This window comes from Talpa europaea, assembly GCF_964194135.1.
Source record: "Talpa europaea genome assembly, chromosome: 7".
Classification (NCBI taxonomy): domain Eukaryota; kingdom Metazoa; phylum Chordata; class Mammalia; order Eulipotyphla; family Talpidae; genus Talpa; species Talpa europaea.
The window spans coordinates 36,931,167-37,219,524 of record NC_140074.1 but is presented as its reverse complement, the minus strand read 5'-3'; the positions used below and the strand labels follow the sequence as shown (position 1 = coordinate 37,219,524).

The 288,358-nt window shown below is 38.3% G+C and overlaps 2 protein-coding genes across 10 annotated transcripts; one reads left to right on the top strand and one right to left on the bottom strand.

The window, feature by feature from the left end:
• Positions 1-917: 917 nt before the first annotated feature.
• On the bottom strand, positions 918-45,198 carry LOC311174532 (zinc-regulated GTPase metalloprotein activator 1B; the record flags this gene model as incomplete). 9 transcript variants are annotated; one of them, XM_084239033.1, is made up of 15 exons in its annotated part: positions 918-984; positions 1,927-2,060; positions 5,447-5,512; positions 5,626-5,694; positions 12,726-12,777; positions 15,516-15,572; positions 21,023-21,067; positions 22,663-22,749; positions 23,547-23,593; positions 29,064-29,101; positions 30,232-30,291; positions 36,363-36,454; positions 37,581-37,677; positions 41,450-41,536; positions 45,045-45,198. In XM_084239033.1, 15 exons carry the CDS (start codon positions 45,196-45,198, stop codon positions 918-920), a joined length of 1,152 nt encoding a protein of 383 aa, XP_084095159.1. The 9 variants fall into 9 exon arrangements, with proteins under 9 accessions (XP_084095159.1, XP_084095162.1, XP_084095160.1 ...); XM_084239036.1 differs by lacking the exon at positions 5,626-5,694; XM_084239034.1 differs by lacking the exon at positions 15,516-15,572.
• Positions 45,199-71,293: 26,095 nt separating this feature from the next.
• Positions 71,294-264,752, top strand: DOCK8 (dedicator of cytokinesis 8; the record flags this gene model as incomplete). Its single annotated transcript, XM_084238759.1, is given in 49 exon segments — positions 71,294-71,346; positions 113,007-113,109; positions 125,868-126,043; positions 130,129-130,168; positions 130,170-130,201; positions 145,182-145,305; positions 151,467-151,679; positions 156,877-156,962; positions 161,162-161,228; positions 162,730-162,879; positions 165,382-165,462; positions 166,540-166,699; positions 169,848-169,984; positions 171,878-171,971; positions 172,696-172,858; positions 193,276-193,393; positions 194,822-194,892; positions 195,941-196,079; positions 196,799-196,900; positions 198,612-198,707; positions 199,355-199,589; positions 202,528-202,692; positions 203,658-203,827; positions 206,413-206,508; positions 209,994-210,089; positions 214,136-214,285; positions 215,975-216,088; positions 218,976-219,131; positions 221,012-221,151; positions 226,441-226,610; positions 227,913-228,049; positions 229,805-229,987; positions 230,336-230,468; positions 231,261-231,348; positions 235,530-235,626; positions 236,976-237,110; positions 237,997-238,149; positions 239,194-239,352; positions 239,914-240,014; positions 240,756-240,948; positions 245,482-245,625; positions 246,890-247,021; positions 247,455-247,589; positions 248,955-249,044; positions 252,573-252,809; positions 255,630-255,773; positions 257,024-257,130; positions 264,053-264,223; positions 264,692-264,752. Coding segments are annotated over 49 exon segments (6,297 nt in total).
• Positions 264,753-288,358: the final 23,606 nt, after the last annotated feature.

The following is a 288,358-nucleotide window of genomic DNA, read 5'->3' as shown; positions in this document are numbered from 1 at the left end:
TTAGTCAATTAGCCTGCCTCCAACCACTGGAAACATTGAATATTCACAGTCATAACTTTTTAATTTAAAATTCCAGAAGAAAAAAATCAAAAAACCATTTTGATAGCTTTCTCTGATATTTAGCCACCTAATGCTTTTCTCTTACTACTTAAATATAGTTACGCTGACCTGGAGAAAAGCTATTGTACATTTAGATACCAATCACTTAGGTGAAGACTTAAATTATTCAAAGTTGCCTGCAATTATATCTGAAGTTCTATAGCTTTCCAATTTTTATTTTAATCTGAGAATTAGAGAAGTTAAAAAAACAAGATAAATTTAATATCAGTAGTAAAATCTACTTTAAAGTTCTAATTGGAATCTTCTAAATATATTACAAAGTGAGTGACTGAAATTTCATTACACTGTCTACCAGTAAGGCTTAGAATTGATTCATAATAAGGTTCTTATTAATTTCTTTGATAACTATTTCTTCCACTAATAAGCCTGTAGCCACAACAAAACTTTTATTTCATTTAATAAAAGTGGTGAAAGATTTCTAAAAAAGTTTTGTTAGTTAGAAAAACTATGCAATCAGCTGAAGTTTAAGGAAAAATGACAATGTTAATGTAAGTTTTTAACATTATTTTAAATAACTTCAAGGGTGAACTTCAGTATATGTAAGCTCCAAAGCCAATTTATACTTCAGAGGGTATATTTTATTGCATGATGTCAAATGTTTTACAGCACTGATTTACTATTGTGTATTCTATAAATAAATATTTAAAAGTACAATGGAATTCATTACAGAAATAATGGAAAGTGATGATTGAAATACGCCATGTAGAAAACTTATTCCCAATTTTATCATCCAATCATTTTGATAAGAAATACTTCAAGTATTATAAACAAACTCGATCTTCTTTAAAATCTGCTGTTCATCGCTTTTCTTTTTCTGTCACAGTAGCTATAAATAGTTGTTTAAGGATATCCTTATCTAAATACCTACCTGCAAACAGAACAAAATAAGGTGTAAGTATATTGAAATGATCAAAATGACACAGTTCACTTATCAATTCTAGATCATTAAATGCTTGATGATCTAATTTATAAAAACAATAATAATTGAGTGATTCCTTCCTTAACTCTCTAGTTAAGTTCCTCAAAACCAAATTGGGTCATGGATTAATCACTTTTCTAAAACTGAAGAGTAACTGAGTAATATTCCATTGTGTATATACACCTCATCTTTTTTATTCATTCATCAGTTGATGGGCATTCACATTGTTAGCAGTTCTTGGCTATTGTAAATACTGATGCAATAAACATAAGGGTATATATACATACATATATATCTTTAAATTTGTGTTTTTTGGATACTCCAGGTAAATACAGATGAAATCCTGCCTTTTGCAACAACATGAATGGACCAGCAGATAATTGTGTTTAGTGAAATAAGCCAGAGAGAGAGAGACAAATACCATGTAATTTCCCATGTAAGTGGTACAGAGAGAAAAAAAAAACAAATTAACTAAATAAAAGAAAAATAAAATTTTGGACTATAAGATCACTTATTGGGTACCAGAAGGGAAGGGGAAAGAAGGGTGGGTAAATCAGGAAAAAGGGGACAATGGCATGGTGAAGAAAAGCATTAGACTTTTAGTGGTGACCTTAATGTAGAATATATGCAAGCTCATTCTCAATGATGTATTGCTGAAATGTGTTATAATACAATGTTACTTCAATGAAAAAAAATACAATTTTAAAAATAAATTGAAGAGTAAAAGGCCTGAGTTCTTGTGAATTTTAACACATGACAAAGACAAATATATTAACCACAAGTTTATATAGGTTTATAAAAAGGGTTCTGATTTGTGAATATTGCTTAAGCAGTACATTGTATCTCTAAATACATTTTTTATTTTGCTTTAGAAATTTAACTGTCACTCACCAATAAGAACCAATCGATTTGTTCTTTCAGCATCATCTTTCCAGCTCACTGGAGTCTCCTCCAGATCATACAGCTCATGGACACCTTGGACAATCACTTGCTGTGCTTTGTCTTTGATTGACACCAGTCCCTACTCAATAGAGAATGATCAATTTGGTCTTGGTTCAAATTTAAAAGCAGAAATTGAGCATCAGAGTTAAAGGATTAATTATTCATATTCTTTTAAAATACAAACTCATAAAAGAGATACTGTTAAGATTACTTAAATCCAGTTATTTGTGCATTGAAGAAAAAGTTTTCTAAGGTTTCCACTATTTGTTTTTTTAATTTTACTATTTAATTTTTAATTTTTTTATTTTTTACATCACTGTTCATTTTTAAACAATATTTGCTTCCCCCCACCCCCTCAGGTGTAGTCCCCATAGAGTTTCCTTCACCAATGCACCCGTGCACCACCACCTCAGTCCCCTGTGCCCTTCCTGCCTCCCTCTGATACCTCTCCCTTCTCCTCCCCTGCAGTATGTCTCTGATTTATAATTGCCCATTTTTTGCTTTGTTGTGTTTTGTACTGTTATTATTTTTTTACACTGATGTGATTTCCACTATTTTAAAAACATTTTTGTAACATGTTCAATTCCTTGACCTATATAAAGAAGAAATCAGGTGCTACTGTTGTGATAATGAAACTAGAGTAACCACCAATACAATAAAACATAAGGATGTGAACCATTCAAGTAAGAGCACATTGTAAAAGAAAATCCAGAGCAAAATACAAGACAAAGGACTCACAGAAATGGAGCACACAGAGTAAGATGACACACACCTTAGAGACAAAAGGGGAAGGAATGACTCTATCAGTGGTAGAAGGAGGGGGGCAGAGCAATGACACATCTCTGTCCTTGAGAGGGTGGGAGGTCAAGTGTCCACTCTCCAGAGTGGACCAGGCCCCATGTGAGAGGTGTGCCCCAACACTGCCAGCTCTGTGGCCTGTCTGCTATTTACATGACCCTCAGTACAACAGCACATCTCAGATGGGCACTTTGGAGAGGTGATCAGGGTGGTAGGGCAGGGCCTCCTGATGGGGTCAGTGGCTTCATAAGAGGACAGAGCCATTTCCCACTCTGCCACATGGAGGCAGAGGAAGGTGGCATCTCTGAGCCAGGTAGAAAGTCCTCTTCAGAGCCCAACATGCTGGCTCCCACAACCCTAAATCCCAATCTCCAGAACTGTGAGAAAGAATTGCTGTTTAAGCTTCCAGCCCTTGGTGTATACCTGTGAGCCTGAAATCACAGATTCTGGGACAGGGTTATGTGAATCTGTAAGGGAACCAACAACCGTAGAGTGACTGAGCCTCTCTCAGATGTATTTTTAAATTTTTTTCAATATGCAGTTTATATATACAGTTGTAACAAATAAGACTATTTAAAACAAAAAAAAAATGTTTCTATGTACATTGATTTTTTAAAAACAATCCCATTTTTAAAGATAAAATTTATTATATATATATTAGAGTATTCCTTCAGTTATTTATCGAAACAAAAGGATAATATGCATATCATATTCTACTGATTATTCTACTTTTAAAGATTTTATTCTTGTTTCACAGTTTTAGTAGGAAAATTTAAGAAGTTAAAGGATTCTGGCAATATTTTGTTTTTGTTTGGGTTGCAATAAAAGAATACAATAAAGGAAAAGAAAATAAAGGAAAAGAAAAACTATTAATCTGGATATAAGATCATTTTATATTGATCTGAGAAATGAGGCACAAATTATCTGATAAATTAGCTCCTGTAGGAATAAAATGATTTCTTTGAAATGCTTGTTAGACATATTTGTTATAATATACATAATGAGAAACAGTAAGAGAAGAAACACTCATAGTTACTCCCAATACACAAATTTTTTTTTAGATTTATTTATTTATTTATATAAGAACCGGGGTACAGGCCAGATGCACGGAAGGATTCACCAGAGAGGATTCATCAGAGACAGTGCAGGGAACAGAACAGGTAGGCTGACGAAATACACTGGTGAGGGGAGCAGTGGGCGAGACAGGAGAGGTCTGCCACGCCATGTGGGACCCTCGCCGGCCGGCCGGGATTGAACCGGAACTGCAGAGACTGTGGACGGCTTCACAGGGGGAGGCCCTCAATACACAATTTTTGTTCATTTCTGGTTTAGTCATACATTTTGGGTGTGCTCTTTCAGTTTTTCTTTGCTGTGTGAGTATTGTTTTTTGCTTTTTTCCTCCATTTTTTTGAGATACAAATGACATACATAACACTGCATTAGTTTAACATGTACAACATAATGATTTGGTTGTTTTTTTTGCTTCCAAAATTTTAATTTTAGTATGTAATAACATACTCCTTGGAAAGAATTACCTAAGCCTCAATTCTGTGTTATTTGCTTTGAAGTATTAGCTGCTACTAGAGTCAACATTTTAGACATATTATTATAAGACTAATACTTTGTACAGGAAAGAGGAGGAAGTCTATACAGATATAGACTGTACTGTCACAGAATCCACCATTGTTGATATGATGAGAGGAACACCAAAAGAATCAAAAAGGACAACTTAGAAAAACTGCCATATACCTAAGGACAAAAAAACTGCTACATACCTAAGGACAAAATGTGTGGTGGTGAAGGATAAGCCAGTGAACTCTGAAATGGTCTTGGTAGCTACTAGTATAAATGTCTGAACAATTGGTTGTCGAAGTAACATGCAGTCCCCCAACCCCCAATTAAATAACAGGGATCAGAGTAGTTATAGGATGAATTTGTGCTCTGTCAGTTAGAATTATGGAATGAACATGGAGCTAAGTCATTAAGTAGTAGAACGATCTGGAATAGACTGGAATTCACCTGTGTTGCTCGGCAGTGCTAATCCCAGCAGACCAGGGCAAGGAAAACCAAAATAGTTTCTGGATCGTCTCACACTCTGATACCAAGAAGTCACATTCTAGTGATACCAAGAAGTCACTACTGACTGGAGAATCTAGTTACTAACAGTAATAATAAGCAGTATGGTAGAAATTTTATGCACACTCTGGAAATGCCAGGGTAGACTCAAATAACTGCTGATTGTTTAAACAGACAACCCAGAACCACTATCCCCTGGAAAAAACCTTTCATGACATTAAAAACCCAAACATCAAGAAATATGAATGGAAAAAAAAAAAAAGAAAAATGAATGAATTTCCAGACACAGAGAAAGAATACTTCTAGTCCTTTGTGACTTTGTTTACAGCATGACAAATGCCTGGTGTTTGTTAAATGCATCAAGAAGCATCAAGTTCAATTACAGCAAGATTTCTAATATTAACTCTCCAATAATGAAACTTTCTTTAAAAATACAGTTTTTTCTAACTGACCAAGGTGTGTGCCAACAGGCAAAAGAATGTGAACAAGTCAAGCTAATTAGTAACAGTACTTTTGTTTAAAGCCAAATATGATTTTATATAACAAAAAGAGGTCTTGTTTAAAAGTATGAAACTAAACTGTATACTGTACCTTCAGTCGTATGACCTCCATGCAGTCATCATCCTTGTTTCTCACACTCTTTTCCCACAGAAGATTCTATATCAAGTGACAGATGACATATTTTAATAAGACCAACTATTAAGAATAGCTACAACTATGTAACAAAACAGTAAGTAATAAATCATTATTCAGTTAAACATTGAATTCACCTGAATAAATACATTTAGACTTTCTTCCTTAGCATTTCCTGGTACTTCAAATGTAACTGTAACAATACTCTGCAAATCAAGAGAGAAAATCAATGGTGATTTTTAAAAACTATAATATCAATATATTTTAAAATATCACAAGTTTTTTTTAAATTTAAATTTTATTTTTATATTCCCCATACAATTACAAACCCCTTATTCTGACGCCAATCCCTCTTTTCCCCACCCCTCACCCCCCATAGAGTGTCTCTGGTTCATAGTTGTTTGTTGATTTTGATATTTAAAATATCACAAGTTTTAAGGTGAAAAGGAACACATGCAAATTTATGCTGCTTAACAATATATAGTAGATACATCTTTTTCACTATAGTTGCTAATTCCTTATATCAGCAACTCCATTTTCTAGATTCTGTAGAGTTGATCAATGGTTTAGGATTTAAATGGAGAAACTCTATTAGCACACAGGTACTCATCATTTTATTCATTCTTGCCAAGAGCCTCAGCACTAAGAGGGAAGATAATATACACAGTGTATGGACCATGTATTGAGCCAGGTGCTTTTTCCTTGGTCACTTCCTCTTTTCATTTATTCATGATTACAATCCTATAGTATAAAGAGGATTATTATCATTTCATACATTGGGGAAAAGGAAAAAAAAAGAGATAAAGTTCTCTTGAAAAATATAAATAAAAAGGAAAGCTTCAGCTTGTCTCTGATCAAGCATGTGTCAAGGGGAGGCAAGAGCCTAGAGATGAGAATGATGGTATAATGTCATCTTTGGTTTAGAAGATTGGCATCATCATTTATAGAATGTTGATTCTGAGATTTATTTTTTCTCCTGGTCTTAATACATCTCTTGCTTTGGGCCTCCCCGGTAGCGCAGCGGTTGAGCACTGGCTTGTGAAGCTGCCCACAGCCTCTGTAGCTCCGGTTTGATTACCAACCACAGGGTGAGGGTCCCACATGGTGCGTAGACCTCTCTTACCGCCTGCTGCTCCCCTTAGCAGTGTACTTCATCCGTCTGCCTGTTCTGCTCCCTGCTCTGGCTCTGGTGAATTCTCTCACCCTCCCACGCTTCTGACCGTACCCAGCGCTTGTATAAATAAATAAATAAATCTTAAAAAAAAATAAATCTCTTGGGCCTCCCCTGGTGGCACAGCGGTTGAGCGCTGGGCTGCAGGGCTGCCAGCAGCCTCTGCAGCACCGGTTCATTCCCTGGCTGCTGGCGAGGGTCCCATAAACAAACAAACAAACAAACAAACAAACAAACAAACAAATCTCTTGCTTTCCACTGAAAGGAACCAGAAGCTTAAGATTCCCTCCAGCTGGCCACACAAGCACAATTAAACTCCAATTTGCTGCTGTAACCCAAAATTTCCAACCCAATGATGAAAACATATCAGAACTAAACATAAGAGCACAAAACCACCTTGGATAATGAGAATAAGATGCTGAATTCAAGCTCAGAATGTCTTAGAATAGACAGAAAGACCATACCAAGAGAATTATACTAACTTCCTAAAACAGCATCACTGGCTGAGAAATTTCACACACTGGGAGAATATCATATAGACTTTTAGCATAAGATATAAAAAGACAATAACTCTCTTTTTATCCAAATATAAAGTATGACAAAGGTAAAGATCAATTTAACTATAAAATATACTGAAATTCAGTCTCCACTGTTGCTAATAATAGGAAAAGCAGAAAGCAGATATATGAAGTGTAAATCAACTACAAGTACTTTAAAACATCAGAGTTTAAAAAGTAATTATTTTTTCACAACAGCCAAGAGGTGGCAAGAGTGTAAATGTTCACCGATGAATGGACAAGAAAATATACTACAATAATGTATAAAATGTGATATAATAATGGAGCATTATTAATTCTTTAAAAAAGAAGAGTGTAAACTTCACTCACATGTAACATAAAGAGAAATCAAATAATTGACAGACGGATGAAGCAAAAGTAAACTTTAGGATCTGTAAGACCAATTAGTGTTATCAGAAGGGAAAAAAGGAGAGGGGTGGATAAATCATGTAGAAGCGGTTGATTGTACGGTGAAGGATGGACTGAGACTTTTAATGGTGAACTTAAGATACTATAAACACATGATAAGGTTTTTTTTTTTTTTTAAGTATTAGGCATTTTTTGCTTTTTAAAAAATTTTCTTTTCTTTTTTTTGAAGATTTACTTATTTATACATGCACGGGGGTACAGGCCAGAGGCGTGGGAGGGTGAGAGGATTCACCAGAGACAGAGCAGAAAGCAGAACAGGCAGACGGACAGAAGACACTGCTGAGGAGAGCAGCAAGTGAGACAGGAGAGGTCTGCCATGCCATGTGGGGATCTCCCTGGCAGGCTAGGAACTGAACCCGCGCTGCAGAGGCTGCAGACAGCTTCACAGCACAGTGTTCAACCCGCTGCACCATCAGGGAGGCCCCACATGATGAGTTTTAATATTAAAGATTGTATAATGTTATAATGCAATGTTACAATGCTTACAAAAATAATAAGGAATGAAAATCCTGTCAAATGCTACAAACATGGATGAACTTTGAGGACATTACGCTAAGTGAAAGAAGTCAATCACAGATATACAAGTTACTGCTGGTCCCCACCTATATGTAAGCACCCAAAATTACAGATGCAAAAATAAGATGATGGCTGCTAAGGGCTGGGGGGAGGGAGAATGGGGATTTGCTGTTTCATGAGTGTATAGTTTCAGTCATGCAAGGTAATAAAATTCTAACGTAATAATAAATAGATTCGCTGTATGGTTCATATAACTCACAATACTGTACTGCACATGTAAAGTTTTTGTTGAGGCAGATTTCATGCTATGATTTTTTTACTATGATTTTCTTTTAAAAGTATTTTTAAACCTTAATACTCCGCTTTTTAAGTATTTATTTATTTGTGGCAATGCTGGTTTACAACAATGTGCAACTTTTAGATTTATAGCTTCACCCCTTATACCAGTTTCCACCCACCACCATCCAATTCTCCCCTCTCACTGTTGTACCTATTCCTCCACCTGCCTTCCCCGGCTCTAGTAACCACCATTCTGTTGTCAGAATCTACAGGTTTGCTTTACTTTTTGTAAGTTTAAGGTAATAATAGTATGCATAAAAAGACAATCCTTTTTTCTTTTAATCATGATAAATACCTAAAATTCTATACTGAAATATATAGCAAATCATACAGCATGTCAAAATAGCAGCAAAGGGTTGTTAAATAAAATAAAATTTGTCAGTTTAGTAGAGGTAAGGTGGAAATTCTGTCTTCAAAAATGCTTAAAATGTGGGCCTCCCCTGGTGGCGCAGCTGTTGAGCGCTGGGCTGCAAAGCTGCCCGCAGCCTCTGTTGTGCCGGTTTGATCCCTGGCCACTAGTGAGGCTCCCATGGCAAGGGTCCCACATGGCACACAGACCTCTCCTGCCGCCCGCTGCTCCCCTCAGCAGTGTATTTTGTCAGTCTGCCTGCTCTGTTCCCCACTCTGGCTCTGATGAATTCTCTCACCCTCCCACACTTCTGACTGTACCCAGTGCTTGTATAAATAAATAAATAAATCTTTAAAAAAAATGCTTAAAGTGTATATTATAGGTTAGATAAGTTGGCTTTAATATTGGGAATGTCTGAATATAGTCTGATACTGCTTTATTTTACCTTAAAGATTTTTCATATCAAGGAATGATTTTTTACATTCTTATCTTAGAGATTTTTTTGGCAGTTAGAGCAATGGCTTAATATTCCTAATGAATACAATTAATTTCAGTGTGAGGAAAAATGTTTTTAAAAAGACAATGCATCATGGGGCTAAGGAAGGGAGATTAAACATTTTAGAACTAGATGTTTGCCTGAACCAATAAACTTTAAATAGACCCTAAAGATGATGAAATGCATGAATTTCCAGTTCGTAAGATGAGGTCACAACTGATAATCCATAATTGGCTGTACTAATCAAGTATACATAGACCGCCAGTTGAATTTTTCTCATCTACTTCCTGTCTTCCAACTGCAGGTCCTCCTTATAGTGAATAAGAAATCCATGAAAAAGAGAGAACTGCATTAAACACTATTCAGGGATAAGACTTTAATAACACACACATCATACCCATTTCAGACTTTTTCCCAGCTTATATTTGTTTTGAATCTAAAGTAACTTTCCTTTTCTCATGTCCACAGACACAGAAAGAAGCAGAAAACTGAGACAACAATTCAGAAAACTAAAGCAAACTGCCTTCAAATAAAATTTAGGAATAACAGGGGTTTTTGTTTAACCTACAATGTTATTTCCCTCAGTTTTCTTTTCTTTGGCAAACAATACCTAAAATGCAATTAATTTCTTTTTTTCATCTGGAAGACTAAGCCTACCAACAAGCAAAATTCAAAATCTGTATATCTATATTCCAGCTTTCTTTTCCTCTTTGCCTGTGTAATTGACACTGTGAAAAACTGCTAGTCAGGCACAAAGCTATCATGTATTTGGCATTTTTTTAAAAGATTTATTTATTTATTTATACAAGCACTGGGTACAGTCAGAAGCATGGGAGGGTGAGAGAATTCACCAGAGCCAGAGCGGGGAGCAGAGCAGGCAGAAGGACCGAAGTACACTGCTGAGGGGAGCAGCGGGCGGCAGGAGAGGTCTGCGCGCCATGTGGGACCCTCACCCGGTGGCCGGGGAGCAGCCGGGGATAGAACCGGTGCTGCAGAGGCTGCGGGCAGCTTCACAACCCAGCACTCAACCGCTGCGCCACCGGGGAGGCTCCATATTTGGCATTTTCATCCAAGTAAGTCTACATTCCAGATTTCGATTATTCTAGTCAAACCAGGTTGTTTCCTATCACTTCTCTCTCTTCGTACTGCTCCATCATCAATCACTAAGATGATTCAGGCAAGTCTACCTGTGAAAAAGCATTTGGTTTATTCCATTTCTATTCTCATTGTAACCAATATAGTCTAGGCCCTTATCTTAGGGTATCTGGACTTCTACAATATACTCCTACTTGATAACCTAACTCCATACTCTAATCTAATTTATCTGACTCTGCCAGATAGCACAGCATGACTTCTCTTTGCTAGCAAGTCAGTCTTAGAGTCCTGGTATTCCAGAGCATTCTTACTTTCTCACCTCTAAACCTCTGGATTGTTCCTTTCTTCAATGCTTCCAGTCAAAAAGATCTACCAGTCAAGGTTACTTTTTGCTGTATAGGTCAGAATAGTAGTTATCCCTTTGGAGATAATCCTCTTTGGGAGGGTTATTGACTGGGGATGTATACAAAGACACTCTCCTATGATTTTGGAACTCTGTATTTTGATCTGATTGCAAATTGCAGGAAAGTTCATATGTGCATATGGATAGGTATGCAGGTACAAACATATGTAAAGAACACTGACTTATAAACTAAAACTTTGTATGTTTTACTATATGTAGAAAAAAATACTACCTTTCACAAAACCTTAGAACCACTGAAAAAGTGGGAGTGTTCATTCCTTTGAGTTCCACTGTCCTTTGTCCAATTTTATAATCTGTCCTATGTTTAAGCATCTAAAGAAGGAAATTGCTCCTTTAGAATTTTATAATAAATAAATAAATGAATAAATACATGGCCTATTTTCTAGTAAATTACAAGGTCTAGGATTTGCTTGAATACATTCCAGCAAGGTTGATGGGTATATGATGAGTTCATATATCTTTTTACTTCTATGTAAATTTGAAATTTTTTACTTTTTAAAAAAAGTTAAAAAAAAAAAATAGCCAAAAAAAAAAAAAAAAATGCTTTCCTAAAGAAAGCATTCCTTTTTGATATGATTTGGTAGGTTATTTTTTAAGAATACTATTACCATTAATTTATAAGAAAAATTTTTGAGCATTCCTAGATCCAAAAAAACCCTTGACAAATCATACCAAACAGAAACTTTCTACTTTCGGATAGCAGGGGGGAATTTCCATAATAAGATGCTGAAAATATGTATTAACATGTATATACTCAAATCCCACTCCTGAAAATGAGAGAGATGGGGACTACTGATTGGCCAACTCCTTTTTAAAGCTCCACAAGTGATTCTGATGTATATTCCCCCTTGAGAATCAGCTTTTTATTCTTTTAACAAATATTCACTGAGAACCTAGCATGTACCAAGCCCTGTTTAAGTAATGAGGAATTTACATTTAAAAAATTTACAGACTATGTACGAGAAAAGCATTTCAACTCAAACTACAAGGGTTTATAGATGCTATGATGGGGGTCTATTTCAAGATACTATGGGAGTAGATACGAGCCATCATAAGGTTCTTGAAAGAGTATATTACGTTTTGTTCATCTTTCAGTCCTTACAACTCATACTATGATGTCCTTCATTCAGAAGGTAAGTAAAAATGTACTTCAGGATCATTTTGATGACTAATATTGAATATTGTAAACAATTCATTTTTCCCCAAAATTTTACTGATGGAAGTTGTATTTCTCTCATTAACTCATTTTAAATGTAAGTAAAGGTGAATAATCTATTAAGATAAATTTCTCTGGAAAAAGTACCACAAACATGGTATTATGTTTGGCATTATGGCAGTGTAGCTCCCCGTAAATATGAGCCAAAAAAAGGGCTGTTATCTTATACTTATTGCAATTAATAATGATTTAGAAATGAGTGATAGTTCCAAGACAGAGGAAGGAGGACAATGTACACTACACACTCACATACAACAAAGAAGTTATGCTACAACACTACCAAAAGCAATCTGCATGAAAGAAAGATAGGTATAGAGAAAACTATTATTTGTTTCTAGCATCTTTAACATTTACTCAGGAATTAAGAGTTTTAGAGCATGCAAAAAACCTTAAGGGGTTCAAATTTACAATGCTAACTGAAGGTGAAGCTCCAAGTCAGTTTTTATTTTAATGAGCTTGAGATGTTTTTCCTTAATCATTTTGTTCATATAATACAGTTTAAAAAAAAAAAAATGAACTGCATATAGAATCCCTAAGCAGCTTTTAAGCAGTAATTCCCCAAAAGAATGCATCAAAATATGCTGAATGTCCTAAAGAATGGAGTAACCAAAGATGCTTAAAAGACATTTTTAAAGATTTTTTTACCTGATCAATGTGAGGTTGTCTTGTTGGCACATGTTGAAGTTTCTTCTGTAAACTAAGAATAACTAATTTTAAATTCAGAGATAAAACCCTTTTGATTTTAACCTTATTCATTACTTAGATACAAAGTGAAATAAGGAAGAGACTTTCAACAGTTGACACTTATTATAGCTCCAATTTTATACATTGTTCACATATTCTAACAAAGTAGCCACAGATCACTTTCTTAACTTATCTTAAAAATGAACACATTCACATACTTATACATAATATAGAGAAAATTAATCTTTAACAACATTATTTTGTGTGGTTAAGAGAGATTTCTTTTTCATTCCAATACATCTAATATAGGCCTAAATAATATATGTAAAGATTTTACTATTGCTCAAAATTTCATCAACTCGCCCCATGCTTCCTAAAATAAAAATAACACTGGTTCCTAAAGAAAGTCAGAAGTTTAAATTTTCTTTATAAGTACTTTCCCTCGAACATATCTAAGTTATCAAAAAATAATTTCCATAGGTGCATTCTATATAGTAAGTTACCAGTGACTGAGAGAAAACAAAAAGTCAGGATCTTAAAAATGCATTGTTCTGATATGAAAAGAGCGAGAGATCAATATGGCATAACAAATTATAACCATAACAACTATAGCATACATTCAGTCACTGATGGGGGTACAATGGGAGGAGGAAAGGACTTAAAATCTTGCAGCAGATGTTCTGCCTTGAAAAACAGTGAGGGGTAAATTAGTAACACCAAGTTTAGGAAAGAGAAAGGCTTGTAGGAACTATTTGAGGGAATGAGTCTCATTGGGGGGTCTTAATAGGGAAAATGTCAAATTAAATCCTTCCCAGCTGGTTGCTCAGAAAAGGATTCGCCTGTTTAGCAACTTAACACAATGAAAAGTTATACAAAGGCCTTATTTACAGTGGGGGAATCACATTAAATAGCTACTTTTTTAAGTGTCACTAATGTATTATTACTGCTCTTAAGCAAGTCTGAAAAAAGATTATCTAAAGAAATATGTTTGAAAAACCATACACTTCCTGTTCAACATCTAATATTGTTGGACAGTAACTACCCTTCCCTCAAAGAAGAAAGGTTTCTTTTAACTTCCTAGAAGGTCTAATGTCATTAGGTCTGAAAATTAAACTGACAAAACCAGATTAACAGGATAAAAGCACAGAAATTTATTTAAGAGCTTTAACTAACACAGGAGCCTTCAGAAAGACATGAAGATCCTATAAAAGGGTTAAATTGGAGTGTTTTTATACTGGGTTTGAGGAAGAGTAGAAAAGTCATGGAAGGATATGACAGATTATGAGTCAAGGGAACTAAGCTAAGGAAAACCGTGAAGTCTATTCCTTCAGATTTCTCTGTGTCCCTGTGTCTTCAGAGATAAGGATGATCCTATAGTCTGGACACAGGAAGGATATGTCATGTATAAGAAAGGTTTTATGATTCATCTACTTCAGAAGAAATGGGAGAAAATATTTTGCTACTCATATGTTTGCTAAGGGGCTAATACTAAGATTACATTAAAAAAACTTCCTACAACTCAGTCACAACAAAAACCAAGTTACTCAATTATAAAATGGGTAAAGTATCTGAATAGACATTTTCCCAAAGGTAATACACAAATAGCCAAAAAACATTTGAAAAAATGCATAATGTCACTAAGCATTAAAGAAACACAAATCAAAACCACAATAAGCTATCACCTCATACTCATTACAGCAGCTGCTAACAAAAGCAACAGAAAATAACAAGTGTTAGAGAGGACATGGAGAAATTGGAACCCTGTAGCACTTTTGGTGGGACTGTAAAATGGTGCAGCTGCTATGAAAAATAGTACAGTGGTTCCACTAAAAATAGTAATCATATCATCGAGCATTTCTGGGAATATACCCAAAATAATTGAAAACAGGATCAAGAGGTTTTTGTGCACCTACACACAGTGATATTATTTGTAATAGATAAGAGGTGGGCACATCCTGAATGTTCATCAATGGATGAATGGATAAACAAAATGTGGTACATACAATGGAATAATGTTTAGCGTTAAAAAAGAAGGGAAATCTTGACACATGCTACAACATGGATGAATCTTGAGGATGGAATGAAATAACATACTGTATGACTAAAGAGGTATCTAAAATAATCTAATTCATGGAAAAAAATAGTAGAGTGTTGGTTGACATGAGCTGTGGGAGGGGAAAATAGGGACTTGTAATAGTTCAGTTTTGCAAGATGAAAAGTTCTGTAAATTCATTGCTCAAAAAAGTGAATATACTTAACACCACTGAAATGTAAGCTTAAAAATAGTTGATTAAAAAAAAAAAGATACCAATGTCTAAGAAAGAAAGATATGGTCATTCTCTCCTATATCAAAAAGATTCCCTCAGGGAAAATAGGCAGAAAACTGATCTATCACTAAAGAGAATGGAGGAGTCTGTGGGAACACCCCAACCTGTTTTTCTATGTAGTTAATACACTTTCTCACAGAAAGAACTATACACACAGGTTGGTGTGAAATATTAACAATTTGTTTCTAAATTGAGCTACCACTTACATATAATTTCTATAAGAAAATATGATATCTATTCATTGTGATTTCCAAACATCCAATTGACAAAATTTTCAAGAACATACTCAGGAAAGGTTTGTATGCCAAAGTAATAACAAGAAGCTTAAGTCAAGTGTGCAACTGTGTAAACTATTCATGTACTCCCCTAATTGTCAAATAAAAGGCATGTTATAATAAAAGTGATCAAAATACAGGAAACATACCTTATTCCAGAAAGACTGTCAAAGGCATGAAGATCTAATACATTGGAAAGATCAACTCTGGAAGGGAGAAAACCAATAGTGTGAAATAAAATAAATCAAGGAAAAAAAAAAACTCCTGGACACTTTTGCCAAAATTGTAGATATGAAGATTAATGAATATATTATGCTATTTTGGGAAACACATAAAAAATGACAGGAAAGGAATAAAAAGATTGTTTAAAAAATTATTTTTATAGAATTTACATGTTAGACTTAAAAATGGGTGACGTATAAGATCGAAGCAGAAAATTACTGGTTATTTTGTTTCAATAAGCTATAGTTGTTTTACTTTCAATTGTCTTATCAATTCTGAAAATTTATGATCTTTTCAAATAAATTCTTACAGCAAAAAAAAAAAAAAGAAAAGAAAACCTGAAAGCTTTCAAAGCAATTAATTACTCAAAAAATGAAATGAGGAAAGGGCACAAATGGAAAAAACAGTAGTATAGGTGCATTACCTTTGGAATTATTTTTAGGAAATGATACCAGAAAATAGAGGTAGGGGGCTGGGAAATGTAAAAGAGGAAGAGAAAACCATCCAAGGATGTGTATCTAATCACCACTGTAGACAACTCTAGTGGGCTTTCATCCCACTAAGATTTCTTTGGAAACCACATGAAAAGCATGAAGACATTATTTACTCTGGAAACAATGAGTACATTTATCCATGGGCTCCATCTTCCATTGGCTGAAGACTGCTCCATAGGCTATTAATCTCTCCTATTTCCAGGTTGTACACATATCAAGAGTGCTGCCCAGGGCTGCACTGGAATTCCCAGATTGTTTTTATCTTTTTATTCATAAGCTATGTCTCTTTTGTGTTTTTGTTCTACTGTCTGGGAGAATTATTCAACTTTATTTTCTAACTCCTTTACTTTGTTTTATATTGGTCCAACATATCTTTTATTTTCCAAGAGTACTATAACTGCTTCTTTTTCATAGCAACATATTTTTGTTTTATAGATTCAGTAGCTTTTATGTCTCTCTGAAGATTTCAATCAATTTTTTTTCTTCTCTCTATGTTCTCTGGGGTCATTTTTTTTTTCCTAGTCCCTTTTTTTATGGTGGAATTTTTTTTCAAATGTCTGATGATACCATTGGTTTTTATTTAAGAATGAGTCACAAAAAAGCTGATTGGAGATCTATAATGAGTTGAGCTTCAGAATTGATGAACATTGCTTTAAGTTATCAAATAGGAAGTCTGCTTCTACAGACTGTTCCTCAGATACAGATAAATGGGAATTACTAAATTTCTCCATGAAAGAAGTCTGGAGAGAGATGCCCAATGGCTGGGTGTCTTATGTTCAAGTTGTGAGAAGGCATTCTATTTACAGACTTTCAATTAACTTCACATCTTACTCCTGCTCTCTGGGGATACATGTCATTTCTGCAGGTGCCTTTAGCATTTTTATATTTCTTTTATTCTCCCTCTCCTTTCCATGATTCTCCCTCTCATTTCCTTTCCCTCTCTTTTACAAGCAAAATTATAAAAATATGAGGAGTCAAACAACCAAAGATTATACATTTACTGTAAGATTCCTATCTCCATCTAAAAGATGTGACTTGATTTTACTTCCTTCAAAATGGGTTTCACAGAGACTGAAACATCTCTGTGCTCCATCTGAATAAACATTATATCTGTTAGAATTACTTAGTGGTAATTTTTTTTTAAAGATTTCTTTATTTATACAAGAACTGGGGTACAGGCCAGAGGCGCTGGAGGGTGAGAAAATTCACCAGACACAGAGCAGGGAGCAGAACAGGCAGACAGACTGAAGATACTGATGAGGGGAGCAGCAAGCGAGGCAGGAGAGGTCTACCACGCCATGTGGTTATCTCCCTGGCTGGCCAGGGATCGAACCCCCACTGCAGGGACTGCGGACAGCTTCGCAGCGTGGCACTCAACATGCTGCGCCAGTGGGGAGGCCCAGTGGTAATTAAGTTTCATTAAGGAAACCCATGATTCAAATCAGAAGAGAATATCATATCATAATTTATATTATGTCTGATTTAAATATATAAAAATGAATTTATAGAGACTAGTAATGGAGTTTTAATCCTTACTCAAGCTTATTAAACAATAGAAGACAGTGATTTCTTTACAATCAAAAGTAAAATGAAGGAATGATTAAAGAAAAATAATAGGAACAATCTATTTCAAAATTAAACTATAGAAACTTGACAAACATTTTCTTACATGGAAAAACTAACCTGTCAAAACAAGGACTTTTTAAAATTTACAAACATGAAGTTAAATCATCTCCTTTAACTTAGGACTGACCAGCTGTGCCTGCTTTGCTCATTCTTAGCAGTCTGCCAAATATTCATACTTGTGGTAAAAAAATTCAGTTAAGATTATGAATAGTTACCTTGGCATAATATAGACAAATTTTCATCTTATTAAAAAAAGAATACTCCAAAATTCTATGTTAATAGACTGTAACAACATTTCAAACTCTGGACATTCTAGATGAGGAGATTAAGAAAATGATCAAACAATTAAGTTTATGTTCCATGAAGAAATTTTTAAATATCAATTTACATGAGACCAATATCTTAACATTAAACATATTTCCTTTCTCACCATCATAATCAAACAGGTGATGAATGAAGTTTTCCCCCAAATTTATCACCTTTACTCTAGGAAATAGCTTAAAATTTTAGAGAGGTTATACATGCCAACTGTGTAAATTTCAAAATTCAGGTCAATTGTTCTAAACTCTAAAAACAACAAGGGCACCTCCAACTCAATATTTACAAAACTGAACTAAACACCTTTATCAAATCCAATTCTATCACCCCCCTACACCAATGGTGCTCCTCCTTCCTATATTTTCTAACTCAGAGAAGCACACCATTCAAACCATCTCCCAAGAATCATACTGCTTTTTTAATCCTTCATAACTCCTTGTTGCTTACATGTGTTATAGTCATTCTAAAATATTCACAGGTTCCTATAAAATCTTCCTTTGACCTGGAAAAATCATCCCTACTCTAACCCATCTGGTAAACTCTTACTCTTTCTTCAAGACTCATGTCAATGATCACCTTCTCAGTCAAAATCTTGCTACTCTCTAAGAGTTGAGTAGTTGTTCCTCTGCCTTCCTGCTCTTACAGGAACCTGTGCATATCTGTTGTATTAAAAAATACCTAATACATTGGGCTTTACTTGTTTGCTTGTTTCCTTCAAATAACTGATCTCCTTACAGGCGCAGTTTTTGCCTTAGCCATTACTCAAATCCTCATTGACAAGAAGTGCTTAGCAACTAGAATGGTCAACAAATAGTTTGTTGAAATGGCTGACTTATTTATAGGTGAACTGGGTTTTGGTTTTCCTCTGTTCAGTCACTTAAATCTCCAGGATTAAAACAACAACAACAACAACAACACACAGGAAAAACTAAAAATGGCACTTCTAATCTTCCACTACTACTTCTGAAGTCTATATGGTTCATTAAACTTCCATTTGCCTCAAAATCAACTTCAGTCCTTACCAGTAAGATAACACTACACACCATTCTTACTCCTTAATTAATCTTAAATACTCAAGGTGAAACTTTTTACACATGTTCAAAGCAGTTTTACTATGTCAACCTTTGTCAACTACAAAATGTTTAAGAGAATAAAATTTTTAAAAATAAAATTTCTATCAGAGTGACAAGTTATTTTATTAAAAATCAGAATTCTAGTTTCTAACCTTAAATGTTTTAGTTCCTATGCCTCGATGAGTTTTTGGGAATGATTTAATGTAAGATTCATGACCCGACAGTAAGACTTCTAACAAGGAGGTCTGATCTTTACTGAAAAAGATAATCCAACTTCAGTCCTCATAGCAAGGAAGTACTATTTCAGAAAGTCCCCAGATTCTCAGATGTGCCGATAAACACCAAACACTGAAAAAATGGAAGGGGAATTTTATTCACTTTTTCCTCCATCCATTTGAAGTAACAACATTTGCATGTTTACTGCTCCACAATAGAATAAATAGAAGTGTTAAGAAATGTCAACAAAATTGTTACATAATAAACTATCCAAAATGAACTCTTCATGCAGGACATAGATAGTTCCAAAATTAAAATCAATAAAAAGTTAATAAAAAAATCCAGGGACTTATAAAAAACAATTCAAGATAGTTTACTATGTATGTCAAGTAAATGCTATTACAACAAAGCCACAGCTATTTGTGGAAACAATTTCTAAAAGCTTATTTAAGCATTAAATGGTTGTGTGTCATTTTGTAAAGAAGAGAAAAATTACAGAAAAAGGAAATAGAAATGCTATAGGAATAGCTCATGATATGAGTTATGTTATCAGTGATTTTCTCTTTTTTTTTTTGCACTTTAAAACAACAGGTTTATTAGGAAAAGTAGATGGAAAAAAGAGGTACAGGTATAGACACAGGTGGCCATAGAGTGGCTGCTGCAGCTGTTGCTGCTTTTGAAAAGAAATGGCTTGTTAAGAGAGATGCCTGCATAGACACAGGTGGACAGTCTTGGGACAAGAACTGCAGTTATCAGAAATTTTCTATGACGGAATTTGAAAACGCAGGGGACACATCTGGTGTATGCTTGTAGAGGACTCACACTAAGGGCATTCTTCTACTACCTCTGCCAGCAGATGAGAGGTTTTAGAGAATGCATACTAATTCCCCAGCTGTTCACATGCATATAAACAGCTGTTGCTGTTACTGCCTAACACTTCTGGTAGTCTGTCAGCACCTCTAATCTCTGCCAGATCAAAGAAGCCACCCAACTCAGACCTCTGCTGCGCTTCCAAGGAAAGAATTTCTGATCTAGGCACTGGGTGGGACTGGGAGTCAGACTGTTGGCTGCATGTTCGTGGGTCTATCAGCTGCTGAGCCTTTGTTGCTAAAAAAACAAACTTAACAAAATATCCCTGTACAGAAATTTTGTGAAATCATAAGAGCATTCAAGAATTCTATTCTATATTACAGAAGTTTTAAGAACCCATCTATTTTTAAAGTAAGCACAGAATAGACAATCGAAGAAACTAAGGAAAATGAAAATAAAAATTTAATAAAGGAATGTATCAGGAACCTAAAGGGTTTCATGTTTTTATATGATACTGTTTCTGCAACTATGAAACACTAAAGAGCCATTTCATATCTCAAAATAAGGTAAAATCTTACAGCAAACTTTTATAAATTTTTATGCTACTTCTTTGAGTGATTCAAAGTCCTATGTTTTTTAACTTGTTAAGCAAAAGTATAGCTAAACAGTGTTACAATTCTGTATTTTTAGTTACCAGAAGGAGAAGCAAATATGTTAACTAAATATGTCAAACTAATTCAAAACATTTTGAGATCCCATTTTCAAAACTGTACCGGTATATTTCTTATATTAGAATCAAGCATATTTATTATTAATCAAGCATAGAATCAATACTTAATATTTATTATTAATAACTAATTTAGTAGTAGTAGTAGTAGTAAAAGTTTTTACAAGTACCTTGATCTTTGTGTTTCTAAAATTTTTCCCAGTCCATTTATTGATCTAAAATATATTAAAAATGAGGAAGAAAAGGCCAAAGAATATATGTTAAGCTTTTTAAAAAAGCACATAAGGCACATTATTTCTAAAACAGGAAGTAGGCATACACAAATATATCAGAAGTAAAAAGAAAAACATTTTAAATAGTTTACTCTTTCTTTCAAATCATACATAGGGTGTAGTTCACTTAGAAATTAAAACATAACATATAAAAATTTACTAGACAACTGACAAACTAGGGGTTACTTTGTGATTTATAAAAAGATCCTTCACTTTGGAAAAAACAATTTAAAGTAGCCAGGAATTCTAATTTTCTTAAAATGAGTAGTAAAACTTTTACTGATACCCAATTTATCCCCAGCATATGTTGTAAAAATTGTGGAGACACTATTACATTTTTTAATAGTAAAGTCAGACTATGTTACTATTAAAATAAGACCAAATACAAAAAAGAATTTTTTTCTTCCATAATCATTAATCACCACAGCCAAATCTCTTAATAAACCTTACCTTTTTTATTCAATTTATAATACATACTGTGTGAACTGATAGCAGAAGTTATAAATACTATAAAAGATCATTTCAAGCCATCACACACAAGATACTATACCCATTAAATATGACTAATAATAAAAGTTATTGAATATTTCTTTGCATTATGCCATTAAGTAGTTTAGGTCTTATAAAACAATTCAAAACAAAGTCCCTGAACTCCAGCTTCACTTGAAAAATCCACACAACTACTGAATCATTGAACTTATATTTAAGCATCATTGACATTGTCCTATGTTGGTTAGCCTCAGTCATGGACTCTGAAGACATTAAAGCAAGCTCAGGCATGGCTAGCTGACAGTTAAAGAAGACATAAAGTCAATGAGAATTCAGGGAAATGAATTCAGGGACAAGTGAGTCCTCCTGAGTAGGAAAGACTTCACAGAGGAGGTGGGAAATGTTGGGAAAGAAAAAAATGTTGGGAAGTAGGTTCTAGAGAAGGATAAAATTACTGAGGAAAAAAACCAAAACAGATAATTAAGGAATTCAAGGATTTCAGAGTAGGAACACATCATGAGTAAAGAAAAGATTTGGCAAGACACATCAATGGGGAAGTTAATAAATCATTCTAAGTAAAGTTAGGGAAGTTTCACACTGGCAAAGAGTCAAAGAGAAAAGAGGAAAAGGATAGATAGAGAAGACCTTATCGGTCTATCAATTTTTAATTATATTCCATAAGCAATAGGGAATATTACATATTATTATTTATGTGACCACCAATTAGGCAACAACAAGTCTATGATTTCCTAATACTATTTGAAGTAGGTAAGCCTTGAACCTTAATTTTCTATATGTAAAGATATTTGTGTACAGCAGTTCCCATCTACTGGAGATATATTCCAAGACCCCCAGTGAATGCCTCAAGCTGTGGATACCATTAAACCCTATATACTATGTTTTTTCCTATATCTACACACCTATGATGAAGCTTAATTAATAAACCAGGCAAAGCAAAAGTGGAAAGAAAATCAAGGAAAATGAAACAGGATAAGGACTACTACTTTGTAAGCTTTGGATTTGCAGGTACTGAACACATAATTTTGTACCTAATGTTTGTTCTTAATTTGTTTAAATCTTCTTCTGGAACCAAGTCTGTTTTATTGATGATGATGATATCTGCCAAAGCAACTTGCCTAAATTAGCAAACAAAGAATAAGTGTAAAAAGAGAAATGTTAAGAAATTAAAAACAGAAACACCTCATTCAGATCAAGCTGTAGTTATGAACACATTGTACTCTAAATGGTGATTTATTTCCAATGTTAGTATCCTTCATACAGTGAAAATGAATTGTATTCATCACTATGTAAATTGAGATTTCACAATTATTCATTCAAAAAATATTTACTAAGTACTCTCTTGCTTCTCTAGAGCTGCAAAAATAAACCTCAAAAAAGAAAACAATCAAGAGGATGATTTTCACTCATTAAATTCTTTATAAAGAAGTTACATCAAATTCAAATATCAATATGGGTAGAAACAAGTCAGCTTGCTAAAACTGCCTTTTTAAAAGTTACCACATTTTTCAAAGAAAGAGAATAAATTTACCTAAATTAAAGTTTTTGAAAAACTACAATTCAGAAGACATGTCGGGATCAAGAACAAGCGTCTTCCTCATTACTACAAATACATATTATCTTTGTAAAATAGATTAACCACTAGAATATTTGCTACTAATTCAAGTGTTATATTACCTGAAGGTATACCTAATTATTTCAAAGAATGTAACTAAATTCTCAGAAATGGTTTAAAGTAAAATTTTATGTATTAGACCACTATAAATAGCTAGCTAGTAACAATTCAAATAACTATAGGACAAAGTTAACAAATTTTCTTTGCTAAGAGTTTTCTATTTCTAGGTTTATTTTTGGTTTTCATATTAATTTTGTTTCCTATTAGCAGGTAGTCAACATATACTTTAAGTATGAATACCTAGCAGCTTCATTGATAAGGCCATCAGGTTTTTCTTCTGCTAAATGCTAAAGAAAAACAAATTTTGGGGGAAAAAAAAAGAACATTATAGTTCAGATTTTAGACATTTTTTTATTTATAAAACTGTTCTTGTCCTATTCATTATAACTTACTGAAAAAAGAGACAGCCACCGAAATTATACTCTTAAAATTGAATATACTTCCCTCTGTTCCTATTCCCCATGCCTTACTCCCCATCCCAGAATCATACCTAATATGAACTCAGTACCGGGCCTTCACATTCTCCAAAAAAAAGAAAGTGTGGGCAAGATACAGACTCAATTCTTGCCTAAAAGCAATTTATCATTTAGAAATCCACATTTAAGGGGCCTCCCTGGTGGCGCAAGGGGTTGAGCGCAGCGTTGTGAAGCTGTTCGCAGCTTCTGCAGTGCGAGTTCGATCCCAGGCCAGGGAGTTACCCACATGGCGCAGCAGACCTCTCCTGCCTCGTCTGCTGCTCCCCTCAGCAGTGTCCTTCGGTCAATCTGCCTGTTCTGTTCCCAACTCTGTTTCTGGTGAATCCTCTCATCTCCCACACATCTGGCCTGTACCCCAGCTCTTGTAATCACAAATAAATAAATCTTGGGAAAAAAAAAGTTCTTTCAAAAAAAAAAAAAAAAGAAATCCACATTTAAGTGATGAGGTCTCTCAGTGCAACTGTTCATTTTGTTGGTCTCTCCAGAGTCAAGCTGGGTCCAAAACAATATTAGGGGCCCATGAAGTTGTCTGCATCTCTCTGGAGCAGTTATTTTTCCATAAACCTATTTACATCCTTAAAAAGTCATCAAGGCCATAAAATTCATCTCTGGGGCCTCCCCCGGGTGGCACAGCAGTTGAGCGCTGGGTTGCGAAGCTGCCTGCAGCCTCTGCAGCACCGGTTTGATCCCCGGCTGCTCCCCAGCTACCGGAGGAGGGTTCCACATGGCGCGCAGACCTCTCCTGCCGCCTGCTGCTCCCCTCAGCAGTATACTTCGGTCTTTCTGCCTGCTCTGCTCCCTGCTCTGGCTCTGATGAATTCTCTCACCCTGCCGCACTTCTGACTGTACCCAGTGCTTGTATAAATAAATAAATAAATCTTTAAAAAAAAATTCATCTCTGAAAAATCATATTTCCCCTTCATTACCTTAACCTTCAACAGATGTTCCCTCTCACAATTATAAGCTGCCTGTTAAGGTATACAGACTAGTACAGTATTCTTTGTATCTGAGTCAAACTTCACAAATTATTATATCTTTTCATACATTGTTTCATATATTAGCCTCTGTAACTACTGTGGGAAATGGGCATTTTCCTCATTTTACCAAGGAGAAACTAAATCTAACAATTCACTATAAGAGGATATCCTACTATAGGGCTGTTTATTTAGTTATTAAAATTTATTTATGCATACAAGAGCTGGGGTGTAGGCCAGAGGTAGGGAGGGGGGTAAGAAGATACACCAGAGACAGTGGGGAGCAGAACAGGTAGATCCACTGAAATACATTGCTGAGGGGAGCAGTGGGAGAGACAGGAGAGGTCTGCTGCACATGTAGGTTAGCTCCCTAGCTGGGGATCAAACTCAGGCCACAGTAGCTGGTGATAGCTTGATAGCGCCAAGACGTACACCCCTGCACCATCAGGAAGGCCCTCTAAGGGCTATCTTTAAAAAACTAAAAATGTGCTCAATAGCAATAAAATGAACACACTTTTTCTTTATCAAGTCCTATAAAGATTTAAATAATCCTTTTTTGTTACATAAAATAAGGTCTATATACAGTGTTACACAAATGGTATCACATGAGCACAAGATTATCTAAGAATTATATTCAAGGTTATTTCACAAAACCACTTTCACAATTCACAGGGAGGCAGATTATTACAAAATTTGGACAGTTTGAAACCTAAGAGTTAACTGGTAATAACTTTATTTAATTCTATAGGGAAAAAAATAGTTGTTCTAAATATTGCCAAATTCCATTTTAGGGGAAGAGGACTAAACTACAACTATTATAATGATATATTGATTTCCACTTCAGGAACAATTCTATAATTCAACAGCAAATCCACTCTGAAATTATGGAAGTCACAATACTTGAAGAAAATCCTATCAAAACTTGTTCTTGCCAAAAGACCAAGTTAACTATCTTTGCTAATTAATCTTGGCCCGAAGTTACAGCAAATCCTATTGTTATGTCCTAATAAAAATAAGGCTGATACAATCCCTGGCATAGCTCTTGGCACCCAAGCTCAATAAATATTTGTTAAAATGAAATTTTTAACATCCTCTATTTGTAAAATAGATACATGGAGGTTTTAACATGCAAAATTCTACATAGCATGCAGCAACAACTCCCCTTCTATTCGGGAGTATATCAACTTAACAAAGATATATTTGTAGCAAGCCACCTGTATCTGAATGATCCTGTAATACTGAAGTTCTTTTAAAAATTATAAATATTTTTCAAAATATTGTAATGTACATCAAGTATGGCAAGAAAATTAGAGATTTGTTTCTGAATTTCCATACCTAAACGGAACTAACAAAAATAGTAGTTTCACAAAGAAATTCATATTACTTAAAACTCTTCCACAAAGCTAACTGGGGATAGATTATTTTACCACCTATAGAAAACCAAGAAGTGTCAATTATAAAAGCATGTTAAAATACCCTAAAGTAAAAACTTGCCAATATATACAACTCTATTAAGACTATATGTAGTAACCATGTATAATTACAACAGAAGAGATAAATGCCCTGTTTCGCGCCCATGTGGAGCTATACAGAGAAATAATAAATGCAACTAATATTTTCCTCTAGACATCAGTTCAGCATTTCCCTTATGAAACTTCCAGCCTCCCTAAGCCAACTTTGCAAAAAGACTAAAATCAAGGTGAGATATGAAAATTTTTTTACATTCTTTCTGTTTAGAAACTTTTTCAAAATATTTACACACACACACACACACACACACACACCCCGGATTTCTCTGTCTTAAAGATTTCTCTGTCTTAAGATCTGTGCTTAAAGATTGTGGCTTTTGCTTGTAAATCAAAAGAGAGAAAAATAACTTCAGTTACTAATTAATTCAACACATTCAAAATGTTAAGGTTCAACCCTCCGATTTAGCATAATACAAGAAATAACACCATTATAAACATAACTTCAGTAAAGGTTATATATAGGGTGTCCTTTCTACAGAAACAAAAACTAACTGCGCCAAAATAAAAGAACAACACTGTTGTTGACTGAAGTGGAAATAAATCTAGTGTCAAAATGCCAGATGTCATTTAAAAACATAAGCTATTTCTTTTCCAATATACAAGTTATAGATCTAACACTAGTTTAGCTTAAAAAGAAAGTATTGCATAATGCCAGTCTATTTATTTTTCTGGTCTTTTTCAAGCCAAACTCTTCTGACTCAATTGTTTCAACAGCTTGTGCAATATAACAGAAGAACCAAAATGAAACCTCTCACTTGACCTTTTTTGTGTAACTTCATTCATTGAATCTATTGCATTAAATACTGTCACATTTGTAGAACTGAAAAGAACAACGTCAGTAGCCTGGGTGTCAAGTCTTGAGAATAGAGAGCTGTCATTTGAAGTTGTCCAATTCTTTGCCCATGATTAAAAAATGAATATTTCAGATCAATGGGTGACAATCCCATTAGAGTGATAGCCCATGATATCAATTACCACTTCAGTTTCAATTTGGCTGGCTGGCCACGGGGTACCATTTCTCAGCTTTATTTGTGATGGGCTGGCTCTGTGAAGCATGACACCCTTAAATTGCTGCCCATTATCCAAGTGTCATTACTTGAACTGCCTCAGAATTCTCCAAATCACAAGCAGCTACTGAGGTCAAGCTTTGCAACCAGAGGAATTGGACAAGTTGGCAAATTCTTTATATAAAGGAAAAGTTATTTATCTGGCATCTGACTTAGAAAATCTAAAGTTTCCATTATCCTGACAGTATGTCAGTTTTTGTGTAGGTATATTGATTTAATAATTGAAGAGGTTTTATCAAGGTGTGTGTGGGGGGGGTTAAACATTTACGGTGTTTGCATTATTCAAAATGTTGCTTTGTTTTTATTTTGGCTTCTATCACACAGATAATAGGTTCTATTTAACTAATCGCCACACTCAAACATACACATAAATTTATTTCTATACATATATAGATAGAGTTTGACTTCTGGCATGGCACTTTAAATCTGCCAAGAAAACAAAAACAAATGAAATGTTATCTATCTCATCGATATTCCACAGTTAGTAATAAATTTATATAGGCAATTAATTCAAACATGCCTATAATAAACATTCAAAATAAAAAATTTGACTTTTTTTCTACCTCTGGAAACATTTTGCTAGAAATGCCATGATTTCTGAACAGTCATTGGATTTTTTCCTGAATAAAGTTGTAATTGGGATTTTTTTTTGATTCTTCATACTATCAAAAAAATTGGACTTAATAATCTAAAATGGAGTTATCTCCAAACTTCTCAAATGAGGATGCTCTAACCCTAAGTGAACTGAGGGTACAGTCATGGGGTACCGAGGCAGCCATTTGACAAGCCTTTCATATATTCTAAGTATGCTTGAGAGATAGTGGGTAATAGGATAATTTCATCCTCTTCTGCATTTACTAAAATTTCACTTAGAAATAATAGTAAGGGGCCTCCCCGGTGGCGCAGCGGTTGAGCGCTGGGTTGCAAAGCTGCCCGCAGCCTCTGCAGCACCGGTTCAATCCCAGGCTGCTCCCCGGCCACCAGAGGCGGGTCCCACATGGCGCGCAGACCTCTCCTGCCACCCACTGCTCCCCTCAGCAGTGTACTTTGGTCCTTCTGCCTGCTCTGCTCCCCGCTCTGGCTCTGGTGAATTCTCTCACCCTCCTGTGCTTCTGACTGTACCCAGTGCTTGTATAAATATAATAAATAAATCTTAAAAAAAAAAAAAGAAATAATAGTAAGAAACACTATTTCACTGTAGGCAATATGCTTTTAAAGCTCTTATTAAATGTATTTTATAAACTGAAGTTCATATAAGTGCATTTAGGGACCTTGGCAGTTACAAAAACACTCACAGAAGGATGCCTTTAATGGGGTTTCCCTTCTTTATAATGCTATGCATGTACCTAGATTTCTTCAAAAATAAGATAAAGCAGCAATTTTTAAAAGCTCAGTTACCTCTAGTTTGTGTCTGATAGCAGTTTAACAATAACAACAAAAAGCTCTAATATACTTTATCAATCTCAGTTTCCTCTACAAACAAAAACCAATATTGGGGTAAGGAGTTACACATACCCAAACTGAATCCTGTCTCCATCTTATTACAACTATTACATTTCCAATTTTTATACACACACATTTATTATTCAGGATACTTTATAAAACCAGTTTTTGTTAATGAAAATTTCAAACAAACACAAACATAGAGAAAATATTATCATCAATCTCCATATACCCAGCTTTAAGAACTCACAGCAATTTATCTACTTACTTTTAATCCATATTTTGAATCCACTACAGTTATGATACCTACAAAAGAAATAAACTGTTAAATCACTTATACTTGAGAATGAAAATGAAACTAATCCATTTCAGTTCACAAATGATACTCAGAAAAACAAAGTATTTTTTTCTCTTGCCAACACTGCCATTAAATTCAACTCCACTATTAAGTAGATGAATTTCAAAAAGGTACTGAAAGCATAATACTATTTTTAAGGCACTAGAGAGATTTAAAAGTTTTAAATTATATAAACAAATAAACATTTAAAAAGCTTACGCTCCAAAATATAAGGCAAATTTCATTTTATATAGCAGAATGTGATAAATTACACAATACATAGATAGGTTAATTATTGTTTATTTTCACAAAATCAAAATCAAGACCTTTCTTAATATTTAAATTACTGCTTAATAAATCTGCCATTTTAGAATATCTTACATCTTTTACCAAGTCTACTTACACAAATGTTTTATGTAGCATGTACCTAAGCTTCCAACTGATCATTTAACTTAGCAATCTCTGTATTTATATGCTAAATAAATTTTTCAGAGTATCAGCAGAATGAGTTCAATGAGGCCTAAGGAATTCAACCAGCTATAATAATGGAGTTCAACCTCAATGATTTAATTCTCATCCCTCAGTTTATGAAAGACCTGGCCTTAAAGAAAGGTAGAGGCTGGGGGAAGGAGGCAACTTGGTTGCTTAACTAAGAAAGTATTTAATATGTCTTTAATGAAGTCTATGAATAAAATTTCCCAAAAGTGTTAAGGTAAATAAAGATGGAGGGATGTGCTTAATTCTTTTCTTCAAGGAAACTGCAAACAGAAATATGATCCTCATATTGTCTGGCTAATTTAAAATAAAAGCTATAACATTATATCAAGTGCATAAAATCAAATAATAGAGAATATAAGAAATCTACATATTTTAAAAGGAAAACCTTAGTGGAAGCACTAAATTAGGATTAAAATTTGACATTTAGCACTATGACTGTTTGGGGCCTTTGGATCAATATGAACAAAGATTTCATCATGAAACTATACAGATATTAAAAGAGTTATGCAAGGAATTAGAATTATAACATGAACAAAAGTGATCTTAACTATAAAAATAAAATTTTACTTGAAAACCAAAGAAAATTCATTTTGTAACTTACCATCAAGATAAATATCCATCCCTAATTCAGCATCAACCCAAAACATAGAAGCCACAGCACCTTAAAATATAAAATACTCAAGTAAAAAATTTCTTCATACTGAAAACAAAATTTTATCCATGTTTTAATATGTTTCAATAGAATAAGTAGCAAACACTTATATAAATTAAATATGAGTTCTTAATCCTCTTATGGAATTAGTGACAGAATCTGTAACTATACCCATTTCCTCCTTTCTCTGCTTTTTCTCAAAAAATAAACAGATTAACTCATCCTATGCAAACCCAATAGTAAGTTTCTGCCAAAAATAAAATAATTTACCAACATAAATTATCAACTAATTTAGGCAATATGTTTGTGTGCACACAGGACTTATTTTTATTTTCTCTCTTCTTAGTAATCATATGGCTCACAAATAATGAATTATGGCTCTAAAGGAAAGCAAAACAAAAGAGATAATTCCAAAATTACATGTCTAAATTTTTTTAAAAACTTTCTTGTAAGTTTTATAATAGAAAAAGAATAAAAAGTATAATTATGCTCTATGGCATTACACTATTTAGTGCTGATATAAAATTTGGGTCTGAGTAAAAGTAATGTCCAAATCAGAAATTAGAACTTGTTCTTAACAGATACTGGCTAGGACCAAACCAGACATCCTGATTAGTATGCCACCACACAAGTGAAAGAAAACTGACAGAAAAAAAAAAAGCATTTGATTTTTCAAACCATCACAGGTCCAGTTAGTGACAGGGCTGTCTAAAAGAATGAGTATTAGGGAAAAACAAGGATAACTGAACTCATTCCAATGTCTGAAGCTGTCCACCAACCCTGACGAGATGTGGTCCCCGAAGCATCACTCTGTGTCAACAATGAAATACCTGTCAGCTGTTTACAGTGATTACTCATGCAAGATATAGCAAGGGCCACAAGATCTAATGGTTTCCTGATACCTATTGATTTTTTTCCCAAAAACTTAATAGTTTTCCAATTTGACTGAAATAGGATTTGTGAGTAACAGGGGCTGAATCAATGCCTGTCCTTTTCAAGGAAATTACTTTACCATGACAATTATTTAGCTTAGAACTAGAGAGTGTCAGTCTCCTAAACGGGAAACAACTGAATTGCCAATAAGAATTTTCCTCACTTACTTAGCTAACAACATGATTTTAATTAACGAAGGAGAAAAAAGTAATTCCAGTGAGCATATCATCAGTTTGAACAAAAATAAATCATTTTAAAAGGTTTTTTAAATTTATTTTAAATAAATCATTAAAAATTCCTAACATTGTACATAGAGCTATTTTCTTGGTTTTAACGTTACAGATTACTATTCAGATAAGCAGCTTTTAAGTACTACAATTAACTTTTTTGCCTATTAATAAGTTTAACTAAAAGAATATGTTATAGTTTTTATTCTAAATCTGATATTGTCTTTGGTATAACAACAAACCACACAAGAAAGAACTATTTAAAATTTGGATGTAGGAGTAGAGATAAGAGAATGAGGTTAATCACTGGCTTTCAACCCAGGATGATTTTTTTACCCAGGAAATATTTGGCAACGTCTGGAGGTATTTTAAGTTTTTTCAATCAGGGATGAAACAAACTATGCATATGTATCATAGCTCATATGAAACAAAAAAAAGATAATGGGCAGGAAGCAAAGAAGTGAAATAAATAGGGCAGACAACTGGCTTAGAACCAAATCTGGAAATAAGCATAATCAAGAATACAAAAATAAATTTCTGGGGTTTCATCATAAAAAAAGAACATATAGCCAACAAAACCTTAATAAAAACAAGCTCAAAAGCAAGATAAAGCAGAATAATATGAAAAAGCCTTTTTTTTTTTTTTTTTTGTATACCTTTCTGCCCCTTTAACCTGCATGATGTATTATTTCCGAAAAACCTTTGCAGGTGTTTTCCCCTCTGCTTAATTCATCGCTTCAACATACTGACATATTTGTATACATCACTTCATTACTTCAATTCTTTGTGCAAAAATGTCACCTCCTTAGAGAAGCCCTCTTTGATTACTTATCTAAAATATCCTGTTACATATTTTCCCCTTTTTTTCTTTATGGCACATAACTTCACACCGTATATTAATTAACATTTTAAATTGTCTTATTAACTTTTGAAATTTTCTCTACTATTGTAAGTTCTAAAGATGAAGTTGCTTATTTGTATCAGAGTAATTTACTGGGTGACTAGAACAGTAGCTCACATAAGGTAGATGTTCAAATATATGTTGAATGGGTGAATGGACAAATCTATTGTCATAATGTCAATCATCTCTTATGCTTTGACTTTTTAAAAAGTACACATACTAAAATTTATTTTTTGGTTATGGCACTCTACACTGACTTTCAATTCTGACTTTCTATTCTTTTTTTTTTTTATTGTGGTATAGAATTTATTTTTTTTTATAAATTTTATTGTTATATTCCCCATACATTTGCAGCCCCCCCATTCTGACCCCAATCCCTCCCCTCCCGCCCCCGCCCCCCTAAAAGTGTCTCTGGTTCATAGTTTTTTGTTGATTTTGATTTTCACTTTCTTATAGTTATTCATTTTCCTGGTCCCTTATTTAAGTTTTCTAGATTCCTGCTATGAGTGAGACCATCCGGTATTTTTCTTTTTCTTTTTGGCTTATTTCGCTGAGCATGATCCCTTCCAGCGCCATCCATGTTGCTGCAAATTGCATGTGTTTATCTTTGAAAAAGCCTTTCTTTCTGTCAGTAATCTGTTTCCATCAGTTTCTTTTCTGTATGTTGATGTTTTAAATGCATTAATTGGTTAAGTAGCTATTGTATTGGCTTTAAATTTATTTCTTGAGGATCCTAACTACTTTTTCATATTATTCAATAAATGCAGAGACAGAAGACAAATCAAAACAATTAAAATATGGAGAGCAAAAGAAAAGTCAAAATAAGAAAATTGGTGTCATAAAGAAGACCAAATAATTTGACAGAAAAGAAACTCTTTTTGGTAATGACTAGGGTAGGTCCCTAAATGAAGTACTAAATCTACAGATTAAGAAGTATATTGTAACTCAGGAAAAAATGATTATGAATGACCTATAGATGTATCTTGGTTATATTACTGAACTTCAAAGATAAAAAAAAATATGTATAACCAGTTTTCATGAAAAAACTTATCACCTTCAAGAAAAATCAGATTTTTTCCACAGTTGTACTTACTGCCCAATATAATGACCATAGAGTTCTAATGAAAGTTTTCCCTAAGGATATCACCTCCTGCTAAGCTGTTTTTTCAGGAATTAAAATAGGCAAAGCTGGCCAATCAAAAAATACTAAGATATCTTGGAACAGTATTTGCAAAGTTCTGAGGGAGAAGAGATTGTAACCTAGAAATTTTATACCTAGCCAAATATTCTTCAAATATAAAAATAAAAGACAAATATTTTCAAGTGGTATGGTATGTAAGAATTCAAGGAAGATAGTATTTATAGCTTGAAAATATTACCTGATCCTAAAATTCTATCAATCAAGAAACTGGTCAACTCAGGAAACAGAGATGTTACCATATTGGTAATAAGCATCAAAAATATTTAAATATAGAGGCAGAACTTTATAAACAAATTATCACAGCACATAAATGTTAGAAACCTTGACAACATAGCAAAGAACAATCAATGAAAACCAGGAGATGGGACAAAGTGGAAGAGTATTAATTCCCTCATCTTTTATTCTAGAGATATCAATAGATAATACTATGATAATTAAAATGTAAGATTTTTTTTAAAAATAACATGTTCAATTTGTTTGTTCTTTATATATTTTTCTAATACATATCTCCTGCATTGAAAAGCATTTGTTTGATATTCAGTAATTCCTTCACTTATTTTTCAAGTTTTCTTTTTTTTTTAGATTCAAGTATAAATAAATCATTAAAAATAACCTAGGTATTTACCCAAAGGACACAGAAACATCAATTCCAAAGAGCGCCTGCACCCCTATATTTATAGCAGCACTATTTACAATAGCTAAGCTTTGGAAACAAACCAAATGCCCAAAAATAGATGACTGGATCAAGAAGATGTGGTACATATATACCATGGAATATTACTCAGCATTCAAAAAAGATAAACACATGCAATTTGCAGCAACATGGATGGAGCTGGAAGGGATCATGCTCCGCAAAATAAGCCAGAAAGAAAAAGAAAAATACTGGATGGTCTCACTCATGGCAGGAATCTAGAAAACTTAAATAAGGGACCAGGAAAAAGAATAATTTTAAGAAAGAAAGTATCAAAATCGTCAAACAACTAGGAACCAGAGACACTCTATGGCAGGTGGGGGGCAGGGAAAGGAGGGATTGAAGTCAAAATAAGGGGGTTGTAATTGTATGGGGAATATAAAAATAAAATTTAAATTTAAAAAAACACAAAGAATATGATCCAATTTTTATAAAATTGTTTTTGTATACTTATACAGCTTTTTGGAGTAAACAAAGCAGGGTTTACTAAACTGACAACTATACAAGAATCACCTGGAGAGTTTCTTAAACAGATTGCTAGGTACCACTACCCATAAGAGATTCTGATTCAACAGATCTAAGATGGGGCCCAAGAATCTGCATTTTCACAAGAACCTGACTGCTTCTGTCATTTACCATGCCACATCAAGTAGTACTCACTGTAATGAAATTACCTGATTGTGTTACATCATAGTGTAATATAGGGTTACTTTTCTTCTTTGCATTTTCTTAGGTATTACTTAAAATTTTTTTAAATGATTATTCCATTTTTATCCAAACTATAGGATCATTGTTCCCCAGAGAGTTAGAAACAAGAAACATGGATGCACTAATACCTACAATTTCTAAAAAAGCTTTCTCTGAGATCTTTATTGAACTTTTGTTAATTAATGTGAAAAGTTGAACCATAGTTCATTAATCTCATCTATTTTGGAAAAAAAAGTAACAAGACTTTTTCTCTATAAAGTGGTTCCAAAGAAAGAAACTGCTCTCTCAAAAAGATGCATACTTTCTGCATTTTACCAGATTCAACTTAACGTTGAACACCAGGCCAAGTCCTATGATCAGTCAGAGCTACTGATATGAAAATTCCATGCCTATAATAAGAACTAAAATACCATTAACTCAACACTAATTTGAAAACATGGCAATAATGATATTGTAATACTTTGAAGAACCATAACTACTGACTACATTTATACCTTCAGAATTCACCAATACTTGTTTTAAACAACTACGACTTTTTAGATAAATTATTCTCAAACAATATTTCAATAGCCCAATGCCATAAACCCAGATCAAAGAAGAAAAAAATAGTATGAGTAGAGTAACAGAATAAACAGTAAATGTTTTGCAAACTAGGAATAAAGAGGTCACACAAAAGTTATTTGGAGAAAATAGATCTTATTATTAGAGTTAAAACTCTGGTATGAAGGTAACAGTAAAACATTGTTAAATATAGGCCAAATCTGTGTCATATTTAGTAGTTTAGACGTTCCATAATTCAATACCAGGAAAAAGGTCTAGTAGGCTTGATTTAACTGTGTACCTGAGGACAGCATTTATACATAATGTTATTTCAAGCTCAGTAGTAGAAAAACAAAATACTAGCAATTTAAAGGGAACAAGTATGGGAACAGAGTTCAAAATCCTTTAACTCTCTCTTAATGACTCTAAGAAGCTAGCTTAGAAAATAAAGAAAATAAGTTCTCTTTGGAGTATAACCAATCAAATATATACTTAGAAATAGCAAGTCTGTTTTTCCTAAATTTCCATTCAGGAAATTTAACAATTTCTTGTTAACACTAAACACCCAAATAGTCCAAGTCCTATCATCAGTCAGATGTGTCTACAGGAAATGTATGAAATATACGAAAAATTTAAGTTTTTTGTTCTTACCACTAAACCAAATCTATGAATAACACTTAAAATTTTGTTAAGAGCTTAAACTACTTTTATCATAATTCATCTGGCAAAGAAACATAACCCAAATTTTTTCTCTTTTGAGCTAAAAAAATTATTTTAATCTAAATCAAAGCATTAATACTCATTTTAATTATTACTCCAATACATTTATCTTAAAATATTTCACAACTATATTTAGTTATCAACAATGTCATTTCTTACCAGGATCTGCTAATCCAGTGGTCTCTAACAAGATGTAATCAAATTTCCCCTTCTTCTCCATCAAATTTTCAATTGCTCTAAGCCCATTGTCCCTAGAAAATACCAAAATACAATGTATAGTGAATAGTAAAGTACTCTTATAAACATTTTAAAATATATTCAGTAACCTGAGACAAAAATATCTTTAGGCATTTGAAAATTTACCTCCTTGCCAAACCTCTAAAAATATGTCTACCTATTATTTACCACTATAGAGAAAAAAATATGTGCTTAATATATTGATAAGTAAAAAGAAATCACATACATGAGTTAATAATTTTATTAAAATTAAAAGTAGAGGTAATTTCAATATAGCTGACCAAAACAAGTCAGAATCTGTTACTTCTATAGGTTTATGAAAGAATTACATCCAAAACAATGATAAAACTTATAAATTACAGTAGTTTTAAAAGCTAAAGGTATATTACCTTTTAATTTAAATACCTTTTAATTCCATTCTGAATTAGGATATCAGACTTCAATCTCCTTTTTCTTTATAATATTTAGAACAAATACTTAATGGGTTGCATTTTGGATGTTCAAGAAAATGTTATGATTTTAGCCTTGTTAATTACATATGACTGACTCAAAGTTAATTACGTGATAAGGTAAATGGAGCAGAAGAAATTCAATTCACTAGAATATACAAAATCAACAAAATCACTAGAATATACAAAATGAATTTTCCTAATTCATTCAACATATGTCTGAGTGACTACTATGTGTCAGGTACCTTTCTAAGATTCATTGCATATTAGTGATGAAATAGACACTTTCCTTGGAAACTTAATCGTATAGTGGAATATAATGTAAGGTATTTTTCCTATTTTAAAAATAAATTATTTTTGTTTTTAAAGGTTGAATACTTGGAAATAAGACCAATGACTTATTAAATTCAAAATATTCCTTTTTATACATGAAATGAAACTTATAAGCACCACAAAGATTAATTAAACCCTGACATAAAAAACAAAAGAACCAAAACATTAAAACAGATAGAAAAATAATTAAGATAGCAAAGAAAAAAACCACTTTACTAAATTGTATCTTAATAAGTCTATTATCTACTAGAAAACACAATGAAGCAGACCGTAAATTCAGTTAAACTGCACAAGAAAGGCAAAGCTGGAAATATCATCAATAAACATTTAGAGTAAACCAACAAGCACACATTCTTACTTTACTGAACAGCAGAGGCAACCATTTCTAAGTTCCAGCCATTCTTCATAGAGTTCACCACCTTGGCTGACAGCTAAGGATTTCTCCACTGCACTTCCTAGAGTAATTAACAAGAAGCACTTTTTATTTTATTTCACTTTTTTTAAAGATTTATCTATTCATGCATACAAGAACTGGGGTACAGGTCAGAGGTGCAGTGGTTGAAAGGATTCACCAGAGACAGAGCTGGGAACAGAACAGGCAGACCTACTGAAACACACTGCTGAGGGAAGCAGTGGGCAAAACAGGAGAGGACTGCTGCACCATGTGGGTAGCTCCCTGGCACAGGGGATTAAATTGGTGCTGCAGAGACTGCAGACAGCTTCACAGTGCTGTGCCCAATCCCTTGCACAAACAGGGAGGCTCAGAAGCACTTTTTAGATTACGTTCACTAATTAACCAAAAACACAGGTAAGGGTACTCAATAACAAAGCAGATTTCAAAGAAGAAGATATATTTAATAACTTAAATTCTTTCATTACACTTAGAGTCTCAATAATTTATAGTGTTCTAGCTTTAGTTTTTATATCTAAAAGACTTACTCCCCTAAAAAAAGTAAATCCAAAATGAAAGAATTATCCCTCTTACCTCTCTAGGTCTCTTACTTGACCACTTCCATTTCCTAATAAATTAGCTATATTTTATTAAAGGCAATCTTTAATGGTCAATTTTCTAGATAGATTAGTTTGTCTTACAATTGGTTTTTCTATGCCTTAAGCTTTAAGGGATTTTTTTACCTATTATTTTTCTTTCCATTCTTCCTCTAAATTTGTTTTTATTTCTATTTAATAGACTGTTCAGTATTCCCAGTATGAGTAAAAACCCCTAGTTTATTTTGAGGAAGTTTTTTTGGCCAAGCTATTAATGTGCTCATTTAAAAATTAAATTTTAGTCAAATACACATAAATTCCCTAGCAATGCTTAACTTGAGAAGAACAAAGATATCTGAGATATTGTTATATAGTTTGTTATATAAAGAAGAGTTTAAATTAAAGAAATATATCAAAGAAATTAAAGAAATATATCAAAGCTAAGTAAGAATTCTAAATATCAAAGCATGACAAAATTAAAAAAAAGTTTCTCATTTACATACAATTTTTGTTTACATTGCATCTAGGTAATGAAAAAGAGCTATGAGAGGATTTCAGGCTGTAAACGGGATTGTTTTCTTGATTTATCTTGTTTGCATGTAGGAACACAACTAATTTTTGTAAATTGATTTTGTAACCTGTCATTTTACTGTTTTGGTTCACTGTTTCAATTAGTTGAGTTTCAGGGCTTTCTATGTATATTATCATGCAGTCTGCATTAGTGATAGTTTTACTCCATCTTTTCCAATTTGGAAGCCTTTTATATCATTCTCTTGCCTAATTACCCTAGATAGGAACTCTAATACTATGTTAAAGAGCAGTGGTAAAAGTGGACCTCCTTGCCTCGTACCAGATTTTGGAGAAAAAGCTTTTAGTTTTTCACCATTGAGTATGATGTTGGCTGTAGGTCTGCCATACATGGACATTATTATGTAAAGCTATGTCACACTTATCACCACTTCTTTTAGGTTTTTATCATAAATGGATGCTGCATCTTATAAAATACTTTTTCTTCTTCTACTGATATGATCATAATGATTTTTACCTTTCCTTTTCTTGATGTGGTTAATTACAATGACTGATTTTCAGATGTTGAACCATCCTTGCATCCCTGGAATAAGTGCCACTGGGTCATGATGTATGATCTTTTTACTACATTGTTGAATTGGGTTTGCTAAGATTTTGTTGAGGATATTTGCATCTGTATTCATCAGGGATACTTGGTTTGTAATTTTCTTTTTTTGTGATGTCTTTGTCTTTTTTTGGTATCAGAGCAGAATTAAATGCCTAGGAGCAAACTTAACAAAGATGGTGAAGGACTTATACAATGAAAAGAAACAGAGATATTGCTAAATTTAAAAAAAAAGCAAAATGGAAGACACAAAGAAATGGAAAGATATTCCCGGTTTGTGGATTGAAAGAACACTGTTAAAATGGTGATCATACCTAAAGCAATATATGGATCCAATGAAATTCTTATGAAAGTTTTAATGGAATTCTTCTAAGAAATAGAGCAAACAATACTGAAATTCATATGGACCAAAAGACCCCAAAAAGCCAAAGCAAACTGGACAAAAAAGTAAAGTGTCATCACAAACCAAGGTTTCAAAATATACTACAAAGCAACAGTAATCAAAAAAGTATGGTACCTGAAATAAAAAGAGACACACCGACCAGTGAATTGAGAGCCTAGAAATAAACTTACACTTATTTGGACAGTTAATCTCAACAAATGAGCGAAGTGTATAAATTGGATAAAGGAAATTTTTTCAACAAATGGTGCTGAGAAAACTGGACAGCCACATGCAAAAGAATGAAACTAGTCCATTCTCTCATACCACATACAAAAATTAACTCAAAATGGATAAAAAAATGCAGATATAAGACCTAAAACCATAAAATACATAGATGAAAACATAGGCAAAACACTCCATAACATTGGCTTCAGAGATGTCTTTGTGTATTTGTCTCCAATGGCAAGGGAAACAAAAGAGAATATAAATAGACTATAACAACAGTAACAAAATTCAAAGGAAAGTATTGAGTATACCATAAAAGATAAAATTGTGAAAAATGATCAAGAATAGTGAAATACAATAAGAATAATAAATGTAATCAGTGTTCAACAGAAAAGCATTTAATAACAAGGTAGAATAAGAGGCTATGATAAAAATCTTAGGATTTTTATTTTGTCTAACAGGACTTTTCTCTTTAGTTTACTAAAGTCAGAAATAAAATTTAACTCACAAGCATCCCATCCTGCTCATAAAATCTATTACTCATTCAAATCCTTTTCTCATTCAAAATTTAAAAAATTGGAGCCTCGCTGGTGGTGCAAGGGGTTAAGTCTCAACACTATCAAGCTTTCACCAGCCACTGCAACACGTATTTGAACCCTGGCAAGGGAGCTGACCCACATGGCATGACAGACTTCTCCTATCTCACCTGCTGCTCCCCTCAGCAGTATATTTCAGTAGATCTGCATGTTCTGCTCCCCAACTCTGTCTCTGGTGAATCCTCTCACACCCCCTATACTTTTGGCCTACACCCCAGTTCTTGTAGGCATAAATAAAAAATAAATCTTAAAAAAAACAAAATTAAAAAGTTAGTATATTTTTAAAAAAATTCCAACAGAAATTATATTTTTGACTAAAAGAGAGCTTTTATTAAAATTTATACTAACATTGTATTACAGACTTTTGAAACCACAGCTCAATATTGAAGAAAAAAATGGAATGTTGAATGTATTTTCACAGATAATTGAAATTGTGTGAGAATAGAGACCTAAGTCTATTTTAAAAAAATCTTCAGTTTTAACTGCTTTGCAGAGAATAAATATTCAACAAAGTTAAACTTACAACTTTTCATTTTGAAGTATTTTCATAAGCTGCAATAAACAATGTAGACAGGAGTACAAAAACAATGCAGACAGGAGTTCCTCAGAGAAAGAGGAACTTGAGATTTTTACTTTTAGAATTATTTAATTCTGTTGTTATGAATTTCAAGGGTACACAAAATAGAAACTAAGTGATTTCGATATGCCAAACTTATACAAAATAAAAATTGACTGAAATCAATTTTTTCTAAAATAATCCTTTCTTTCTGAAACTACCCAATATCAATGTGGTCACAAAATAATATCAAGAATTTTCACATTACAATATGGAATATATCAATTCACTAGTGGAACAAATTGCCCCATAAATTCTTGAAATATGGCATTTATTGAACTTTACTTACCTTCCCCAAATTCGTTCAAAATAACTGCAACTCTTTTACTATGTTGCTCTGTCAAAATATAGTTCAAAAGTGTTGTCTTCCCAGCGCCTATAAAATACATTTGTTTTAAATAATGAAATTTAAGGATTAATTTTAAAGGTAAAAAAAACCCACAAAGAATCCCATTATTTTTAAGAGTTTGCAAGTTATTTTATTATTTAACTATGCCATACAATGTGGAGAAAAAGATGAATATACCTTCTGAAAACCTTAAAAACACTTTATGTTAACAAGAAAATTTTATAAATATTTACAAATACTCCTGTAGATTGAATCAATAGCTTTCTTGAAATGCATATGACACAAAATATGCCTTCTACATGATTTAAAATACAATTACTAAAATTTCTATTAAATTACTGGTTTATGGCTTTCAAGGAATAAAGTACTCACGTATTTTATAAAATATAGACTATTTAAATACCTTTATATGAAGACAAATTTGGGGGGGGGGCCAAGAATACATGGTTTACTTCCCCAAAATGTGTATTATCAAGACCTACCTTTTAACATCTATCATTAACCAGACACAAATTCAAACTGACTATATGGCTACTTTTTTAGTATGCTCAAAGCAATCTATAAAATTGATTAGCTATATCCACAAACAAACACACAAAAATGTATGTTGAAAGTATAAACAATGAACAGCATATTTGGTATTTAGAAAGATAAACTCAAAGCTACACCAACTTTATCCAGTAGGTGGCATATTAGACCTAATACATGTTCTCTCCAGTGGGAAAAAAACATGTCTGGTGAACCACACACATCTAAGTTCCCTGAGGAAAGTAAAAAACAAATCTTAATTGCACAGTAGTGTTGTTCAATTGTATGAATATATCATTTATTTGCCTATTTTTCTGTTGGTGGAGATTTGGATTGTTTTTAGTCTTTTGGTATTAAAACAGTGCTGATAAGAACTTTTACCTAGAGCTTGTACACATCTTCTGAACTACCTTTCCGTTTTCTAAGATACAACGAGGAGGGATTTGCTGAGTATTTGAATATATCTTCATTTATAGGTCATGTTACTTTAAAATTTATAGAAAGATCAAGGCTTTTTATTTAGAGCCGTTTAGGAAGTACCACATCACTAAAGTGTGAAGTATAAAATGGAAGGGATACACTTTAAGGAGGCAGAGCAGTGAGGAAATTCTTAAAATCAGTCCAAGAGTGGGACAGAGGCCATGAACTTGAGTGCTGCACAAGGTGGAAGACATGAAAACATGAAGAAGAGACTATATCAGGTAACTACTTGTGCTTAGTAATTAACAATATTATAAAGCAAAAGACTGTAAGACACAGTTCATTTATTCACACCTTTACTATAGACCATGTTTTATGCTGGGCCTTGTGGAAAATGCTCGACAGGGCAGTCTCTCTACCTTATTGAAGCGTAGAAAAATTAAGGGTGTGGGAGACCGGATGGGAATCCAAAGCAGTGATGTGGCAATTATGTTATAGGCTGATACATTCAATAGGACAAGGACAATTATGTTATGGAGTACCTATGAAGAACGACTGGCCAAAGAAGTAACACTAAGAAAAATATTCCAGGGACTAAACTACCTGACACTTTTAAAAGTAAAATTATTTTTTTTTAAAGATTTATTTTTTTATTTACAATACATTAGCTGGGGTAAAAGCAGAGTCACAGGAGGGTGAGAGGATTCACCAGAGACAGAGTGGGGAGCAGAACAGGCAGACTGATTGAAATACACTGCTGAGGGGAGCAGCGGGGGTGACAGGAAAGGTCTGCCGCGACATGTGGGAATCTTCCTGGCCCACCGGAAATCGAAACCGCGCCGCAGAAGCTGCAGACAGCTTCACAGCGCTGCGCTAAACCCGCTGCGCCACCAGAAGTAAAATTAGTTCGATTGGCTGGCCAACAGTTTAGCAGACTAGAAAGGTTGGCAAAAGCCCAGTGGTCTAGGGCCTTGTAATTCATGCTTAGGAATTTGAACTTTAATACAAAGGGATATCACTGAAGGGTGTGACACAATCAGATTGACATTGATAACGATCACTAAGGCTAAAATACAGAGTATATTAAACGGCAGCATAGCTCAAGACTAGGAAGTTTTTATAGTATTCCAAGTGGATGGAATCACAGCAGGATTGGAGGGAATAGCAGCATGAAGATTTGGACATGTTCACTTTGAGATGTCTGTAAGGCATCTCAAACTATCTGGGTACACAGGTAAAAGATATAAAGAGGGAAGCTACAGAAAAATAAAGAAAAAGAAACAACCTTAAAAAATAGAAACCATATCATAGAAGTAGAAGGAAATATCAAGAGAAAATGTGAAGGAAGACAAGAGAACTGTTTCAAGGAAGAAAAAAATGGTCAGGGGTAAGCTGTGAAACTATCCCCTTTACTCATCAATAAGGCAAGGCTGCTGGCATTAGTTCTCACTCCTAAACTTCACTGAGTAAAATCAGAAAATCAGGGGGGCAAGTCTGAAATATACTGTTTGGGGCACCGAATTTGCTCAACTTCTCAGTAGCACAGTTTTTGAAAACACGTGGAGAAATACCAAAAATAAATTCCATTATAAAAACAATGCTTTGTAAAAAATGGAAATAAACTTAGGGACTATCAAGTAAAGGAAGGGCAGGAAGAACACCAGTGATTTAACTAGTGTTATGTAAAAGGCCTTCAGGTGCACCAAGTTTGTATTTCTCTCTAGCAGCACCTAGAAATTACATCACTTTATTTACATTTCTTAACTTTCTCCATGCTTTTAAAAAGGCCATGTACTTATGCTAGCCCTTCTACTTAACTATAGGTTTTTAAAAAAACTTCTCAAACGTTGCCAATAAAGTTCCTCCAAGGTAACTGCATAAACTGTTCTGCTGGGAATTGCACTATGTTTACAAACCTATGAATTCAAAAGTCCCCGTGCACTCCCGAACGTTCTCAGTTTGAGAGATCTAGTCATGGAGGGCAGAGACTTCTCACTCTTTCTCCTCGCTTGCTATACAAACAGATCTCCAAAAAAATGTTTGCAATAGGAACACTTTCCACGAATGGCTGGAGGAGATGGACTCGTGAGGAAAGGGGAATCTACTGAAAAATGCAGCTCATGTGTCGAGTATTTTAGACAGCACAATCCTTTCGTCGTAATAGACTTATAAGGTGTTTCCTGGCCCATTCAGGAGATGAGTAAACAAGCTCAGACAGGTGACCGAATCGCTATTATTTCAATTTCAAGCGAGGCAGATGAGCTTCAGAAAGATAATCGTTAGCGGCCACAAGGACAGGGGGCAGACAGGGGTGCCGGCTTCAAACCGCAAAGCTAGAACTCTTCAAATACCGAGTCTAACTTTCCATCTCACTTGAGAACTGTGACTCTAAGGTAGAGGGGTCCGGCTATCACGAACCCCCGAGATGAGAAGCAACCCTTACCGAGAGCAAGTGACCCAGCCCCTACCTCAGGGACTTTTGCTCTCGGCCGGGGAGGCCCCGATACCTAAAGAGCAGCGCCGTCAGCACCCAAAAATTCTAGGATACTAGAGTTCACGGCATTTTCTGACCGGGATGGTTAGTTACCTAAATACCCGGTGATAATTGTGACTGGGATCTTAGCGCCGGGGGCAGATTTTTCCTCCTCCTCTCTTAGCTTCGTCTCAATGGGGATCAGTTCGGGACAGTCCTCCTCCGCCTGCTCCTCTTCCTCACCCACAGCTCCAACAACCTGTAACATCCCGGCGGACACCAGGACCCTCCTTAGTTCAGGCGCTACGAGACCAGGACGCCAAACAGCAGCCGCGCACACCGAACACGCCACGCTAGACGCGTCCTGACGTCACCACGCTGCGACGCGGAGCTACTTTCTCGGGATCCCGCCCGGATTACCTGAGCTTCAGCGGAAGACCGCCTCGCGTCTTAGCCACGCCCCCAGGAACTGGGTCCGCCCCCGGGCGTGCTCTCGGACCCGAGAGGCGGGGCGGAGCTGTCCGCGCTGCCAGCCCCGCCCTCGAGCTGTCACTGTGCGACAGCTGCCTAAAGAGTTAATGGCTGCTGGGAGCGCTGAGGCCACGCTGGAATCTGGAGTGGGTGGCTTGAGCTTGAACTAAGCCATTCCCACAAGGCACAGACTTTATCAACTTGACATTTTTTTAGTATCAGGTTTTTTTTTTAATTCGTAGGGGAAAGATCGGGAGTCAAGAACACTAGAATATTAATTTAATTTTTTTACCGGAAAGAATAACCAGTGAAACGTTTTTTATAATTACATCTTATACAATCCAAACTTTTACACTTGGCGTGCATTAATTTATTTTCCCTTGTCATTTATTTGGCCCTCGGGCAACCTGAGTTCATTTATTTTATTCTCTGGTTTGTGACATCATCTCTAACCCATGGGTAACCCTCCCTTATATTTTTATATATATTTGTAATGAATCCCTTTGACTCCTAACCCAAGAATATTACAAATAAGTTACACCTACCTGTGCCCCTCTCCTGTTCCCATCTTCCGCCCCGCTTGTAATCACCATTGTGAATTGATTACTGAGGGCTGATCATTCTTTCTTTTAAAGGTCCTATAATACATATATTTACCCAGACAACATGTTGTTTAATTTTGCTTTGAACTTAATAAAAGAGTAGTACACAATAGCATCTCCTGGAGTTATCTATATATTTCAACTCAAATTTCTATATTCTGCTATGTTTATTGTGTGTCAGCAATTTATGTATCCTTTTTCTGTCCATTGCAGGTTTTACTTTCATGAACTGACTGGGTGATTTTCAGCTTTGCATTACTGCCTGAACAAAAGTTGTTAGAGCCCTTAGCATCTTCTCTTACATATTTCTCAGGCACATTCTTGCATATTCCCTTACATAGCTCTGACTAAATTGTTGTACAAACATCTCTTATCTCTCACTAAGAGCAACCCATGCCCCATAAAACTGGCCTATGCAAGTTGACCAACAACCATTGCTGTAATAGTATGTAGCCTCTGTCAAAACAAAAAGAATTTTACACAGTGCTCACAAGTTAAAGGGACCCCAAATGTCCATGACCTGATGAATAGAAAAACAAAATGTAGTTACATACAACTTGTGAACAATTATCTTACAATAAATAAGAATAAATACTGATCACTTCTATGAGATGAAGCTTGAAAGCATTATGGTAAGCGAAAGAAGACATTCAAAAAAACAGCACTTATTGTATGATTCCACTTATATGGCATGTCCAGAACTGGCAAATCCATAGAGACATAAAATAGATTGGTTGCTACGAGGAATTTGTAAAATGAGGGGAGGGAACACTAATGGATACATACTGAATCTGTTGAAATGTTCTAAAATTAATTGTGATACTGGTAGCACAGCTCTGTGACTATACTAAAACACTGAATTCTATAAATAGATGTATTGTATGGCATATGACTTTACCCTAATAAAGCTACCAATAAAAAAATGTTAAAGGCTTATACTTGTGTGTCAAAATGTGGTGGTGCCACTTTCATTTTTAAAGAAGCATGACCTTCAGCAGTTCCAAGTCCTGTTCTTCTGAACAGAGTTAAGTTAGAACCTATTTGTGGTGACATCTTCTTCGAGCCATACTTGAGTAGAAATATATAGATTACAGCTTAATCTTTTTTCTTTTAACTGGTTTCCATAATACTCCTCAGCAAAATACCTAGCTATGATTTCTGTGGAATTCTTCCATTTTCTTTTCTGACTCTAGTAACTGGACAGAATTTAGCAGACATATGTTTGAAGCATGTTTTTGCGTCTATCATAACATAAAACTATCCATTCTATTTTGTGTGAGCATTATTGATGTATTTAATCTAAAATACCTTTTAAATATGTAAAAATTTCAAGTATATTATTGACTCTATTGCAATTCCTAATGTAAATTTAAAATTCTTCACTTAATTTTGCAATTTTGTTTAGTCTCAATTGCTTTATATATTTTTTAAAAGATTTATTTATTTATGCATACAACAGCGGGGGTACAGGCCAGAGATGTGGGGTGGGGGTGAGAGGATTCACCAGAAACAGAGTGGGGAACAGAACAGACAGCCTGACTGAAAAACACTGCTGAGGGGAGCAATGGGCAAGGCAGGAGAGGTCTGCTTCACCATGTGGATTGCTCCCTGGTGGGCTGGGGATTGAACTCGTGCTGCGGAGGCTCTGGATTGCTTCATAGTGCGATGCTTAACCCCTTGCACCACCAGAGAGGCCCTTCAATTGCTTTATATTTAGAGAAAAGATAATAATAACAATAATGTGTTATGTACATTAAATGTATTTTCTAATCTAACTTAAGATAAGTACTTTTCATAGTGTTTGCCCATTTTATAGACAGAGGAAACTGAGGTTTAGAAAGGTTAACTTTCTCAAAAATCATAAAATCAGTAAATAGAAGGCGTAGGACTCAATCCAGATCTACCTGACACCAAAATCCTTGTTCTTCTACACCAGGGAACTGAGATTTTTCTGAGAGTTCCAGGTATTAGATAGGTTAAGTTTTACAAGACAACACACACATTTGAGGCTAAGATGTAGGTATTTATATAAGAGAAAACAAATTTGCAGAAAATTTGAACTTTTAATATAAAATTTTCATGTCATGAAATATGACTTGGCTTTAAATATTTTTCAAACTATTAAAAAATATAAAAACCATTCTTAGCTTGTGGGATATACAAAAAGAGGAGGTCAGCATAGGTTGCATTTACTGTTCTGAACTAATGTGTACTATCTCATTACACTAAATTGAGTGAAGTTTCGCAAAAATAAATCATCCTTGTTATTTTAAACTTTAAAGTTTGTAAATCATGCACCATTACTACAACCCCGTGCCCTCAAAGGGTTAGTTCCCCCAATCACCACTGCACTAATACTTAAGGAAAGTCTAAAGCTGAGAAACTTGAAACTCTTTCTCCATTGGCACTGATAACACAGGTGATACCACAAGGTGATACCACACCTTGGAAAGATTCAATTTAAGCAGCACTGCATCTTTGCTTTGTGTTAGAAGCCCTCTTGCGTGGAGCAGAACAGAGCAAATACATTCTCAAGTCACCTGGATTCCTGCAAGCCAGCTCTGTAGCAATGACTCTGCCACAAGTCTTAGGGCACAATTGCCTGCTCCTCCCCTTTGCCTTCTTTTTCTCCCTTTGAATAGTTATAGCAGTTGTCATGAGAAAAAGTTGGGATTATAGCCATATCCAAATTAGAGGAAAGTTAAAAATAAATGCAGACTTCATTTTTGTTTTTGTTTTTTTCTCTTTTAATTTTGCCATTTCCTCTAAAGGAAAGAACGCACTAGTCACTAGCAATGGCCATTGGTTTATAAAAAGGGAAGTAGAGGGTTTCAAAATTAACCCAATTCTCCTTATCTAGCTGCGGTTTGGTAAATACATAAAGAAAAAAAGCAAGTAGGTAGACAAAAACAAACTATTTAGATAAAACAAATAAAAGTAGATAAAACAAATAAAATATTTCTTAAATGCTACATAATAATTGATTTATTTAACATTTTTCATTATATGCACACTTACTTAGATGGGAACATCTCTGAAAGACCAGAGGTCAATGGATTTCATTCCATTTAGATAGACTATCAATATTCAAATATCATATAGTCCTCTATTAAAATACAAAACCATTGTAAGGACATGAAATAATATTTGTTCCCCCAGAATATTGAAGGTGGCTGGCAGGTGTCCATTTCTGTGTTTGGGGGTGAGTGTGACTTTATCTAAATATGTAATCTAATATTACTTGAATTCATTATCTCAGACTGTTAGACAGTGCTATTAATACGGCTTAGCTTACAGCTCATTCACTTGTAAATCAGTTCCAACAAAAGAAGAAAAACACTTGGATTGATCTACAGGTAGGCCAATTTGAATTCTGCTCCTTTCCCTCTAAATTATACTCTCGGGCAAGAGTAGACATTGAGTAAAACTGAAAAAGTATGGCATGATTTATGCTGGAATAATTTATGAGGCAGCCTAAATAATATCCTCTTCCATTATCATCAGAAATGTAAAAGTGACATTTGTGGCTTTAAGTTTCACTCACTTTCAGAGTTTTAGAGAAGCAGATGCCCAAATCCACAGGCACCTGCTCATGATTTCTCAAATGTAAATTTGAGAAAACACAGTAACGAAAATGAATTACCACGATCTTCTTTCTTCTGACTAGTATTTCAAATCCCTTCAAGGCTTTTTTACTTGCACTTAAGGGACATACTGTGAGATAGGCAAAACCAGGTCTTCCCCGTGTCAAGGTTATTGTCTCTCAACTATCACCATTTCACTCGTGGAGAAAGATTTACAAACTTTCTTTAGATTATCTAACTTTCTGTCCCCAAGCTATTTTAATGTTTTGGTTTTTGCCCATGCGTCTCAGAGCATATTGCTCCAAATTCATGGCGCTGATATTTATTTTTTAGCGTAGAACTGGGGTCTAGACCAGAGGTGGGGGGGATGGTGAGAGGATTCACCATGGAGAGATTGGGGAGCAGAACAGGCAGATTTACTAAAATACACTGTTAGGGGAGCAGCTGGCAAGACAGGAGAGGTCTGCTGAGCCATATGTGGGTTAGCCCCCTGGTTGGGGATTGAACTCAGGCCATGGAGATGATAGCACTGAGACTCAACCCCTAGGCTACCAAGTTGGCCAGCAGCAGATATTTTTAAGTCATCCAGCCACTTCCTTACCTCCTTTTCAGGCACATTTTGTTTTTTTACGGAACTTTCTTCACATCAACATCCTTCAGCACACTTACTCCTTCCAACAAGTTACTTTATTTTAGTGTTCCTTCCAAATTTATGCATACAACTATTTGAATTTTCCTAAATTAGGTGTCAGATTACCCACTTTCATTTAATAATAACAGAATCCTGGTTCCTTTTTTTTTTCTTTTTTTTAAATTTGAATTTAATTTTAATTTTTTACATCATTGTTCATTTTTAAACAATATTTGTTTTCCCTCACCCCCTCAGGTGTAGTCCCCATAGAGTTTCCTTCACCAATGCACCCGTGCACCATCACCTCAGTCCCCTGTGCTCCTCCCTTCCTCCCTCTGATCCTTCTCCCTCCTCTTCCCCTGCAGTATGTCTCTGATTTATAATTCTCCGTGTTTGCTTTGTTGTGTTTTGTACTGTTATTGATTTTTTACACTGATGTCTTATTGGGTTCCCTATATTCTGCTATAAGTGAAACCATGTGATATTTTTCTTTTTCTTTCTGGCTTATTTCACTGAGCATAATTCCTTCTAGTTCCATCCACGTTGCAGGGAATCGCATGAGTTTATCTTTTTTGATTGCTGCATAATATTCCGTTGTGTATATATGCCACATCTCCTTGATCCAGTCATCTATTTTGGGGCATTTGGGTTGTTTCCAGGTTTTACCTATTATAAATAGTGCTGCAATAAACATAGGTGTGCAGGTAGAACCCTGGTTTCTAAGCTAGCTACCTGGCCCAGGATAACTACTGCACTACCCGATGTACCTTGCAGCTAGGTCTGGCACTGGCTAATGGAAGCAATGACAAAAATGTCCTGAGGCAGCTTTGTGGAACTTAGCATCCTTCTTATTTTTTCTTCATCTTGCTGCTTGGGATGCGGGGTGATGACTGGAGCACTTCTGGGTTACTGCGAATGGGAGCCGCCCATGTGTGTGAAGGAACACACACTGGGAAGCAATCTGCACACCAAGAACTGCATGAAAAAGAGCTGCAGTGAGAAAAATAAACTGTTATATAGTTTCCATTTCTGCTTAAACCACTAAAACAAATCCTAGCCAATAGGGAGTTTTGTTTGTTTAACTGGCCTGATAGTCATTTGTCAAAACATTTGCATATATATGTAGCTATTGTTTATACTACAGGTAGAAACTAAGAAATAGGCTTTGTTCTGGAACTTGCTATCTTCATTTAAAGTTACTTACTATTTTCCCTTTTCACTAGAGTTGGAACTACAACATTCATTTCTAACCATGTCATGGTATTCCTTAATTGAGATCAGAAATGCCCTCTTACCCATGTTTTCACTTACCTGCAGTCAACCAAGACCCAAAATTATTACCTCTAATGAGGTAAGTTGAGTATATACTGTAACTTTTATTTGTTGTTAAAGAAACTAGTTATTTATTAAATCAAATAGTTGTTCTATTTTATTATCGTTTATTGTTGCTAATCTCTTACTGTGTAGAACTTGTAAAGTAAACATCACCATGAGTATGTACATATAGAAAAAACATATTACATCTAAGGTTGAGTACTACCATCACGTTTCAGGCATCCATTAGGGAAGACTATCTTATAACTGTTTCATATTTTTCTAAGGGACATGTAGATTAAGGCATTCCTTTAAATTCGGCTCAAAAAGTAAATCCAAAAGATTCTCAAGAAATACAAATGTTCAGATGAACTGAAGCTTGTATATTTGATAATAAACTTTATTCTTATCCCAACTTGGTATTTTAGAGTTGTCAGCTTCTCTTATTAGAGTAGCTTACTTCAGTTGTTAAAAAAAAAAAGTTTAAGTTCAATTACTTTTAATATTAAATATTTTCAATGGTTTATTTAGAAAATCCTCCAAGAAAAAATGGAACATCAAGACCTGAATGAAGCATTCTGATTAAAAAGAGAATTGACATTAAATAATGATGGATTTCTGATCACAACTGTGTGCATTCATATCCAGTTTAATTGAACACATTGACTTTCCTATAACATTCATGTTGTCTAAATTAAGCAATTTTGATTTTTTAAATTAACATAAATATATTAGCCTTATGATCATTAATATCTTAAAGTTTACATTCCTGGGAGATCAAACAAAGACTCTGAATTTAACTAGTGACTCACCTGGAGAGTAACTTGCTCACTTTCACTTAACACTGATGAAAAAATTCGACTCTAACAGAAACAGTACATGTATGACAAGACTATCAGAACAGTAGCAGAATAGACAAAGACCTTTGCCCTTACCTGGAGGGCACTCTTTGTTCCTTGTGCTCCTGTGGCCACCAGAATGCAAACATTCACTTTATTATGTTTACTGAGAAGGATAGTAACCAGAGCAGAACTTTGAATCTAAAAGCTCTATGCAATTGAGGTCTATTTGATTCTGTCTTTCTGTCTTTCAGGGTTTTCATTAACTGTCACTGTGATCCATAATTTCTCTATTAATATTGAGCAGATCTGAATCAAAATGTTAGGTCTTAAATGTTTTATTTCACTAATATGAATCACTAAAAAAAATACATGTTATTAAGGAGAAAAGGAAAAAATGCAGAATAGTGTGTATGATGTGTTTCCACTGGGACAGGAAAAAAAAGAAGAGACTGGTTAACATATTTGTTTTTAATACTTAATTTTAAAACATCTCTACATCAGATTATTTTTTACTTACTGCTTTCTGAGCAAAGAGCAGAATTTTGGTCATCATTTTACCATTCATTTCTTCTCAATCCATTGCCATTTTTCCCAGAAGACAGGTAAACTTCCTTTTGACCTTTCATTTTGAAACCCTTTCAAAATAATTTACAAAAATAGATTCTCACATTCCCTTCATCCTATTTCCTCTAACTTTAATATCTCATGTAGTCACAGTACAATTATCAAAAGCAATACTTTAAATGCTGTAATTAATCTATAGACCTTATTCCAATGTTGTTAGTTATCCCCCAAAGTCCACTTTCTGCATCAGGACCCTGTCCAGCATCCCTTACTGCAACTAGCTGTTACATCTGCTTAGTCTACTTTCATCAGGGATATTGTTCGATCTCTTTCATGACCTTGCCATGAGTACTGGTCAGTTTTCTTGTAGCGTGTTCCTCAACTTAGGGTTCTATTATGCTTGCTTGGGGTTAAATATTTGTGACAGGAATACAACAATTCTATGCTCTATCCTCTGTGCATTACAGCAGAGGCACATGCTATCCAAACCTCCCTTTACGAGAGATGTTAACTTTTATCACTAGGTTAAAATGGTATCTGCTATGTTTTCCTAATAATCACAAAGTTACCATTTTCCTCCATTGTAGTTAATAGGCACCTAAGGGAGAGATACTTTGAGATTATGTAAGTATCTTGTCACTCATTATTTTATCACCCATTATTCTTTTTAAAATCTACAGCTTTCTTAAGGCATAATTTACCTAGCACAAAATTCATCCATGTTAAACTGCACTTGAAGAGTTCTGATACTTTCACGCAGTTGTGCAGCAGCCATCACAATCTAATTGTAGAACTCTGCCCTCAACCCAAAAGTTCCTTTGTGTCTGTTTACAGTTTTCTCTCTACCTCTAGCCCCAGGGAAGCTTTCATGGCCTTCTGTCTTTGTTTGTAGAGTACATTGATTTTTTTTTTAAGATTTATTTTTATTTATTTATGCATACAAGAACTGGGGTATAGGCCAGAGGTGTGGGGGGTGAGAGGATTCACCAGAGACAGAGTGGGAAGAACAGGTGGATCTACTGTATAAATACACTGCTGAGGGGAGCAGTGGGCGAGACAGGAGAGGTCTGCCATGCCATGTGGCTTAGCTCCCTGGCTGGGATAGACCTCATGCTGCAGATAGCGTGATAGTGCTGAGACTTAACCCCTTGTGCCATCAGGGAAGCCCACAGTTCATTAATTTTTTTCCCATTATTTATTTGCTTGACTTTTTAGCATTCATCATTTGCAAATGAATAGACATAGATATTTAAGAATGAGACATCTTACATCTAACACATTGTTTGGTGTGTGACACAGGACACCACTCAGCATGGAAGTCAAGAAAACTAGCAAACCATTCATTGACTCAGACTAAAATTGGTCATTGGATATTCTACTTATTAGCAGGACCTGAATGATCCAGTTGCTTTAGATCTTTAATTAATTGATAAAAGTCATCCCAATTAAATTCTCTCTGTCCATGCAAAGTCAAACACATAATCTTTGCTATCTTATAAGCACTAAGTTACTCTGATTCTATCATGTTAACATGCTTTGGAAAAATGTTAAAGTCCAGTGGGTTTTGTTTCTTTGTTTTGCTTTGACTTGTTGGTTTTATAGTTCTCTACTCCTTGATTTTCTGTTTAAAATTATTTTCATCCAGAGCCAATTTTACTAAGCCAATGTAATATGATTTCGGGACATTATGTCTTTCCCACACCCTTCAAGTGGGCATGAAAAGCTTTATTTTACAATTGCCAGCTTGCAGCATATAGGTTAAGTGTACCCCACAGGTCTGTGTGTGTGTGTGTGTGTGTGTGTGTGTGTGTAAAGCCATGTTTTAAATATTAGGCCACTTAGTTTGTAAAAATTTATATATCTTACTTCTTTTAGAAAATCCTTACACCTAGTGACACAGAAGTCATGTTTCCATAGGTGGAGGTAAGAACTGGTGGTCCACTTTAGACAGAGCATGTGTTCTTCCATTTGCCACGGCCCCACTCAGTCTCTCTTCTGTCACCAAGATTTTCACTTGTTTCAGCTCCTTGTTAAGCCCCATTGGTCGTTTGAGTTTGTTATCTTAGGCTGAAACCTGAACAACTGTTTTGAGGTTCTTTTGTAATTGAACCAGAGCAAACAATAAAGTTCCCTGATCTCAAGGGTACAGATCAATGAGACCTTTTTTTTTTTTTTTACATAACCACAGATTTATATGTATGAAAATATTGTTTTTACATTCTTCATCTATACCGACATCAAATACACATCATCATTTCTACTTCCCCATACTTTCAATGTGTTTACCTTGGCTAAATTAATGTTTAGTTTGTCATTGTTATGACTGTGGAAGTGATATTCACAGTTGACTCTCATCGTGCTCTGAGTTCCTACTCAACTTTTTATTTTCCGTGAAATTAAGAATTTTCTTGTTTCTGTTCTTATAGTTTTCTTTTTTTTTAAAAAAGATTTATTTATTTATTTATACAAGCACAGGGTATAGTCAGAAGTGCGGGAGGGTGAGAGAATTCACCAGAGCCAGAGCGGGGAGCAGAGCAGGCAGAAGGACCGAAGTACACTGCTGAGGGGAGCAGCGGGCGGCAGGAGAGGTCTGTGCACCATGTGGGACCCTCGCCGGGTGACTGGGGATCAAACCGATGCTGCAGAGGCTGCAGGCAGCTTTGCAGCCCAGCGCTCAACCATTGCGCCACCAGGGAGGCCTAGTTTTATTTTCTTTATATCACATATTTATCACTAATGCATATCAAAGTCTTAAAACACTTTTTAAAATATTCTTTTCATATGTTCAGATGGGCCAACTATTTCTTTAACACTCAAAATAATTACTTTTGTTTAAGCTACCCCATTTGTGGCGTTTTGTTATGGCAGTCCTAGGAAACATACACCAGTGTTTTGAAGTTGGACAACAATGTGCCTATTTCATTTGTAACAGAGTAATTCTCAGGGAAGAGGGAGGTTCCAGGTTCCCTGCCCCACCCTAAGGAAGGGTGGAGCTGGGCAGCAAAGAGGTGGGAAAGGAGACTGGGAGAAAGAAGGAAGGAGGGAAAAGGAGACCTGGAGGAGACATTTGGAACAGAGAGACATGTGAAAAAGCCTTGCTTTCCTCTCCATCTTGGACTTGTACCAGGAACTTGGAGGACATGGAAGGAGACACTTGAAACAAATATGGGTGAGAGACCCACGGGGAGACTTTATCTTGATTTTGATTTTGCTCTTTTCCTTCCAGACTTGCCTGGCCCCTTCTGCCCCTTTCCTGTAAGTCTCTCCCAGAAGGTACCTTAGACTTGTGGTCTAGCTTCAGCAGTCCTGCTTTGGACCAACTCTGTTTGCTGGGCATTTCCCCATGACAGGATGGGTAATTTTGAATGTTTGATTTGGAAACTGTATTCTTTCCCTTGTCTTCTCTCTATTGCATACTAATTGTATTAAAGTTCCTTTCCATTGAAGGTTTCATGCATTAGAGTATGTTTTGTCTTGGAGCAGTGGACAGCAGAACCCATTTAGAGCACGCAGGTTTGGGTGTCCCAGGGTGCCCCTCACCCTGCCTTGTAACACATTCATTATCTGGGCACTCAATACCTCTTACAATCTGCAAACTCACGAGCCTCCCTGGTGGAGCAAGGGGTTAAGTGACAGCACTATAAAGCAATCTGCAGCCACTGCAGCACAAGTTCAATTCCAGTCCATGGAGGTGACCCACATGTTTCAGCAGACCTCTCCTGACTCGCCTGCTGCTCCCCTCAGCAGTGTATATCAGTAGATCTACCTGTTCTGCTCCCCACTCTATCTCTGGTGAATCCTCTCACCACCCTCTTCCCGCCCCCCGCACTTTTGGCTTGCATCCCAGTTCTTGTATGTATAAGTAAATAAATCTTAAAAAAAAAAAAATCTGCACACTTACGCTCTCACCTCGCCTTGAATTTTCTTGAATTATTTTATTGGTAATTTCCTTCATTGTGTTTTTTCTGTCTCTGTGAAACTCTCCTTATGCAGCTGATGAATAGCTGATCTGGCCCTCTAATTTCTTTTCCTTTTCTTTATAGCTCATTTTCTGTCTCTTTGTCTTTTGCTGGGAGTTTTGCTCAACTTTATCAATCAAAGTGTCTTTGAATATTTATTCTATTATCATATTTTTTTGACAATTTCCTAGAGCTCACTTGCAATTCCTTGAATGTTCCTTTTTAAAAAATAACACAATAATCGACTGTACCCAGTCCATTTATATAAATAAATGGATAAATCTTTAAAAAAAATCACAATAATCTTGTTTAATATGCACAATGTCACCAGCAATCCCCCTGTGGATATTAATAGCTTTCTTTTCCCAGCATAGTCTTGGTTTCTTCCAAGTTGCTTGCTTGTTTTGGTCACTACTTTTCATATTGGAGACTTTTCTTACTGGTCTGATTATCTTTGGTAGTCTACTCAAATTTAGGAGCAAGTCACTAAAAAAGCTTCTGGAAGTTCTTTTTCCATGGTGAGCCTTGTTAATTTCTGGCTCCAGTTTTGGATCATTTGGTCTGGCCATTTAGTTGGGGCACTCTAAATGTTATTATATTTATGCCTCTCCTCTCCAGGTGATCAGATACCCAAAATTAAAAGATTCCAATCTCCAATGCTCTGGAATTAGAATGGAAGTTAAAGACTTGGGATCTTAATTGGGTTATAAATGTTTCTAGAAATGTTGCCTGAAAGCACTACCTGCTGTTTACAGTACTGAATCCTTTACCCAAATGTGCAAAGTATTCCCCAGAAAGTGATTCTATTTTACCTTTTTTTGCCTCTGTCAGGCTGGGATAGGGATCGTTATGGGGCTGTATGGGTTGGATAGGTGATCCAAGCGCCTCTTAAACAGATCTTCCTGTTTTTAACCTCCCCCACATTTCTCCCCATTTCCAGAGGTATCTGATAATCCCAAGCCTGTTGGGTAGTCACTGATGCAATCAGGTATTTGCTAACTTTTTTCCCATGCAAGTTTAGGGATCATCTTCTCAGGTCTATTAAATAAGCTACCTTTTGCCCTTATGCCTCCTAAACTTCAAAATCTCATTATTTATATGTTTCCTCCTAACCTCATTGTCACTCTGGGTTTCTGTCATAGAAAAAATCCTGTGCTGTCATTTCATTAGGTTTCAGTAGTAAAGCAAAGTGAATAGATACATTTAATTGATTACCCCTACTCAGAAGTCAGTTTTACATATTTACAAGGAAATGAAAAGTAGCTCATGAGTATTTGAAAACAAACAGGCATGTTTTATAATTTTACCAGTGGTCATTCCCATATTCAGTGCACTTTGACTCATGCTTTAATCTGAGCAACCACAAATTCATTCACTTTTATGGTTCACTTGTCAATTGAAAAGGAAACTGTAATTGCTAACAGCTTTAGCCATAGCCAAAGGGATCTTGTAAAACTCTTCCTATCTTCATGGCTTTAGTCTTTGAACACTAATCTTCCCCAATTCCTTATTTTCTTCAGAAATAACAAAACATCTAATTTTTGGATACTCAGTATGTACTAGGCCTTGGGCTAGACAGGATTTGAATCCAAATCAGTCTGACTCCCAGCAACTTTCCACTCTGCTCTAGTACCTGGATGATTTCTTTCTGGGTTTCATGAATGTTCATTTTCATTTACCTTGTTCATTAATTATGCTCCCTTCTTTTTCAATCAACCCCTATACTGTATGTTTTATGTAGGTGAATGTCATGCAGTTGCTTTAACCTTTGCAATTGTTTAGACCACTCTCCCTTCTAAGCTACATTTGGCTACCTTCTTGCCCACCTTTGACATCATATCCCTGGGAAAGATCCCATGACCTTACAAGGATTGATTTGGTGATTTTTGTGTGCTCTGTGACACACGCAGAATCCCATTTTCCCTATCAAAGCGTGAATATCCTCTAAAATTATCTCTTTACTTATCTCTTAGCTACACTAACCTATAGACTCCTAAGAGCAGTGGCAGTCTTCATCTTATCCACATGGTATGTCTGTAACCTAGTGAAATGCCTGGCACATATCTGGTACTCATAAGAAATTTGTTGAATGAATGAATAAATGAGTGATGTTATAAATGTACCTCTCTGAATGACAGAGGTCATTTCTTCTTTAAATTTTCTCACTTAAAAAATAATGCTGTAGGGCCTCCCCAGTGGTGCAGTGGTTGAACGCTGGGTTGCGAAGTTGCCCGCAGCCTCTGCAGCGTAAGTTCAATACCCGGCTGCCGGGCAAGAGTCCCACATGGTGCACAGACCTCTCCTGCCGCCCACTGCTCTCCTCAGCAGTGTCCTCCGTCTGCCTGCTCTGCTCCCCGCTTCAGCTCTGGTGAATTCTCTCACCCTACGTGCTTCTGACTGTACCCAGTGCTTGTATAAATCAATCAATCAAAAAAAAATAAAAAAACAGGGCCTCCCCGGTGGCGCAGCGGTTGAGCGCTGGGTTGCAAAGCTGCCCGCAGCCTCTGCAGCGCCGGTTCGATTCCCAACTGCTCCCCGGCTACCAGAGGAGGGTCCCACATGGCGCGCAGACCTCTCCTGCCGCCCGCTGCTCCCCTCAGCAGTGTACTTCGGTCCTTCTGCCTGCTCTGCTCCCCGCTCTGGCTCTGGTGAATTCTCTCACCCTCCCGCACTTCTGACTATACCCAGTGCATGTATAAATAAATAAATAAATCTTAAAAAAAAAATAAATAAAATAAAAAAAAATAAAAAAACAAAAAAAATGCTGTAAATTAGGAATGAACTATGGCCTGAGTGAGCTAAGGAAAAATTATAAGGGAATTATCACTGAAATGGCAAATTTTATTTTATTTTTTTAATTTTTAAAAATTTTTAATATTTTATTTTATATAATTCTTACATCATTTTTCATCTTTGCACAATGTATGAATTTTCATTATGGTTATATTCCCCATACAATTGCACCCCTCCCTTATTTTGACTAGTCCCTCCTCTCCCTGCCCCTCTTTTGCCCCCCCCAATAGTGTGTCTTTAGTTTATAGTTGCGTGTTGATTTTGATTTTTACTTTGTATTGATTAATCTTTTTCCTGGTCTCTTATTTAAGTTTTCTAAATTCCTGCTGTGAGTGAGACCATCCGGTATTTTTCTTTTTCTTTCTGACTTATTTCGCTGAGCATGATCCCTTCTAACTCCATCCATGTTGCTGCAAATTGCATGTGTTTATCTTTTTTGATTGCTGAGTAATATTCCATTGTGTATATGTACCACATCTTCTTGATCCAGTCATCTATTTTTGGGCATTTGGGTTGTTTCCATAGCTTAGCTATTGTAAATAGTGCTGCTATAAACATAGACGTGCAGGTGCCCTTTGGAATTAATGTTTCTGTGTCATTTGGATAAATACCTAGGAGTGGAATTGCTGGATCATATGGAAGCTCTATGTTTAGTGGGTCAAGAAATCTCCACACAGCTCTCCACAGTGGTTGGACCACTTTGCACTCCCACCAGCAGTGCAGGAGAGTTCCTTTTACTCCACAACCTCTCCAACATTTGTTGTTGCTAGTTTTTTTTAATATGTGCCATTCTCACTGGAGTAAGATAGTATCTCATTGTAGTTTTGATTTGCATTTCTCTGATTACAAGTGATGTTGAACATTTTTTCATACGCCTGTTGGCCATTTGCATGAAATAGCAAATTTTAAATCTGCAATGGAGGCAGCAAAGAGAAAAAATGACATGACAAAGAAAAAAATGGGAAAAATAATAGCTATAAAGGATAAAAAGTTAAAATTATGTAAGTTAAAATATAAAGGAATTAGATTAAAATCTAATCAAAGAATTAGTGACGATCACGCTGATGAAATGATAACAATTTTAGAAGTCATAACTATTTGGAGTTAAAAACCACAATTCAGATGTTTTAAATAAAATTACTAAGAAGCAACCATGTCAAAGTTTCTGAATTATAAGAATAAACAAAATATCCTGTAATTTTAGTGGCATGTTATCCAGAAAGAAATTTTTAAAATAAGAAAAATAATTATGCCGTTAACAACGAAAACAAAAAATAAAATAAAATAACGCTGTAATTGTCATTCAATATTTTTCCAAACAGGACTTCATAAAAGACAAGCCTTTAGTGTTTTTCATTTATTATTCAGAGGATAGATATTAATTTAACTCTGACTTTTAAATTGTAGTGTGGATATTAAACCATGAAATGAACTCAACCAAGTTTTCAAGTTTTCAAAATACTCACAGTTCATTGAGAAATTTTTTAATATGAATTTTTATTTACATATAAACTAAAAGGTCATCTTATTCTCAGATAAAAATCTATTGTGCTTGGAAATCTTGAATTTTAATTGAAAACAATTACATTATATAATTGTTAAGCACATTGCAGAAAAGTATAGTCAGAAAGTCTTTTTGATTTCCAGTTGTTACCATGAATGGATTTTTGTTATTTTTCTTGGGGCTTAGTTGATTAAATTGCTTATCATAATTCTTGAGGAAATAGAAATTCATATAATGTTATTAGAATTTATGTAAAATATTTCTCCAGTGATGTGTTTTTTTCCAGCTCAAATATTATATGATCCTAAGTCAGGCAAATTGAAAGTGCAGCTTGATGGGGTAAAATATAAAGAATGGGGAGAAATGATAAACTCTTTTTCCTGAAAGAGCCTAATTTTGTGCATTGTTTATTCTAAATTGCAAAGAATTCCATTGCTTCATCCTGACATTTAGTGCAGGTCAACAGAATACCTTGTGACCCCTCCTGTGCATTCCAAACAAATCAAGATATTTAGGAAGGTGGTAGTTACTTAAAGGAAGATACCCCACACTAGTAATATATTGCTTAGAGGGTGAATACACATTAATAAGAAAAACTCTAGAACTTTAATAGACAAATTGGACAAGATATAAAGAGACACAAAAGAAAAAATGCTACTATATATTGAATTATCTTGGGAAAATATCCAACATATCTAACTAAAAACCTCTTAAAAATGAATTTTTTAACTTCATAACTTGCAATAAATGAAAAAAAAATGCTCAGATTTAATAAGGGTGCCGTGAATCTCTTTTACGCTGTTTATAAATTGGTACAAGTCAACAAAACCAAAACTTTGTTTATAAGTTTTATTTGTTTTATCTTTAACTTTTTCTTTTTGAACATTTTTTAGATTTACAGAGCAGGGACTTCTGCATATTCATCTAGATTGGCCAATAGTTCTATTAATTTTCATTATTGTTATTTATTACCTTACTTTTATGTTATTAATGTTATCACATTGCTGTTACTTTACTGTTGTTAATGTTATCATCATCATCACCATTGATGACTGAGAGTTAGTGTAGTTTGTAAGAATAAGAATATTTTCTTACGTAGCCACAGTGAAAATAACGAGTTTGGGAAATGTTATTTCAATACAGTAAAATTATCAAATACACTGTCAAAATGCAGATTTTGTCAATTGTCCAAATAACATTCTAGTATTTTTTCCTGATCAAGGTCACTCCAGCATCCCTCCTTGCCTCATTTGCCCTTTCTCTTTTAATCTGTACCAATTCCTCACTTTTCTTTGTCTTTCATGACACCGACATTTTTTGAAGATTGGCACTTGTTTAGTAGAATGTCCCTCAATTTAAGTTTGTCTGCTATTTCCTTATGATTAGATAAAGACATTTTTGGCAAGAGTTTATAACTTTGGCATAATAAATTCCACTTCTGGGCATTTTATTATGAGGAAATAATAATAAACATGTTTTAAAAAAACCATTTATATAGCTTTAAAGCAACACAAATGTCAAGTAACAAAATCATACTCCACGTGCTCTGGAGAATTCTTCATGCCCAGAAGTATGTTCTGTCCTTTCTGCGCAATATCTTAATCTTAATAAAATGGGTGTGGCAGTTTCTGTTCACTGCCTGCCTTACAACTGTTGGCTCCTTTATTCCTCTTCTGTTTTGCCAATGCAAGAGAATGAATTAGAATTGTTCTTTAACCCTGATTACTGATTCCTTTCTCAAGATACTCCTTTTTAGTTGGCCTTGCAGCTCAGGGGCTCCATCTACCCATTTCTGATGGTGAGTTCTAAAGGCAGGTTTCCTAGATGATTTCTGGGATAGGCAGAGACTTACAAGGAGAAGCTCTGCTCTCCTTTCTTCCTTCTTAGGAGCTGGTGTGTGTTGTTTGGACTCCCAGGAGACATCTTGTATCCTGGATGACAACCAAAGTCCTGCATGTTAAGGTTGGCAGAGTGGAGGGACAGAAAGAAACTGAGTGGTTGATGGTGTTGTTTGAGTTGCTGAACTAGTCCTCAAACTGCCTTTACTGGTTTACTTGGGTAACAAACTTAAAAGATTAAATCACTTTTATTTGGACTTTTGTTAATGTTGCTGTGTACAGGGTAATGAGAATATAGGAATTATTGCATATCTCCTACTGTAAGAGTTTTACAGTTCTGGAAGAAGTAGCATTATTAACTGCATTTGAAATGTGAAGAATGCCAGGAATAAAAGAATGCAGTTCAGAATAAAAACCCACCACTGAATCCCCCCAGGTATGGATCAGAGCCCAACTCTTCCTTTTGCAGGGAGAGTAGAAACTGAAGGAAGAAGGAAGTAAACCATTCAGTAGATACCTGGGAAATTGCCCAGACACAAGAACAAACCAAGGTCATTCATTCTTTCTTTAAGGTGAAAAAAGTAGACTGATAAAGAAGGTTAATGGAGATGCAGCCTCCCTACCCATTGGGGCAATCCAATGAGGGGTGAAAGTAACCAGACCAGAGGACTAGCCCTGACCATCTCCACCACATCAGTCTTGCCTCCTATGTGATATGACTTTGGGAAAATTGCCTAAATCCTTCCATAAAGAACTATGTATTTCTTTAGTAGTGTCCAGTGTGTGTGCTCTGTTTCCTCGAGGAAAATGGGGATGGTGGTGCCAGATCTAGAAGGCATAATCTCTACCACCTTGTGTCCACACTCTACCAAATAGTCCTTATCATGGACTGCCACATGGCAGGGGATACTCCCCTAGAGATGATGACCCAGATACAGAAAGAACAATCATAGTTTGGTGATTTCCAATTGCCAGTGGGATAAAGACTGAATTCTTAGATAGACCCTCACACTCAGGCCCTGTCCACCTTCAGTGCTTCATTTCTTGCCACTTCACTTAGGTCCCTGAGCTGCATTGTACTTGTAATTCCTAGGATGAGCAGTAGTGATCCCTTGCTCTATTTGCCTGGATCATTCTGAATATAGACTTCTTTGCTGGTGAAAGCTTAGTGGTTGTTGCTGATCCAGTTCCCATGCCACTGGGTTGATAAAGTCATTCTTCCCTGCGTCAATTTTTTTGCCAACAACCTCCAAAAGAATAAATCACTTCCTGTCTGTGCTTCCTCAATCTCACAGACTTTTGTGAAGCAAAATGTTCTTGCATTGTCACACGGATCATGTTTCTTTAAGTGTGTCTCTTTCCTAGACCATGAATCCTGGGAAGTCAGAATTGTTCATGGTTCATTGTTTTGCCCCTAGTATCATTTAGTATAGAGTCTCATATGTGGGAACCACTTGGTAAATGTTTGGGGAATTGAATAGAAGGGACATAAAGATAAGAGTATTAATTCATCCACTCTGAATTAATCCAAGCATTATATATTAGAATATTGCCTAAATCACGAGTTTAAAATACATGTATAGTGTAATATGCATATAAAATATATCTAACATGTAAATATTCATACTGTATATTATCTACACACATATATGTATATATGTATATATGTATATCATCATGATAATTTATAAGAGAAATTTCATTAGCTTCTTTATCTTTTTCTTGTTTATGGATTTCTTGTGATAATATGAAGATAATATGAAGATAATATAATAAAACGAGGTAGAAAAAATTAGGAATTCAAATTCTTCTTGAAATTTTTTAAATGAAGTACTATCTTTTTATATGCTTGTTAATTTTTTGACGGTATAGGATTTCTTCTTTCAGGTGTAATACGCCGGTAGCCATAGCTCTCCCACCACCAAAACACCCATAGTCCTCTGCCATAGTCCATTGTGCTCCTCCCTCTCCCTCCTCTCAGATCTATAGTCAGCTTTCAGTGTTTGTCTTTGTCTGATCCTTTTTTTATTTTTAAGATTTATTTTATTTATTTATGCATACAAGAGCTGGGGTGTAGGCCAGAGGTGTGTTGGGGGGGCCGGAGGCAGCGGAATGAGAGGATTCACCAGAGACAGAGTGGGGAGCAAAACAGGCACATTGACTGAAATACACTGTTGAGGAGAGCAGCAGGAGAGACAGGAGAGGCCTGCTGTGTCATGTGGGTCAGCTCCCTGGCCGAGGATGGAACTGGTGCTGCAGTGGCTGCTAATAACTTCATAGCACTGAGATTTATACCCTTGCCCTTCCAGGGAGGCTCAGTCTGACACTTTGTTTGGTTTCTCTCTTTTCCACATAAAAGTGAAACCATCACATATTTATCTTTATCCTTCTGGCTTATTTGCCTAGCGTAATCCTTTTCAGCTCCATCCATATTGTTGCAAATAGCTGAGTAGTAGTCCGTTGTGTATATATAGCATATCTTCTTGATCCATTCATCTGTTTTGGTGCATTTAAGGTTGTTTCCATATCTTGACTGTTGTGAATAAAGCTGCTATACACATGGTAATGCAGTGTTTTTGTGTTCTTTGAGTAGATACCTAGTAGTAGAATTACTGGGTCATATGACAGATCCATTTTTAGTCTTCAGAGGAAACTTCACACTGTTTTCCACAGGGGCTTGACAGTCTACATTCCCACCAACAGTGTAAGAGTGAGAACTCCAAATTCTAATATCTCAATTATGACTGGTTTTAAACACCAGCACCATGTATTTCTGTATTGATCCTCAATTATAAGACAACAACTAAGATATCTACTTGCTAGTAATTATCTATGTGCTGGTTTAGTTTCTCAACCCAAGAAATAAATACAAAACAGCTAGAAGATATTCACAAAAAGACACAACTAAAATACTCAAGAGTATAAAAAAGACTTACTTCTGTTTGAAAGATAAATGGATCTTGGCCACTCCAATTCCAGTTCCCTTTAACAAGTATTTATTGAGTGCCTTCTCTGTGTTCAATACGAGGTCAGTTATTCTGCACTTATTCAAAAGTATTTATTTATTGTACACTTACTATATGCCAAACAGTGTTCAAGATAACAGAAATAGACATTGTTCAATGAAAAGAAAATCCTTGCACTCATGGAATTTATATTCTAGAAGCATGAGATAATAAACACAAAAATAAAATGTATACCATGTCAATGATAAGTGCTTTTGAGAAAAAGTTGGAAAAAAGAGTTAGGAAGTGTCAGGATGAGAGAAGGGCCATATGAATATAAATAGATTGTCATGGAAGGTGACATTTGAACAAAAATTGATGGAGATCTTGAATGGGGGGGAAGGAGATGTTCAAAAGGTAGACATTTCATTGGAATTTGCATTCACTAGGCTGTGATTATTGGTGGTAACCACTTTTCAACTAATTAAAGGGTACTGTCAGATAAAAGAGATACTCTTTTAGCTAGAGGTGGAACTTGACATCTTGACTCAAACTTTGAGGAATGGGGAGAAACTAGATGTGATGTTGGATGAGTATTTCAGGAAGAATGTCATAAGCAGAGACGATCCCAGGCAGAGAAGAACTGCCTTTCCTAGGGGCAAGTTGGATATCTTCCCTGCTTCAACAGAGAGGTAAGGGATAGAGCTAGCCATGTGAACTGGAAAAACAATTTTAAGCTAGTTGGTGCAAGTCACTCTTGGTCATAGAGGTTATGGAAAGCTACCAAAGTTAATTGAGCAGAAAAGTAACATGCTGAAATAGCATTTTAATAAAAATAATACAGTGATACAGTCAGACTCGATTGGAATAAGGAGACTCTACAGGCAGAAAGTCTTCAAAATCTTAAGTTTGTTATCCAGATATTAATTTGTAAGGGCTAGGACAAGAATGGAAGCAGTGAGAACAGTGATATTCATACAAGGGTGATGTCTATAAAGAATAAATGAAAGGTTTTGGTAGATAATTAGATCTGAAGGGTGGAGAAGAAAAAGTTAGAGCTGACACATTCATAAATTTCAGGAGAGGCAGGTGGATGGTGTCTTCAAGAACCAAATCTCTGTGATGCGAACAGGGTGTACCATGTGAAGAATTTCACAATAGTGAAAAGCCGAAGCAGAATGTAGATGTCCTGCTTTTTGACCACTAGATGACTCCAAAGTTTTAAACCTGACAAACAGGGAAATAGTGCAACCAACAGAAATGTGTGACTATGAAAGAGGAGAGAGCTGACAATTAGGTATTGGAGATGGAGCATTTTAGTTTATATTTGTGTAGTTTGAAGATATTTAAGTGAGAATATCTGAGAGATAGGCAAAACTTTAGACTGAATATGGTTCTGTCCCTTCCTAGTTTATGATCTTCTGTGAGTTGTTTACCTTCTCTGAGCCTATGTTTCCCCAGTTGCACAAGTAAGGATAATGTGATTATTTTGATGGTTGTAATTAATTAATATTTGTAAAAAGTTTGGAACAGGGTCTAATACATAATGTGTTATTTAATTCTTTGTTAAATAAATTGAGATGCAATGTAAAGATACAGATGTGCTTTCTGGGGAGCTAAGATGTGGGGAAAACTAGAGAATTTGGGATAATGATAAAAGAGCTGTCGTAGAAGTCAAGAAGGTTTTTTTTTTTTACATATTTATTTATTTTTAGATTTATTTATTTATTTATACAAGCACTGGGTACAGTCAGAAGCGCGGGAGGGTGAGAGAATTCACCAGAGCCAGAGCGGGGAGCAGAGCAGGCAGAAGGACCAAAGTACACTGCTGAGGGGAGCAGCGGGTGGCAGGAGAGGTCTGCGCGCCATGTGGGACCCTCCTCTGGTGGCCGGGAGCAGCTGGGGATTAGGGATCGAACTGGGGCTTCAAAGGCTGCGGGCAGCTTCGCAACCCCGCGCTCAGCCACTGTGCCACCAGGGAGGCCCAAGATGGGTTTTTTATGATGGTGAAAATTTTAATAAATTGAATGACCCAAAGACACAGAGAAAGAGGAAGGCCAAGAGAGGTTAAGACATGCAAATGGGCCCTTTCAGAATACTCTTTGGACAGAGGGCGATGAGGAAAGAGGTTCCAGTGGGGGAAGGGAGAGGCAGTGAGGCTGTGGAAGAGAGGCACTTGGCTCTTTTTGAAGTTTACCAGCAATTTGTGAATGTATATAAGAGCAGACAAAGTTTAGAAATAGACATTTGACTACATTTGTGGGTAACACGTTCATGGGATTGTTACAAGGCTGTAATGGAAATTTGGAGTCATTTCTAACCGTAAGGGAATTCACAGCATGGCCGCTAATAAAGCTGACCTAACCTTCACTGGTAGGTACCAAATACTACTTGAATGCAGAGTGAGCTGTTATAACATGGGAGTGTGGAACTGTAACAGGGTGGTCCCCAGGAAAGGGGGAGGTTCCCTGCCCCACCCAAGGGAGGGTGGAGCTGAGCAGGAAGAGGAGAAGCTGGAGAAGAGACTAAGGAAGGAAGCAGGATGGAGCCAGGAGACCTGGAGGAGGCGCATGGAGCCTAGAGACACGTGAAGAAACTGCGCTTGTCTTTTGGTCGTGGACTGGGTGACACAGATGTGGGTGAGACCCGTGGAGAGGTGACCATGGCAGCTTTTATCTTGATGTTGATTTTGCTCTTTTCCTTCCAGGCTTGTTTGGTTGTTTCTGACTCTTTTCTGTGGGTCCCCACTGGAAGATGCCTTAGACTTGTGGCAGGCTTTGGGGCCTTGCTCTGGGCCAATCCCATATGGATGGACTTTTACCCACGAGGGGACGGGTAACTTTGGGTGCTTCATTTAGAAACTGGACTCTTTGCCTTACCTGTATTGTTTCCTAGTTTTATTAAAGATCCTTCCCATTAAAGTCTCATATGTTTTGTGTTGATGCGGAGGATGGCAGAACCCATTGAGAATGGGCAGGTTTGCGGGGCTTGGGCTGCCCCTCTCCCTGTCCTATAACAGAACCAAGCATAAGTGTTCTTAGCCATTGCTTTGTGTAACTGCCATTTTAGAATTTTAGGTTTTGCTGGGAAAAGACTGCATTCCAGAGATAGTTTGGACCCTCACTCCACCCTTACTCTCTGGTCACCAATGAGGGCGAACTTGCTGTAATTGGAGCTGCAGGTTGGAGCTGCATCTTGGCCTGGCCAGTCAGCTTAGAATGATAGCCAGGCAAAGTTGGAGAAGCATCTTTGTAGCCAATGAGTAACTGCCAGCATAATTTAACCTTATTAAAAGACCCCTGCTTCCTTTGTTCGGGGCTCTCAGTATCTGCCACTGCGTTGGTAGGTGCCGTGAACCCGGACTCGAGTCTGAAATAAATTCCCTTTTGTGTTTGCATCGGCTGTCTTTGGGTTCTTGGAGGCTATGCTCACGAGTCTGCTGACCTTGGGCACAACAGGGAGATTATGATCTCCCCTCACCCACCAAAGAAAATTTTCCTTGATTGTAAATTCTGAGAATTTGAGATGCTGCATTAAAATTTGTGTTTGTGTTGACATTTTTGCTGCCTTTTTCCCCTGCCTTATGAAAGTACAGATCACAAACATTCAGAAAATCAGAAAGAAGCCCCTCTGAAAGACAGGTATAATGTGTTTTCTATGTATCTTCCATTTGTTTCACTCAGTTTGACATACTCACAGAATTGTGATTAATATTTTTCTTTCTAAAAATTTGTTTAGATCTTCCAGTGTAATAAATATACCTAAGAGAATTTTGAGAGTCAAAAAACTTCATATCACAAAAAACTTTCTCTTCTTTGAATTTCTTTCTATCATCTTTGTCTAATATGCTTAAAGACGTTGATATTGGATGGTGGGAGGAAGGTTGCTAACCTAGTCCAAAGATTTACTAAGGTATCTGAAATCAGAGATAGGAAATGTTGTCAGGCATTTTAGTATTAAATTCTATTGGACCAGCAATATTAGGTTCTCACTGCAACTTGAGTCTATTGGATCAGCACTGCCCAACTTGAATATAAATCCATATGTGAGTTACTTATGTAATTTAAACTTTTCTTTATTGCGACTCACATTTTAAGGAGGGAGATAAAACAGATGAAATCAACTTTAATGGTATATTTTTATTTACTCAATACACCCAAATTCTTTTACCGTGTTATTAATACAAAAAATCATTAACCAGATATTTTGCATTATTTTTTCTAGAGTCTTCAAAATCCGGTGTGTGCTTTAGACATTCAGTACATCTCAATTGAGACTAATCATTATTTTGAATGTTCAGTAGCCACATGTGGATAGTGGCTAATATATTGGACAGCAGTGCACTTGTGAACCAAAAACACCCGACAAACACAGGCATTATATAGATAATGTTCTAGTGTAGTAAAATTTAGAGGAAGCCAATAACTTCCAATAAACATGGGCTTCTCCTCTGCGGGAGCACTGGCACTTTTCTGATTTCCTTCTTGAATTTGGGGCTGGGGTTTTAAGAACATTCTCAGTCTGAAGCTGAAATAAACTGGGCTGCCGAACATTCTTGAATGACAGGAAAGCTGAGTGTAGTGTTTCCCTAGAGAAAAGCATTTATCCCAAGGTTGTAAAACATTTCTGGGGGATAAGTCATAATGTTTATTCTTTCGATGGATTCATTACATCTACTTAATCCCTAGAAAGGATGACGAGCATCATTTTTATCATTTTTAAAAGTTGACTTACATCCTGAAGTTTCCAGATTTTTGTTTTGTTTTGTTTTTACTTTTAAAATCTGCCTGCTCCTAGGCATGGTGTGAACCCTTAATAAGGCCTAGCGTAAAGAATTGTAGGGTTGGTCTTCTGACCTTGCCAACTGTGGGGTTGGCAGAAAGCGCGGGTTCCCCCTCTCCTGCCCACATGCGCTGGCAGCTTAGCAGCTTCTGGCAGATGGAGTTTCCGGCCTCTCTCTGTGGTCGCCCGGTCATCCGCCCGCGCTCCTTTCTGCCGGAGGTCAGGGCCCGGGGCAGAGCGCGCTTTCGGTCTGTGCATCCGGAGGGCAGTTCCGCGGGCGTGCCCACCCTCCTGCCCGCCGCTCCCTGCGTGCCAGGCCGGGCGCCGGTGGCTGAGCTGGCCGCCGCAGCGCGGAGCTTGGGCCCTCCCCGCGGGGTGTTGCAGCGTAGAAGGTGGAGATGCGGAAGTTTCCAGCCCGGACTGACAGATGAGGCTGGAGTCCCGCTCGCCAAGCGCTGCAGCGGCTCCGCCGCGCGCCGGGCCCCCGCCGTGCGCACCCCGCGACCCTAGAGGCGGACGCGCGCCTGGAGAGTCATGGCCACTCTGCCGAGCGCTGAGCGCCGCGCTTTCGCGCTCAAGATCAACAGGTAAGACGCGCGCCCCGGCCCGGAGCGCAGGCGGCCGCACCGACTCAGCCCCGCCGGGAGAGGCGCGGCGGGCTGGCAGCTCAGGGGGCCTCCGCGGGCTGAGTCTCTGGGGGTCCGCGGAGGGGCGCGCCTCAGACCTGAGGAGCTCGGGGTCCCCGAGGCTGCAGCAGTGGGGTACCTTAGCCAGCTCCTACCCGGAAACCTCGGGGCTGTCCTTGGCCACACCTGACCCTTCCCTGAGCAGCCTCTGCTGTCAGCTCTGCTCAGCGCCGCCCTCGGGGTTCCAACAGGTGGCGGGTCCTGGGACAGTAGGGGGCGCGGGGTTGGCTGTGCGGAGCAGGCCGTGGAGCTTCTTTTAAAGAAACTGCGCCCCTGCCTTCCTTGCAGGCTGCTCTGAAAAGGGGCAAGATGTGAGGTGGCTGGCGCGAGAGGCTGCTTCAAGCCTACTGGGTGTCCTGAGAAAAGCTCTTTCCCTTCTCGTTCTATTTTTCCAGAAAAAAAAAAAAAATTGGCTCCTTATGACATCGCTATTTTTATTCCCTGGTCCAAAGGAGCCATGAAGTGGAAAAAGTGATTTTTTTTTTAAATATTCTCCATTTAAATAAACAAAAAAGGAATGGGCTGTGGCTGACGTTTTTACATTTATAGTTCTCTAGCAAAGAATTAAGGAGGACTCTGAGGATCCAACTCACCATCCAAGTCAAGGTCAAAATTGAACAAACTTAATGTAAGCACATTTGCTGCTCACAAGTTCTCACCAGAGGTGCTTTAACTGCAGTTTTCCTCCGCTCAAAACTGCTGACAAGTATTTGGGTGCATTTTTGTCTTGTCCTGAGAAATCTAGACTGTCGGGTTAAAAGGCAATATGAAACTGGTCCTGAAGGGTCAACTTGTTATTCTCCTGCTCTTATTGTACTAGGATTTGTTCCTCTTCTTAACTGAGCCTGTGAAAGGCTGATCCCACAGTACGTTTTTGTGCTGATAGTGTATTAAGTGGTTTGAATGACAAGGCATTAGAAGCCCAGCATAAGGAGGTGATAAGGACTTTCCAGAGGGCGTATGGAGCTCTATTGGTGATTTTATTCCCAGCTCCTGTGTGGCTGTAAGTAAACCATTTTGCTTACCTTACTCTTTCTTCATCTCTAAAATGAGTTTAATTATTAATATGTACTACATATTAATGTTGGAGGCCCAAAGGTACTAATCAAAAGTTATAAAGTTTATCAGCGATCTTGCTATGAGGATTTTTTTCTGCATTAGGTTTTGTGACTGTTGCTTGCTATGATGGTCAATTCATTTGGAAGCAGTAGAGGATAAAACCGAAGTTACTGACAGATGTAACACTTGCCATAGCAATTTCTTCTCCATCTCTACAAATTTCGGATCAGGAACTCTAAATGGGAGAGAACTATGTGGTTGGGTAGAGTTAATCTGGGAAGAGCATCAAGTACCTACACAAATCCTAGAGGCAGTCTTGAAAGCTTGGGTAGAGTTGGTGTAGCCTGGGATTAAGAATAAAGGACTTGGTTGGAATCAGATCTGCTTGTAGATTGACTCTCTGCTACAAACTAACTGTGACACTGAGCATGTTATTTAACCTCTCTGAACTTTGATTTCTTTATCTATTAAATGATTATAATAATAGTACTTACTACCACTTATGATTGTTGAGAGGATTAAGTGAAATAATATGTACAAAGTGCCATGCCTGGCTCAGCATAAATGTGGAATAAAATGCTACTTTCATCATCAGTAGTACTTTCAACTTCTTTGCTGTCCTCATCATCTCCATTATCACCATCTTTTAGATCCTGAGAAAGAAAGCTGAAGTTGGAGGACTTCCCATGCAGGGACAAGTTTGGGCTAGAAATGGAAATATCAATGGCTAGTTGAAGCTGTCTTGGGGTGGATGCTTTCCCTCATACCTTCTGTCCTGGTGCTCAGATTACCAAATACACACAGTATTTAGAAATGAGTGTTGGGAGAATGCTGGAATTTGACCAAGAAGAGTCCCATTCAAATTAAATAAAATGTGAAAGATTCCTAATCTACAGGAAAGAATATGGATTGGCTCTTCCTATTCTTGGGTTCTGTTTTCCTTTTTTGAAGCATTTTGTTTGTTGGATGGTAAAGTTATGCCAAGGAACTTGGCAGAAATTTTTTTTTTCAAAAGAGTGGATTATTAAGGACATACTTAGTATTAATATAATATTAAAATCCATCACTTATTGATCACTTACTGCATCCCAGATGCTTTATTTTTTTTTAAGATTTATTCATTTTTGCATACAAGAGCTGGAATACAGGCCAGAGTTGCAGGGGGTGAGAGGATTCACCAGAGACAGAGTAGGGAACAGAACAGGCAGACTGACTGACATACACTGCTGAGGGGAGCAGCAGGTGAGACAGGAGAGGTCCACCTTGCCATGTGGTTGCTCTGTGGCCAGCGGGGGATCAAACCCATGCTTCAGAGGCTGCGGACCGCCCCACAGTGCGGTGCTCAACCCCTTGTGCTACCAGGGAGGCCCCCCAGACACTTTATTTTATACTTAATGAATTATTGCATTAAATTCTTACAAAAATCCTATGAGACTAACATGAAGTTTCATACAGAAGAGACAAGTCTGGAGATGTAGTTGCCCAAGGCCATGTGATTTCTCAAGGCCACACAATAGGGGTAGAACCAGGATCACACACTGCTCCAAAGGCTGTGCTCCTAATTGGGATGTACTAGTTTGATTTATGTATCTTACCAACTTCCTTTAAAAACAAGTAGGGAATTAATTTCTTTTTTAAATCATGATTTCAGTGGAGGCATTGGTAAATTGTTCTGTGTTCTGATGAGTGTTTAATTTGTAAACAAACTATGAGTGTAGTATTTTGCAGTTTTGAAATTAGAGAAGATACTATTGACCCTTCCATGCCTACCTACTATTTTTTTTTAATAGATCAGCTTACAAAAGTAAGATAGAGTTGAAATTTGGCTATCACTACATTCAGTATGTGTTCATATTTTTCAGTCTTTTTCTTCACAATAATATACAAACTATCTCTTTAAAAAATTTGTGGGCTAAAATCAATGTGCTTCCTATTTTTAAAAATTTTATTTAAAATGAACTCAGTTATGCCCACACCAGCTTCAAAAAAGAGCAAGCAGACTATGTCACAATAGGAAAAATAATGTCACCCACTGTTCCTAAATTCTGCAGCTTTTTGCAGCCATCATTGCCTAATGTAAAAGCAGGGTCAAAGCAAAGGAGGAACCTGGGAGTGTCCACCAATACCCATTTCTTCTGTGTCTCCCAGTTCTCTCATGCTCTTATGAAGCTTTAATTTCCATGTGTGGCATTCATCATATAGGACATATTTGGTTTGTTGCTTTGTTTGAGCACCAAGTCTAATTGTATCACTGATGACAGTTAAACATTTATCTAGAACCCACTGCTCAGGGGGATAAAAGAGAATTTTTCTGAGTTTGAAGAGTAAATCTTAATTTCTTATAAGTGTTGTATTCTTGTCTTCATTACAGTTTAATTGTTGCTGACTTCCTATGCACAAAGGAAGGGTAGACAGTGTCAGAATTCATTTATATTGTAGAACACCTAGCTGGTGGTCAGGAAATTGCTTGGTGGTAGGGGGAATTAACCTGGACTCTCTACAATTGTCACTAGCATAGATTGTAAAATTTTTGACTAATATTCTAGAATTTTTTTCTTTTTTTTTTTTTAAAGATTTATTTATACAAGCACTGGGTACAGTCTGAAGCGCGGGAGGGTGAGAGAATTCACCAGAGAGAGAGTGGGGAGTAGAACAGGCAGACTGACGAAATACACTGCTGAGGGGAGCAGCGGGTGCGGCAGGAGAGGTCTGCGTGCCATGCGGGACCCTTGCCGGCTGGTCGGGGATCGAACCGGTGCTGCAGAGGCTGCGGGCAGCTTCGCAGCCCAGCATTCAACCACTGTGCCACCGGGGAGGCCCCTGGAAATTTTTTTTAAAGATTTATTTATTTATGCCTACTAGAGCTGGGGTACGGACCAGAGATGCGGTGGGTGAGAGGACTCACCAGAGACAGAGTGGGGAATGGAACAGGCAGACTGACTGAAATACACTGCTGAGGAGAGCAGTGGGCGAGACAGGCGAGGTCTGCTGCGCCATGTGGGGTTGCTCCCTGGCTGGCCAGGGATCGAACTTGTGCAGCAGAGGCTGTGGCTTACTTCCCAGTGTGGTGCTTAACCCTTGAGCCACCAGGGAGGCCCATATTCTGGAAATTGATTAAATAAAAACTTGGTTTCTGTTATGTACAGAATATATGTAGAACTTGATCAAGCATCCAAGTAAAATAAAGAAAAGTACAGAATATAGAGAAAACATTAGTGATTCTCTGGACCTTCAGTTTGGAAAGGAATAACAAGGGCTTATGCATTGTAATGCTTACTCTATGGCGAGTATGCATCTAAGTCTGTGGGTTGTATAACTCATTCATCCTTGTAAAGGAAAAGTAATTACCATCTCCATTTTACAGATGGAGAAATTGTGCACAGAGAAATTATGAAAATGTTCCAAAGTCACAATTAGTTGAGGGAAGAACTGGGATTAAGGCACATTTGCTCTAGAATCCTCTCCCTTAATCACAATACCATCTCAGTTTTATTTAAAAATAATAATGCAGTTAGAAACATTTGTTGACTTCTTACTATGTGCTAAGTATTGTGTAAAGAACTTTTATACTTTCATTTCATCATTGTACAAAAGAAACAAAATATTAGGCCTAATGATTATCATTAGAGAGTAACTTTGTGGGAGATAAGGAACTAAGAAGACAAAGTTAAATAAAGATTGCATTGCAGAATAACGCCAATAATTTTGGGCAGAAAGGCCAGAACAAAATCATATATAGAGATCTTACTGAGAAATATTTGCAAATTCTGTCTGCAAAGATGATGTAAGCATAAAAACATATGTATTCTTATGTATAAGTATGTCTCTGCAGTGAAACAGTGCTGTTTCTTAGTAGCAATGGTGAATGGTGGAGGGGGGTGTCTGTGCCTTCAGGAATTGCTTCATTTGTCTGCTGTGTTCTCAATTAAAGGGCAAAAGAAGAGGTTTTAAGCAATCATACTCAGAATTTTGATCTTTTACAGAACCATTTTCTTCCAGAGTCTTGGAAAAAGCTCTACTGGAACTTCACCTTATCTTGTGTTGTTGAAAGAAATTTCTGCCTGTAAATTTTTCTTTAGCTGGAGTTCTTTGAGCTATATGAATTTGTGTGTGTGTGTGTGTGTGTGTGTGTGTCGCTGATGTTTACTTCAACATAGAACTGTGAAAAGAAAACACAATTACATCATATGGTTACCTAGGAGAGAGGGAGAGCTCAGGGGACCAGGTTTCTCATCTCAACTCCCCACACAGATCTAGTGATGGAATGGGATGAAGTTAAAAACAGCTCATTTTCCCATCCTTTTTAATGGGGACCTCAAGAAAGCAGTATATGACAATATTGAGGCATCTTGCTTGAGGCCAAGAAACTGGGGCACTTAGTTGTTTTCAGTGGCAAACAGCTAGGGTCTTATTCGTATTTGGGTTAATAATAAGGGGTTTAAATAACAGGAATGTGCTAGGTCTGTTTCTACAAATGTCCAGCCTAATTTATTACCAATCAGCAGTCACAAAAGTTCTCTGAAGTCCTAGGAAAACACAAAGAATTTATATAGGTCTAGTGAAGTCTAGTTCCCATGTTTCTGAGGTTTTCACTTCAGTGGTACACTTTGCTCTATTGACAGCTTGGGGTACACAGAAAAAAAAGACATTGATATCTTTGAAAATATATATAAAGACACCTGTGTGCAGGTGTTGGGTGATATCAAACAAATTGGTAGTATCAGTCTAAGCTGTAAGCCCATTATATTGTGTCCCATTGCATCCTGATCAAATACAGGATTAGAAAGGCAGAAATGATAAGGGCAGAACCAGAGTTTCTCATGAGTCTCTCAGTTCATCATTAAAAACAGGAAAGTATTATTGCACAGAAATTTCTACCATTGTAAATTGCAGATGTTAGCATTTGTATGTACATCCTTCCATATTCTTGAAAAAGAGATCATATTGCATATAGTGTTTTTGATTTGTTTTGTAATTAAAAAATGTAAGTAATTTCCCGTAACAATCATAGTAGGTCTACATTATAATTTACATAGACCATGTAAAATTGCCCTGATTGGCTATATGATGTTTTATTAAATTAATTCTCTATTATTGGATATTAGGATAATTTTCAACTTTTCACAAAGATGTATTGAGTGTAACAGGACAGTCTTATACATGCATATTTATGTTTTTGTGCAAATATGTTCTTAAAATTTTCTAGCAGTAGAATTGCTTAGACAAAAGAAACATTTTTCAAGGATTTGGTGCACATGTTGTTTGGTGCAAATTGTTTCCCAGAAGTTATACCTAATTACCCTGCCACCAGTGACCCTAAAATGCTTATTTCCTCCATTAACACTCCCTAGGATTTTTATCATTCTTTCAAATCTTTATTCAAAATCTTGACCTCTTCTCTTAAATGTCTCTCACCTCTTCTGGTTTAACTTCTCCCCCAGATCTCTGCATGACCTCTGAAGTCATGCTTTGGAGACTAAAAATAGTGCATTTCTCCTTTTTTCTTTGCCTTCTATACAGCTAAAGATGGCAGTTAAAACTGTGTTTCTCACTTTCTGTCTTTGTTCATTTAACGTCAGTTAATGACAAAAGTAGATTGTTCTAGCAACTTACTTCTTTCTTGATTCTGTTCTTGTTGCCACAAATTCACTTGCTTTTACACTGCATGATGAGCTGATCCAGTCTACTTCTCCTTTGCATAGACTCTGTACTTTCACATGAAATGACAAATAACAAATCAGACTCCTGTCAATCACAGCATAAAATTTCAGATGACGTAAGTCTCTGTGCTTTCCCTTGGATCAGAGTAGAGAGAGACTCATATATATATATATATATATATATATATATATGTGTGTGTGTATATATATATACACACACTATATATATGAATATATTATTATATATTATTATATACATTATTATGTTATATATTACAGATGTATTATTTATTATATCATCCTTCATTTTTTGTATAATGTATGATTTCCCTGTGTAATTCCCATCACCAATTCACCCGTGCACCATCACCGTAGTCCCTTGTGCTATTCCCACCCCTGTCCTGAAACTTCTCCCTCCTCCTCCCCTACAGAATGTCTCTGGTCTATGGTTGCCTGTTGATTTTGATTGTTACTTATTACAATTTTTTTTCCTGATCCCTTATTTGGTTCCTCTACATTCCTCCTATAAGTGAAACTATCTGATATTTTTCTTTTTCTTTCTGGCTTATTTAGCTGAACATAATCCCTTCCAGGTCCATGCATGTAGCTGTGCATGGCATGAGTTTATCCTTTTTGATTGCCGAGTAATATTCCTGTGTGTGTGTGTGTGTGTGTGTGTGTGTGTGTGTATCTATCTATCTCACATCTTCTTGATCCAGTCATCTATTTTTGGTCATTTGGGTTGTTTCCATAGCTTACCTAATGTAAGTAGTTGTGCTGCAGTAAACATAGGGGTGCAGCTGTCCTTTTGAATTAATGTTTTTGTGTCCTTTGGGTAGATACCTAGAATTGAATTGCTGGATCATATGCAAGCTCAGTTTTTAGTAGTTTGAGGAACCTCCACACAGCTTTCCATAGTGGTTGGACTGGTTTGCAGTCCTACCAGCAGTGTAGGAGAGTTCCTTTTTAGAGAGACATTGTTTCATTCTTTGAGTTTCTCTTCCTCTGAAATTGGCTTTGGAGGTTGTACAACATGTCAGTATCACTTGTTCAGGACTCTCAAAAGGTATTATGAGTTTGTCTATCAATCTCATCTTGAAAGCTTTGAAAATATAGAAAATACAGATGACAATATGGCAAGTGGCTGAGGGCCCACTAAATATAAATAATAATATTTGGTCACTTTGCTTTAGATAATTTTAAGTTAAAAAAGAACACTTCAGATAAATTTGAAGTTCCCCTTTGTTTTGCTCTCCATTCCTATTCTCCCTTCTCTTCCTTCATAGGTGAGTTCTAACACAGAGTTGTACTTTTGTTGTGTGTGTGTGTACATATACATACATGCATACATACATACAAATATAAAAATATATATATATGAACCATATATATGGTTTCTGGAATAGGTCAAAGTCATTAACATTCAAGCAGACCCATTAAATTAGGTATTATCAATTCAGTTAGGTATTGAATTAAAAATACAGTGTGACTATAAAGGAATGGACCTGGTTTTTAGATGCCTCTTCAAGTAGCTCTGAAAGCAATTCCAAAAAGGAGTTCAAAAAGTGATTTCAGAAAGAACTCTAAACTATAGAAATTTCATGGCACTTTTTATTTGAAATTTTAAAGGACAACAGTTATTTAGATAGATAGGCATTTTTCAATTACTCCTTCCATTTTGGTCACATTACTCATTTCCTGCCCTAGTCAGGAAACTTTTCAAAAAAATTTTTTCTCTATCAGATGAATGGCCCATGATTTGCATTTGACCAACCTGAGATAAGCAACTGAGTTGATAATGTTTATTTTTAAATAATGTTTTTTAAAAATTTCCTAGACAATATATTCCCAGCATTAATTCCTTACCAGATGTGTTTACTGCATCATATTTTTTTTAGCAGGGGTGAAAACTAGAAATAAACTTAATTCTTTCTGCTCATACCACCATCCTGAAGCTATGAGTTTCATTGATTCATCTTTTGTATAGTCTTTTTGATCTCTCATTTCATTTATTTTTATTATTTCATTCCTTCTACTAACTTTAGGTCTTGTTTGTTTTCCTTTTTCGAGTTGTTTTAGATGTACTATTAAGTTATTTATTTGGGATTTTTCTTGCTTATTAATGTGGGCCTGTATTGTAATTATCTTCCCTTTCAAGACTGCTTTGCTGAATTTCATAGATTCTGGTAGCTAGTACCTTTGTTTTCATTAGTTGTGAGGTATTATTTTGGTTTCTATTATTTTGGTTATTATTATTTCCTCTTTTATCCAATAACTATCAAGCAACATGTTGTTTGACATCCATGTATTTAAAGATTTTCCTGTTTAATTTTTTCTTCATTTCTAACCTTATGGCATTACGGTGAGACAGAATACCTAGTGATTTCAGTCTTCTGTAGTTTTATTGATCATTTGACTTGTGTCCCAACATATGGTCTATTCTTGGAAAATGTTCCATATGCTTGAAAGAAACACGTCTACATGTTTTTGGGGTGCAGTGTTCTGTAGATCTCTGTTAAGCATATTTAAGTCTAGCACCAAATTTAAAGCTAGTTTTTCCTTATTTATTTTCTGTCTTATTGATTTATCCAGTTGTAAGTGGAGTATTAAAACAGTTGTAAGTGGAGTATTAAAACAGTTGTAAGTGGAGTATTAAAATTCCCTCATTTATTGTGTTGCTGTACTTCTCTCTCTTAAATTCTATTAGTCATTATTTTATGTATCTTGAGGCTCCATCATTTGGCGCATATGCATTTATGAGTTATATTAGGTCTTTAATCATAATATAACATCCTTCGCTATCTCTTATTAACTTTATTGGAAGTCTATTTTACCTGATAAAAGTATAGCTATTCCTGACTTATTTTGATTGTCATTTTCTTGCCTGATTGTCCTCTGCCTTTAACTCTAAGACTGCATTTGTTTTGTTGATATGATGGGTTTCCTATGAACAGCAAAAGCTTGGAATTTGTTTTAAAATTCACTCACCCCATACCTTTTTACTGGTGAATTCAGGCCATTAACGTTTAAGGTGATTATTGAGACGTAAGTGTTCATAGTCATTTTTTATTTAAAAAAAATTTTATTTGTCTTTTTTTATGCTTTCCTTTTATGTTTTGTTTAGTTACTTTTCCATTGTCTTATGCATTACTTCTATTAATTTTTGGTTGAACTTCTGCTGAGGTTATTGTGTGATGGATATTTATGTGGCTTGCTGGACAATCTGACCTCAAACTGGTTTTGATAGGTCATATTGTCACTCTCCTCCTCCTTCATGTTGTGTAATTTAGGTATCTATTACTTTGAAATTTGCTCTTCTGTTGCTCAATAATAACCCCTTTTGCACATCTTTCATGTTTGGCTTGGTGTTAATAAATTCTTTTAATTTTTGCTTTTCAGTGAAGCTCCTTACCCTTCTTTCTTCCTTAAGCATTAATCTTGCAGAATAAAATATTATTGACTGGAAATCTTTCTTTGAGCACTTTAAATATCTTCTGCTACAGTCCAACAGGTTTTTTTTTTTTTAAATAGATTACTCTTTGAATTGATTTCTCTTGAAGTTCTTAATATTCTTTCCTTGTTATTGGCTTTCAATAGTTTAATGTATCTTAGAGTGTGTCTGTTTGGTATTATTTTGTTTGGAATTCTTTGGGCTTCTTGCATAAGGATGTTTGTATCGTTTCCCAGGATGAGATGGTTTGCAACAATTTATCTGAATAAATTTTCTATGCCTTTATCTTTTCTCATTTTAGGAACCCCATGATATGGATGTTATTTCTCTAGCTTATCAGAAAACCTGTTACATTATTTTCAATCTCTTTTTTTAGCAATTTTTTTAAAAAATTAATTTATTTATTTATACAAGCACTGGGTATAGTCAGAAGCGTGGGAGGGTGAGAGAATTCACCAGAGCCAGAGCAGGGAGCAAAACAGGCAGAAGGACCGAAGTACACTGCTGAGGGGAGCAGCGGGCGGCAGGAGAGGTCTGCGCGCCATTGTGGGACCCTTGCCTGTCGACCGGGGATCGAACTGGCGCTACAGAGGCTGCGGGCAGCTTCGCAACCCAGCGCTCAACCGCTGCACCACCAGGGAGGCCCACATTATTTTCAATTTTTTAATTCCTTTTTTCTCCTTATTGTACTATTTATGTGTTCTGAACATTGTGCTTTCAAGCTCACCAATTTTCTCCATTGCTTGCATTTGTCTGCTGTTGATGTTCTTTATTGTATTTATTAAATTAGTTATAGTATTTTTTAGATTCATTAGTTCTTGTATTTTCTAGGTCTTTTTTTCTGCTCCTATTTTATGTCATCCATTGCTTTTTAAATGCAACATGTTTGTTATAACTGTTATTTTTTTTTTTTTTTTAAAGATTTATTTATTTATTTATACAAGCACTGGGTACAGTCAGAAGCGCGGGAGGGTGAGAGAAGTCACCAGAGCCAGAGCGGGGAGCAGAGCAGGCAGAAGGACTGAAGTACACTGCTGAGGGGAGCAGCGGGCGGCAGGAGAGGTCTGCGCGCCATGTGGGACCCTCCTCTGGTGGCCGGGAGCAGCCTGGGATAGAACCGACGCTGCAGAGGCCGCGGGCAGCTTCGCAACCCAGCGCTCAACCGCTGCGCCACCGGGGAGGCCCTATAACTGTTATCTTAAACACCTCTTCAGGAATATTCTGCATTTCTACTGGATCAACACTTCTGTCAGGTTTTGGTTTTTGTTTTTTCTCCAGCATTTGTAATATTACCTACCTTTTCCATTTTAGTTTTTATGGAATTTAATAGAAACAGATGTACAGACTGCTGCCTTTTTACCTGTTCAAATGTCCATTGAACTGGTAGCAGCCAGTGGTAACAAGTAGAAAACAACTGGGGTAGTGAGGCACTGAAGGGTCACTTCCAGTGAGCATCAACAATTCAAGCTTCTCATTATGCTGAGTTTCAGAGTTGTGTGGTGGGGCTCTGCAGTCAACTCCTCCCCTAGGTCAACTCCTTGGCATACATGTCTTGTATCCTCAACCTCCAGGATGTGTTTGAGAACCAGATGCTCTGTTGGGTGCAGAGAGTCGTTAAATCAGGGCTACGGAATGGGAGTTGTTTACTTTGTTTTTCCACTACAGAGATTTACCTCAGGGTTCTTGCTCCTGTTAGGGCTTGGGGGCTACAGCACTGGCTAGTAAAAACATTAAGTTGTTGTCTTGTTTTGGCCCTGGTTTGGTGTAGGGCTGATATTTCAAATATCATAGCCTTGGGCTACAAATAATGGGCTCATCTATGAGGAGACACAGGTGATCTAACCTGGCTTTCCCAGTGGTTCTGGCTCTGGCTATTACATATTGAACAGGTACCCTCAGACTCAAGCCAGTCACAGGCAAAGCTAAGTCAAAACACAGTACCCCTACTCCTATGGTTCTTCAATAGTGCAATCTCTATTTGGGACACTAACTCTGTGCATCCCTTTATCTATTATAGTGCTGGGTCTCCAAATTCCTTGATGTGGAAATGTAAGGTGACTCCATAGGGTTGCTTCCCTTCCTCTTGTGAGTTGTACTGCCCCAGTATTGCTGCAAACACAGTTCAACTAAAGATTTTCCTACCCATTTCCGCTGGATTGTTGCTCCTGATAGATGTTGTAGTCTTATTTTTATCTTTCAGAGGTTATTGACTTTGCTCTGCTGCAGTTTATTTTATTTTTTTTAATAGAGGCATGTTTTATTTATTTATTTGTTTGTTTGTTTATTTTGTTTATACATGCACTGGGTACAGCCAGAAGCGCGGGAGGGTAAGAGAATTCACCAGAGCCAGAGCGGGGAGCAGAACAGGCAGAAAGACCGAAGTACACTGCTGAGGGGAGCAGCGGGCGGCAGGAGAGGTCTGTGTGCCATGTGGGACCCTCCTCCGGTGGCTGGGGATCGAACCGGCACCTCAGAGGCCGCGGGCAGCCTCGCAACCCAGTGCTCAACCGCTGCGCCAACGGGGAGGCCCTGCTGCAGTTTAGTTGTGAATTTATGGAGGAGGCAAGCCTGGAATGTTAACAGTGCCGCCATCTTGCCAGACTCCTTAAATAATATGTTTTTAAAGCACAAAATAAAGATTTCATTTCATTGCCTAGATATTTGGCTAGGGTAAGTATATAGATTAGCAAAAGAGGGTTTGGTATTTTCTCAAAATGCCAGAAGCTAGTTTGGTCTTGGTATAACTTAATGATATGGCTGGATACTTCCATGTTTGTTCAGGGAGACAGTCACTCAGTTGCACTATACCTTAAATTAGACAAACTGGGAAGAATGACCAGGGATAGAAATTCTTTTCCCCAAATCTCTGTTTCACCTTGCTGCTACACAGGGCAACATTCAGCACTAGGCAAATAGCTTCTTGGGTGTAACTGTTTGAGTTCTCTTTACCCAGCTCTCTGCAGTGTATTGTGAGCATTTATGAGAAGTTGGGCTTTCAGCAAGAAGTTACCCACCTGGAGCCAAGAGTTCCTTAGAGAGACAAACTAAAGTTGCCTAAGAGGTCTTCAGGCAGTAATTTATACTAGAGTGACAGTCCTCTCTCTTTCATGCTAATAGAAAAACTCAGGTTCAAAATCCACTAAAAATGGACTTTATCTGCTGTTTAACAAATATTTTAAGGCAGTGTGGGCCATCTGTTCTCTGTGGGAACAAAATTGTCACTTTCCAATTAACATTGTTACTGTTTTTTTTTCCACTTACTAGTATTTTACTCTTTCATTCTAAATTACTATCTGTTCTCACAGCATCCGTTTAGAAATGGTACCAAGTTTACCCAGTATATTTTGTTCCCTGTACAATAATTTCTTTCAGCTCAACAATAATTTTTTTGATTGCCTGACTTTCTCTACAAATTATGAGAAACATAAACAATCACAAAAAAACAAACCAGTGTGTGCCTTCAGAATCAAGCTGGAATGAGCAGGTTAACATAAAAGAACACAGGAGTTGATGTTTGTGTAGTTGGGTGAAGGTTGAGGGCAGGAATGTTGACAGAACTCAGAAGGAGGGAGTTGAAACTGCCGTAGGGGTGAGAAAGTGAGGCTTAGCCAGGCCCTAAAGGGCAAGGAGGTAACTGACAGATGAATCTGCTATAATGGGAAGCCGAACTAGCAGTGTGCAGAATGGATTGGAGGGGGTGCCATGAAGTGGATGAGGAGAAGACTGGAGGTGATGACGTCTGGAATTAGACTGTGGTAACGAAAATGGAAAGAAAGGGTAATGTGTTTGCTGCAAACATTTCAAAGGGAGTCAGTTGGAATTGGGAAACAATGAAATTTTTACTCATTCTCTCATTTCTTGAGTATTGATTGTAGCCTGCTCTAGTGCCTGACAATGTTGGAAGTGTTGAGAATAGACTGGTAAATAACACAGATAAGATTCTTGTTCTAAAAGAAGAATTTTTCCACTGGGAAGACAAAAAAGAAGGAAGCCAACACAGTAAAATAAGTAAATAAAGGAAATATCAGATGGGACAGTATAGTAGGAGGAAGAAAGGAATGAGTTTAGGGGAAGAGTTTGCAAGAGGAAAGAATATATGAGGAAAGAGCTGCAAAAAGAAGAAGAAGAATTTATCCCAGGTTTGACAAACTGGAATAGTATTAGAAAAAGGAGTTAACAAGGCAGTTAGAAAGGTCAAAGTCAAATTATGACAACAAAGAAAGAGCCCTTGGGTTTGCTTTGAAGGTGGTTAGCGTAAAACCTCTGAAACAGCAGTTTTAGTAAGCTGTGGGGAAGGAAGTCAGATTTCATAGGGTTATGGAAGGAGTCAGTGCAGAGGAAGCAGAGGAAGCTGGTGGAGACCACTCCTTTAAAAAAATTGGGTGAGGCAAGAGAGAAGTGGGACAGTGGTAACTGAAGGTTCCAACAAGGCTTTGACGCTTACACAGATGTAACATGAAATGCTGACCAGAGGATACTCTGATCTTAGAGAGAAAAGATACTTTTATTCCCATAAAGTAAGTCTGACTTGGATAAAAATATTCAGAATACCCGATGCTGTCTACTTTTGCTTTGTACTAGCAATAAGTAAAAATTTCTATTTAGATATTATATTCCTAGGAGATTCTGAAATTATCACTGGTATTGCATGGATTACCTTTAAGGACATGATAATCCAAAAATGTGGTATGTACACACACACATACACACACACACACAGGAATACTATTCAGTCATAAGAAAAAAGATGAAATCATGCCATTTGTAGCATGGATAGAACTTGAGGGAATTATGCTAAGTGAAACAAGTCAAAAAGAGAAAAATAAGTATCATGTGATTTCATTCATTTTGTGGAGCATAAGGGGAAAAAGCAATTGAACAAATAAAACTACACCTTAGATTCTGACAACAGAAATCTGGTTGTCATAAAAGAAGAAGTAAGAGGGAATGGGGAAAGGGGCTGATTGATTGGTGGTTGATGGTGACTAGACATCCGGTGGTATTTGTGGGGTATTATATACAGGTTCTGTGATGAGAAACTGAACATCTGAAACCGAAATAGTAATATAACCTTAAGAAAAAGAAAAAGGAAAACCCTCCGCAATAATCCTCTTTTATATTATTACCTTTAAATTTATCTGATAATGTTTGAAGTACAAAAAGTGATAGGAAACAGCACAACTATATCATTTTACTGTTTAAAAAAACACCTTTTGTGGGTTGAATTGAATCCTCTCAAAAAAATTCTTAAGCTCTGGTATTAGTGAATGTCATCATACTTTGGAAATAAGGTCTTTTCAGATCTAATCAAATTAACATAAGGTCACACTGGATTAGGGTGCATCCCCAACTAGGATAGACCCTAAATTCAATCACGGTATCCTTATAAGAAGAGATAGAGTGCACACACAGACAAAAGGCCGCGTGAAGTCAGAGGCAGAGATTGGAATTATGCAACTGTATGACCAGGAATGCCCAAATCTGCCAGTAACCACCAGAAGCTAAAAGAAGCAAGGGAGAATTCTTTCCTAGAGCTCTCAAAGGGAGCAAGACACTGCTGAGACCTTGATCTTGGGTTTTCTGGCCTCCCAGATAGTGAGAGAATAGATTTCTGTTGTTCTAGGCCTTCCAGTTTGTGGTAGTTTGATATGGAAGCCTTATGAAATGAATACACTGCCCTCAAAATTTAGTGATTTAAACAGCAGCAATTCATCACTTCTCTTGCTTCTGTGAGTTGGCAACTTGGCGTGGGCTCAGTGGGCAGTTCTCCTTCCGCTTTTCCTGTGGCCTGAAATTACCTGATGGCTCTACTAGAAGCTAGAATATTTAAAAGGTCCTCACTGCCAAATCTAGTGCCTTGGTGCTGTTGGTCAGCTGGGCTTTTCTTGCTTCATATGGTCCACAGCCTTCAGTAGTCTGGTCTGGTCTTCCTCACATGGTAGAAGGGAACTGAGAAGATGAAGGTAGATGCTTCAAGACCTCCTGTGACTTATTCTAGAACTCATACAATGTCACTTCCAGTACATGCTTGGTTAAAGCAAGTCACAAAGCAACCCAACTCCTAGGGACAGGGAAATAGACTCAATCTCTTGACCAGAAGAGCTGCAAAATATTTGGCATTTTAATCTATACAACATACAGCAGAGAAAGCATGAGTCTTGTCATTCTCTGTTCAGATAATAATACCTATTTTACTGGCAGATAAACTGAGAACAGATTAAATGGACTCCTTCAAAGCCACTAAGTGAGTCATGCATTGTGAGAAATTCTTTGGCCCATGGAAGACAGCTATATGTCTGGAAGGGCTGAACACAGGCCAGCCTGGAGGCAGGTGAATGAACTTAATAACTTCTTAGGTTCCTCTTAAATCCCATAATTATATTAATGGAGTCCAGATTGCAGAACTATCTGGTCTGGAGATGAAGCAGCTGTTTGGAAATATGAGGGAGAGAGGTGCTTGAAAATTGCCATGTGTCTCTCAAAGGAGCAAGATTTTAGGCAAGTTAAATGTCAAGGAAAAGGATAAGTGAGTCCTTTATCCTAAAGAGTTACCAAATGAGTATAGAAATTCAGAGACTGCTGTGCCAGTTTAAATTCTAGCCTGGAAAGAATTAAAGTGAGTGGAAGAAGAGAATGGAGCAGGGTGGCAGAGAGACCAACCTGTCAGGGAGCTATAAACTGTCTTGGGAAAAATCACCCCTTCATCTGTTAGCATTTCTTTTAGCTGCTTCAAGGAAACGATACCCAAATAAACAGTGGCATAAACAAATTAGGGGTTTATTTATCTTCTTTACGTAACAACAGTTCCTGTGATTGGCAATTCAGGCTTCTTGTGATCACCAAAGGAGACCCTGGAGAACCTGTTCCCTTGTGTCTTCATGTTCCACCTTCCTCAGTTCATGGTCCTCATCCTCATGATCATAAGATAGCTCCTGAAAATATGCAACGAGTCAGTATTTTTTAGTTATTATTAATGAAGTACCATTGTTTTACCTCTTTGATTTCTCCCTTTAAGTATGGTCATCATAAATTTTCCACCACCAATGGACCCATAGTCCTCCACCATAGTCCCTTGTGCTCTCTCCCTTCTTCTCCCTCACCTCTCTCTACCTCTCCCCCTTCACTCTTAGAAGCCCAATTGTGTCAGTATTGAAGATAGAAGCAGGGGAAGGCAAGAAACATGTCAACTAACTTTATTCCCTTTGAAGGAGCTTATTCACAAGCTCACATAATGACATTTGTTTATGTCTCTCATTTGTCAGGTCTGTGTTGCCTCTACCCTACAAGGGAGGTTGACAAATGTATTTTTTATTAGCCCAGCATATTTCAGCCACCAACAAAAGTATGGTTGAGTTAGAAGGAAAGGTATAATGGATACTGAATAGAGTGGTCTCTTCCATAGCCCCTAACAATTGCTATGGGGCAGGACTTAGTGACAGAACTTCTACTATTGTGGCATCATGATGCTTCTACAGCATTAATACTTGTAGCAATTCAAGCTCATCTAATCCCATGACCTTTGCCTAATAAGAAGGGAAATTGAGGTCCAGTATTAATCAAGGTAAATTATCTGTTATAACAAATAATCTTCAAATCTCATCAGGTTAACCCAACATAAAACTATTTCATATTCATACCACACTGATGCCTGTCAGGTGGCTCTCCTCCAAGTAGTGACTCAAGCACACAGGCTGATTCCATGTTATGACTTTGACATAGGATCTCACACTTGGTAGATGCTCAGAAAATAATCTTAAAGGTAAACCTGAACAACAGCCATCCCTACAACACAAGGAAGGTTTCAATCATTTATAAACACAGAACTTGTATTCAGAATTGATAAAATATGTCCTCCTAAAACACAACCACACATGTGTACACACTTATTCTCTGTTTCATGGTAAGTTTGTAAGAAAAGAGATGTAAAGGCAAAGGGGAAGTTTGGACCTTCAAGTTCCCCCTGACGTCACATTTTCTGAAAACTAAAAGAGATCATATGTGCGCACTCCTCCCTTTTCCAAAAAGTAACTTATGAGAAATCCTGGCTGTTAGGAAAGTCTACAAAGGAAGCTTGCTAGAGCCACTTAGGTAATTCATGTGATGTGATTACAAGAGAGATGGGAAGGAAATGAAATTTTGAAAAATTAGAATCATTGAGGAGAAGAAGCTATTTATCCAGAATAATAGCAACTAGAATTATAGGTTGGAAAACTACAGATATTTCCTATCCTTCCCTAAAATGAAAAATGACTTCTTACTACAAAAGCTATACATGTGAATTTTTTTTTAATTAATTAATTTATGTATACAAGCACTGGGTACAGTCAAACGCGTGGGAGGGTGAGAGAATTCACCAGAGCCAGAGTGGGGAACAGAACAGGCAGACTGATGAAGTACACTGCTGAGGGGAGCAACGGGCAGCGGGAGAGGTCTATGCACCATGTGGGACCCTTGCCCAGCGGCTGGGGATCGAACCAGCGCTGCAGAGGCTGCGGGCAGCTTTGCAACCCAGCTTTCAACTGCTGCGCCACTGGGGAGGCCCATGAATTATTTTTTTAAAAAGGTCATAAGTGAAGATAAACAGCATTTCTTAGAACAAAAAATTATTTCTAATCTTTCATCTAAAGTCAGAGGGACTTTTGATTTGGAGAATTTTTATCTTTGTGGTCACAGTTTTTTTTTAAAAAAGATTTATTAATTATGCATACAAGAACTGGATACAGGCCAGAGGTGCAGGGGGTGAGAGGATTCACCAGAGGCAGAGTAGGGAACAGAACAGGCAGATTGACTGAAATACACTGCTGAGGGGAGCAGCTGGCGAGACAGGAGAGGTCTGCTGTGCCATGTAGTTAGTTCCCTGGCCCAGAATTGAACTCGTGCTGCAGTTTTGTGGTCACAGTTTTTATTTTTTTAATTTTTATTTATTTATTTATTTTTCATACAAGCACTGGGTACGGTTAGAAGCGTGGGAGGGTGAGAGAATTCACCAGAGCCAGAGAGGGGAACAGAACAGGCAGATGGACCAAAATACACTGCTGAGGGGAGCAGCGGGCGTGGCAGGAGAGGTCTGCGCGCCATGTGGGACCCTCGCCAGTGGCCAGGAATCAAATTGGTGCTGCAGAGGCTGCAGGCAGCTTTGCAGCCCAGCGCTCAACCGCTGTGCCACCAGGGGAGGTCCTGTGGTCACAGTTTTTAAAATAAATTATTTTCTGAATAATCTTGGCCCTATTTGAGGCTATCCTTATATGAATAACCAACATTTCCAGCTATCCCCAAAAATCTATAAACTATCTCTCTGAGTGCAGTTAAATGTATATTTTCTTGAAGAGTGTAAAATTACATAGAACTCTAAGATCACCTAGAAGAAACTATTAATTGATTACATATAATTTATATTTTTATCCTGGAGTTATGTTCATTTACATTTAAAGCTGATATTTAATTCTCTGTTATATTCCCTTACTCATTCATTTATCCATCCATTCGTGTGACAAGTATTTCTTGAGCACTTAGTATGTGTCAGGCACTGTTTTAGACTTTGGGGATATTAAAGGCCTTACCGTCATAAAACTTAGGCTCTAATGGTAGAAACAGGTAATCAATAAATACACATATCAACATGTAATATAATGTCAGGCAGAGTAAAGTGCTGTTGAGAAAAAAAAAAAAACATAGGCTGAGGGTTGATTAAAAAAAACGCAATCATTTTGATACAACTGTGAATCTTTGAGTCACATCAGATCTCAAATGTTCATTTGACCAATGTCCAAACCAGCTTTGAGCAAGTTATGTAGTTTCTTTGGGCCTCAATTTCCTTAACTGTTCAATAAAAGATAATATTCTATTCCAGAGTAGTTATGAGGAGCCAGTGAGAGTATATGTGGCAATTATATACCCTATAGGTATTTAATAAATATTTTTCTTTTCTGAAAAAGGGAAAGCAATTTGATATAAATAATAAAGTCAATTCTTTATACCATATCAAATGAAGGGGGTAGGAAATTTTTAAAAACGTTTGTTTTTGTTTTCTGAGCAAACTTGAATTGTAACTTCTCAGAGAAGGGCAGCTTGATCCTTCATATCAAGTAGCTCTAATGATTCAGGTTTTCTTTTGTCACTTCTTAATCACAGCTATCTTGGGATGTTACATATAACCTGCAGGAGCTTAAAGAATCAGACATTGCATCTGTCCAGCTTTTGGCTTCCTCAAGGGAGTTATAGAAGGTGATTTCTGAAATCCATTTCAGAGCTTACAGCACTTTGCCTTTGTATAAATTTTTCCTTACCAGACCCACTCAAAAGGATTACTGCCAGGATCCAAACTGTCCTGGATCAGAAATTTGGAATCCAAGCCTGTCAAAAATGAGAGCAATTTGACAAGGATATATTTTTTCAAAATTTCATTTACTGAGAAGAAGTAGAGAGATTAACTATACAACTTGTCCTTATTAACAGGGGAAGACTAAAATAAACTATGAGAAACTGAGATACCAGTGGTATATATTTGTGTCAGAAAGAAAGGTACACAATATGATTTCTGATAATTATTTTTTAAAATTTGTCTCATATTTAGTGAGTACTTACTATGTCCTCCACAGGTATCACTTTGTGTAATTCTCATAATAGCCCAAAAGGTTAAGAGTGCTCTTACTATCCCAAGGATGTGGAATTGGAAACTGAGGCTTAGGGAGGATATGCACTTACCTAGGGATGTGAGTGGTAAAGCTGTGATGAAAACCATGTCTGATTGAGACCAAGCCTTTGCTCTTAACCGCTTGCTTATTGTTATTGCAGCTATTGCTGCCAACAGGTCAATTTTCTTGCACAAATCAGTTTTCATCATGGCCTTGCCATAGAATTTGTTGAGATTGTTTTTTCCATAAGCCGTAATGTGTTTAGTTTTGCCTCAGACGAGTCAGAGGATTAACTTCCAAGAGAGATGGACCGTGTCCACACTAAACATAACTAGAGGTAGCCTTACAGCATCTGAAAATCCTGTGGTAGTATCTCTTCATCACAGCTTAAATATGATTTTATGGGTTTTATTCCCCTGTCTTTCCATTAGAGTAGGCCAAAATGGATTTGATTTTTCTCTGACATTCACTGTGAACAAAGATGCCTTTTCAAACTAAAGATTTTAACATTTACTCCCCACCACATTATCAAAACTAGAAGTGATCCACTAAAAACACTGCCTAGCCTTCAGGGACTTAATGAACTCAGTGGTATCATGCATGAAAGTTGATTTTCAGATGGAGCAGAGAATGGTTGGGATGTTGGGTGTTGAGCTTTCTATGTTTCTGTGTCACAAATAAATTTCCATCTGGTCCTGCAAACCAATTCATGTTCCCAACCCTGAGTGCTGCTGCCATTTTAACCATGAATGGGGAGAAGGGTGGTCTGCTATTGTGTTCATTCTCTAGGTAACATCACATCATGTGAAGAAAGAGCTAAACTACCCTGGTGATTTCATTTGCATCCAGGTCTCTCCTCTACTACTATTCAAGTTTCAGATACAAAAAAGAAAGATCCAGTGAGACCTCTGACAATTCAGTATCTACTTGTTGATATGTTCCATTTAATGTTAAGATTTCCAGGGTGTTCCAGATTGGACAATCTCTGTGTTCCCAATTCAGTGTAAGGTTTTTTTCTTTTCCCCTACCTTACCCCTAAGGGCTCAAGTGACTCCAGATGAAACAATAAAGTAGGGGGGCAGGGTGATAGTGGAAGAAAGTCTGTATATCTCATTGCCCAAATCTAGATTAATCTGATATTTCTCACCCTGGAAGAGTATGTCAATGAACACGACCCCTGGTCCCACAAATACCCTTTCTCTCCATAACTCCATAATCCACACTCAAAAGCAATCTGCTCCTAAGCACCGCTCCAATTTCTTGTTAACTTGGTCTATTCTACTATTCTACTATTCCCTCTCTCACATACACACACATTCACACAAACACACTTGCTAAAATGAAAGTTTCAAGAAACCATATTCAACTTTTACTATTTCCAGTGCACCTTGACATAGATTAGACTCCTCCTTGTTTATGTACAGAGCACTCTACTCCTTTCTACCTATCATCACAATTTGTAACCCTAAATTTGTGTTATTCTTTATTAATATCCCCCAGCTGACCCTACTAGACTAGAAGCTTCAAGATGGTAGATACTGCTCACCTTTCAGTCATTAGAGCCTAGCACAACATCTAACGTGTAATAGATGTTTGATAAGTTTTTATTGACGAATTAACAAGAGAATTAATGTGACCAAGCCTGCATGGTTTTCCCCTAGAATTCCATTACACTTCTTACACTTCTCTAATACTTGTTCCCAGTTCTAGAAGTTTGAAGTTCAAAATTACTAGAGTGTTTCCCCATCATAACCCCTGAAAACCCCATTGGCATTTTCTTCCAAGTCCATCCATTTTTCGTCATTATAGGTGGGACAATGCATTTTGAAGAATGGTGACTGTGCCTCACCAAGTTCTTGGGGTTTGGTGCCTTTTTCCAAAGAAACTTATGAAAGAGCTCTCCAGGGCCAGGGAAGACCTCTGGAAGCCACAGACCATCTGGGTTTTCTGACCACTGGCTACTTGTTTTGCTTATTGCAGGTGAGTTTATCATTCTGGCTCACCAACCTCCTGAGGTTACTTTGCTGATCCCTGACTCCAGGTCACAGGCTCCTGAGATCTCTACAGCTAATAGCTTAGACACTTTATTGTTCAAGATATTTACTTTTTAAAAATAAATGGCTCTTAAAGAATTCATAATACCTCTTAAATGATGAAATCATTAGACGTCTTGACAGTGAAGAACTTAAGAACTTATTCAGTAACACCCCTTGAGGCTGACGCTTGCTCTACTCCCTACAATAGGTTGGCTCCTTTCACTTTATTGCTGTGATTAAAGGAGGAAGGTAATAATTTTGAAGCATCTACCCGGTGCCAGGTAATAGGCATTTCCCCCAGGTACATCTTATCCTAACACAATTCCAGATCATCGACAGACAACAAATGATAATCAAGATCTGTTGGGTCTGTTAGATAGCAGTAAGATATAGATGCTAAAACTTAAAACTCATTAGACCAAGTGATAAGGGGCCTTGAGATAATTATTCACAAAATTTAGGCAAGCAAACAAATGAAACAATTAAAAAGGGCACCTTAAAATGTCCACTGTTGACTTATTTTTTTTTTTTTTATCTGACAGAGGCAGGAGAGGCATAGGAAATGGACTGTAGGAATATTTAAGGGATTATTTCCCTCTCTGAGGGAAGGACTTGTTTGAAATCTTTCAAATGACCCCATTTTCTAAGTGGTCTTTCTAAGAGTAGAGATAGTGAGGGCATGTAATTCACAGGAAATTTACCAATTTTAAAATAAGACCTTCCGCAAGTCCAAGAAAGTTGGGCAAAGTGTAGTGCCTTAGAAAAAATGATATTTACCAACATTTGTTTTCTTTAAGATGAGTAGTGAATTTAGAATTTCTTAATTGGTGTTGAAGATCCCATGGGAATATTATTTTAAAGGTTTTAATTGACCTGAATATTTGTCTTTTGACAGTAAAAATATTTCACAATTACAGTCAACAGAATATATTTCTGTATAAATAAATTGTTATTCACACCTGATATATAGAAAGAAGTGTGTTTACTTATTTATCACTATACCTGAGTCTTCTGTTTGTAATTTCTCTTTACATTTAGCTTGAGAAAAAGATTATGAATTGCTATTATATCTTTTCACTGCTTCCACAATTTGTAAATTATAAAATATGGCCTATTGATGAATTTATTTGAATTTACTGGTGTTTTCATTGAAAGGGTATTTTTGACAGATAATCTTTTATCGTGTCCATTTGTTTTTTGTTTTTTAATATACAAACTATATAGTTTTATGGCAGAGAAATCTTTATTTCAAAAGTATGGAAGTCTCTGGATACATAAATATTTGAGGTTAAGTTCTGTTGATAATATTATCATTTATGAGCTAACCTAAATATTTTTAATTCTATTTCATTGTCTCAATGTAAAATTGTATTTAAAAGTTTATGGATCTTCTCTAAATTGAAGGGAAAAGTTGAGTAAACAAGCTGTGCAGACTTTGTTGAAACTTCAACGCCTTCAAGAAAAAGAATCTTGTTTTTAGTTGGCTATAGCTCCTGAAAATAGGGTGATGAGAGGACCTTATTTGAGGTGACTCTTCTGTAGCCCATAAATACTGCTGTGTTCCATACATCCACACTCACTTTCCACCCTGGGCTAGTGTCCCTACAACCCTGAAAGGGGCCTCTCAGTTCTCTACTTTGGCTACTTTCCCCAATAGTCTCCTTGACCATGCCTTTTAGATAAACCATTTTCTTTAGCCATTTCTTTTGCCATTTTCTTTAGCCTCCAATGTTGAACTTTCGTCATATGGACCGACTCATTACTAGTTTTATCTAATCAATTTTGTTTTCCTCCCTTCCAGAGAAACACTATTCACCTCTGTCAGTGCTTCTTTTCCTTTTCTCTGATCCCACTATCAGGGTGTAAATGATGTTACCTTTAAATTCTTCATCTCCCCTGTTCCCTTCACCCAGTGGGTTCACCACTTCTAGATTGTTCTGGGGTTTTCATCCAGACATGGTCTCCACAGCCCTGTTTAGACCTGTTTTTTCTTCTCTTCCAGCCACCTTTAAAACCAGCCCTAGGTAGATCCACTCTTCAGCCTGAATTGGTTTGTGGCTGGTAAACCCTTAGTGAGTTATAGCTCATACAGCACAATTTCATTCAAACAATGCTGTTACTAAAAGCACGGTCACTGTCCCAGGAAGCAGAACTAACTCTTAAAATGGGGACTTCCCATAAACCTAGTAATCGCGTGGCTGGGTATCTGTTGTCTGGTTGTATTTACTTCATTCTAGGGGATAGAAGGATGTGAGTACAAAACAGAATACATCTTATGGAAGGAGGATTACCAGGGAAATCCCACTCCCCAAACTGAATCTGATACCACATCTTTTCAGTTTTCTTTTTGTAATTGTTGTCGCCACTACAAACACTTCCCTTAACTGGGACTGTACAGATCAGGGTGAAGGAGTTCTGGGAAATTGCCCAGGATCTTGGCCCAATGCCAAGGAACAGTAAACTTTCAAATCTAGAAATAGTCCCACTATATGACTTTTGGGGATATACTGTGAATACTTCACTGGAGTATTCACAGTGTCCCAAATTTGCTTCACTGACTTCCCCTCTCTGACAAATTTTGTAAAACAGTGCAAAGACAAGTCACCACCCAATGCAGCCTATTCCTCCACAAAGGTAAAGAAAAAGAGAAACATAAGTGATGTTTTATATGCTATCAACTCAATCTGACAGTCTCAATGAATTTTCCTTCAAGAATTTAATACAAAATATTAAACCACCTCTATTTCTGGTTAGTTGGAGTGTATCATGTCTGCCACGCCTTTTAAGGCCCTTCAAAGGATATGCTATTACTTTTAATTTAGCTTCAAGGCAACTCTTAACACCCCGAAAGCTCCATACAGTTGCATTTGGTCCTAGGTCCTGTTTCTATTTATTTATTTTATTTATTTTTATCTTTTTATTTCAGAATATAGGTTTTGTAAGAATGAGCCATGTCTTGCAACCATCTGAACATCTTGACTGTGTTCCACACACTAGGGATCTTTTACGTTGTCATTATGACCTGGAATAAGTGTTTACCCTATCTTTAGGACTATGTTCAAGATGTGAGGGCAAGAGGGGGCTGGGTTTTTTATGATTAAACTGACAGGAAGCAGCCAAGGCTCATGTACTACTGTTTTCATTTGAGCCAAAGAGGATAAATTAATTGCTTTATAGAAATTTTTTTCTGCATTCCTTCAGGAAATATTTTTCATGTGAGTTAAATAATCAAAATGGGCAGTTTTGGCTCAACAACTTTGACATTGTATATTGAAGGAATGAAACAATTAAAACAACTGATTTCTTCTGAGAAAGGACCATTTATAATAATCTATTTACTTTACAGAAAATATTCCCTGTAGACTCATGACAAGACCACATAATATTTGGTTCTCCATTGCTGGGATTCTCCCTCCTTTTTTCTTATTACTCCCCCATGTTTTAGAAACAAGCTTTACTTACCCGGAGCAGTTGTTGATCCTTCCACCCTCATTACCATATTTATGCAAATACTACCATTTGGAAATTAACACTTAAGGGACCTAACAGGGAGAAGGACCAATTAAAAAAAAAAAACAGGATAGTCAGCCAGGAGAGTTGAGTGTATGTGTGTAATCCCAGATGGGGTTTCACAAAGACTGGAGAAGGTCAACAGTGGTGCAACAGAAAGGTCAAGTTAGAATAGGACTGCAAAGAGGTCATTGGCTGTAAGGCAAAAGGTCTTAGTGGCTGTATCAAGCTTCTGCAGAGGAGTGAGGGTGGAAGCTGAGAACAGTGGATTAGGGAGTGTGAGGGAGTAGAGGATGTGATCCTGGGTGGTTAGGGAAAGGGGAGAGATAGAGAGCTTGAGGGTGTAGGGCAGGTTTCCTTTTCTGATAGGACTGAGTTGAGGCATTCCAGGAAGAAACTAGGAGCAGGGGCATGGGGAGGGCGGTCAAGACAATATATGAAACATTTGATGTGAAAAGATCTTGAATAAAATTTCTGTTCCAGGTACCTCCTCTACTTTCCTCATCCCACCTCCTGGAAAAATATTAGTTGCTTTAACAGATTTTGAATGTCAAATGACTTCACTCTTGCCTAACATTTGTTCCTTGATGAAACATGAAGAGACAAAACTGTACATAAAAAAGAGAATGGTAAAACAAGAAACTATTAAATCATTTACCCATTGCTAATATGGGTATTTGAATTACATTTGGAACATATTCCAAGACTACTTACCCATGAAGGATTAATGATATTGGAGCTGGGTTCAAAGTCTCAGTAACAAGTCAAAACCTGTTCTTTTCAGTAGCCAGGATATCCTTTCTTTGGAAAACTTTCACCTGTTAAGGTTGCTGCTGCCAAGCTGCTGGAAAAGGAAAATGTCAGAAGTTTAACTCCTATAGCAACTTTCTTATGCAAGCTACTTTACAATTTTTGGCCTCAGTGTCCTAATTTGTAAGCAGAGATAATAATACCTCCCTTATAGAGCTGTTGGAAAGGTGAAAAGGCTACATAAAACAACCGCTGTCAGATAATAAGCATTCATTAATGTGAGATATCTGTGTTAATTGTAGTGATAGCCGCGGTAGTTTTTTGGCTTTTTTTTTTTTTTTTAGGTTATAAGGATTATAGGTTACTTCAGTTGGTGGTAGATTATTTTAAGGTTATACCACAAAGTAAGGAGAACAGGAAACTACTTAGCCAGCACACTGGCTTTTCAGATTTTAGGACATTCCTTCTCTTTTCTACTTGCCAAAATATACAAATTGAAGACTTCACAGGAAAATTCAAATTTTCAGTATCACTAGGTGTACACCCCATGACAGTGATGACTGGGAGCTGAGAAGCCCCTCATATCTCCAGATGGGTATATGTTTTTGGGTTTGCCAATGCTTACTATTACATGTGGGTCCAGAGTCTCCATGTAAATCATGCCATGTTGCTAACTGCATAGGTTGCTCAGCTATGAGGCCAAATAGGTGTTGAATTCCTAGAGTAGGCTAAAGGCAATTCTTACCGCCATTTTGGTTTTTGACATAGTCTCCTTTTCTCTACATGCTCCTCTTTCCTCCTCTATGAGCCTGGTTGTTACTGTCTCATGGTTTCTGCTCACTCATTGCTTGCATTGCTTCAAAACTTCTGCTTATTGCTATCTCTGTGTGTGTCCATGCCTTTGAGTACTCTGCCATGTTTAGCAGGGTCAACTATTAATAATTTGCCTAAGATCATACAATGAGTAAGTGATGATATAGAATTTTTTGGAAAATGGTCTTTCACCTTCAACAAGGGAATAACACTCTGTTTTAACCTCCTATAGTCCTCGATTACTTTGTATTTTAAATGCCTCTTGAATTTGAACATATCTCAGAATCTTGGCTGCATACTCTTTGCCTGAGGATATTGAAAATTAATTTCTTGTTGGATTTGCTATTTTAAAAAAATTCTACATAGACATCCTTGCATTAATTAGAGTAGACTTTATTATTAACTTTTATTTGTAGTCAGTTTGAATTTCAACTACTTGTTATTTCCTAATCTAAGAAAAACTTGTAAAAGGACAAAGTTGGCCCTAGGTGTCCCAAGGCAGAGTGCTTTATTTTGTCCTTGGAAACAAGTTTGATTGAAAATCCATTTATTTGAGTCTAGCCTTAAGAATCTATTTTCTTTACACTTCATCCCTCCTGGAAAATAATTGGACCTTATTTCTCATCATTACTTTTGGGGACTCATTCTCCTCCTTAGCTCCCTGGGTTCCCATAGGGTGCTCTGGTCTACATGTCCTCCATGTCCCATATAAAACTAGGTGAAAATAGACTAATCTGATATAGTGACCTGACATTATAATAGGGCTTGCTTTATGTATTATTCTGTCAAGTGACTGATTATTCGACCTAATTAAACACTTCCTATATGCTTTAGAGTGGTGGGGTTTAGAAGCATAACAAATTACAGTTGGTCGGGTTTTTGCCTCCTTTAAATCATAGCATGTAGATTTCTGCCCATGTGACTACTTAAAGCAACTTCCTTTAGGAAAAAAGACCACAGTCTATTTTTGTGGGCCTTAAGAGAACTGAGTTACTCTCCTAGCTTTGCTGCTTGCAAAGCTTATTAGCTTATTCTTGCTCAGTTTTTCTTGCTAGCCTACTTTGTAAGTAAATGGGGCTCTGGATAGGGAAGGTGAGTCTCTGTAGGGCTCTTAAAAGTTATGCTGAAATAAAGTACTAATAAAGCTGGAGACATGTTCCCTCTTTATAGGGGACACTATGCCGTAGGCCCAAAGGGGTATCATAGGGAAAGCTGTGTAGATGTTGCTCTGTACCCACTGTGTGGCTTCTTCACCATGTATGATAGCTGCATATCAGAAACTGGCTTTAGCTTTCTCATTTCTAAAATTATATTCATATGAATTGCTGTGTATTAGCTTCATATTAGCGTGTTTAATGCACGTATCCTGGTACAAAGGCATTTGAACACCTTCAGGGATCATAACTATGCACTTGGGTATTGAGCAAAGAGTATGCAGCCAAGATTTTGAGATATGTTCAAATTCAAGAGGCATTTAAAACACAAAGTAATCTAGGACTATAGGAAGTTAAAACTGAGAGTTATTCCCTTGTTGAAGGTAAAAAGTAGAGCTATTTTTAGGAAAGTACTTTTCCTTGTGTGCTTAATATTTGGCAACTGCATAGGAGAGCAGCTCAGTAAGAGCCATCATATCAACAATAAGATTCTTTTGTAATGCAATGGCCAGACCCAGGGAAGAATGTGCAAACCATTGGTAGGTATACGGGTAGCTGAAGATTTTGGTCAGCAAGATCTTACCAAGAGATGCACAATTTGTTATGGATTAAGCCTATCCTTTTAAATCCTATGGACACTACAGAAAATATGAAACCTGAAAGGGAATAATTCCTAGCCTTTATTATTTGGTTACTGGCCAGTATAGTGCTTAGCTGGATACATGGGTGCATGGATTACCAGACCCTGTAATCATTCAGTGTGTATAGTGCAGTTCATTCTATTTATGTGAGCCATACTACTTTATTTTTCCCTACGAAAATTCCCCTTCTCTTCCTTCTTCCCTCCTTTCTTTATTTCCCCTTAACTTCACCAATCTAAAATGACTTGAACCTGTTTACATAGTGGTATGGAAGAAAATATTTATTGAGGAGAGTACTCTGAAAACTTTGACCTTACTGCTTACCGGGATAAATCTTTCCCCTGCTGGGGGGAGTGTGAAATTACAGACATAAGCCCATGGATACACTTTGTCCTTGTAGTTCCATGAGAGTGAGCACCAAGAATGTATTAGTACCTGAGATTTTGAGGTTGGTTAAACAGTGAGCTAAGTTTCTCAGTCCGGTTTCTACTGGCTTTAAATTCATAAGTCAGCCATGGATTGTTCTTGGAGTGCTGTTAGTTGGAGTGCATCTGAACCCCTGGGGTTTATAAAAATGCAGATTCTAACTGTGCTGATCAGACTCATGAATGGGAATCTCAGAAGGTGGACCCTCGATATTTGCACCCTTGACCATCTTTCCAGCTGATTCTTATACAAACTGAAGTGAGAATTACTGCTGGAAAGGCAAAAGATTCCAGGTCAGAGACTGCAACAGACATGTTCCAAGTTCAGTAAAGTTAGCCTTGTTGTTTCAACATTAAGTTGAATATCAGGAGATTTTGTATTAATTTTCTAAAAAAGAAAAAAAAAAAAGAAAAAGTCTTAATACATTAAAGAAAAGATTGTCATATATGAACCCAGTTATAAGAATCTTGCATAATTTTCTAGGAGTCTAGAAACTGCATGCCTTTAGATCACCTTTACAATTATTTTCAGACTCTTACCTGTTTTGACTTTAAAACAAGTAATTAGCGGGCCTCCCTGGTGGTACAGCAGTTGAGCGCTAGGTTGCGAAGCTGCCGGCAGCCTCTGCAGCGCCGGTTCGATCCCCAGCTGCTCCCTGGCCACCAGAGGAGGGTCCCACATGGCGCGCAGACCTCTCCTGCCACCTGCTGCTCCCCTCAGCAGTGTACTTTGGTCCCTCTGCCTGCTCTGCTCCCTGCTCTGGCTCTGGTGAATCCTCTCACCCTCCCGCGCTTCTGACTGTACCCAGTGCTTGTATAAATAAATAAATAAATCTTTAAAAAAAAAATCTCTTTTTTAAAAAAATAAATAAATAAGATAAGTAATTAGGAAGAAATCTTTAGTTGGAGAAAGAAATTTCTTTAAATACAATCTGCATATTTATCATGTATCTTAAAATAGTTAATTAACTTTGTGTCCTCTAGTCTCATCATTTCTCAACATTAAGAATCATTAATACTCATAAATATAATTTTGCTATACTTTTATACAATAAGTATAGTATTTTTATTCTAATATTGTACCTGGGGGAAATACTATATAAGAAAGCACACGCCCCCCAATAGCCTCACAAATTTGGTGAGCTGGTATTTTTCGCCAGTACTATAACTTCTTGGTCCATAACTCAAACTTCATAATTTCAACAAAAAAAATATCCTAATAACTAACATCTTGAACAACTGTTTAGTGCACAAAATGTATTCACTTTCATTAGTAAGTCATTTAAAGGCTTTTTACTTCTGCATATATCACACTAACATGACCAACGCTTTAGTAAAGGAAGGATAGAAGGACTTATTTTTATAACAAGACAGACATTTTATTAATGATACAACGTTAGAATTTTTATGGCAAGTAGTGGATGCAATGCAAGAACAAGGCAATGCTTTTTCTATTTGAGTCCTGCAGGAAAGGACATTTGCAGTAAGGACATGGTGGCTTCCTGGAAAATGTTGGCAGAACACTGGGCCTCACTTCCAAAAAAGGATGAGTGCTCAAGCTAAGTGAGTGTAAATATGGCCATGCAGGCAAGAAAAAAGCCTGGAAGAGGAAGCCTTGGCTTTTTAGGTCAGAAGAGGGTTCTGATTCAGAACTGATTCAATCACCTGTTCTTTTCTATTTCTATTCATAAGAAAATGCTTTCTTATGTTGTATTTCCCCCATGTACATAAGGGATATTACTTATCCCATGGAAGAGCTGGTGTGAGAGTCGATTTGGCTTTATAGACTATACATGATATTTGGAACCTATAAAGACACAAAATTAGAAGCCTCAGGGAGTTTTCCTTTGCTCTGTGAGTGACTGCATTTGCTTTGTTGATATTTTTGTCATCTCCTCCTTCCCTATAAGGAATTCTTTTGCCTCAGATACCTATAACTATGAAATTCGGCAGTACTGAAAGATCACTGGACAAGGCCATACAAAATAGTGGAGTGGAGAAATGAGGTGCTTTAAATCAATAGCCCTCAACAGTGTTTGTATAGGTTAGGTAGATTAGGAAGTGGGTGCAAGGGCTCAAAGTATCCTGAGAACAGTTTTATTTAGAAATTCCAGGAGACTTAGAAACAAAATAACAATGATGAAAGGAGCCCTCAAGAGACTCTCAAGATGCTCAGGCCCATTCCTGTGTCTCAACAGAAGAATTTACATTATTCAGAAAGCTGACAACATAGTAGGTGAAAAGTGTGTGTGTGTGTGTGCGCGTGTGTGTGCACGCACGCGCGTTTGTGTACATGACTTCTGTCATAAATTATGGCAATCACAACATTTTGGGGGGGAAAAGAATAGAAAAAAGTCCCTATTATCCTCTCTCTCTAACATACCTGTAAATGGTGTTTCTTTTAGTGTTTTTTTAGTATATGTATTATTAAATAATATACTTAAATACAAATAGATTTAAATACAAATGTAATCACAGTGACCAAAAGCATGGACTTTGGAGTTAGATAGGCTTGAGTTCAAATCCTGACTTGACATCTCAGCGTTGAATTTTGCCTTTATGGAAGTGGGAGGATAAACTGGGTTCACGGTGTTGCAGTGTGAGTTCAGTGAAGTGGTGCAGATCAAGCACACAGCACAGGGCTGAGTGTAGTGTAAGCACTTAATAAACAGTGGCATGATGATTTTCTGTTCTCACGACAAAGCTGTACCAACCTCCCACAGCTTAATAATAGGGAAGTTTTTCTTAACTCATTGAAAAGAATATCTATTTTTATTTCACTTGTTTGGCAAAATTTCACTTCACAGATTCTTCTAAGAGGAGTCAAAGTCTAAACATAAGATTAGTGTTTGGACTTGGAGTGGCTGGTTGTTCTGGTTGTTCTTTTGCTAGTTTGTGTGACTTTGCTCCAAGACTGCAGAATCGAATCACACCACCGCAGACACCAGTACAACTATCTCAGTGATAGGCTGTTAAGGAGATGGGTGAGAGGTGGGAACTAGGCAAGAGGTGCAGATCTCACAGCTCTACAACAAAAATGATCTCAGGTCCAAGCCTGGTCAAATTTATATCTGCAACTTGTACCTCTCATTTCTGATCTAGACCTGTTTATCCAACTGCCAACTTGACCTCCACCAGGAGTCCTTTTGGGGAACATAAACTCAGCCTGTCTAATCCACATTTCAACCTGGTGGAAGATAATTGTGATATCCTCAATTTTATTGCTACCCTTTAAATGAAGAGATTAATTTTAATCAGATAGCAGCTTCCTGCCCACAAAGGGAAACCAGAGGTATTCAGTGAAGACCTTGGTTTTGCTTATCAGATAAATAGATTCTTCACCTTAAAAGATAGTTACAAATAAAAATAGACAGAATAGCCAGTTGGTTAATTAACTCCTTAAATTTGATGAAATCATTTTGTGTATTCACTTATATTGCTGGTCAGAGTGTTATTTGGTAAAATACAACATGAAGGATAAATGCATAAAGGCTTTGACCCAGCAATCCACTTCTAGGACTTTATTATACACAAACACACACACACACACTTTTAAATGTATTTGCAATTTACTGAGCATGATTTATGCTGGCAAAACATTGGAAATAACAAAGATGTGTAAAAGAAACTAGTTTAAAAATTATTGCCCATTTTTTGGTACCTATGTATCTATGAAAAAGAATGAAGGTATTCTCATGTATTTATCAAGCAAGAAACCAAATGGATTCTCAGTGAATGGAATAACAGATTGTGATGTAGCCATACATTGGAACACTCCATAATAAAAGGCATCAACTATTGAATCACACTGCAACATAGGTAACTCTCAAATGGTGCATACCTATTTATGTAAAAAAGATAGGGGAAAGAATACATGTGTTTGTGTGTATATTGTATATGAACAGAAGGATAGACAAGAATCTATTACATGATTGCCTAATGGGGAGGGAAACAGCATAAAAAGACTCCTACTTTTTTTACACTGCTATTTTTTTTTAATAGAGGCATGTTTTTATTTATTTATTTAGTTGTTTGTTTATACATGCACTGGGTACAGTCAGAAGCGCGGGAGGGTGAGAGAATTCACCAGAGCCAGAGCAGGGAGCAGAGCAGGCAGAAGGACTGAAGTACACTGCTGAGGGGAGCAGCGGTCAGCAGGAGAGGTCTGCGTGCCATGTGGGACCCTCCCTCCAGTGGCAGGGGAGCAGTGGGGATCAAACTGGTGCTGCAGAGGCTGCGGGCAGCTTCCCAACCCAGAGCTCAACCGCTGCACCATCGGGGAGGCCCTAATGTTAGTCAATACTTTCAGTCTTTCCCAGACTTTAGAACACTGGGACTGCATTCTCTCCCAGCACCTTTTGTGTTATGGTTGACATATATTTTAATTCTGAACTCACATTATTAATATGATAATTTTCTAGCATCGCTATCTAGAGTTACTCACATATTTACCTTTTTGGTGCACTTCACTGTTTTCAGCACTTTTGTGCTTCTATCTGAGGTTGCTGTCCTTCTGCCTGAAGAACTCTTTACTATTCCTTTTAGAATGTTTCTGCTGTATCAGTCTTTCACTTTTTGTTTATCTGATGAAATTGTTATCGTTTATTTATGAAGGATATTTTCACTGGGTATGAAATTGTAGTTTGGTTGTCTTCTTTTTGTACTTTAGAGGTCATTGCACTGGTTTTTGGATTTCACTTTTTCAGTTGAGAAATCAATTGTTGGTGTTATTATGCTTAAAAATGATCTTCCAAGATTTTAAAGATTTTTCTATTTGATTCTCAGAAGTTTTACTATGATGTGTCCAGATTTGATTTTCTCTTTATTCATTCTGATGGGCATGTGCAGAGTTTTATCAACTTTCATCCTAGGTATTTTATCAACAATATTTCTTTAAATATTTTTTTCTGCTCCTGTTTTGTCTCTTCTCTCAGGACTTCAGTTTACATGTGTTAGCACTGTTTCTTTATGTCTCAACACACTGTTCTTGAGAAACCCTTTTATTTCTTTAAATGATTATACATAAAGAGCACTCTATTTTATAGGCAGTGTTTTAGGTGATTATGCTGCCTCATCAGTAGGTGCTATCATAAGAGAAACTCTATGATGATATAGAAAGTCTGGGGGAAGGGGATGCCTTAGAGAGATACTAAAGATATTGTGTAACCTTCTTTTCTTGGCTTGCTGAAGGAAATCCTCAAAATTTTCTGTCACCTAATAAATATTCTTCTGTTAAGAGGAATTTCTAAGTGAAAGGGGTTTGGGAATTCCCTCTCAGGGAAAAAAAGACAAACAAACATAAATTTCACAGCTTGTAATAAGAGACAGACTAATTATTGTAGACAAGTTTCCACCTGTTGAATCAGTTACAGAAATTGTAACTTTGTTATGTGTCTGTTTATGAGAAGAGATGGCAAATGTGAGAAAGTCTAAAGCCTGAAAATACCTATTAGGAAGCCTTAGGCTAACAAACTTCTGATGAATTCATTCCATATTGCATTGCCCCAAACACCTACGCATGTATGCATATGTAAAAATGGAGTTTTTAAATATGTACATATGCATATATAGGTTATATGTAATATAATGTTATCATATATAATCACATACATAATTTACTGGAAATTCATTTTGTAACTTTTTATATTTAAAAGTATGTGGGGGTGCATTTGAAAAAATGCAGGAACTGCTCACTCTTGAACCAGTTCTGTGTTTTTATACCTTATCCATGACATACACTGTGATGCAATCCTGTATTATTTACATTAGAGTGAGTTTTTCTACATGCAAAAAGTTTAAAAAGCTTTATTTTTTTATATTGTGCTTTCCTAACCTTATAATTCAGGAAGCTTGTGGGAAGGGTAACAGCTTTCACAATTTACTTGGTGTAAATAAATCATTTTTGTTTCTGAACAGTGGCTATTTTGCAAGGTTTAATTATACTATGTGCTTGTGGCTACATCCATATATATGCCATACACAAATGTCTATAATTATTATTTATTACTAGCTGTGTACTTTACACTTTGTATTTGCTTAATGTTTTACAGTTAGTTGTTAGTTACCAAGAGTAAATTATATGTTTGCTTTTCTTTATCCCACTCTTTTCACTGTTGTTTAAAACATGTCAGATTCAGGAAAACCCTAAGCCTCTTAAAATTGCTTTTAGACAAGATTTCCTTGAATCAGTTATAAACCCCTTCCAATCATTTTGGCTACTGGCCATGTGAGCATATAGGGATGAAAGCCAGAGAGAAGCCTTCCAAGGTTCTTTGGTTTCCTAGCACAAATGCTCATGTAGATCCATGGTGCTGATTGTTCCACTTGAAGATTCTTGGGCATCGTTGCAAGTTAGACATGGAAAGGTGCCCAGGAGATCATACAGCCCAGCCCCTTTATTTTACATTTGATGAAACTAAGATCAGCATGGTTAAGTAATGTATGTACTTGAACTCAAACAGCTGGCAAATTGCAAAGCTAAGGACTCAGTTACTGAGTTTTAACTCTCTTTGTCCTTTTTAACACTAGCTATGTTGTTGAAAAGAGTCAGGGCAGTGTAATAGTTAAAATACTTGAAGTAGGAATATGGAAACTTAATGTCTACATACCATGAAATCACTACCTTTATATAACTACCAAAAGTCCCTTTATTCCAGAAACCTCATAAGCATTCCTAGGCTGCATTAGTAACTTCCTCCTCTGCTCACAAGGGCACTGTGCACATTCCTGTAGTATAATGTTTATCATATTGCATTACAATTATTTATTCAAGAATCCATCTGTTCTCCTTCTACTTACCCACTGCACTGAGCTTCCAGGAGAAGCAATAGCATTTTCCTAGACTTCAATCCCACAAGAGAACTTGGTACTTTGTGTGCCCTTCATGTTTGATGAGTGAATGAATGAACTAACCACTCACAGTTTTGGACTGTCTGTGAATTTTATGCTTTATTGGACATCAAGATCACCAGAAGGTCCTGATTGAAAATGTAGTTTTCCAGGCCATACCGTAAGAAATACTGATTTGAGCTATGATAATAGTAGGGTCTAGGAATCTGCATTTTTATTAAACAGTTGATGATAATGTTGCAAATTGTCCCTCAGACACACTTGGCAGACTCTTCTCAATCATTAGTTCCACTGGTATTTTGTCCTAGCTGTGTATCTCATAATGATCTATCCATCTGTATAAAAGCATAGAGCTTCTCTAACCACCATATTCTACCATTCAGATTCTAGAATAGTGGTACTGATATTTTAAACAAACCAAGATTCCCTTCAAGTAAAATTTTTAGAAATAAAGATGATATAAAGCATTTTGAGTTACTGAGAAAGGTATCTTAATAACCTTTGAAAGATAAAGGATATTTTAGCTCATCGAGGAAATAGGATATAGCATCCTGTGAAACTAGAGAGGATAATGCTAAGTGAAATAAGTCAAAAAGAGAAAGACATATATTGGATGGTTTACATGTGGAATATAAGGAAATTAAAGGGTTAGTCAAAAACAAATCAATAACAAACCCTAGAAATCTATCTGTTGAATTAAGGTTACCAGAAGGGGAGGGGAACAGTGGAAAGCTCAGTGTAGAGGGGGCCAACTGAAGTATGGCTGAGAACTGTGGGTGCCTTGGTGGTGGATGTGTTTTTTTGTGGTAACATACTCTAAAGGATGTGACCCTATACCTTGAATCATACACAGTGTTGTTAACCAATGTTACAAAATAAAATAAATAAATGAATAAATAATAACATAAATCTAGCATCTTGGAAGTTATCTTAGTCCTGTTAAATTTGGTCTGAGACTCAAATGCAGAGGAAATAAAATCCATACCTAACACCTGTGTGGACACCAAGTCTGTAAGAGCTCTTGCCCTAATTGTGTTATATTATTCAGGTAGTCAGGGGAAAGGCATCTCCCTGCCTACACGAGTCAGTATGGACATGAAGAGGGTTGATTAAGGCACTGGGGTGCTAGATGATCTTTGAGAATAAATTTCTATAAAAGTAAACTTAATAGTTGATGTTTGCATAATTTTTTAAAGTCCCAAGTAGCGCATCTGTGCCTGCATGCCACTTTATAGGGAGAAAGAGCCAAATGGGATAGTTATGAGAGTATCTTTATATAACTACCAAGAGAATTTCTGATCCTTGCAGCATATTTACTCATATATTTTGTATGTTTGTATTTAGTCCTTGTGTTACTTTTTATTTGTAACTTCTGTTCTATGCCTCAACCCAGTTCATACTTCTGTTATTTTAATTGGTAAAATCATGTTTCATCTTTTTTATGTTATTATTTACACAGCGTTTTCCCTAGTGCTAGATGCTTTGATTATTTTCAGTTATTGGCTATCGTATACAGAGTACTTCTGCTCATTTCTGCTCAAATTATAATTTTGTTTATGTGAAATCCATGGGGTATGTTCTCCAAAGTGAAATAATTAGATAAAAGAGTAATGACAATTTTATAGCTCTTGCTGCATACTGTAGTATTACTTCCCAGAGACAACAAACCAATATACAACCCTATAGAAGTGAGAGGCATGCTGGATTCCCCACAGCTTGACCAACATGTAACTTTATCAATTTGTTACAGGGCAGGGAGAGGGGCACCCCAGACCCCACAAACCTGCCTGCTCAAATAGGTTCTGCCACCTGCCACATCAACACAAAACATATGAGACTTTAATGGGAAGGAACTTTAATACAATTAGGAAACAATACAGGAAAGGCAAAGAATATAGTTTCTAAATCAAGTACCCAAAGTTACCCGTCCTCTCGTGGGTAAAAGCCCATCCAAATGGGATTGGCCCAGAGCAAGGCCCCAAAGCCTGCCACAAGTCTAAAGCATCTTCCAGTGGGGATCCACAGAAAAGGATGAAACACAACCAGACAAGTCTGGAAGGAAAAGAGCAAAATCAAAATCAAGACAAAAACAGCCATTGTCACCTCCCCCTGGGTCTCTCACCCACATCTGTGTCACCCAGTTCATGACCAAAAGGCAAGCGCAGTTTCTTCATGTGTCTCTCTGCTCCATGTGCCTCCTCCAGGTCTCCTTCTTGCTCTCCATCCTGTTTCCTTCCTTCCTCAGTCTCTTCTGCTGCTTCTTCTCTCCTGCTCAGCTCCACCCTCCCTTGGGTGGGGCATGGAACCTGGGACTTCCTCCTTTCCTAGGGACCACCCTGTTACAATTTCACACTATTTTTGCTAGTTTATTTTTTTCACTTTAAATTTGTTTTATTTTTTACATAGTCGTTCACTTATGGACAGTATTTGATTTCTCCCCTCGTGTAATTCCTGTAGTTCTCCCACCACCATATCACCTGTGAACCATGACCACAGCCCCTGTGCTCTTCCTTCCCCTGTTTTGACCCCTCTTCCTGCCCCTCTCCTGCTGGATGCTTCAGATCTATGTCCAACTTGCAAGTTTTGTCTTTTACCTGACCCTTTGTTTGGTTACCCTATATTCCACAAATAAGTGAAACCCTCCAATATTTATCTTTTCCCTTCTGGCCACAGATGGCATGAGTTTATCATTTTTAATTTATCTTGTTGGATACAAGCATGTTTCAGATATATGATCTCAGTTGATCCTTTATTATCTGATTTTTAGCTATCTATAGTGACCTCATTGCAGTTTAATTCACAGAAATGTGTTCTAAGTTCCAAATGACTTACAAATGAGTGCCCAGAAGTCATAAAGCAGCATATCATTGCTCGGCAGACTCACGACAGCAGGTGTGAGCAGACAATGAGCAATTACTTTCATGTGCCTGGTTCTCCACTACTGGGGATATTGGCTGAGAGCTAAGCAATGTCAGTATGGGTGACTCAAGTGATCATTCTAATTGGAACAATCTGAAAAAAAAAAAAAAGAAAGAAAAGAAAAGTCCTTGGAATTCCAGGGCAGATCTAATTCCAGGTCAGATCTTCTGCAGGAAGGCAGAAATGTTCACATAACAGTTCTGTAGCATTTTCTAGAGAACAATTCTCAGCTGAGTAGAAGGGTTCACCTGCTTGAAACAAGAATGGGTGGGTTGAAAATGGCAGCTCAGGTTTGAAAGGAATGTAGGCAGAAACCAGCTTTCTTCATGTAGAGACAATGTTTCTGAATTGCTGGGGAACAGGGGCTAAGCTGCCAGGATCTTTTCCTTTATCCCTTGGGCCTCAACAATTCCTCCTGACAGGCCATCATCCTCTCAGTGCTGACTTATAGCCATGATTGCAGGCATCCTGACCTCTGTGAAGTTCTCAAGGGCATATGTTATCAAACAAAAGCGACAGTGCCAATCCACTCATCACTGAGGACATTTTAGTTTTGTAGATTGATTGGCCAGCTGATGGAGGACAAGAATAAAAGAAAACTGAAAAGGAGGTGCACCACAGACCAGAAACCTAGCTCACAAGGAGGTAGGGGTAGAAGAGATTAGCATAGCCACTGACACAGCTATGGAAACCAAGATCCTTAGGCGCAGATGACACAGTTGCGGAAACTAGTATCCTTAGGCGCAGTTCTGATCCTTAGGCGCCTAGATTTAAAGCATAAAATCCAAGCAGGTATCAGACTGCTATTTAGAGCACAGGCCCAAGGGTTAAGATATTGAGATTGAGCCCAACAGACCCCAAAGGTAAAGATATGGAAATTGAGCCCATTGTAGAATCTGTGGTCCCTTTCAAATTCTACATAGTTCTCCAAAATTAGCAACCAACTAATGCCTCACAAGGAGTGAGCCCTCCCAAACAGAAGAAGACTATATTAGTGCAGTCTCTGCACAGGCTCGGGGCAGCACTCCCACTGCCCACCTGTGACTCTGCAGGTGCCTCTTTTCACCAGTTCTCCCTCTGCAGGGCAGCAGCCTCCTGCCTGCCCGAGACCTGTCAAGGCCACTCCCCCCCTCGCCCCGCCCCCTGCAAACATGCAGGCCTCTCTTAGCAAACCTGTCCCTTCTGGGGCAGCTCTTCCTGCCAGCTTGTGTCTATGCAAATGTCTTTAACTGTTTTATCCCTTCCCTAATAAACCTGCTCTTTAAATATAACTAATGTCTCTGTCTCTCAGAGAAACTCGCCTGGGAAACTCACGGCGTGTTGCTGAAGTGGGAGCTCTGGTGAAACCTTTCCCAGGGTGAACCCAAGGACCCTACACTCCAAACCCAAAAACTCCAGGGCCTTCCCTGGTGGTGCAGCGGTTGAGCGCTGGGTTGCAAGGCTGCCCGCAGCCTCTGCAGTGCCAGTTCGATCCCCGGCCACCGGCAAGGGTCCCACAAGAAAAAATAAATAAATAAAAAATAAAAACAAACCCACAGACTCCTAAATGACAACACAGCCACGACATAAAATTTATAACATGATATCAAATATTGTATATACACTTTGGATGATTTAAAAAACATAACCACTTCATTTATATGTTTCTATTTTACCCCAGGTTTTCTTCAGCGGAAGTAAGGAAACAGTTTACTCTCCCACCAAACCTTGGCCAGTACCATCGACAAAGCCTAAGTACTTCTGGCTTCCCCTCTCTTCAACTAGTAAGTATGAGTTACAGATTTGCATAGAGAATGGTCAAGGGTAGAAGTACCCAGCATCTGTTTTTACTTCCTGACTCCTTAGATCTTCTACTTCCACCTTACACCTTTGACCACCAGTTCCTAACATGTCTCGTTTTTTTTTTAATATTTTATTTTATGTAATTCTACATCATTTTTCATTTTTGCACAATGTATGCATTTTCATTTTGGTTATATTCCTCATCCAATTGCACCCCCACTTATTTTGACCTTTATCCTTCCTCTCCCCGCCCCCCGCCCCAGTGTGTCTCTGGTTTATAGTTGCTTGTTGATTTTGATTTTCACTTTATTATAATTAGTCTTTTTCTCATTTTTAACATCAGACAAATCCCCTTTCCCTCCCTCCACAGGGTTTGAAAGTGCAGAGTGTACTTACAGGGCTTGTGGTTCAGAAGTCTCTGGACATAGTGGGCTTCCCGGCTACTTAATTTCACTCAAAGTATGATACATATTTGGAAGGGGTGGGATTAAACTAGAATTTTGCTATCATCTATATCACCCTTTTACTGGAAAAATATATTCTAAAATCTGAAAAGACAAGTTACAAACCTTAATTATTTTTAATTGCTTTCTCAGAAGTACAGTTTACATACAATAAAATTGGCTCATTTTATAACAGGGTGGTCCCCAGGAAAGGGGGAGTTTCCCTGCCCCACCCAAGGGAGGGTGGAGCTGAGCAGGGAGAGAAGAAGCTGCAGAGGAGACTGAGGAAGGAAGCAAGCAGGGTGGAGCTAGGAGACCTGGAGGAGGCGCATGGATCCTAGAGACATGTGAAGAAACTGCGCTTGTCTTTTGGTCGTGGACTGGGTGACACAGATGTGGGTGAGACCCATGGGGAGGTGACAATGGCAGCTTTTATCTTTTTTTTTTTTTTTTTGGCAGCTTTTATCTTGATGTTGATTTTGCTCTTTTCCTTCCGGGCTTGTCTGGTTGTTTCTGACCCTTTTCTGTGGGTCCCCACTGGAAGATGCTTTAGACTTGTGGCAGGCTTTGGGGTCTTGCTCTGGGCCATTCCCATATGGATGGACTTTTACCCACAAGGGGATGGGTAACTTTGGGTGCTTCATTTAGAAACTAGACTCTTTGCCTTACCTGTATTGTTTCCTAGTTTTATTAAAGTTCCTTCCCATTAAAGTTTCCTATGTTTTGTATTGATGCAGCGGTTGGCAGAACCCATTTAGAATAGGCAGGTTTGCGGGGTTTGGGCCGCCCCTCTCCCTGTCCTATAACAATTTTGCTAGTGTGATACTAAGGAATACCCTGGGGCCCTAAACGTACATACACTAAAGAGGATATGCTGTTTGCTGCATAAAGACAAAGCATACTCTTAGTGTGAAAGAACTTAACAGGATTAGTGTGTGTAGAGAAGAAAAGATGATAGTTTTCTTTTTTTATATATTAATTTTTAAAATTTTTTTTACATCATTGTTCATTTTTTTTCAGCAAACAATATTTGCTTCCCCCCACCCCATCAGGTATAGTCCCCATAGGGTTTCCTTCACCAATGCACCCTTGCACCAAGATGGCAAGTTTTCTAATAAAATACTCAAAGTTATCCATCCCCTCGTGGGTAAATACCCAGCCAAAACGGTTGGCCCAAAGTGGGGCCTCTGAGGCCTGAAAACTTAACACAAATCTAAGGCACTTTCTGCAGGGGACCCTAGGAGAGGGGCAGAAAGGGCCAGGTAAGTCTGGAAGGAAAAGAGCAAAATCAAAACCCAAATCAAGATGAAGTCTACCGTTGTCAGCCTCCCCACAAGCCTCTCACAATGTGTCTTTCATGTTCTGCAAGTCCAAAGCCAAGAGGCAAGTGGAAATTCACTTTTCTCTCCTCCACATGTCCCCTTCTGTGTTTTCCACCTCTCCTCTAGCTTACCCTCCCTGCTCAGCCCCACCCTTTATTGGGGGCCATGGAACATGGAACCTCCCTTTTTAATAGAGATTACTGTGACAGTTCCTCTCTGTAACAATCTTAGGTGTGCAATTTGATGTATTTGGTCAATTCGTAGTTATTTAACCTCTATTCAAGAAAGATACAGAATAGTCCTTCACCTAAAAAGCCCCTTTGCAGTCTGTCTCAACTCCCAAACCACAGCTCCCAGTCATAGGCAATCATTGATTCATTTCTGCCATCATAATTTTACCTTAAATGGAACATCATATGATTGGAATCAGTATAAACCTTCATTTTTAAAATAAAATATTGTCCTGTTAAGCTGAAAATTTCTTACATTTTTGTATGAACACTATTTGCCAACTACGTTATGTTATAAATTGTAAGTGTTTTATATTATTTGAGAATCCAATGCCAGACATGTACCAAGGGTGTCTTAAATGGTTTATAAAACCAGAAGTGAGTATTCACTTCCTTTCTGAGAGAGCTGCAGCCCTCACCCTGCTCACTTCCTCACACAACAAGGCCGCAATTTTTCGCTTGTGCTAGTGGTTATATTGAGGAGGTTAGATTACTTTTTTTTCTCACTTGTTACTTCAAAACCACTTCTGCTCTTTAAAATTTTGTAACCTTCCACTCAGTTTCCGGTAGCCGCCATTTTGTCTCCTGTAACAATTTTCACGCCGTGTTACTGTATCTTTTAAAGGTATGTTTACTGGAGTGATTTGTGGTTATTTCATTAGGATAATCTGTGTGTTGTGTCATTGATGAATAGTAGCACTAAAAAGTGTATAGCACCTTTTACTGGAAGAGGTGAATTGCGATGACATTTCTTCAAAAATTTTTGTTTTTATGACTTTGGTGGCTTGCTAAGCTGCCCTTTTTATTTGTACTTTTCCTGTCTGTTTCAAAACTGCAGATTATAATAAAAGCACATCAAATGCATAGTGGTCATGTTTTCAGCGCTATTAGATAAGCTTTAAGCCAAGATTAATTATATATGCTTTTTGGTGTAAGATGGTGCTAATATATGTTTCATTGAAAACCAATTTAAAAAATTTCTGCCTCAAATTGTGTTCCAAAATATGCAAAATTCAGTTATGAGGTGACTGGATACAGTTTTATATTTTAAACAATGTGGGAAAAGGGTGAATTGGGTCCTTTTTTTTTCTTTTGTAAGTTAAACTTTAGTCTTCTGCAGTAGCTGTCTTGAGAAACAATGTGCACATCACTATTAAGAGACCTTAAGGAAGTTCAGCTAACAGGCTTTAACCCTTTCCACACCAGCTTTAGCTTTAATGCTGCAATTTTAAATTCTTTCCAGAAAAAAAATTTTTTGATTTAAAATAACTGAAAATATGATTAATATTTTCAGGTATTCTTTTGGGGCAGTTATTCTGCCTCATCAGTAGATTTTGATGAAAATGAATTTCAATGAAAGTAACCAAATCAACTTGTGATGTAATTCCTCATTGTCTAACAAAATATCAAAGAGGCAGCAAAAGCAGGCAAAATGTTTAACTATACAAAAATCATGTGTTCCTAACTGTCATAATTTATTCTTGGCTATTTGCAAATGAGTATCCTTCAAACTCTGTTAGTTATTTCCATTTGATTGGCTGAATATCTTCCCCAAGTCTCTATGCCAGCTTTAGCAGTCTGTTGCTTCTTTTCCTTTTGTTTACTTCCCTAGGGACTGGTGGCATGAGGGAGCCAAAAGGCCGGTATGTTCTTTTTCTCTCTCTCTCTGCATCCCATCACCCTAAAGTTGACTTCTTGCTGTGATTGTAATGTTTGTGTAAGTGGTTGTTGTCTCCTTTGAGTCATTTTCCTAAATGAAGGCTCCTCTAACAGAAATCATTAATCCAATTAATCCACATGATGATTTACCATTCCCTTCAAAATTTTTTTTTTTAAAGATTTATTTATCTATTTATACAAGAACCAGGGTACAGGCCAGATGGGCGGGAGGGTGAGAGGATTCACCAGAGACAGAGCGGAGAACAGAACAGGCAGACTGACGAAATATACTGCTGAGGGGAGCAGCGGGCACGACAGGAGAGGTCTTCCATTCCATGTGGCATTCTCGCCAGCCAGCTGGGATGGAACCAGTGCTGCAGAGGCTGTGGGACAGCTTCACAGCTCTGCGCTCAAACGCCTGTACCACAGGGGAGGCCCCCCTTACAAATTTTATTCTTATTTCCTGAAAGATTATGGGACAGTAAGATAATTTATCAGTAAGGCTAATTTCTGGCAAGACAGAGGAATAGTTTATACCTAGCATCCCAACATGAGACAATTTTTAAAATCCTTCCCTAAATGAGAAGCAATAGACTGTTCAATATATTATTTTGAACAATTAAAAATAAGAGCAAGTGGGCCTCCCTGGTGGCGCAGGTGGTTGAGCGCAGCGCCGTGAAGCTGTCCACAGCCTCTACAGTGCCAGTTCAATTCCCGCCGGCTGTGGAGATACCCACATGGTGTGACAGACCTCCCCTGTCTGTCCCACTGCTTCACTCAGCAGTGTATTTCAGTCAATCTGCCTGTTCTGTTCCCTGCTCTGTCTCTGGTGAATCCTTTCACCCTCCCGCACATCTGGCATGTACCCCGGTTCTTGTATAAATAAATAAATCTTAAAAAAATAAATAAATAAAATTTCTTTAAAAAAAAAAGAAAATAAGGGCAAGTGCATTTTGACCTTTGGCTCATTTGCCTATAACCATCATTTCAGCAGCCCCAAATGGTGATACAAAAGATTGTTTAATTTTTGAAAATATGTAAGTGCACCAAGTTATTTAAAGCCCAATCTGTTATAAGTTTGTTTCGTAAGAGGCAAGAATTTGGAATCCACTGGATCTAGGGTGAAGTATAACTGCCACTTATTAACTATGTGATTTGGGTAGGTTACTTAACTTCTGTGAAAGCTTCAGCTTCCTCACTTGCAATATTGGCATAATAATGATACTATCCTAATTAGAGTCAGCATAGAATTCCATAGCTCTATAAATGATGGTTAATACTGCTGCCTGTGTGCTTGGCACTATAGAGATAACATAGGAGATTAAAATTAGATGAACAGGAGAAGGATTTGCCTATAAAGGACCTTATGATGCATTTGGAAGGACAGATAATATAGAGAATGTATAGTGGCTTCAATATTGGTAGGTATTTGGACTATAATACCATCGTGGGGTGGAAGAGGGTGAAAAGACTTAGAGGAAGGGTCTCACTTTAGAGTTACCTGTGACCTTTACAATCATGTTTTCAGCCAGGTCTGCCATAGGAAAATTACATCAAAATTGTTGGGCCCAGGGCATCACCATTTTAAAGTTCCTATAACCATTTTAAAGTTCCTGTCACCATTTTAAAGTGGACCTATAACATGTGGTCCACTTGTGGGTCATTTAAAGAATATGTGTAAATAGAAGTAACCCAAATAGGAGGAAGAAGATAAAGAAAGGCAAAATTTCTTTTATTTTCCTGGTTGCTCTGAATTTCAGAAAGTATGGTAAGCAAGAACCATTTGAAAACCTTTCAATATATTATTACAGAAATATAGTGGCTTCTGTCATAAATCTAAAACCAAATGAGAGGAAGGATATCTTTGAATTTTGGTTTTGTTTTATTGGGTTTTTGTTATTTATCTCTGATTATAAATGTTAGCAGTGATGATTGTGTGTGCATACATTTTAAAAGTAGTAAAATATTTTTAATTTTACCTTTTTGAATATGGAGAAGATCCATCATTTAGAATTGTTTTTTAGACATGATAATAGACGCGCTGGTTCGATCTCACACTCCTGTCAGAGTCCTTTGTGACCAATGCCAGAGAGGGTAGCCTTGTATGTAGACACATCTGTGTATAGAATCACCCAGTGACCTTGGCATTCTCCATTGCCACAGCCATGTGAACAGGTGGCCAAACACCCTCTGATACTTGCCACCTATGTAGGCAAAGAATGGTATTTTCTGTATTCATTAAAATTTAACTGTAGGGCCTCCCCGATGGCGCAGCGGTTGAGCGCTAGGCTGCGAAGTTGCCCGCAGCCTCTGCAGCACTGGTTCGATCCCCGGCCGCCTGCGAGGGTCCCACATGGCACGCAGACCTCTCCTGCCGCACCTGCTGCTCCCCTCAGCAGTGTACTTTGTCACACTGCCTGTTCTGTTCCCTGCTCTGGCTCTGGTGAATCCTCTCACCCTCCCACGCTTCTGACAGTTTCCAGTGCTTGTATAAATAAATAAATGAATCTTTAAAAAAAAAAACCTTAAAAAAATAAGATTAAATTAAATTGAACTGTAAAATACTAAAATTATTTTCTGATTACTTAAATTAGAGAGAGGAATGAAACATATAAAAGAAAATAGGGTTGACACTTGTGCCCTAGGAGAGAAAGAAGGATTTGAGCTACTGTGTATATTGATAATATCCTTAACCTACATCTTTATAGAGAGAAAAATACAATTTTAAAAATTGAGAAAAGAGAAGTTTTAAAGTTTTAAAGAAATGGAATAAATCAAGTGGACCATAACAGTTCTGGCTGAAGAAAAGGATGTAAAAGCCACATCCTGGATATATACCAAAACACCATGGTTACATGACATGTTTATATATAACATTTATGTAAAAAAAAAAAAAAGAAGCCTTATACCTTAGAAAGCCTTTGTTTCTGTTATGTGTTTAAGGTTCTGTGCAATAAAGCAGTCTTTTTCTTTTACCACTAAGGAGGAGTTAAATGGTAGATCACTTGATAAATATGATCCTCTCTTGTTTTTCTGATGGTATCGCTCTTTTGTGCTTCATCTTTCAAGAAGTTGAGCTGTTCTTAGACTTCATTGATCCCACTGGAGGACACATGATGGAAAATGAAACTTTCAATGTGTTTTAATGCAGATTTGCTATGGAAGATAAAATGAAAGAGTAATGCCCTGCATGCAGAACAGGGGTTTCATTACTGTAATTTTAAAACAAAGGAATGAATCAGCCTTGGTAAAAATAGACTAATGCTCATGGCAGCACCTCCCACTCAATGGCATTGGTGAAGACTGCCATTGGAGGAAGCAAGGAGCATAGTTTAATCTAACCAGGAGGTACTTTGAAATCTTTAAGACCTGGAGAACTTTATTGCTTTTGGTTCAGTTTACTTAGATGGTACAAAATTGGGAGAATCATTTTAAGCATTCATTCACTCAAGAAATAGATATAAAATATATATTGGGTCTCACTTGGTGCCAGGTACTATTCTAGAAGCTAGGGGGGTACAGTAGTAAATATCTCAAAAGGTCTATTCTCATAGACCTCATCCTTTTGAATGGGGGACATAAATTAGTGAATGTGGATTATATCAAGGAGAGTAGTAAATGCTTTGAAGACTGAAACAGAGTTAGGGAGTCAAGGGTGGTACAGAAGATGGGCTATTTTATATTGGGTGGTCTTCAATGTGACTGGAAAGGGAAGAATTCTGAATGAATTTGACAGATATCTGAGGGAAGAGAATAGAATTGCAAAGTCCCCAAAGCAAGAGAGTGTGGCAAGGAAGGATAGCAAGGAAGTGACCTGAGCAGAGTGGGTAGTAGGAGATGAAATCATAGAAAATAAGAGATGGGTCAGAGGCTTCAGAGACCACAGAAGTTCTCTGATTCTACTTCGATTAAGATAGGAAGTGACTGGAAGCATTGAGCAAAGGCTGACTGTGGCACGGTTTAACTTTTATAGAGATTGCGATATGATGGCTCTAATTTTTAAAAAATATTTATTTATTTGTTTGTTTGTTTGTTTGTTTGTTTATACAAGAACTGGGGTACAGGCCAGATGTGCAGGAGGGTGTGATTCACCAGAGACAGAGCAGGGAACAGAACAGGCAGATCTACTGAAATACACCGCTGAGGGGAGCAGCGGGTGAGACAGGAGAGGTCTGCCGTGCCATGTGGGTTCCTCGCTGGTCAGCCGGGGATTGAACTCCTACTGCAGAGGGTGTGGATTGCTTCATAGTGCTGTGCTTAACACCTTATGCCACCAGGGAGGCCCAGACTCTGGATATATTTTAGAAGTAGATAAAATTTTTCTCATGGATAATATGTAGGGTTAGGGGAAAGAGAGGAATCTTCAGTAACTCCAAAGATTTTGCCCTGATCAGTCAGTAAAATGAAATTGCCACTTGCTGAGATGTGGCAGAGACTTGGAAAATATTTGAAAAATGGGTTGCTAGGAAAAATAAGAGTTGGTTTTGAATTTGTTATCCTTGGAAAGCCTATTAGGTCACTGAGTAGTGATGTTAGGTATAATTTCAAATGCCAACCTGGATTTTAGGGCAAATGTTGAAGTTGTAGATATATTTGTAATAGGAATAATAACGATAAAGAAAGAGGAGAAAGAAGAAGAAGTGTAGAAGGAGAAGAAGAAGAAGGCATGTAAAACTATGGGAGTGAGATCATCTGGGAGTGGATGCAGATTGAGAAAAGATTTTTTAGAAAACCCTGTAACACCATATTGCAGAAGAGCTTAGAAAAAATGACCAACTATCCCAGTTTGCCTGGCACAGAGGGGTTTCCTGGTACATGAACATTCAGAGGCGGAGGCACACCAACACAGTTTTTCTCCTCCATATGAACACTGTGTTTCAAGAAAGGAGTGATTATCTGTGCCCAATGCTGTAGATAATCAGAACTGAGCAATGACCATTGAAGGCTTTTGATAACTTTGACAAGACTTGTCTGTCAGGAGCAGCTCAATAGATGCAAGGGAATAAAAGATACAAGACCAACGTACCTGAAGACATAACACCTCATTCCCTAGCCCCATCCAGAGCCACATGAAGCTCCTCTACTGCCATGACAAGGGACCGAGGTCATTTGTGATTATCTGTATAACTTGGGTTAAGTTATTTCACCTCTTCAGATCATTGCCTGAATTAAGTGTTTGATTCTATCAGTAGATGTGTGGATGCTATAAAATAACTGCAACCTGCCTTCTATCTTGCAGGTCTTAATAGAGAAAACTCATGAAGTCCACCCTGTTAGGAAATATATAGGAAGGGAGACCATGGAATATAGTTCAGCCCAGCCAAGATGACACATCACAAACCCATCACAATAAGTGAAGCTTCACTTCAGATAATTTTCAGTCCTTTTTTTTTTTTTTAAAGATTTTCACAAGAACCGGGGTAAAGGCCAGATGCACAGGAGGGTGAGAGGATTCACCAGAGTCAGAGCAGGGAGCAGAACAGGCAGACTGACGAAATACACTGCTGAGGGGAGCAGCGGGCACGACAGGAGAGGTCTGCTGCACCATGTGGGATTCTTGCCGCCTGGCCAGGATAGAACCAGCACTGCAGAGGCTGCGGACAGCTTCACAGCGCTGCGCTCAACCGCCTGCGCCACCAGGGGAGGCCCTAATTTTCAGTCTTTTATATATAGTCATACACATATTTTTATATTTTGAAAAGGATTTTTTTTGTTTTTATTTTGATTACTTGGGTTTTTTTCCTGCCCCATACTATTTTAATGATGTGATGATTCATGATGTAAGGTGTCCCTCTTGAAATTATGTTGAAGATCACACCAAAGATTAAACTAGTCATTGGAGTTTACACAGAGTAGGAACCCCTATAAGCTCAATAACAGAGTAACAAAATAGTTAATATTCACATTTTGCTTTGAAGCTTTCAAGGGCCCAACTCTTTCCTTAGGGATTAACATTCCCTCCCCTCCTCCAATTCCAAAACTTCATCCATTAAAATACAAGGTCACTACAACTCTCTTCAATCTTTCTTTTCTCCTTTTGCTAATCACTAAATAGATGTGTATGCCTTTTGATTACCTCATAGTAAAACTTGCTCTAAAGATTAAGAATTCAGGTACTTTAGAGAACAGAAATCTCTTCTGGGTCCTGGTTATTATTTGAATTTGCAAAAGGAACAACTTGCTTAGAGGCCTAGTGAAAGTAATTGGGATCTCCACCCACTTCCCAAAAGCAAGATGAGTTTATGTCTCATTTGGAATAAATAGTTTCCTCCCTTGTTAATTTCAGTGAGTAAGAGGGAGATACCATTTTTAAATGTCAGTTGTGTGTAGTGGTAGAACAGTTTGTGCTTCCAATCTTTTTAGTCCTGAAATATAATCAGCCCTCAAGGGTTTATGACCTTATGATCAATTGTATATATTGCACTTGGCACATTGCCCCCCAATGTGTTCAGTGATGATACTGCATTCTTTATCATAGTGCCCCCTCCAAAGATAGCATCATTTATGTGAGAATGTGGCTAACTTTACCACCTCATGGTTTACTAAAAATGTATGCAAAGAATCATGCAACTAGCTACCTGTGCATTTTTGTATTCCTTATGCCCAACTCAGTGACTTACATTCAGTAGATGCTCAACAAATAACAGCTAAATGAGAAAATTGGCCACTCTTTTCTTGATTTTTGGACCGTCTGGCCTATATCTGTAGGTGTTGCTGTCACCCAAGTTTTTCATTTGTGACTATGTATTTCAGAAACATGACAAGTATAATACTTTGGCTGTACCTGAATATTTTTCTTGGTAATTCCACACAAATGCCATTTCTCTATAGAAGTTTCTACTTAGGAGTTAGTGCTTGTGTCACATTGCTTCAAATGATGCATTAATATAATTTGAAAGTATATATTTGCATAATTGATAGTCTTCATAATGCATTTATATTTACTATTACTTTAATAAATTAGTTAATTAATTCATTCACTGTTATTTCAAGCAGCTGATCTCATGAGACTCCAAATGGAACTTGTGGGTAATGATGTTTTTGACTCTCTTCCAAATATACTTGCTGTTGTCCTGTGTTTTAATTATTTTGGAAATGTAGATTCTCTGACAAGCCCACAAGAGAAACAAAATTATAGTTGTTGAGAACGTGAACCTGTCTAGCTTTGAATTCCAAATGGGCTACTTGCCAGCCATAAAAACATGGGCATGCTACTAAATCTGTAGCCTTCGATGTCCTGTTCTGTAAAATGGGGATCATAAGCGTGTATTTTATATAGTTTTCATGAAATTTAAATGAGCCAATATATATAATGATCTATTCTGATTTCTTGGCACATAGTAAGTGCTCAAGAATTATTAGTTCATTGGGTATAACCTTTACAGTTTAACGATAGGTATGTTAAAAATCCAGTTTTCCTCATTTGAAACTGAAATAATTTCAGATCCTCACTCTGAACTCTGTACTGGTGCTGAGGCAGATTGATTTGTTGTGTGCATAGATGATGATTTGTTCCCTTTGTCCTTTTGCAAACCCTGTCCTTACCTGGTTTCTACATAGATTGATGTGGGTCCCTTAGTCTCTGCTCTTCCCAATTGCTTCGCTCTTAGTGGCACTCTCTAAGGATGAAGGTCATCTCCTTCGCTGACCCCTAGATTCCCAGTGAGGACCCAGAGAAACCTCTCTTTCCTTTGTCCCACCACATGGGAGTCATGAGGAAATAAGAGGTGCCCTTGCTCTCTCCTACTGAAGTATATCCTGTTGCTTTCTGTTGTGTCCCCTTTGGACCTGCTGACATAAGGTTTGTGTGACACTTTCAAGATCTCAGACAAGAAGTAGGACATATGTTCCCTCAATTCTCCTCTTCATCTTCACTCCCCAGTATGTCACTCATGTCTACCATCACCAGAGACAGGAGGGTTGAGGAGGAGACAGGGAAAGTCACATTTACACACTCTCATCTTATTTCCCTTTGCCTTTCAAGAGCATTGTATTTTCCTTTCCAGTAGGAGCCTTTACCTCTAGTCTGGTGTATGGTTTCAGTGTAGTGAAAAACCGGTTTTGTTAGCACTTCCTTTGGATCTGTCTGTCCTTGCTTCATATTGAGACAGTACAAGTCAACAGTCTGGGTGGTTTGTTTGTTTTTTTTTTGGTCCATTTGGTGGGGGTGCAAGCAATGCCTCCTTGGGCTGATGACCCCAAATAGTCTGCCATAAATGGGTACTATAGAGCTGCTGGCATTAGTATTAGAAAAATCTTCTTGATCTAAGTGATTCTTTTATTTCCATAAGTGATTCTGTCTTTGGATTTCATAGCTATGAAGATATATTTAATTGCCAACTTTAAATTTTATTACTGAAAATTATTTAAAAAATTACCTTCTACTTCTATCATTACTTTTATTCCTTCCCTTCCCCACTGTGGCAGTTGAAAACATCATGTGAAAACTTTAAAAGTCATGTGAAAATATTCAGCTTCTTTCCCTTAGTTTGCTCTTCTAACTGCAGTCAGAGGCAGTATTTTCATGCCAGCCCCAGTCAACCTGGCAGCACCAAGTCTGGTTCACTGTGTGCCGTAATTATACATGAAGAGCTTGTAAGAACCCATGTATAGAATAACCAAGGCCAAAGGAACTATTGTGCCTAAATATGCAGATAGGAAGAGTGTGTTGAGTTTGCCAAAATTTATGCAAAATTGCCTCTTTTCACTACTCCTCTGTATTTGGGTAAACATGGCCTCAGAGAGCTTTTGCAGGAGAAATTATAAAAATTCAGCAAAGACTTGTGATCTCATTTTGGATCTCCTTAGGGTTCCTCATCAAGATGCAATTAAGCAGAGAAAAATTCTGCCTTGGGGTGTAATTTTAATTACTCATCATGTTACGACTTGACTTTCTGTGCTGCGTTTCTTTTCCTTTCCATATCACTGCTTCTGTGTTTGACAGCTCCTCTAAAGACATTTCATTGTATGCTGAGTGAAGTACTTACTGAGTGAAAGGAAGGGCCAGGTGAATTCTACTATCTTCTTAGAACTTTTGCCTGAAAACCCTGTAGAAACCTCCTTTCTCTTTTTCTTACCCCTCCAGCCTCAGTTTTATGACCCAGTGGAACCAGGGGACTTTGAAGGACTTCTGATGACACACCTGAACAGCCTGGATGTGGAGCTTGCTCAGGAGCTGGATGACTTTGCCCAAGACGACTTGGATGTGGAGTTCAAACCAAAGGAATGTCGGACTTTGCAGCCGTCTTTGCCAGAGGAAGGGTAAATCATTTTCTTTAAAATGTAGATGGGATTCTGACTGTCATCAGTAAATGGGATGGGGGGCAGTGTAGGGAAGGAGAGATATGCCCTAATTCTGGACTTCCTTTAAAATAAACAAAGTTGCTAACAACTCTGTGGTACTATCACCTAATCATAATTTTTAAATTGGTTTGGCCAGAATCTCTGAAAATCTTTGTGGGGTCTAGGTCAGTTAAAGGGATGAAGTGAAACAAAACGGAATGGTCAAGAAGAGGTGAAGAGTGCAATCCCTGGAGCCAGACTGCCTGGGTGTCAGCTTAGTGACCTTGGGCAAATCATGTGACCTTATGAAGCCTCATTTTCTCCATTTGTGAGAATATCAAGATTTTTAAACAATAATCCTTGAAATGCCTCACTTCAGAAGCATTTTAAAGATTTATTTTTATTTATTTATGCATACAAGAACTGGGGTATAGGCCAGAGTGGGGTGTGTGTGAGAGGATTCATCAGAGACAGAGTGGGGAGCAGAACAGGCTGACTGACTGAAATACACTGCTGAGGGGAGCAGCAGGCAAGACAGGAGAGGTCTGCTGTGCCATGTGGGTAGCTCCCTGGCTGGGGACTGAACTCATGCTGCAATGGCTGTTGATAGCTTCATAGTTCTAAGACTTAACCCCTTGTGCCACCAGAGAGGCCCCAAAAGCATTTTAAATGTTTCCACAAAAAAGGCTAGATCAAGTCAGAAACCTAACTTCAGCCCACATTTGTTGAGCATTTACTATGTGTTGGGGACTGGCATAAGTAGATAAATAAGGCAAAGTCCCTTCTTTTGAATTTTGTGAAATGGAAAAACAATGGGAAAAGCTCTAGAATAAAAATGTAAATTACTATTTAGGGCTTGAGTTTCTGTGTTGATGAGTCTGTGTGATTATAGATGTGGACATTAGCTCTTAGTATTAAACAGTGGAATTATATCTAAATAAAACTTCCATAGTGTAAAATACAATGTCCCTATAAGGTGTAGGTTGAACTTTTATTTGCGTTTGTTTTCAAAACAAAATTAAGATTCACATCCTGTTGGGCATTTTCAACATTTTCATCTTCCCCAAAAAGTCCCAGAAAGGAGATCATGAAACATAAACCCTACCCTCTTACTCTGGGGTAGTATAGTTCTATTTTGGATTTCATTTCGTCACTAACATAAGAAGATTGAATAACAGTAACATGGTTTCATCATGATACTTTCTCTCTGGTTTAGGTAATTCTGATTCACTTAGGAGAGCTAAACATATGTTTAACTCTAGCATTTAAAAAAAAAAAAACTCAATTCCCAGAAAACAAAAACACCGTTATCCTTCAGAAACATTTTTCCCTGCTCTCAATCCATGTATTCAGGTATGATTTTAATAAAGGTAATGGCTATTATTTTTACCTTTGGTAGAGAATCATTATTTAATTTTATTTCTTTGTGTAAAATTTGATTGTCTTCAAGTGAAGTTAGATTCTTGGAAAAAAATCTTTAAAATACCATAACTTGGGCCTCCCCTGGTGGCAAAGCAGTTGAGCACTGGGGTACAGCCTCTGCAGCGCCTGTTTGATCCCTGGCCTCCGGGGAGGGTCACACATGGCATGACAGACCTCCCCTGCCGCGCCAACTGCTCCCCTCAGCAGTGTATTTCATCAGTCTGCCTGTTCTGCTCCCAGCTCTGGCTCTGGTGAATTCTCTCACCCTTCCGCGCTTCTGACTGTACCCAGTGCTTGTATGAATAAATAAATAAATCTTTTAAAAAAAATAAATAAAAATTAAGTGAAAAAGCTTAAAAAAAATACCATAACCTTAGAGTCAGGAGAATTTTTAGTTTGTGCAATTTGATAGAAGAGGAAATTTTTTCCTTAGTGTTCATTTTTGAGTATAATATTGTCTTGTCACCAAAATTTGTAACTGTTTGATGACTTTCAAACAACCTCTACTACTTCAACTGTGGCCAAAAAGTTTTCTATATAATTATAACCTAGAAAGTTATCATTGACATCATCAGAGTAAACAACCACTGACTGCTGTTGAATCCCTGTGTCTAGTTCAGAAGTTTATGTTGAACTGCCATAGTGTCGTAGAAATAAGCCTGCACTCTGCTTCTGAACAGTTGATTAAAGTCCCTTTTCTACCTCTTGCGGTGTCACTTTAAGCAAGATCTTTATCTCACTCCACTGCAAAATGAGAATAATAATAACCCCTGCCCTATTATTAATTCAAATTACTGGATTAATATGGGTGAAGTGATTACCTCAGTGCCTAGTTCATAATAAGTGGTATGTAAGTGTGAACCATTTGTGCCGGACACTTTTCTAAGCACTCGCACACTAACCACTTAATCTTCATCACAGTGCTCTAAGAGTAATAATTTAAAGTTGAGGAAACTCAGGCACAGAAGGTTTGAATGATGGCCAAGGTCACTCACAGACAGGGCTGGGATTTGGGCAGTAAAGGTCCAGGATCCATGTGCCTAAATATTTCAATTTTTCTTTAATTTTAAATTTTGTTTGTTTGTTTATTTTTGCATAGAACTGGGATATAGACCAGAGGTGGGTGAGGGGATTCACCAGACAGAGTGGGGAGTAGAACAGGCAGATTTACTGAATTACACTGCTGAGGGGAGCAGCAGGCAAGACAGGAGAGGTCTGCTGTGTCATATGTGGGTTAGCTCCCTGGCCAGGAAACAAAGTCAAGCCTTAATGGTGACAGTGCTGAGACCTAACCTGTAGGCCACCAGGGAGGCCCAGTATTACAATTTTTCATGTAGGTCTAACAGCAGTCCCACAAGGAGGGTATTGTTCTTATCCCTTTTCTACGAACAAGAAATTTAAAACTCATGACATTTAGACCTAGCTATCTCTAGTTTCAACACATTTAGAAATAAAAACAAAAGGCTTTACTACTCAGGAATAGTTTATTTCTATTTTATTGAATTATAATTATTAGAATTGTTGTTATTACTATCGTCAAATTATTATCTCTGATTTCAAAACTCTGAAGCACATGAAAAGTGTCTCTCATGACACACTCCTATGTAGGTATGGCAGGAAACACCCAAATTAATTGTCGTCACCCAAAGCCCATGCCTGTCAACTCCTCAAAGTCTAAGACAATAGTTCTTCATGATTTTCAGAAAGGAAAACTTGCATGTCCTAACAAGGTTACACATGAGCAAAAAAAATGCCCAAATTACCCTTGTAAGAAATTGGTATTTGCACTTATTTTCCTTGTTTTGTATGTGATTATATCAAGTTCTACCTGTCTTGTGTCGGAACGCCTTCAGGGATAGGTATAGTTTAACATAATTCTCTATAATAAAGAAAACCCACAAAGCATAAAATGCCAACAAGTTTTTCTCATCAAAGTAAAAATTTTATTGCCTCAGGAATACTTCAAACACTAGAGATGAACAAGTAAGAACAGCCTTAGCATTCTCATTTGATACAGATATAAAATCATGCTGCTGGGGCCTCCCTGGTGGCGCAAGGTGTTGAGACACAGCACTATGAAGCTATAGGCAGCCACTGCAGCACAAGTTCGATCCCCAGCCAGGGTGGTGACTCACATGGAACAGCAGACCTCTCCTGTCTTCCCGCTGCTCCCCTCGGCTATGTATTTCAGTCAGTCTGCCTGTTCTGTTCCCCACTCGCACCCCGCATCTCTGGCCCGTATCCCAGCTCTTGTTTGCATAAATAAATCTTTGGAAAAAAATCATGCTGCTGTCCTTGGTTATGATAAGGGATGTTTTGTTTTGTTTTGTTTTTGTTTATTTATGCATACAAGAACTGGGGTACAGGCCAGAGGTGTGGAGGGTGAGAGGATTCACCAGAGACAGTGAGGAACAGAACAGGCAGACTGACTGAAATACACTGCTCAGGGGAGCAGAGGAGGAGACAGGAGAGGTCTGCTGCGCCATGTGGGTTGCTCCCTGGCCGGGGATGGAACTCATGCTGCAGTGGCTGCGGATAGCGTCATAGGTTGCATCTCAACCCCTTGCGCCACAGGGAGGCCCCTTCTTTTGTTGTTTTAACCCAGAAATAACATATGTTTATTTTATTTTCTGACTTCTTAGGGTTGAACTGGACCCTCACGTCAGGGACTGTGTTCAGACATTATGTTCGGGAGTGGCTGATTGTGAACCAGAAGTAAGTCCATTTTTCCCTCTCTTTACATATATTTAATTCATATTGTTAGTTTAGTTTTTTTGTTGTTGTTGTGAGAGACTTTTTTAAGGGTAGTTTTACGTTTGCAGAAAGATTGCGTAGTCAGTTACTGAGATTTCTCATCTATACCCCACTCCACCCCTCTGCAGTTTCCCCCTATTATTCACATCTTGGTTTTTTTGCTTCTTTCTTTGCTTGTACATGTATATGAATGACTGTGAATATTGACCTGGGGGTTACAAATAAATTTCAACAAGAGAAATTTGGAAATTATATATACATGAATAATTAGCATCAACTGTATCTTATATTGGTCTTCTGTTCAAATACATTCTAAGTCTGCCTACTGTCTACTATAACAAATATAAACTTCTGCTTTCCCTTCAAAGGGCTCTACTGATCTGCCCCCACTCTATCAAAACTTACTCCCCTTGACTTCTGGAGCTGAGTGCCTTTCTTCTGGGCCTGGCTTCTCTCACTCGTTGTTCTACCACATATATGCCTCAGTCCTTTCAATACATCTCTACTCTTGTTTCCCCACTGGGTCATGCCCGCCTTCTTTTACCACCTACCCATGCCTACCTATGGATTAACGGGAAGATCAAATTTCTTATTTCTTTGCACAGTTTTTTCTGACTGATGTATCCTTTCTTTGACGGATTCTTGCTTTAATGTGGTACATTTGTTATAATGGATGAATAACTATTGATACATTAATATTAACTAAATCTATTAGTTTACATTAGGGATTCTTTTGTGTGTGTGTTACACATTCTATAAGTTTTGCAAATGAATCTGCCATTATAGAATCATACAGAATAAAATAATCCTTTGTGCCTGGTCATCCCCCCTTGACCACCACTTATCTTTTTACTGCCTCCATAGATTTGCCTTGTTCCTCTAAGTCTTCCTGAGGACTGATACCTGCACTTCTTTTTTCACTGATTAATATTCTGCTGAGTGTATTTATCGGTCTATTATCCATTCACCCACTGAAGAACAATAATTTTAAATATGAAGAATAGAACTTTTGTTTCTATTCTGATGAATTCTTGGTGGGGAAAGGGTTAATGTATTGAAATTTGCCTTCAGATTCAAAGGTAACCTTTACATTTGTGCCTGAGAAATAAGTTATTTGCTAGCTTTCCAAAGGTCTTTTTTCTCCTATTCTATGACATTATTCTGAACTTTTCTCCTGTTTTCCGCTGACCTGGATACTCCTCTGTCAAGAGAAACATCTACACAGACTAAAATTTCTCCACCTATATGTGTGTGTGCTGGGAAGAGGCGCAGGGGAACTGTCTGCAGATTGGGGCCTTATCCCACCAAGCAAACATCAGAGAACCTTTGATAAAACATAAATATCGCTTGAAATTCTGATGTCCTTACCTCTTCTATATTCCAGTAATTACTGTCCTATGGGATAAATGATGAAAGACTTTGGAGAATGGATTTTTATCCAGCTCCTGGAAGTGGGCCATTGAATTTATGCTGATGATTTTTGGAGTAATGTCAGTATACGTACTATTTTTCAATGGCTGAGAAAGAGAAAGCATTGCTCATAAAGAAAATAATTAAAAGAGAAGCTAGATGGTAAATCCATCATCTGTTCCAATGTGAATAGGAAGCCTAAATTTGCCAAGCAGTAGAATAAGATTATGCTTTGCTGTAATAAATAATAGATTTCAGAACAAGTTGTACTCAAACTTTTAATGTTATAATTGAAGATACTTTCTGGGGAGACTAAGGTTCTAAAATAACTGCAAGGAAACAATAAATAGAAAAGTCCGTTTTACTACATTTGGTTTTTATTTTCTCCTTGAGATACTGTACTCTGATTCCCCATGGCAATATTCTCACTGGAATATTCTTTTTTCCTTATCTTGCACAAACTTCAAAGAAAAAAGGACTCATTAGAAAGCTCATTGTAGAAACTTTAGGGATTAAGGAAACAAAAGGAGAAAACAAAAATCATTTAATTTCAGTATAGGCAGATAACCACCACTAATATTTGATATAGAATCTTTCAATCATGTTTCTTTGCATCAAGATTTACATAAAAAGTAAAACAGATTATAATATCTTTGTGGCATGTTTTTGCAGTCTTCACAGTTGTGGTGATAATTTCTGATTGCTATTAAATATTCTTCCTCAATATAACTTTTAATGGCTGCATAATATATTTTTTCCAAATTCATTTAACCTATTTTCACATTTAGGTGATTCCTTCTGTTTTAGTATTATATCCAATATAGCAGTATTGTCTTGGTGGTACATGTCTATGATTTTTTCCTTTGGAATAAATTGCTCTGATTTAAGGATGTGGAAATAATATATTAGAAAGATTATTAACAATCCATGCATGACTCTTTAAGAATATTGAATGTCATCTTTTAATAAATTTCCAATTTTATTTCTAAAATATGCATTTTCTTCATTAGATTGGTGGTATTTGTCCCATATACTTGTTAGTCATTTGGAATTTTTGCTTATTCCTAAAATTTGCGCATCTCTATTGGTTTGTCTGGGCTTCTTTATCTTTAGAACTGCTTTTATTTGTTATATATATTAACAATTTGTCTATCATATATTGCAGATTGCTTACCCACTATATTCTTTCTCTTTTTAAATTATTTAGTTCCTTAATAGTCAAAATTATGCATGTAATCAAATCTTTATTCATGATTTTCCTTATGTTTTTTTATTTTTGCTGTCATGCTTTAAATGTAATTTACAAACCTAATATTATTTACTAGGAATTTTGTTTTGAAATGTTAATCCAAACCATTAGCCACCTGATGGTTGCTTGTTTTTATTCATATGTTTTTATCTCTTCCATAGGAAGAATGATTATATATTTATTGTATCCAAGAGTTTGTCTTTTTATCATAAAATAAAGCAATATCTGTTTTAACTTTGTGTTTGGCAACATGCTGGGGGTGGGGATTGCCATTGGCCCAGTTCTCTGTACACTTGTGTAATGGACCAGTTCCTTTCCCAGAAATTAGCTAATGGACAGATACAAGCGTGCAACTTTAAAACTCGTTGTCTGTTTCTGGCAAGTTTTGACTAGTGTTTTACTAATGCAGCATCTTTTTCTCCTCACTGTTTGCTTCCTTGGTACTCTGAATCCTATGGCCAAGAAAGCTACAATTTCTAGCTCATACTATATCCGGGGATTGTTCTGCCTCTAGGTACAATTTTAATGTATTTTTTGAGGATGGGAAGAATCCAATACACTATTAGCAAATGGCCATTGTATTACAACCCTACATTTATTTTCAGCTCAGTTGTTTTTTGTGCATTGTGTCTGTGTGGTTGCAGAATGATGATAGAAAGAGAAAGGCAAGGGAGGTGGTTCTGGCTCATGTGAGAGCAAGCAGAACCTGTGAGTGGTTTCACAAAAAGTCATCACAGTGAAGAAACACAGTTCCTTTTCCCGCTAGTATAGACACTAACTGTTCAGGGACTTCCAGGAAGGAAAGTGCAAAATGCCTGCCTCTGAGTTACCCTTTGGAGAGACAAAGTATGATACAGTCTTCTCTTTTCAGTTCCATCTGATCCACAGAGATTCTTTCCATATTCAGACATTAGGTTATCTGTTACTTTTGATGAACTTTCATTTTTCTGTGTCTTTATAGGCTTGAAAGTCATGCGCGGGTGAGGACCCACAGCCAGGAACCCCGTTCAATATCGGGGCTGCTCTATAACAATAGAAGGATACATTAGGGGTTACCGGCCAGTTGTTGCTGGTTAGCGATTAGTTAGCTCTTCTTTGAATTTGTTATATTTTATGTGCAAATAATGCATGATTTTTGTGTAAAGAAATCAAGTAATATAGCAGTGTATTAAATACAAAGCAAGACTCAGCATAACGCTTGCTCCCTGCCTTCCCCTCAGCCTGTTCTTAACAGCATAGAGGTCACTGTGTAGGTTTCCAGTTCTTTTCATACCCTCACAAACATATATGAATATTTATATTCTTTTTTCATAAATATGTATATATATATCTATCTCTTTAAATATATTTATTAGTATCAACCCACAATGCAGTTTTTTCAATAATATCTTTTGACAACTTTCCATGTCAGAGATCTATCTCTTCCTTTTAAAATGCTCACTGGTGTTCCTAGGATAAAGGAATGTTTTATAAGTTACTGACTCTATTGATGGGCAATGCAGTTGTCTCCATTTTTCACAATTACAAATAATACTGTAATGAACATCTATGCACATTGACCCCTACACACATGTGAGTATTTCTGAAGATAGAAATGGAACCAGAGCACATGACACATTCTGATAAGTACTGTAGATTATTCTCCAGAAAATTTGTGCTGATTCACTTCATTACCACTGAATGCCCTTCCCCCCCATATCCAATAATAGATATTGACTCGAGTAAGGTTAAAATTCCTCCAGTCTTATTCTAGTTACCATTTTAAGCTGCAAACCACTTTCTGTATATAGTTTCCTATCACTGCGTTTTTTCCCTTATGTATTCTAAAGCTAAATATACACTTTAAATATACACTTTCTGTACAACCTGAAGTTCCTTTCCTGTTCATCTAAGCAAAATGAAAACTTATATTCACATAAAAGCCTGCATGCAAATATTTTATTTGTAATTGTTCAAAACTAGAATCAACCAAATTGTGCTCAAATGGGTAATGAGAAAACTCTCATATATCTATGCAATGGACTACTTCTCAGCAATAAAATGGAGCACATTACTTATACCTGCAACAACGTGCATTTATCTTGGCTACATTATGTTAAATGAAAGAAGGCAGACAAAAGACAACTGCATGATTCCATTTATATGACATTTTGAAAAAGATGAAGTTATAGGGATAAAACAACAATCAGCAGCTGCCATGGTCTAGAGATGAATAAAGGGCAAGGGAAATTTTTGAGAGGTGCTGGGGCTTCCCATTTCTTGGTTGTAAGTGGTGTATGTATTTGTCAAAACTTGCAGTTCTGTAATCAAAAAGGGATGAATTAAAATTATAACACAAAATCAATGAATAGAAATCTAGGATAATTCCTGGCATTAAATCCTCACTAAATGTAAGGTCTATTACTTTGCAAAGGTTTATTCTACTATTCTAAGGAGTGGTGGTTTCTCTGGAGCAGGAGTAAATGGATTCAAGACCTGGCTCTACCACTTACTAGCTGTGTGACTTAAAGCAAATTACTTTATTTCTTTGTCCCTCGGTTTTCTCTTCAGGAAAATAGAAATTAGAATATTACCTACCTCATAACTTTGTTGTATGTGATAAGTAAAATAATGTATGTAAAGTGTCTAGATGTTTTCTTGTCATATGGCAGTAATTCAATAAGTATTTACTATTTATAGTATTGTGTCTGCCCAATTGATAAATAAATAAGGCCAATTAGTAAGATATTATATAGAAAGGGGAAAAAAGAACATGCTGTTGAATATTTCTTTTGATTTAGTGATACAGAGTAGATTTCATATCATAGACTCTATAATTTACAGATTTATGAGATAAATCATAGGAGTGATACTTTGGGTTGATTCTAGTTTAACTCAACCTATACAAAATACTTCTTTCAAGTGAAATAAGATATTTTGAAAGACTTCAGAAAAATCGCTTATATTAGCATGTCAAAGGAATGAACCATGAACTCTTTGTCATATATCTTCATTATGTTAAGGCACTGTGGGGGAGGGGAGGCAAACTGCTTTCCTCTGGAGGACAATACTTAATGAAGCCATTCCACCTTTTATGGACATGTCTTTGTCATCCATAACCATGCAGTCAAAGCCTGATTTAGTTAGCTGTTTTATTCCTCAATTACTCCTTGCTGATATTACATTTCTCTCTAATATCTAGTGATAGTCTTTTATGTCCTTGCTATCTATAGTAATGGCTCTGAATCCCACTTCGGGGGCAGGGAAGTGGAGTAATGGCCACTGTGTTTCCTCCCAATCTTATAATTCTATAGGGCATTTGCCAATCAACTTCTATAATTGAGAATTTTGAATCAGACAAATAGTGCTGTTCATGAAGGATAGAGAAAGTTTTAGATTTTCTTCTTAACTTTTTAGGGAAGGAATAAACTATACAGACACACAAAATACATAACCTCCCTTTGAGGGAAATTCATTTTTCTAATTGAAATGTTTGTGTTACTTACACTAGAAAATGCCTTGAATCCCAATGTATCTGTCAAGTTGACAGTACAGTGTTTGGTATCCTTGCTCTAAAAATAATAGTATTTTGCTCTCAATGATTTTTGAAAATAACCACTTAGGCCATGGTTGCTTGTTTGACTCATCTTATTCCACATCTTTCAATAGTTTTGCATGAATTCATGTTTGCTGGCATCCTTTCGGTAATATCAAATATTTTAGGTCTGATTTTCTTTGTCATTTTCTCTAAATGAACTACCAAGAGTGATTAACTCAAGAGTGTGTTTGATGTCCTGGGAAAGAATCAAAGCCTTAAGTAATTAAACTTGTTTACGTGCTGTTTATTTTTGGTGTATTATCCGCAGTGACAGTGAAACATTTCACGAGTATTATGAGCAGTATCATAAAAGCCCCTAGACTTTTTTTTTTCCTCCTGGGTGATTAAGGTAATTCTGAAGAAAGGTCACGCTCAAGGAGAGTTGGGATATCAAGGAATGGGGTATCATCTGTTTTATTACTCTATATTTTACTCCCAGTGAACTGGTAAACAATTAAAATTCAAACACATCAGTGCATATAATTCGGTTACTCCCAAAACAACATAAAAATGTCTCCCTGATCAATAATTGCTTATTATGACATGCATTTGTTGTTCTGGCAGTCAAGGAGCTTAGCTCTTTGCTTTCTAACACTGTGGAAAGCAAGCCAGACTTATCAGCCTGTGCAGTTACAAGAGGGCATCCAGCTGTGGAGATCACTGAGCTGCTGTTCACCTGTTATACATAGATCCCACACATCTACACAAGCTACAACTCAATTCAAAGGATAGGGCTTTCGCAAAGCCTTCCCTGGCCTGACCAGAAGTAATGACTCCCTTTTCTGAATTTTCAAAGCATATTGTTTGTATTTATCTTCAAAACATTTGTCATACTCTACATATGTTCTGTTGTCTAAATTTTTATTTCCCCTGCTACATGTGTGTGATTTTTCTTGCTAGACTATGACTTCACTAAGAATAGGGAGTCCTTAGGATTCTCATGTATTTCTTTTTGCATCCTCTTTGGTGCATTATTCTCAGAAGATACTTTGTAAATATGTGTTGAGTGGAAGAATGAATGAAACTTTCACAAGCAAGTGTCCATATTGTATTCCTGTAAAACTAGTGTTCTTGGATCTGTCAGACCCAGCATCGTTTCTGTATAACAAATATTTTATAATTCCACCTTTATCATTCACAGTTTTAGAAATCAAAAATTGCCAGTTATATAAAGGATCAATAAAAGAAACATAACATATAAAATGGCATGTATGTCAATATGTTAAGTCCTTGGGTACAACTATATCAGAAAACATAATGAAATCGCTGTTTGCCTCTGCAGAAAGAATCACTATGAATATAAGATCTACAAAAGTAGTCTGTAACAGGTTTGATAGCTAGGTGACACAAATACCACAGCAGTATTGCTGTCAATAATGTAATTTCCAAAATGGAGGAAAACTCTTGGTATAGCTCTAGTCATTTCAAAGTTTAATTTCCCCTACATTTACATGGTAGTTGTATTCCTGGAAAATTCAATGCAAAAAATACTTTACATTTATATGTGAGATGGTGTAATGTCTTGGCTCAGATATTTAAACATTGGTGTTTTACCTCCATGAATACCCAACAGGATGTTTGAGAATGTGTTAGATGCTGAACTTGGGATCAGTCTTCGCCATGTGTGATGCCAGTGCATTGAGGATGTCAAATGTAGTAGTTCATCCTAGTCATCCAGCAGTCAAAAATGGGAACATTAATTATCCTCGTTGAAGTGACAATGCCACAAAATTGGAATCTTAAAATCCAGTCTGAATCATAGTTCAGCAGCACATCTGGGGAGAGGAATCCAGAAAAATTTCCTTGAAAGGGCAAAGGGAAAAATCAAATCAGGATAACAAGCTCAGGGCTTTTGTTTGTTTGGTTTTTTGAGACTTCTGCTTTTCAGAGTTCTATGGTAGTTTCTGATAAGAGAATAAGTTTCCCATATAAAAATAATTTAGTTTAGCAAAATAAGGATATTAGGAGACTTTAAATTCATCATGTTCATAAAGTCAGGGAAGCTGACTTATAAATACTGGTATTATACCTAATGGTATTGTCACTGATACAAATACAGTAACTTTTATTGAGCCATTAAGTGACAATCTTAGTTGAAATTCTCTAGGAGCTGAGCCTGAGACAGGGATTCTGGCACATGTAATTTTCAAAATTGTACACTTTAGGAGAAACCTTTACAGGAATGATGAAGTAGGAGCAGGAGTCAGCTGAGAATGAGAGCTCAGATAAATACTTAGTCTGATCCATAGGGTGTTCTGAAAGAAGCAGACTGCAACAGCAGTGCAGTCTGCTTATGTAGATGTTATATTCACAGTGATTCTTCCTGCAGGTAGAGTATCCAACTGTCCCACCTACATGCAAGTAGTGGGGCTGTTGCACCCCTTATCACTTAGGTGTTGGTTGCCATCGTTGCTCCAAAGTGGGAGTTGGGGCGTGGGGAGTAGAGTGAATCACGCAGACATCTCCGGGCATGAAAGCTCCTATTCGCAGAGCACCTGTGGAATGTGTCTGTGGGTTGTTAAAGGGGACTTAGGTGTGGCACTAACAGTTCCTATTACACTGCCAGTCTCCTAGCATACATTGTTTTCCTTTTATTTTAAAAAACAATTTCAAATTTAAAGTAAATTTGCTAGTACAAATACCTTCCACTCCCCCCACCATACCATTTGGGAGTGAGTTGTACTAATTCTCCACAGCCCACATCCAATACTTTAGTAATTCTTACAAACTAGACATTCTGCATCATAATTACTACACAGCTATCACATTTAGGAAATTAATATTGGTATATTTTTACCATCTAATTCTTCTATCCCATTCAGCTCTACCAGATGTCCCAAGTGTGCCCCTTATAGCAAAAAGGTCCAGTTTGAGGTGTTACATGTTTTTTTTTTTTTTTAAGATTTATTTGTTTATTTATACAAGCACTGGGTACAGTCAGAAGCACGGGAGGGTGAGAGAATTCACCAGAGCCAGAGCGGGGAACAGAATAGGCAGATTGATGAAGTACACTGCTGAGGGGAGCAGCGGGCAGCAAGAGGGGTCTACACGCCATGTGGGACCCTCGCCGATGGCTGGGGATCGAACCAGTGCTGCAGAGGCTGCGGGCAGCCTCGCAGCCCAGCGCTCAACCACTGCGCCACCAGGGGAGGCCCACATGTCTTTTTTTTTTTAAAGCTTTATTTATTTGTGCATACAAGAACTGGGGTACAGGCCAGAGGTTGGAGGGGTGAGAGGATTCACCAGAGACAGAGTGGGGAACAGAACAGACAGATTGACTGAAATACACTGCTGAGGGGAGCAGCGGGTGAGTCAGGAGAGGTCTGCTGCACCATGTGGGTCGGGAATCGAACTCATGCTGCAGATTGCTTTATAGTGCTGTGACTTAACCCCTGTTACATGTCTGCCTTATTTACTCTGGAACAGTTCCTCAGTTTCTTTGACTTTCTTGACCCTGAGAATGTAGGCCAGTATTTTTTAGAATACCTTCCTTCTGGGTTTGATTATTATAAATACCCCATTCCTCATCAAGCTTTTTGCTTATTTATTTGTATCATTTTTTTCCATTTATTTTTTATTTATACAATAGCTGGTACAGGCCAGAGGCTCAGGAGGGTGAGAGGATTCACCAGAGACAGAGCGGGGAGCAGAACAGGCAGACGACCAAAAATACTGCTGAGGGGAGCAGTGGGAGAGACAGGAGAGGTCTGCCATGCCGCGTGGGAATCTCCCTGGTTGGCCAGGAATTGAACCTGCGCTGCAGAGGCTGCGGACAGCTTCACAGTAGTGTGCGCAACCCACTGTGCCACTGGGGAGGCCTTATTTGTATCATTATGGAGACATAGTTTACTATTTCATTCAGTGTCTTAATCCTTTGCTATCATTTATTTTGATGCTCAAATTGTCCTCAGTTTGATCAGAGTAAATACCGTTAAGTGATTTTTAGTCTCTTTTATGTGTCCCCAGAAGATTTTGATCACATCCTTGCTTTGTGACAGAATATTTTTGACTGATCTTCTAGTTTACTTTCCTCATGCCTGCAATCAGTTATTTCACTAAGAAGCTTTGATTCCTTTTACTGGAAAATGGTACTTAGAAGTCAAGAATTGGGTTTCAGGTGCACTCATTGTTATTAAGCTGTTGTTCCTTCCATGTCTTCTCAGTGAACAGTTAGTGTGAGTATGCGTACACTAAATGCCGCAAATTCTTATTAATACCTATAAACCTAATCAACATTCTAGTTTTCTAATTCCCACATTTTGAAAAATATTATTTTAATTTTCTTACATTGTTGTTCATTTTTGTACAGTAATTCGTTTCTCCCCTAAGATGTATTCCCATAGTTCTTCCACCACCATATCACCTGCAAACCATGACCACAGACCCTTGTGTTTTCCCTCCCCTGTTTTGACCCTCCTCCACCCCTTCCTTGCTATATGCCTCAGATCTATGGTCAGCTTGCTAGTTTTTGTCTTTTCTTGGCCTTTTGTTTGGTTTCTCTATGTTCTGTATATAAGTGAAACAATCTAATATTTATCTTTTTTCCTTCTGACATTTTGCTTAGCATAATCCCTTCTAGCTCCATTCATGTTGCTTCAAATAGCATTAGTTTATCTTTTTTGATTGCTGAGTAATATTCCATTGTGTAAACATACCACAACTTTTTGATCTGTTTGTCTGTTTTGGAGCATTTAGGTTGTTTCCATATCTAAGCAATTGTAAATAGTGTCACAATAAATATAAGAGTGCAGATTTCCTTTGAATTAGTGTTTTTGTGTCCTTTGGGTAGATTCCTAGGAGTGGAATTGCTGAATCAAATGCTAGATACATTTTTAGTATTCTGAGGAAACTCCACACAGCTTTCCATTGTGGTTGGACCGGTTTGCACTCCCACCAGCTGTGTAAGATGGATATGTTTTTCTGTTGACTTTCACACCAAACTGTCTAGTAAGGAAGTGAAGAGGAAGGGAAAGGGGAAGGGGAAGAAGTTAATTCATTATTTTCTAATTATCATTATAGACCTGCAACATGAGCAATATTTTCCTCCATTATATATTTGAAGAAATCATGATTCAGAGATTGAGTCACTTGCTCAAGATCTCATAGCCAGTTTGTAAGGAGCCAGCATCTGAATCTAGGTCTTTCAGGCTGTAGACGCTAGATTATGTCTGTTTCCCCAAACTCCCTCCAAGGGAATGCTCTCAAAGCATGTTTAGTCTTGGGATTATCCCCAACTAGTGTTTGAAGAAAGGAATTCAGTCTCTTGAGAAAAAACAGATTGTTTTCATTTCATGAAATTAGTCTGTCTACCACTTGGCTACTTCCCCATCTCTCTCTTGTCTGCAAATAGCCTAACAGGAAGATGGCATGAGTTGGCTCAGTTGCTTGGTTGGAGTGTTGAGGTTAGGATGCTGGTAGCCAGTGGCAATCAGCCAGCAACCTCCCTACCTACTCACTGGTGGTTTCTACCTTCTGTGATTGGCACTACTGAAATGAGTCATCTTTGCATGTATTCCAACCATGTCCTCTCCTACACAACCAACATTACCCCTGCTGCCTCAAGATAGCTTTGCAACTTTCTGAGATTTTAAAATGGGGAAATGGATGCTAACTCTAGAATAAGGAAGGGAGAAAAGTTTGCTCTGGTTTCAAATGCAAAGTCATGGAATGCATTAGTCTTAATGCTTTCCACATCCCAAATGCCGGGAGCTGGTACATGTCAAGGGTTACAATGCATATATTGTGAAATGAACTTAGAATACTATTCTGAAGCTCATATTTTATATGCCCATTTGTCAGTGCCTTTGGGGTTCATAAAGAACTCCAGAAAACCTAACCTTTAACAAAATAGAGGACAAGAAATTATCTATTTGCATGAAAGGATGAAAGAGTAATATCCAAATAAATTTCATTTATCCCAGATTTAAGCATCTTTTGGGAAGAAAACTTAGTTTTAATTATTTCAGATATAGCATGTGAAATTTTTAGCATAAAAATCTTAAAGCTGATGAAAATATACTAGAATTTACCTCATGCCCATGCCTCACTCTATGAACAGACAGACACATGGAAAGAAGTGACTTGAGGATGATGGAAGCAGGCAAGCATCTATAATTGTGTGTGTGTGTTGTTGTTGTTCACCTGTAATACTTATGGAAATAGGTGCATTTTATGAGAAAATACAAGTTTAAAGCAGATATCTTCCTGATCACCAAGACTACCATAAATAAACTAGCCTGCTTTCTGATTTTTATATATGTGTCCCCAAGAGGGTTTCCTTGTAAAGAGACATGTGACCTTTGACATCAGTGCCCATTGGTGTGTATAAGTAGTATAATCTTAGGATCAACTTAATATTTGCCACAACTTTAAACTGGGTATATATTCTCCAGGATGTTAGGTCACATGTAGCTTTTTTTCTTTGACCTAGTAGGAAGAGTTCCAAAAAGTGACTTTATGCATCAGGGAAGCCTTCCCAGCCAGCATATATGTCCACATTGCTGCCTAAAGACATACTGATGAGAGTAACTTTTAAGAAGTTAGTAGTTTTATGAAATTTCATGTGAGGTTTTCTTTCCAAAACTTCTGTTAGAAAGGGAAATAAATGCTATAATATAAAATAAATTTTGTTCATATGAGTGTCTATTTTACTACTATATTTTGCATACTTAGAACAACTGAAAAAAAATCATTTTCTTAACTATTTCAGATAGTTACTACTTCTGAGAAACTGTTTTAAAGAGTATTCCAGGATGCTTCCGTTAATGTTTATAAACAATGATTTATATTGTAAATTTTGTTTTATTTTATTGATGTTTAGGAATTCCGAACCAGAAATTATTCTAGATATTTCTCTTGAAATTCTTTCCATATGTTTAGTCTTATTTCCTTATTCAGAGTACCCTTATTCATTTACATATTTTTTCAGTTCCGTAATTTGTCCTGCAACTTACCCAGTCCTCAATACAGATTTGGGTTGGGGCAATTCAGATGGCCTGAGGACAATGAAGATCACCGTTCACAATAACCCTTAAAATGAATTAGTCACCATGTCCATCTTTTATATCTTCTAAGCATTTGCTTGTCTCCTTTTACTCAAAACAAATTGTTCATCTTGAGAGTACAATAAAATCTAGGGAGAGATTCTAACTCTCTACCTACAGATGACCCTGAAATTTCATGGGGTTTTTCTTTTTTTTTCTTTTTATTTATTTATTTATTTTTATTTAAGTACTTTGTTTTCTTACATCATTGTTAATTTTTGGACAATATTTTATTTCTCCCCTCAAGTGTAGTCCTCGTAGTTCTCCCTCGACCATGTTCTCCCTCGATCATGTCACCCGTGACTATTGCCACAGTCCCTTGTGTTCTTCCCTCCCCTACTTTGACCCTTACCTTCTCCCTCCCCTGCTGCATGCCTCAGATCTATGGGCAGCTTGCAAGTTTTGTCTGTATTTCAGATGTAAGTGAAATCATCATATATTTATCCTTTTCCTTCTAACTTATTTCTGCTAGCCTAATCCTTTCCAGCTCCATCCATATTGCTGCAAATGGCATGAGTTTATCTTTTTTGATTACCGAGTAGTATTCCACTGTGTGTATATATATACTACATCTTCTTGATCCATCCATCTGTGTGGAAACAATTAAGTTGTCTACCCAAAGGACACAAAACCACTAACTCAAAAGGAAACCTACACTCCTATGTATATTGCAGCACTCTTTTTTCCTCTTTTATTCAGTCAACTAAATTTATTGAGCACTGGCAATATGTGTATCACTGTGCTCAACCCAATATGGTGTCACCCTCTCACAGGGTTATCAACTGTATTTGGAACATTGCTAGTAGCTTTCCTACATTTCTTGTTTTAGCTGTCTGCCATTTGATCTGCCTAATAAATCCTAACCTCATTTCTTGTCGCTTTACCAACTTACTCAACGGTTTCACTACTAGTGTGAGATTCAAACAAAGTGGGTGGTGTTTGTGAGGTTGACTTGCAATATGTCTTCCAGGAAGGCTCTGAGTCATAAGAATGGTGGATATATTGTTTCTATAGTTATTACTTGACAACTGATATCTGCTGCCCTTTTTGTGATGGTTTAAATTCCTTCTCCAGTGACAAGACTAGACAATACATTTTGCAGTCTTTTTATAGCTGCACACTTTAAAAACTCAATTTTGATGTCATGTATCCAGTGGAGATTGAGAATTAGCAAAAATTTTCAGTTTAAATCATTTATTTCTATTTTCCCTTTCAGAGTCCTCCTTTTTGATCATTATTAAGATCATTGATGTGGAGATTAAATGTTGTCCTCTATTTTTAGCTTCAAATGATCTTTATTTGCAGCTTCTGCACATTGCTAGATTTATTCCAACCTCTTAAATTCGGGTCATAGTTTAGCTTCAGCTTGGAGCCAAATGCCCCACAGCTGAAATGACCGCACCTCTAAAGTGGCATTTTCCCAGGCCATTCCTGCCTTTAATAATGAGCCAGCCAGGAGGCAAGTCTGTATCTCAACAGAACAGAGCCTTGTATTAATCCTGGTGCATAATTAGATGTGGGGAATTACAATTGGTCCTCTCTTTACAAGATCTTTCAGCACTGTGTCTATGCTTAAGCCATTACTTTATTTTAATCTAATGGTTTTGCCTCTCTCTCTCTCTGTGTCTCACTCAACAAATTGTATAATAACATCAATAAAAGAAACCAAGGAAGTTCGGAGGTTTGCGCCTTTAAAAAGACTGGATCCCGGAAAGATTTTCACAAGACGCTGCAGAAACAGACGTTTGAGTCAGAAACCTTGGAGTGCAGTGAACCCAGCGCGCAGGTATTTCCTATCAACAAACATGGTTACCAGGTTACAGGGCTGTTCTGCTCAGAGCATGCTGTCAATATTCTTTAACTCAAAAGAAGCCTAGATTCAGAATAGTAGTGTAGGAGAAACTGTACTCTCTGAGTCAGTGATATGTTTCTCAAATTAATTTTAGTTGCAGAAGTCAGGGTTCAAATGAAACCCCCAGACACTCAATAATTAAAATAGATAAAAGTAGAGGGACCCTAATTGCAGGGGTAGGGAGGCCCCTTTGGGCCCATCCCTGTAACATTTCCTGGGAGACTCAGTGGTGCCTCTACTGCAGGCTGCAGAGTGATTAAAAGCTCCACGCTGAGATAGACTGTCTGGGTTCTCTTTGTGATGCAACCCCATACTAACCCAGGCATGATAGTTAAACTCTCTAGGCTTCAGAATCCTCCCCTGGCAAACAAGAATAACTGTAACTAACACATGAGGTTGTTTTAGCATTGAATGAGTTAATATGTGTAAAGCATTTAGGACAATGTCAGATCACACTTAGTGCCCAGTAAATGTTGGCTGCTGCTGTTGTTGTTGTTACTATAATTATTTGTATATAGTACTTACAATTTTAAAGTCAGAGCTCTATACACCTGCATTCATGATAGCATTATTCACAGTAGCCAAATATCCATGGATGCTAAATGAATGAGCAAACTGTTGCATGAACATGCAATGAAAAATTATTCAGTCTTAAAAAAGGAGAAAATTATATCTTTGCTACAACTTGGATGAACCTTGAGGATGTTATGCTAAGTGAAATATACCAGTTGCACAAGGATTCCATTTGTGTTAGGAATTTAGAGTAGTGAAATTCAGAGTGACAGATATTAGAATGGTTGTTGCAGGGGGTTGGGTGAGAATGGATGGGGAGTTTGTGTTCAACATCTATAATTTAAGTTTTGCAAGATGAAAAGAGTTCTGGAGGATGGTTGCCTTGACGACGTGAATGTGGTGAACACTATTGAACTGCACTCTAAAAAATGCTCAAGATGGTAAATTTTATGTTATGTGTATTTTACCATATTTTTTAATGTTACTTATTTTTAGTCATTTACATGTCTATATACCTTTATGGTTACATTTTTACTCCTCCGTGTGTGTGTGTGTATATACACACATATGTGTATTAATGTGTATGTGCACATGCTTCACTCACCCTCCACCAAACCTCTCATGCCAGTGCCATATCCCTCCCACCTGTTCCCTCTAGTATATTTTCCACAAAGACTAATTGGTTTTGCTGTGCTTTGTCAGTATATATTTTTTGTTATTTATATTTCACAGGTAAGTGGACCATCTGACATCTATCTTTCACTTTCTGACTTATTTCACTTAGCATAATCACTTTTTATTACTCTTTCAATTTCTGCACTTGTGATTGGACTGTTTAAGCTGTCTGCTTCATCCTGGTTCAGTCTTGGAAGGTTGTGTGAATCTGAAAATTTGTCCATTTCTTCTTGGTTGTCTAGTTTGTTTGCACTGAGACATTTATAGTAGCTTCTCATGATCCATTGTATTTCTGTAGCATCTGTTGTAATTTCAACTTTCATTTATGATTCCATTTATTTGGGTGTTCTCTCTTCTTGATGAGCCTGGTTAAGGTTTGTCAATTTCACTTACTTATTCAAAGTCCAACTCTTAGTTTCATGATCTTTCAGACTTTTTGTTTTCTATATTATGTATTTCTGCCCTATTTTTTTTATTATTTCCTTCCTCCTAACTGAATTTCAGATTAATTTGCTGTAATTCTTTAAGCTGTAGAGTTAGATTATTTATTTGATATTTTTCTTGTTCTCTCATTAAATATGCACCTAGATTGCCTTGAACTGCTTTTAGAGCATCCCTTAGGATCTAGTAACTTGTCTTTCCATTTTTGTTAGTCTCCAGATACATTTTAATTTCTCCTTTGATTGCTTCATTGACCTAGGAGTTGGTTAGAAGCATTTTGCTTAGTAGACACATGTTTTAGTTTATTCTTTTTGTAGTTAGCTTCCAGATTTATACCATTATAATTTGGAAGATGCCTGATATATTTTCTATTCTCATATATTTTCTCACACATATTTTATGTCTCACATAAGATCTATTCTCCAGACTGTTCATGTGCATTTGAGAAGAATGTGTATTCATTTCTATTCAGGTAAAGGGTCTGTAAATGTCTAATAAGTCCATCTCTTCCAACACTTCAATTAAGGCCTTTATTTCCTTGTTAATTTTCTGTCTGGATGACCTATCCCTTCATGTCAGTGGTGTGACAGTAATTGTGTTTTTGTCAATATGTTATTTTAGGTCTGTTAATAGTTGCTTTTTATAATTAGGTGCCCCTGTTTAGGTGCAAAAATGTTAATGGCAGTTAGGTCTTTTTGATGAATTAGTCCCTTGACCTTTATGTACATCGTTGTCTTTGATTCCACTTTGGTTGAACGTCTAATTTATTAAATATGAGAATAGCAGTACCTAGTTTTCTTTCTGAGTATTGACCTGCATCACCTTGCTCCAACCTTTCACTTTACATTTGTCTTTGTCTTTCAGTTTTAAATGTTTTTTATAAAGAAAGAATTGATGGCTCCCCTCTCCTTTTCCTGCAACATGCTGCCAACATGCTGTAAATTCTCTGTTAAGAAACCTCTGAATCTTCCTTTGAGCAAATATTCATTTTTTTATAGTTGTATTTAGGGAAGGAGGTGATCAAAACTTCTCTATTCAGCCATATTGTCAGTGGAGTCCATTGTACCAGAATTAAAAAAAAAATCAATTTAAAAGCCAGTGCTTAAATCCAATCTGCTCATTTTCTAGATGAGAAAAAGAAGAAGAAAACATAGGGGGGGGGGCGGGAAACTGTCCAAGTTGCACAGGACATTAAACCAGTATAGTCTTTGGTTTTTGGGTGCCCTTATAACATAAGCTTTTTATCACCAAGCTGAATAAGACTAGAGGATTTTAAAATAATGTTCATTTTCAAACAACATGGTCCTTACAACCAAGCCTATTCCTTCAGGCCAGTCTTCTGAGAATTACAGATGACTCAGTCAATTCCAGAATATCTGTGAACAATACACAATGGTGGGCCTCCCTGGTGGTACAGCGGGTTGAGCTGCCCACAGCCTCTGCAGCGCGGTTTCGATTCCCAGCCGGCCAACGGGAAACCCACATGGCATGGCTGACCTCTCCTGCCTCGCTCACTGCTCCCCTCAGCAGTGTCTTTGGTCTGTCTGCCTGTTCTGTTCCCCGCTCTGTCTCTAATGAATTCTCTCACCCTCCTGCGCCTCTGACCTGTACCCCAGTTCTTGTATAAATAAATCTTAAAAAAAAAAAAAAAAACACTACACGATGGGAGATTGAAGAGATTTTCATTGGTCATTTTGACTAAATTCAGTTTTCACCATGTATAATCACCAACTAAACTGTTTCTTGTATTTATCAGACAAAAGTCACAGTGGGTATTTCAATGAGGAAATTTAACATATGGGATTAGTTTAAAAAATTTTGGAGCACTAAGAGAACCAAAAGAGAAAATTGAATTCAGACAGAAATTCTAACTGCAGGAAATAGCACACCATCCTGAGACTGGGGCCTAGGCCAGTGGTTCTCAAACTTTAACTCCATCAGAATCCTCTGGAATGACATTTGAGAACCATGGGTTTAATGGAAAGAGCTGGAAGTAATCAGATCAGAATAGGGACTCAGAGCTGAGCCTCAAATCTCTGAGGAGGAAGCACTGCCTAATTAGTGGTGTTATCTCAGGAAATCAGAAGATAGACCTTTCAGGGTCTGAAATATGGACTCAGACCTCCTAAGAAGAGGAGGTTAGTTGGTGCTGGTACCTGCAAAGAGGTAAAATGAGGATGGTTATGAAAAGGCCAAAAGAAACTGAAGGCTAAAACCAATTGCCACTACCATGTTAAAAGAACTGCTAGCAAAGAAGGATCCAGTCTTTTCTCTCTCTGCTAGCCATTCAATCTCCTTGTAGCACAGCCTAAAGGGAATAGTGGCAAACCACAACCTAACGAACCTAAAGGTAATAGTGGCAAGGCAGAAAGATTTACTGAGCCCAGTTAGAAATTTAGACCCTACAGACAATTTAGACCTGAGTGACTGACCAGTACACTTATAAAACACACTCATTCTTCAGCACACTTACAGAGTACTCAATTAAGTCACTGACTGGGTTTCAGAGCCAAATTATACAAAATATGTCATATTTTTAAGTTTTAAACTAATAAAACTAATACTCACCATGGAGATATATTCAGACCATCAGTCACCCAGCAACATCTTCCTTTTTACAGTCATTCTTGTGCAACTTATTGATTGAAATAATGAGGCCAAATGTCAGAATTCACATACACAAAAACTTATTGATGGTACATACTTATTTCATAAAAATTATAGTGTATGCCTTCCTTTTTTCATAGTAACAGTACAATACCCTGTAATCATCTTTCTCTTCCAATGAATGCATGTTTGTTTGTTTTTAATGACTATTATAACATGCCCATCCCATGAGTGTCCCTGAATCTCTTAATGATCTTCTTTTGGGGTACGTTTAGATTGTTTCTATTATTTTCCTATTACTGTGTTCTAGAGATGTTCTTGTGCTCTTGTTCATTTATCTAGGTATAACCTTAGCATAAATTCTGGCTATCTATACATATATCCACATATATATGTGTGTGTGTGTGTGTGTGTGCGTGTATCTCATCATATCAACATCTTTTTAAAAAAAATTGGAAAATTCTCATTTTCCCAAGGCTCTTATAAATTCAAAGACAAAAGAAAGTTTTAAGGGGGCCTCCCTGGTGGCGCAAACGGTTAAGCACCACACTATGAAGCAATCCACAGCCTCTGTAACCCAAGTTCATTCCTGGGCTGGCCAGGGAGCAACCCACATGGTGAGGCAGACCTCACCTGTCTTGCCCGCTGTTCCCCTCAGCAGTGTATGTATGAGCAGTGTATGTCAGTCAGTCTGCTTCTTCTGTTCCCCTCTCACCACCACCCCCTGCATCCCCCTGGCTTGTACTCCAGCTCTTGTATGCATAAATAAATAAATATTTTTTTAAAGTTTTAATAATTAATGCATCAATATTGATTATTGATAGTGCATTCAGTTTAGGTAAAATTTATGATCTGACTAGCATTTTTATGGGGTAGATAGATATCATTAAAAGCATATATCATAGAGAAATTGTACAGTGGGATGTCCATTTTGTAGACTTTAAGGTAATATTTTACTATTAATGATATAGTGTTTTATAATAGACTCATCTATATTCCCATGGTATTTTGTTTGCCATGACTGTATATTCTTTGCCACTTCTTTGATTGGGTATGCAACCCCCAACTATTAAAACATTCCTAACGGAATAAAGGATCCTTGTTTGTGATTTCACATTTTTTTTTCAAACATACTGCAGCTAAAAGCAGACACTGCTGGAATAGCAATGCTTTTCTTTTTTTGTTTTAGTGCTTATTCCTAAATCCCTATAGGAACGTGTCTACAACCCCACAACGTTGTCTTTGGTGACAGACTATTTAGCTTTGGAGTTTAGAGAAAGTTTAATTTGGAAAGCTTCTCACAGATCATCTTATTTTCCAGCTCCAAATACCAGGCTCTGGAGTTGAGATTATAACAAGGTTCCTTTACTTCCAAGTCCCGTTTCCTTTTTGTTACATCTTATTCCAATTCTGTTCTGCTTGTGCATGAGACATGAGCCTGGTTCAGAAAAGACTTGGTTTCCAATCTCCAGAAAAGAATAAATGCCCCAGAAGTTTTGGGAGCACAGTGCTGTTTTCAAGCCTTTTCTCACAGTGAGTTTATTTGCATACAATGATTAAATTACTTCCTTCCAGGTGGGATGGAGACATTTAATGTTAGAATATCCACATAGAGGAGTAAAACATGTAGCCCAAAAGTTATATAACATGTAAAAGACTGACAAACTAAAAATAATATAAAAATTTAGGCTCCTTAAGCCAAGAGGCTAAAATGTCATTTTTGTCAAATCCCCAGTTTATTCAGAAATTCCTTAAGGCTTCATTCTGAAATTCCACAGTGGATAGTTTTGAAACATCCCAGATGCAGTTCTCTTTTTAGATCCATGATCTCTCTCACAAAATTGTGTCTTCTCTTACAGGCAGGTCCCCTTCACATGAATGTGCTCTGTGATGTGTCTGGGAAAGGCCCCCTCACTGCCTGTGACTTCACCCTTCGCAACCTGCAGCCAGACCACCGGCTGGAAAACCTTCTGCAACACGTGAATGCTGAAGACTTTGAGAAGCAGAATGAAGAAGCCAGGAGGACAAATCGGCAGGCTGAGCTCTTTGCCCTTTATCCATCTGTGGATGAGGTGGGTACAACTTTCTCCATGCTAGAGAATTTCACTAAAGATACAGAATCTCTAAGGAAATATTATTTTCTTTACTACTGTAGAGCAATGTCTGGGTATTTCATCACATGATTTTTGGGGCTGTTTATTTTTCTTTCATTAAGGCACGCCTGTGTAATAACACAGTCAGTGAGTGTTCATTATACAAATAAGATTCCAATAATCACAACTATTATGTTTATAGTACTTTACAACACTTTCACTGATGCTATCTCATATGATCCTCAAAACATTTCAGGAGTCTAAGGCATTATCCACTCAGTGAGTCAGATCATTTTGTTATTTGGGAGTATGTTTTGAAATTAATCTACTAGGGCATATTCTTCAGTGCTTTGGGGTTTTTTTTTAGATTATTTTTATGGAAGTAAAATTACATTATAAAATTATATGTTTCAGGCTTGCACATTAAAAAATTGGCATGTGTAACTACTATATCAAGCTCACTACTGAATGTCCAATACTATTCTTCACCATACAGTTGACCCTTTTTGTCTGATTTATCCACTCCCTTTCCCTTTTCACTTTGATAACCACTAATTGTTCTTATATTCTAAAATATTACTTTTGTTTCATTTAGTTAGTCCATTTGGTTTCTCTGTATCCACATGAGTGAAATAATATGGTGTTTGACTTTCTCTGTCTGACTTACTTCAACTAAGCATAATACTCTCTAGGTTCTTCCATGTTGTTGCAAATGTCAGGATTTAGCTGAATAGTATTCCATTGTCTATTAATGCCCAATATTCTTTATCCAAGGATTTTTTTCTTAATGTTCTCTATAAACAACCTGAAATGTCTGCTTTGAGAACATTACAGACTAATTCAATTATAGCCTTGCTCCGAGTGCATAGAATGTGGGGGTCTTGACTGTCCATTTCTTTATATATTATAGAGCTGACCCAGAACAATTTGATAATTTAGGCCTTGCCTATGGTCACCTCTGGGGCATTTTGATGGGATAATGCATGGCCTTATACTTTATGTACTTTCATATACTTTATATAGGCCTATATTTGACTTCTTACACTTTATCCTCTCTGTCTTTCTCGTCTGCATGTCATATCTATACTTTCAGGTCTTGCCAAAAGATTACTGCAATATCTCTGCAACCCAAACTTTATTAAAAGTTCAGTTGTAAGAAATAGATTTGGAGAAATTTTGTGTGAAAGATATCCCGTATATTCCCTGCCCCTAAATATCTGAAATTTCATCTTTGGATCAAATAAGACCACTAGGGAGCCTGATTCTCATACATATCTTGTGAAGCTGCCACCCCTGTGAAGTGTGCTTGCTAACTTGTCTTATGATGGACTTACCACTCATCAGCAAAAAGGACAACTGGGAAAACAGCAACCCTGAAATTATGATCTCACATCCACCTTGCAAATATTATTGAGGACTTTGACCTGTTCATCATCCAGCAAGCACCTTCCTCAACAAGGATCCAAAGGGAAATTGCCACTCAAGTCTTTGGACAAAGAAGAATCGTGGCCCATAGAGAAAATGTGTACACTTAGAGATTGTGTGTGTCTTGTAATTAACTCTCCTAAATTCTTTACTTAGAGTCACATTTCTGTTCAACTCTGCTAATTCTGATGGTTTACTTATTGGTGTCCTGAATTTACTTCAGCTTTCCCTTTTTCTTATGCTAATTTTCAGATCACGTTGGTTTTCTCATCTAATTTTTTCCCTCTTTGGCCTCAAATTATTTTTTTTTACTGTTAGAGGCCCCAAGTCCTTTTCTGAATTAGACAGATTAAAAATAAGTATGAGGGCCTCCCCTGGTGGCTCAGTGGTTGAGCGCTGGGCTGCGAGGCTGCCTGCAGCCTCTGCAGCGCCGGTTCATTCCCCGGCTGCCACCGAGCGTCCCACCAAAAAAAAAAAAAAAAAAAAAAAAAAAATCAATATGAATAACATGGTCAGTGTTATCATCTCCATTCTTCAGATTTCAAGGGATTCAACAGGCAAATTAAATTATTGCAAGGGGGTTCTAACCCATTACCACCAAGTTTTATGTTTGCCTGTTTATATATGACTTCTTGGTAAATTAGCACACATAACTGAGATCTAAAGATGATATAAACAGTTATATCTTGTCTCACAACTTTTTAGTTTCCATCTGCAACTTTAAAACTTTTTGCCAGATTTGTCAAGAAATACTAAATCTGGGCCTCCCTGGTGGCGCAGGCGATTGAGTGCCACACTGTGAAGCTGTCCGCAGCCTCTGCAGCATGGGTTCGATCCCGGCAGGCTGGTGAGAATCCCACATGGCACGGCAGACCTCTCCTGTCTCCCCTCAGCAGTGTATTTCGTCAGTCTGCCTGTTCTGTTCCCCGCTCTGTCTCTGGTGAATCCTCTCACCCTCCTGCGCATCTGGCCTGTACCCGGGTTCTTGTATAAATAAATAAACCTTTAAAAAAATTAAATCTGATTAAACTGACTTTCACTTGCTTTCCCCTTCCTGCTAATGCAATGGTGAAGATGCTAACATATAATAAAGAGAACCAAAGTGTACATCAGAAGCAAGAAAGAATTAAAGGGTCAGGAGAATTTTCAGTGAGATATCATCTCATCAAAGTTTCTCTCATGGGACTAAAAGGAAAGCTATCCAGTCTGAGTTGATTAAAAGAATAGACTTTCTGGAAGAACATTGTTTTATGGTCTTCAAAACAATGTAGAATCTCAGTTGAGACTGAAAGTTATAATCTAGCAGAGGCCCTAAGGGACCTACTTTAGTGAGTAGTGAAGAATGCTTTGTAATTAGCACACCAGTTATTTGTAAATTGATATGTCTAAAATGCTTGATGGTCCCTATAATAGCTCTTAGCATGCTGAAGTTACACACACAGAAACTGCACTTGTACTTGTGATTTGCACTTTCTCCAAAGAAAGTAATAGGGAAGAGAGGTAAATTTCTGTCCTCCTATGAGGTGATTACTAATGTTGATTTTTTGACAGCACATTAAGAAAATTATTTTTTATTATCATTACCTTATTTCCCAGTGAGTGAACTATTAAATCCAGTCTATGACTGAGTCTACAGGAAAGGTAAAAATAGAACTCATCTACTGGACTTCCATGAGGCATGATCTTTTCCTTTATCATTCTGACTTTATAAAAGGGATACTATATATTGATCCCTAAGAAATTTGTCTCTGTACTCCAACTCATAAAAGAGTTCACATTAGAACTCTTTTGGCTACAGGTGACAGAATCCAACTAAAACCAGTAAAAGCAAATAAAAGGGGGCAGAGGTTATTGGCTCATATAATACACATGCAGACAAATATCAATTTGGCTTCAGGATCCATTTGGTCAGCTGATGGAAGAGCATAATTACTCATGTTATCTTTTCTTTTCTATCTGAATATCTCTCGCTCTGTCTATCTACTCTGTCTATTTATCTATCATTTATTTTTCAGGAAAATAAAAGCAATGGATATTCACTTGCGATACATATTTCCTCTTCCACCTCTTTGGGAATTAGTTCCTATTTAAGATAATTGTAAGCGCTCAAGGAGTTTTTGAGGATTAGAGGAGACTTAGGAAATACATCCATTTGTAGACCTTGCTTGGATCCTGATTTAATAAACTACCTATAAAAAAACTGAGATGGAGAAATATCAAACTGACTAAATATGTAGTGACAATAAGAAATTGTTGTTAACTTTTTAGGAGTAATAATGATATACAGTTATGTGTTCTTAAGTCCTAATCTCTTAGATTTCTGTACTGAAATATCTACAGATGAATTTATATCATGTCTGAGGTTTTGCTTATTAGTTATCCAATATTAAGTCTGGGGAGGTACTAAGTGGGAGGCTAGATGAAACCAGGGTGCCTATGAGTTGCAATTGTTGAAGCTTTGTGATGACTGAAGGTGGTTCATTATATTATTCTCTCTACTTTTATATATGTTTACAATTCTCCAATGAAATACTTGAACAAGCATAGCTGAGGTTAAATACAGAACAAAGGTGATCTTAGAAACCCTTGAGTATCTTTACATTGAGGTTCTTTTCCAATAGGGGAACTTCTCTTTCAGCTGTACCCGTTCTGTTTACCCTTACAGTTCCAGCTGCTCAGCTAGAGATCAGCTCTGTGTAGTCATCAAACTCAGGAACTCCATCCAGTAAGATGGACAAGAGATAAACCCAGGAGTGGGGCTTGAAGGAGAATAGAGATTAGAGTAGGGGTGAGTTTACCACTTTGACAATTCCACCAAATTGGGAACAGATTTACTAAGATAGCAATTTTGCTGCTACTTGTAAAAATGTTACCATTGCTCTGGGGCATTTGGTGGGAAGGCTCCCTCGTTTATAGCTCAGGACAAAACAGTTAGACTTAACTATTCTTTGAACTCTTGTGAGCTCCAGACCACTCATCAGTGTTTGGAGAGTCTACTAAAAGGCAGAAATTAAAGTTTTCAGAGATTTTCTTTATTTACTGCTGCATACAAGTATATTATTAAGATACTGTGATGGTTTACATTTGGATTTTAAAAGTTACAATAAGGTGTTGATATTTCTCTTTATGTCATTGTTCCTGACAGTTATGTCTTAATTCGTTATTACTAACGAATTTAGTATATTTCCTATACTTAGAATATTTAACAAGTTCTCACTAGATATGTCTGTATATAGCCTATATTCAACCTAAATATCTATCATCTGTTTAAGAAAACAGTAAACTGAGAAAGTACTGTACTATTGGTAGTTCATATCCTTAAATGAACTGTTCTGTCTCATATCTCAGTCTGAAACTCAATATTTACTTGTAAAGCCCTTGACTCGAAAAATATTCTAAATGTACTTCTTAGAGCTGGCAAAAAAAAAAAGTCAACAATAGGTATAAGATTTTGCAATGCCATCTGGTGGATGTACTAAATCACATACATGTTCACATTTCCTTCCTTCCTCTGTCTCTTTGTCTTAAATGTTAGGCTTTCTAAAAGGAGAGAGGTTTGCTGTAAATGCTGATTTTGAAGCTTGGGTGTTGGAGAATGTAGGCTTATAAAAGTCAAAGTGTTATTTTGCTGTTAGAAATAAAGCAAATCCAAGTTGAGTACTTGAGCAGTTTTCCCTTCCCTGGGTTAACTCCATCTGGAACTCTTCATGAAAATTCACTAATGATTTCTTTACAATGTGATTAATAATAGGAGGATGCTGTGGAAATACGTCCGGTACCAGAATGCCCTAAGGAACATCTGGGCAACAGAATATTGGTGAAGTTGCTGACCCTGAAGTAAGTATCTGCAAACATACTAAACCACTACCAAGAGGTTTAGCTTGCCCCTTAGCAACAAGCTGTTTATCATCAGAATCAGGGAGGATCTCCCAGCGCACTTAACTGTGAGCAACTGGGAGGTATTGGAAAGGCAGAGTTTGAAGTCATCTAGACCAGAATTCTATTCCTTCCAGCCTTTGACAGTCATTCTGCTCTAAGAGAAGGGTCAAAACTGAAATTAGGCATGTAGGTAACTGAGTGAAGTGGCCTACATTAAGAAAAATAACAGTGAAAGTCACTGGCTTTCTGGAATCATCTAAATCATGAGAGCTGATTGTCAGCTTCCTTCCTAACTTGTTACTCATTCAAGTCATGTTGGTAGTTTAAATTTGTCCTGGTGGAAGTATGTACAACATAGAAATCTGAAAAGGCTATAGACTAGAGCCTTTTTTTTCCCCCAGGGACTTTGTTACGTATTTACCAGCACTGTTGAAACACAATGATAAATACAAATAAAATCCAGTCTCAAAGCCAGGGGACAATAGGGACTAATGAGGACTGTAGCAAACTACCTAAGGGGACACTACTACTAGCTAGGACCTACTCTTGTACTCTTGCCATCAAAATAAACAAGCCTGTTTTGGGCAATTTTTTTTTTTTTTTTTTGGTCTTGTTTTTTTTTAAAGAGAAGCTGGAAATTCAGATTTCATGCATAATTTCCTGATTTCTTAAATACTTTCTCATTTCCTCCTTAAATACCACACAGTTCAGACACAGCACATCTGCAGTCTGTGGGCCAGGGTTATTTGTTACATGCACTTGAAGGCATTTATCTCCAAACTTTTAATTATTTACTTTTATTTTTTAAAAAAGCACATGTCCTCTATGTATGTGTATTAATTATGTATTTACACATTACAATATGCATTCTAAAACACATATAAATGATAAATTTTAAAGCACAAACTAAATAAATTGTAGTATTTTTCCCTGCACTGTAATGGATTTTCTTCCATACCACCAGAGTACTTCTGCTCCTTTCTTTCCTCTTTATAGACTGCTGCTTTAGAGAATCACTTCTTCCACTTCTTGAAATCAAAGACTCTAGAAAATGCTCTATGTAGGTATAAGTACAGAAACATAATGCTTTTCAGTGCCCTATTAGAAAGATGTCAATCTCTAAAAGACAATTCTTGGCCCCTTAAATAGCACCTGGGCTATTGCAATTAGGGCATCTGGATTTTTAATTCAAGGTGGTGGTTTACCCTGGGAATGTCTCTGGGATTTTGAGTACTTCTTATAAACAAAGTTGGCAGGCCAGATGGCCTCCAAGTTCCCATCTACCATAAACTTCAAATTCTAATGTTCAGCTTCCCAGGTTCATCTCTCCTTACTGCAAGCCAGCATGATTGCTCACCCAGTTGTGGGGGCTTGATGTTTAGCCACTACTCCCTGCCAATTCAAAGCCAGTAGCAGAGGGGGTCAGGGCCTTTTTTCTTGTACACAGAAATGAGTAACCTGTAAATTCTCTATGAAGTAAAGGCTACCAAAGGTAAACTCTAGCCCAGGTAAGTCGACCCAGAGTGGGAACCTTCAAACTCTTCAATAGGAGACTGAGTGGAAGTGCTGCTCCAATCCCCTCTGCATTGGTCAGGAAGTCTATGCTATTGTCTGAAGCACGTACTTACCCACCCCCACAGGATGCACACCAGGCCACTTTTAGATGCAGCAACTATGCCATTTGGGATTGGAGAATTCTCCCCTATGATGCTTGTCACCAAGCTTTCTAGACCTTTCCAATAAATAAATGGCAGCTGTTCTCACAGGTGGAGAAACATGGCCACTAGGATAGATGTATATTGTTAAAAAAATATATATAGAGAGAGAGAGAGAGACAGACAGACAGACAGACAGACACTGGGATTTCTCTTAATGAGATATGTCAAGTGCAGTTTTTAATCATATTTTCCCCACCTGCCAAAGCCGATATTAGGTAAAGTTAAGATATTTGCTCAGTGCACTTGGCTTGTTCACAATAATAATGTCTCAAATAATATCTATGGCAACATATACCTGCAGGAGAGTGGGACCAGATTGTCCTAGTTGTATAACTACTTTGAATAAACTGAGTAAAAGCAAGCAATCTTACAGTTAAACCCAGAAGACTGCAATATTAACAGTAAAAATTTCATCATAATATTAAAGACACACATTTACCCCAGTGACCTGATATGCAGAATACTGTGTATGCTACTACTGTGGATTTTATCAGGTAGGGAATATGAAAAATATTGTTCAGCTCTATTAAGTGCTGTTTTGCTTCAGAGAAACATAAAGCCTCAAGCATAAAGAGTTAGACTGAAGCAAAATCTGCAAATATATTTTATAACAGTAAGAAAAAAAGATGAAAATAAAGTATATTTTGCATTTAAGTGAGAAATCTTTTAATTTAAAATTTAATTCCATCAGTGCAAAGTACCTCACTTGATGGCATTTTCTTGTTGGTGAAATTTTAGTGCATAAAATTTACAAAGATAATTCATTTAAAATGCAGATTTGGGGAGACCTTCCATTACATCTTCCCTCCAAGATATTCTGGTTCAGTAGATCTTGGGGTATGAAGGAATCTGTATTTTTACAAAATCCTCATTTTCTTCAAAATGCTGGTTTCCAGGGACTACAGTTGGAGACACACTATAGGAATAACTTAGGTTCTGTGGGCTTAAAATCTGAATGTGCTGTTTCCAAATATATTGGCTTTTGTCAAATTACTTAATCTCTCTGGACCTCAAAAGGGGGAATAATCCTCTTGCTGTGAAGTACAAAGGAATGGACATGTGCAAAGTACATATCACAGCACAATTGACTAATGTCAATTCTCTTTTTCTTTCTCTGAACTACAGTGAGCTTAATTTAACATTCTGTACCTACCTAAGTAGATCCTACTAATATTCAGACCTTTGTGAACCAGAGAGCACAAAGTTAACTACAGATGGACCATGGTGAGGCAATGGTTTTTGAAGCTAGGCACAGTGAAGATCCCAATTAAAATGCTATCATATGACAGTAGGAAGACTAATCATAGTAGTCCTTGACTTTTTTTGTGGTAAAATATACAATACTTATGGTGTACCATCTTCACCATTTTTAGTGCACAGTTCAATGCTATTAGATATTCACATTACTGTGCAACCATCATCACCATCCATCTCCAGAACTTTTTCATTTTCCCAAAATTTTATACCCACTAAACAATAATTCCTATTCCTTTGTTCCCCAGTCCTTGGCATCCACCATTTTACTTTCAGTCTCTATGAATTTTACTAATCTCAATGAATTAGAATCATACAGTATTTTTCTTTTTGAGACTGACTGCATTTACTTAGCATAATGTCCACTAGGCTTATCCATGTGTCAGAATTCCCTTCCTTTTTAAGGTTAATATTTCCTTGTATGAATATACCACATTCTGTTTATCCATTCATCCCTTGATGGACACTTGAGTATCTTCCACCTTTTGGCTTTTGTGAATAATGCTAATTATGAACATTGTATTTAAAGTACACATACATATTATTTTACATAATCCTTACAACAACCTGTGAAATGGGAAGGGCAGGTATTCTTTTCTCATTTTACAGATAAATAAATGGATGATACCATTAGTCTAATGAAAAGCAACTGGAATATTTTTAACTGCCTGAAAAGCTCCATTCTTTAGAATTGAATAATAGGAATTCCTGTTCTAGCCATACAATATAAACTATAATGAGCCTTTACCTTGTCAGAGACTTAATTCTCTGAAAACATAAGAGCTACAATAATATGAAGTACCTTGTTGCATCAGCCTGCTCTGTCTTCAAATGCTACCAACAAGTATTTTTTGGAGGAGAATCTACCATGATAGTAATTGATTGGGGATGTTCTATGAAGCTCCCAAATTTCTCCATTAATATCCCTGTATGTGAGTCTCAAGTGCATAGAATTATTCAAATATTTCTGGAGTCTGCTTATATTCTTTTTTGCATATATCTGCTTATTGATTTTAGAAGTGATATATTAACATTTTTGTAAAGTAGAAAATATAGAAATAGAAATTCCCACACAAATTATTCATTGTGTTTATATTCTTAACCAGTTTACATATCCAGCCACTTTCATAAAATTCAAAATTATTTAAGTTAAAACTCATAGTGATTTCTCTCTTTCTCTAATAGGTTTGAGATTGAAATTGAGCCTCTGTTTGCCAGCATTGCCCTCTATGATGTTAAAGAAAGGAAAAAGGTAAGGCAGCAAAAAATGACACAAGTCTGAGGACACAATATTGTTTATGATTCTTTGTATTCTTGTTTTTAAATCTAACCTCTTTGCAGCAAAAACAGATCAGATCTGAAAGTCGATGACCTCTGATATGCCCAGTTCTATTGCCTTTGCAATTTTTGAAGGAATGATCTAGGAAAGGTAGTCTTTTATCTTCTTTGAAGAACATTTAAGGGCAAACCTGTTGGAAGTGGTGGTCTGGTTGAGAATAGAGAGAAAAATAAAATAGCAGCATGACAGGTATGTGTAAAACACAGCAATTTAAATTCATTTCAATAAGTTCAGATATGCATGTAATGTTTTCTCAGTTTGGAAATTTTTTTCTTTGTGAAATGGTTCATCCTGGATGGAAGGCATCTGTGCAGTAAAAGCCTAAATTTGCTACAGGGTGAAGACCTCACCAATTATAATGTGCTTTTAACTGAAGTCCTTAGATCAAGGACAGGACCTGAGATTTTGCCATGAGTGTTTTAATGCTTAGTCATTTTGCAAATTCCAGAGGAAGACCAAAATAGCAAAACCAGAAGAGAATACTTCTGCCCCTCTTTACCCATTTTGTATTTAAGGAAGTATCTAACTCTTGAATAAATACTAAAAATCACTGAGATTTGTGTTGTTTAGGATAAGTTTAGTGTAAAAGCCAAGAGACCCTCAATTCCATAATTTAAAGCAGTGATGGTCATACTTTGTGCTTCCAAATTGTCTGAACGGCTTGTTAGAACACAGATGTGGGGTGCCACCCTGGAGTTTTTCAATCACTAAGTTTTTCAATCACTAAGTATTTTTCAATCACTGAGAATAGGGCCTATAATGTACACATTTAACAGCTTCTCAGGTGATGCTGAAGCTGTGGGAGCCACATTTTGAGAACCACTAGTTTAAAGAAGTGTTCGTCTTTGTTTCTTAACAATCCAGGATTTGCAGAGGTGGGGGAGGTGCCAAGTCAGGAATGGTAGGCCACTCAGTCATTCAAGAATATAAGCTGGCAGTGGCTCCTCATCTTCAATATGAGCCTCCAAAGTCACTCTCTTCATTACCATTCAGCTCCTGGTCACCCCAACTAGATTTGATCTCAACCTCTGGAACTTCTGTATGAATGTGGTCACTTATATTTACTCTTACTGTAGTTAGTGACATATTTGCCTTTTCCTTCCTGTTAATAGTAAACTAATTGAAGGCAGAAACAATGTTCTGCTCTTCTTCAGTGCAATACCTAGCATATCACTGACATTCAAGAAATACTGGTGGTTTCATAAAAATCTAAATTGTTTGAAGATGCATCTCTCAAATGGCTCCAGATATCTAGAAATTGTAACAAAATATATATCTGATTTTCCAGCAGCCTCTAGTTATAAACTATGTCCATATTATTATTATTCCTCTGCTAAAATTTCTTTGTGTTTTTTCTCTCATGTTTAGACCATGAGAAGAGCAGGTGTAATATGGTTTTGCCTCTCATTTCTAGATCTCAGAAAATTTTCATTGTGACCTGAACTCTGACCAGTTCAAAGGATTCCTGCGTGCTCACACACCCTCTGTTGCCACATCTAGTCAGGCAAGATCTGCAGTGTTCTCCGTCACCTACCCATCCTCAGATATCTACCTGGTCATCAAGGTAGTTAAACACAAACTGAATTGCATGTTCTGATGATGCATATTATTTGTTTAAAATATTTCATTAAAATTCTGTTGGTAAAAAAAGACACATCTATTGTTGTCTAGCATTAATGTGACATTAAATTTGTTGCAGTATTACTAGATATATAGGAAACTAGCTTGAAGTCCATTCCAGCAGGCCTGTAGTTAAATGCAAAAGTCTCTCTTGGCCTGGGAAATAAAAGAAGACACTCCAATTATGTAGGGTGGAATTTTGTTCAAACTCCACCTCTCAATGAATGACTTGTTTGGGGGCTTTTTAAAATCCATAGTAGTTTGCCAAATGGGTTGCTTCTATTTACTAAATATATTGCCAAATTTACAAATATATAAATGCATTCATTGCCAATGACATACATTCTCTCAGTTGTCCAGCTATAGCTAAGAAACTTAAATTGATTCAGTAAGACAGTTCCTAGTTTGCTTCTGATTTGCTCTTCCTTTCTGTAATCTATCATGTTGCTTCTTTCCCTCTAAATACCTAAGTATTTATACATATGTATATGTACTTATATATTTCCCTCTAAGTAATAAGTACATGGTGGCATTATATTTAGCTTATCCAGGCAGATTCCATTTCACAAAGAGGGGCTTGTTTCTTATTTTTATTTCCAGGCTGAACATCAGGATTTTACTGTAATTTCAGTAGAGCTACCTAGTTGAGGTGAAGCATATAAGCTTGCTCTAAGGGATTATTTCAGGCTTTATGGTTTCCTCAATTGAGTAATGGAGAGATATAATGAGAGTGAATCTATTTAAAACTTTGAAAATAGACACACCAGGCACTGACCAGCCCCTCCTGAATAGGGGAGCAGGTAGCCTCTTTTCATCTTAAAATAATGATCAGGTGATTGTATTGTGTTCCTTTCCCCTACCTGCCATGGTTATGAGAATGTTTGCATTTTATGGGGGGACCCAACAATGGGCTCTGATAGCAGCTCCTTCTTATGAAAGAGTTATGAAGGGCAGGTTCATGAAGGGTAAGTTACCTTGCCCAGTTCAGTGAAGTAAATAGTATCTATTGATCTGGTTAAATTTGAATTCTCCTGCTTTCAGATTCTGGGTTCCACACTATGTACTACTAGTGCTTGAAACTATGGCATTCCCTTTTCTTGCTTCAGGGTCCAAATTAAAATTTCTTTATCTCTGTTTAATGTTCATTTTAAAGATCACATTTGATCGATTTCATGGAAAAATTAGCTTTTTTTGAATTTACTGTACAAGTTTCTGGCTGTGCACTTCAGGACAATAGGGACTAAAAGTCTTGTATTCACTAAGACTTAATTGTTGAGTGCTACAGAAAAGTGAATAAGTGAATGATTGCTGGCTTACAGCAATACCAGTCAATCTGTAGACCCAGGATTATGTGTCTATGTCCTTCTCCTGGGGCATCTCTCCAGGGCTCCACCTTGTCTTTCTGCTGTGGAACAGAAGGGGTTTTAAACTTCTATTGTGAGAAGAGGACTCTCTACTTGTAGTCTCCCTGAGATAAACATCCATTGAGCTACTCCTTTGAAACTCCATTAAACTCCATTAAACTCCTCCATCATTCTGGTTTTAATACTTTGCACCTAATTGATAGTGCCTATTAAGATTGTATGCCTGTTGGAACATAGTAACCCAAATTTCTGCTGAAAGAATTATCTCAACTAATGACACAGGTAATGAGACTAAATCCGCTTGTTTTTCTTGTCACCATCTGAGTTAAATTTTCTTTGAGCAAAATTAAGAAATTTCAAAGTTCTCCTTGTTTTGCTTTTAAAGCTGGTGCCCAGATTTATGAGCAACCAGATCCTTTACCTGGAGCAAAATAGAAGAAATTGTTTAACAGTAGTAGCATTCATTCATATTACAAGCCAGTTAGCAAAGTGAAATGCTGTACCATCCCATTACTTTCAGATTTTTTACAAGTCTGTTTAATCCACAGAAGCAGCCCTAATAGGAAACACAAGGGAGACAATTACAGATAATTTATGCTGTTCATTTATTCATTTTGTGGATGATTTTAGTCTCCAACCTGACTTTTACAGAGACCATATCTCTTTTTTACACTGTAAGCAATAATAAAGAAAATGAGCTTTTCACTTCCTACATATGTCTCATGGGTTTTGTTTTATAAAATAACTTTTATTATGTTTTTATTGTAGGCATAAGACATGTTTATTGTTTAAAAATAGAACATACACATAAGCAATAGAAAGAAAATAAAAACAGTGCTTAATCCTTCCATATAGTGATAACTACTATTAGCATTTGCTGTGCATTTATTATTATCCTTTTAATGTGCCTTCATGATTTGTGTTTTACAAAACTGTGTAGTACTTTTCATATTAATTTTTTAAAATTGAAAAACATCTCTGTCATCAAATATTGTCATAAAACATCATTTTGATGATTGCATAGATACCATTATATAGGTGTTAATTCATGTGCTTTATTTTAATACTATTTTTGTTGATAGATTGAAAAAGTCCTTCAGCAAGGAGAGATTGGAGACTGTGCAGAACCCTACATGGTTATCAAAGAAAGTGATGGTGGAAAGGTACAATATTTTGAGTATTGCTAAATGGTGACATTTTAAAATATGTAGATTTTTTTCAGAAGTGTCCTACAAAATAGTGGGGTTTAATCCATAATATGTCTCACAAGACACCAGTAAATTGTATTTAATCAAAAGAAGGAAGATAAACTGGTCATTGATGTGACCTTTTAAAAAAGATAAAATATTGAACTTGAACTTAACAAATGAGGCTATACACACCAGTGTCTAACTACAAAACTTGGCTAAGGCAAAGCCACATCCTGTTGTCTTGATTCAGAGACACTGACCCAGTTGGTTGGGAGGTCACTGAGACCCCACAAATTAAGCAATGCAAGAGCTCTATTGGCCTCCCTCAACTGTTCAAATATCATGTGAATATTTGGAAACTGGCTGAAACTACTGTATATCATAGATTCATTAGTACAGCACATTTAATAAGCCTACCAAAAGAAGATCTTTTTTCAGCACCAGTTTGCAAAGCTTTTCACTATGGTCTTTAAAATATGGCATCTCTGGAATATGTCTTGTTTAATCAGCATCCTAGTACATATTCATAAATTTCAAATAAAATATATTGCACTCAAAACTTTTAAAAAATCTACCTTTTATTCTGAATTTAGAAAGAACATCTTGGAAGTATTGTCAATTTGATAAGGAAATTGTTAGGGGATTTTGTAGATCTTGCTGGAGTTTTCCAGGGCAAATTTTGAAAAACAGGCTCGCTTGGGGCCTAGGTAGATGATACACAAAATTTTTTATCTCAAGATTTTCTCATGTGAATCCAAGTTACATAGCTAACCTATAAAAGACATATGTGTTGATTAGCTGGTATAACAAGCTTTTTTAAAATAATAAGTGAATGTAGACTTTTTCTCTTTAAACTTCTTTTTTTTAAATTTGTATTTCCTTGTCTGCTAGACTTCTGGCTGGAGCTGAATCACTTTTCTGACTATTCACTTTTTAATCAGTAGGCCAGGGATTTTGGAGATGGCTATGATATCCCTGTCAGAAGAAGTTGACTTAGTACTAGTGCCGTATTACTTGTTTTTCTATCTGTCTCTTTCCATTTTCCTCTAGAGTAAAGAAAAGGTTGAAAAACTGAAACTTCAGGCTGAAGCCTTCTGTCAGCGTTTGGGGAAATACCGCATGCCTTTTGCCTGGGCTACCATAAGCTTATCAAGCTTCTTCAATGTCTCTACCCTGGAAAGGGAGGTAACCGATGTGGAGTCCATGGTTGGTAAGACTTTCAGCTGCCATGCACAAGTTCTGAGGTCAGCTGTCTTATTGGGGGTGGGAGTGCAGTAAGGAGTGGGAAAGAAGATAAGTAGGATGAAACACTGTTATGACTGAATCACAAAAGCTTGCTTGGGCTATGATCCTGAAACAATTATGAATATCTATGGAGCTTAAGAATACTCTTATAAAAAGATTTTTGGTTTTAATTCTCTAGATAGTTTGATGCTTTAAAAAGTTCATTTTCAGTAAGCATTTCCCTCTTCAAAGTAAAATTCTTAAAAATAAGAAGAAAGTATAATCAGCATGTGTTAGACAAAGGCAGTGTGGTGGGCTCCTCACATTGACTCCTAAATAACAGAAGGAGAAGCATGGTCACATGGCTTTGAAAAGAACAACTCAGGTTTCTCAGCAAAATTGCCAGTTCCTTAAAGTTTATTTTGTTAAGTACAATGAAAAAGTGGGTGCCGAAAGACTATTTCATTGCTTTTCCAACTTATTTAGTATATTTATTTTTCATCATCTCACCCTTGATCTGTATCATTAATTTCCTAAGCAGTTTGGGTATAGAGCTGTTCAAGAGGGTTGGAGTATTTTCAAGTAGACCCACCCACCTGTGGTAGAGATTCTGTTGCTTAAATGTTTTTGTAACAGCAAATACTAAGTCCATGTTCACATTTCCCATGCATTCCTTCCTTCTGCCACTTCTGAAATGTTGCTTTTCTTGGGGGAATGGAAGATAAGGTATTTTGTTATTCTTGCTGCTATTCTGGAATTATTGTTGCATAATTACTGGTCAGAATTCCTGAGTTATTTTTTTTTAATAAATTTTATTGTTATATTCCCCATACAATTGCAGCCCCCCCATTCTGACCCCAATCCCTCCCCTCCCACCCCCGCCCCCCTAAAAGTGTCTCTAGTTCATAGTTGTTTGTTGATTTTGATTTTCACTTTCTTATAGTTATTCATTTTCCTGGTCCCTTATTTAAGTTTTCTAGATTCCTGCTATGAGTGAGACCATCCGGTATTTTTCTTTTTCTTTTTGGCTTATTTCGCTGAGCATGATCCCTTCCAGCGCCATCCATGTTGCTGCAAATTGCATGTGTTTATCTTTTTTGAATGCTGAGTAATATTCCATGGTATATATGTACCACATCTTCTTGATCCAGTCATCTATTTTTGGGCATTTGGTTTGTTTCCAAAGCTTAGCTATTGTAAACAGTGCTGCTATAAACATAGGGGTGCAGGTGTTGTTTGGAATTGATGTTTCTGTGTCCTTTGGGTAAATACCTAGGAGTGGAGAATTCCTGAGTTATTTACAAGTTGTCAATAACAAGGTTTGCTTTAGTGCATTCTAACCTTCCACACAATGACATTTTTAATGCTACCTTCTATGTCGACATAGATTCTTATTTAAAATAGTTATGTGGGCCTCCCTGGTGGCACAAGAGGTTAAGATGCAACCTATGAAGCTAACTGCAGCCACTGCAGCACGAGTTCAATCCCCAGCCAGGGAGCAACCCACATGGCACAGCAGACCTCTCCTGACTCACCCACTGCTCCCCTCAGCAGTGTATTTTAGTCAATCTGCCTGTTCTGTTCCCCACTCTGTCCCCGGTGAATTCTCTCACACACACCTCACCTCCACACCTCTGTCCTGTACCCCAGTTCTTGTATGCATAAAAATAAAGTAAATATTTAAAAAAATAAAAATAAAATACTTATGTGTAGAGCTTAAAGGAAACCATAGACTAGGTATTCAGGCACAAGGCTTGTTGGGGCCTCCATAATCTCCAGGTCAAGGAAAAATTAACCGGACTGCAGAGACTGATTCTTCAGAAGCAACCAGAAGATGCAGTGTTAAAATGAGGTGGTATGAAAAATTTAGGTACACAGGAATTGCAAGAAATTCTAATTCAGTATCAAGTTAAGAATTAAGGATAAGAGAATATTCAAAAATAGGTGTTGGCAATATTATCTGGAAATAATACGACCTTTCAAAGCAGAATCCCTGAATTTACGTGAAAAAACAGTAAGATCCCCATCTAAATCTCAACAGGGACTAAGAAACAACTAAGCAGAGTATCAGAGTCCTGGCCAGGTTTGAGTGTTACTCAGGATTCTATTGATACTTACCATTAAACAATTCAACTAAGGCAGAAACTCAGCTCTGATTTCCTACAAACATAGTGAAAGAGGATGAAAACTCAGAATATACACAGGCTGACCCTAGCATGTTTGAGTCACAATCCCCAATGCCTTCAGGGGCATTTGAGTGCATGCCTCTCTCCCAATGGAATGCAAATGTAAAAATACAACAAAAACAAACACTGTTGACTAAATAAAGCTTATCTGCACACCCAGTTCTGGCAGGCAGCTCTAGGCTCCTGCTGGGTGGCATCTGGCCTACCCTGATCTCTGTGTGGGAGGAGACAGGGGCCTCCTCATTCTGGTCAGAGAAAGATGAGGGACTCCAGTATGGCACAAAGAAAGGTTGGGGCCGTGGAGGAAATTTTTATTCAAAAACACCTCTGAAGGGACCTCCCTGGTGGCGCAGGTGGTTGAGTGCTGCTCTGTGAAGCTGTCCTCAGCCTCTGCAGTGCTGGTTCGAGCCTGGCCGGCCAGCGAGAATTCCACATGGTGCAGCAGACCTCTCCTGTCTCACCCTCTGCTCCCATCAGCAGTGTATTTCATCAGACTGCCTGTTCTGTTCCCCGCTCTGTCTCTGGTGAATCCTCTCACCCTCCCGCGCATCTGGCCTGTACCCTGGTTCCTGTATAAATAAATAAATCTTTAAAAAAAAAAAAACAAAAAAAAAAACCTCTGCAGCCTGTGTTCCATCCCCAGCCAGTGAGCTAACCAATATATAGCACCACAGACCTCCCCTGTGTCGCCTGTTGCTCCCCTTAGCTGTGCATTTCAGTAAATCTGTCTGCTCTGCTCCCCACTCTGTCTCTGGTGAATCTTCTCATCCCCACATCTCTGGCCTATATGCTAGTTCTTCTATGCAAAAGTAAAAAAAAATTTAAAAAAAAGGCCTTATTCAATGTTCCCGTTAGAGGCTTTGAACATCTTATATATGATAAAGTTAATAATGATTGTATATTCAAACAGAAAGGCATGCTTTTAAATGACAGCTGTTTTCCTTAAAGGGAGAAATTCTGTGGGTGATCGAAGAACTCTGTCCCAATCTCGAAGGGCTGCTGAAAGAACTCTCTCCTTGGAGGAAAATGGGGTTGGATCCAACTTCAAGGCCACCCCCATGACCATAAACAGCTTTTTCAAGCAGGTATCGCTCCACTTTATGGTGTATCTGGATTTGTCCCTGCAATGGCATGGATATTGGAACCCAAAGCAGAATATATGTAGTAGAGAGAACAAGTTAGTTGATTTCACCAAGCCTCAATTTCATTATCTTTCAAACAGGGATGATGGTGCCTGTATCATGTGCTCATTGGGACGATTAGGTGACAGGAGGCATTTAAAGCTCTTCCCAGAGGGCCTGGGATAAACCAAGTGCTCACTGAATGTTAGTTTTTTAAATTGAGGATCCATTCCCACTAATACAAGCTATCCTATTTTAACTATCATGGTCAATTCATTTATTAGGCTATAAAGGCTGTCTGGCTGAAACATATCTTTCCTCCTTGTTCTCTGGGTTTCCTGGCCTGACTGTTGTCCTCACCTTGTTCTGTCAGGCTTTCTGGGGCTGCCAACTTGCTACTTGCTCTTAGAGGGTGACCATTGCATATGATCTCTTTATTAGCTGCATAAACATTGAAAGTGTTTAAAAACAAAGAATTTCTTAGAATAATCAAATTCATAGAGAGAGAAAGTAGAATGATGGTTGCCAGAGCCTGGAAGGAGGGAGGAATGGAGAATTATTGTTTAATAGGTACAGTTTCAGTTTTGCAAGATGAGAGAGTTCTAGAGATTGGCTATACAATAGTGTCAATGTACTTAAAGCTACTAAACCATACATTCAAAAGGGTTAAGGTGGTAAATCTGATGTGTATTTTTCTACAAAATAAAAACTTAATTTAGACTTAATTTTTCTGTTTTGGAAAATTTCCCGTAACTCAAACTGTCTTCATGGGGGCATTTCAAAGGGTTATGTTAAAAAGCTAAAAAGCAGAATGGAGGCTGAGGAGTGCGTGCAATATACCACATAATAGAAGTATCATGGGACTGAAAATGTTTCTGTTTAGTATTCACCCCTTATGATTTATTATCTTCTGAGGCAAGTATATGACTTAACTAAGTCTGAGTTTTCTAGTCTGTACTTAGGAATAAGATCTACCTACCTACTTACATGCCTGCCTTAATGGGCTGTTGTAAGGATTAGAGCTCTTGCATATATATCCCTTGGCAGAGTGCCTGTACCATTTTGGCATATAGAAAGTGGTATTTATGCTTAGCTACCTTAGCCAAGACAAAAGTGAAGAAAGCGAGGGCAGGGAAAATGATGGGATGTACCTTTTTAATATTCAGATCTTCAAAGAAGGAAGTAAACGTGTTCTTTATTGTTCTAGGAAATGAAATGAGCATCACTGTGTTTAAAAGTTCTAGGTGGAGAAGGTTTTGATGTTAATTTCTAATGATGAAACAGGTTTTCTTAGAATATGGTAGAAGTTCCTACTCTAGAAGTATTGATGAGAGTCTGAGTGACAGTAATTCGGAAGTGATAGAAAAGGAATATTAGAAAAGAGGTTGAATTAAATGATTTCAGAATTGCCTATAATCCTAATTTCTGGGAAAGTCATGTTTGAATAAAACTTAAGGATAAAAAATCTTCCCAGAGGGTCTCCCCTGGTGGTGCAGGAGGTTGAGCACCTCACTGTGAAGCTGTCCGCAGCCTCTGCAGTGCAGGTTCAATTCTGGCTGGCCTGGCGAGAATCCCACATGGCAAAGCAGACCTCTCCTGTCTCGCCCACTGCTCCCCTCAGCAGTGTATTTCATCAGTCTGCCTGTTCTGTTCCCCACTCTGTCTCTGGTGAATCCTCTCACCCTCCCGCGCATCTGGCCTGTACCCCAGTTCTTGTATAAATAAATAAATAAATAAATAAATAAATAAATAAATAAATAAATAAATAAATAAATCTTTAAAAAAAATCTTCCCAGAAGTTACTGGTCCTTATCCCAGGAATCAGTGGTGCACTAACTCTGACTTTTCTCTTGACAGGAGGGAGATCGCCTTAGTGATGAAGATGTATTCAAGTTTTTAGCTGACTACAAAAGATCTTCATCCTTACAGAGAAGAGTCAAGTCAATTCCAGGTGTGGATGGCTGATCTTTATCCTCTAAGTCCATCAAAGTCCTTGGTGATTAGACACATGATTTGTCTAATGCTACAATTTACAAAACTCTATTTGCCAAGTGAAGTATTGGATTTTGCATTAGGAGTTAAGGTCTATGTTTTTGATAAATCTATTAATGTTTTCTATTTTTATTAAAGGGTTAACACCATAAAATAAAACATCATACTTTTATCTAGTGTTTCAGATATCAGATAATTGTTTGGACAGAGGAGCCTTTTTTGTCAAATACAATTTTATATGGAATTTTTGGTGTTTAAAAAAGTGAAAGTGAGATACATTGGTCGTAGGCTAGGGCAAGTAACTTATCTTCAGCTTATAGCCCCTGGGCTCTTCTGGGGTGCCTGGGGAGCCCAGTTCAAAAACCACCAATCTTCTTTTCTGTTTGTAATACAGATTTGCTACTTAACTGTATACTTTTAGTAGACAATGTCGTCATTCTGCAAGGGACTTTAAAGATCCTCTAATTCATTCCTACTTATTTTCTAAGCTCTTGCTCTTTAATTTCTAGACTCTAAATGGCAAATGTTGTCATGACATGCTTTTTCTCAAACTCTGGAAAATTAGCCAGAAAGTCCAACTCCACACTTACCATTATTTTCATGAGAGAAATACAGTATAACAATCTTACTTGATTCCTTGTAAAATGATAATGTCTTTACTAAGCCTGTTTTCCTCTTTTTAGGCTTACTCAGAATGGAGATTTCTCCAGCTCCAGAGGTAATTAGTTGTTGTCTGACTCCTGAAATGATGCCAGTGAGACCTTTTCCTGAAAACTGCACACGTCCACACAAAGAAATTTTAGAATTCCCAACCCGGGAAGTGTACGTCCCTCATACTGTGTACAGGTAAGAAACGGGCCTTTGGAAAATGATTGAACATGTCTTTAGAGTTTCATTATCTTTCAGCCTATCTTTCTACTTCCTAACTTTAGGGGAAAATGAAATATGATGTTTATATAACTGTGGATTATTGCTAGACTCTGTTCAAAAATGGCTTATCTAAATTTCTTTAATAAGAAAGTGTTACTTTAACCATAATTGGAATTTAGGATTAGTAGACATTTTCCTTCCAGAAATGCTAAAACCTTCCTAGTCATTACTTCAGTTTTCTTATGTGCAAAAGGACATGTTAGGGAAAGAGCAAAGTAATCAATAATGTACCTGTTGTCTGAAGGACAGATTTGTAGCTTGAGACAGGCTCTAATAGCATTTGTAACAATGATAGAAATGTTCTGTGAGCTGCCCGATACAATAGCCACTAGCCACATGTGGCTAGTAAAACTTTAGTTAATTAATTTTAATTCAAGTGCAAGTAACTAAATGTGCCCCGGTGGCTATCATATTGGACACAATAGAAGCCTCAAAGGCTGGTCTACCTGTTTCTTGGAGCTTGTTAACATGTATCTTCCCTAGATTGCTGCTCACATACTTTTTATTTTTGGAGTTCTTTTTGAGTACAAAGAGTAATGCTATAAAGCACCTCTCCTCCACCATCTAGAAATGACAGTTTGTTGTTTCTTGCATTATATGTACATATGTAAAAAAATCATACTGATTATGACTTTTTTCACAGTTTCCAGTCACCGACTTCTATCTTGCCTCCCAAGCAAAACGGTTATCTTGTTCTAAGGGTCCTTCCTTCTGTTTTCCCTGGTTTTGTGCACATGCACACACACACATATGTGAACACTGAACGTTATTTTTTTATATTAATTAAAAAGTACATAAATGGCTTCACATTCTACTGCCCTTTTCATCCAATGTTATGAGTTTTTCTATTTGGTTTGCTTATTACTGTGGATTCATGAATTTGATCGATTCAATTTGTTACATTCAAGTATAGTTAACCATTGTGGTTATTCAGGTTTACACAATCTTGACAATTTATACTTTTAAAATATTAGGATTGATTTATATAGAGTAACAGCATTTTATAAACTGCTCTGTAGTATTCCTTTGTGTGAACAGACCCTATTCCATTTATCCATTTCCTATTTTTCTATTGTTAGGCGTTTTGGCTTTTTCTGATTTTGGATTCTTACTAATATTCTTGCAGCGTTGTTATTTTTTGGTCTTTTGTCTCACTGCACAACTATAAAAGTTTTCCTAAGGAAAAGGGAATTCCTGAGTCACAAGTGACTTATATTTTCCATTTTATTGACACTGACACATTTATTTTTCAGAGTTGTTCCCAGTTTGCAGTCCTTTCAGCAGTGTGAGTGTTGTGATTCCTCAGAGTCTCACTCATATTTTTCTGTGTAATGTGTGTATATATGGGACTGAAGCATAAAGAGTTCAGAATTTACCTAATCCAAACATCTCTCCCCCACCTGCTGCCATTTTCAGGTGCACAAAATTGAGACCCAGCCAGGACAAGTAAATGGTTCATTAAGGTCAAAAATTACAAAATATATAAACAAACTGCACACACAGTTAGGAATGGACCTCTTCTTTTCCTTCAATATTGGTGAGGTATCCACATATTTCCCCCATTTAATCCTTTTTGAAGCAGTTCGTAGCTTCCTGTGCTAATTCCTTTAGCATAAACTCAGTCTAGACTCCATCCTAGGTAAGCATTAGGATGTAGTAGCTTCAGTTCTCCATTTCCTAAAGGGAGGTGAAAGCAAGAACATGTTTATTTACAGATTCTGTGTGTGTGTGTGTGTGTGTGTGTGTGTATCTTTTTTAGAAACCTTATCCTATAATTGGGAAGGAGGGAGGGGATGCTTGTGGCATTGGACTAAAGTTGCACTTAGTGAATGCTATAGTTATTCAACTTTCCCTCAGCATTTAATCACCCATGGGAGGCTTTTACAACTCCTCTGCTCCTTGTTGCAAACATTATCCCTTAATTACATCACAACAGGACTCAGAATGCATTAGTGCTCCCGATGATTCAGAGACAGTGGGAGTGCTAAGAAGGACAAGTCTGGGCGGATTACTGTGGATCTAACTTGGCATCCTGAGAAACCACACCAGTGCAAAGTGAATATTTTTCAGCTGTACTGTTTACTGTACTATACAATGTAAAATGCCAAGGCCACCCCATTAAAATCAAATCTCTGCTCTTTGGAATGATAAAAGTTTGGTAATAGTACCTTCTCCAGCCTCCCAAGCTACCATGTATTAAGGAAGGAGAGTTAGAGTGAACTTGATTCATAATCTCACTGTAAAATTGTCAAGGAATTTAGAGAGCATCTTGAGTAAATCTCCTGTGCTTTCGTTAAAGTTTTAGTATTTCTTCTCCAGTCCTCACATAAGTGATAGTGGTTTCGATTAGCTCGGTCTTGACAGTAAACTGGTCCTAGACTTATTCTCTTCTCTCCTACCCTTCCACTCCCATTTCCCAAAATGGAAATGGAAGAATCAAGTCAGGTCTCAACCCCAAGTAAAATTGGTACGTTGACTAAATTTTCCTTGAGTGACCTAGTCTTTGCATTTCTGTCATTTTTCACCTCTTTTTGTTCATTGCATCTCCCTATACCTCAAAGAACTTGTAACTTCATGGATTTTCTGTGCCTTCCCTACCAACCCAAAATCTCTTTTAAGCACAGATCCCTAAGTTTATTTACATTATGATATCAATAGCAAGTGTGGCCTAAACTCCTATTTATTCCAAGATATTATCATCTCAGTAAGGAGCAGCAAATTACTTTTGGAGTTTTCCTATGACTTTGTTGGATTCTGGACATCACTCTAAGAATTTGACACATAGAGTAACTTTCTGTGTTTACAATGTTATTCAAATGGCTGTATCCCCTTTAAGAACATCTAATAAATGAAAATTAAGATTTACAGAGCAGGTAAATTTGGTGGCAATTTGTTTCATTAGAAGATATACCTCATGAATTTGGATTATGGCTTGACTTATAAGAACTTGTTCTACCTGGGCTATTACTAAGCAAGGAATGCTTATCATGAAAAAGCCAGGATTTTTTGTCCTTTTAACATAAACTGCAAGCCCCCTTGGGTGGAGAGAATGATTACCTAGATTTAATGGCAGCTATTGTCTGACCTTGAGTGTGAGTAATGGCTAGGGTCACACATTACAGGGTGAAGTTTCAATTTAATACAATATGGGTACAACTCAGATTCCATTTACCTCTTTTAAAGGAGAATGTGCCATGGAACCTCAAATAAAATTGGTTTGGGACAGACCGAAATAGGCTTCCTGCCCTCAATCCCCCTACTATCCCCCACTCAGGTGCCCTCAGCTGGGACCGCCATATTGTACCAAGGGGCACTGTTCATGTTGTATCCTATGTTCATACTGCCCCTGGTGCTTCTACCTCTTCAGATTGCTTTGAGGACCAATCTAGATTACTTCTAAAACTGCGCTGGACTCTGGAGGTATCCCTGTGAATTATTGATAACAAGAATTACTCACTTGTAAAAAACTTGTTCTAAGAGAAGAGATGACCTAGAGGCAGAAATGCTAATCCTAGGAATGACCAGTGTCTCCTGAAACAAGAGTCTAGCCCTCTACAGTGCATGCACAACCTCTGTGGAGTAGAGGCACAGACCCCAAAGATTGTTCCCTGAAACTGTCCCAGGAAATCACCAGCACAAGGGCAATCAATCATTCTACAAATAGAGGAGAACATGTAGAAAAATTAGGTTGACAAATAGGAATATCCCAATGTGAGTATGGGGTTCCTTTCTCCATTCCAGATTAAGGAAAAGAGTAGTTAGCAGCCCAGGAGCACATTTGATCCAACTCTTGGTTTATTTTCCATATGACCCAGCAGCTGGTAATGGACACACCAGCTGCCTTTTGGAAGGGGCAGAATGAAAATAGCAGCGACTGGAGCCAAGGTCTGCAAGGCCTTTCAGGGCGTTTTATCCTGTGGCTGCCATGGGATGTATGTGAAGATCATAGGTGCTGAGGTTGTAATGAGCTTGTTAAGCTCCTTTCCATCCCTTTAACTGGTAACTGGTGATTACATTAGAGAAAGCCACATAAAATGCATCTTCCTCTCTCATCCCAATCCTTCAGAGCCTCTTAGGTCTTTTTATGCAATTATCAGACTTGCTGTAGATGACTGTGCTTGCTGAGAACAAGCTATCAGTTGGAACATGATTTCTTTGATGGATAATAAGCTGTTTTCAGGCCTTCTATTTTGTTCTCAGAAAAGAAATCTACATTCCCAAAACTCCCCTGATATCTTAGTACATTCCATGTCACAGTGGCATTTTGAGAAATACTTCCGGACTTGCAGTGCACAAGGGACAGAAAGAATGACTTAGGATAAATGAGCTTGCTGGTCTTGAAATGAATGTCTGGAAGTTACAATTGAGTGGATAGGACTTTTAAGGAAAGGAGCAAACCAGAAATAGTCCTGGATGAAGTGGTTGGGAAGGAATTGTGGCATGGAGAATGGAAGGTATCTTTGGGAAGGACTTCATTTTGTCCAATATGAGCCCAGTGAGCTCTGTCTAGAGTGGATCATCTCAGTGCCGGGGAAAGGGGGACAATGGTGAATGTACTTCAGAGTCCACTGTGGAGCTTTTCATAAAAATACAGGTGGTCAACTTAGAGACCTACCTGGAGGCTCCCTTTTAGGTGGCATGGGATGGGCTCTTGGTAGAACAACATCCTTTAAGAATCAAAGCATCCCCCTTCCTTTTATGGAGTTCCTCTTTTTTTTAAGATTTATTTTATTTTTATGCATACAAGAGCTGGGGTACAGGCCAGAGGTGCGGGGGGGTGGGAGGAGGGAGAGGATTAACCAGAGACAGAACGGGGAACAGAACAGGCAGATTGACCGAAACACACTGCTGAGGGGAGTGGCAGGTGAGTCAGGAGAGGGCTGCTGCGCCATGTGGGTAGCTCCCTGGCCGGGAATTGAACTTGTGCTGCAGTGACTGTGGTCAGCTTCATAGGTTGTGTCTTAACCCCTTGTGCCACCAGGGAGGCCCTATGGAGTTCTTCTTAATGCTTTTCTCTACTTATGGAGTTAGCCAAAGCTCCAGTGACACTGCTGGAAACTCAGGTAATAGGACCATGCAACTTCATCCTCTTAACCTGAAAAGCTATCCCAATGAATGCTGGCATATCGTGTAGATGAATTTAGCAAAAGGCATGTACTTATATATCAAGAATCTGCAACACAGCAGAAAACCTCTCCACACAAGGACATTTTTTTAATAGTGCAATGTTCCTCAAATGCTTTAAGTACTGCAGTGTTGTTGCTAATTGATGATTGGCAGTTTATGCTGTGACCAGCTCTGGTGTAAATCACTGTCAAAACAATACCTTACTTCATTGTCAAAATAGCAGATCCCCATTTGTTGTTCCCTTGTTTGAATTTTATTCATTTTTGAATAAGTAGACTAATGGTTCAAAATTTCTAAAGCACAAAAATTTGGAGTAGAAATTCTCCTACTGCTAAAGACAGACTTTTACGAATAAATGTATATATATTTGATTTTATTCATGTATTTGTTCCACAAATATTTTTGAGTGCCTGCAATGTGCTAGGTCCTTTTCTAGACACTGGAGAAGTACTGGTGAATGAAACAGATGCAAATCATGTAAATGTATAGCTTTATCCCATTTTTCACAACTGCAAACAGCCACCTTTATTAGTTTCTTATGTGTCTTTCCAGAAATAAGCTATGCGTGTACAAGCCAATACCACCCTGCATTTTTCCTTTCATAATGCAAATATAGCATAATCTTCACACTGGTGCCTCTTGATTTCAACACTGAGCACTATACCTCAGAGAACACTTCTGTACACATACATAGAATTTCTTTTTATAACTGCATCAAATCTTACATAGATGAATCATATTTATTTAACCCCATAGTATTAGCATCCAAGAAGTTGTCAATCTTTTGATATTATAATGAAAAATCTTATAGAAACTTTCACTCATATGCAAACATATATATTAGATAAATTTCTGCTTTACACCCTTTAAAGGAGTGTTTAAAGAACTCTGCCTTAAGCACATGGCCACTTTGAAGTCCTATCCTTTGATTCACTAGACTTAGTAAGCAGTTACTTCATGAAACATGAAGTTTATATAAACAAACACTTGATGTAGGGACGGCCGAAGCAGCCCAGGCAAAATCTAGTCATTTGAATTAGCCAAGTAATAGAGACAAAGGCAAAGTGAATTCCTTTTGCCTGAATTATCTAGATAATTAAGTCCTTGTGCTTGGTTTTGCTGTGGCAAGTTGTCTCAATAATAAAACAGGAACAGAATACCACTCTCCTGATGCCTTGTTCCAAAATTCAGCTATCCTCCTTATTTTTCAAAGAATGAAAAACTCTTGGAAGGAATCAGTTAATTAAGACAACTTAGCAAACATTTTGAGTTTTGTAATGCTATCCTTCCAGTATACCATTCAGCCACTTGAGGGCACAATTCACTCACTTTCTGGATGCAGACTGAAATAGCGATCTTTTAGGTTACAAAGCAGATGGAGTTGTGATCTATTAAAGGAAAACATACATTTATTTCCCCACCCTTGAAGTGCAAGAACAAGAAAAGTAAAAAACATGCTGGTGTCCCAAGAGATCACTGCTGATGTTTTTGCAAAGGATTTTATTCTAACCTGTCAGCTCCTGTCTTCTTTCATTAGAAAGTCATGACCTTAGAAATCGGGCACTATTTTCTGAAGATGTAGAGGGGAGGGGAAATGTAGAGAGAGTACAATCTCTTTTGGGGGCAGAGCATAGCTCACTCTGCACATTTACATATTCACCAATCCCGCCTCATCTACAAAACGAAAAGAAGGTGGGTGAGACAACAATGAAAGAGTGTAAAGGAAGATCTGTGTACATCCATCTCACTCATTAGTCTCTCCGCTTTATACTCATTCCTTTTGAGTCCACAGTGTTTTAGTATTCTGCCTGTAATAGTACTATCCTAAAGAAGTGTCCTGCTCTGTCCATTTAATGGACATTTTTTAAGATCCTCTACATAGATTTCAGCAGGAAGGTCGTTGAAGCAACCTGTTTTCACATGTGTTAAGACTATAACATTGGTGGGGGCAGAAGCAGCAGAGAAATGTGAGGAAAGTAAGGCAGATCTGGGCCTGTATTTGATGATGATGATGATGATGATGAATGGTTTGCTAGATTAGAAGGAGCCTCCTAAAATTCATAAAGCCTCCTTTCTTTGATTTCTATACCTTTGTTAGTTTTTTAAAAAATCATTATTTTAAAATTAACTCCTTTGAAGTGGCTTGTATTAGGATGAGACATCCTTCAGGGAATTGTTTCCTCTTGTGTCTTGTGCCATCTAGTTGGAGAACAAATCTTGTCTACTTTTTAGCTTTTTTTCATCCATAAGAAGTTCTGGCTTTCCTGTGTACTTTATAGATGCCCCAAAGGTCAGCATCTTCCATTCTTCCCATGAAACATTTGACCACTTCTAAAGCAGATGTATTTTAACAGCTCTTTGCTAATGCATTTTGTGTGGTTTCAAGACCATAGACAGGCTGCCCTTGGCTCCTCTCAGCAAACGTTAGAGTGCCCTGGGGTGAAATGTTAAAGCTAATATTAGGGTCTTCAGAGGGTCTTCAGAGGGGTATGGGTGGTGCAGTGCAGGCTTGCCCACAACAGAAAGTACAACAGAACAATGACTAGATAAGGGTTGTGTGTGTGTGTGTGTGTGTGTATTTTTGAACTAATATTGTTTTATAGCATAGAAGTTTCCATTGTGCATCATTATAAACCAATGTCTGTATATACTGCATTAGTTCACCACTAAAGTCTAATTCCATCATTCATACTATTGACCCCATTTTCCCCACACTTCTCCCCTCCTCTTCTGATAACCACTAATTTAGTTTCATAGTCTAAAAGTTTATTTCTGTTGTATTTAGTTCACTTGTTTGCTTGTTTTCTATGTATCACATATGAATGAAATCCCATGGTGTTTGTCTCTCTCCTTCTGACTTATTTCACTTAGCAAATACCCCCTAGGTTAATCAATGTTGTTGCAAATGATAGGATTTCATCTTCCTTTTTTTTTAATAGAGTAGTATTGCATATATTCCATTTACTTCTTTATTTATTTATTTTTTTAATAGAGGCATGTTTTTATTTATTATATCTGTTTGCTTGTTTTGTCCATACATGCACTGGGCACAGTCAGAAGCGCGGGAGGGTGAGAGAATTCACCAGAGCCAGAGTGGGGAGCAGAGCAGGCAGAAGGACCGAAGTACACTGCTGAGGGGAGCAGCGGGCGGCAGGAGAGGTCTGCGCACCATGTGGGACCCTCCTCCGGTGGAGGGGGAGCAGCCGGGGATGGAACCGGCGCCGCAGAGGCCGCAGGCAGCTTCCCAACCCAGCGCTCAACCGCTGCGCCACTGGGGAGGCCCCTATTCCATTTACTTCTTAAATAGACTAGCTTTCCATGGTATATATGTTTATATATACACACACACGCGCGCACACACCCCACATCTTCTTTATCCACTCATCTAAGGAAAGGATTTGATAGTGTAATAAATTAATCTTCAAAAAATCATGGCTAACATAATCATCAAAACTGCATGGTATTGGAACAAGAACAGACATACAGACCAATGGAGTTGAATAGAAAATCCAGAAATAAACCCACAGATTTATGATCAACTAATCTTTGACAAAGGAGCAAAGACTATGCAATGGAGCAAAGAAAGTTTGTTCAATAAATGGTGCTGGGAAAACTGGGTTGCTACATGCAAAAGAATGAAGCTTGACCACTACCTCACACCATACACAAAAATCAACTCAAAATGGATTAAAGAACTAGACATAAGACCTGAAACCATAAAATACATAGAAGGAAATATAGGCGAAACACTACGTGATTTGCACATCAAAGACATCTTTACAGACACATCACCCAAAGCAGTGATAGTGAAGGCAAAGATAAACAGCTGGGACTACATCAAATTAAAGAGCTTCTGCACAGCAAAAGAGACAATAACAAAAACAAAGAGAAACCCCACCGACTGGGAGAACATTTTTGTACACAACACTAATGATAAAGGACTGATCACAAAAATCTGCAAAGAGCTGATGAGACTCAACAACAACAAAGAAAATAATCCAGTCCAAAAATGGGCAGAAGAGCTAAAAAGAAACTTCTCTGAAGAGGAAATGCAAATGGCCAACAGGCATATGAAAAAATGTTCAATATCACTTGTAATCAGGGAAATGCAAATCAAAACTACCATGAGATACCATCTTACACCAGTGAGAATGGCACATATTAAAAAAACTAGCAACAACAAATGCTGGCGAGGGTGTGGAGAAAAAGGAACTCTTCTGCACTGTTGGTGGGAGGACAAACTGGTCCAACCACTATGGAGAGCTGTGTGGAGATTTCTGGACCTACTAAACATAGAGCTTCCATATGATCCAGCAATTCCACTCCTAGGTATTTACCCAAAGGACACAGAAACATCAATTCCAAAGAGCACCTGCACCCCTATGTTTATAGCAGCACTATTTACAATAGCTAAGCTTTGGAAACAGCCCAGATGCCCAAAAATAGATGACTGGATCAAGAAGATGTGGTACATATATACCATGGAATATTACTCAGCATTTAAAAAAGATAAACACATGCAATTTGCAGCAACATGGATGGCGCTGGAAGGGATCATGCTCAGCGAAATAAGCCAGAAAGAAAAAGAAAAATACCGGATGGTCTCACTCATAGCAGGAATCTAGAAAACTTAAATAAGGGACCAGGAAAATGAATAACTATAAGAAAGTGAAAATCAAAATCAACAAAAAACTATGAACCAGAGACACTTTTGGGGGGGTGGGGGGCAGGAGGGGAGGGACTGGGGTCAGAATGGGGGGGTTGAAATTGTATGGGGAATATAAAAATAAAATTTATTATTAATTAAACAAACAAAAAAAATCATGGCTAAGCAGTAAGATGTAGCTTTAATTAGGAAATGAATTTCATTTATCCATTGACTTAAATAACAGAAGATTCTAAAACCTCCAAATATATGCCAGCTACACCTTTTTTGTTTTGTTCTTGACTTGACAAATATGATCTGAGACTCATGCAACAATGTGGAAATACAAATGTTGTGATTTAAGAAGAATAAAATGAGAGAACTCATCTTAATAATTCATTTTAATGATTTTCAAGAGATTTCCATGCCCATACTAATAATCATACATTTACCAATAAGAACATCTCAATGCCCATTTTTCATCCTTTCCTAGAGTTACAGTTTTAAAATCCAAGCCTGTGGTTCCTTGAGAATGGATCCATTTACTTAATAGGGGTAGGGGAGAAGGGAGGGAAATACATGAGGGAAAAGGAGGTGAAGGAGGTGTGGGGTGGAGTGGGGTAGCAGGGGGTGGGAGGAGATATTCCCAAATTAGGACTCAAAGACTACAGCAACTTCTCACAGAAATCCCCTCCATTCATTGGTTCACGGATAGGAAGCAGACAAGTTTCTCTATCATATTAATAAATTTTACATTTCTTTTATATCAAGGCACCAGTTAATATCCTTGAAGATGACATGCATAAACATACTATATATATTCTGTTTAATCTTTGAGAAAATTTAAAAAGAGAGACAAATGCAGAAACCTACAATCTGACTCTTCCCCTAGTTCAGTATTAGATGGATTTGCTGCCCATATCAGGGATGTGGGATTTTTTCTTCAATTAATTTTATTCTGTTCCTTCCTCCCCCCACCACAGAGTTTACTTGTCTCTCTCCCTCCCCACCCCCACCCCACCCATTATTGTAAGGATGAGAGCCTTCCCTCATCCCTCCTTTGCAGAAGTCCCCCCATGCTCCTGGATTTGGTTCATCACAGGCTCTGAGTTCTGTTCTCTTGCCCTTCTTGCGTCACCCACCTTTACATTTTGCAGTGACAAAAACATTTTAGTACCAGACTATTGAGTTAAATACTTCCAAAGTAGGGCCTCCCTGGTGGCGCAAGGGGTTAAGCACCGTGCTATGAAGCAATCCGCAGCCTCTGCAGCATGAGTTCAATCCCCGGCCGGCCAGGGAGCAACCCAGATGGCGCAGCAGACCTCTCCTGTCTCACCCGCTGCTCCCCTCAGCAGTGTATTTCAGTAGATCTGCCTGTTCTGTTCCCCACTCTGTCTCTGGTGAATCTTCTCACTCCCCGCGTCTCCGGCTTGCACCCCAGCTCTTGTATGCATACATAAAAAATAAATCTTAAAAAAAAAAACTTCCAAAGTACACACCATCTAATTCAAGATGATGTCTAGCAATAGCCAATACTATGCAAATCCTACATGTCTGCACTGTGCCCAGTGTTTCTAACACCTATGTAGACTCCCCAAAAGACAGCAAGAACCTTTGGAGAATCATGATATATCCATATTTTTAGCATTTACCCAATAAATGACTTTAGACATGTCAGTACCTCCCAGAAGTTCACATGCTTGTTTGGTAGATATTGAGTTTTACATGATTATTTAGAAAGCAGCAGTAGGAGGGGTAATATTTGACATTGCTAAATATTAACTCTAAGGCAGACCTGGAGCAGAGGTAGATGGGTGACACCAGGTACCCAACTCTGAATGTAGCTTCCTCCAAAGTTGAATGGGACCCTGGGCAATAGACCTTAGGGGCTAAGTACTCCCTTTGGTAACTGATTTTGACAGGCTATGCAGTGTGAGAACAGAATCATAATTAACTACTGAGCCTGATCCACACCATGACACTCAGAGAGGAGGAGAGCACAAGAGCCCAGAGAGGGATTTCTCCTCCCAGAGTTGAGCTGAAACTATACCAAACTCTTTTTTTTTTTTTTTTAAATTTTTTTATCTCCATAGAGCTCATCACTATCATTTTTATTTATTTATTTATTTACTTATTTATTTATACAAGCACTGGGTACAGTCAGAAGCGCGGGAGGGTGAGAGAATTCACCAGAGCCAGAGCTGGGAGCAGAGCAGGCAGAAGGACCGAAGTACACTGCTGAGGGGAGCAGCGGGTGGCAGGAGAGGTCTGCGCGCCATGTGGGACCCTCCTCTGGTGGCCGGGGAGCAGCCGGGGATAGAACTGGCGCTGCAGAGGCTGCGGGCAGCTTCGCAACCCAGCGCTCAACCGCTGCGCCACCAGGGGAGGCCCTATACCAAACTCTTAACACGAAAATCTGTATCCTAGGCCAGCTGCCTACAAAGTGCTGACTCTGCATTTCTAGGTGAAGGAGTAAGTAAAGTCCGTAGAAATGACTGTTCTCAACCCTTCAGCGGTCTGGGGGTGGATGGATATTTATGTGGATATTTGTGGTAGTGTCCTTCCTCACACTCTGCCATGGGGCAGGATCCCTTTCCTTTGGAAACCTTTGTCACCCTGTGAATAATGTTGATACATTCACCTTGCCAGTACTTTTGAGCCCCTCGTGTCGGCCAGCCAGTATGCTTAGTGCTGAAAGAAACAAAGAGAAGTAACTGCCTCTCTTTGGAGGCAAACTCCAGTCCCCTAAAAGACACCAGAACCATGCTGGTCTACAGAGAGACATGCATGCAACTTTGTCCTGCAGCCTATTGAAGTCTTTGAATGGTCTGCCTCCAAAACCCAGACAAGCCTCTCTCACCAGTACCCAAAGCAGGTGATGTTTATAGAGGTAGTGGAGGCATTTGGACAATTTATTTCTTAGTAGATCAGGTGTTTTTGCCCAATTCCAATTCTCATATTTTCTTCTCTAACTGAAACCAAATTAGAGAGACCAATATTATATTCAGGAATGATAAAGAGAAATAAAGGAAGCATTTCAGTGAACAGTACTGACTTTCCATGGGCTGTTTTGTTTTGTTTTTTTGAATGGGTAGGCATCTAATAAAATCTCTGCCCCAAACAAAGGGAAAGAAAGTTTGCTTCCACAGCTACAAAAATTGGAAAATTTCTGGTATGTGTATGTGTTCTTGTCAGCTGGCAGATTTGTTTTGGGAAACTATTTGCAAAGCCTGGAAAATATGTGCTCCCTGTGCCCCACAGAAGGACACGCAGGTTGGTTCCTGTTAGTCCTCCACGTGACAGTTCTGTTTGGCAGCCTTTTGAAAAATGCAGCCCACTCCTGATTTGATGTTGGTATAGTGTCTTTAAAATTGAATTTTAAGTCTCTTATGAATACAAATATTATTGAAATGTTTGTTTTGTTTTTATTTGGAGAGGCTTTCATTAAACATTTGTTGTTTTAAGGGAGAAAGAAGGCTGTTTGCAGTGGGTACTTTTAGCATTCTTATCTTTAATTTGACCCTTCATAGCCTTTTAAAGAGACATTACTGAACTCAGTTAATAGAATCAAAACTAGAACCAAAGAAAATAAATTTTTGTATATTTTTAGAAGCCCTCAGGTTTTTATACTTAGTTGGAAATTGCATTGACTCTAAAGAGACTATTTTGAGATTAAGAATATTTTCCTATAGGTCGTCATTATGTTGTATTTCTTTGACCAGCTGAATAACCTGAGACCCAGTTAAGAACAAGAAATTTTATAAGGTAAAGTCATTTTTGAAGGAATTGCATATCTTCAAAAAAAAAAGTGTATTTTTTTTAATGTGGACTGCAGTCTCTGCCAATATTATTTTTAAGATTTATTTATTTATGCATACAAGAGCTGGGGTGTAGGCCAGAGATGCAAGGTGTGAGAGGATTCACCAGAGACAGAGTGGGGAGCAGAACAGGCAGATCTACTGAAATACACTGCCGAGGGGAGAAGCAGGTGAGACAGGAAAGGTCAGCTGCGCCATGTGGGTTAGCTCCCTGGTGCTGCAGTGGCTGCAGATAGCTTCATAGTGCTGCATCATTGCGCCACCAGGGAGGCCCTTCAAGTGTATTTATACACACACAAAAAAATAACAAAACTGTAGAGAAAGGCTATTGGATCATTTATTGTAGTGTTTCTAATCACTGGACAACATTTCATTTTTGACTTCATTTCATTTGATTTTGTGGGCAGGGTGGGGTAGAGGTCCCTGATGTTCAGCATTGCAGCCCAGCCCAGGCAGCACAGAGGTTACCTAGGGCAAACTGCTTCTGTGACTACATTCCCAGTGTCTCCTTCTTATCTTGTTTCATTTCCCACACAGACAGCCTATGTGGACTCTAATGGTTTTTGTGCTCCATTCTCCAATTTTCACACTCTGATTTCTTATGACAATGATCCATTCTCTTCATCCTACATACTCATCAGGGGTTTTAATTCCATTTCCACTTTTTACTGATTCCTGTGGGAGTTTGTGTTTTGATCGAGCCTAACGTGTTAGGAACAGGAATAAATGCAAATAAGGGCATGAGACTTGGAATGACAAGACAGGACAGAGCCAATGTTTTATTTTTATGCATTTATTTATAAACCTTCTATTCTAAAAAATACCCGAGGCAGCTTATAGAGATTGTATATCAAGGTATAACAAATCTGGGTGAAAGGGAAAAAAAGAAAGGAAAATGAGGCCAAACCGAGGTAAGGTTAATACACAGGATATATCTTAAGGTCCTTGACATTTCCTTTTTAAATTAGTGGCAAATTTGGCCTTGAGCTTCCTAGTAATCCAGTAAAAAAGGAAGCATGAACTACACAATCCATGTATGGGCAAAATTAAAAACAGACAGCTTACCTTGGATCAGTGCTTCTCAATTTGGATGTACATTTGAACCACGCTGGGTGTTGTTTAAAACAGATCCTGATTCAGCTGTTTTATCGTGCATCCTAATTGACTCCAGGCTGACGTTGATGCTGCCCCTGGACATCCTTTGAATTGCAGAGTCTTAGCCCACTCATACACATGTACTTTACAGAGAAAGCATGTTCCCACTTAAAATATATAGCCACATTAGGTTTGCTGGTTTCCTAGGTAATTCTAGAATATATCAAATATTGAGCTTTGAGGTTACTAACTTCAGCCTGCTCTTAATTTATTTAAAACATCAAAACTTCTATAAAACACTGATGGACAATACTTACCCTCATATTCCCAGTTAACTGCTATTTTAAACCTTTTTAAAAATTGTGGTTTTGAGAAACGTGCTTTAGCCCTTGTAAACAATATCATAAAAGACTACATTATAATAATGTAGTAATAATAATAATAATAGTAGTAGTAATAATAATAATAATAACAATATGATTGTTGACCAGAGAGACCAGTCTCTGTTCTTTGAAGTAGCAATGGTTATGGACTCTGGGTCTCCCTGCAGAGGACCAGGATTTGAATTGCACCCGTGCCACATGTGACTGTGTGACCTTATACAACTATGTGTCTCCTGTGTGCCATTTTCTGAGAGGCTGTGTGAGAGAGAAATGGGAAAGGCTGCATCAGAGAGAGACAGAGACAGAGAGACAGAGCGAGACTGAAAGAGGCAGAGATACACACAGATTAAATATGTTCCGAGAAAGAGAGAGCAACAATCAAGAGACATGCAGAGAGACAGAGAAATTGAAAGGTGCAGAGAGAAACTGAGAGATGAATCACTTCCCTAGATAACATGTAGTAACATCTTACAGGCCTGCAGTGCTTAAAGTTGCATTTTTTATCCCACTCAGCTGTTTTACAGAATCCAGATAGGAAGATCATCTTCATTTGCATCATATTTTGCAGTTTACAAAGCACTTTTTGGATATCATTGCATTTGAGACTTAACTGCAATGTTACTACAGGTGAAAATTGATTTGTCCACCTTACATTTGAGAATCTTTCCACCGTTATCTTATTGGGTAAGGGCCACTAATCACAGATCTCCATACAAGCCCTTCTTCCCTGACATAAACGCAGTTGAAGTTATGGGCATTACTGAAATCCAAAAGACTGTGGACCTAACCAGGTCACAAAATCAGCCATTTTTAAAAAAGTACATGGTTGATATTATTACTTTGTTACACGTTCTAGAGTGAAAAAACAGAAAGAATACCATAATTGATAATAATTCTATTTCTAAATCAAGCCTACTTTTTTCATTTTTCTGCCTTCACCTTTCATGAATAATCAGTTTTGGAATACTTAGAGCTTTCTCACACATAGTGTTTTATATTCTAAATTTTCACTCAATAATATGAAATGAGTATCAGCCATTTAACTCACTTCATTCAGTCTTACTTTCAAAGAGATATGTGAAAGAACCAAGGACCACTTGACTTTGAACAACTAGTTAATCTTTTGGCTCTTTGGGGGATTTCCAAGGCCCGATAAGTTGTCCTTAGAGAATAGAAGGCTAGATGTTCTCAGAGAATAGGAGGCTTTAGTGGCAGGTGTGAGAATGAATGACACAATATGATTCTGGTTGCCACTGTCAGCAACATGAGACACTAAGTATTTGCATCACAAAGAGTTAAACTGTCCCACTGCTCTCCTAAACCAGGATTTTTCTCAAGAGAAATAACCATAACTTCATACACCTTCGTGACTGCTTTTCCAATCTGTTAAAACCATGGTCAGCTCAAATTATCAGTAGTGGTCTACTCACCATGATATCCATGATGGTTGTCAGAGAAAGCCCACCTGCCTTGAAAAGGCAGCTTCCTCCATCTGCCTGGCAATTTTAGCCTCCCATTAGATTTCTCCCTGCATTCCATCCCTGCAACCAGCTGACACTGGAGCGCAGCAATGAGCTTATGGAGAGCTCATTCCTCTCGCTGAGCTGCTAAGCAGTCTTCTTGGGTCCTCTCAGCTGTTGACTCACTGTGTTGGACGTTCACCTAAACAGGTACTCCAAGTGTCCACTTGTCTCAGCGGGTGGCCAGTGTGCTTTTTGTTGTGGCTCACTTGCTTCTTGAGTTTTACTCCAAGCTGTAGAACCCCCTAATGTCATCTTGGAAATAAGTAACAGTGGCATTTTTTCTCTTTGTTTCCTTGCACTGGAAAAAAAAGAGGCTAAGCCAAGGGGAAACGAAGCTGATTTTTTTTTAAATTACAGATTTGAAAGGTTTCTAGGTGGCTCAGATAAACCTGTTTTTAGGAAAGGAAAGAGAAGGTGTTCCTAAGATGGTAAAAAGCAAAGAGGGTTTGGTCACAATTTGGTCTAAAAAAGACCAGATTTCCCAATTTACCTCCTAACTTCCTGGAGCTACTTAATCACAGCAGCTTAAAAATGAATTGAGTAGCTGTTGCAAAATAAGTAGAAGGAAGTTGGAGTTTCTAAAACAGTTTGAATCAAGAGAAGCCATCTGAAGTGGTTCAGAAAGAAAATTATTGATGAATACTGAGTTCTGTCTATGATTGATGCATATAGTTGAAGAAAACTATTTTTTTCTGTGTTTGGAAAGAGGAGATGACACCCATCATTGCACTCATATGTGCAACTCCTGACACATACACTGGACCTGTGTTTCCTAAAGCAGCGTACGTAACTTTGCCATAAAAAGTGAGTCTTATTTGGGTTATGGATTACCCTCTCAAAAAATCATTATCATAATTCTTAGGAATTTCTCTAGCTAGTAGGAGGTCCTGAACTTATCACATATAAAACATATAAGCTTTTTAATCAGTTTCTTAATAATTAGTCTTGTTTGGTTAAGGCTCTGTGAATTATTGACTGTATACATAGATCCTCTTTCCCAAAAGAAAAAAAAAATTTCTTATGCTCATTTCTTTAAAGCACGTACATTTAACAAAACATCTCACTTATGTTTCTGATGAATAAGAAATACAATGGTCCTTGAAATGCATGTTTAAAAAAATTTTTATACAAGTCACTTAACCTCCTTGAGAGTCACTTTCCTGGTCTGTAAAAAGGGATTTTGGAGAAACTTCTCTCAAAGTTTCCTTCCATCTGTGGGCTCTATGGAAAGTGCATTTAGTGTGGGGCAGAATATTGAATCCCCATTCTAATCATGTTTGGACACAGGGGCCTGCAAAATTGTTTCCCAGTGTTGGAGGTGTGTGGGACTGGGAGGCAGCACCTCAGTCTTGGGATATAGGAGAGGAGCTTGGTGACAGCTAACTTGCTTACCCAGTCTGGCAGGACTAGTGCTATTTTGATTTACATAGCCCCTTTCATCCAGCTACTTCAAAGCATTTTTACAAACTCCGACTCATTATTTCTTCAAGCGCAATATAAAGAGAGGTTGATTGGTGTCTTTTCAATTAATTTGAAGATGAAGAAAAGGAACTCTACAGAACTTAAAGGGATTCTTTCAAAAGAATGCTGCATTGCAGAGGAGGAAGATACAGAAAATGATTCATCACAGCTTTATAATTAAAAGATGGAAAATAACCTAAATGTTTATTTTTTGGAGACTGGTATAAATTATGGCACAGTGATAATATGGAATATTATGTAACCATTAAAATCATGTTTATTAAGAATATTTAACCACATTGAGAAAAGACCATAATTGAACATTAAATGACACAAAAACAAGATAAAACTTTATATGATAAAAATGTTTAATGGCTTGAGGGGAAAAGATTAAAAGAAAATATGATTGTCTTAACAGTGAATTGGATTTCCTCAGTGCAGTTGGATATTGGGTAGTTGCTATTTATTTCCATTCTTTATATTTCTTTCTTAACTTTTCAACGATCCAGGATAGACAAACAGGATATATATTATTTTTATAACCATATACTACTTTCATAATCACATAATTGTATTATTATTAAAAAGTTTATGTGAATAGAGTGGACCAATTAAATGGCATGGTAGGAAAGACTTCTTTGCAGATATGACATGTGAGGCAGGAGAACATGGGATACAGAAGCCCACTGTTGGTGGGAATAAGTGTGGAATGTTCTAGGCCTTGCTAAAAGGCCATTGGGGAAAACTGATGTGTGGTAAAATCAGAGAAGTTGCCAAGGGCCAGGGCATGTAGGTCCTCTGATAAGAAGTTTGGCAAACCCTGAAATAATCACTTGAACACTTTTGAAAGATCCTTCTGAGCAATGCATGAAGCCTCAGTTGTAACGGGCAAGTATAGAAGTTGAGCTCAGTCAGGTGATCACTGTAGTGATCCAAGTGAGCGATAAGGCTGATTTGGAATGGAGGCTGGGATGGAATTGACCTCTTAACTCTGTGGAGGAAATCATCATCATCAGAGCTATCTTTTATTAAGTTCTTATTCATTAATGTTCCCCACAATTCTCTGAGGCAGGTGCAATTATAAGGGCTTTGAAAACACTAAGTAACTTGCTCAGGGTCAACTCTGGCTCCAGAGCCAGCACTCTTAAACACTTCCCAATGTTACCCTCCATAAATATTATCACTGCTGATGGGAGTGATGGTAGAAGGAATGAACAAGAGTGAGCTGAGAGGGGTCTGTGCCTCATACACTTTGCATTCTACCATTATCAACTGCCCTGTCATCATTATTATGATGACATTGATATGGGATGTTCTCCTGTTGCCAGATGAGTTTATTTCAGTGTTTTCTCAGGTGATATCTCCAACTATTAAAATTGTGACATATACCATAAAAGAATAAATCAATAAAACACTTGGGGAAAGGAGCAGTTGTTCTCCCGCTAAGATTCACGATGCACCTGTTTATCTTGGCTTTCCCAGTCTTTTCTGATCATGTTTGTTCACCCACCCTCTTCCCCCTCCTTTTCCTCACACACTTGTTGATATCATTATGGTTTCTTAAATCAGGTATATGATTTACCAAAAATATATACTTTCATTCTTTTATTCAGCAAAGATTTACATAGCCATGCTATGTTCTGGACACTATTTTAGCTGCAGGAGACACATCACTAAATCAAAAACATCAGATCCCTGCCCTCATTAGTGAAATACACTAGCAATAATATAGATAGAAAGAAAAATACATGCGAAACTACAGTGAGCCTAGTACCTGTATGGCTTTACTTCTCATATTACCATTGTTGTGTTATTGCTATATAACTAATTGTGCTTGGAGGTCTGAACTGTCATCTTAGATAAAAAAAGATATTAAACCATGCCATTGAGAAATTGAAACTATTACCTAATTATAAGAAAGGAAAAAAAGGAAGAGAAAATCAGAACATTATCTACATCCATGAATTTTGTTTAAAGCAAGCTTTCATTTTATCTTGATGTCTAACATATACTACCTCTCCTAGACCTCCACATTTCTCAGCTGCAGCAGACATATCTTTATCTGTAGTCAAAGAGAGAACAGTGTTGGTTATTATCGGATGAGGATAGCTGAAGCAGAAGACTCAACCGTAACTCACTCCTCCAAAAATAATTCACTTCTGAAAGTGGAACCTCCTTTAGAATATTGCCCTCATTAGTGCAGTCTTTAGCATTCCCTGAAGAACTTGTTGAAATAAACCCTAGACCTTATTCACTGATGCTTCATCTTTTCTTTTTCCAGAAACCTTCTCTACGTCTACCCACAGAGGCTTAACTTTGCTAACAAACTAGCATCTGCCCGGAACATTACCATAAAGATCCAGTTTATGTGTGGAGAGGATGCCAGCAATGCTATGCCGGTAATGAGGACGATAAAAATTTGCCTCAAATGAGAGTGGGTGGGCTGAACTTCCCTTGTCAACTCACACATCACACAGAGTCTGGGACTCCTCAGCATACAGATATGTCTATTCAGGCCTTCACTGCTCAGCATGTGCAAAGGTCTTTGTGGCCCAATGCTGGTCCCAGGATGCTGATGGGGAAGCAGGGTCACTCTAAATTGGAAGCTCTCTTTCCTAACTTATTACATAGTGATATTTGGAGATGTAGATCATTTTAGAAGAATGAAAAAATATCATAAAGTCTTTCCACACTACCCTAGCAGTATAAGAAGTAGAGACAGAGCCCAGTGTGTCAGCCTTGTTTGCTGTGCTTCCAGGTGTGCACTGCAGTGCCACATCTGGAGAAAAATATAAAGGACTTCATAGTAATAACAAACATTCATCGTCTCAACACATTTTAAAATAGGATCTTCATTCTGAAGTATAATATAAGTTAAAGAATAAATATGTAGTGTTCTTTAAGTAACTCAAAGTACCAGAATTTGTACTTTTTAACCACCTGTCACTAAATGAAGTGGGCTGTTTGCTATTCCTATTTTCCCCAAGTCATGGAATTCAGTTAGTATACCTTTCTACTGAAGTAATTTTTTCCAGTATTTCTAGTATTCTTCAAATACTTTTTCTTAAACCATCCTCCCAATGCCCCATCTACTACCCCAGTGTGAGGTGTCTATTAATAACAGTGGTGGGAAAGAAATCCTAAAGGACTCCCCTAATTCTCTCTGCTCTAGCCCCAGGACAAGTTCACCAGGGTTGCCATTTACAGATTTGTGGATACTGAATGTAGCCAGGGCGCCCAGGCAGGCCTGTGTCGGGCTAAACTCAGCCTCTCACCAACTGCCAAACCCTGGGAGCTGACATGGTTATTACTGTGTATAATGGAAAGGGCTCTTTTTATTTTCATTACCCAAAGGTGAATCCAGTTGTCAAATCATGTGACTTTAGGGCTGAATGAGGCCCACGGGAGTGTATTTTTCCAAAATAGCACAAATACGTGGACAGGCTAGTGAAGGTCCTGATCACCCCAGTGACCAGATCCGTGTCTTTGGACATGAAGCCTGGCCCTCAGGCTCACTGAAAGCAAAGCCAGGTCACTTTGCTTCATAGTACAGACTTTTAGACAGTGAGGTGGAGTAGGGGGAGCACTAACTTTCCATTTCCACAAACCTGTGACCCTTGGTCACTAGTGTAACTCCTTGGGACCGCAGTTTACCTTTTACAGCCAGTTCTTCTATACCAGTGTGGTTGGGTTGGTTGTAGAACTCAGCATTCCTGATTCACAAAATACAGCCCTGTGACAGCAGACCATCATATTGGGCTGATGACAGTTGATTTGATATATGAAAATATCACTGTTAATTTGGTCCTTTCTATATTGGTAAACAGGTGATCTTTGGAAAATCCAGTGGGCCTGAATTTCTGCAGGAAGTGTATACAGCTATCACATACCATAATAAGTAAGTGTATTTCAGAATTCTAAAAATATCCCAACATTGTTTTATTATCTTCTGTTTTTTTCTGAATCCCCTTGGTGATTTCCCACAATTGTTTTTATAATGCCAGGACCGTAGTTCATGCCAGTTCCGTGACTCTATTTTAGAAATGAATAATTTTTGCCATTAACTAAGACTGGGAAATGGCATCTTCAAAAATTTAATACTATTTGGATTTTTCTGGAGCCTTCTAGTCTAGAGTGATAACAGAAATTTTATTTTAATAAAGAGTTAATTTCCTAACTTGCTTTGAGATACTGGAGGGGAAGGAACACAAAATCTAGCTCTCCTTGCTCTCTCTCTTGTCTAAAATATACTTCTCCACTTCTGCCCATTACCTACTTTAAGAACATTTAAATTGACCAAAAGAGAAATAGAACATTCAGTATGTGGGGAAGGTGAGCACAGAATAGCATCTTAACTATTGTTCATATTTCACAGGCAGGGAGGCAATCCGTACAGGGTCAGACAGACACAGGTTTCATCCTGGTCTGATAACCTCAATTGACTTAAGTATTTCTCTGAACCCACTGGATTAGGATGAGGATTAAATGAATAATGTACATGAAGCCCTTGGTAAAGTCTGGGACTTTGTCCTTCAGTAAAATCAGGTTCCTTTTCCTGCATCATTCATTTCTCCAAAATCTTTTGATGAGTGCTGGTCATGTGCCAGTCCCTGCTCTTGGGCTGGAGCTAGAAAAGGAGGTCACTGCAGGACTGTGAACCTCATCCCTTTTCAAATTAAGCTGCTGGGTTTTTCCATTGTGTGCAGGGATTTTTTATTCCTGACTAAGTCGCCCGTTTGTGAGCCGTCTTATGTAAGTGAAGTGTATCCAGTGACTTAAGCTTGGCCTCAAGGACTCTGATCTTAGGGGCAGAATGATGTAAAGTGAAAGGTAAAGCACCCAACAGCAAAGTCCAAGGAGCAAAGGGTCCTCAGAATTACAATTTTTAGTCAGAGAAGTCATCCTTTTTACTAAAGTTATTCGTGTATAATGTGCTTTTGAAACAGGTCTCCTGACTTTTATGAAGAAGTGAAAATTAAACTCCCTGCCAAGCTCACAGTAAATCACCACCTCCTGTTCACCTTCTATCATATCAGCTGTCAGCAGAAGCAAGGAGCCTCCGTAGAAAGTCTCGTAGGATATTCAGTGAGTTGTTTTCAACTTGCCTATTCACACTGCAATTATTGGTGCATCCAAGGTCCCTGCAGAGATAAACAACAAAATTCTATTCACTTGCTTTTCTCCTGTCAGAAGTAGCAAAATGTGCCAAACCAAATTACAGCAAGGAATAGAGATGATTTGACATAGCAAACGACAAATTTCAGAAATGGAAAGCTAATGAGTGATAGATATTGAAAGGAAACTCATGTATAAGTAAGCATTGCAGTGTTCACTATTTGCAAATTTTACTTATAAAACTAGATATTTTTTCCCCAAGGGGAAAAAGTTATTTCTTTAAAACAAATGTGAAAGACAGCTTTCTGCCCACCTGTATCTATGCAGGTACCTCTCTTTTTACTTTCTCCTTTTCCTAATAAACCTTTCCTTTTAAAATGTAAATATATATATATTATGTTTATATATGTGGTAAAATAAACATTGATGTTGTTCAGACACACATAGACATTGGCTATCAAGAAAAATGCTACTCCTTTGGCTCTGGCAGAGGTAAATCATTGATATTACCATCTCAGGAGTTCTCAGCGAATTGAAAATGCAAAGAACTTGACAGAAATTACTGCCAAAAGAAATCTAGTCAATATCTAATCATCATTTAGTTGCATTTGATTATTGTGAGCTAGATAAATTGCCAGAATTATACACTATGATAAATACCATTTTATTCTTTACATCATCTGTTTCAGTGGCTGCCAATTCTCTTAAATGAACGTCTTCAAACAGGATCCTACTGTCTCCCAGTTGCCTTGGAAAGGCTTCCACCCAACTACTCCATGCATTCTGCAGAGGTAAACACCAAGATGGCCCTCAGCTGTTTCCTGTCCAGCTGTGGTCTTGGCTCACCTTCCTGTACCCACTTGCCATTCCCAAGGATGCTCAGCCTGTTTTACGGAGCAGTTATCTTTCAGCCTTTAGTGTTTTTTGACAGCTCATTGTTCTGATAGGATGTGAGAAATAATTGGTTGTGATGCCTCAGTCATTTAGATAATCACAAGTTCAGAATGTTTAATAAATGCAACCTGCAGCCACCGCCACATTACCTTGCCATTTTCTACAACAAAGAAATTCACAGAAAAATGTATTATGAAAAGGGAGGCAAATAGAGCCCCCTTATGACAATACTGCTTTAAACACAGATACTTATAAAAGGTTCCAAGTTCTATCATTTTCTCATCTGGGTCACTTGTCATTGTCCCCAGGTAAATGATGCCAGCCGTTTTTTCTTCTCCCTGTCTCCTACACACCTGTACTGCAAGCATCCATTTAAAGCCAGCTAAGTGGGCCCTCCATTCTGACCACACCAGCCACTGCTATCATTTTCTCAGTCTGGTTGGTGTAGGTTTACATCCATAAGTATTATTTCAAAGCAAATTCCAGGCATTTTAATTATAAACATTTTAGTATCTATCTTAAAAGTTAAGGAATTTTACACTGTGACAATATCATTGTCATACCTTAAAAATTAATAGCAACTCCATAGTATCTTCCGTTGTCTATTGATCAAATTTCCAATTATCTCATTAATGCCATTTTTTTACAGTTGTTTATTTGAATCAAAATCTAATAAGGTCCACACATTGCTATTGGTTGACATGTCTTTTAGACTTTTTTAGCCTATATCTCCCCCTCATCTGCTTTTGTCTTACTTGCCATTTTCAAGTTGAAGGAATTCCTAGGAATTTGAATTTAGTTTCAACCATCACAGTTCATTTTATACCAATCTCCCACCCCAAGGTTCTTCTGTATCTTCCTTATTCATTTAATTCTCTACAGAGAGGTTTCTTTAGTGTGGGGCCACAAGCATATGCCTGCTTCATACCAAAATTACTCTCTTCAATATCACCTGAGATCTGTTTCAGGTGTGTAATGTCTGTGTGTAATCACAGACATTCCCTAATTATTCTCTGTGAATTGGGCACATAGTCCCTTTCTTCAAAACCAACTTTCCATCATCAGCTGTGCATGCTAATTTCTACCAATTATCTTTTTCATGCTGCATAAGTGACCTGAGTTTTGGAGACAAACTAATCTTGATCCAAAGTCCAGAATGGGCCACCTTAGCTTTGTGAACATGATGAATTGCTTACTCTCAAAGATGAGACTGAGCCCATTCCAGCCTACAAGGTTGCTGCAAACATTAAATAAGATAATGCATGCCAAACAATAAGATTATTCCACTGAGAATTTAGGCAAGAAATGGAAAATCATGTAAATGTTATTTCGACTCCTGGAATTAAGGATTATCAATGCTGGATGGGAATTTAAAGATCATTCAGTTCAAGCCCCTCCTTCAAGTGTGAGAAAACAAGGACCTCCAGAGTTTGGGGATAGAACTCCACCTGAACCCAAGAGTAGCTAATTCGAAGGCCAGTTATATTTGTTTTCTAGGGAATTTTATATGTGTATAATCCTAACATTTATAGTCAAGTTGCTTCATTCTGCTTTTAGTAATCAGGAGAGGGGATTGGATTGCTAATCTTTTTTTTTTTTTTTAAACAGAAAGTCCCTCCACAGAATCCTCCCATTAAGTGGGCTGAAGGACATAAGGGAGTATTTAATATTGAAGTGCAAGCTATTTCTTCTGTTCATACCCAGGTAAGGAACATCAAGGTCAACTTCAAATGAGAGCCAGAAGGTTACTAATGAAGATGGGAGTACAGCACAGAGCCCTGTAACGAAGGGCCAATAAAATGTCAGTGAAAATCTTTGTATATAGCTAAAATAAAAAAAATAACCTTTAGTTCTTGTGGGGTCTTACAAGCCCATTCGTAGAAGAAACTCACAGAAATATTGAACAGCTAAATGAAGGAGCCCATGGGGGCTGAGAAGTCCTTGTTTAAAACATTTCCCTGCTGTTATCTCATTTCCTTCAGCAATTCTGCCATGTTTCCAGCTTTTTTATTTTTAAAGTTCTACTTTCCGCTTTTTTCTACTATTGTCTGCATTTTAAATCTGTTTAGACTCCATTCTTCTAATATAAGCAGTATATTTAGCTGGTACACTGGTCTCTGCTTACAGAAATTGTCAGAGTTCAAACTATTCTTCATTAATAAATACCAAGAGGTTCTATTTTGTGCACATCACTTTACAGAGCAGTTCATACCTTGGTCTGAAACAGCTGTGTCTTAGACCTTCTAGTCTGAAACACTGGTAAGAGGTTCTGCTTCTAAAGGGTTGTTTGTATTTGTGAATCCACCCACAACTTTGATGAGACTCCTGAGGCCTGACATCTGCCTTCCCAGGACAATCACCTGGAGAAGTTCTTCACCCTCTGCCACTCTCTGGAGAGCCAGGTGACCTTCCCCATCCGTGTGCTGGATCAGAAAATCTCTGAGACAATGCTGGAGCATGAGCTGAAGCTCAGCATCATCTGCCTCAACTCCTCCCGTCTGGAGCCCCTTGTGCTCTTCTTGCACCTGGTTCTGAACAAGCTCTTCCAGCTGTCTGTGCAGCCCATGGTCATTGCCGGCCAGACAGGTAGGAGGCCTGTGAGGCTGGGAGAAGGCAACAGAAGGCAGGCAGAAGGAAATTTTTTTCCAGAAATCCATAGAACAGGGACAATGTGACCTTCCTTTCTCTTGATAATCTGAATCCAGGAAGGTCAATTTCAGTGCTTTTTTTTTTTTTTTTTTGAGACTCCCTGAATTTATTTTTAGAAAAAATAATATTAAAATAGCATGTTTTAAATTATGGTTTTAAAAATAAAAATGTATTGTTTGATTATGGACAGTCTTTTAAATTCCACTCCTGGTTATTGATGACTTTCTTTTACCTCTAAAATATTTTCGTTTTCTTTTTTTTTTAAGATTTATTTTTATCTATGCATATAAGAACTGGAGTAAAGGCCAGAGGTGTGTGTGGGGGTGGTGAGAAGATTCACCAGAGACAGAGTAGGGAACAGAACAGGCAGATTGACTGAAATACACTGCTGAAGGGAGCAGCAGGTGAGACAGGAGAGGTCTGCTGCGCCATGTGGGTAGCTCCATGGCTAGCTGGGGGTCGAACTTGTACTGCAGTGTCTGCTGATAGCTTCACAGTTTTGTGCTTAACCCTTGAGCCACCAGGGAGGCCCTATTTTTGTTTTCTTGACTGAAAAGGACATATAACAAGGCAGTACACAACCTATGGAGGGGAAGGAATTCTCTAAATTGAAACTCAAGGTGGTCACTTTTTTATAAATATTTAATTCACATATCATAAAAATCACTAAAGTATGTTATTCAGTGTTTTTCACTATATTCACAAGGTTGTGCAACTATCCCTACAGTGTAATCCCACATTTTTATAGTCCCCACTGAAACCTGATCTCTTTTGCATTCACTCCCCATTCACCCCTCCCCTCAGGCCCTGGCAACCACTCATCTATTTTCTATCTTAAAGTATATCTTAAATGCCTGTTTTTTAAAAAAAAAAAAAATGACTACAAATACAGTTTATAAAACTGCCTTTAGAAATACTTTCAAACTGGCTCTTGTGGTTTTCCTGCCTCATACAGTAGACTGGCTGCTGTAGGCCATCTTTGACATAGTTTCCAGCTGGGCTTAAATGATCCAGTGTCAGCAAATCCAGGACCTAGAATTAAGCTGAGTTGTAGGCATCACAACAAATCCAGAACATGTCAGACCTCCAGGGACTTACACTGTAACAGAGCAGTAGCACGGGACAGAAGTCCTCAAAGGACACCTTCCTGTTGTGGTAGAGGGGCCATGAAAACATCCATCTAGGGCCTCCCCTGGTGGCGCAGAGGTTGAGCGCTGGGCTGCTGCTGGGCTGCAAAGCTGCCCACAGCCTCTGCAGTGCCGGTTCTATATCCGGCTACCTGCGAGGGTCCCACATGGTGTGCAGACCTCTCCTGCCACGCCCGCTGCTCCCCTCAGCAGTGTGTTTCTCGTCAATCTGCCTGTTCTGTTCCCTGCTCTGGCTCTGGTGAATCCTCTCACCCTCCCGCGCTTCTGACTGTACCCAGTGCTTGTATAAATAAATAAATCAATCTTTAAAAAAAAAAAGAAAAGAAAAGAAAAGATCCATCTAGGGGGAGGAAGAGAGATGGTACTGGACCAGGCCTCAAAGGAAGGGTAGAAGAAAAGCAGACAGAAGCGGGGACAGTGACATGAACATGTCAAAAGCAGAGAAGCAGAAAAGCATGGGAGCATCAGGAAAGACATAAGTACAGCTGGGTTGTGGAATGACTGAATTAGTCTGGGTGGGAGGGCCTTGCTGAGCTCATTGGCTAGGACATCCTCTTAATCCCTGTTTGCTGCATATCCAGGCATGCATCTTCTGTGGTTCCACAGACAAGCTATCCTATGGGGTAGGTTAACTTTTCATAAGTGTAGCTGTCACCTCTCTAGCTAGATTCCTGCGGAGTGGAAACTACTGTTTCCCTAAGTTTCAGCTATTTCATATTGACTAGTTCAGTAGACAAAAACTTCATTTGAACTTCTCCATAGCAAGCCATGTGGGGACAGCAGGGTGTTGGGATAGGCAGAGAAGATGTTAGTCTACAAGCGTTTATTCAGAACTTAGCTGTGACAGGATCTATGGAAAACACAGTGGGGAGACAGTTATGAGAAATGTACTTTACCCCAGAAGGGCTTCCAGCCTGCTCCCAGAAATAGACACAGGACCCTGTGATTGGTTTCCCTTGAGACTTTTACTGGATGGCATCAGAGACTTTTGTGGAGGTGATGGGATTGTGCTGAGCACCAAAGGATTGGTGATATTTTGCAGGTAGGAGTAAGGAGGGCTTTCTAGTTTAGGGCAGCAGCATGAACAGAATCACAGGGGTGTGAAAGAACAGAGTGTAGCAGCTGATCTTAAGGGAAGTTGCATTTGAGCAGGAAAAAAGTGCAAGGTTGGATAAAGAGGGTGGAACCACATGTGGGGGCTTTGACCTCCAGAAGAAGTGAATGCACACAGACTTGTGCAGGTCCACTGTGGAGGGATGACATCGTGCAGACTTGTTTACTGTGATCTGTACACCAAGAATCCATGCTGTGTAACAGCACATTCTCATGGTGTGCATGAGAATCACCAGGGCGTTGTGTTAAATGCAGATTCTTACTCATTAGGGCTGGAGTGGGGCCTAAGGGTCTGCATTTCTAGCATTATACAGATAACATCATTGCAGATTCCACTGGGTAATGCCCGTATATAGCATGGTTTAGAGAGGGGAGGATGTCTGGACAGACTCAAGTCTTTGTCATGAAAAGCCACAGCGCTGACAGGAGGAGGAAGATGAAGCAATTGTTTGCAGTAGTCAGAGCGGGCATGCTGGAGCCTTCTAAAATAACTCAACCCATACCAGGCTGTTTCTTGACCTACCTGCTTTGGTTGGTTAGTGCCTGGAGAACGTGCCACCTAGGGTTCATTAAGGACCAGCTGTGGGGCTATCATTTTTCTCTTGATTCCTCAGCCAACTTCTCCCAGTTTGCCTTCGAATCCGTGGTGGCCATCGCTAACAGTCTGCACAACAGCAAAGAACTGAGCAAAGACCTACACGGGAGGAACTGCTTGTTGGCCTCCTACGTGCACTACGTTTTCCGCCTGCCGGAGGTGCAGAGGGACATGCCCAAGTCAGGTAGCATCACCCTAAGTGTGGGGAGTCAAGGCACCCTCAATTCCCACCCCATTGCCACATCATTTAAAGTAAAATTGAAAAATGACATTTTCAGCATGACACAAAATTTCATGAATGCTGAAATCCAGTTTATTTCTAGACTTTCTCCCCTGCTTTCTTCCTCTCTTCTTTCCTCTTTTTATACTCTAAGCACTTACTTTGCCTCTCTATTTGATAATTCCTTGCTGGTCACTTACCCAGGTGGTAATTTCTGATTCAGTTGAAACTCTTCTTACAAAGATGAAGTGCATACCAAGGATGTCAGGATAATAATGCTAAGAAAATAATGTATATTTGATAGCAGTGGTAAGCAGTGGTTCCTGAATTTTTCACTATGAAAAAAATCCATTTTTCATTTCCCCCCTCACTAAACTTTTGAAACAATAAAAACCTATTTCTCCCAACTTGCTAATTACGTACATAGGTAGTAATCAAGCAGACCTTTTGATCAGCATGGTATAAAAAGTATAACAAGTTCACAAAATTCCAAACCCTAATGAAGAAACTTGGCATTTTTCTTCTTGTTATATGAGTCCCAACTAATGTTCGTTGGTGGGGAGGGGGGACTAAAACTTGTAAATCTGTTTACCCTATAATTTCATCAATTCTCTAGCAGAATGCATAAAATGTAGAGCCATATTCCTTACTTTTAAAGCAAAGAGAATAATATTAATAGTTTTTTTGTTTTTTGGTCTATTACTAGAAGTATTTTCAGTTCGCCACAGTTCTCATCACATCCTTTTGCCTTATACCCTACTTATCCCCAAAACATTGCCTTCCAGCCTCCACAAGCATTTGATACGAAGACCCTAATTCCAAGACCTAATCTAGTAGGTTTTCATTTCTACTCTCTACCCATCCCCTTTCAAGTCCAATAATGTACTGATCTCCTTTCTGTTGGCATGTCTGCTCCTGGCGGGGTACAGGCAGCTCCACCGCTATCCCTGAGCCCCGCCACCGTACATTAGGACGCGTGTCTGCTGCCACTGCGAGTTCCAAGCTACTTCAGGCCCGGGTGATAAGCAGCAGTAATCCAGACCTTGCAGGGACTCACTGTGCAGCAGATGAGGAGGTGAAGAACATCATGTCTTCAAAGGTAGGAAAGATGGCAAATCCTGGAAAGTGACACTGGCCTTTTACTAACTTGGAGAAACAACACAAAATCAACCATTGCTGTTGCCTGTTTTTTGGTCCAATGCTTTAAGGCTCAGCTTAAGAGTTATTATTCTTTTCTTCTGCAATGATTAGAGACCATTCTGAAAGTTGCAGGGACAAGAGTAGCAGTGGAGGACCTGCTTGGAACTAATGAACTCTATGACAAGTTTTTAGAGTGTAGCTGTTTAAACTCATGGAACCAATGAATACCCTGAATTTTATTTTCAAGCAGAAAAATATTTAGCTTTAATTTTTTTGATCCCTAGAAAGATTGTTTTTTGTGTTTCATGTCTGGTTTTTAGATTCATTAACACCCGTAGATTGGGTATCCTAAATAATAACCCCAAGGAGCAAAGCCAAATTTTATAAACAAGTAAAAACTGAGATGCTGAGAGTGTTGGTGATTTGCCCTATATTGCTTTTCCTGCCATCAATTCTTTGCTTTTTTTGTGATAAAGTTTATAACAGCTCTAGATTTATAAAAATTTTATGAATATAGAATAGAAAGTTCCTGTATACTTCACATTCCATTTCCCTTTTATTAATATTTTACATTAGAATGAGACTTTTGTCACAATTAATGAACTAATAATGATAGTAGTATTAACCAAAGTTGATATTTATTCTGAGTTTCTCAGTTTTTTCCTACTGTTCATTTTGGTTCTAGAATCCACAATATATTTTGTAATCATGTCTCCTTCAACATCTCTTGGTTGTGAAATTTCTTAAGGCTTTTCTTAATTTTTATAATCTTGACAGTTTTGATGATGACTGGTCAGGTATATTTTGTTGAATGTCTCTCATTTGTTGAATTTTTTTAAATTGTGAAATAATTCACATACCATAAGGTTCACACTTTTAAGTATATAATTCCATGTGGATTTTTTTTTTACAAAGCTACTAATTGTTAGTCTGAATTTTCTTTCCAGTTTCCTGTGGCTTCAGAATGTTTAAGCTTTTAAAGTAAAATCATTTGATTAGGATAAATCAAATCTAGATTTAGACCTAGTTTCTCTTATACAACTCACCCACTTGAGATGGGATGTTGTGAGAAAGGGAATCTGGAGACCAGGCTTGGCTCTGCGCTCTGACACCATCCAGCCTTTGGTCATGGGCAAGTCAGTTCCTGCCCTGGGTCTCACTTTCTTCACCTATACAGAGGTTCTGAACTCCGGCCGAACTTAAGAATCATCTAAAACACAGGGCCCAACCCTAGAGTGTTTGATGATTTATAAGTTACAACACATGAAATTATTGATATTCTATGCTTTTTTTTTTTTTACTTAAAAATCAGCCCAGGCATGTTCAGAAGCTGATTTGTACCAGTTTCTAAGAGCCAATTTTTAAATTTTCAGGAATTTTTGGAACCAGTTGTTACATACAGACATTATTAAAATTTAATTATATGAATTAGCAATTAAATAAAATATATTAAGAACTAAGGTAATTTAAATGCAATGTGGATTGTATCCTGAAACAGAAATAGGACATTGGGGGAAAAAACTAGTGAAAACTGAATGCAGTCTGTGACTTGGTTAATGATAATGTGCGGATCCTAATTTCTTTGTTTTGATAAATGTTAAGATGGTAAGATAAAGGAAACTGAATGAAGGGAATACATGAATTCTCTACCCCTTTTGCAACTTGTCCATAAATTTAGAATTACTCCATTTTTAAAAGATAGTAGTCAAGCCTTATCCTTTCCGAATTATTTTACATTTTTCTCTTATCTTTATTTATGTTTGTTGTATCTGTATAGTGGAAATACAGTATAATCGTTTGCAACTATACACCTCCCAGATCTGTTGAGTGATGTCATGTCAACTTGAAATGGAAGGATTTACAGCTTGGACATTGGCAATTGTTACATATCAGTCCCTTCCCCTGAGAGTCGGCTGTTAACCAGCCACAAGCTCATGTTCAAGGTCCCTTTAAGCAATACCATCTTCTGATATCCCAGGAAAGAAATTGGTCTGCCACTATCATTAGCAATTTTGATCATTATGTTTTCCTTTAATAAAAGTAAAAATACTAAATTTCAATGTGGAGTAATGATTTTAAGAATTTTCTAATTATTTTGTAATTGGGAGAAATTATTGTCCAATTTCCTTTCAAAAGTGTTTTTTGATAAGTTGTTAAATTATGTATTAATGTATTAAATACAGAGTATAGGAGACTGGGTACACTACCACATTAACCCACTAAGAGGCACTGTTCCCACATGTTTTTTTCCTGCTGGCCCAGAAGGGACTACAGTTCAGTTAGTCTGGTTCTTAACTAGCTTTTAACTATAGATTGCTACATACATAACTGTTAATCATAAACAAATTGCAAGTAGATATAACTTTACCTTCTTTGCTTTGTTTCATATTCATTTGTGGCAGTTGTTTTACCTTTGTAACCAGAAAAAAAAATCAATCAAGAAATATATTAAAAAAGAATTCTCAGATTGTAATTTCCAAGGTTGGCTCATCTTTCCAGTGAACACTGTTGGTTGACCGTTGTGTCGTGGTTTGTGTATTTCAGATTGCTGATCGTAACTGCAACCGGATGTCTTACTATAGCTCTGTCAATAACGATGTTCCCAATTCCGCTGCAGTCCCCAGGCCAGTCAGCAAAAAGGTACTGAGCAGTGTGAGGATAATTTGCCTGTGCCCTCTCACTATGATTAAGAATAGACACAAAGGAGGCTCTCCTGCCTTATTCCAATTCTCCTGGCACACCCACACACACGGCTCCCCATTCACAGAGCTGGTACTTATCCCTCATTTTTTCACCACTAACTGCCTGGTAACTTAGTGGTTCACTGACTTTACCATGAATCAGAAGCACCTGGGTGGCCTGTTAAAACTCCTTTCTTAACCCAACCCTAAACCCAGCCCCACTGTCCCCCACCCCAACCCAATGTTTCTGATTCAATAATTCTATAGGGCCCCCCAATTTGCATTATCTAAGTAGTTCCCATCTGATGCTGGTCTAAGAACCACACTTCTAAGAACCACTGGATTAGCTTATTTTTCAATAAAAAGGGTACAGGACACAGTTCACCCTCAACAAAAGCCAGTGGCAATAATTAGTATGGCATATCAGCGCAATAGGAAATGCTTCCTTGTAATTCTTTCTTGTCAGTCTTACCTGTGAGTTCAGAAACTTTACATACAAGCTGCCCAACTGCTTACCAGAAATCGTTACAGTAACACAAGTCTCCAACCACAGTCACAGCCTGTGTGGGCTCAGGGGTGGTGAGAGAAAAGCTGTCCTTCCCAAGTTTTCTCCTCTGCCAGGCACCCAGAAGTCTCACCATTCTAGTAAGTTACTTAAGTTAACATCTTGAGTGTCTTTTAAGAGGTCTATTAAAGTGTAAATATGCTAATTGAAGGATAACACAGGAAACATTTGCAACTGCTAACACCTCAGGGAAATGTTTATTCAACAGGCTGGGGGGAAATGAGGCTCAGCAAGACTCACTTTGGACTGGGTAGGGGAAGGATTAGACATTGGGAGGCCCTAGTGGGACTGGCACTGGAAGACTGAAGTAATTCAGGCACCTAGGAGAGGTACCAGGCATCAGTCGTTTAAGTGAAAGAGGTGGTCAGATAGTGAAATAAATTTGTCACCTGGACTAGTGATTTGCAGTGGCTGGTTGTAAGTACCACTTTTTTTTTTTTCTTAAACAAACATGATGTTATAAAATTTATTGTGAGCATAACCCAAATCTTAACATCAATGTATTAGTGAGTCATTTTTAACTGGTGAAAAGTAAAGTTCTCTTTCTTTGTCTTTTTCAAAATAAAAAAACACTAAAAACAAAGTAGAAATTAGGAAAAAAAGAAAAGCCACAGTTTGCCTACAATCTGACTTCCCTGGCCTGATTTCTCAAGAGCACAGTCATGTTTGCTTTTGAGTTGTTTTGAGTTGACTGGTCATTGAAGTGACCAGCAGAGAATTGTTTCATCTTCAGAGGGAGGTTTAGCCAGTGTGTTTCCTTAATAGCTTGGCAAACAGGGTTTTTAGCTACCTGGCTATTTTCTATAACCTCTGGAGCACAGTGTTCTTGTTAATCATGTTGCCTGGTAAGCAGCATAAATTACTTTAAGAAGCAGCTTATCCTTCTCTAATCTCTTCTTGCCTTGCTGTAATAAGACTCTGGAAGTCAAACTGACCTATTTTTCAGAGGTTACATTTGAAGCTGCTCAGAGTGTGTCTTCCCTATAATGGGAAGATCCTGGTGTAGCCAGGTTACAATATGTCCTACTTGGACCACCTGCTAGATTAACACTCAGCTCATGCCTCTCCCAGAGGGGAGAACTGCACTTAAGATTCACCAGAAGACAAATGTGTTAACATTTTAAGATGATAAAGGTTTGACTTACTGGCCGAATGAAATGCAACAGACTGAGAAGCTGAAACACTTAAGCATTCTCCATTCACTACCTTAAACAGACTGGGAATACAAATAGTTAAAATACCCAGACATCTGCATGCAGATTTTCTGTTTGTCTCCTTTCAGGTTAGCTGAATAACTCTCACATTTTAATATACATAAGACTCAGTAAATTAGGTTGCGTGCATACTGTATATTATTGATAATTAAAGCTTTGCAAGGGCAATCTTTGCTATAATCAATTTTTGATTTGGGTGTTGACTTTAAAAGTTAGTGGGATATTATCTTAGGGTGTTTCAAGTAGTGTTTGCTTTCTTATCCACTAAACAATAAACAGTGAGTTCATTCATCTGTATTTATTCTGATTTTGTGGTTGTGAAATGAGTGAAATCCACACACAAAAAAAGTCCCAAGACATCATTTTGTGGTTAGCTTAGATGACAAGCCATCTCGGGTTGCCCAAGATCGAAGGGGTCTCTGGGATGCAAGGTTTATCATTTTAAGACATTCTCAGGCAAACTGGAATGTTTTGGTTTCCTGCCTATATTTAGTCTTAATTTTTTCCTCTTTAAAACTGTTGTTTTAAGGAACAATTAACAAGTAACCAGATAAAGTAGGGAATGGGAAAGCTGCACATTTACTATCAAATAGTCAGATGACTTGAAGAGAAGTATAGACATAAAACAGAGCTGAGGAACTTTTGAGCATCTGACCCTACTAGGAATTTAGAATTTGTATGAGTTCAGGCTGTTTCCCACTCTTCTTTTTTTTTTTTTATAGAGGCATGTTTTTATTTATTTATTTGTTTGTTTGTTTTGTTTATACATGCACTGGGCACAGTCAGAAGCGCGGGAGGGTGAGAGAACCCACCAGAGCCAGAGTGGGGAGCAGAGCAGGCAGAAGGACCGAAGTACACTGCTGAGGGGAGCAGCGGGCGGCAGGAGAGGTCTGCACGCCATGTGGGACCCTCCTCCGGTGGCCAGGGAGCAGCCGAGGATCGAACCACCGCTGCGCCACCGGGGAGGCCCTCCCACTCTTCTTTTTAATGCAGAAGATCTACTCATAAACCCATCTCATCACGCTTCCCATGAAGCTATAGTGGGATTATAAAAACAATTGTCCGGTCTAAAAGGGAGTTTAGATATCATCTAGATAGTGCTTCTCTAAATGAGGGCCCCAGACCAGCAGCATCAGCATCACCCAGGAACTTGTGAGAAATGAAATTTCTCAGGCCCTGCCCCAGACCTATACAGTATCTGAAACTTGGGTGGGGCACAGCGATTTTGTCTTAACAAGCCCTTCAGGGCATTCTGATGCACATCAAATTTGAGTACTGCTGCCAACCAACTGAGTTTCTGAATGAGAAAACTGAGGGAAAGAGAGAGGAGTGACTTGCACATGGTCACCCAGTGGATTTACAGCATAATCTAGAAGAAAGTCACAGAAGTCTCAGTTCGGACTGCTCACCCGAAATTCACCTTCACACACCTGTGCTGAGGCCATTTCTTCAAACCTAGCTTTGCTGCAAGGTACCACCACCAACTTCCCTAAATGTCCAGTCTCAGGTTACTTCAGTATTGACTTTGCTAACCACCTGTGGTCTCAGATATCTAGCCTCCATACCTCAGTCACTAACAAGCTATTACAATTGATAAAAAAGAAAAGAGTTGTTGGTGAATAAAGCACTTGTCATCAGTGACTGGTTTTTGTGGTTCTTGTCTAGCATTTCCATGAAGAACTTGCCCTGCAGATGGTGGTCAGCACTGGAATGGTGAGAGAAACGGTCTTCAAGTATGCCTGGTTCTTCTTTGAGCTTCTGGTGAGATCCGTACAAATTTCTATTTAAGCTCAGAAGGTATGAGAAGCATATTGCAGAGAAACAGTGATGTTTCCCATATCAGGAAATTATTACTGGAAGTTAAAGGATTTTATCATTAAAGCCGCTAAGAATAAGCATTTTGTCAATGACGGTAGAGGTGCTTTTTGCTAAATGAAAGAGGTATTAAACAATCTCCAACTATGTGAGGATAAGAAGTACACTGAAATTTCGTGGTAGAGTTAGCTTATATTTACTGGCTTTATTTTTATCTTTTTCTTTATCTTCCCATTGTTTAACTAAGTATTCTGTTTCAAAGACAGAGCGAGGATGGGTGGGTGGGGAGGGATTGGGGTCAAAATAAAGGGGTTGCAATTGCTTGGGGAATATAAAAATAAAAAAATTAAAAATAAATAAATAAATAAATAAATAAATAAAAAGACAAAAAAAAAAAAAAAAAAAGACAGAGCGAGGGTAATAGACTTCTACCTGAGCTCTAGTTCATCTATGTAAGTTCAAGTCTAATAAAAACAGAACAATATTGAATAATAGGACATAGGAAAAAAGGGGGTCAAAGGAAACAAAAATAAAACATCCCTTGGGAAGGAAATGATGTGACATGCAACACGGTTGAGAGAAAGTTAGGTCCATGCCACAGAAGCAGGTCCAGGGGCTCAGATCCTTAGATTTTCACCAAGTTCCAGCCCCTTTCTAGTTTGAGAAAGGATTAGTTGCAACAGAATCAACTGGGGATGCTAATGAAAATTAAACAATTTCTCAGACCCTTCCTAGAACTTCTGAATGCAAAAATGGGGTGCAAGCCAGAGTGTGCACCTGTCTTCCCAGGTGGCTTCTAAGCACGCCGAAGATCCACAGGTCTGTACCACCTCTGCTCTGTGAAGCATAAACAGAGATAGGGGTCTTTCAGAATTTGTACCAATGCAGCACCAGGATTTTGCTTTCTGAACACCAAGCTGATTAAGATTGGAGACTAATGTTCACATTATTCTTAGGGCATTAGGGCATTAGCTGTGTCCAGAAAATGGACTATCCGTACAACTCCTTTTTGAGGCATGAAAAGAATCAAAACCAAGACTTCATGCCCTGTAAATACTGTTCTACTTAATATCCCACCTACCATCAATCGCACCATAAATAAGGTTCACCAGGCTCATAATCCATCTATAGATAATTCATAAAATTGATCCTAAACTGAGTTCATCTATCAGGTTGCAAATAAAAATTCGGGTAAGATGCAAAAGCTAAATTTGATATTGTAGAATCTCATAGAACAAAGTCCCAAAGGAAAGTACTGCTCCCGTTCAAAGATGTTTTGTGTCATTTGCTCACACATACATCTGTGTGCATACATACTACGCCTTAGTCACACATACACCTGTTGCATGTCACATTATTTCCTCCCCATAGCCATTCTTAGATCTTATTTAATAAATGCTGTAGTTGTTGGACTGGAAAACCAAACCGCTGGATGGTGGTTTTCGAATACTGAAACATGAGGGTTTGGAAGCCCTTTAATACTTCCTTGTAGACTCAGTTAAACCCTGTGAGATCACTAGTCTGAGGAATTATCCCCATTGGGCACACAAGAAGCCAAGGCTTTGTTCAACCCTCCCAGCTAAAGAGGAGGAGAGCCCCAATTCTAAAATGTGTAAGTAAGCCCAGGCTTTTCTGCACTTTGCCTCTCCTTAGAAACTCAAATTTATAAACATTTTCATAAAACATATTGACAACATGCAAAAATCTTATTTTCAATTGTAGTGCAGTGCTGCAGCCCAAGGATAGGAAGGCCTAAGAGGTGTGTTCCATGGAGATCAGGTTAAAAGTTAGACAGAGAAAGGCAAGTAAGGGATCCAGGGATTGTGGTGGAGGCAAATGGAAAACAGTAGCCTGGCCAGAACTTTGCGAGAAAACTGATCTCCGACTCAGTCTCCATGCATTGTTTGTGCATTTGCCTTATGGATGCCCAGGAAGTTATTTAAAAACCAAAATGTTTTTTTCCCAAGCAGCTTAAAGAGAAAGACATGACAGCCTCTGTGGGCTTAGCCAACAATGCAGGCGGTTTAATACCCTTCAGTTGTGTTAAAACCCAAGTGCTAATGAACAACCACTTTGGCATCAGAGCTGTTGAGCACAATCCTTGGGCAAATTTCACACTTCCTAATGAATAAATCCCTGTGCTTCTAGAAACTGCCGAGCCATACTCTGGCGACTTAGAGGTAAATGGCTGACCTAGTTTAATTACTAAGGACACAAAGTTTTGCATCAAGAGGTTCTTTAGAGTTATCCCTGCTTCAAATGAGCTACAAAAGCCAATATGGGGGGAAATATTTTCCTGCTTTACCCCGCCCTATGAATAATGGGATAAGCATCCACTGATATTTCTATTGGATGTTCCACCCTGGAGATCTGAAGGACACAGTAGCTGGCAAGTTGCTGAGAGCTGAAAAGAGGCACTTGAAAGTGCAGTATTGTGAGAATTATTTATTTGGTTGTAGCATGGCCAAACTCAGCAGGCAGGAGCTGAATACAACAGTGCGTTCTAAAAGTCTGGTACTGAGTTAGGTGAGCCAGCAGAGAATCAGGATTGGTGTGGCCCAAAACAAAGAAACCTTGTCTTCATGGGTTCTTTGTTAGGAATGTCATGACAGACACTTTTGTCAGAAAACATGGGGTCCAGTTCCTACTCCTCATTCAGATTCTTCCACCAAGTGTGTGAGACTCTGAGGGGTAGGACCGGTCCCTGTGTCTTGAACTCACTGAAGAGAACCCATGGTCCAGACACTAGGCTTCAGGATTTTATATTCTTAGGTCTTCCCCAAGCTGGCCCTGGCATTATCCTAAAACTCATGAAACATAACACCTATGTTTCTGTTTTTCTCTTCTTATTTTACATTCTTGTTGTTTTTTTATCTTTGTCTCAGCAAAATGAAAATTGCCAGGTCTGCTTTTTTAGAAACAAATCTGCTGTTCATATATAAAAGTTCTCCCATATTAGCTCTTGTGGCTAGAGGTCATTTTCCCCGTACAGTTTTCTTTGTTCCCTCTCCTAACCCTAACCTAGGGGGTCAGCTTCAAGCAAATGTAGGCAGTTTAATTCCCAGGGCTATTTCTATTTACATTGACTCTGACCAACCAGGATACAATCATGAAAATGACCACAGAGGGTAGGAATCCACCACAAGGACCCCCAGCCTTTCCCTTCATACTGTCTTTATTATCTCTAAGCATCTTCTAATAGGATGAAATGTAAGCCTCAGACTGTATCAAAAGGGGGTTGTATTGACCCAAGAATCTCCTGGCCCCAGGAATAAGTCCAAAAAATAAGCACTATCTTGATTTGAAATTGCAGCAGGCATTGAGCCAGTGTTCTACCACCAGTTGACAAAATTTTTATTCAATTACGTGTGTATGTAAATATAAATACATATAAGTTGATTGGTCAAAATGCAGAACATAATTTCTCTTGGAGGCAATGTTCCAAATAATTTCCAGCTAATATACTGCAGAATTGTTTCTAGAAAAACTGTGCTCCCCTTTCAACTGGATATCCAAGATAAGAGGAACACGTTTTCACTCTTCTCCTTACTATAGTTTCAGGACAGAGATGACTTCAATTCACATGAGAAATAATATCATAACAGCTTCTTTTAATGTAATGTGTTGTGTGTCGTGACAATGACGCCTATGTGGCTCTGGGAGCCCAGCCCAGGTCTGCCTTCCCGCATGGAGGCAGTTGAGGGAATGGGAGTCTTATGACACTGTAGCTAAAGAATTCAGCTCCCTGGCTTTGTCCACAACAAGAAGGGAGTCCCCTGACTTGGGGTCATGAAGAGGACACCCTTCCCACCTCCTGCCACCATGGTAACCGCATTTTTTAGTGCAGAGCCTGCTCAAGCTACCACCCGCACAGATAAAGTGTTAGTGAGTCCATTGTGAATGAGCTTTTCTTCCAGTCTTTTCCTTTTTTCCACAGTGTACAAGCAGGTCACCAATTTTTCGTGTTGACATTTCCTTCATCCCCTCTGTAGGTGAAAAGCATGGCCCAGTATGTACATAACATGGATAAACAGGACCATTCTCGGAAGACACGTTTTTCCGACCGTTTCCAAGATGACATAAGGACTATTGTTAATGTGGTCACCTCGGAGATTGCAGCCCTTTTAATAAAACCTCAGAAGGTAACTGTGTCATTTTACTCTACTTTCTAAATATCTTGCCTTGAACATATGTTATTTTCATAATCCAAGAAAAATAAGCATCCTCTTAATACAGTAATTAAAATATAACTAGTTGACTAAAAACAGACTAAAAACACGACTAAAAACAGAATGTTATGTTGGATTGGACCCTAGTATGGTGTCACAGGATTGCTATAAAGAAATTACAATGGTTGAAATTGTGGTATCCTTGTAGATATAGGAGAGATCATTCTTCTTCCTAGGAAATACACCCTGAAGTATTATGGGGTAAACAGGCATGATATTAGCAACCAAATCTCAAATGGTTCCAAAAATTTTTGTGTGTGTATGTAGAGACAATGATAAAGCAAATACAGCAAAATGTCAAGTATTGGCGAATTCCAATTAAAGAGCATACAAGAGATCTTTGTACTATTTTTGTACCTTTTCAGTACATTTGAAATTATTTCAAAATAGAAAGTTTAAGAATAAATGAAATAAAACAAAAATTTGAGGCAGCAGTCATCATAATCAATGCTTTTATGATTGTGAAGAGTTTGTACAGTTCCAAGTACGCCAGAGAAGATTTTCATTTGGTTATTTCTCATGGCAACCTTTGTGAGAGCCGACAATGGTAACTCCATTTTGGCACACATGAAAAATGAGGTACAGTGAGGTTGATAAACTTTCCAAAAGTTACACAGCTAGAAGCAAAGCCAAGTCTGAAGATCCCAAGTCTAGAATAGTCAGTTAAATAAGCTGGCCAGGAGTGGCCCAGGGAGAAGATGCTGAGAACTTGAGGGCTTGCCAATCAGAGACACTGTGGAAACTTCTTTAACAGGTTTCCATCCATCCCAGTGGCTAGCAGTGTGGCCTGAATTTGAAGGTTGAACGTTGTAACAGAAAAATATTTTCAAGTCATATTTTCTTAGTGTCAGAGAAAAGTCTGAGGATAAAGGACATAAACATGAAAAAAATGAATCCCTTACTGCTCTGAAGTGTTGTAAAATCCCTCATAAATATGAGCACTGGGAGGTAATAAAAACAAAACCCTGGTCTCATTTCATGCAAGAGTCCCCTCTACCATGTACGACTGTGACCTCTCCTAGGCTAGGATTGCTGCTGTCTAATTGGAAAAACAAATTCCTTAGGTAAAACTGATTTTTTTATCCTTTAAATTTCCTTAACAGTCTTTATTATCTATCTTATTGACTATAATGATATATTTCAAGTTAATTTACTCAAAACTGTAGCTACCAGAATAGACTAAATTATGGTTAAATCATATGAAAAAATATGAGGCAGCCACTAAAAATTAGTTTCTAAAACATGTTAAAAATGTAGAGAAATATCCCTATATAATGTTGAATGAAAAAATTCAGAACCCAACTTTGCACATAGAAAATAAGCTCAAGTATATATATATATATGAATTTAAAGAAAAAAGATTGGAAGGAATGTAAATAAATATTAATCACAGATGAAGAATTATCTGACTCAATGCAACACACATCAATGAAGGACTAAGTTATATTTGCTGTGATTTTACAGACTTCCCAGTGTTTCCCTGAGGAAAGTGGATGAAAAAAAAAATAGTCCCTGCCTCTCTCAATTTACCCATCAGGGTCCTGAGATTTCATGACATGGGTTCACCACAGAATGACTTGGGTGTTTGTGTCTGTGTTTAAGGAAAATGAACAGGCAGAGAAGATGAACATCAGTCTGGCTTTCTTTTTGTATGACCTTCTCTCACTCATGGATCGTGGCTTTGTGTTTGACCTCATCAAACATTATTGCAGCCAGGTGAGTGTTCCCTCCAATGTAGCCATGTGGCTCCTGGTTCCTTCTTGTCCAGTCTGATGTCTGTGCCATGGTGTGCTGCCTTATTCATTGCCAAATTAGGAAGCTTGACTCTGGGTTTTGCAGTGCATTCCTCATGTTGTTTGTGCAATGGCTATCCCTTAGACACACCGATATGCGTGGATTCCTGGAGCATTTACCAACCCAGAACATAGGGGCCAACAAGTTAAGCTATGGGAGCTGAAATTTGATGATAGTGATATATTCTGCTTTGACATTTAATTTGACATTTAACAGAGATTTCATGCCTATAGCATTTAGTCTTTGACGGGTCTAGACTTCTAAGTATGGGGTATCTTTTCACAGGAGAAGGAATTTGGTAACATATCAAAGTTAATTAGAATCCAGGGTGGGAGATTATGATTAAACTGATTTAGCGGAATTCTTACAGTTGAGGATATGCCCAAGGCTGGGTCTACTTGAAAAAGCTTAGAGGAGCCTGACTAGAGTTTGTCCCAGGATAGAATATTTGTCACAGCTCACGTGGGCAGTTTCCATTACCAACGGCAAATGGAGCAGTCAAGATTACATTTCTACCTGCCCTGCAAATCTACACTTTAATTTATTCTTTTGCTTTTCTTTCTTTTCTCTTTTTAGTCCTTTCCTTTTCTTATAAGTTAGAATGTACTTCTAATTTACTGTCTCTTTGTCCCTGCTTCCCGTCTTAGCTCCCAGGGAGTTTTAAACTAGGATTCTGGAGACCTGTGTTCTAATTCTGATGATGCCATTGAACACCTCTGAGATTCAATATCTGGAGAAGAAACTTCCTCACCTCATCTTCCTAACCTTCTAAAATAAAAACTGGCTTAGATTTATCCAGGTTTTATTGCCATTTTCTATGCTCTATATCTGCCAGTGACATCCTTGGATATTGCTTAGCACATTTAATAGCACTCACACCTAAAATGATCTATCAGTGGTGATTTAATCCTTTGTTCCCAGCTATCTTGATATAGAATGAACATCAAACCCAAGTCATGTTCTGTTCACTTGAAGTCCTCAGATTTTATCATTTTTCATAACCTGATTCAAACATCCTGTCACGTTTTCTGTCATTGATGGACTTTTGACAACAGGTATAATTTAATATTTTATTAACAGTCATGAACAATAGACAAATCTACTTTTCAAGTGTTCTTGTTGCTTTCTTTTTTTAAGATTTATTTATTTATACATAAAAGAACTGGGCTATAGGTCAGAGGGGCAGCAGGGTAAGAGGATTCATCAGAGACAGAGGGGGGAACAGAACAGCCAGAATGAATGAAATACACTGCTGAAGGGAGCAGTAGGCGAGACAGGAGAGGTCTGCTGTGCCATGTGGGTAGGCCCCTGGCCATCTGGGATCAAACTCGTGCTGCAGAGGCTGAGGATAGCTTCATAGTGCTGTGTTTAACCCCTTGTGCCACTAGGGAAGCCCTCTTGTTGCTTTCAATGTGCCACTGAGTTCACACCCATCCCTTGGGTAAGGCCACTAAAGCTACAACCATGGGTCTTGACCTTTGGGAAGAATGTTTCAGGAACTCTAGCCTACTTCACTTTTCTAAACATCACTAAAATTATTTTTGAAATTTCTGTCTCTGATGAAATCTCAAGGGATGTATGAAAGGTACCTGTAGTGTGGCCTTCTTTCAAGTGCACATATCTTGAGCTTTCAAGTTATAATAGCTAACTTGACCCAACAACCCTTTCTGTGAGTGGCCAAAAGGTGGTGGGTATATGACCAAATTCTAATCAGTTCAAATTGCTTGTCGCCACATTGGTGCTGAGTCAGCCAGCAATGCACATTGACAATAGTGGGGTTCTGGTAACTGTTCTTAAACACAAGTCATGTTTTATTTTTTACATAATACTTAATAGTATTCATTTATTTTATGTAAATGTGTAGCAATGGATTGATTTTATAGACAAAAATGCTTCATTACACATGACATCTCCTAAAATGGCTAAAAATATGTGCTCATTAAATTATACAGTTTTGAAAAATGCATGAAGAGGGGTCTTGTCCTTTTACAAGGTGACATGTTTGGTTTCCCATCTTGGGCAGGAGGTGTTGATATGTTGAAAAGCTTAAGGTCCACCAAGTTCATCTTTTCCCTAATTTGCAATAAGAGAAACTGCCACCATGTCTCAGTCCAGAGAATCTGAGTTCTTCAATTGTCAGCTTCTGTGAGGGAATTAGAAATCACTTCCAGATTGTCATCTTTGTCAGCTTTCGTTGAGTACATGGTTTGTTTGTTTAAGGGTAGATTTTTTTTCCTGAAAACTCTTCCAACCTTTGTTTCTTTCTGCATTCTTCCACCTCTCACACTACATACGTTCCTATGAAATTTGATGCCTTTTTCTAGGAGGCTGGTTTGAGGACTTCCCAATGGGATCTTTAATTAGAATCTACAAAAGAACACTATGGCATTAAAGTCATCCAGTCATAGTCCATTAGTTCTGTGTGGTCCCTTGTGGGGTCAGTTCCTTTCATTTAGCTTCTCCGACACAGTGGGGTTTTGCAAAATTAATTATATTATATTACATGAAAGATATACTTCCAGATTATTTTCAACACAGACTTGCTATGGTGTTATAGATTTGACAAGGGTAGGGGTCAGAGCAAGGATCCTCATTTTGGATAGCAGTTAGACTAGAATCATGAAGGGGTAGTAATGGATGATAATTATTGGGTCGCCCTATAGTATAGAGCTTGCCATCTGTTGTGCCATTAATTTTTATTAAATTGATTGTTTTAAACTTGGTAGAAAGGATAGTTTTGTATCATTCAAACTCAGCTTCATTCATTTTATAATAAATGCATCTTTTCTGTTTTCATTTTTCTTCCCAGCTGTCAGCCAAGCTTAACAACCTTCCAACGCTCATTTCCATGAGGCTAGAGTTCCTGAGAATTCTCTGCAGTCATGAGCATTACCTCAATCTGAACCTCTTCTTTATGAACGCTGATACTGCTCCAGTATCTCCCTGTCCCTCCATATCTTCTCAGGTAATCAGCTATTGAAAAATGTAATTAGCTTAGCTTAGTCATTTATTTCTATTGAGGTTGGACTTAGTAGTTAAAAAGAAAAACATGTCATTCACACCAGATCAATTGATCCAACTATACACAGAATGCCACCCAAAATTGTACTTTCTAACTCAGCATTTATAAATTAAGTGGTTACTTCTTGAGCTCAAGGGTCCCTGCTGAGGCCAAGGAGAGCAAAGGAGCCTAAATATTATGACAATTTAGGAACTTGTAGAAAAGTCACTTACCTTCTTCGTCTGACATTAATCATCTTTCCACTTTAGCGTAATATCCTTTGCCTTTCCTAAAACTAAGCACCACTAACAATATATGTAATTTCAGTTTCTTTTGTATTGATTCCAAAGTGATCTAATAGTGGTTTTTAACAGGGATATTTTAATCTTTTAACTATCCTAGAACGTTTTACTGATACTGTGTTATAGAATGGAATTCAGCACCAGATGCATCTTGAATTATATTCCAGATAACTTAGTTCTTCACGCGCAAAAAAAAAAAAAAAAAAAAAACTCATCATAAACTAGGCAAATGGCCTGTTTTATAGAGAGTGTTTTACTGACAAATTTTTTTTGACCAACCAAGAAAAGTAACATTTGTCTTAGTATTGAGACAGAGAGCTTTGACCCACTTGGGCAATCTTTTTTTGTAGAACAGTGTTTCACAAGTTACATTCAGTAGGGGCCAATTTTCACAGGAGAAGAAATATTATCCAAAGTAAAGTAAGCTTTGGAAGCCCTGTGTTAAAATGTTTCTTTGCACTGGGACACCCTGTGGTCCCTAATTTGTTCATGTAAATTGTAAATGCCAAAGGTGCGAAGAAAGAAAAAGAAGGAAGTATGTCATAAACAATATTTCCAAAGTGATTTGACTATGGAGACCTTTTTATTCCCCCCCACCCCGGCACTTCATCAGTTTCTCAAGGGGCTAGGGCCCCCTAGAAAAACTTTAAAGAAATGCTGTTTTCTACTTATAGGGAACAAATCCCTAGCTCAGAACAACAGGCAAGATTTCTCAATACTAAGTTCTATTTCTATTGCATATTACTTGATACTAATACAAAGGTGAAGGTCTGTGTTAATAATTAAAAACAAATCTTAGCCATTCATGCAAGATGACACAATCCACCTGATTGTCATAATGTGCATGGAGAAAGATGTGACTTAGAAGCAGCAGTTCCAAATGTGCTAACTCTTCCATAGGTCCCCTCCCATGTTCCCTTCTGCAAACTCCAGAACAGAGCCCAGCCTTACCAGACCAAAAAGCATTTCCACACACTGTTAGATTCTCTTATTGAAATAGAAAGTGTGCCCCCCAGAGAAGAACACCGAATTCTCTAGGAATGGTAAAACTGATACTTCCCTGCCTGACACAACTTCTATCAATAGTTCCTGGCCAGCACAATTCAGATAATGTGCATCAGCCATGCTCATAAATGCAGCTGAGTAAACAAGGGTCCAAATACAGGGCCCTGTTCTACAAGAATTATCTGCTCAGAGCTACAGGAGTAGATGTAGTTTGAATTTCCCTAGCCAAATGTTGTCCTGATATTTTATATTCAACTTCTGATTTGGGGTAGGAAAGGGATTGTTACTCACTTTTTGGCAAAAACTGAACCATTTGTCTCATCTTTCACAATTGACAGTCCTCCAGCTGCGGGGCTAGGAAAGCAAAGTGATCACTCTCTGACCTGGTTTCATTATCTATCATGTGGGGCTGCTAATGGCACCTACCCACTAGGTAGTGCCGACAAAGTCTGACTGTAGCCTGTCCTTAATATACTCACCATTGCGATTTTAGTTTTAGCTCTTGTTGCTCATAAAACTGCCCTTTGCATTGTGTAGAACTCCAGTTCCTGCTCCAGTTTCCAGGACCAAAAGATTGCCAACATGTTTGATCTGACTTCTGATTACCGCCAGCAGCACTTTCTCACTGGACTTCTCTTTACTGAACTATCTGCTGCCCTGGATTCTGAAGGGGAAGGGTATGTTTCTAACATTTAAAATGGAATACAAAATGAAAAAAAAAATGTTCTTTACTACAGTTAGCACTCCAAATTCTCATGCTTGATAAAATATACTACTTACCAGTTCCTACAAGTAGAAGCACCAGTGTTTTGAGAAAATGGAGCTGATAGGAATGTGGGAAGGCACAGGGGAGTGAGATAAACCAGACAATGGCTTTTTTCAGTCACTTATTCATTGAGAAGAATTTACCGATTCTATTGCAGCAGGTTTCCCAGGGATACTTTGATTTGTGAACTCCGGAACAAAGCTGTATTAAACAGAAGCCCCTGAGTGGTGTGTGTGCACACAGAAGCAGCAGTAAGATGTTACTTGACTCAAGACTGACAATAGAAAAACCACTGATGGGAGAGTAATTGCTTAGTGTACAGTTAGATTTTTTGCAGAGAGACTTTCCCGGGCTAAGAGAGATGCCACCAGTCTCTTATAAATTCCTCCACTTTCTATAAACCCTGTCACCCAGACCATGTGACAGTGTCTGTCCTTGAAGGCAATAGACAAGGAGGGTGGCAGCCTACTCTCTTTGTCCTTCTTTCCATATGCTGCAATTATTAACAGGATCATAATGCCACTGCCTACCTGATTGGAAGAAAGGAGCCAATGCCATTCCAAATATCCATTCCACTCAACAGTCACTGAGAGTCTGCAAGGGGGGCAGACATTACTGAGTGTTAAAGGATGTCAGAAATACATTGTTACACAAAATGAAGTTTTCTGCCTCCATAGACCTTACATACAGGTTCTCAGCTCCAAAGACCGTAAAAAATAGACAACAGGCCTCCCTGGTACATGGGAGAATAAGTCTCGGCACTATCATGCTTTCCCTGCTGCGGACTGAGTGTCATCCCTGGCCAAGGAGCTAACCCACACATGGTGCAGCAGACCTCTCCTGCCTCACCAGCTTTTCCCTTTAGCGGTGTATTTCAGTAAATCCACCTGTTCTGCTCCCCACTCTGTCTCTGGTGAATCCTCTCACCCTCTGTACCTCTGGCCTACACCCCAGTTCTTCTATGCACAAATAAATAAATCTTTAGAAAAGAGACAATTTAGGTTCAACTGTTTTGGTGTTCAGATTAGGATCACAGAATTGAAGGAACTTGCCGCAAGTTACATAGCAGAACTAGATTCAGAGCCCTGGGTCCCTGACCTATGCCATACTGTCTCCCTGCCTAGGAACCTGTTCCTACAGCTTCTGCAGTCTCTTTCCCCCCACCAAAGATGTTTCTAGAATAAAGTATGCTGATTAGTGGCAACATTGCTATATGTCACAAATTTTTGTATAACTAGAAGTTCTCAAATTCCCTCAAAGTGCCTATTGAAGGATACACAATGTCCCTGTGTGAAACAATTACAGGAATATATTTGAGTTTATGTAATTGTAATAACGAGTATATTCTAAGTGCTTTGCCCATTCTGATATTGCCTAACCCTATGTTTGTGTCTGTCTCCTAGTGGGTCAGAGTGGGAAATCTCTTGTTCTTACCTCTAAATTCCAAAAACTCATATCCTGAACATATTCTAATTATTCAAGGCTTTAGTTTGATCCTCTTCTTTCAATTCCAACTGAATTCCTTTCAATTTTCTCAACAGAACTTTCTACCCAATAGCTAACATGAATCTCCATAGCAACACAAAGTGCCCTGACCCATATGCTGATAAGGAGGTTTGAGCACAAAGAAAATTGCATTTATACACACACATACATATACACACACACACACATTCTTTTCCCTAATTGTCCTTTAATAGCACTGCTTTATGTAATTCCTGGAAATACGATTTAGTATTTACATTAGTAGTAGTTTTTATTTCCCATTTCCTATCAACAGGGATATTTAGGGGAAAAGCCCTGACATCTCCTTGTAAAATTGTTGCTGTTATTTCACTAGCAGCAGAGTAGAGTATGTTCAGAGGTCATTCTTCAAACATACACACACACACACACACACACACACAGAGTATCTTTTCTAGCCTCCCAAGTGTAACTAATTAAAACTGTCACTCTTTTGGTAATATGATAAACCCTGGTTGCCAAATTGTCACATACTCTCCTGGAAAGTTATTAAAAGTACTGTCACAGACTTTGCCACGTGAGCTAAAGCCCCAGAAAAATCTTGTCTTTAAAATATTTCCTCTTGGCCAGTACTTCCTTTTGCTGTCCACTCAGTAAACTCACCAACACCTGCCCATCTGTGGTACAAGGGCCAGTGAGATACATCTCAATTCCTGGAAGGAGCCTAAAAAGATCCCCAACTTGGTTTCCAACAGGTCTCCCTGGAACCACCCTTACTTGGGAATCCCCACTAATGTCCAAGTATCATTATATTCACAGTGTTTCTCAGTCATAAGGATACTATCTAGCATCTTTATGTTAAGCTACCAAATGTCTAAAGATGAATTATTTCAAATTTTTCACACACTCTTCCAAAAATTTGAAGAGTGGAGAGAGCACTTTGCAGCTCATTTATAGAGGCCAGGGTTATCCTGATGCCAAAAGCAAACACAGGCTTCACAAGAAAATTACAGACCAAGATGAACTGAGATGTAAATATCCTTAACGAAATACTGACAAACTGAATCCAACAACATATATAATGAAATATACACTATGGTCAAGTCGGATTTTTCCCAGAAATACAAGAAATGGTTTAACATCTGAAAATTAGTTGATTATATATAATATACCATCTGAATAGAATAAAGAATAAATATTTCAATAGATGAAGAAAAGCATTTGACAAAATCTATCCTCCTCCTGATAAAAAACAGTTCACAAACCTTATAGGAATAAAAGAGCATTTCCTCAACCTGATAAAGTACACATATGAAAAACCCAGAGCTAACTTCATACTGACTAGTGAAAGACTGAACACAATTCTTCTAAGAGTAGGAACAAGAATGTCCACTCATCATATTTTTTTCAACACTGTACTTTACCTGAGGCAATTAAACGAGAAAAAAAGATAAAAGATACCCATACAGGGAAGGAAGAGGTTATCTCTATTCCCAAATGTTATGACTTGTAGAACATTCTAAAGAACTCACTAAAGAACTAATAAAAGTAATAAACAGTTCAGCAAGTTTGCAAGATCAATATGTAATGAATATTTTATACAAGTGTGTATTGTATTGAGGAACAATATATATTGTATTTGAGGTACAATACACAAATCAGTTGTATTTCTATAATTTTATGATGAACGATCAAATGAAATAAAGAAAATTCCATTTAAAATAGTGTCCAAAAGAATAAAATTCTTAATAAATTTAACAAAAGAAGTATAAAACTTGTAAATTGAAAACTACAAAACACTTTGGAAAAAAATAAAGACCTATGTAAATGGAAAGATATGACATGTTAATCTCAGAATATTTACTATTGTTAAGATTCAGTAATCCCCAAATTTATGTAAAAACTCTGTGTAATTCCTCTCAAAATTCCAACTGGTTTCTTTTATAGAAATTGTCAAAACCATCCTAAAATTCATGCAGAAAATCAAGGAGCATAATATAGCCAAAAAAATAAAACCTTAAAAAAGAAAAACAAAATTGGAGAATTCATATTTCCTGATTTAAAACTTACAACAAAGAAAAAGTTTTCAAGGCTATGTGATTGGGAGGTAAAGATGGACATGTAGATCAATGCAATTGAATTAAGAGTTCAGAAATAAGTCCCCATTTGTAGTCAACTGATTTTGACACAGGTACCAAAATAGTTCACTGGGAAAAAAATGGTATATTTAACAAATGGTGTTGGGACTACTAGATACCCACATTCAAAAGACTGAAGGTGATCTAACATCTTGCCATATGTAAAAGATAAATCTGGATGAAGGACACTCTGTAAGAGCTAAAAGTATAGAAATTTTAAATGAAATCATAGGGATGATCTTCTGAAATTGGATTAGGCGGTTTCTTACCTCTGACACCAAACAGTATGAAACACAAAAGAAAAATATAGATATTAGACTTCATTAAAATTAAAACTCCTGTAATTTATAGGATATCATCAAGAAGTGAAAAGAATGCAAAGAAAGCGAGAAATTACTGGTGTATCCTAGACCTAATAAGGGATTTATATCTAGAATATATTTTTAAAAACCTGCAATTTAGTAATAAAAGAACAAACAATCCAGCTTTTAAAGGGCAAAAAAATCAGAATAGACATTTCTTCAAAAAAGATATGACCAATAAGTACATGAAAAAGATGTTCAACATCATTAGACATCAGGGAAATACATATCAAGACCAGTGAAATTCCCCTTCTAGCTTAGTTCCTTCAAGCTTCTATAACAAAAGTCCCATAGACTGGGTGGCTTAAAAACAACAGAAATTTATTTCTTGCAGTTCTGGAGGCTGAGAAGTTCAAAATCAAGGCCTTAGCAGATTCAGTATCTGGTCAGAACCCATTTCCTAGCTTATAGGTGGCCATCTTCTTGCTGCCCTCCTATGGCTGAAGAGGGCAAAGGAGCTCTTTTATGAGAGCACCAAGTTCATTCATGAGGACTCCACTCTCATGACTGCTCCTTTTTGAAGGCTCCACCTCCAAACACCCACACATTGGGGGTTAGGTTTCAACAAATGAAGTTGGAGAGGACACAAACATTTATTCTACAGTAACTTCATACCCGTCAAGGTGACTATAATGATAATAATAAAAAAAAAATGGTGGTAGCAAGTATTGTAAACAGATAATGGAAGCCCCATACACTGCTAGCAGAAATGTAGTTTGGTATAGCCACTAGTGAAAACAGTTTGCTGTTTCCAGTAAAGGTTAAACATAGAATTACTGTCTGATCCAGTAATACTGTTCTGAGGTATATATCCAAAAGAGGTAAAACATCCACACAAAAACTCATACATAAATATTTATAGCAACATTCATAATTCATAATAGCCAAAATGTGGAAACAACCCAAATGTCTATAAACTGATGAATGGATAAATAAAATATGATATAGCCATACAATGGAATATTACTCAATAATAATATTGAATATTTCTGTAACCAGCAATGAAGGACTGTTGCTACAATATGAAGAACTTTAAAACATCATACTAATGGTAGACCAGAATTAGAGTGCAGGTAGTCTGTCTGTGAATACTCTAAATTTCTATCTTGTTTTCCTGGACTTTGACATTGTCACCTTGTTGTTTAAGAGAATTCTGATCACTCCTTGCTTAAAAGCATTTTGATCAATCTCAGTTCACCTACCATGACCTCTAGCTTTCTGTGTTTTTACTGACAGGATGAGCAAAGTGCAAAGGAAAGCCGTCAGTGCCATCCAGAGCTTGCTGAGTACTCATGACCTGGACCCACGTTGTGCCAAACCAGAGGTGAAGGTCAAAATTGCTGCCCTTTACCTGCCTTTGGTTGGCATCATTTTGGATGCTTTGCCACAGCTGTATGACTTTACAGGTAATGAATGATGCCTTTTGTTTCCTTCTTTGAACTGATGGAGACCCCTGCACTTATATCATCCTATAATCTTAGGTTCCTTTCTATTTGGTCATTAATTAAAATATGAATACATTTTATAAATATTATATTACAGGAAGGTGTTACTGAACACATGGAAATTTTTTATTTTCATAATTTGAAAATTTTATTTCTGACCTAGTCATGTACTAGACATTTTGTTTCCTTTGCTAATCTGCTTTTTTCTATAAATGGTAGCACATCAATAATGCTAGGTTTTAAATTACGCTGCTGAATTCCACCTTTTGGTCAAGCATGTAGAGCAATTTGAGAAAACAGAAACCAAAATTTTTATTTTGAGAATGTGTATTACACTCAGCATTTGAAATGCGTTTAAATGAATTTTTATTTTTAATTTAATTAAAGCTTAATTTAAATGTGTTTAAAAATGTTTTAAATAAAAGAAATTACTGCACTGACTTCAGTGACTCAAGTATCAGACACATCGGCTACTGGAGAGGTGATTTAGGGAAATACCATCTCAGGCTTGATGCTAAAGTTTTTTAAAAGACTTTATTTTTTAAGAGTAGTTTTAGGTTTATAGCAAAATTGAGGGGAAATTACAGAGCTTTCCCATCTACCTTCTGCCCCTGTACATTCACAGCCATTATCAGCATCTCCCACCAGAGTGGTGCATGTGTTACAATGATAAACCTGTATTGGACACATCATCATCTAAGTCCAGAGTTTACAGTAGGGTTTACTGTTGGTGCTGTGCATTCTGTGGGTTTGGACAAATGTATGATGACATGTATTTGTAATTACACCAACATACATAGAAGATTCTCTGACCTAAAATTCCTCTGTGCTCTGCCTATTCATTCCTTCCTTTCTTCTAGCCCCTGGCAACCACTGAAATTTTTACTGTTCTCTATGGTTTTTGCCTTTTCCAGAATGTCATATAGTTGGAATCATATAGTATTTAACCTTTTCAGATTGATTTCTTTCACTGAGTAGCACACATTCAAGGTTCCTGCATGTCTTTCTGTGGCTTGATGACTTTTTTCTAGTACCGAGAAATAGTCCATTTTCTGGATATACCACAGTATTTTTACCCATTCACTTGCTGAGGGACTTCTTGGTTGCTTCCAAGTTTTGGCAATTATAGATAAAACTTCTATAAACATCTATGTACAGATTTTTTATGTGAAAACATAAGTTTTCAACATTTTGGGGCAAAATCAAGGACTTGTTTATATGGTAAAACTACTATTGTTGTTGTTGTTTTAATTACAGCAGTAGATGCCCGTAGTGGGAAAAATCGCACCAATGGCTCCGATGAAGAAGAAGGGAGTAGTGCAATTAACCAGAATGTGGCATTGGCCATCGCTGGCAATCATTTTAACTTGAAAACAAGTGGAGCAATGGTGTCTTCCTTGGTATGTTGGTACACATTTCCCTCGTTTATTTTTCCCTTTGTGTCTTTTCCTATGTGTCCATCTTTTGATGGACTCATTCTCATATTCTGCCAGATATCCTCATATTCTACTAGAACTCAGCATAGAGCAGGCAGTAAGATTTCTGTCTCATTAATTGATGCTGGAGGGAATTATTGTGAAGTTTGCGACCAAGGCGGGGAATGGCACAGTTGAGGGAAATGATACACTGTCAGACTGGGTTCCGGCAACAGCAAAGGAGCCACAAATCAAATTCAGACAGTTTCACTGGTACCAAGTTCAAGGTTCAGAAAACCAAGAAATCTGACATCATTACCAAGGATATCAAGCCATGGCTTCCTCAAGTGGGAGGCTTAAGATGTTTAAGTATTTATTATTCATACTATATCTGCCTCTAAAAAAGGATTGAAGGAGTCTGGTTGGTTGGGGTGAGAGCTTATGCAAAAGATTTTAGCTTTTCTCAATCCCCAGAAAGCCTAAGGAGAGTTGATTGCCTCTGTCCTTTTGCGTAGACTCTGTGGGCTTGAAGGGAGCTCCTCTGGGGATATAACCTCTGATTCACATGAGGCAGGTTCTATCTCCATTCCTTGCTTACCTCTGACTATTCCTTTGTCAAGACTGCTACTGCATCCTCTTATATACCCCCAGTGAGGGTTGAGGACAGGACAGCAAGGAAGAAAGAGAAAAGACATTTGAGATTTGACATCACTCATCCTGGAGTTTGATAAATATGTATTTATCCACATTGAAATATTTCTGGCCTCCAATTTTCAAATGTCCATCTTGCCAAAGCTGGCTGCTTGAGGTGGTATATACTTTTTATGTTATTATTTACCTCTAAGGGAGAAACTTAAAAGCCTGAAATTCTCCTATGAAAAGATATTCCCTATGAAGTTGTTATGATAGAGATTTCATTTCTTCTTGTCAACATGCTCAGAAAAACTAAAATTAAAGTAACTTTATAAGCCCTATGAAGTTTTCCCATCCAAAACTAACAAATCCCTCATATACTCACAAATACCTTACTGTAGTCTCACCACTACATTCCATGGGATATTAGTTCCGCCACATGAACTAAGGGTGCAGCCACATATTGTTCTTGGTGTTGATTTGATAAGTAACAGAAAGTGTGCTCAAGCCTCTAAAATAACACTTGTGGCTAAAATATTAAAGCCAATAGACTAAGGCCCACACCCCCAGGAAAGCATAAATTGTGGTTAAAGTCCCATCAGGAGATTTCCACTAAATTGTAGATTTGGTTAATTTTTTGAGTAATACTTGACCCTTACAGTATTCTTTGGATTCTGTCACAAAAACACTAAATATTACATAGTTAGGGTATTTCTGAAACCCAGCCAGGATACTTCTTTTATAAGTCCAACCCTCCTTTAAGTCTAGTTTAAAGGAGAAATACTTGGCGATCTTAGCAGCATGGGGGCCCCTTTGTGCCATTGAGATGGGGGTTTGGGGGAGACATGGTTAAAGTCCAGGGCAGTTCAACACACCACACTGCTCCTGAGACAGAGGGTACCCACAGTTATGTGGCATGAAGCCTGCCTTAAATATTGCCCTGGAGAACTCCTTTGCTGAACAGCAAGCAGAGTTCCAGGAAACAGTTCCATAGTCAAGGAAGGAGTACAGTGACTGTGTTCTAAGAGATGACCATCCTTAAGCTTTTACTATTTCTGCTGCTCTACTTCGTCCCCTGCATCCATCTCCCAATCTGCCTCCTTCCAGCCGTACAAGCAGTACAACATGCTGAATGCTGACACCACCAGAAACCTCATGATCTGCTTCCTCTGGATCATGAAAAATGCAGACCAGACCCTCATTAGGAAGTGGATTGCTGACCTGCCGTCAATGCAACTAAATAGGATTTTAGATCTCCTTTTCATCTGTGTCTCATGTTTCGAGTACAAGGTAAGTGGTGGCTCAGGTTACACTAGCTCTTTTCTCCCCAATTCAGTCCTGTCTTGTTACTGTTCCTCTTTGTTCGGACAATGGCAGCATCAACAATTTTTCCTATTTCTGTATTAAAATCCATAACTTATTTGCATTATAAATATGATTGTACCACAGGGTGAGGATCTCTGCCTTCAGCATAGGAAACTCCATTCCCTTCACAGGATTTCAACTGCAGTACCCCCAGAATAGTGCTTCTGTGTATCAAAGAAGCTGATGTCACCACTGAGTGTTCTGTTTTGAGGATTCTCATCATAGACACAGATCTCACCCAACTAAATGTCCTCGTGCCTCTGTCTTGTGCAGGGAAAACAGAGTTCTGACAAAGTCAGTACCCAAGTCCTGCAGAAGTCACGGGATGCCAAGGCCAGGCTGGAAGAGGCCTTGCTCCGCGGGGAAGGGGCCAGAGGGGAAATGATGCGGCGCTGCCGGGCTCCAGGTGTGTTGGGCTGGCCTGGCCCTGCTTTCTGTTTGAGTTTTTCATCCTTTATGGCAAGGAATGCCCTCACAACATGAGCAGACACCAGCACTTCCTTGAGACTTTCAATGTAATTCAGAGAAAGGAGGTTATATTTTAAGTAGTGATAAAAGTTCATGTTCAGGAACATGAGTCACCAGAAAAGGTGGGATGGCGTCTCCCTCCAGGATAAGTCTCTTTGGGAGGCATTTGACTAGTCTGTACAACACAGTCCGCAAACTGGATAGTTTTGCTCCCAGGGTCATCTCCTCAAGTCATTCAGGGCTCTGTAGACTGGAACCAGGTCCCCAGTAGCCTCAGAATGGTCCAGTCCTCCTGGGACTCCACCCCATGAGGAATTATCTCAGAAAAGCTGAGCTCGTTGCCGTAGAGTGCAGTGCTTGTTCACTGTCCATTCTAGTCACCGTGCTCAGAGGAAAACAGTGACAACTTGATTATGCAGTAGGACCACTGGCAAGGAAGACAGAGCTCGGCTTTTCTCAGTGATGGTTGGGTACCCTCATTTGACACCCATACCCTTTCTGTCTATAACTCAGCGAAAACCACAAGAGCTTTACAGAAGCTTGAGATCTTGAGAAATGCACTCACCAACACCTCAGAAAGGCAGGGGTTCTTCTAAGCCAGGCTGGACCTGGGGGTGGACTCTTATTAGCGAGGTGCCCAGTCTTCTCAGTTGAGCTTATTCATAACTTCTGGTTATCTTGGAGGGTTTCATGCTAATCAAATTCCTATCATGCATTTCTTAACTCCTAGGGAATGACCGATTTCCAGGCCTAAATGAAAATTTGAGATGGAAGAAAGAGCAGACACATTGGCGGCAAGCTAACGAGAAACTAGATAAGTGAGTCGCTCAGCAATTTACTGCCATTTTTACCTTAAGGGCAAAACTATTTTTCCCAGGCTACTTGTATTACTGAAACAACCACATCCTTCCAAGGGTAAGAAAATGAAACATCATTATCTGTGCAAATTCAGTTCATTCAGGGACCCAGGATAATCAAAGGTATAAGAAGTTACGGTTTCTATCTCTCAACTATTTATCACACTGGTAAGCATTTAAAGAAAAATAATATTTTGGGCCTCCCCGGTGGCGCAGCAGTTGAGCGCTGGGTTGCGAAACCGCGCGGCCTCTGCGGCGCCGGTTCGATCCCCGGCTGCTCCCCGGCCACCGGAGGAGGGTCCCACATGGCGCGCAGACCTCTCCTGCCGCCCGCTGCTCCCCTCAGCAGTGTACTTCGGTCCTTCTGCCTGCTCTGCTCCCCGCTCTGGCTCTGGTGAATTCTCTCACCCTCCTGCACTTCTGACTGTACCCAGTGCATGTATAAACAAAACAAACAAACAAAACCAGCAAACAAATAAATAAAAGCATGCCTCTATAAAAAAAAAAAAAAAAAGAAAAATAATATTTTCAGATAACATAACAGGACAGTAAAGACCCCATAATTTCCATCCCAAAATGTGTATGAAGATGTGTATGGTTATTTATGCCATCACTATGTAAAATTGTGAAAAAAACTAGAAGCACTCCAAATGCTCAAGAATTTAAAAAAATCAGGATAACAAAATAATAGGTTGGCATTACAATGTTTTGAAATTATTTTAATGCCATGGGAAATGCTTGTGATACAATGTTAAGTGACTATTAAAACATTAAAAAGATAAATTCATTTTTTTAAGATTTATTTATTTATTTATACAAGTACTGGGTGCAGTCCGAAGCGCAGGAGGGTGAGAGAATTCACCAGAGCCAGAGCAGTGAACAGAACAGGCAGACTGATGAAATACACACTAAGGGGAGCAGCGGGTGTGGCAGGAGAGGTCTGTTGCACCATATGGGACCCTCACCGGGCGGCCGGGGATCGAAGTGGCACTTCAGAGGCTGCGGGCAGCTTCGCAGCCCAGCGCTCAACCACTGTGCCACCAGGGGAGGCCCAAAAAATTCATTTTGTTACAGATGTTACCTAGAAAATTAAGTTGCTGGTATTATTAATAGTTTCCATTTGCTTTGAATGTTTTTTCCTTGTTCTCTGTTCCCTGAACTGATGAACTGGTATTTGGTTCTCAAAATCCATACATTCTACCTCAGGCATTGACTTTCCCCACCCTACACATTATTTTTAATGTGCGTGCTGTTAAGTGCTACAGAACTGCTTGTGTCAATAGACCATCTACTCTATGAGGTTAAAAGTGGAGCCTAACAAGTCATGTTTTGCCTGAGCTGTGTAAATTGATATTTTAGGAAAGCTTTAATTTTTGCTTGCACTGACAACATATTTAGCCTTACCAAATGGGACTTAATCTGACTCTCTAATTCAACTCTCAGTCCTGCTCGGCACATGGGCTCCTCTATCTTGGAGCTAATGATTCACCTCTACAGACCTTCAAGTGCTATCTATCTGTCTCTGTCTCTCAAGAAAAACTGTAGTCTAATGGTAACTGCTCAATTTCACTGCTGGGAAAACTTTGTAGTTCTATGTAGGGTGAATGAGTTAATTAGGCTTTTTACACCACTGGCCTCTGTGGCTATCACCTGTTGCCAGCCTTGATTGTGTTAATGCAGAAGTCATGTGGGTGTGGGGCACAAGTGCCTGATTGTGTGCACATGTGCAAATGTGCATATCTGTGCCTAGGAAGGAGGGAACAAACAGATCACGAGAGAATGTCAGAGAGAGCCTCTGAGCCTCACAGCTCCCCTGCACCTGGTTGCCCTACTACATTCTAATAGTAGTTTCTTTTTTTTTTTTAAGCATTTATTTATTTATTTATACAAGCACTGGGTATAGTCAGAAGTGAAGGAGGGTGAGAGAGTTCACCAGAGCGGGCAACAGAGCAGGCAGACTGATGAGGTACGCTGTTGAGGGGAGCAGCGGGCGGCAGGAGAGGTCTGTACGACCATGTGGGACCCTCGCAGTGGCTGGGGATCGAGCTGGCGCTGCAGAGGCTGCGGGCAGCTTTGCAACCCAGTGTTCAAATGCAGCGCCACTGGAGAGGCCCTCTAATAGTAGTTTCTTTCTCCTTTTTCTTTCACATCACTTTCAGTTATTTTGGCTGTTTCCTTTGGAGCAGTCATTTTCAACCTAGGCTACACATTAGAATCACCTGGTGCTCTCAGTGCTGATATGCACCCCAGGGCAATTAATTCAGTCTCTCAGACAGTGGGAGCTGGAAATCAGTATTCCGTGATTCCATTGTTCAGCCAAATTGAGAACCACTGTTTTAAAGAAATAGCTGATGAGCTTTTTAAAAAGCAGGTTAGTGCTAATGAAAGTTGTGCAATATGAATGTTCTTAATACCACTGGACTCTATACTTAAAAATGATTGATGGCGGGCCTCCCCTGGTGGCGCAGGCGGTTGAGCACAGCGCTGTGAAGCTGTCCGCAGCCTCTGTAATGTGGGTTTGATCCTGGCCGGCAGGCAAGAATCCCACATGGCGAGCAGACCTCTCCTGTCGCACCCACTGCTCCCCTCAGCATGTATTTCATCAGTCTGCCTATTCTGTTCCCGGCGTTGTCTCTGGTAAATCCTCTCACCTTCCTACGCATCTGGCCTATACCTGGGTTCTTGTATAAATAAATAAATAGATCTTAAAAAAAAGATTGATGGCAAGTTTTATGTTATGTTTATCTTGAAATTGGGGGAGAAAAACAGATTCGAACATCTTAGATCAGCGCTGTCCAAAAGAGCAGCTACAATAGTGTTGATAGTATAAGTGAAAAACGCATGGCAGATTTAGAAGACATACTGTGAATATAAGAAAAATCTCAGTGTTTTTATAATGGTTATATGTTGGCAATATTTTTGATATAGTGGATTAAATCAAATGTTATTAAATTAAATTTCACCCATTTCTTTTGGTCTTTTGAATGTGGATATTATAAAATAAAATATGACGTATGTGATACCCATTTTGTTTCTGTTGGGTAGTGTTGCCTTAAACCTGTAACCTATCAGCAAATTAATAAAAAGTAGTTTTTATTTCACTTATTTTCCACAAATATTTTCACTTGGATAGTTAGAAAAAGTGTAGAATAGTTGAGTTACTTGGTCCAGGGAGTGTATCCTAAATATGAAAACACTTAAAACCCAGGGAAATATTTTTTCTGAGTACTCAGGTCCCACATTATTGGGTGAAGGGAACTCAAAAACAGCAAAGAAGTAATGCTGGTCTGGGACTTTTGAGCTCTTTTCACCCATGGTAACATTTTGACAAGTGGAGCATCTTGCAAAGGTCATTCTTTATATTTCCCTTTTCTGGCAACTAAATTTAAATCATAAAAAATATCCCTTTCAAGCTTCACTTGGATCTTATGAGAATGGATGAAGTAATGCAAAATGCTCTATTTCCTTAAAATGAAACCTAACAGAGAAGCAGCCCCCAACAATTTCCCAGTCCCTAGTGGTTAATAGCCAGTAATGTCCTATAGGATGTGAGAGGGCACAGGAATGCAACCTCTTTCCAGTGGGAAGGGACAAAGGTTGCCACTTGACTGAACAACCCCATGGGGTCTTTGGGAAGTCAAGAGACTGACTCTTTCCTGATGCACATCTGAAGCATCATCCTTTCCTGGCCCAACAGTGTCATTGTGCCAACTTCACATTACACCCAGCCACTCCCACCAGCTTGTTGCAGAAGCTCCTTCAGCTCAGATCTAGAGATGGTTCTCATGCATGAAATGCAAGAATGGCCCTGAGGCTTTAGGCGGCAATCTGCTGGGCTAGCCTAATTGCTAGCAGAAACCAATAATTGCTTTTATACCCATTTTGTTATTTTTATAATTGTCTTCATTATTTATAATAGTGGGGGATGAGGTGGGCCTGGAGTCTTGACCTAGACAATGTTTCTGAGACACTAATGGCAGAAAACACCCCACGCTCCTTAGTTACCTGTGTTTGACTGCTTTGTTTTCATGTCGAGATTGACTCTTCCAAAGTTTTCTTTCCACATTGCAGCATAGATAGCCATCACTGGAATATGGCCAGGTTTGACATGCACTTTAATTTGCTCTCTTTTGTTTTTTTAGAACAAAGGCAGAGTTAGATCAAGAAGCCTTGATCAGTGGTAATCTGGCTACAGAAGCAAATTTAATCATCCTGGATATGCAGGAAAACATTATCCAGGTGAGGACAAAACACCTGAACTCCTTAAAATAAGTATATTTACTGGACTTGAATAAGGAAAAATTTGTGCAAGAAAGAACCTTGATCCCAAATGCGTTTTTAAAAATTACATTGGGAGGTTTACTATTTACAATAGTGTTCTCCTTACAAATTCCAGAGATGCTGAACATTCTTCTGGTTTCTCTGACTCACTACTCACTCAAAAAGGATTAGGTACTTAACACGCTGACTTTGCAGTAGGGTCTGCTGGTTTATTTGGTACATAAATTGTATACCAAATTTATGATGTGGATGGTGGGCTGGCTTATGGTTCAGTATTTAAAAGAGGAATGGTAACTAGGTTTTTGTAGTGCATCAACTCCAGTTGAATTATGGTTGATGTCTGAAACGAGAGCTAAGATTATGACTAGATTAGGTAACAAACAGTGCAAAGTATGATTAATGATGTCTGCTTTGGACACAAATTGGTGAAGAAAGTCACTTCTGCCCTGAATTTGCCATCCCTGCTATCCAAAAGTATTGTGTCACTATGACATTTGTCGTAATACAACTCACTACAGTAATTTCATCTTTTAAGTGAAAGTTTTCAAAGTTCCAAAGAAATCTAGGTGATAATGAATTTTAGTTAATCTGAAAAATGATTCTTTGCATGTTTCCAGTGACAAACCATTTATTAGAGGAGCTTCTCTATTGCTTTTTGGGGCTAGAAGAAACATTGTTGGAACATAGAACCTTGCTTATCCAACTTTCAGTGATCTAAAAATAGTAATTATCTTACAGAAACAAAGACAAAAAGTCTGTTGTATTTCTGATAACTTAAATACTCAGCCTTGCATTGATGACATCTTTCCACACACTGCTTTTTGAGTGCCATGTACCTAACACTGGTCCTCAGAATGCATTAGCCATTTTCAAAGACAACTGAAAATTATTTGTCATTGTCTTTGGTGTGTTAGAGCTGATAAGTAAGCTTCTATTTAGGAAACTCACTGTCACCAAGCACCCCCTGTTGTACTGGAAGCCCACATTATGTTTTGAAGTCCACAAGGGAAGTTATGAGAACATTCCAAAAACTGTTGCCCAGAATGGGGGAAGGTGTGCCTTGTAACTTATTTAGCAATCCCAAATTAGGCTTATATCCCAAAGTAGTAGTAATTTGGAAATAGGTCTTTAGATTTCATGACAGTGGATGATAGTGAGGTGATCTACCAAACCCTTGAGAACCTTGACCAAGAGAGAGATAGGTGTGAGCAGCACTGTGCTAGTCATCAAGAGTCTGTTGTGTCTTCACCCCTCAGTTCTCTGGCACAGTGCAGGGACTCAATGATGCTGTTCTTCCATCTCCCCAGGCAAGTTCTGCTCTGGACTGTAAAGACAGCCTGCTGGGAGGTGTCCTAAGGGTCCTGGTGAATTCTCTGAGCTGTGATCAGAGCACCACCTACCTGACTCACTGCTTCGCGACTCTCCGAGCTCTTATTGCCAAGGTAAACATGGGACACTTGTTTTTGTTCTCTTAATTAAGAGTTAAGATTCCCATCTAGCTTCACACTTCTCTCTCCCAGTCTACCAAAAGCCACAAAGTAGCAGAGCATTAAATGACATCATATTAAAGGGCTTAGGTCTCTTAGGAAGAAAGCAGACACACTGAACTTTGAGAGATCTCACCATAGGAAGGAAAACAGTAATGCTCACTCTTGAAATGTGGGTTGAACTATATGCCCCTCACTGGGGATATGAGAACAAAAATCACTTGAACAACTTTGCCTTTTACTCTTTTCCTTCAGTGCCTCATCTGACTGAGATTAAAGTCTTATACGTGTTTCCTATTAATGAGTCTTACAAAATGAATCATTAAAAAAACAGATTTAGAAATTGATTTCTTATAGTCTGAAGAATAGATTTTCCTTAAGTAAAGTGGTCTATACAGATTACTTTTTCCCCCTTAATTGAAAATCTCAATTGGTGTCTTCTGTATGGGATATTTTACACCTAGAAAGAGTTCTGCTCTCCCCCATCAAGATCATTTTTTTCTTTCTCAGTCACCAAATTCTTTCTATTTCCAGACAACCTAATAAACTCAAGATAATTCCCTCAGAGTTGTGACTTTGCCAATGAATGCACTCTAGGTAACAATGCAGTTAATTATGCCTTGCTGGTCTTAGTTGTGCTGTTCATAATTGCATTTTAAGTTGATTCTATTGCTTCGATCCATCTTCTGACTCAAGTAGCTGATTGTCTTTATAGAGCAATATATTAAATCTCTGAACTCAGCTTGTCCAAGAAGATATTTGCATATTTCAGCAGGCTTCCAGTACAGAAAGCATATGAAAGTGCCAAATGATACCTAATGGTCCCCTGTGTCTCTCCTAGTTTGGAGACTTGCTGTTTGAGGAGGAGGTGGAGCAGTGTGCAGACCTGTGCCAGCGAGTGCTGCACCACTGCAGCAGCAGCATGGATGTCACCCGGAGCCAAGCCTGTGCAACCCTTTATCTCCTGATGAGATTCAGCTTTGGAGCCACCACTGTAAGAGCCCAGACCAGCTTGGTGACCCAGAATCAATAGGAGTCAGTGCAAAGCTTTAGTTGAGGAAAAGTCTGCAGGGTTGCATGTACTTCTGTGTAAAGGAAAGAATTGAGTATTTAGATGGACAGCACCTTTTGTTTGAAATGTGCATTAATAGTAATATCAAGAGTTATGAATGCAATGGTTTCCATCAGTATGTTTCAATAAGAAATTAATGAATATATGTAAATTAAAACTTGTCATCTGTGGGAAAATATACAACAGGCAAGTTCAGAATTCAGAAGAGTTTATTTACTTTCTAAATTCTGGTTGACTCATATCAGAATGACCTGTGGAAGAATATTTGAAATGAACATTATCATCTAGTATTTGTATCAAGCTTAGCAGCCTTTGGAATTTAGTTTTATTGCACAAGAATACACCTTTGCTTTAGTTTGTCTAGATTTTGGTATGTTCTTTTGGAATTTACATTTGTGGTCATGTTAATGAGCATATTCACATGATACCCAATAATAAATTGGCTTGTGGGAGAAAGGCAGGGTCCTCATAAGATTTTAGGTGTAGCAATTTTAAGGCTTTTAGGATAATCCTCAGGGACCTCAGGATAGCCATATTTTTCCATGGACCTGAAATGAAAGGATAAATAGTAAGTCGCTGCCTACCCAGACTCCAGCATCTCAAGTATTCTGGCCACTGTGATCCTGTTGCACATTGCAGTTTAAATAAAGTAGAGAATCTTGGCGCAGAAAGAGATTTCCTGTGACCCTACTTTGTAGGAACCTTTCAGCCTTGCAGCATGGACGAGCCCAGTGCTCAATGAAAATTTTAAAGGGAGCTGACAGATTTATGTCAGAGCAATATCCATTTAAACAATATGAATCTTGCGCAAAGTATAGCTCACATTTCATTGAGGGTAAAGGAAATGATTAAGACTGGGATAAAAGAAATACTGGAAAGTTATCAGTGCCTGCCTCTACTGTCTTCAGTTTCTACTAGCTAAGTGCCTCTTATTTGTTCTATCTTTTTTTCTTTTTCCTGAAGCAGAATTTTGCAAGAGTAAAAATGCAGGTAACCATGTCTCTGGCATCTTTAGTGGGCAAAGCACCAGATTTTAATGAGGAACACCTCAGAAAATCCTTGAGGACAATTTTGGCCTACGCAGAGGAAGACACAGCCATGCAGACCACACCTTTCCCCGCCCAGGTAAACTGAAGAGCTGTCTCAGGCATGGGCTTAGGATCAGCCAATGATAAACTCATATATATTATATACTCAATAATTATATTTAACATAGTATATAATATTAATTATATATAACATGTAGTTACATATTAGATATATTTATATATGAGATATGTTATGTAATTAATATATCTTCTATATGTTATTATGTATATTACATAGAACCTAAGCTTAGGTCCTAAGCTGCTCCTTTTTGGTCTAATAAACCCTGATGTGCTAGACTACACTTTAGGACTTTTCAGGTTGCAAATAACTGAAATTAGTTCAAATTAATTTGAACAAAAAGGTATTGTAGAAGAAAGATAGTATAAGGATTCTGGGCTTATTCATGGACCCAAAGGACTGGACTTCAGAGCACCTGGACCTGCAAAGGAGGCAGAGAACAACAGCCTCTCCCCACCTTTGAGTTCTACTCTCTTGGGAAAGCCTGTCTATGACTGGCCCATGTACTTTCATGTGACTCTAACTCATTGCCATTGACTGCAAAGCCAAGATTGTCTCACGGTATACACTTTTTTACAGATAGAAGAACTTCTCTGCAATCTGAATAGCATCTTATATGACACGGTGAAAATGAGGGAATTTCAGGAAGATCCTGAAATGCTTATGGATCTCATGTACAGGTAACCTTTTATGATAAAATTAAAAGGGCATCACTTGAGGGTCTAGGATTCTGTCACTGTGAGATTCTTACCAATGTAATAAACACAGGCAATGTGGTTACAATTTGGATGACATCCAAAACTCTGTATAGAGTTTAAACATTAGAGTAGGTTGATTCATGTACAATTTTTCAGAAAGATCTCCCTAATTTAAAGTGAGGTGCCTATTTTATAATATTATCTTTCACTTATCATAGAAAATAATTTATCAACTTCCATATGAATTATTTTATATACTTTTTTCCAGTTATATGTACACATGCATGTACAGTTTTAGTTACAAATCACATTTGATTCTGTAGTGTAAAACTTTACCTTGAAGTCCTTTTTCAGGAGAAACTACTTACAGAGGCAAAATTATTCTGATGTGATATCATAAGAAGGGTAGTACTTTTGTCTTCTTTTATTTTGAGAGAAAGAAAGAAAAGGAAGAAAATTGCTAGATACCCATTAAAATAGACTTATCTTAGCAAGTTTTTTTTCCCCCACAGAGCTTTAACCAAATGCTATTTCTTGGGGTCCAGCAGCATACCCTAGACATGAAATGAAAACAGCTACTGATAAATGTTTGCCTTTTCTCTTATTTTCTGAACATGTAGAACTCTTGGGAGAAAAAAGACTCTTCTCCTGAAGAGTGATCATACAGAGTAGAAAAAATATCATTAGCCAGTTGTCCTTGAAACTTTCTCAATCTGTCTTCAGAATTGCTAAGAGTTACCAGACATCTCCTGATCTGCGGCTGACCTGGCTCCAGAACATGGCAGAGAAACATACCAAGAAGAAGTGCTACACAGAGGCCGCCATGTGCCTGGTACACGCAGCTGCCTTAGTGGCAGAGTATCTGAGTATGCTGGAGGACCACAGCTACCTGCCCGTGGGTAGCGTCAGCTTCCAGGTGGGTGCCAACTTCAGAGCAGTGATTCTCAACTGAGGGCAATTTTGCCCCTCTCCCCAGGAGGCATTTGACAATGTCTAGAGACATTTTTGGTTGTTACAAAGAAGGATTCAGAAGATGAATGCTTTTGGCAGCTAGCTAGTATAAGCCAGGGATGCTGCTAGCCATCCTGCAATGCATAGGACAGCTCCCATCACAGAGAATTATCTGATTCCAGACATTTATGGTGCCAAGGTTGAAATCCCTCACCTAAGTGTCAATTATTTGCCTCTTCTAATTGCTTTGGCATCTTGGTGCTGGTTTTTAAAAAATTATTATTGACAATAAATGTACTAAAATTTCATGGCATTTTAGGTACTCACAAATGTTTTCATATCAATTATTTTCATTTGACCTTCCCCATCAATCAGTGAAGCAGGCAGATGGGGAAGGTTTCATTCCTCCAACTTCACAGATAAAGAAACTGAGAAAGCAAATTTTCTGAAGTCATTTAAAATCTTTTTCAAAGACTTGCAGTTGACACAGTGTACTGACGACCATGGAAGTATTTCCCAAACACTGGAGAAATGATTCCCTCATGGCCCATTCCATGATTCTACTCCCCAGATTTAGTGTCCCACTTTCTAACTCCAAATCAATGAAGACCCAAATTGACCTGGGGATGGGGAAAGGCCTGAATAAGTACTTTCTTAGGATAAGCTGAATATTTCACAGAGCTAACCTGCGGAAGTTGTCTGCTAGGTCTGAAAGCTGGCTCAGGCTGAGATGTTCCGTAGCCACTTAGATGGTGTTTGCTGAATAATTTAATACAGTCTTTAGAGAAGACAAGTGTTATGAGTACTTTTTTAGAAAGAGACATAATCTGTAGAAATGATCTTCCCTCAAATCAGATGGTACAGTAACACCCTTTTCAAGCCAGAGTTGCAAAGTCACTTATAAGTGTTTGTGTTATTCTTGTTTTAATTTACATGACTGATTTTATGAAAGGCATTGTTCTTATTATCATTGTAAGCACAAAATTGTAACACTCTGTGAACCAATCAGAGGAATAATTCAAAGTAGCTTTCCCAGGTTTAGAGAATAAGTCACCAAAATTGTGGCTGGTAGGGCCAGGCCTTTGGATTTCCTAGAGTGATGTTCACCTGGCAAGCTGGTGTCACCCTATATTACTAACTCTCTCTAAGTACTGTCTTCAGTAACAAAAATATTTATTCTGATTTCATTCTTAGTAAATGAATTTCATTCTTAATTCAGAATATTTGTTGTAAAAACCCCAAATTAAATTCTTATTCAGAAATCATATAAATGTCACATCTGATTTTGAAACATTAGAAAAATTATTTTAGATATATCTGTTTCCATCATCAGATTTATTTTAGCCCTTTGATATTTTCAAAAATAAACATTCTAAGTGCTACTCTCAATTCCAAGAAAATATTCAGGTTTACCACTTAGTATTAAATATTGAGTCCTCTTTTCATATTTCATTGACTAAATTCTTTCACATGCCTTTCCCAGTTACTGTATCTTATATTTAGCACTTAAATATTTATTGCATTTCAATATTGACTTTTGTCTTTGTAAGTTTTGCTATTCTACTTTGACCTAGAATTCAATTGATTTGCTTATGAGTGATGCCAAAGTAAAATAGAATAGTTATTCTAGAACCAACAGAAAAACTGCACATTGTTCCTACATGAGGGCACATAGCTCAATTTTTTCATGTATCATTATCCATTCATTCCCTCATTTTAGGTAATATTTATTGAGCAGTTATTCTGTCTTCGTGAATATTACATTGTAGCCAGGGAGAGTGACATTATGTAACTAATAATTCCATTCCTTATTCAACTACAATGCTCAATGCTTTTATGAAGAGGTACAAGATGCTGTGCCTGTGTCTAGTATGACTCAGCCTGGGGGTCATGGGAAGCTCTGAAGGAGAAGGCAGAGAGAGGAATGATGAAGTGAGATGCCTTTATGATACACAGAGCATGGGGAGTTAGGTCTTCTCAGCTACAGAAGAGAAGCCAAATTAAGTTGGTGCTTATGAATGAATTCACTCTCAAATGAGACATTCTAAATCCATTTGGAAATGTGACAGAATACCTAACCAAGACTGATGTAAGGTAAAAATGGAATTTATTAGCTTGCCTGAGGGAGGTGAGCTTAAAGTAGCACCTACCATACTGAACCTGGGGGCCAAACTAATGTCATTAGATTTCAGTGTCATCACCATTTCCTGTCTCTGCTTTTTGTTATGTTAGCTTCATTCTTAACAGGTTTCCCATACTCATTGGGAAATATTGAGGTTTACATCTACCCAGGTTTAAATCCAGGAGAAAAGAGAAATGCCTCATTTCTAGCAGTTGCAGAGAAAGTCTCAGTGCATCTTTTTGGTTCTCATGGGATCATGTTCTCATCTCTGAACCAATAAGAACAGCCAGAGGAATGGAATGCTCTGATTAGCTGGCCCAGAATTGAAGTCCACACCTGGAGTTATAGATGGTTTTTCAGAAGACAGTCAGGGGAGTTTACTTTATAGGAGGATGAAGGAATTTTGGAAAGCATTAATAACAGATGTTTGGTGTTGATTATTTCTTAAATGATGTTTGGTGTTGATCATTTCTTAAATGATGTTTGGTGTTGATCATTTCTTATATGATCTTTGGTTTTATTTGCAACCTTGTTCTGCTACACTGAATTTGAATATTTGGAAAAAATTATAAAAAATAGATACATAAATCTACTCAAGAAAAATAACTTGGAGTACTCTGGATTCCAAAGAATTGAGATTGTCGAAATTCTGTGCCCCAGAATGCAATATTTCTTTCACAAATGTAGATATGGATACATTCTCTGAGACTGCTGTTACAGTTACCTCCCTAATTCTGAAACCAGGAAAGTCTGAACAGAATTTTTTTACTCTGACTATCACTAATAATGCTACATCGCTTTGTATTTGTTCTTCTACATGTAGAAAATTGCATAAAATTCAAATAGGATTTGTTTCTTGGGTTATTAGAGTTTTTCTTCAGAAACAGTATTTCTTTGGAATTTCTGTTTTGTCCAATTAATAAACATTATAATAGACCAAGTGTGGAAGAGAGAAGAACCATAAAAGATTGAGAGCCTCATATATTCCTCAAACTACATTATAATAGGGGGTGTGAAGATATAAGGTTGTGATCATCATCTCTTTAAGAATTGCTAAGATTGATTCACTTGATCTGTTAGCCAGGCCAAGACAGATTTCACTTCACAAGCTCACTTTGGTCAGTTGGTAGTAGCTGACTGCAGCATGTTGGTATGAAGAATTTTGAGATTGTACCCGAGTTTCAAGGGGAAGAGTGCTGTAATTGATTAGTTTTGTCTGCCATTAGAAAAGGAATAGGAAGTAGTGGCATGTGTGCTACCTACTCCCAATCAACTGGGATTTTCTATTTCTTCTCTGCTCTATGAATATTTGTTCCACAGCTTTGCGACAGTCTACATACTCATTAGGGATATGAGAGTCACTGCCAATGCTGGAACAGGGTGAGGAGAGTGAGGTGCATGAAGTGCATAACTTAAGGAGCATTCCTCTCAGGTGCAAGCAAGGTTATGGTTGGCACTTAAATGACCTTAAGAGAGTGTCCCTAAATTTTATGCTCTGGGTTTCTTACTTGTTCACCCTAGTGTGGTTTATGTGAAAGAAAAGTGTATAAAAAGGAACAAAATGTTTGGGGATGGGAGCTAGGGAACTCCTTCCTGCTGCATACCCATAAAAATTTCCATGAAGAAGACATTCTCGGGGCCTCCCTGGTGGTACAAGGGGTTGGGACGCAGCCTATGAGGCTATCCACAGCCACTGCAGCATAAGTTCGATTCCCCGGCCGGCCAGGGAGATGACCCACATGGTGCAGCAGACCTCTCCTGTCTCGCCCGCTGCTCCCCTCAGCAGTGTATTTCAGTCAGTCTGCCTGTTCTGCTCCCCACTCTCTCTGGTGAATCCCCTCACCCCCCACATCTCTGGCCTGTACCCCAGTTCTTGTATGCATAAATAAATACATCTTTAAAAAAAAAAAGAAAACATTCTCCTTTGCTATTATGGTATAATAATATGACTATTCACCTGAAAGTCAAGTTAATAGTAGGAACATACCTTAGAAAAGCACCCCTAAAATTCAGACATTCACTCCTCCTTTAAACAAAAAGTCTAGCCAACTGTTAATTGTCCTTTGCTTTAAAAAACAAAGCAAAACTGTGACCACAGCTGCATGTCCATTAGGGTTATTTCACCAAAGTAACTCAGCAGTTGTTACATTGAGGTAAGTGTCCCTTTTATATCTGCTAATGGTTAAAAAGAAAAGAACATTGTGAGTTTTCATGACCATTTACTCTGGGTGTCTTATCAGAATGGCATCTAGAGCACTTCTGGGTAGAATTATAGACTCTGTATAATCACAAGCTCAGTAAGGATCAGGGCTCCTGGGGTGTCTTCTGTTAGTCTGGTGCACCTTTTCTCTGGGTTTATATTGCCATTTTTTCCAGAATATCTCTTCCAATGTGCTTGAGGAGTCTGCGGTCTCTGACGACACCCTGTCACCAGATGAGGACGGTGTGTGCTCGGGGCGGTACTTTACTGAGAACGGCCTGGTGGTCCTCCTGGAACAGGCGGTGGAGCTCTTCAGCATGGTCAGTGCCCACAGCAGGTCCCCCGTGCCTGTCCTCCGCATTTGGGCTGTCTCCCAGGAATGTGACAGGTCTTAATAGCCAAAGCCCCATTTTATCATGACAGGTACAGAGGTGAACAGGGCAGGGGATGGGCCTTAAGGATTTTGATGTATGCAAACCACATCACCTCCCTGAGGGAGGTGATAAAGCCTTTCATCACTAAAGTATTCCCGTTTCCACTGCAGGCTCATTGGCTGGGCAGCTGTTTCACAGTAGTACTTCCCTTTAATAGGGGTGGAAACTAAGCCACAGAGAGGTGAAATGGCTTGCCCAGGGTTACACAATAATTGATGAGACATGTTCTCACTCCTTCATTTTTTTCTCTTATTGCTGTGGAGCCACTAGGAGAGGAAGGAATAAATACGCAGCATCCTCCTAACAACTGAGTAGTCCTCAGATTGCTCACAGACCGAGATCAGCTCAGAGATACGTGGGAGCAGGAAACCGCTGAGATTCCCCTTATTAATCTGATCTGGGTCTAAACACTGCTAATGAAAGAAAACATATAGGTTAAGTCATTGTGATTCAGAGCAGGGGAGAAAGTCTCTTGGCCATTTTCATTTTAATATTCTTTCTCTTCCCCCTTATTTTAAGCCAAATAAATACCATATTTGGCTGATTGATTTTTTTTTCATCCTCGTATTTTTTGGTCTTTTCTACTTTTCATTTTCAACCTTCTACCCTATAGCATCTAACTATTTTAATTATATTTTAACTATCTTCTGTCTTCTCTCTCCTACCCCCACCCCGTCCCCCCCCCCCCCGCCCCGCTTTCCCTTTCAGAATTCAGGAAAAAAATACACACAATATACTACTGATTTTCCTGAAATTCCAGGAAATTAGCTAGTTAGAATCCCACTAACTCCCTTCAAGTATGCAGTGAACATCTGGCTATAAGGGGTGGGCAGGGACCCCTGATGACATTTAAATATCTTAGAGATGTCATCCTCTATTGCTCTTTTTCCCTGCTGCCAGTCTCCTCTCCTGATTTTTCTTCTTGAAGTCCTTTCCCTCCTACTTTACATCACCATACAGGATGATTTAGCACAAGTTTAGTTCAATTTGCATGCTGCAAACCATCCTGAAGATACTCAGACATCATTCCTGCTCTGTAAAATATTGGGGTATCAATAATTAATCTATTTCTGCAGTGCATAATGAACCCTGCTTGCTCCTCTTAAGTTTCCAGTGGATTAAATTATCTGATTTTCTTCTTCTTCCTTAGGGAGGATTGTACGAGACAGTTAACGAGGTCTACAAGCTGGTCATCCCCATCCTGGAAGCACATCGAGATTTTCAGAAGCTGACTTCTACCCATGACAAGCTGCAGAAGGCCTTCGACAGCATCATCAGCAAGGTACCTGGGGAAGGGGCCTGGCCAACAGGTCCTGTTACCTGACAGCAAGTGACCCTGTCCCAGAGATGCTTAGCCATCTTTCCGTTCTAGAAATCATTTACATGGAGCATATCCAATGGAAAAGGGCTGGGGGTAGACACAGCACCCAAATTCAGAGTATGAAAGAAGGCAGCTCAAATTACATTACAACCGGGATATGTGAGAAACTTAAATTCACTTGAAAGAAGTCCTAGAAATTGCTTATGGGACTCATTTTGTTACCATTTCCAAGGTTTATTCAATAAACATTGAATTTTTTAAAGCAATTTCTGTTTAGTAGTTACAGGAATAAAATGCTTTATAACACGACTTTAAAAGACTCCTGCCCTTTGTAACTCAGTAGACCCTCATGAATTACATAACTAAGGAGGGAAATTCTAATTTTGTTCACCAGGGTCACAAGAGAATGTTTGGAACCTACTTTCGAGTGGGTTTCTATGGATCCAAATTTGGGGATTTAGATGAGCAAGAATATGTTTACAAAGAACCTGCAATTACCAAGCTTCCTGAGATCTCTCATAGGTTAGAGGTAAGAAAGTGATTCTATGTGCTTGACTTCGTTTACTTTATAAAAACAAATTAGAGTGGGTCATTATAAGAAAATAAAAAAACTTAAGAGTCTTGGATTCATCATTGATCTCTATATAAATTTTTCCACATTGCATTTAAAATGTGAAGGTATTAGGTAAGTTCTTGAGCCAAGATTTGGGTAGGCTTTTCTTTGGATGATTATCAAAGTTTATAAATTTGTATGATGAATATTTTCAAGACTATCTAAAATTCAACCAATGCCTTGTACTTTCTTATAACTCTTTCCAAGTTTTAGTAATGGTTTTTCAATTTGAAGGTTTTTATTTTGACTTTGAATTAATCAGGGCAAATTATCAAATTCCCTGTAGAAAATGCTCTGACCATCCTTCTGGAGTCACTAGAGAACACATACCATTCTGGTACAGAGCTGTCTGACAGTAGCTACACCAGAGGCTGTGGCACCTGGAGCTCTTCCTGATAATCCAAGGAGCATCCTCTCAGAATAATCAGAGTCAGTGTCTTTCCCATGGGCTGGCAATGTCACCCCAACCTGCTATTTACATTTGATCCATAATGTAGCAGAAGAGAGCAGTATGGTCTTGGAGGAAATACTAAAGAAAAAGAGAAACATAGAGCAAAGTAAGAAAAAAAGGGCACAGAAAATTAAAGTGTCAGCAATAAGCACACAAGAGGATAATCAAGAGACACCCCTAAAACAAAACTCTGGCAGGTTAAATAACTGTGGTCCCTGAACTGTCGACAATTAACCAAAGATTCACTCTTTATGCTTTCTTACTGTTGCTTTGAATTTATTCCCTTTGCATGACTGTAACACTTAAAATACTTTTGTTGCCAAATTGCTCCTTCTACTGTCAACCCATGCTAAGTAAGACAAGGGACATGAATCCTTGCTTGTCTCGAAGAAGCCGTGACCCAGAGTGGTTTGGTGACTTGTCCAAAGTCATTTAGCTCATGTGAAAGAGAACTAGACATTGACCTCAAGCTACTTGACTTCCTAAAATGTTTCCCAACTTAAGGCTAAAAGTATTTATTTTGTCTTCTTGTGCACTATGGTTTATCACACTGGGCACCTTCAGGTTTCTAGGATACAAACGGCAAGAAGTAAATAGTGCTATACCCTTAAAGCTGCCTTAGGAAATATGATGGCATCGGTTGAATTAGAGGTCAAAGCTATTTTTGTCTCAGGAAATGCTGAACTTGTCTCATTAGCTCAGAAGGACTTTCAATAATCAATGAGCAAATTCTCTCTTATACTTGTTCCAAATTTATTTCACTTCTGAGAAGACAAAGAGTTGGGTTATATTAAAATAACCTTTATAATATCTTGTTTTCTCTTGCCTAGGGGTTTTATGGTCAATGTTTTGGTGCAGAATTTGTGGAAGTAATAAAAGACTCTGCTCCTGTGGACAAAACCAAATTGGATCCTAACAAGGTATGGGGAAATTTGCAAAAATTAAATAAATAAATAAGAAATTATCAGGTTCTTACTCCTCTAACTCTACCCTGTAAACACAGAATGACTTCCTCTCTCTGGGTTTTCCAACTTATTTAAATGCATCCAAAAACTTTTGTCTAGGGCTCAACTACTCTTTAGCTATATCTTAAAGAAACCACACGTAACAGCGGAAATCATAATAGGAGCTACAATAAAGTGGCAACTATGTGCCTGGCACCTCATTCAGCCATAATACATCATTTCATCCTCTAATAGCCCTTGGAAGTAGGTGTTGTTATCCCTATTTTATAGATGAGGCGACTGAGATATAAAATTATTAAGCAATGTCCCATACCATCCAAGTGTCAAAAACAGTGTTCAACACAGGGTCTATCATCCCCAAATTCATACTCTTAATCACTGTTCTTTACTGCCTTTCTATAATAGCTTTAGATCCTAGATTAAAACATGTTTAAAAGGTGCAAACTTTATTGACAACATTTAGTAGCACCCTTGCTTAGGGTACAGGTATTCCTTCCAGGGACACTGCTGTTGGGGGAATTCTGGAAAGGTCTCAGGCTTCAGTTTCCTCACTTTTTGCATGAGGGTGTCTTCTGTTTCACCCTCAGTTGGGTTACTACAGTCCAGTTCTAACGCTCATCACCTGTAGTTAGCACCAGACTCCACAAGTCACAGTTCAGTCCTTAGATGCCAACCACAAATAAGTCCCCCAGGTCACTCACATATCTTTGCTAGATGGCTACAAATATGGGGGTTCCCTCAACCTCTTAGTCTAGATAATTCACTGGAAAGACTAAAGGACTCAGAAAAGTGATTTATTGAGAATTATAGTTTTCTGATAAAGAGTACATGTAGAGCCAGAGCTTCTCTGACCTTTTAGCCAGTCAATGAGTTCATCAACTGGGAAGCTTTACCGAGCCTCTGTGACCAGAGTTTTTATTAGGGGTCTCATTATGTAGTCATACTCAACAACTACATTATTCAATCTCCAGTCCTCCTACCTTCTCTAAAGGTCAGACTGACCCAAAGTTTCAACCCTCTAATAACATGATTGGCCTTCCTGGTGACCAGCCCCTATTGTGAAGCTCTCTACTGACCTACTGTGAGTTACCTCATTAGAATAACAAATTATTATTATAAATCATTATAATAAAGTTATAGTAAAATTAGTTTAATTCTTATAGAAATGATACTCTATCACTTAGGTTATTGCATAGTTTTTTTAAAAAAGATTTATTTATTTATGCATAGAAGAGCTGGGCTACAGTCCAGAGATGGTTGGCGGGGGGGTGAGAGGATCCACCAGAGACAGAGTGGGGAACAGAACAGGCAGATCAACTGAAATACACTGCTGAGGGGAGCAGTGGGTGAGACAGGAGAGGTCTGCCTTGCCATGTGGGTTTCTCCCTGACCAGCTGGGGATCAAACTAGTGCTGCAGACGCTGCGGATTGCTTCATAGTGTGCTTAACCCCTTGCGCCACCAGGGAGGCCCTATTGCATAGTTTTTTGAAGTTCTATGCCAGGAAACATCGACAAAGACCAGCTATATTCTTTATTATACCACAGGGTAACAATCAGCCCACTTCACAGATATGTTCATGAGAGAGCTTCCTAGGCTGTTGAAAATAATGCAAAATCAATTGGTAGGGGCTGGGGGACAGAGGACCAGTTACCATCTGGCAGGCCTATGAAAGGAGGAGTCCAAAATCTCTCCGTTCTGTCCTGCAGAATATTATGGAGATGATGCAAGTGGGAAGGAATTGGCCCAATTTTAGAGTTTGTTTTTCTACATACTTCAGAAGACTTGCTCACTTCAGATATATTCCCTAGTCTAGGCTTGAAGCAATAACTGTGGTAAAATTGAGCCAAGCTTCATACAGAAATGTTTGGGATCCTAGAAGGACAGGACTGGCTGTGTGCCCATGGTGATCTGCACATAGCACAGGCCCAGTGAATCACCCAGGACATCCCTGACACAGGCGCTCTATTGTCCCTTAAAATGCCCAGGGTAGGTTGTGAGCATTTAAAATGAGAATCTGGGGCCTCCCATGGTGGCGCAGCGTTTGAGTGCTGGGTTGTGAAGCTGCCCACAGCCTTTGCAGCGCCAGTTCAATCTCCAGCCGCAGGCGAGGGTCCCACATGGCGCACAGACCTCTCCTGCCGCCCACTGCTCCCCTCAGCAGTGTATTTCGTCAGTCTGCCTGTTCTGTTCCCCACTCTGTCTCTGGTGAATTCTCTCACCCTCCCGTGCTTCTGACTGTACCCAGTGCTTGTATAAACAGATAAATAATCTTTAAAAAAAATAAAATAAAATGAGAATCTGAACCCAGAATTACAGCCAGATTCATCACACTAAATAATGATCAGGTCTGAGGTCACCGACCTCACCCATCTACTTCAGTGGGTGTATGTTGCAGTCTATGATCATTGTCATCCTTTTTTTAAAAAATAAATCTTTTTTTCTTAATAAGTGCTCTTCTTCTCAGTGTGTATGCAATTTTTAATAAGGTATGTGCAGTAAAATTCACTCTTTGAGTATCTAGTTCTATGAATTTTGACAAACACAAGTAACTACCGCCACAATCAATATATACAAGACTCTAGCACCCTAAAACATTTCTCCATCCCCCTTTGTAGTAATTCCTTCCCTACACTGTCAACCCCTGAGCCACTGATCTGTATTGCGCCACTGTACTTTTGCCCTTTCCAGGAAATCATGTATATGGAATTATAGGCCTTTTGAGTCCAACTTCTTTGATTTTGCAAAATTGCTTTGATATTCATCCATGTTGTAGTAGTTGGTGTTTTCTTTCTTTTTTTTTTTTTCCATTTCTGAGTGGTATTCTATTGTGTATATCCACCAATATTTGTTTATCCATTTCCCACTTGAGGGACATTTGGGTTGTGGCTAGTTTTTATCTATTATGAATAATCCTGTTATAGACATTTGTGTACCGATTTTTGCGTGAACCGATTTTCATTTCTCTTGCATACACATAGGGTATACAGTTAGTGTAATTTAATTCTACAAGAAACTCCAACCTGTTTGTAAAGTGACGGTGCCAGTTTGCATTCTCACCATCAAATATGAAGGTTCCAGCTGCTCTGCATCCTTCCAGTACTTGGCATTTTCAGGGTTTAGTTCAACTATTCTAGTCAGCGTGCATTTCATTGTCCTTCAAAAGCAAGTTTGTCTCTCTTGAATAGCCGTTTGCAAAACCTCATACCAAGTTTTAGTTGGATATTTAGCTTTCCCAGGAGGTAAGGCTTCTGGTCCCGACTTCACAGTAGCGCATTCCCCTCTGTTTCTCACCGTCCTTTCTCTCCCTGCAGGAGGAGAGGAGGGAGGCTGGTGGCAAGAGTCTCCCCTGATGCGCTCAGCTTCTGTGGCTTCACAGCCTCAGAGGGGTGGTGCCAGTTCTTTGTCCCAGCACGCCACGCCAGAGCGCCCTGGGTGGCTGTTTGCAGAATTGCTCATCTCCTTCCCGTCCTTCTTCCCTCAGGCCTACATACAAATCACGTTCGTGGAGCCCTACTTTGACGAGTATGAGATGAAAGACAGGGTAACCTACTTTGAGAAGAATTTCAATCTGCGGAGGTTCATGTACACCACCCCCTTCACCCTGGAGGGGCGTCCCCGGGGAGAGCTGCACGAGCAGTACCGGCGGAACACGGTGCTGACCACCAAACACGCCTTCCCCTACATCAAGACCAGGATCATTGTCATCCAGAAGGAGGAGGTAATGGCTGGAGGGAAGGGTGCTGGATTGAGGCCACCCCTCACCAGGGCACCGGGTGAACTCACAGGATGACACACCAACCTCCTTCACTCTCCTTCACGAATGATGGGAGTGAAAACTAAGAAAAGACGCACTTGAAATATTTTAATGGTGCTTACCCACTCACTCTCCTGTGCCAGAGAATCCCATTTCAGCAGCAACATGTCTTACTGCACTACTTTATTTATTTTTTTAAATATGTATAAGGTTTCTTTTCTTATTTTTTTATATTTTTTATTTTTTAAATATATTTCTTACATCATTTTTCATTTTTGCACAATATATGCATTTTCATCTTGGCAGCACTACTTTAAATTTAGCATTTTCAAGTTTTATCTTCAATATAAGTGTGTTTACATGATAATGTAACTTATGCCCTATTTAATAACTATAATATTTAAGATATATTTTAATTATAAAGATATATTTGAAGGTTTTTTTTTTGTTTTTTGGGTTTTTTTTTAAAGATTTATTTATTTATGCACACAAGAACTGGGGTACAGGCCAGAGGTGCAGGAGGACGAGAGGATTCACCAGAGACTGAGTGGGGAGCAGAACAGGCAGACCAACTGGAAACACTGCTGAGGGGAACAGTGGGCGAGACAGGAAAGGTCTGCCACACCATATGGGTATCTCCCTGGCCAGCTGGGGCTCAAACCCACACTTGAGAGGCTGTGGACCGCTCCACAGCTCTGTGCCCTGTGCCACCAGGAAGGCCTGAAGTTTTAATAATTAGAAACAGGACCAGCTCCAACGAGTATTAGAAATAGGCTGAAGGAAGGACACCTGGCAAGGGAGACAAGGGGTCCTGCTTAATTCTAACCCCAGCTTCCTCGTGTTACCTTTTCAAACTACTTATCTGCATTCAGTTTCCTCGTCTATACATTGACACGAAAAACGTCTTCATCTTCTCTGATTTTTATGTACAGATTTTACCCTTTGTAATAAAACTAAACAAGAACACCTCATAATCTTTAAATTCAACGTACTGTAAACACTTTATTTACATTTTATTTAAAGTATTAAACTGCATGTACACTTCTTTGTCATTCTGTTTAAATCAGGTCACAGTTTTTGCTGTGATTTTGATTTGACTGAACACAAGTCATCATTGTCACTCTTGCATAAACCCCACCCATGTTGCACACTGTCCATGAGCTTTAGTTTTGGCTTCTCTAGAACAGCAAGCACTTACGGATCCTTATTAAATAGTATGAGGAGAACCCTTCTGGGATTTTAATGATTTTTTTTTTCCCTGCCCCTAGCCTTTTACAGTTGTCTTATGCACACCTAATATGACAGGAATCTTTATAGCAACTCACTTTCATTATGTCTTGCCCAAGCATTGAGCTTGGTTTTCATAGAAGCAACTCTTTTTTTTCCACACCCATAGTTCATCAGCTTATGCATTATTTAATTAGATTAAATCATTAAAATAACGAGTATAACAGGCATAATCAAGTTGGTGAGCCAACACGGATGAATTGTGGTGACTACATACCTCATTGGGCAGAAGCAGAAGTGACTTGGCTCGAGAATTCAGCAAGTCAACCACAACAGAGTGGGTTTCTCAGAAGCCACACAAAGCCTGAAAAAGTGACTCTGTTAAGAGGAGGTTGGTTTGGAAGTCATCTGCTGTGTTTGTTTTGGACTTTGAACACTAGGATGTGTATACATAGCACCATAGCACAGAAATAAACTTGTGGTCCCAATAAGTCCTCACAACTTTTTTTTGACATCTGTATTTCCCCAAGAAACTCAATGCATTAGTTGGTAGTGCTGCTGTGACAAAGCACCATGAGCTGCATGCTTCAAGCAACAATATGTCTCCATTTTCTTGGAGACATGTCTCACAGTTCTGGAATCCAGAAGCTCAAAATCAAGATGTCATCAGGGTTGGTTTCCTCTGAGGACCATTAAGGAAGGCAGGCCTTTCTCCTGGCTTTTAGCCAGACACCTCTCCCTCTGTCTTTTCAAATCATCTTCCCTCAAAACATGTCTCTGTATCAAATTTCCTCTTATTCTTAAAGAGACATGAGTCATATTGAATTAGAGTCCATCCTAATGAACTCCTTTTAACTTGATTACTACTATAAAAACCCTGTCTTAGATAGGATCACATTCTGGGGTAGTAGATTAGGACTTCAATGTATGAATCGCCAGGGGAGGGCTAAGAATCCACCCATAACATTCAGGAAGGACCTGATACCAAACCAGTAGAACTTAGCAACTAGAGATTGACTAAGAGAATTCTTTTTACTAAGAATTCATCTTTAGGGTAAGAAGGCAAAAATGATGCCAAAATCTTGTTATAGTGTTATAGTGGGTAGGAGTATCTCAAGTTCTCAGCTTCTAATAGCCTTCCCAATTATAAGTTGAGTAACTTACCCAATAACGGTACAAAGGAAACCTGACTGTAGAAAGAACAAGGACTTTGAATGTAGACATCATGGTGGTCAAATTCTGGCCTCTCCACTTACTCCTTATGTCACTTTGCAGCACTTAACCTGACAAATCCCTCTTTACTATAAAATGAAAGAATAATGAGGTTGTTTAAAGGAGGAAATAATAAATGTGTGTAAAGTTCTTGGAACATAATAAGTACTCAAGAAATGTTAAGTACTTCCTTTCTGTTAAAACTGTCCAAGCTATCTTCAATTATTTGGAAAGTCTCTTTAGCTGCCTTTTCAAATCCAGTTTCCCTTGCTCTCATAGTTCCAGGTTTGTCCATGGCTTGTAAGACCAGACAATGAGATGCCTATATTTTTGTCTTATGTTTAGTTTGTTTTGACACCAATTGAAGTTGCCATTGAAGACATGAAGAAGAAGACCCTGCAGTTAGCAGTTGCCATTAACCAGGAGCCCCCTGATGCTAAGATGCTTCAGATGGTGCTACAAGGTTCTGTTGGAGCAACTGTGAATCAGGTGAGCAAAAGGAACTGGTGGCAGCTCCTCTGTTTTTACTATATGCCTACAGTTTCCTTCTAAGTTGATGAGGAGCCTGGTGAACATATAAATGATGCTTCTAAACTTAGACTGGACACTTGAAAGGTTTAAAAGAATTTGAGGAGGCCTCATCTGCTTCATGTAACAATCCAAGTAACAAACATATTCTAAAGAAGAGTAGCCCATGTCTAAGGAGTACCATTTTCTCAGCGAGATCTTCATTTGGGACTGACCAGGCAACAGAACCCAGATCTGGAATCCTGTTGAAGACTGCTTAGTAGTGCCCAGTTTACGCAGAGTTGTTGCGGAGCTTGAGACTAATGTAGGAATACCAGTGGGAGATAAGAAAGCATATAGAACATGAAACTCCCAGATCTGTCACCAGATGAGCCCAGCATGCCTGGGCCCTACTAACTAGGAGTGACCTGGAACCAGGCTTCTTGGGCTACTTCAAGCCAGTTTGGATATTTTCAGACTCATTAGAACTCTAACTCCCAAGCTCAGCATTGAAATAAACCAGTCTTAGAAGGAGGAAGGTTACTGTCTGTCTCTGGACCTCCTTAATTTCCTATCCAGGTCCACTCTTGTGCACACCATCCCAAGGAAAATGTGAATGAGTAATTTGACTCTTTCGTAGTCAGCACGACTGAACTCCCCTGTAACAATTCTGTGTCCATGTAAAATCAAGGGAGCAAAAAATAACAAGTGAAGTTGTGACTACTATATTTCCAAGATCAGAGAATTTTAAGAAACTTTTGCTTTTGCAAATTCCAATCCTTTGATGAAAATGGAAGATTTTTAAGCCTGTCACCATGGACCACATAAGTAATCATGCCAATTCCTGCAGAAATGGTGCTCAGCACAAGAACAACTAGAAAAGTGACCAAGACTGGATGGATCAAGATAATCCCCATTTCTAGAAAAGCAACTCAAAGCCTATATGAACCCATTGATATCTGTGTATTGCATTTGTATATAAAAGGAAAACCGTTAGTAGCAATTGATCAAGAAAATAAATTTATACTTTTGCGTATTCTCCTAAAATTCCAGACTCCTGCTAAGGAATCAAAGTTTCCTGAAAAGTTCAAGACCTTCCGTGGTTGGTTTGTTTCATCTATCTACAAAATGAAATGTTCCAATGAGGAAGTCACTCCAACATTTTCTCTTATGCAGTTTAATTCCCTTTCTAATGTCAGTATTGGTTTGTTTGTTTCTTACTTTTCTGTCAGGGACCACTGGAAGTAGCCCAAGTGTTTCTGGACAAAATTCCAGCTGATCCAAAACTCTATCGGCATCACAACAAGTTGAGATTATGCTTTAAGGAATTCATAATGCGGTAAGAAGGGAAATGGTTGGAAAGTCAGTAGAGCAGACCATAGGTTCAGCATTACCCGAGAACTTGCTGGAGAGGCACATTACCAAGCACCACTAAAACCTACTGAATCAGAATCCTCAGAGGTGGCACCAGCAATCTGTCTTAATAACAAACCTTCCAGGGTATTCCTGTACAGGCTCAAAACTAAGAGCCGCTGCATAAAGCACCTGCATCACCACTAAGTAACTAAGCCTTAAACTGTAAAATGCTTTCATGTTTATCATCTCACCCATGCTTCACAGTCACATGGTAAAACAGGCATTATCATCATGCTCATTTTATAAAACAGAGATTCAGAGATTAGAGCTTATTGACTTAAGGTCACACTGTCAGTTAGTAGCAGGGCTGAGTTCAGATCAAGGTCTTCTGAACCCAACAAGCCACACTTACTTCAATGTGCTGAAATTCCACAGATGCATCAGAGCCTGAGAGGTTCTGGACAGTGGCTATTTCCCATGTCATGCAGTGACTTAATTTTATCTTATCTTCTCCTTCTTCACAAGCTTTAATGAAGCCTCGAAAGAAGACATACTTTGCCCTGCAGTGAATTACAGATGCTTGGGGTGTGTGTGTATATGCACACACGCATACATACACATGTACCTACACACAGAAATGACGATGTCTTGAATTGTTCCCTGTATTTGCTAACAATTCTCACATTACACTAATGCTACATTTTCTTCCATAAGTAACATATTTTCATAGAACAAAACACTGGAAAACTATTTTGGAAATTTTGGAAGATTTATTTCTTTTCCACATATCTGCACTTATAATTAGTTATAGCAAAAGACCCCAAAACTCGGCAGTGGCCAGGCCTCTCTGAACTTCGAAAGGACATAAAATGTCTCATGCACGTACTGTGACCCAGTGTGAGAGGCACTGTGAGAGGACGTGGCTCTGCTCTGATGACAGGATGCAGTGCAGCATGTGCTGAGACCATGGAATGCACTAACTATAGGGCTATAGAGTCGGAAAAGAACAATTGGTTACAGGCTGTAGTGACTGGGAGGCTTTGTGGAAAGCATCACTTAGACCACATCTTGAATATATAGATGGAAGTAAGGGGTAGGGGGGAAAGGGAGCCTTTCCTGGTAAGGGAATCTGCATGCCCACAAGACTCACAGAGGCAGGATGTCCTTGCTGCCACTGGATGTCCTTCTGAGTGAGCAAGAGCAGTGCATTCTCCTGAGCCAACTAGACAAGGTGGGTGGCATTCATAAATGGGGCTCTAAATAGAATTTAGTGAAAGGAAACTTATTAAGATAAGTGATTTTTGTTTCTTAGTTAAAATGTGCTTACTAAACCTCTCCCAGGCCCAGGACAAGTGACTACAAAGAGACACAGAGTAGATTTAAAACTAATTCCTGACAAGACATGGAAAAGGAAATGGATGTTCCTAGAGATGGTCCTTTATTCTTAACAAAGTCAGACATTAGACTTTTGATGGTGATGTTATCTTTCTTCCCAGATGGCCTGAAAAAATGCTGGATTTTAAAAATCAAATTCTTCCTTTAGCATGCTATACTCCCTTCCACTGGTGATTGACATGGGAAAACAGGCTATCAACTCACATTTTCCATTCTTTGGGTTGCTGTGTTGGTTTAGAAATGCCACGAAAGTATTTATCAGAGCCTCTCAAACTTCACTGTGAATATATGTCTGTGGGATCTTGTCAGAATGCAGATTCAGATTCAGCAGGTCTGGGGTGCACTTCTCACAAGCTCCCTGATTACCCTGAGGCTGCTGGATGAGACCAAAATTTGAGTAGAGGCTGCAAACCTGTAGAAGTGGCTTTATCACCGCCCTCTCACATTTCTCTTCCTCCCCTCAACCCCACTGGCTTAATCTTTCAATCCAGCCCTTTTGTCATTCACCTACTTTTCTTTCCCTTTCCTCAAAGTTGCAAATGTGTTCAAACTGCTATCCTTTTGAATCACAGATGTCAGTTCATTTATTCATTCAGCAAACATTTATTGAACCCAAGTTTTGTGCCAGGCACTGTGCTATAGGTGTGTGATAAAGTCCCAATTCAAGTGAGACAAGACCTCTTAGCAAAATAATTCTGCTTTTTACAGTTTCATTTCCCAGTGTAAACAGTGGTGCACTTTCCTCCCTCTCTATGCCACATAAATCAGAAGTGGCAGGAGAGATGTGATGGAGGTTTCATAACTATATAAATTCAATAAAACACATCAGACTATACACTTACCATGGATGAATGTTATGCTATGTAAATTGCACCCTCAATATAAATAGTAGATGAGGCAACCTTCCATTCCCCCATTACCTAATTGGTTCTCAAGCCCAATCAGCAAGTTTACAGTTTTTTAATGAAGAGGGTAACTGTCTTGTCAGTTGTTTGCACCCGTGTGTTTTCTTCCCTCACATTCTCCCCTCCACTTTCAAAGAGTAGAGGTGACATAGGAGTGGAAAATGTTTGGGAGTTGAACAGCTCTCAGATTTTCCCTTGGGTGAGCTCCAGCTTCTCAGTGTACTTGGGCTGTAGGCTGATAAGCCCTGATTTCCAGAGGAACATCAGCGCACCTTCCAGTGCTGATTGCTGTAGCGGAAGTATACTTACTTTGCCAGGCACACTGCAGCTGGAACCCATCACTGGGCAGTGGCCTTTCTGACTCAGCTGTAGCCAAACCAGATGCAACCATGAAGAACCTGGCAGGCTGACTTGCTGCAACTGATGGGTATCCAGCCAGACCTGCAGCGCATAGGATGGTTGCCAAGTTGGGACCTCAATCCTTTCTGCCTGTTCCAGAGATAAGAAAAAACACCTTCAGGGTTTCAGTAGCCAAGATAGAGAGATACAACATTCTGTTTCCTTCCTGTGTTCTCCCCCTACCCCGCCACCAAGGCACCCAAACCATTTCAGACAATGAAATCTGCGCCAATCTATGTCTTTAAATGTTCTTTTATCTCTTCGTCAGCTCAAGCTGGTATAGCAAATAACCATATACCATAGACTGAGTGGCTTGAACAATAGACCTTTTTTTCTCACTGTGTTGAAGATTGGGAGGGACTCCCTTCTTCTTGATGGGGTGTGTGGCAAGGTTCCGGAAGAGCAGGTAGGATGGGCAATTACTGCTGTGTCCATTTTTGAAAAATACAGTCTGGAGCACTTCAGAAGCACAGATCTACCTTATTTCCACAGCTTCTCATTTAATTCTCCTAGGGAATTGTATGAGATTCTTATTGCCATTTTACAGATGAGAACACAGGATTTCAGTGGTTAAGTCATTGTGGCAACAGGTTTCAACCCCAGCTCCATCTGGTTCTGGGCACCGTGTACACGATCAGTATATGCTAACTGGCTATTATTGCTTCTAAATCCAAAGACTCGAGAATTAGAGAGTTTTGTTAACTGTTGAAGCTTTCAGAGTAGACCCCCGCCCCCCCCCCCAAGTTAGCAGTTAGATCCTGCAGGGCTCTTGTAATCTGTTTCCAACCAAGATCCCAAAGTCACCCTGAGACAGGTTCATTTTACACATGGGATTGCTCATGTTAAGAAGAAATTAAATAATGATAAGGGGGTGATGTAGATTTCTTTGGATTCCAAGGCTAACCATATCACCCTTTCTTGTCCTTTCCCCAAAACCTTTGATATGTAACTCCAGTTGTACTGCATTGTTTCAATTTAATTTGCTTCAATTCATGTGAAACTTAAAAGATCAGTGAAAATCCAGGTAAAGGAGTTCTTTTGGCTTCTGGGTGAATTAAATTCAGTCATTCTTCCATAGCAGACCAATTGTGTGATGAAGCTGTGGTCATAGGTTTAATTTTGCCTATGCCAACTTCCTCCTGCCCCGTACTCACATGCCACCCTCCTGGCCTTTGTCATTCTGAAGGTGTGTTCAGTGCCCATAGAAGGGATTTGGCAATGAGGTCTGGGTGTCTCCACAACTGGCTCCAACTCTAGCAACACTGTTAGGAAAACAGTCCAAACCACATGGATCACCAGAATCATATTCATTTGAAGTTTAATAGAATTATTCCTAATTAATGCATGTCAGCTAAGTTTCAAACATTATGTTGTCCATTTAATGTCTGTTGATTGGTAAGTTCCTTAGGGTAGAACAGTTTAAAAGGCAAGACTTTTCATGTTTAGATACATGTAGGAGACCATGAAAACACTAGATTTAACAGTGTGCAAGTCAAATAAACACAATCTTTTTTTTCTGAAAGATAATTTTTTTTTACTTTTTTCATTTTTTATTTTAACATTTACCATTTTTTGCATTTTTTACACAATATTTGCTTCCCTCCACCCCCTCAGATTGAGTTCCCATAGGATCTCCTTCCCCAAGGCACCTGTGCACCATCACCACAGTCCCCTGTGCTCCTCCCTTCCTCTCTTTGATCCCTCCCCCACCTACTCCCCTGCAGTATGTCTCTGATTTATAATTGTCTGTTTTTGCTTTATTATGTTTTGTACTGTTGTTATTATTTTTTTACACTCATGTCTTATCGGGTTCCCCTATATTCCTGCTACAAGTGAAACGATCCAATATTTTTTTCTTTTTCTGTCTGGCATATTTCACTGAGCATAATTCCTTCTAGCTCCATCCACGTTGCTGCGAATGGCATGAGTTTATCTTTTTTGATGCTAATATTCCATTGTGTATATATACCACATCTTCTTGATCCAGTCATCTAGTTTTGGGCATTTGGGTGGTTTCCAGGTTTCACCTATTGTAAATAGTGCTGCAATAAACATAGGTGTACAGGTGCTCTTTTGAATCACTGTTTTTGTGTCCTTTGGGTAGATCCCTAGACGTGGAACTGCCGGATCGTATGGTAGCTCCATTTTTACTAGGCTGAGGAACCTCCAGACAGCTTTCCACAATGGTTGGACCAGTTTGCACTCCCACCAGCAATGTCAGAGAGTTCCTTTTTCGCCTCATCCTCACCAACATTTGTTGTTGCTTGTTTTTTTGATATGTGCCATTCTTGCTGGTGTAAGGTGGTATCTCAGTGTGGTTTTGATTTGCATTTCCCTGATTATACGAGATATTGAACATTTTTTCATATGGCTGTTGGCCATTTGCATTTCCTCTTGGGAGAAATGTCTTTTGAGTTCTTCTGCCCATTTCTTTACTGGATTGTTTATTTTGTTTTTGTTGAGCCATAAATAAACACAAATTTTAAATAAATAGATGTCCTCTTAATCTTTATAGTCTACAGATTTGTCACCATGAGACTGGGCATAGATCTGTTTTCACTGAGTAGAGGATTCCTACCTGGTTTCACTTTGGAAAAGTATCCGCTATTATCTTTTTTGATATTGCCTCTGACTTACTTTTCATTCTCTGTGAAGTTCTTCTAAAGGTGGTCAGACATTTCCATGATATCATTTCCAGGCTACCTAGCCATTTAAAAATATTCTTAGCTTTTTTTAAATCTCTTTGGTGATTTCTTTAGAATCGTCATAGAGTTCATGAGTTCTCCAGTTTTGGCTGTTGTTTAAACTGTCCGTTGGGGGTTTTCCTCTTCATTCGAGTGAAGTACATTTTTATTTCTATTTTTTTTTTCCTGAACATTTCTTACCTCTTTGCTCATACTCTTCCATTTTTTGAATCATGAATTTTATGCCTATAATTTCATTTTTATATCAATGTTGCTTTTATATTGTTCTATGACCTCTGATTTTTAATGGGCTAATTCTTCTATTTGTTGCATCTCATAGTTCTCTCTCATGGTGCTTGTTTTCCTCATGGGGTTTGTCACTTTTTTACTGTGAGCTCAACTTTGCCAGGGTTGGTCTTTCTCTTGGAAAGCCCAAGTGCTCTGGTTAAGAAATTGTTCCTCCAGAGCAACTTTGTATGTCAGGACCCTAGATGTTGCTGTAAGATGTTGCGGTAACCTTGGTCTGGTTTTGAAGTTAATTTCTTGCCTTGGAGCACCCAAAATAGAGGAGTGTAGATTTGTAAGTCATTCCCATGTGTGGGACAAGTCTAAAGTTCCAATTTCTCAAGGTGACCTTCCCATTAGTGGCTCCAAGTTGATGACAGGCTTCCATCCCACTGCTCTGGATAGTTGGCAGCATTTTTTTCAGACACCTTTTCATAGATGAGGCAGCTGTTCAAGGTGAAATATCCAGAGTCCCACTTTGTTCTGGCCAACACTACATCACTTCTCTTGTGTGGGCATTGAACTTCCCTCTACCCAGCCACCAGAATCTATATGCCGTCTTGAAATCCTACGTATGGTTCTCCTGAAGCTGCCTGCTATCACTTTGATGTTGATTTTTCTCTTTTCTGATACTTGGGGCTTCTCATTCTCATTTACCAAATTTTCTGCTGTGCTTTCTTAGCACTTTGATCTGTATGTAGAGGGAAGGGGCAGAATGGCATTTGCCCCATCTCCCATTTTGCTAGAAATCATTTTTTTAAATAGGTATAACAAATTCCATTCTGCAGTGGCCTGAGTTTGAATCTCATATCAACCAGCTCTTCACTCTGGGCAAGTTACCTAACTTTTTCTTAACTGCAGGGACAAAATAAAAATAAGTGCTGACTTTCTGGGATGATTGGAAAAATTAGCCAGATAATACATGTAAAATTCCTTGCATAGTGCCTGGCATAATCAGAGCATCAGTATTGCCTGGGCAACTTTTCAAAAACAGATTCCTGGGTGCTAACCCTTAGATTCATATTTAGATTCTCACTTAGAAAGTCTGAAGTGGGATCTAAGAATTTGATTTTTGGAAAGCTCCATTGGTGATCCTGACTACCCATCAAATTGCAAACATTCCTGGAGGTAGTCAAGAATTATTAATAGTATAATGACCCCCAGTTTTCTAAGTACTTCAGACTAATATGAAATAAAGTCTCCTTCCTCTTTCCCTATCCTGATATTTGCATCTCAGATGTGGTGAAGCTGTAGAGAAAAACAAGCGTCTTATTGCAGCAGACCAGAGAGAATACCAGCAGGAACTCAAAAAGAACTACAACAAGCTTAAAGAGAACCTCAGGCCAATGATCGAGCGGAAAATCCCAGAACTGTACAAGCCGATATTCAGAGTTGAAAGTCAAAAGAGGTAAGAACAGAGCAGAGGAGGCTTCTTTCTGGGGGAATAAAGGACAGGATGTGGGGGCCCAGCAATCAGGGCAGGCCTTGGTGCAATTTGCAAGCTGCAGACCCTCTGAGGCCTGGGAGTGGGCTGGAGTCAAGGAAGCCAACAGCACATGATCTGTTCAACCTTTATCCTGATCCTCCCCATAACTTCTCCTTGACCCACCTGGGATCCCTTCACGTTGGCCTTCTGCCGGTGGGCTTCCCAAAGCCCAATTGCTGCCTGTTTTGTTTTGTTTTGTTTTGTTTTGTTTTGTTTTGTTTTGTTTTGTTTTGTTTTGTTTCTGGCTCAGTGTGAAGGGATTTCAGCAACCTCACTTATTTACTGAGTTCCCCATGATCGATGTCCTTTTATAGTGGGTGATTCTTACCACCTCTTTGAAAGACTAATTGATATTTTTTGCCTCTGTCCTTTCTCTTTCATTAATTTCAGAGACTCCTTCCACAGATCTAGTTTCAAGAAAAGTGAGACCCAGTTGTCACAGGGCAGCTAAGGAAAGCTGTCTTCAATCATAGACTCACCCTGGAGAAGGACTCACTGGCACTTAAAGGATATTTGCCACGCAGAACAGATGCCAGACGCCCTGACCAGACAGCACTCTGCAAGCTTTGAGATCCAAGTGCCCAAGAGAATTACACCCAAATAAAATCTGTGGCCAGATTGTGACCATACTGGGGGCTGGGCATGGTGGCAGATGATTAATCTGGGAACGGGAGGGATGTTTGTGTATTTATTAAAGCTTTTTTTTATACAATATTACTCAAAAGAAGGCATAAATCCTATCTCCTGCTGAGGGGGCAGTCACTGTCTGCCTGAGAGATGACTTCTGCTGGTCCTTATTTGGATTTACAAGATAAACCCAAATTGTCTGAGGAAAAATGGAGCAATTGTCCGTCAGCCTATTCAAAGTGAACCACATTCATCCCCATTTTACAGGAAAGGAGGTGAGCTGATAGGAGGGCAACCTATTTTCAATAAATCTGTGAAGGGAGGCCTTGCTACTAGTCTTAAAATAATGATTGTTGGAAATTTGGAGGCAGGTTAATTATTGATAAGCTTGTTTCCTTTTGGTAATGGTGAACTGTTATATAGTTTTGCTTTTTTTTTCTGTATAGGTCCTGTCATGTTAAGTTAATTTAACAAGCTGTTTATAGAGCAACACACTCAAAACACTGATTTAGGCGAGACATGGTACTCATGGCTTTTGTCAAACAGGCCATGTGGGTCACACTTCTTTTGCAATATTTAATCCCGGTGGTCCCGAGAGAGAACTTCAGGATATTCCAGAACTTTTTGTTTATATTGTCAGAGATGCATGAATTATATTCTTAAAGAGGGCATTTTTTTTAATTATCAAAGTCTAAGTGGAAAACTTTTTGTTTTTTAGGGATTTGGGGCAGAACTCTTTTTAAAGAATCTACACTTAATTGCTTTCTTAAATGAGTGAAGATAACATATTTTAATTCCATACATTATCTCATAACTTCTGCTTGGGAGATACAGGGTGAGAACAAAGTCAAACAGCATTGTTCTTGCCCACCGCCAAAGTCTCTCAGTCTAGTGAGCAAAGGCATTTGTAGGTATCTAGCCATAACACATGGCTAACTAGTACAAGCCCTATGAGATGTAATTTTTTCTGAGTCTGACCATCATTGTCAGCACCTATTGTATCCTTCCCTAAAACAATAGGGTTAGGTGTTAAGTCATGTAGGGCTGACTTTTAAGTCCAGGAGCCCTACTAATCCTGAAGACTTAAGAAATCCCTGATGAAACATCTCCTGCTTTTAGATACTTACTGTCTCTCTTTTTTATTCTCCTGTGTACCCCAGGAGGTGCTACGTGCTTCACAAGAGTAAATTGGGCCTTTTGTTGCTTGAATATTAGAGAAATCTGATCTTCCATCATAGTCATTTTGATTTTACTTTGGAAAACCTTTCTGTGAAAACTTATTGGAGAAATCTGGTTAGCTTCATGCCTCTGCTCCATTAGCAAGGTCATGGCAGAGATGGAATAGCATGTTTTGCTGCAGCAGTAATTGCTCCTCTCATATGTCTGCCCAAAAATGGTGCAAATGACAAAAATCAGAACTGTAGAGCTAGGGCAGGGAGGGTCACTGGGAGAAGAGTGAGGGCAACTAGAAAATGGAATAAAATCAAGTTCGGATGGGAAAAGCAAAGCATTATCTTTCACTCATCACTGTGTCCCAGCAGTCCAGTCGATAGCGGCACTCAATGAATGTTTGTAAATGACCAAAGTAATGACCGAAGGCGGCCATCAGCAGTGATTTCTGGCAGACAGTTCCTGAAGCTCTGGATTTAAAACAGCATCTAACAGAGGACAGAAGATTAGGACCAATTGGTCCTGGAGGAATTGCTTTCCGTTCACTCTTGACTTTACCTGTCATTCATGTGCGGGCAAGAATGAAGATATTTTCCCCTCTTTTCTGTTTCTTTCCCTTGAATCATCTTAGACCTATCCTTAAAAATCTTAAGCCCAAGGGCCTTCCCGGTGGCGCAGCGGTTGAGCGCTGGGTTGCGAAGCTGCCCGCAGCCTCTGCAGCGCCGGTTCGATCCCCGGCTGCTCCCCGGCCACTGGAGGAGGATCCCACATGGCGCGCAGACCTCTCCTGCCGCCCGCTGCTCCCCTCAGCAGTGTACCTCAGTCCTTCTGCCTGCTCTGCTCCCCACTCTGGCTCTGGTGAATTCTCTCACCCTCCCGCGCTTCTGACTGTACCCAGTGCTTGTATAAATAAATAAATAAATCTTTAAAAAAAAAAAAAAAAATCTTAAGCCCAAGCTCACAGAGCCTGATTTAAAAACCAAATATATGATGGTCACTCAGTTTTCAGTCATGGAATTACTGGACATTACATGGTGTAGCCTGAAACCCAGTTGGGAAGCTCTCCATGTTCCTGATCATCCTTGATGTGGCACCCCTGGGGGCAGCACTGCTCGTCCTAAAATGATGCTACTGAATCCAACCCAGTTCCCACTTTGCTGATCTTTGTGCCACTAGCTGGACAGTGAAACGGCTCTCACTTTCGCTGTCTCTCATTAGAAGACAAATCATTGGTAGCATGGAGAAGGGAGTAATTGTCAAGGTGGAAGAGCTCTAAGGATGCAATTGAGAAATCACTCTCCTGTCAGTATGCAGTTCCTTTATGTGATGTGAGAACATGACCTGGACACACAAAATGTTCTCTTCTTCAACATGATTATCTGGTTATTAGTGAGATAATAAGAAAGATTATGTGACTGCCAAAAGTCTCTGGACGAAGGGCCAAAAGTCCTGTTTTCTTATTCTTCCACTTTGAAGTCCTTAGGTAACTCTGGCCAAGTCATTCTAGTCTGAGCCTCAGCTTTCTTCACTGTGAAACAGATACGAGATGTTCCTTCTTCCAACCTGCTGAGGAAACAGTGAAATCATTAATGCATGGAAAACGTTTGGGGAAACTCAAAATTGTTGCCCTAAATGTAAGTGAGCACTATGTACAACTAACACCTCCAGAAAGCTTAGCCAGTTTCCACTGTTGTATCCTCTGCTGGCAACATGAATCAAAAGCAGGCCAAAGGTGCAGGCAGGACAGAAGCCTGACTTACCAGAAAATAAATGCCTGGTCTATTCAACTTCAAGTGCCAGTTTACATTGACTGGCAAAGGCCAACAGCAAGGGCCTTCAGGGTACAAGGAAGAAAGAGTATCAGTGGAATGGAGAGGGTACACAGTGGCGCCTGGAAACCCAGCCGGCCTGGCTATTCTTCTGGCACACATCATGTTTGCAGTGCATCCTCCAGAAAGTAAGGACACAGATTCCAACTGCCCACCTGTGTCCCTCAGCCTGTAACTTTCTCCTTACAGAAACAAGAAAGGAGAGGATTTGGCAGCTATGGTGGATTTGCAACAATTAAGTTGACATTGTTCATTTAGAAGCCTGGGGTTTGTCTGAAGTTTCCCCTGCGCCTCTCCATCAGCTCCAGTTGGAACTGGGGCATGAATGTCTCTAGAAGCATTTTAAGCAAGAAGTTCCTGATGAAAATTGTGCAGCTCCCAGTAATTGAGTATTGAGTAGCACTAAACTATGGAGCATGGCCGAAGGGCACCACAGCCACTGCGGCAACTTAAAAAGGGTTTAGAGACATCAAGCACCCCCTCTCCTTTGGTGGGATCTGTGCACACGAGTGTCGAGTGTTTGGAGTGTTGGAAGCTGAAAAGTGCTTCAGCATCTTGGACCTTGAGTGACTGGAAACTGGGGAAGGTCTTGTGTGCAGCATCAACTGAGGGACTCAGGGGGGCTTGGGGCTTTTTTCTCAAGAGTTTTGAGGCTGCAAAAAAAGGGAGTAAAACTGGGAATCAGGTAAAGCAATACCATGGGAATAGTCTTAAAATTTTCTTCCCAGGTCCCTTCCAAGGAGGAACACAGAAGGTACAGCTATATGTGTACTAGGAATGTTAGGGTGAGAAGAAGGTAGGTTGGGGGAGGTTATAGATGTTCTCCTGAGGGAAACTTCTACCTATGCCCTGACTCAATTTCATCCTGCTTGAACTCTGATTCTTTTTTTTTTTAGGATTGATTTATTTATGCATACAAGAGCTAGGGTACAGGCCAGAGGTGGGAGGGGGGTCAGAGGATTCACCAGAGACAGAGTGAGGAACAGAACAGGCAGATTGACCAAAGTACACTGCTGAGGGGAGCAGCGGGCAAGACAGGAGAGGTCTGCTGTGCCAGGTGATTTGCTCCCTGGCCGGCCGGGAATCGAACTCGTGCTTCAGAGGCTGTGGACATCTTTATAGGTTGTGTCTTAATCCCTTGTGCCACCTGAACTCTGATTCTTATGGCAAGCCCCCGCAGCTGGGAGGATAAAGAGGACAACCTATCCTGCAAGATAAGGAAATAAGATCCAGTCCCTGCCCTGGAGGGCACCCCCACTCCAGTGGGGGCATATGTGTGCACACGGTTATAGTTTGAAGTTTGAAGGTGTCACCACCTTCCATTACATCAGAGCTCTAACCTGGAGCCTGGCTACAAGCTAAACCTCCACTCCACACTTGCTACTCCAACCTGCTTCCTTTTCCCACCCACCACTCATTGGCCTTTCTCTCTCTAGTTTGTGTATGAACTGTCCCCTCCTCTTGACCGGAAGTTCCTTGAAGCCAGGAGCTACCCCATTTTTATCAGTGAAGAGATTGAAGGTCAGGAGTTAATTTCAACATTAGACTAAGAGTTTACTAAAGAGTTGAAATAGCTGTCCCAATGTGATGACATCTAACAAAAAGATTTTACAGGACAATGCCACATTATTTTAATAAAAAAGATTTTCTATTTATATAATTCACTATCTTGAGTTTTCTTCACAGAGCCTTCCTGAGTATCATTGCGGGGTAAGCAGGTGTGTAGGTAGGTGCCTGACTGTCTGTCTGTGGGTGGGTGAACTCATCACAATGGGTCAGCCCTGAGATCGCTGTTAAATGCTCCGTCAGCCTTACGTGACATAGTGACATTCCCCAGCCTGAAGGAGATGCCAGGCAGTGCTTTATGAGCATGGCTCTGGAATCCAAGATACTGAAGTTCGGTTTCTAGTCCTGTTGTTTACTCTTAAGTGATTATAATGGAATGAATGCTTGCGTCCCTTTCCACCAAATTCATATCTTGAAATCCCATTCACCCCTCTTGTGCTTGTCTTGGGAGGTAGAGCCTCTGTAAGGTACGTAGGTGATGAGGTTGGAGTGTTCCTGAATGGGATTAGTGCCCTTATAATCCTCCATGTGAGGACACAGAAGAAGGGTTCTCACCAAAACCTGACTGCCCCAGCACCTGATCTCAGGCTTCCAGCATTCAGAACCCCAAGGGAAAACTTTCTGTTGTTTATAAGCTACCCATAGTCTTTGAGGCATTGTTATAGCAGTCTGCCTGCATGGCCTGAGACAGCGGGGTTATGCAAATTAATCAATTTTGTAAGCCTCAGTTTCTCACTTATCTATAAAATGAGAAGCTGTGAGGCCTAAATACCATAAGGCATGTGACATGTTGAACAGATACCAGGCTAAGGACAAGGTTTAAAAATGCCAGCTGTAGCGTAGTCTGAGAGTAACCGAAGGTAAATAAACATTCATTCTTTGACTCCCTCATGCCTTTCCCCATGTCCTCCCTCTGAAAGTGTGCACATGGGATGCCTTTGTTTTCCCTCCATTCCCAAGATTGGTCATTTTGTTGTCCCTTCTTGATACCCAGCCCCCTTTTCTCTTCCCTTATACCTTTACATCCCACCACCTTCCTTTCCTGAATTGGGGTCAGAGGCCAGAGGCAGAGCCCCATGCAGGGCTCTCCAGAGTTCCCCATCTCTGAAAAACCATTTTCCCAGGATTCAAAACACTGGGAGAAATCTCAGCAATCACCTTGTGAAGGTCAAACCCCTCCTTTTATGGGTTACTGAAACAAAACCATAGAGAGGACCTTAAATGACCACCCACAACAGTGTCCACACCTGAGAAAGAGCCCAGATTCCCCTCCAAAAGAAAAGGAGAAGGCCAAGCCCCTGTTTCTGTCTCAACCAGAATCTCCTTTCTTGCCAAAGCACTTTACCTATTTTTTTGCTCAACTGAAAAAAATTAGCAAATTGTACAAAGATTTTAATCATGGAGCACTCATATCTGCTAATACTAAGATGCTTATTTCCCTGATATCAATATAAATAATATTAATAAATAATAATTGTTGCTTTTTCTGAGCATTCTTTTCTAAGCTGTATATTAAGAAACAACTAATTGAATTTTTTTCTCTTTTTGTGTTCATTTTAACTTTGCAGCATTGGAACAAATGTCTGGGTTCTGAGCCAAAGTGAATAACAGCAAAAAAGATAAAATATATATTTTCTATTTTTTCTTCCCAAATTATCACTGCTATATTATACAAATCACATTTCCAAGACCCTGCTTCTCACCTATTAGATGGGGATATGAACATCTCAGGGTTGTTACAAAATTCAAAGGCACATTGTCTGATGGTAACATTCAATAAGCAATAACTATTATCATTATAACATTTTGCAATTTGGGGAGGGAGTGACAAAAAGTGAAGGAATATTAGGGAAAACCTGGAGAAAATATAATAAGGTAGTATATATTAAATATATTTTTCTCTTTTATAATCTGCCAATGACATTTCCCCTTATGAGTTTAAGGTATTTCTGTGCCTCAGGAATGGCTGAGATTTTCATAGAAGGAATACAAAGAGTAGAAAGTACACATCCAGTTTCCAGCTTTCACATTTGAGTTTCTAGAAAGATAGACTTTAAAAGTCAGAGGATGTAGAAAAAGAAAAGAATTTTCTAAGTTTCATTGATCCCATTTAACATTTAAAGGGTCAGAAAAGTGGACCTGAGTGCTGCTGAGCTGGTGGTAAAGGGAACTGAAGTTGGATGAAAGGGGTGTTCTTGCTGCACAGAAAAGATGAATGTTCCTTTTTCTTTTCTAATCCATGGGAAAGCCAGAAGGAAAAACAAGTTAGAGAGGAAAAAATGAGTCATGTGTGACCTGAATCTTCACTCAAGGTTGAGGCCACACATGAAAGATAAATTGAAGGAAAGGAACCCTGCAAGGAAGCAAACTATGTTCTGCTCCTCATTTGAGACTCAAGCAAAGGGACCCTCAGACAAGTGCTGGGCCACATGAAGCACTGAAGAAGAGAAATAGCAGCATGAACCTCTCAGCATTCAGCATGGAGGAAGCCACGTTCACCCCAGCAAGATCAAAGTGATAAAGCAGAGAAGCACTAGTGGAAAAGTCAGTGCCACATCTTGCCAAGGTCCCCTGGGTCTGTCTCCAAAAATTGTAGGTGATGACACTGCTATGGCAACCAGTGACAGGAGGGTCTGAGTATCTGAAACTGATCCAGAACAGACAGCCCAGATTCAGCCCAGATTCTGCCTCTTCCCTGATCATCAAAGCTCTCAGGAGACAGAGTGAAACAGAAAAATACTAAGCACAGTGCAATAGCACTTTTATTAGCAATGTCAAGATTGCCTAACAGATGCAGCACTGATTTTTAGCTAGAGAAACCTCTGACGTTGTTAAGGAGCTCCTGAGCCCTGCCCAGTATGTGGGCTACAATATCGTCGGTCACCACCTGATAACATCAACACTGGTGCGGTGGCGTGCCCAGCTACGTAAGAAATACAAAGAACAGAAGATATTTTGATAAAGGACAATTTGAGCCAAAACACAGCATGCTTATCTGCCTGAGTGCTGCTCTGCCTCCACAGCACAAAAGAGACCGAGACATCACCCCAAGTCCTGGGGGATATGGATGCAGCAGAGTTAAGAGTCGAACTACCCTGATAAGGAATGGTCTGGCCGGTGTTCAGAAGAGGCATGTGGCTGAGACAGAGAGGGACCTGCAGGGCCACCAAGGCTAAGGTGGAAACTGGCAGCAAGTCAGAAAGGCAGGCCATGGAGCCCTGACAACCAGAAAAAGACACAGCTTCCTCAAGCACAGACCAAGATCCAGGTAATGGCCAATTCCATTCTTGGTGAGAACCCTCCTCCTGGCACGATGATGGTCAACCTCTTGCTGTATACTCACAAGGCCTTTCCTTAGAGTGTGTATGTACTGAGAGGTCTTTTTTTTAGGGCCTCTAATGCCATGATTATTGGATTTAGCCCTACCCTCATGACACCATCTAACCTTAATTACTCCCCAAAAGCTCCATCTCCAAAATGTCATAAACATATGAATTGAGTGGGAGGGAAACAAGCATTCAGCCCATACCACAACTCTGATCATAGGTGAGCAAATCTAAAGCTCAGTCTTCCTGCACCTGCCACCACAGCACACTAAAGCGCCATCATCATTACCTTAAAACAAAACAGAACAGCTCTTTAAACTAAGGTTTCTTTCTTAACCCAGGACACTAAGACAGTTAATGGTGAATGTGGGAGATCATGAGGAAGATTTTGGTCAGTTGTAGAAAACAAATAGATTACATTTATTTTGCACAAGTGATTGTAGCTTGATAAATTTTTGACCCTGTTATATGAGGGAAAATTAATCAACCATAACTTTACCATATGTAACATCCATTACATCTTTAAGGTATTTCTTCTCCACCTGTTTTGCATTTGCATATGTGTTTTAAATAGCTGTATCATTTATCATTCACATAATATATCATGCTTTTTATAAAACTCATCAAAATTGATTTTTTCTCTTCTTCTGAATTATCTATGTTAGTAATGCACAAGTTTTGGCCTGTATTCTCGAATTTTCAAGTAACATAAAGTCGACTCCAAGTAGCTGAACCAGGAGATTAAATGAAGGAATGCTGGAATAGTTCACTGAGCTGTGGCACCTAGGCAGCCTAGGGGCCCTAAGTGCTGAGGTCAGAGGCTTGACATCACCATAATTTTTCACTGCTCACTCTCCTTCCAGACTTTTACGCATGGTGGAGGCCATGTCACCTGCAAAACAGATAGCAATCATACAGTTTACCACCAGAAAAAGGAAAATAGTCTTTCCATCGGAAAAAATCCAACGGCAGATCTTTTATCTAGATGGAGCATGTATCCTTCCTGGACTCAGCACTATGATTAAACTCTTTCTGAGTTGATTTTCCAATCCTTTGATGGGCAGAAGGGAGAGATAATAGAAGGTAACATCTACACCACATAATTGATTTAAACAGGTTTATCATTTCATTTATATTGTATCTAACTGTTTTTGCTGTTTGAAATTATGCTATTTAAAATTATTTGTATATAGACTTGCTCTTCTTTGGGATGTGTTACTTATAAGAGAAGAGAATTCATGTTTATCGATCTCCTTTGCACCAGGAAGTGAGTGTTACTAGGTACATTTCCATTAGCCTCATTTTCCAAACAGGGAAGGAGAGGCTAAGGAGTTAGATGACTCAGTAAAGTGATTCAGCTAAGTGGTATTTACTTGAAAACCTGCATTTATATTTTTAAGTAACTTTGGTTTACAACACTGTGTGTTTTAGGAGTACAGGTTCATACCTCTTCAAATGTGTGTTATCATACCACACCCACCATCAAAGCACGGATAAATCTCCACTACAGTCCATTGAACCCCCTCCACACTTTCTTCCCACACCTTCCCCTCTGATAACTTCAATTCTGCAAGAAGCATCCAATTAAGATTGATTAAGATCAATGCTTTGGTGCAAACTGCTGAGGAAAAAGTTTTTTCAAAAAAATATAAGAAAGACTACATAGGATAAAAACACATTGATTTTTCATGAGAACTACAACCGAAGGAGAAGAGAAAACTTCTGATCATCTTCCATCTCTCCCTTCTAGAGCAGTTCTTTTTTTTTTTCTCAGACTGACAGTCTGGGGTCTTCCCAAACTTTGGTTCTCCCACAAGGAAATTCATGATGATATTGTTTTCAGAACCCAATACCACATACTCCTGTCTCTACTTGCAAGAAAATAGCTGGGCTCCCAGTACATGTAATTGTTGTTAACAATGATTTATTATGTGCCCAGTTCTCCAGATGGCCCTTCATATGGAAATTATTTTTCTTGAAAACAGAAAAATATGGAATCTTCTTCCCTCATCAGGTTATAACAAGTCTACAATTCACTCCATCAAATGTAAAACCAATAACTTTGATGAAATTCCCTTAAGAAAGAGAGAAACACACACACACACACACACACACATACACATTCCATCTGGTAAATAATTACTGGGGTTGCATTCCTGTGCATTCAGGCAGGAGCTAACTTCTGTACAGCATAAAGCTGTGAAAATGTCTAGGCTTATTGGGGCAATATGATATAAGATCTACTTAGGTCTATCATGTCCTCAAATTGCAGCCTTCTCTGGGTGCTGTGCCTCCTAGACTTTCAAATCATCCACAGTCAGATGAGCTAGACTGGAATAAGATTATTCCAAGATGACTGATAATTTTCATTCTTATGTTTAAAAACTTGGCTGGATTAATGCAGCTCTTATTCTTTAGGAGTTAAGGGGAATATATGCTAAGGTCATTTTCAGATGACCAGAATTGAAAAACAAAGTCAGATGTAGTTCTAAATTACATTTTCTTCCTAAAGAAAGGTTTGCAAAATCGTTTTAAAAGACTTACTGTTAGTCTTGTGATGGAATGCTTAGGGAGGATAAAGCATCCAGCAGTGAAAAGTGAGTTAACAAAAGTACTTAAGGTAGTTAATTTGTAGCAGGTTAATTTCCACTATGAATCTTATGATTTTTAACCAGGAAGAACACTGTAGAAGCTCTCCACCAAAAGAACTCTCTCCTCATATGTTCCCTGTCTCTGAAATCTTAGGCAGAAGAGTCATGCATGAGAAATGTTGTAGGGAAGATCCAAGAATTTGGGGAACTAGGTGAAAAACAGGGTTTACAGACTCAAATAACTTTAGGTGTTGGGCAGATAAATTGCATGACATGTTAAGGCATTCAGACATAGATTGAACAGGGGAGGACTGGACAGGCAGGCCCACTTAATGGCATTCACACTCAGTATTAAGAAAAAGAAAAAAAAGTAACAGGCTGGCCAAATAAGACTTCTCAGCAGGATTTGACTTTGGATTAAGAGAATAGTTTGCCATTATTGGAATAAAAAATCCTCAAGCTTTCTTTGACTTCTGAGTTCTGTGGCTTTGTATCCAGAAATGATGCACTTTTATCTGTTAAGAATCAAACACTTGTGTTCAGTGTAGTGGTAGTAAGAAGCAGGGTTGCCTAGAATTATAAAGTTTGCTCTCCATCCTCTTTATCCTCTAAACAAGTGTGTTCATACAAAAGCAAATGGGAATGCCAGGCAAAACTTACAAGAAGCATTGCCAACTTTCCAAGAGTGTCCACCAAGATTCACAGGACAAACAACATTGAGAGTAGAGTTATCAGGTGGTGAGAACAGCACAAAAAATAAAATAATGTCCAAAAAATGGGATGTGGGTGTCTGCCTTAGATTCTTTGAGAAGAATCTCATAACTTCTTCCTGGGATCCTAAAACCAGCTTCCTGTCACCTATTCCATTCTGAGCTTGGATCCTGCCCCCTTCTCAACTTCTGACCTCTCTTTTCCTGAGAACTGAAGGCCTTTCCTGCATCTAGTTCTCCTGAACTCAGAGCCCTGAGAATTCCCCTTCTATGGCCTGCTCCATACCCCAAGCCCATTGCCTGTTTGCAGACTTTTCAATATGTTGCTAACTGGGTCACCTCTAGTACAATTACCCATACTGCTAAACCACCAAACAAATGGGGTCCATTTTCTTTTTTTTTTTTAAAGATTTATTTACTTTATTTATACAAGCACCGGGTACAGTCAGAAGTGTGGGAGGGTGAGAGAATTCACCAGAGCCAGAGTGGGGAGCACAACAGGCAGAAGGACTGAAGTACACTGCTGAGGGGAGCAGCGGGCGAGATGGGGGGGGGGGTCTGTTGCGCCATGTGGGACCCTCCCCGGCAGCCAAGGATCAAACCGGTACTGCAGAGGCTGGAGGCAGCTTCACAGCCCAGCGCTCAACCACTGCACCACCAGGGGAAGCCCTGGGGTCCATTTTCAAGAGGAGAGGGTGATTCTGAAAACTTGATGATCATAGGTAAGGAGGCAGGAAAATTCTCAGAATATGAATCTGTTGGTATGGTACAATAGCATGCCCTGGTGTTGTACTAATTGCCATCAGTAGCTAACAGTGACTAATTGCTCATTAGGTGCCAAAATTTTTGGTACATGCCCTGACTCTCCTCCTCATGAATGCCACTAATGGGGGGGGGTCCATTCTTACACCCCCTTTTCAAGATGAGCAGAGTCTTAAAGGGTGAAATAACATGCCCAAAGGCACATGAACAAGGAGGGACATAGATTCACACCCAAGTCTTCTGTCTCCAGAAACTGACTCTACCCATGAAGCAATGCACAAACTTTCTTCATATCCTGTGGATGTGCAAACACACTGCTCTGCCTGGAGGCATCTGCAAGCCTATCATTCCATAGAAGCATCTCCCTCCACCCAAACAAAGCACCCATTTGGTGCTGAATCTGTATCATCTGTTTTTCAAATAGCACAGCATTCACACCACTTATTATCTCCCGAGGCACTTAAAAAATAATCACTGATGACTCGGTCCACCCCCTAGACATTCAGATTTAATTGGCTTGGTTTCAGACCAGACGTCAGTACAGCAGGTCCTTCAATAATGTTGTTTTGTTATCATGCTGATGAAAAAAAAAATAAGTCGATTTCCAGCAGGGTCACTGACTATGGAGTTTGAGTGTTCTTTCCATGTCTTCCTGGGCTTTCTCCTAATACTCAGGTTTCCGCCCACATCCCAAAGATGTGCATGTTAAGTTCACTGTTGTGTCTAAATTGTCCCAATCTGAGTGAGTGTGGGTGTGAGTGAACCCTGGGATAGAAGGGCGTCCTGCCCAGGGTTGGTTCCTGGCTTGTGCTGAGCTGCCAGAATACGCTCTGGCCACCCTCGATCCTAAAATGAAATAAGCAGCTTGGGAAATGAATGAATGTATAAAAATTATTGTTTAACATTCGAAGTATCCTTAGTTAGAAATTTGGTAATAATTTTGTGACCAAAAATATGCCATAGGAACTTCATTCTCCTTTATATCAATTAGCCTATGGTAAAACTGGTTTCATTATATGTAGTTTTACTTAGTCTCAGTTCCCAGCAAGGTATTGAGGACTTTAAATGACGACTTACAGTATCCAGTAAGAGCTCCCCACATGACCCTATTGTGCAGGAAGGGTTGAGGACACAGGCAATGAACAGTGGTTGGCTGGGTAGGCACTTCTGGCAACTTGCTTTCAAATGCCTTACAGAGACAGAGTTAACAGACAGGTATGAAGTAAGGAGGATAAAAATAAGGAATGCTGAAATTGGAGAGAAGATACTTAATGAAGGTCATTCAAGTTCATTAAAGGTCACAAGAACATGGGCCTCTCCAGTGGCTCAGCGGGTTGAGCACAGTGCTGTGAAGCTGTCCACAGCCTCTGCAACATGGGTTCCATTCTGGCCAGCCAGGGAGATTCCCACATGGTGCAGCAGACCTCTCCTGTCTCGCCTGCTGCTCCCCTCAGCAATGCTTTTAGTCCACCTGCCTGTTCTGCTCCCTGCTCTGTCTCTGGTGAATTCTCTCACCCTCCAGTGCCTCTGGCCTCTACCCCAGCTCTTCTATAAATAAATAAATCTTAAGAAAAGATTTATTTTTTTAAGATTTATTTTGTTTTATATAAGAACAGGGGTATGGGCCAGGTGCGCAGGAGGGTGAGAGGATTCACCAGAGACAGAGTGGGGAACAGAGCAGGCAGACTGACGAAATACACTGCTGAGGGGAACAGTGGGTGAGACAGGAGAGGTCTGCTGCGCCATGTGGGACCCTCGCCGGCCGGCCGGGATCAAACCTGTGCTGTAGAGGCTGTGGATAGCTTCATGGCACGGCGCTCACCTGCCTGAACCACCTGGGGAGGCCCATAAATAAATAAACCTTAAAAATAAAGCCACAAAACAACAGCTACCACTAAAGATAGGGTGCCGAAATGTGCAGGTAGGGTATCAATTTATGCTTCAGGAGCAACACCTCCAGTTAAACAGAGCCAGGTCGTTAGCTCCTTGCTGCTTTTGCACAGGTGAGCTAAGAGCAGCCACTTCCCTCCCATCAGAAGCCAAAGGTATCAAGGACACTGGCTGGGTTGGTGAAGAACCTGCAAATCATTTCCAGACTTGTTAGAAGCAGAAGAGCAGCTACTGGTTAAAAGTGCCCACCCACCTGACAGATAGCCCCCACTCCAAGTCCCTCTCTGCCAGAGTCCTGTTGTGCTGACTTAATTCATTTTTCCAAGCCAATTTTCTCACATGTAATAAGTGGATAAGATTGTCTACCCTTTCAGACTGTTGAGGTGATTAAAAGAATGAGGCACAGCATATTAGCCACTGTGCCTCCATTCTTAGTAAGCACCCCAGATATGTCAGCTTTTGTTTGATTTCAACATTCTTCAACAAAGTAAGAGGAGCCTCAAGTACTGTTTCTCCCGGTGCCCTGGAAAATCAGTTACAGTAGAGCTATACAGCTTATTCTAATCTATTACCTCATACCTCCTTCGGATCTAGTCACAAGCATTGAGAATCCTGTTTGAAAGAGATAGTGGGAGGTGAGATAAAGGGTGTAAAATGACCAAAAAAATAAATAAGTAAATAAAGGAGAAGGATCTGTTTCTGGTTTGTTCTCAGGGAGCCTAGAGCTGATGGTCTGTTGAGTGGGGCACAGAGAGGTGACCCAGGACTCCTCCCACATCTCCGGCCTGCCAGCAGCTCGCAGGCTCACTCAAAAGATCAGAAAATGATGGTGTGCTTGAGCAGGAGAGAAGGACTTTCTGAATTTATCTGGGGATGTTTACTCTCAAAGTTTCTAAGAATAATACTCTAATATGTGGTTCATCTCCCCTTGGATTTTGCCATTGAGAGACCAAGAAAAATAAAAGTTAGACCACAGAAGACAGGATTGTGATAGTGGTTGGCCCACAGCAGGCCCAAGTTTGAGTTCAGAGAGGTCCAGGGAACCTGGACGGGTCCATGATTAATTCTTTCTTGGGCTTTAGGGAGCAAAATGCATCAATCCCCTCCCTTTTTTTTTTTTAAGATTTTTATTTATTTATACAAGAATCAGGGTACAGGCCAGATGTGCAGGAGAATGAGAGGATTCACCAGAGACAGAGTGGGGAACAGAACAGGCAGACTGATGAAATACACTAGTGAGGGGAGCAGTGGGCAAGACAGGAGAGGTCTGCCTCGCCATGTGGGATTCTCCCCTGCGGGCCAGGATCAAACTGGCGCTGCAGAGGCTGCGGACAGCTTCCCAGCACGGTGCTCAACTGCCTGTGCCACCAGGGAGGCACCATCAATCCCCTTTTAACTGAGAAACCACCCCTTCCCCATTCTTAGTCCATGAGCTTTGGATGAAACTGAGTTTGTTCAAGACTCCAGGGCTTGGGGTGGTATCCAGGCCTGGCCAATCAGAGGATCACATTTCTCTGGTCACAAGATAGGTTCAGAAATGGGTGTAAGACCCTATCAGAGCCAGAGAGATAAAAAGAAAATTTGTTTTAAACTTGCTTTATAGATACATAACTCACATACTTAAAATTCACCCTTTTGAAATATACAATTGAATGATTTTTAGTATATTTATGGAGTAACCTTCACAGAAGTCTAGTTGTAGTACATTTCCTTAATTTCAAAAAGATTTCTGATGTGCATTTGTAATCTTTAGAAGACTTTAAACTGAGGTCTTAGGGAAGATTGCTTCATTCTTTTTGACTGGGCCCGTTTGTAGGAATGATGACAAGGGCCTGGAGCTACAAGGCACCATCACAAAGAACCTTAGAATGAAGCAGTAACTGCAGAAAGCAGAATCAAGTGATAGAAAGAAACTGAATCCTGACTTCACTGGTTGAGACTCTGATCAAAACAAACCTAAAGTTAGGGCCTCCCCGGTGGCCCAGCGGTTGAGCGCTGGGTTGCGAAGCTGCCCGCAGCCTCTGCGGTGCCGGTTCGATCCCCGGCTGCTCCCCGGCCACCGGAGGAGGGTCCCACATGGTGCACAGACCTCTCCTGCCGCCCGCTGCTCCCCTCAGCAGTGTCCTTTGGTCCTTCTGCCTGCTCTGCTCCCCGCTCTGGCTCTGGTGAATTCTCTCACCCTCCCGCGCTTCTGACTGTACCCAGTGCATGTATAAACAAACAAACAAATAAATAAATAAATAAAGAGAAAAAAAAAAAAAAAAAACCTAAAGTTAGTATTTCCAAGTACATTAACCAAGAAGTTCCCTTTGTCTTATGTATGTTTGACTTGGGGTTTGCATCTTCTGCCTTCTGAATGATCTCAACAGATTCCAAAAATTATTGACCAGACTCTAGTGACTAAAACTGAAATGTTTATTAATTGGAAATTCTGATAGGAAGGTCTCTCTTCAGATGTGGAATAATTCTAGAATTATTTCACATATGCCCGTAGACCCATTTTACAAATGAGGATTCAATCATGCAAAAGTAAATTGCTTAACCAGCTATATAATACACAGCAGTACCTGGGCAAGTCCTTGATTCTGTGTAACCTTGAACTGATCTTGTTTTCTTCTTCAAATCATCATCAGCACTATTAATGCTTATAAAATGTTTAATATGTGCCAAGCCTTATTTGAAGTATTTTGTAAACATTAAGTCACTTAATCTTCACAACTACCCTGTGAGTATCTACTAGAATTATATCCATTTTACATGCAAGGTTATACAGCTTGTGAGTAAGGGTATTCCACAGAATTATATTCAGCAGGATTTGGATGTTGGCATGTTGAGTGGAGAGGCCATGCTCTTAAGCAGTGCACTGTAAATTAAAATTCAATATCTCCTGTAAATTAAAGTTAACCGAACATGAGCTTTTAATCAGAGTTCCGTTGGTCCTTCATTCAAAAACATTGCCTTTTTCTGAACTTCTATTTATTAATTGTAAAAAAAAAATCAAACAACCCCAAATATTATAGGCACTTCAGTTATACAAAACAATTTCTGATCTAGTTGATATCATGGAGTCATAAACTTTTGTGTTTCTCACAACTTTGTTCCCTTTTCAACACAGTGCAAGAAAGGACTAACAGTGGCAGAAGTTTTATTTTTGTCTTCTTGTGGTAAGAAAAACCTAGGAGAGTGCTCTGCCTTGTTAATTTAATTGCTGATTAGTGATATTGTAATTGAAACATAATATCATAATTTAATACGAAATCTTAAATTTCATGTTTGTCATAAAGTCAAAGACAGGAACTTAACAGCCCACTTACAGAAACAAAATAACCACATATTTAAAGTAACATAAATCAGCCTTCTCTGGTTTGTGGAAATCCCATGAGACTAAAGTATTTCCAAAGTGCTGAAATGCTATATGCATGAATGTAAAAAGAATATGAATACCATATTCTTCAACATTTCATATATGCTGTCTTAGTTGATCCTTATCTAAGCCATGTGGCTGGATGGGGATTATCAGGTGAATGAATATTGTTGCTTTTAACACAGTATATGGAGGCTTTTATTTTATGTAGTAGAGTGAATATATTTTTATATAACAGAGTGAAATGGCCTAGGAAATTCAGTTGGTGGATGTACATTGTATAATACAGTTGGGGATGGGGGAACAGGGATTGTAGGCAGGAGAGCAGTTTATTTAGGCGATTGCCCTTACAAATACCTCAAATCTGTTTTCTCAGTGAAGGTCGTCTGTGCCAGTACTTGTGACTGACTTGGAGCCCAAGAGCAACAGAGTTTAGTTTCAAGTTCTAACACCATTGTTAAAATCAGTGGGTCCCCAATAGGGCACCGGAGAGAAATGAGCAAAGGGAAATGTAGACAACTCAAAAACAGTGGTAATGGTATGCTGGAGGGTAGGGGTGTGGATTGGAGGAATCAATGGTAGGACTTGGGCAAATTATTCTGGGCAAGTTGGCTCAGTCTTCAAAAAAATAGAACTGGGCTTCTCCACCCTCCCTCATTGGGTAGATGGCCTGGGGCCCACTAGAGACTAGGTGCACAGCTGTCAGCAGCCCTTTCCAGTTTTTTGTTTGCTTGGTTTTTGTTTTCAATGCTTGAGGAAATTTGCCTTTGACACCCAAATGAAAGATGTGCCCACCTTTGGGATATATGAAAATTTCACAAGAAGTAAACAATTTCCCCATCAAATCTAGACCACGCTTTCCTAGGCTCCCGTCTCCAGGTTTTTTTTCCATGGTCCAACATGATGTCATGTTCATCACGTAAGGAATGTGCATGGTGCCCTCTAATCCCCCATGAGATGAGCTCTAAGGAGTTCACCTACTCCATGAATCCCTACAAATGTGGGGCACAGTTCCTGGCTAACTTGTGAACTTTTTTTATTTTAAGATTTATTTATTTATACAAGAGGTGGGGTCAGGCCAGAGATGCTGGGGGTGAGAGGATTCACCAGAGACAAAGTGGGGAGAAGAACAGGCAGATGGACTGAAAACACTGCAGAGTGGAGCAGCGGGCGAGACAGGAGAGGTCTGCCACACCATGTATCTCCCTGGCTGGCCGGGAATTGAACCCACGCTGCAGAGGCTGCGGACAGCTTCACAGCACTGTGCTCAACCTGCTGCACCACCGGGGAAGCCCTAACTTGTGAACATTTTGATTGAAGTTTGTCTTTCTGCAATCATAATTGTCTGCCCTCATGATGTTCATTTAGTGGGAATGAGGGAACAGCAACTGGGGAGGGAGAAGCTTTAGAGCAAACATGGAGATCAGTGCCTCACAGATAACAGCAGGTTTCTTCTACATATGCTGCCCATTTATGCTGGCAGAGGAAGAAAAGAAAGAAGCTAAATTTTTTATTCACCCTCAGATTATTTTATTCCAGCTTGAGAAGGGAACACCTGGATTTGAGCTCTATTTCTGCCATTTCAATTGTTCAAACTTGATTGTGAATCAATCCCAGTTATTTCAACTGAAAGGAGGCAGTTGCAAGAACACCTTTCCTGCCTTATTTGAAGGATGGCTGAGAGAATGCACCAGTCACTCTAAATGACAAATGCTTCTCACATATTGTGTGACGGACTGTCTTTCAAGAGCCATTTCATCTGGGGTAGGAGTCTCTATTACTGCTGTCTATTTATGTCTCTGGTCTGGGTGTTGTGGTCACTGTAAGAGCCTCAAGCAGTATTAAGTATATTATTTTAAGAATGATGTAGCTTCTGGAACCATATTTTGCAAACCAAAGATTGTAATTTTAGCAATGATAGAATACTGAAAAGGGAGTATTCTGGAAAATTGAGGATGTAAGTTTAGTGGAGATTTTTTTTTTACATCATTGTTCATTTTTAAACAATATTTGCTTCCCCCCACGCCCTCAGGTGTAGTCCCCATAGTTTCCTTCCCCAATGCACCTGTGCACCATCACCTCAGTCCCCTGTGCTCCTCCTTCCCTCCCTCTGACCCCTCTCCCTCCTCCTCCCCTGCAGATGTCTCTGATTTATAATTGTCTGTTTTTGCTTTGTTGTGTTTTGTACTGTTACTATTTTTTTACACTGATGTCTTATTGGGTTCCCCTATATTCCTACTATAAGTGAAACCATACAATATTTTTCTTTTTCCTTCTGGCTTATTTCACTGAGCATAATTCCTTCTAGCTCCGTCCACATTGCTGTGAATGACATGAGGGGTTTTTTTTGATTGCTGAATAATATTCCATTGTGTATATATACCACATCTTCTTGATCCAGTCATCTATGTTTGGGCATTTGGGTTGTTTCCAGGTTTTACCTATTGTAAATAGTGTTGCAAGAAACATAGGGGTACAGGTGTTCTTTTGAATCAATGTGTTTGTGTCCTTTGGGTAATTAAAACAGTTTGTTATTGGAACAAAAACAGACACACAGACCAATGGAACCGAATAGAGAGCCCAGAAATATATATATATTTTAAAGTACTGGGTTAGGAATCAGGACAGTTGTACTCCAGTTCCTCCTTTCCCTGGGATCTTGGATCATCACAGCTACTTTCAGGACCTTCATTTCCCCAAGCTGGACCCATCATTTTTTAAACTGGGATGCAGTTTGTAACCATCTGGGAAGATCCCAAAGGCAGAATTTTTGTTTTTTTTTTTGTTTTTTTTTTTTGTTTTTTTTTTTTTTTGCTGTTTCCAAGGCATAGAAAAGTACTTAGCATGGAGTAGGTACTCAATAGATATCCATTTTTATGAATGAGTGAATGAATGAATGAATGAATAAGTGAGTGAGTAAATGACTGAATAAAACTCTTTGAAAATTCATAGGCCTGGTCCTGCTCCAGAATCCTCATGCAACATATAGGACCTGCATGTTTCTTTTGGGAAAAAATCCTATTGACCATTTTTGCTAATATCCCCTCATTAAGAACTGCTAAGCTCAACAATCACCTAGGTTCTTCTACATCAAATTGCCAGATTTAGCAAATAAAAATCTGACATCGGGGCCTCCCTGGTGGCGCAAGTGTTAAGGCGCTACCTATGAAGCTTTCTGCAGTACTGCAGCACGAGTTCAATCCCCAGTGGCCAGGGAGCTACCCACATGGCGCGGCAGACCTCTCCTGCCTCGCCTGCTGTTCACCTCAGCAGTGTATTTCGGTCAGTCTGCCTGTTCTGCTCCCACTCTGTCTCTGGTGAATCCTCTCACCCCCCATACCTCTGGCCTTTACCCCAGCTCTTGTATGCATAAATAAATGTGAATTTCAGATAATCAATAAAACTTGGGGGCGGGGGCTAAATATGTGTCATGAAGTATTTGGTTGCCGGAACTTATATAAAGATAATTAGGTAATGGGCCTCCCTGGTGGTGCAAAGGGTTAAGACGCAACCTATGGAGGTGTCCACAGCCTCTACAGCACGAGTTCGATCCCCAGTCAGGGAATAACCCACATGGCGCAGCAGACCTCTCCTGTCTTGCCCACTGCTCCCCTCAGGAGTGTATTTTACTCAATCTGCCTGTTCTGCTCCCCACTCTGTCTCTGGTGAATCATCTCACCCCCCACAGCTCTGGCCTGTACCCCAGTTCTTGTATGAATAAATAAATAAATCTTTTAAAAAAACAAAAAATAATTAGGTAAGGCTACTGCTTTATGCTGATGGTTAGGACCAGAGAGTAGCACCTTGAAACTGGCCCAGATATAGAAATCAGACAGATGATCTTGGTTTGAGTCCTGCCCTGATTGTGTGATCTTAGCATATTACTTAACGTCACTGACCTCTGTAGTGACAGTATCTATCCTATAGAGTTGCTGAAAGCATTAGCGATAAATAGGTATAATATTTCCTGCTTAGCAGGTTTTAATAAAGCTTAACCATTTATTACTATAACTGATATGTTAAGTTGATTTGAAGAAAAAAAATTATCACCGAGACCTTTGTTGAATATACTTTCAACTAGTAAATTGGCATTATGAAATGTTCAAGATTATGGTTAGCACTTCCAGGTGAGGCAGGCAATGTTAGACTGAATGCTGACCTTCTATCAAACAATACCTCTATGTCTAGGAGAACAAAACCACAATAAAAATTAACAGATAATCCAGAATAAATAAAGGAAGGAAGTTCTTTCATTTCATTCATTATGAAACGTCATTTGTTATACTGACTTTTCTAATGTCAAAGGTAAACATTTGTTCAGGTTTTATAGGGTCACTTGACAGAGGGTTAGGCTATCACCCGAGCAGTGGAAAGACTTCAGCCCTGACCTAGTTTAACTCTCTTCTAAGTTGTTTCTAGAAATTTTGAATATACCTCTGGTTAAAAACTAAACATACATGGTAGCAAATGTTCAATGTTCATTAAAAGCAATCAATTCTCTCCAGAAACATCTATGTGGACAAAAATCTTTATATAATTTCATTAATGAATTTACAGAGGTTTCGATGGAAAATAAATTGACATATTTTCAACTGATATCAACAACATACTTTAAGTCCCTATGTTATTTCATTGCTTATCCCATTTACATTTACCATTCAGCATATATTATGTAACAGTGTCTGAATATATATATATTTAATAACCTAAAATGTTATATATGTGTATTTATGAGTGAACAAAATAGTCCAAAAGTCTTGCCCTTGTGGAGTTTGTGTTCTGGGATAGGGAGAGAAATATAAACATACTAAATAAGGTAGCTGTGTTAGATAGACAGTGGTTACATGCTAAGGGAAGGGAGGTGGTACTAAGTGGTAGGGGTAGAGTGGTAATTTTTAACACTGGGCATCTCTGGGAAGGTGACATTTAAGGAAAGGAGTTGAAGCAAGGAGTCATGCTGATCTGGGGGAAGAGAAAAGAAATGTCTAGCACAAAGGAACCAAAGGCGGGAGCTTGGCTGCTGTGTTCCAAGAATGGCAAGGAGGCCAGCATAGCAGGAGTGGAGAGAGAGAACAAAGAGAGGACATGGAAGGCAGTGAAAATTATTGTCATAACCATGGTAAAGGGCTCCAGGAACCGAATGTACCAATTTGACTCTTAATTTATTTATTCTATGTCTGCAGAGAAACTCTAAACTACTTAAGGTGAAATGATGGTTCTTAACTTTAAAGAGTGGATAGGTTAGAGATTTATTTCACAATGCTGCAACTAGAGGGAATCACTACAGCTCAGTGATGACGCATGAGCTTTAATTTAAGGGTTTTAATTCATATTCTGATTTCATTACTTGCTGGATGTGTGCCCTTGGGCAAGTTACTTAACCTCTCTGTGCTTCAATTTCCATCTTAGTGAAATGAGGTAGCTAAGTGCCGCCCTGCCCCTAGCCTTTAGAATCATGAGGGTTGCATGAGGTGGTTCAATTAAAATGCTTAGCATAGTGCTTGGCTCACAGAAAGTACTAAATAAACATTGCTATTATTTCTTAAATTGTATAATCAGGAGGATTAGATATTTTGCATTATCTATTCAACATAATTTGAAATGTATATTTAATAACCTAAAATGTGCTTTTGAGTAAAAATATTTTGTTATTATTATTAATAGTTGTGGAAGCCAAACTCCAAGATGATCCCAGTGGTCCCTGTCTCTGAGTACTTAATCTCTTGTCCAGTCCCCTCCCATACCATATCAGAAAGTGGCAGAAGTGATTTATGTCACTTTTGAGATTAGATTATAACAGACATTGCAGAATCTCTCTCTCTCTCTCTCTCCCCCCCTCTTTCTCATCTTTTGCTCGGGGAAGCCAGCTGCCTTATCATGAGCAGCCCTGTAATAGGTACATATGATAAGGAACTGAATCTTTAATTATATATATGTATATAAACATATACCCATACACATATACATAGTGGCAGTACAGATATATCAGTACCTGCAAGTTTTAATTAACTTTTGAATGTAAAGAATTTATTGGACTTAATCTATTTCTGTCATTTTTGATGTTGAAAAATCACCATTGAGCTTAGGTAATTTACAAGTGTTTTTTTTTTTTTTAAACACAGTTGTTATCAGTGTATATATCAGCATATACACTCACTTTCTATCTGATTTTTTCCTTTAGAATTACTTCATATGTACCAAGAAAGTATAACATTCTCAGAA